This window comes from Camelus bactrianus, chromosome 10 (genome assembly GCF_048773025.1).
Source record: "Camelus bactrianus isolate YW-2024 breed Bactrian camel chromosome 10, ASM4877302v1, whole genome shotgun sequence".
Taxonomy (NCBI): Eukaryota; Metazoa; Chordata; class Mammalia; order Artiodactyla; family Camelidae; genus Camelus; species Camelus bactrianus.
The window spans coordinates 46,397,905-46,644,542 of record NC_133548.1 but is presented as its reverse complement, the minus strand read 5'-3'; the positions used below and the strand labels follow the sequence as shown (position 1 = coordinate 46,644,542).

Below are 246,638 nucleotides of genomic sequence, written 5' to 3'. Positions count from 1 at the left end.
TTTTTGTCACTGAATCTTTGAAATATAGTGTACTTTTTACATTTAGAGTACATATGAATTTTGGATAGACACATTTCAAGTGCTCAATGGTACCTGTAGCTAGTGAGTATGGTATGGAATGCAGATGTTAAAGCCTCTACCAGATTCAGGCAGGTAAAAGACTGAGTAGATGAATTCATGAATTCATTCTCCATGATACTTCTTTGCAAGGTTCCCTGATCCTCCAAGCAGAGTTTGGATCTCTCTCCTCCCTCCCCATAGCACTTGGAAGGAAAGGAAACCAGGAAAGGCAAGAGGAAAATCTGATTCCCCTCCATAATCTAATGGAAACACAAGGCTAGTGCTTAGCATTTGATATTGAAGAAAGGATTGTGAGGTTCCATTAAAGACAGAGTTCAGTAGAGGATATACTAAAATGGCTTCTATGAAGCCATTAAAAATTGTGCCCCAGAATCAAGGTTTTTGAACTGTGTTCCTAGAGTTCCCTTCCCAGGACCTGAGAGCAGGAAAATAATGGGGCTCTGGCCTCTCTTCCTTTCAACCAGAGTTAGTTTGCTTTGGTCTGATTTAAATACTAGTGTTATGGATAAAGGGTTCTTTTTTGTTGTTTTTTTAAGCTTTCTGCAAAAATATGTAAAAATCAATTTTGGAAGCATAGTGGTAAAAGTAGGTACAGTAGACCAAAAGGCTGTATTGGCAGCCTAGGGTCAGACTGCATTTCCTGAACCCTTGGTCTTGGGCATGCCTGGCCCTGGTTAAGCTTGCTTAGTTGAGAGAACCTGACCTGGTCTTGAGGATGTCATAGTCTGATGGGATATGGGACTACTACATTTGAAGCTACTGGAGGAGGAGGAAAGGGACCTGGGCTGGGCTTCAGAAGACCTGAAGTCTAGTCTTGGCTCAGCCAGACTGGCTAAAGAGACTTTACACCAGGCCTCTCCCTTCTCTGGGTCTCAGACTCCTCCACTGGAAAACAAGGGGTTGAACCAGATGATACCTTTGAGTTCTGACCTATGATATACTCTTCAGAATAATAATTAAGTAATTAAGGTCTATGAATGTAGCATATTGCTCATAGTTCTTTAATACCATTAGGTCATCTTGCTTTGTGCTCCAGTTAATTGTATCTGTACCTAATGTCTGTCTACTCCACTAAGTGTAAGTCCTTTAAGGCTGTGTCTGATTCATCTTTGTCCACCCACTGGGCCTGGCACAGGCAGGCCAGAGCACACATTTGATTTCAATATATGTCTGTGAAATCAAATTGCCTTAATAGAGCACTAATATGTGTAGAACTATCAGAAGCCAGGTGACTTGGAGCCACTTTTATGGCACAGATATAGGAAAGGCTAATAAGGCCAGAGGAGAGGGAGATAGGTTAGGCAGGTGGGGCTATCTGCAAAGGCTTCTTGGAGGAGGCAGATGCTGAGCTGAAGAGGGTCAGAAGAGGGCCTGACCCCAGGTGGGCTATTTCTTCTTCCTATTCTCTCACTTGTTTTCCCTGAATAGGTTAGTTCTTGGTAGGTAGGGTACATTTGTGCTCACAAGCACCTGAGAGACAAGGACACTGGGGTATTTAGAAGTGAGACAACATGTGAAAGCACTTGGTGAGGGTAGAACAGAAAGATCACAGACAGGTTCTGGAACCAGACAGTCCAGGATTCACATCCTGGTTGTACTACTTACATTGTGGCCTTTGACAAGTCACATGACCTTTCTTATTCATTCCTTGAACATATGCTAATTGAAAACCTCTGGGCCAGGTATTGTGTCGCATGCCAATGATGTAGTGGTAAAATCATAGACAAGCCCCTATCCTGATGTAACTAGAAGGGAGCTAGTGTTTAAACAGGTAATCATACAAAAGTACAGTATAGGAGCATGTAACAGAGCCATTTAGTTTCTTTTTAAAACTGGAATAACAATACTGTGCTCTTTGTGGGATTATGAAGATTAAATGAGATAAGCAAGCGGAGTGTCTAGCCGATTGCTAAGAGTACAACAAATAAACATTACTTAATTTCTCCATATGCCTATGTTGTTTTCAAGTTTTCCCCCTGACAGTTCTTTCTTCTTTCTCAAGGTCAAAATGCTAAAGCTGACTCAGTTCCCCTAAAAGAGCCGAATGGAAATAGAGAACAAGAGAAAGGCCCTGAATTATCTCACCCCTGCCCTGGTTGGTGTTTTCCAAATGGGTCTTTCCAGCCTAGTTGTCACTGAGCTCTAGCTCCTATAGCTCATTAGTGGTCCTCAGGGTCTTCTGCTTAGTCCCAGTCCCAGGCTCTTCAGGCTGACCCTAAATCTGAGTTCTTCTTTGTCTCTGATGGGACTCAGCCTTTTGGGTCTCCTCTTGATTCCCTTGTCTTCTCTCTCTCACCCTTCCTGAGTAGAAGTAGGAGTCTCACCCTCATTACTCCCCTTATTTTGCTACCCACAAAGACAAGCCCAGTGTCTCATTTCATGACATGGGAAGGCCATGGGCAATACAGAGATAGCAGAAGAATGAAAAGGGGAAGTGACAAATGAAACAAAGTTCTAGAGTCGCATCCTCGGATCCATTGTTTCTGATTCCCCCTGAGGAAATAACTGGATGGGGGGAGGGGGGACCAAGCACATGTCCAATACTTCAGGAGGGTCCCTCCTCCCAGACAGGCAGAACAATAGTTGTCCTGTTTGCCTCTAGGACGCCTTTGCTTCTTCGATGTTCTCCAAACTGGGTGGTACCCAGGTCATCTGGCATAGTCCCCTCTGGGAAATTCCTCCTTTCTCAGCCCCAGTGCATTCCAGGAGCAGCTCAGCTCGCCCAGAGTCACACAGCAGTGCCAAGGTGTGAATCTAGGCAGTCTAATTCCAGAACCCCCACTGGCCCTACATCCGTGTGCACAGCCTCTCTGCTTTGGGTAGTTACTGGTCCCTCCTCTGAGTTCCCTCATCTGCCCCTGTAGCAATTCATCTCAAGACATTATCAACAGCTACTAATTACTCTTCATCTATATATTTCCCCTAAAAACTGAGCTCTTTGAGGATAGGAACTGGATTGTTACAAACAGGAGCTCAGTATTGAGTTGAATGAGTGAGTAAACATTGGCAGTAAGAGTCTAGAACTGATTCTGGAAGGCGAGATGACTGTGAAATTAGCCTGGGAAGAGTTGTTAGAAGCCAAGATTTCTCTCATTCCCTCCACAGCCAGACTCTGGGCAGCCTCTTAGGGATAGCTGTACTTGCCATTTTTGGACACCAGGGAGCACCACTGATAACATAGCCTAAACTCACAGATTCCTAAATTTTTCTGAACAGATTTCAGAGTCTAGTACACTTCTATTGAAGATTCTTTCACTTTCCAAATGAAGGCTATTGGTAATAAGAAACCCTGTGGTGTAGAGGAAGGACAGCTAGACTGCTGTACAGAACACACATCATTCATTCATTCACTTTTACTGAGGACCAGCTCTGTATTGGATAAAGTCCTAGTCTGGGAGAATACAAATATGAATAAAATGAAGTCCTTGATGAGCTCAGAGGCTAATGGGGAAGACAATCATAATCCAGTTATTTAAGTATTCTAAGGTATAGCAGAAGACTGGAGAGACAGAACAAGTCAGAGTAGGTGCCAAAGAAAGGAAGGGGGGTACTTTTGAGCTGGGTCTATTTTTTTTGTCGTTGTTGTTGTTTTTGGCTAATTGTAACTTTTCATTCATGCTATTCTGTCATCACTGGTCAAGGCATGGCCGATTTATTTCCCTTGAACTGAGACTTGGAGGATAGGGAGGAAATCCCAAAGGAGATGTGGTTGCCACTTCATCTCCTCAGGCTCAGTTTCCTCATCTGTAAAATGAGTATAGTCTCTGACTTACCTAGCAGAGCTCTTGCGAGGGACAGATGAGATAACAGATGTGAAAGCTCTTGCAAACAGTGGAATAGAGGCATAAGAATTGTTAATCCAGTTTGATTTAACCAACATCTGCAGAATATCTATTAGGAGTAAGGCCCTAAAAGGGAGATATTCCTGGCACATGGTAAAGGCTTGGTGTATAGGTTTGAAAAAGACATAGAGATAAAAAAACAAAACAAAAAAAAGCCCAAACAAACAGCAACCTCTCTGTTTCCTCCTGAGACTTGCAATGTGGCGAGGGTTCTTACAGAAGCTGCATTTACATGAGGACCCAACCTAGGGTCTTTTGAGGTGAGAGTCACAACTTCTTATCCAGGAAGATCCATGAGGTCTCAGGATTTCCCCCTTTTGTAGAATATTAAAGCTGAACTGGATCAATATTATTGTACCTACCTAGCCTACAGTTGGGGAAACTGAGATCCAGATGAGAACTGGCTTTTCTGATGTCACATCATGATGTTGGAGGCAGAGAAGTGACCAGAATGTTTCTCCTATTGTTTGTACTATGACTTCGGCTCCCAGACACCATTTATTATTTTTAATTGTGGTGAAATACACATAATATAAAATTTACATTTTTAAAACTATTAGGTACATTTACATTGTTTTGCAACCAATCTCCAGAACTCTTCATTTTGCAAAATGGAAACTATATCCATTATACAACAACCCTCTATCCTTCCCTTCCCTTAGCGCTTGGTGACCACAAATTTCACTACACTAGGAACCTTATATAAGTGGAATCATACAGTATTTGTCCTTTTTTGATTGGCTTATTTCACTTAGCATAATGTCCTTAAGGTTCATTCATGTTCTAGCATGTAGAATCTCCTTCCTTTTTAAGGCTGAATAATACTCCATTAGCATATATATGTATGCATATATCTATATACCTATATTACATTTTGTTTATCCACTCATCCATCCATGGATACTTGGGTTGCTCCCACCTTTTGGCTATTGTGAATAGTGCTGTTTTGAACATGGGTATACAAATATCTCTTTGAGGTCTTGCTTTCAATTTTTGGGGAGCATATGCCTAGAAGTGGAATTGTTGCAGCATATGGTAATTCTATTTTTAGCTGTCAGACACAATTTTAATCTCACAGGAAATGCAGCAGGCTCAGAGAAGTTCAAGGTCTTGGTGTGAATTAGTAACAGATCTGTGCTTCCTGCCTCCAAGACTCAGGCTCTTTGTACCAAGTGGGTTTTGCACTCATAGCTCCAAAGAAATCACGTGGTGGCTAAGGGAAATGATGCATTGAGTTTCAAGGTGGTTGTATTAAGCATGATTTACTTTCCTTTTTCCTTTTAGACGAATGAGTGTACAGGCAGGTGGGTTGGCTTAGGTAGAAAAGGTAAACTAGTCATCTGAGTGATCAGTTTTGGCTGCAGATGTGCTTTATGTGGCCTATATAGTAATTATACCTCTAAAAATTAGTGCTAGTACTAAAAAAAGGACTGTCATTTAAAAGTCCAGATTTCCATCTTCTCCTAAACATGATCCAGTAATACTGAGTCCAACTTCCTGCCTGATCACCAGTGTGCCACAGTCCTCACCACTCCCGAGTACTCCCACTTACTTCTCTCAATAATATTAGATATTTTCCCACTTTGCCATTTGAGTTTAAGACACCTAGCTCAGAACATACGTCTAGTAGAACCTAGTTCAGGAGCTCAACTTCTGTTAGGGCCAATTTCTCAGCATACAATTATTTATTTATTTATTTATTTATTTATTTATTTATTTATTTATTTATTTATTTATTGGGTAGTGTGTACTTTATTGATGGTACATGACAAGGCAGGGCTCCCCAAGCCCCTCCCCTTTTTCAGGGGGTCTGGGGGGAAACTGTGTGGAGGTCAGATTCTCAGCTTGTTGGGGGATCGAGTTGGGGCCAGGACTGCCCAGCAGCTGAGGGCCTCTCTCTTCCTCTTGTGCTCTTGCTGGGGCTGGTGGTCCAGGGGCTCTTACTCCTTGGAGGCCATGTGGACCATGAGGTCCACCACCCTGTTGCTGTAGCCAAATTCGTTGTCGTACCAGGAAATGAGCTTGACAAAGTGGTCGTTGAGGGCAATGCCAGCCCCAGCATGGAAAGTGGAAGAGTGAGTGTCACTACTGAAGTCGCAGGAGACACCCGGTCCTCAGTGTAGCCCAGGATGCCCTTGAGGGGGCCCTCCGATGCCTGCTTCACTGCCTTTTTGATATCGTCATATTTGGCAGGTTCCTCCAGGCGGCAGGTCAGATCCACAACAGACACATTGGGGGTGGGGACATGGAAGGCCATGCCAGTGAGCTTCCCATTCAGCTCCGGGATGACCTTGCCCACAGACTTGGTGGCGCCAGTAGAAGCAGGGATGATGTTCTGGGCAGTGCCTCGGCCATCACGCCACAGCTTCCCAGAGGGGCCGTCCACAGTCTTCTGGGTGGCAGTGATGGCATGGACTGTGGTCATAAGTCCCTCCACGATGCCCATCACAAACATGGGGGCATCAGCAGAAGGGGCAGAGATGATGATCCTCTTGGCTCCACCCTTCAAGTGAGCCCCAGCCTTCTCCATGGTAGTGAAGACACCAGTGGAATCCATAACGTACTCAGCACCAGCGTCACATTTGATGTTGGCAGGATCTCGCTCCTGGAAGATGGTAATGGACTTTCCATTGATGACAAGCTTCCCATTCTCAGCCTTGACGGTGCCATGGAACTTGCCATGGGTGGAATCATACTGGAACATGTAGACCATGTAGTTGAGGTCAATGAAGGGGTTGTTGATGGCAACAATGTCCACTTTGCCAGAGTGAAAAGCAGCCCTGGTGACCAGGCACCTGATACGGCCAAATCCGTTCACTCCAACCTTCACCATTGTGTCTCAGAGATGCAGCTGGCACTCACGAGAGATGCAGCTGTCTGTCGAACGGGGAGGAGCAGAGAGCCCCAGCATACAATTATTACCCAACAAATATTTGAGTGATCAAATGAATTAACTCATGTCAAACAGCTTTTTTACCGAGCACTTAGTATGTACAAAGCCTATGGCTGGATGGTTGTTTCCCAGAGATGAATAAGGCATGGCCCCTGACCTCTGAAAACTTACAGTCTTATGCGGTGGGGGAAGGCAGATATATGTATGGTCCAATTCTGGACCAGAGGTGGCAGGCAGAATAGGAGTTTCTGAGGAGATCTTGAACTGTATCTGGAAGAATGAGAGGCTAGCTACATGAGGAGTTGGTGGGAGGAGGGGTGGGGAGAGGAGACTGTTTCAGGTAGAAGCAATGGCAGATACAAGGGAGGAGAGGTGGCTGTAGTTCCATGTGCTTGAGGAACTTAAAGAAGACCAGTGTGACTTGGGTTTAATGAGAGTGGGGACAGTGGTAGTAATGACGTCAGATGTGTATTTTTATATCAACAGCATAACCCTTAAGCCAGGCAGCTGTTGGGCAAATCCGTGTTCCTGTTCTTCAGAAGGCTTGTTCAGAACAGGTAGCTGGCTTAGCACAGTCGGAGGAGGGACCAGGCCTAATCCATTCCCCTGCCTCCGGTGCCAAGGACAGGGTAGGGCACAGAGCAGGTTTCAGTAAAGATTTGCTGGCAGTTTGCTTGAGAAGAGAACAGGAAGTGCAGGCTCTGTTGAAGGAGGCGCAGGTGCGGCTCAGTCTGCATGGGGGCACTCATTCTCAAGTCGCTAACACCCCCAAGCCACACAGAGAGCTGGGAGAGTGAGATGTAGGGAGGAACCAGCCACAGGCCCTACCCGCAGAAACCTCAGAAGGGAGGGGATCTGAGGGGCCAGTTGGAAAACGGACTGTGAGAGTTAAGGAAGGGCGTCCAACTTCGCTTAGGGAGAGGGAGGTCAGGAAGGCAGATAGGGCCCTTTAGCCCAGACTTGAGGGATGTATAGGGCAATTTGACCTATAGTGGTTTGGACGTTTCATTTTGTTATCTGGCATCACTTCCTCTGTGAACACTAGCAGGCCCTAGTGGGCCTCCCCCGGGGCGGGTCCTAGCTTCACTCCCCAACCTTCTGTAAAGGGGCAGGGCCTCCCAAGGCGCTCCGGAGCTGTCTGCAGCACCCAAATTTGCCCGCCAGGGGCCGCTGCACATGGGTGACGAAGCGCGCGGGTTCCTAAGCTGCAGAGAGGCGGAAGCCGATTGGCTGCGAGGCGCGGCGGGAGGGCGGAGCCTGGGATGGTGGCCCTAAGTGGGGGGCAGGGAACGCGCCCCCGGCCGAGACCGGCCCGGCCGTTATCGCCTCAGACAGCCCCGGGAGGCAATCGTGGTGCCGACGGCCTCTGTCCAGCCCGGTTCTAGAGCTGAGGAGAGTGGAGCAGCACCAAAGCCCGGAGATCAGGGCAGGGCAGCAACTGTCACCGTCGCGGCTACCGCCGCAGGCCTGGGTTACCTGAGCAACTGCGTGTCAAGGGCCCGCCCGCGGGTTCGCGGGCGGTTAGCGCGGGAGAGACTCTCGTGGGGGAAGGGGAGACCGGGACCCGACCTTTGGCCGGGAAGAGGGGTCCTGCCGGTCTAGCGTGAGCTAGCGGCCGGGAGAGCCCGCCAAGGTCTGGGGGCGCCGGGCGGCTGCCTCCAACAGGTTATTCCGGGATAAGCCCGGCGCTGGGGCGGGCCCGGGCTTCGCCGGGGGCCGGGCGGCTCGGGGCGGGCCTGCGGGAGAGCACGCCCCCGCCCGCCCCGGGCCCGCCCCGCGCCGCCCGCCCGCCCGCCTGCCCGGGAGCCTCTGTCCCGGGCCTGGCCCGTGCGCGTCCGCCTGCTGAACCTGGGCACTGCCGGCCGCCTGGGCACGGGACTGGGCGGGGGCGCTGACCTCGGCCTAGGAGGCCTGGGATCCCCGAGCCTCCCGCGCCCGCAGGGGCCTAGGAGTCGCACGCCCTCCGCAAACCTGTGCAGCTCGCCGATCCTCGGCGGGGCAAGGCCAGGTGCCCCCCTCTTCCCCTCCCTTCAGTCCCTCCCCGACTCCCGTGCCCGCGGGAGGTCCCGCCCGCTCACCCCCTCCCTCAGGGGTGTAGCCGGCTGCGGAGCTGACGGCTCCGCGGCCACCCTGTCCAAACTCTCCGGAAGCGGCCCGAGCCGACAGGGCGCTCAGGTCGTCGCAGCTCCGGCTGACCCAGTGTTGGACCGGAGGCGCCGGCCCTCCTCCCGCACCCAAACTTGGAACACTTGACCTTTGGCTCTCGGAGGAGACAGCCTCGCGGGTGGCTGGACAGCTGCGGCACCTCGAGGGCATCTTGCCTGGGGTTCCAGTACCGTCGGCTGCCCTCCCGGGCTCCCGGCTTTGCCTCTGGGATCCCGAGGTGTCCACTTAGGCACATGCTGACTGGGACCTGGAGTCATGGATGTGTGCGCCCGTCTTGCCCTGTGGCTCCTCTGGGGTCTCCTCCTGCATCACGGCCAGAGCTTCAGCCAAAGCCACGGCGAGAAGGCGACAGGAGCCGGCTCGGGGGCCAGTTCTGAGGAGTCCACTGAAGCAGGTAAGGCCTTGCTACCGGGCAAGAACTGAGTTGCCCAAGTGGGCAAGTTGAACCCTAGGGTTCTACATGTGTGATTAATGGAGGACTCACATGGCACTGCCGGTTCCTAGTAGTCCAAGGAGTTCTTTCTCTTCTGGAGCCGTGGCTAATGTCTCTGTCTTTCTTGAACAACTTTCCTCATCCCTCCTTAGGATGTCTTTTGTAGGCAGTGAAAAGAGGTCTGCCTTTGGGGCATCTTGGCCTTTCAGGTCAGCAAGCCAAGACCCCTTCCCAAGACTACTTGTCTGGAAGAATGGCCTGGGCAGATGATAAGTCTTTTGCTATTGGCCAGTTTCAGCACTTGGCAGCACAGAGGGAGGTTAAGGCTACTTGGATCAGGCAGGGAAAGTAAGGGCTGGGCCAACTCTGTTGCTCTATAACTTAGTGTTGAGGTGTGCCTTTCTATTCCAGTAAGCGTGGGAACCCTATTCCCTCCTTTCCCTTCCGTAATCTGCTGTGTCCTAGCTGTGCCCATATGAAATATCAAGGCCATTCCTTAGATGGAATCCTATTTACCACCAGGGAGTTAAACGGCCTTTTCTTGACATGGGCATGGTATCATTCCTGGACCACTTGTTGACATTCTGTTTCTTCTGACTGATGAGAATACGGATTCTATGATATTTTTGATCTGTCCTGGCTTCTTCTATGCACTCATGGAGCCTTGTCAAAAAGCAAGAGCCCTCGTGTTCTGCTGCAGAAGAGAAGAGCACTGTAAAAATTCAGTTGTTTTACACAAGGCTTGGAAGGAATTCAGTTTTTTTATCTCCATTTTTCTCACCCTGTCACTGTGATCTGCCCAAAGCAGTGAGCTGCAGAGTGAGGAGAGTTTATAGCTGGGTTCTTTCTGGGTGGAGGGGCAAGCTCAAGTGAGGGGGCAGCTCAGTGAATACCCTTTGATTAAAGGAGGAAAAGGAAACGTAGGTCATGGTGGCCAGGAAGTTTCTTAATGGATCCAGAGGCTGGCTTTGGTGGTAGACCCTTTCTCAGGAAACCCCCTTTTAAATTCCTAGACTGGGCTGCTTGTGATTGCAGGTACCCCAAGGACTGGCTTCTAAGTGAGGCCAAGGTTGCCTATGTACAAGCATGGCACCTAGGCTGTTGCTCTGAAGATAGGTCCTTCTTGCGTATCAATCCTGTTTCTCCATACAGTGTCTCGTTGGCCCCTGAAACCTAATTCAAAGCTTGGTTCTCATTGGGCTGTGAAGGGGAAGACTAGCAGGCAGATGTAGGTCAAACTGTGAAGAAGACTTAAAGAGCATCTTTGATGTCATAGGGACATCCTTGTTTGTAATTGATAATCTGTCTGTTTTTCACTCTAAAATATGCGTGCCTGACATAAAGGGAATTTTTTTTGGTGGGGGGAAGAGGTCTATATTTTAGACACATACTAAAAGGGATGAAATTTTGAATTTACTCATAAGCTATCAGGAAGATTTGTGTTTGTATGTGTGTGTGCACGCCTGCCATAGGTAAGAGGCATCCCAGCATCCCTTGGAACCACTCCCTGACTTGAACTTATGGGGACAGCCCTCCACACAATATACTTTAGAGGCCTGGCTGTGTTGATTATATTTTTTAACATTTTTTATTGATTTATAATCATTTTACAATGTTTTGTCAAATTCCAGTGTTCAGCACAATTTTTCAGTCATTCATGGACATAGACACACTCATTGTCACATTTTTTCTCTGTGAGTTATCATAACATTTTGTGTATATTTCCCTGTGCTATACAGTATAATCTTGTTTATCTGTTCTACAATTTTGAAATCCCAGTCTATCCCTTCCCACCCTCCACCCTCCGGCAACCACAAGTCTATATTCTCTGTCTATGAGTCTATTTCTGTCCTGTATTTACGCTTTGTTTTTGTTTGTTTGTTTGTTTGTTTTTGTTTTTGTTTTTTAGATTCCACATATGAGCGATCTCATATGGTATTTTTCTTTCTCTTTCTGGCTTACTTCACTTAGAATGACATTCTCCAGGAGCATCCATGTTGCTGCAAATGGCATTTTGTCGTCGGTTTTTATGGCTGAGTAGTAGTTGATTATATTACTTAAATTTCTCTTTTGTTTTTTTTCTCCTGTCAGTTCAGAAATCAGTTTCTGTCATCACAATAACATTGAATCCCAGGGAGGGAAGTCTCAGAGCCCCTGTGTGCTGGGAATGGCTATGGTTTGTGGTAATCTGGAGGCCCTAGCACTGTTGTTCTGGTAGGCTATCCCCTTGGGCCTGTCTGGGACTTTGTCTCTGTCTCAGATAGGAACTCTATTTTGCAGAGAGGTGAACTGAACTCATGGACTGGGCTCTGCTAAAGGATTTGGTGAGGCACTTCCTATGTGGCCAGGAAATCTTTAGCCTTTCTAGTCCTTCCTCAGAACACAGGAGCTTTACTTACCCTTAAAGCTGCCACTTTTCTAAATCAGATTCAATATATCTAGTCAATTTGTATGTTCTCTAAAGTTTGTATTTTACAATCACACAACTGTTTTTCCTACAGAAGTCTTACAATAGCTCTATTGGAATAGGATAGTGGTATTATCCCCATTTTTATTGAAGAAACTGGGTCCTGTGCTCAGTTTTCTGATTAAGTCCTAGACTCATTCCATCTTCTCCAGTCCTGCACTGTTAAAGGAGCAGTAGGTAAGGCCAAGAGAATGTCACTTTCCTCCTGGTGCGCTAGTTAGGCAGGCCCTGGTGACACTGTAGCAGAGATCCAGGGAAAGGACTGTCATTTCCTCCTCTAGAGAGTCTGCTGCATGGGCCAGAATATTGCATTTTTCTCTCTTGTTGGATATATATGCCTATCTTAAAGGTCTGCCCCTCCAGTGAAGGTAGGTGCTATGCTAGGAGGCCCTCTCACTGGGCTGTGGAGAGGCCATTCCTGTCACCTTCTGGCTCTTTGATGCCTGTATACACAGCTGTGCTAAGTTACTTTCTCAGTAAAGATGTGTGCTTGACTGTGCTATTCTGGGGCCTGCACTTCTGAAATTGGCCTGGAATTGATACCTGGAACCTCCCTTAGACTCAGGACTCATTGTCTCCAGAAACTCAAAATGTTTCCTGCAATATGTATGTGAGGAGTCCCAGGTGAGTCTGGAGTTGTGACTGCCAGTGTTGGAGGTACTGAGGGCCTCTAATCAGGAACTGTGGTTTGACTCAATATAGCTAGAACGGACTTTGGAGGACAGGCATCCAGTGCTGGCTGGCTTCTCGATCAACCCCTAATGGAGTGGGAGGCTAGAGCCCTGCCTGCCCACCCAGCTAGTTGCTGCCACCTCCAAGGCTATAAATGGCCTGGCCATCTTGGTGGCTATGCTAATTTTAGCTGAGGGTGGCTCCTGGAACTGGATTGGGGCCAAGGGCAGGTGGGTGGGGCTTGGCTGAGGCTAATATTGGGGGATGGGCACAGGGTCACACTTATCCTGGAGCAGCTAGGACATCATCTGCACCCATGCCTCAGCTTTGACAGTCATCCTTAGCTAGGTTAATCTGTTCAGCAAACATCAAACAGTGCCAGCTCATATGCTTTTTATTCAGCAAATATTTGAGTGCCTGCTCTGGGCCAGGCACTGTGTTTGGTGCTGGGAATTTCGGGATGAACAAAACAGACATGTTCTTGGCCCTCGTGGAGTTTTACAGTCTAGTAGGGAGATAGAAAATAAATACATAAATAAATATATTACCTTGTGGTAAGTGCTGTGGAAGAAAACATTAACAGTGTGCTGTGATGGAGGAGGACAGAGAGGCAGTTAAAGTAGGAACCCTGTGCCTAGTAAGACATTAATATGATAGGTAACATCAACAATAATATCAACTGACATTTTTTAGTGCTTACTGTGTGGCAGGCACTATTCCAAATATTTGATTCCCTTTAATTCTGACAACCATCCTGTGTGCTTGATATTATCCCCATATTATAAGTGAGGAAATGAAATTGTAGAGAGGTCAAATAACTTGTACAAGGTTGTACAGACAGTAGCGAACAGAGCCAGAATTTGAACCCTGACAGTCTGACTCTTTACCCTACCTCTACCTCAGCCGCTAGGTTATACACTCTTTCAAAACTTTGTGATAAATGCTGTACTAGAGGTATTTTATATGCATACAAAAGGCTGTGGGAAGCCCAGGGGAGAAAGTGACTAACCCTGCTTGGGAGAGCTGGGGGAGGCTTTTCAGTTTCCTTCATAATTTTTCTCAGATCTTGGGGAGATAAAAAGTAGTTGCCTAATTCAAAAGTTAAGAGGTGGAAACATCAGTTAGTTCAGCTTACTTGTTTTTACATATGAGGAAACGGATGTCCAAAGAGGCATCACATAGAAATTCCACAGTGGGTTATTGGTAGGACTAGACTAAGACATTTGAGTCAGGAAACCTGACTTAATGGGTTATTCAATCCACAAGTCCATAATGAGTGCTCAACTGCTTGCTTTGTACTATGGAAGGAATTTACGGCTACCAAAGAAGTCTAATTTGGGGGTGGGGATAAATATATGTAGAGAATATTAAATACAACATAATGCACAGGCTTAATGAAGCATAAAACCAAGCAGCGTAGACAGTGTAGGCTAAGGATTAAAAGAGCTCTGCGTGGGCTGAGCTCGGCTAAGAGGGCTGGGGAGGGCTTTCTGGAAGTAGGGATTGGGTGGAGGAATAAGAGAACTAGGAGGGGAGTGGTCTGACTTGGAGATTGTTGGAGGAAAGGGGGCATTGTAGAGGTGTGGATCACCAATGTGAGCACATGAGGTCTCACTGTTTGGTGGCTAAACAGTAACTGAGCAGAGTTGCTCCATAGTTCGCTAACTGCCTCGCATGAGGGCCCATAGACAGGAAGATCACAGTCACGTGTGATCTGTGGTAGGTCTAATAATTACTATAATTTTGAGGTAATTATGACGGTAAATAATATTTGGAGATATCTGCACCAATGTAATGTAACAAGAAAATGTCTGTAATTTCTGTTGGTGACAAAATCATAGGTAGTGCTAATAATATTATGGTTGATTATAATATATAGTTGAAGGAAATGCTAACTTTCAGTAAGAGAATATTGAAAATAAAGATGTCATTTCTTTCCCAGCCAAATTCACAAGCTCCCCTGAATTCTTCTCATGGACCCCTTAGGGATATAGGGCCTTCATGTTAAGAACTCCTGTTCTCTGACAGGAAAGGGAACAGGGCTTGAAGGAAGGGTTTCCTAGGTCTCTACAGGTCTTGGATTTGAGCCCCAGGGGGCCCCTCATTTCCTCTGAGTGGCTTTGAGATATATCGCTGAGTGACTTCATGGGCATTCTGTGGTATATTTCCCTTTGTGGGAAATGATTCTTCAGGAAACTCAGCAGCTCTGGCTGTCAGACTTCTTGGGAGAGAGAAGATACCAAACTGGGTCTCCAACAGAGCTTTCTTTTTTACTCTGCTGATGATAAAAAAAAACTTATGAACTATTAAGATGTACAACTAAGTACAAAGAATAATACATTGAATACCCATGTGCCCACAACACAGTTCAAGAAGTAAGTAATAACAATACAGAGCTTTCTTTATTACCCCCTTGATACTTTGTATAAATTTCTGATGTAACACATAGCACATTGTACAGGTTTGCTCTTTGTGGAAGAAGGGAGGAGGGGTTGTACTTTATTTATCTCTGTTTTTATTGTGCCCAGCCTAAAACTTCTGTTAAAGTTTGTTGGAAAAGCTGGAATCAGGGCCTGTTTGAATGGATCGTATTTTCTCTCTTCCTTTCAAAGCTTCTCATATATCTTGTTATACATTCTGGGCTTTTCCTCAACACTTTTATGTGTTGCTCACCCACAGACCTTTGTATTTTCATCTAAGCTCAGATCTTTTATTCCTTTTCAATCTATTATTTTATCCTCAACTTTGGAACTAGGTAGGGCTGATTTTATTATTATGTCCATTTTAAACGTGAAGAATTTGTAGCTGAGAAGTTTATATCCTTGGTGACATAGCTAAAAAGTGGCAGGATTAAAACCATATCTCTGGGGATCTTGCTGTTTTTATCAGCATTACCTGTCAGTGTGGCCCTCACCAGTCTGGCATGCAGAGCCCTAGCCTCAGTGGTCTGGCCATAGCTGTGTTAACAAAGGTGTTTCAATAGTCTCGTCGCCTACCACAAAATGCTGCTCTGGAAAGTGGTAGAAACTATAATCTTACCAATCATGCTGTGTTGTTGGAGTTATCTATGGATGTGCCTGACATACCATAAGCTCCTCAAGGGTTAGAACAGCAAGCTCCCAGCACAAGGTTTGGCATGTGGTATACTTTACATACTGTAGAGTTTGTAAAACTGAGCTGAAGGGGATTTCTTGTCTGGTTCTGATTCTACTATAGTTTACTAGGCACTTGGTTAGAAGTTGAAAAAATTTTTCTTGGAAAGGGTTAGGTAAAGTTGAAGAAATAAACTTCACTTATTTAGAAAGTTCACTGTTTTAGAAATTCTCATTCTTTGTTTTTGTTTTTAAAAAAAATCATCCAGGTCAGTTTGAGTCCAACAGCCTCACTTCACTTGGAAGAAGTTTATCTAGGATTTTAAAGAAACCAGACTCTTACTGTTGCATTCCTTACCAGGAGAATACAGTTAACAGTAGCTGGGAAGCTGTCTAATTCCACAAAGAACCTATATGTAGTGGGGAGAGAGTTGGGAAATGAGTGGGTGGGGCTGGATAGAAGCCTGGATGAGATAATTGGCTTTGGTTGGCAGAAGGGTCTGAGTTGGCCACAGCCAACAGACATAAATATCTGGATTTAGAGGAGCTTCAGAGCTCCAGGTCTTTTTCTTACTATCTGTGGGCCTAGTAGAGGGTAAGTCACCTCATCTGTCTCAGCCTTAGTGTTTTCATTTGTAGGAAGGGCATCACCTTAATGAATGTGTTTGTAATGCGGATGAAGTGAGATAACTTGTGTGATGAAAGGGCTTTACAAACTCTAAGTACTGCATAGTTAGGGACAATTGGGTCCCCTCAACCTTTGCTTTTTGTGGGCCTGAAAAGCCTCAGGCAGAATCTGAGTGTCTTCTTCTGGAGGTATCTCTCTAATGGAATTTGCTTCTCTGAACCTGCTCCAGTTCTATTGTTTTACCTCAAGTGCCACCAGACTTAGTATGGATGCTGGGTGTGGCCAAATTAGGCTTTTACTCAAGGCTGACTTCAGGCCGTAGGGAAGCTGTTGATAAAGTCTGAGTGCTAATATTGCACTTTATTTCTGGCTCATACCCTCTTCCTTTTACTGGGTATAACCACTTCCCTAGCCCCACTTGCAGGCTTGAAATGGCTGACCAGATGGGCCTAGTCCCCACCTGTATTGGTGCATAACAAATTATCCCCAAACTTAGAGGTTTGAAATAGTAAACATTCATTTTTTTTCAGTTTCTGTGTGTTTGGAATCTGGGTGCTGTTTAGCTGGATGCCTCTGGCTCAAGGTCTCTCGTGAGGTTGCAGTCAAGCTGTTGGGCTGGGGCTGAAGGCTCAACTGTGGGGAGAGTATTTGCTTTCAAGCTAATTTATGTGGTTATTGGTAGGCCTTGGTTCCTTGCTGCATGGGCCTCTGCACTGGGCTGCCTCCTAACATGACAGTTGGCTTCCCCCAGGACAAAGGATCCAAGAGAGAGTGAGAGGGAGTGCCCAAGATGGAAGTTACAGTCTTTTTATCACCTAATCTTGCAATTGATGTGCTACAACTTCTGCCATATTCTATTTGTTAGAAGCAAGTCAAGGAGTCTAGCCCACACTCAAGGTGAAAGGATTACACAAAGGCATGAATACTGGGAGGGCAGGGATCCCTGGGGGCCATCATAGAGGGTGCCTGTGACATCATTCTAGGGCCATGATCTTGGGAACAGTGGCTTCTAGGTGTTGAGTCCTTTAAGTTTTTCTGTGACTTCTTTGCTTGCCTCTAGAGTCTTGTGGAGTCTCTCTGTACTCTCTTTGGTATATCCTCTTGGTTCATGTGTGACTTTATTGCTTTGACATGCAGATTTGACATGGCCCTTCTATCTGTACTCCTCCTCTGTTTTAGACCCAATCTGAAACTAGCTTTTTATCCTAGGTTCTAGTCCTGCCTCCCAACTCCTTCTTGTTTGGTAACTTCAGTTCTGGAGCCCATTGTATAGCCACTGACCTTGGAGCCTTTACTGCCTCACCTTAGCTTCTGAGAGCTAGACTTATAAGTGGCCTTGACCTGGGACTTACTTATGCACTGACAGTTGAAAAACTTCCATGACCTTTTGGGCTGTTGGTGTGCTAGGACTTAACATCGTAGTATGTTAAAGCTGGAAGGGCTTTAAGTACCATCTCTCCTAAACTCCTCAATTTATGTATCACAGGAACAAATTTGCCCAAGGTCTTAGTCATGGCCAGAGTCTGATTTTGGCTGATTATCATTTACGTGCTGTTCCCACTCTATTGTGGAGTCTCTTTACCCTAATGTAGCCAGTTTAGGTTGTTAGGGGGCCTGAGACCTATACAGAGGAAAACCAGAAAGCTGTTCACAGTGCTGTATTGTGTTCACAGAAATTGGGCTGGGCAGAACTGGGGTTATGCAAAGTCACTGTCAAGTACTGCTTCTAAGGAGTTTCCCTCCCAGCTCAGGAGCTTTGATATGAGGCACAGAAAAATAAGCCCAATAATACCTGTGGCATATGGTGACTAATATGTGCATTCTGTACTCCATTGGCAGTCTCAGTTCAAGCTAGGAGAGATCTGTTTGTTGGGATGTACAGAGCAGGCTTCTTAAAGGAGGTGGGTCAGAGTGTTGTACTGCATGTTTTGCCATTGTTTGGCTCAGCTGGTTGCGTTATGTATAGATTTGGGGCCTCCACAGGAGGGGTAAATGTATCTGAAGCCCAGTAGGATTACTCATGGCCATCTGGAAAATGCCAACGGGAAGCTTTCTGGGCACTGAGAACTTGATAAAGCCTTGCCTGCATTGGCACAACTTGCTGGGGCAGGCAAGACTTGAATAGGGATGGCTGTGGCCCTGTCATGTTGATCAGATTTATTTCAGTGAGAGGCCATGCAAAGAAAAACCTGAAATAAGCCAAAAGCACTGTACTTTTGTTTTCTGCTGGGGAGCTTGGAATAGGGATGGTGTGGGTACTAAAATCCCTCTCTGGGTGGTGGTTTCCTTCCTGACCCAGGGTTCTGGCCCCAGACCACTTTGCCCACTTCATCTTCCTCTGTTCCCCACTCTAAATCTTGGCCCAGCCAGGCTTTTTCCTTTGTCCTGGTCTGCAGAACACACCTTGTACTGCTTCTCTTTTGCCTTTACTTATGTCATTTTACTGCCTCCCAGAATGTCCTCTCCTCACCTCCCTCCTTCCTACCTAACCTCTCAGTCCACTGTGAAGTGTTCCCTGGCATTAATGTTAGCCACAAGTCCCCCTCATCTCTGATCAAACTCTGGTAGCACTGCTGTCTGTGATACTCTCTGTGCACTTCACACCCTGCTTATGCCTCTTAAAGTGAGAGATAGCCTTATGTAGAATCAAGAGCATTGGGTACTGGCTTGAGTCCTTGTTGACAGCATGACCCAAACTACAGTTTCCTCACTTGAAAATGGGATTAAAATTTATATTAAAGAGTTGTATAGCTTTAATTTTTTTTGCATATTTTCCTCTCTCTTGAGGGCAAAAGCCAGGTCTGTTTTTTTTGACCATAGCACTCATCCTTAGTATCATCACAGTGCTGTTCAGAGAGTATGTGCCCAATAGATGTTTGTTGAATAAATGGATGAGTAGTAATGAGTTGGACTGAGTAGTCGTGGAGAGAGAGTGCCAAGTAAAGTGATATCGGTTCCTGTGAAAGGCCTGAACAAGAATGTCCTGGGATTAGGGTTAGAGTTCACGTGGTAGGTTTTTTGAGAAATTCTGTGGGCACTGTTTTTCTGCTGGCTGGTACTTCATCCATATTTATTGAGTACCTACGGAAGCTGCACTCAGAGACCGTTATCAGTCACACTGGGGGTGGTTCGACCCTTGACTCTGGCTGGCAGTTTTGTTTGCCACAGCGATGGCTACCCTGAGCAGGTGGCTGCAGCGGGAGTGGAGCAGGGCTATGCTCATGGAGACCTGACATGAGACCTGTGGGCAAGGCTTCCTTGGGTCTTGCGGCTCCTTGTCTTTGGTTCCATGGCCCACGTGGGTTTACCTCAGGTCAAATTCGAGGCAGCTGAATGAACAGAATGAACAGAACTACTTTTCTTAGCCAGGTTTGTGGGATGGAGGAGGGAGCCTTCTTTCATGCTGGGCTTGTTGTACAGCAGGGAGGTAGGATGGTCTAGTGAAGATCCCTGGTGTTTTAAATGTTATCTCTGATTCTGAGAACTCCCTGGGCCTCAGACAACTCCAGCCTGAGCAGACATCTCACCAGCTTTCCTTCATGGCACTGGGGGAGAGCCTCTGGAGGACTTGGTGAAGGAGGCAAAGGCATAAGAGAGTTAGCTGTGTTGTCTGCATGGCCCAGACAGGATAAACCTGTCCCTTTCCTCTCTTAGCCACATTTACAGAGCTCCTGGCTGCCTGATGTTGAGTTCTGGCCTAAGTAATGACCAGAAATCTCATGGGCAGGCAGGCAGGCAGGCAGGCAGGCTTCCAAGTCTCATATGTCCCTAATTTTCTCCAGTGAGAGTCAGTAGCTCTGTTCCTGATTGGCCTCTCTAGGTTATCTCAGGGCTCTCAGAAAGCTCTCAGAACTCTCATCACTACTGTGTATGTTAAAACAAATGGGCCCATGTTTGCCAAGTTCCCAGAGGCAGCATCTAAAATGTAGGAACCAGGGGAGTCGGGTACCCTTCAGGTGTAACACATATACAGGTTAGAAAGCAGCTTGTGTCTGTGTGTTTGTGCTGGGTAGTCAGACTTTGGAGGTCTTGTTTCAAGAAACTTTTGCTGACAAGGGCAAAGTTCACTGGAACTCATACTGCATTATTGCTAACGAGATAAATACATAATTAAGACAAATCAAATAACTTCAATGATAAGAATGATGATGATAGCTACTATTTACTGAGCACCTGATATCTTCTAGCACTGGGCTAGGTGCTTTCTATCTGTACAACAACCCTTAAAGGTGGATATTTTTCTCATTTTATAGATGGGGAAACTGTAACTCTGAGAATTTAAGTAATTTTCCCAAGGTGACTAAGCCTGGATTTGAATTTAGATTTCTCTGACCCAAAGGCCAATGGTGTTTCTATTTTTGTTTAATAACTTGTGGGAGGGAAGGAAACAGCTATATGAATTTAAGTAGAAATATGTGTTTGGATTAAAAAGTATACAATTTAGACTTTAGGGGCATTAGTTTGTTCCTTCACTTAAGTAGCCTGGAATAAACTGAGATTAGAATTTGGGGGCAAGGGGAAGGGAATGAGAAAGAGTATTCACTTATAAGTTCTGAATGAGGGTATCACATTGGTGAAGTGTGCAGCTACAAAGTAGTGTGTATTCAGTTTATATCTTCCAAAAATAGCATTATGATTGAGCTTTTGTGGATATAAGCTTTGGGATAGGGTCTGTATCTACGTAGTGTTCTTTTCCTCTTCAATTAACATTTAACATGTATGTTATATCCCGCCCAGTAAAAGGACTGAGTATAGTAGGGAAGTTAAGATGTGTACCAACATTTTTCTTTATCAGAATAAGAGCGCCTGTTTATTGAGCACCTACTTTATACCAGGACTGGGCAGGACTTTCATATATATGATTTTGTTTAATTCTCACAATAGTTCTCCCATTTTATAGTTTATCGTGCAAGGCAATCTAGGTTCAGTGCCCTATGAATGACACTTATAGTCTTATTGTACAACAGGATCTCCTCTGCCTGGAGAGATCAGGGAAGCTTTATGGAGGAAGTAGCAGCTTAGTAGGTCTTCAGGTACTTCAGGTAGAAATATAAGGTAGATTGAGGGAAGCATTCCAGCCAGAGGAAATGTTATGAGTAAAGCCATGGAGTAGGACAAAGTGAATGTCTTTAGGGCACATTGGTTAGGCCAGGTTAGCTGCAGAATGGCATCTATGAAGGAGAGTACTATAAAATAAGACAAAAAAAGATTAATTGAGGAATGATAATGCAAGACTCAATGTCAAGCTAAGGAGTTCAGAATTTACTTTGTAGGCAATAAGTGGTCCTTGCAGGTTTTGAGCAGGGGAAAGACATGACCTAGGTTTTGCTTTAGGGAGATTAATCTCACAGAGTATACACAATGCATTGGTGGGGTGAGGTTGGAGGCGGGAGTCTAGATAGGAGACTTTGCAATTATTCATGAGAAGAGATCAGGGTCTGCACTGTAGAAATAGAATCAGTAGGATTTAGAGTTTAAGTGTAGGGAGGGAAGGAAAGAGAAGAGTTAAAGGTACACCTGTGTTTTGAGTGTGGCTAATGAGGAGCTTGGTGGTGCCATGAACAGAAAATATATGGCAGTCAGAAGGAGGGCCAGTGCTAGGGGTGATGACTGGAAGGAAAGTTGACATTTTTTGAAGTGCTAGGCAAGGGCTACACTTCACAGTTCTCAAGGAACCAAAGAATTCTCTTCTCTGTGCACTTGTTTCACATCACTTCATTTACAGATGAGTTTTCTGATGCCCAAAGAAGTGAAAGGGTTTGCCTAAGGTCATACAGGGAGTCCTTGGTGGATTCTAAATCTAAGTCTCTTTGTTTTTAGCTATTAAGCTTCCTAACAAAGCAGGGCCTTCACTGTAGGCAAATCAGAGTCTTGGAGAGATGAAAACTCGTGTTCAACTCCAGGCTTTGCCTTTTTTCCATTTGTGAGATCTTGTACAGGTTGTTTTTTCTCTCTGAGCCTTTGTTTCCAAATTTGCAAAAAAGGGAATATTAATCTCTACCTTATGGATGCAGTGGAAGATAAGGCACTTTGTAAAACGCTCAAGTGCTGTGTGAGGGTGTTATTCTAGGATTATGGCTTGGTTTGGAGCCAATATATATAATGAGTATTTTGGCCCAATAGGAGCAGACTAAAACTCAATTTTTCATGGAAGGTTTTCTTTTACTTTAGGCTGTCCTAGGCTACTCACTCACCTGCAGTTGGGTCTTTCAGGTGTAGGAATATGCTAGATTTTCCATAGGCACACATCTCCGATTTTCTGTAGTGTGAAATGCAGTTGCAGAGGAGCATTAAGTGTTCATACCCTGTCAGGTGTTCTGGGCCTGAGAGAAGATGATTACCATCCCTTCCCTCAGGATCCTCTACCAACCTTCAGCTTGCTCAAGGTGTAGAAGCAGAGTGCTAGCTGAATTTAGGCTATGCTTTGGGGGGAACCTCCTACTAGACTCAAAAAAGCCCTGGCTTGGGACAGAGGTACTAGGGTGCAGCTGCTGGTGAAAGCTAGTGCCTGAGTCCTCACGTGGTCATCTCTTTGGTTTAGCACCCATGTTCCTGAGTCCTCTTGAGAGGGGGAGGAGGCTGCTTGTGTGTTGTCAGGTAGTGGGTCTGTGATTTTGTTAGCTCATTCTCATAGGAGCAGGCCTGAAAGTGGTCATCTTGTCTGTGTCTTGTCACACACCTCTGAGAGAGTGGGAAGGGGATTGCAAGATTTTCTAATTAGTACAATAGCTGCTTAGTGTTTTGTGGCTTCTATCTTAAAGCATTTTCTTTGCACTATTTACTTTGAATCTTTTTTCTTTTTCTTCCCTCTCTCTAGCTTAATTCTCTTGAGTCTTCCTTCATAGCTTTCTTTATGAAATATCTAGTCTAATAAAAAAGAACACTAGACTAGGAATTAGCTTGGGTTGTGATACTCTTGAACTTTCTGGGCCTCAGTTTCCCCATGCCAGGTATTCTGGGGATAATAGAATCTAACTCACAAGGTTGATGCATGAAGATTTTATGAGATAATGTGACAAGTAATTTAGTCTTATACAAATCTTATACAAACTTATACTTATTTGTATAAGTTTTTAGTTGTCCTCCTCTGAATTGTCTTATCACCTATATAGTTCCATGGTTCTTCCCTCTCTTTACTACCTTATGTCTCCTAGGTTTTCACTTTTCCTTGTATTGTTTGTTTCATGAGGGGGAGGTAATTAAGTTTATTCATTGATTTCTGCTTGGAGGCGGTACTGGGATTGAACATGGGGTAGAGCATGCGCTCTACCACTTGAGCCGTATCCTTCCTTATAGTAGAGAAAGTGTGGCTACAGCTGGTACACTTGCAAGGCAGAGGGCTGAGCCTTAGGGAAATGTGACGTTTGTTGGTTTTTGAGTGTAATATCTTAAACAACAAGTTGTCAACTTGAACGAGACTTTTTACCCTTTGTGCCTCAGTTTTCACATTTGCCCCCTAGTTTACCATGTAGCTCAATTCTTATGAGCCTTGAAGTCATTTCTGTTTTGGAGAATCCCTCTTTAAAATACAAGCATTGCTGGGTTGAGGGTAACCCTCAGCTGAGAATCAGAACTAGCCTTTGCTAGCTTTTCAGTGTGGATTAGGTTAGGGTATAGATACTGAGAGACTGGGTCACAGTAGGACACTGGGTGGGGGATGGAGCCTGGCAAGAAGGCATTTCTTAGTTTACTGATGCAGGAAGGGTGTCAGGGCCTCAGGGCATACATGATGCTGCCTTTCTTGTAGCCCACACCCAACTTCTCTTCCTGAGTTGAGCTTGTGCCTGTACTGTTAGCCAGAAGTCAGAGCTTGGTGAGGTCTGATTCCCCCAAGAATTCAGTGATGAAAATTAGGGCACTTGAGCAGATCTAATTGGGTGAACTGAGTGAAGGGCAGAGGCTTCCCCTGGGGGTGCCTTTTAATCTCCTGTGGTTAAATAGACTTTTAAGGTTGGACTAATTAAAATGTTGGCAGCTGGACTCAATACTTGCACTAGGTCCTGCTCCAGCCTCCTGGAGTACTGGAAGTTGGCACAGGGCTGTCTTTCCTGGGGAGCTGAGGAGTGGGTTTCCATTTCCTCATTTAACAAGGTGGAGGTTGATGAGATATTTGTCCAAAATGCGCTCCCACACATCTCATAGTGGAGAGAGATGTAGGCCAAGACCTGGATCCAAATATGCCTAGATTTGCTACTCTCCAGACTTCCAACTCTCTTCAGGTCTATTTTCTGTTCTGTTAGCTCCCAAAGGGCTTTGCTCTGTTAGCTGGCAAGTAATTTACATTGTCCTGCAGTATCCTTCCCTGATGTGTATTCCTAATCTAACCCAAAAAAGGGATATTTATTAAGTCCTGCCGTGTGCCAGGTCAGGGCTAGTGTTTTACACAGCTGTCTTTTAAGATATGGCCACATCTTTTCATAATGCCCATTTTATAGATGAGAAAATATTCATAAAAGGAAAATTATTTGCCTGATTGTCATTATAGCCTTTAAGCAACTCTACCAGAATCCAAATCTGGGTCTCACCCAAAGACTTTGGTTACTTTCCCAAGTCTGAACAAATGATTTCATATCCTACTATCCTAAGCCAAGCTAATTTCCAACCTTCAGAAAGTCTTCTCCAGTTCCTACAGCCAGAATTATTTTCTTGACCTACCTTCCCAGAGCACTCTGCCCCTCTTGCTAATCTCACTGATATCCAATGAGGCATGGATTTTCCTCCCTCATTTGACAGCTCCCAATCCTGCAAGATGTGGTACTCAAGATGTGTTCATTAAAGACCCAAAGGAAGTTGTAGTGTGGGATTTTCAGGCTTCATGACTTGTAAGGAGAAATGTTTTGGGCATAGTCTTGGCTAGTTCCCTGCATAAAACCAGGCCTGATTCTTCTTGATTTGCCTAGAATGTGCTGTGTTATTCTGGAGGCAGTAGGGCCTTCTAGGCAAGATGCCTTTTGGGTTTCCAAGGTCATTTTCCTTGGTGTCTGGCTTTAGAGTTTCTTGTAGTCTCTCTGTGATGAACAGAGTTAGATCAGTGCTACCTGGAGTAGAGTGGTGTGACAAAGCCCTTGGCCTGGCCTTGGTTGTTGGGATATTCCTGCTGACTGCAGGTGCTTGGGTTATTTTTGCAATGAGCATATTAAGTTATTAACTCCGCATTTGAGTCTTGTGTTTTCTGCAGCCTCTGCCCTTTGGTGTGCCTCACTTCACAGGATAAAGACTTTCCTAAAGAAGGCAAGTCTATGAAGGCATTTTTATATGTTGAATTATCTTTCTCACTAACTTGAAAAAAATTATACAAGTATTTTCAGGCCTTTTTCTATGCATATAGAAAACATATAACATACATGTTTAGTGATTAACATCAAAAGCTTGTTCCTTTGGGAATAAATAGCAAATTGGAGCATAACAAAATACAGTTAAAACACCTTTAACAGGAAAAGTAATAAAATATTAATGACAAAATAAATTCCACAATAGGCTGAAACATCGTAGTTTTTGTTTGTTTGTTCTGTTTTGATACAATGGGAAATCTGAAGTAGCTTAATCAAACAGAGTGATCTGGATAGTGACATGATGCTGTTTTGGTTTCTCTAGTATTGAGAATAGATCATGAGATGTCCTTAGGTGAAGAAGACAAGAGTGCATTCTGGCACTAGAACCATGTAGTTCCAGGATTCAGTTGTGTCTAAGGACACAAGTAACTAGTAACTAACTTTCTGGATGTCTGTTTCCATGCTAAATATTTAATTTTATGAAGATTAGATAAGATACTATATGTAAAGTGTTTTGTGAACCCTGGAGTACTGTTACTGTTTTACTCATTAGGTGACTGGAGCCAACTTGCTGGCATTGCAAGGAAGCTTTTGGTTTAAGATAGGGCTTAAATCTATGACATAGGTGGGAAGAAGGATGCTGAATGGATGAATAAACAGTTGAATGCTGTTTGGGCAGCAGCTGAGAGGAATTCCTGTGAGGTGAGAGAAAGGGCCACATTCATTCCTTCCAGCCATATCTGTTGAGTCTTGTCTGGTGAAGGAGAAAGAAATACAGATATCTACCCACTAAATGCGTGGTATACTAAATACAGAGGATTCTTGATTTTAGGAATGAAATCTCCGTAAAGACAGGGGTTTTTTGCTTGTCTACTACACTGCTGTTTATTCACCTAAGAGTAGTTCTTGGCACATAGTAGGCTCTCAGTAAATATTTGTGGAAAGAAAGGCTGTTTTGGAATCAGACAGAATGAGTTTATACGTGGGCTCTGTCCTTTACCAGCCCCTTTCCTGAGCAAGTGGCTTAATCTCTGATGCTTAGTTTCCTCATTTATAAAATGAGATTAGGATTAACTATCATACAAGATTAATGGGAGAATTTTTTTTAAAAAGTAAAAATTTAAAAACTTTTGTACAAGTCCTAGTAAGTGCTCAATGACAAATGGTTTCTTTCACTTTCCTTTCCTGGTTTGCAAAGTGTATTGGAGGCACTGAGGACAAAGCAGATCTGCTTGGGGGAGCCCAGCCAACAGTTTCACAGGTTTGATCTGGCCATGTCTTCCTAATGTGTGAGATTAAGATTGCTGGTATTATTTCCTCATAAATGGAAGTCCTTGGGATTGAGCAGGGGTGTTGGAATGAATATGCTTTGCTTTTCTGCATTTCTCATGGTTTTAGTGGGAGGGCTGGCTCTTGTCTTTCAAGACAAGGTATCGTTTGCATTTCAAGTTTGTGCAGAGGTTGTTCCCAGAAAAAGCAGCTTCCTCTGGACAGTCTGGACTCACCTGATTTGGATTAGGCTTTTACAGCCAGCCATCACCCCCCACCACACACACATCCCTCAGTAATTGTTGGTTATAGCTTTGAAAGGTGTACTCAGCTTGACTTCTGTTCTGGATCAGTTGTAAATTCTCACAGAACATGGAGCAGAGCATGTTTGCATGGGTTAATCAGGTATTTATGAGCTGACCTTTGCTAGTGAAAACCTAATTTTCCTTCATGCCTGGGTGACTCCAGCAGGCTGAGGACCTTGTTCTGAGACATTCCTGGAACTGTTGGGAGTTGCAGCAGGTTTGCCTGCCCTTGTCATGTGTGCACAAGACCAGTGGGATCTATCTTGCCCTCAGCAAGGGTTCTTAGCATCTCCCCCTTTTAGCCTATGGTTTTAAGATACTAGAAAAACCACTCTCCTTTCTTTTATCAACATGTAGACTTCAGAGCTTTCTCTTCTGGTTTAGTTTCTTGGAGGATGAGTAAGCAGGGTGGAGTTGTCTGGCCATCAGACAGTTGAATTGAAGCCACTTGGCAAGAAGTGGGTAAAGAACATGTTCCTGGATGGGGGTAGTCAGGCGTTGGGTAAGTGAGGGTTAGTTTGGGGGTTGAGTGGGCCTGGTGCCTTCTAGAAGTAGGATGAGTAGGTGCTCTAGCTGTGTCCTCAGTGCCTTCCTTTGGGGGCTGAGCATTGCCACAAGGGAGGTCTCAAATATGAGCTTAAGGATAGGAGATGGAGGGAAGAAAATGGAACTTTGCTGAGTTGTTGATTTATGCTAGATACTTTATAGCAATTGTTTCCTTTAATTTTTACAACAACCTTGTGAAGTTTACAGATGAGAAAACTGAAGCCCAGAGAAGTTAAGCAAGTTTCCCAGGGTCACAAAGCTAGTGAATGATAATGATAATAGTCATCATGTGTTGTATGTCCATAAGACACATATCAAGTTTCTTTTTTTAAGTGCTTTGCATAATTTGGTACTCACCACCATCCTATGAAAGATTATTATCACTTCTGCATTGCACATGAGAAAACTGGGAATTAGAGACGTTTGGTTACTTGATGAAGGTCATTCATCTAGCAATGGCAGCACAGGGAATTTAATCCAGAATTCTGTGATGATAAAGCTTGTTCTTTGATGTCCATGCCACTGCAAGAGATGAGTAGGATTCAAACGCAGAGTCATGAGAGCATGGTTCATGTCTTATTCCACCTCTATATCCTTATAACTTCTGAGAGTGCCTACCACATTATTAGTGCTCCATAAATGTTGGCTGTGAAACCCAGCTCTGCTCTCTCCCATTGCACCATGTTGCTGACTGCATCCTGCCCTAGCTCCTCAGCCTATCTTCTCTCTACAATCTGGCCTTCCCGTACCTACCCACAATGGCCTCCCTGACCTCCCCATGCACAGCAACTGATCCAGCGCTGTTGCCCTTCTGCTTCTTCACCCCTCTCTTCCCTGGCTGTATACTTTTGCTGCCACTCTTGCTCTCCATCACCCTTCAATTCTGTCTGTTCTTTTCTATGCAGTTTCTCTGACTCATCCCAGAGACTACCCCTTTCTAGACTATAATCTTCTTAGTCTGTGTCATATAAAGTGGCATGTAATTAACTACTGTTTCACCTTCTAATTGTTTCTTGATATTAATCTTCTCTCCAGCCAGCTCATGGTAGTCATATCATAATGACCCCTCAGATTAGTTTGTGCTTTGCACCTTTCAAAGCACTCTCCTATTTAAGACCTGTTTTTTTCCTCATCATGTCCTTAGCAAACCTGTGAGATATGATGGGAGGGAATTGTTGTTTCTGTATTATAACAGAGAAAACAAATGCAAAGAAGGCAGGTGACTTCCTAAGGTCATATAATTAATTAGGGGCAGAACTGGGGCTAGCCCTCAGATCTACTGATTTCTGACTTGGTGTTTTGTTTTCCATGCTTTCTATATTTGTGCTTCTCCCTGACATTTCCCCTCCTGCCTTCAAGGGCCATCCAAGGCAAAACACCTATGTTTGGGTTTTTGGGAAGCTTGATTGGTGACCTTGGAAATGGTGGAATGGCCCAGATAGCAATCTCAGGTACTTCTTGGTGGTGTCAGTGCTCCGGGTTGCTGTTGCCTGAGAGAGGTTCTGTCCCTGAGCTACTAGGATTAATGTTAAACTGAGAAGAATTGATTTATTTTGAGTTGTCAGAGCATTTTCTCATGGACATTCAGGAAATAGCTGGGGCAGGATGTGTGGTGCTGGCAGTTTTGTGTTGTGGCAATGGCATGATCTTTGGAAGCATGCAGACCAGAGTTTAAAACTTGGCTTTGCCATTATTAGCCTCACGACCCTGGGCAAATCATTAATCTGTATGAGCCTTAGGGCTGTTGTGAGAATGTATTTAAAGGCCACATAATGGCCCTTAAAAAAGGGAAGTATTTGTTGGTGGTTTTGATTGTCAGTATTACTATAAATATAAGACATGAGGAGCCTGAGGAAGATGTGCCTATGACCCTTGCCGATTATTCCTCGTGGCTTGAGTTCCAGGCTTCAGTTGATGACATGCTACGTTGGAGCCTTTTGGCTGATAGGGCTGAGCTTGAATGCTGCGCCCCAAATTTCTAGTCTCCAGGTCTCCAGTGCCTCCTGAGGGTAATGAAAACAGCTTGTGGACAGCTAGGGGATGGCTTCAGCATCAAACTTTGGGAGTAATATCTTTAATGTTTTTCTGAAAGACTTTGGCATTAGAAATGTTGCTTCTGGAAAGTCAGGAATCCAGTTGTTATTGAGAGATTTCAGTTATTTCTGAAACCAGATATTGCTCCAAAGTTGTTTGTTAAATACCTCTCTATTCTTCTTGAACCCCTGAACCTCCCCCAAGGAAAATAAACCAAATTCAGACCATTGTGTGATGACTGAATCTTTGGTTTTCCTGGGCACCTAGTCTCTAACTCCCTTTTCAGAGATAGCATGACTCCAAACTGCTGCTTCAAGAGAGGTCATTCAGCTCTTTTCCCCCTGCTCTCCACCCATGACCTAGTCTGTGCTGTAGGGGAGGCTCATCCATGTTGTAGCATGTAGCACATAGAATGAAGCAGTACCTCACTCCTGTTTATGGGTAGCTTATATTCCACTCTATGTATATACCACAATTTAATTATCCACTCATCTGTTGATGGACATTTGGGCTATTTCCACCTTTTTGCTATTGTCAGCAGTGCTGCTATGAACATGTGTATACATATACTTATTTGAGTACGTGTTTGTAATTCTTTCGGGTATACTAGAAGTACAATTGCTGGATCATGTGGTAATTCTATGTTTAAGTTTTTGAGGAACTGCCAAACTGTTTTCCATCATGGCTGTACTGTTTTATACTCCTACCCACAATATACGAGTGATTCAGTTTCTCTACATTCTCACCAACATTTGTTATTTTCTGTCTTTTTTGATTATAGCCATCCTAATGGGTATGAAATGGTATCTCACTGTGGTTTTGATTTCTGTTTCTGTGATGACTAATGACGTTGAGCATCTTTTTCTATACTTGTTGGCCATTTGTAGATCATCTATGGAGAAATGTCTGTTCAAGTCCTTTGTTTTAAAAATGGTTTTTTTTTTTTTTGTTATTGAATTGTATGATGGCTAATTTTATGTTGCAACTTGACTGGGCTAAGGGATGCCTAGATAACTGACTAAACATTATTTCTGTATATGTCTGTGAGGGTATCTTCAGAGAAGATGAGCATTTGAATCAGTAGACTGAGTAAAGAAGGTGCTGGTAGGCATCACCCAATCCCCTGAGAACCTGAATAGAACAAAGAGGGGAGGAAGGGCAAATTTGTTCTTACTCCTTAAGATGAGACATCCATCTTCTACTGTACTCATACGTTGGAGCTCCTGGTTCTTGGATTTTTGGACTCAGACTGGAACTTTTACCATCACTGCTCACACTCCCTCACCCCTAGTCCCATTCTCAGGCCTTTGGACTTGGTCTGAATTAAACCACCAGCTTCCCTGGTTCTCATGCATGCAGAAGGCAGATCGGGGAATTTTTGGCCTCCATAATTGTGTGAACCAATTCCCATAATAAATCTCTTCTATATATATCTACATATATATGTATCCTATTGGTTTTGTTTCTCTGGGGAACCCTGACTAATACAACATTTTAAGAGGTCTTTATATATTTTGGATACTAGACATTTATCTTTTATAAAAACATAATTTTGGGATAAACCTTCCTTGACTTAAAAATCACTGACTAATCTTTCAATATACCTAGATCTTTCATGTCTTTCAGCCTTTTCTCATGTTTTTCCTTTTGTCTGGAATATCCCTCCTTTCTTCTCTGGTGGCTGAAATTACAATTGTTCTTCTAGGGTCAGGTCAAATGTCATATCCTCTCTGAAGCTCTCTCAGTCCCTTTCTCCTTCTTCCACTACTTAGGTGCTCCTTTCCTTGAACATCTCTATAATGGTACACTTCTGGACCAAGAATCAGAAGACCTGGGTTCGTCTGCCTCTGTCTCTACCTTTGTGACTTAGCAAAATTACTTAAATTCCAAGGTTGGAGTTTCTTTGTGTGTAAAATGTGGGCAGGAATCCCTGACCTAGGATCATGGAGTGTGTTGTAAAGATTCAGTGAGTTGAAATTGCTTTCTTAAATGGTGATAGCATGATGCTTGTTTCTCCCTTTCTTAAGTTAAGAGGATGAGTGAGCAGTGTGGGAGCCAGCCAGATATTTTCAGCACCTTGAAGACCATACTGGCTTATACTAGAAATTGCTGTGCCACTTTGTCTGGAACACTGACTGATGCAGCCCCGATTTAGGGACTGAGAGTGAAACCCATGCTTTAAGTGGGGCTCCATGTAAATAGGCAGACAACCCAGATGCCCATCAACTGATGAATAAACAAAATGTGATATACTCATATATTTGAATATTATTCAGCCATAAGATGGAATGAAGTACTGACACATGCTACAACATGAATGAAACTTGAAAACATTATGCTATGTGAAAAGGCCAAGTATTATAGGATTCCATTTATATGAAGTGCCCAGAATAGGCAAAATCTACAGAGAAAGAAAGCAGGTTGCTGTGGTCTAGAGGGTGGGGAAAATGGGGAGTGACTGCTAATGGGTATGTGGTGTCTTTTTGGGGTGATGAGAATGTTCTGAAATTAGATTATTGAGATGGTTGCTCAGTTTTGTGAATATACTGAAAACCACTGAATTGTATACTTTAAATGGGTAAATTGTATGGTATGTGAATTATATCTTGATAAAAACAAAGATAATTTGGGTTTGCCAAAAACTGTTGGTTTTAACACAGTTGTAGAAAGTCATAATTTATTTTCTTTTCTGATTGGAAGTCTTCTTCCAGGACTTCAGCCCACTTAAGGACCCATTCCCAGTTTGAGAGGTGAGACTGATCATGATTTTAGGCATGAGCTCATTGGTGGGTAGGTGGAGGATGCAGCATTGTCCTGCTTTGGTTCAAGGGGACTTTTCCTGCCTTTGGCTGGGATTGGCATGGATGAGTCACTCCCCGTAGTGTGAGGGATGTGGGATGTGAAGAATGAGCTGTCATCTCTATTCTGATGACATCTTAAGTATCACACAGTTGTAGGCCAAATATAGGGGCTGAACTGTTTGGCCTGAATTCTTTATGGAGAATTAGCTGGGAAACCAGCTGAGGACATGGAGAAAGAGAGAGAATCTAAGCCTGTGGGAGCAACCAGGTGAAACCAGGTGAGAGATATTGGTGACAGATATTCTTTTCACCTTTTCATAGGTAAGCAATTGAAAGCTCAAAGGAAGTTGACTTTCTTTTTCTTGATTCTGTAAACTGTTATTGGTGGATTTCCCTGTGGCTGGTCCATGGGCCGTGTCCTCAGGGAGTTCTCAAACACACCCAGGAAGTGAAACAGACATCTAGGATGTCAAGAACCATCCAGGGAATGGTTCAGATAGGATGTGCACAGCCAAAGTAGGGAGAGATGACTGTGAGCTTGGTGATAAGAGAAGAAGCCTGGGAGACCCAGCCTGAGCCTAGGGCCAGAGGCAGCATATACTGGGTGGGGACTCCAGGGAGAGTAAGACAGGATATGTTCATGTCCTTACACTTCCTGCCCTGTTTCTGCACCTGCTCACTTTCACTCTATAACAAACAGATCTTTGTGCTCCTAATCTAAGCAGGACCCCCTGCTAGGCAACACGGGAAACACAGGCATTATGAGACCTGGGCCTGCCTCTAGAAGTGCTTAATGTGTTGATGGAGACAGTTGACTGTAATGGCAGGGTGGGTAATAGGCAGGGATGGATTTGGTGTATAAGACTGCATACTGACTGCTGATTCTGACTTGGGATTAGGTAAGGCCACCCTTAAATAGGCATTGAGACAGGGCCTTGATAGAGAAACCTCTTACTGTCATTGCCAAAAGAGGAAGCAGAGGTATGAAATGCTTCTTTTGTAAGGGTGCGGGCTGCTTTGGGGCCTTTCATTTTGCCCTCAGATTTGACGAAAGAATAGAGGGTCTGTGTCTGGGAATAGCTCTCTCTCTTCCTGCCACCCCGTCAATCAGTGCTGGGCTGACTGCAGGGGGCCCTTGTGTGTTCTGCACTTGTTCCATTGCTGTTTTGGAAAGATGAAGCCTGAGAGGTGCCAGAGCTATGCCAGTTGCTGTGGGGCCGGAAACAGGTGAGGCTTCTAGCCCGCTTGAGTTGGGAGTGAGGGGTTTGTCCTCTTCAGCCAGCTTAAGGCCTGCCTTTGCAATGAAACTGGATAAGTAGTCCACACAGCTTGTTTTTCATTAGGGGCTATTTTCAGCCCTGGAGCCCAGCAAGGTGGAATGACTGAGATGCTTTTGTGGGGTTCAAGCTTTTGCCAGGATATGGGCCCAGCCATTCCCCAGGAGATCAGCTTTTCTAAACAAGCAGTGCTAAAAGAAAGGAGCCCTTTCCTTCCTTCTCAGTGGGGAATATAGGAAATGTGATGGTGGGTATTCAGTTTAATATTCCAACCCAGGTCCTAAATGGAGATGTGGTATAGTTTGGAACATTTCCATATTGTCTCTAAAGCGGTATTAAGGAACTCATCTGGATCCTTCTTGTGTTTTTTCTGGTCACCTTGATGGGCAGGCTCTACTATGGGAGGGACTCTATACATGTGTAGATCTGCAGCTGGCCAGGGACTTGGTCTCTTCTGTGTCTGCATATCTCTAGGGCTAGCAGAGCAGATGGCTTGGCCTTGCTGTACTGGCAAGCAGCCCATCAGTAGTCTGTGTCCAGTAGTCTTCTCAGGAGTTCCCAATTTAGTGAGTGCTTACTGGGTGCCAGGCAGCTTTGGTGGGCATCATGGTAGACGCTGAAGTTCCATCAGAGATGCCTAAGATAAGATCATCGTCCCACCACTGAGGCTTAACGAAGTACCCAACACATAAATAAGTACTTGTGATGAATGTTGGTATTTTTAATAGAAACTCAGAGGGAGTATGAGAAGGGAGCTAGCAGTCATTGATTATCTACTATGTGCCAGGTACTGTGTTAAGTGCTTTCACAGACATCTGATTTTTAATACAGTTTTCTAAGATGATTATTGGTATGAACAATTAAGAGATTAAATTACTTGGTCTAAGTAACTTTCTCTTAGCCTTACCTGGACTCTTTCTTGAGGGTCTGGCCTCTTGCCCTGGCAGATACCTGATAGGGTACATGTGCCTTCTTTTTAGTATTGTGGAGAGGAGTAGCGCTAGTTTGAGTCTTTTCAAAGTCAGCAGGAGGTCCAGCTATATGCCTAGGCTGGGTGTTGGTAATATAAAGATAATAAAATGTCTATAGCCTTGAGGAACTACCATGTAATGGGGGAGATAGGTAAACAGGTATTACAGGGTAGTAGGTATTAAAGGAGCCATACAAGTGAAGAGGGACCATTTTACTTTGTGAAGGATGTGGTGAGCAGGGACTTTTACTCTGAGGCCTTCAGTCTCTCATTTCTTGTTCTTCCTTTCCATACCTGTAGCTCCTGATAGAAATCTCCCTTACCACCTGACCATGTGTTTTGATAGTTTTATGAGTCATACCTTGTCATTAAGATTGCTATGCTTAGGATTCACGAAGTCCTGGGTTCAATCTCCAGTACCTCCATTAAAAATAAAGAAAGAAAGAAAAAGAAAGAGGCTGGAGGAATAACTCTCCCAGACTTCAGACAATACTACAGAGCTACAGTAATCAAGACAGCTGGTATTGGTACAAAAACAGACATATGGACCAATGGAACAGAACAGAGAGCCCAGAAATGAACCCACAAACTTTTGGTCAACTAATCTTCGACAAAGGAGGCAAGAATATACAATGGAATAAAGACAGTCTCTTCAGCAAATGGTGTTGGGAAAACTGGACAGCAGCATATAAATCAGTGAAGCTAGAACACTCCCTTACACCATACACAAAAATAAACTCAAAATGGATCAAAGACTTAAACATAAGACAAGATACAATAAACCTCCTAGAAGAAAATATAGGCAAAACATTATCTGACATACATCTCAAAAATGTTCTCCTAGAACAGTCTACTCAAGCAATAGAAATAAAAGCAAGAATAAACAAATGGGACCTGATGAAACTTACAAGCTTCTGCACAGCAAAGGAAACCATAAAACAAAAAGACAACCTACGGAATGCAAGAAAATTTTTGCAAATGAAACCGACAAAGGCTTGATCTCCAGAATATACAAGCACCTCATACGACATAATAAGAAACAACCAAACAACCCAATCCAAAAATGGCCAAAAGACCTAAACAAGCAATTTTCCAAGGAAGAAATACAAATGATCAATAGGCATATGAAAAAATGCTCAATATCACTAATTATCAGAGAAATGCAAATCAAAACTACAATGAGAAAAAAAAAACTACGATGAGGTATCACCTCACACCAGTCAGAATGGCCATCATTCAAAAGTCCACAAATGACAAATGCTGGAGAGGCTGTGGAGAAAAGGGAACTCCCCTACACTGCTGGTGGGAATGCAGTTTGGTGTAGCCACTGTGGAAAACAGTATGGAGATTCCTCAAAAGACTAGAATAGACTTACCATATGACCCAGGAATCCCGCTCCTGGGCATATATCCAGAAGGAATGCTACTTCAAAAAGACACTTGCACCCCAGTGTTCACAGCAGCACTATTTACAATAGCCAAGACATGCAAAAAGCCTCAATGTCCATCAACAGATGACTGGATAAAGAAGAAGTGGTATATTTATACAATGGAATACTATTCAGCCATAAAAACTGACAACATAACGCCATTTGCAGCAACATGGATGTTCCTGGAGAATGTCATTCTAAGTGAAGTAAGCCAGAAAGAGAATGAAAAATACCATATGAGATCACTCATATGCGGAATCTAAAACAACCAAACAAACAAACAAAAAAACCCCCATGAATACAAAACAGAAACAGATTCATAGACATAGAATACAAACTTGTAGTTGCCAGGGGGTTGGGGGGTGGGAAGGGACAGACTGGGATTTCAAAATGTAGAATAGATAAACAAGATCGTACTGTGTAGCACAGGGAAATATATACAGGATCTTGTGGTGGCTCACAGTGAAAGAGAATGTGACAGTGAAAATATGTATGTTCACGTATAACTGAAAAATTGTGCTCTACGCTGGAATTTGACACAACATTGTAAATGACTATAACTCAATAAAAAAAAGTTAAAAAAATGTAGAAAATTTCCCCCCCAAATAAAATAAAATAAAAATACATACCTTTATAGGGGACTTCATAAGTATGCACTTTAAAATAAATAAATAAAGTAAATAAGTAAGTAAGTAAATAAATAAACTTAATTACCTTGTCCCGCCGCCTCCCCCAAAGAATTAAAAAAAAAGATTGTTACTCCTTGAGACTAGGTGCTTTTTTTTTTCCCTTGTCACCTCTTAAATATCTGACCTGGGCTAAATCATTTACCTTCTCTGGACCTCAGTTTCTTTATCTGTAAAATGAGACTAATAATTGATAGGTATATTACAGTCTGAAAGTGGGGGCCAATCCAGGTGGTGATCTGTGGCAGTCCACCTATTTCTCCCAATTTTATGATTTTTGTGATCTTACCCTTCCAGTCCTAATATAGGACTAGGCATCCAGGAAGCTTTGAGTTAAGTTTATCACAGAGATTGCTGAGTGTTTTATGGTACCTCAAAAGTCTAAAACTTTTCTCTGTCACCTCTGTTAGACCCAACAGCACTGACAGAAGCTTTTGGCTTCTCTTGTACAGTCTCTGTTGGACTGAGTCAAACTTTCTAGCCTGGCAGTTAAGATTTGACTTAGGTTTTAAGCTCAAGGAGATATTGTATTTAAATGTTTTTTTCTAGTGTGGTTTCCTTCATATCAGCTAGGTCAGTTAGCGGTACTGGTTTCCTAATTTTGCTTCTGGAACTCATGGCTTAGGCAGTGGCGATTGGGACGCCACCCTTACGATTTTCACCTCTCCAGGCTTTGGGCCAGAAGTGTAAAGCTCCATGAAACACTCTGTTTATGTACAATACCCATTTGAGCTCTAAACTTGTAAAATATTCAACTTTGGTAAGATGAAGGAGGTGTTGGAAGGGATCTCAAGGGACCTAGAGGGAAGTCACAGGAACTCTGAGCTATAGCTAAGTCCATCACTAATGAAATAGTTAATAACAATATAAATAATACTGTTAACTGTTATGATAAAACAAATGTATATTGAGTATGTATGTATTAGGTACAATTCTGTATTTTCCTTATTTAATGCTCACATCAGCCAATGAGATAGATATTGTTGTTCTCCTTTTGTAAATGAGGAATCTAAGGTTACATATCTAGTAATTGGTAGAAGTGGGACTTAACCTAATTAGAAATTTTATGTTCTAATTCCAAAGTCTGTGTTTTTAACTTAACATTGCAGTATGCTGCCTCCCCAGTGATCTGGATATATGCTTTTATTTCTGTAGGCCAGGCTGCCTCTTTGGGAGGAAGGAGATGTGGTTACACACTGTCTCTTCCTCAGCACCTGAGTCATTTATTTTTGGAATGCCTTCTGAGTGCCAGGCACTGCTTAGAAACAAGGGGTACTAATTTTATTAATTCATACTTTTATTCAATAAAAAAAGGTAGTTTAGCATAAAGTTAATGGCACTGAGTTAGATTCAGAATCCTGACTCTACTTCTTACTAGCTTTGTGACCTTGGACAAGTTATTTAACTTCTTTTAAATCGATTAATATGTTTAAAGCTCTTAGAACAGTGCCTGGCACAGAGTAAGTGGTCAATAAATGTTTGCTGTTATTAATATGATTTCCAAATTGAGGGCTAATAAATGTGTCAGGCTAGGGGAATACAGTGGTAAACAAGATAATCTCAATCCTGTCCTTACAGTTTACAATCTAGCAAGGAAGGTAGATTTTTAAACAAATGATTAGAAATATGATGAGTACTATGAAGAAGTGTAGAGTGTGGTGGGCTTCTGTATAGAGGGACCTAACACTGGCTAGGGGCTCAGGATTCCCTGGGGTCAAAAGTAGGGAACAACACAAACTCTGGGGCCTAACTGATGGGTTCAAATATTGGTTCTGCCCCTTATTGTCTGTGCTACTTTAGGCAAGTTACTTAATTAGCCTGTGCCTTTTATCTGAATAATGAGGATAATAATACTACCTATCTCACAAGGTAGTTATGATGATTAATGAGTAATATTTGCAAAGTGCTTAGGGCAGTGCCTGGCACATTAAGTACTCTCTCTATATGTTAAATAAATAGATGAAGTACATCCTTTTTAAAGCATAAATCTTGGTATTGCTTTTTAAAAAAACTCTTTATTAACTTGTTCTATCTGGTAGGTCAAAGTCCAAGTTCCTTATTATGGCATGTAATAGAGTGTTGATATTTTCCTGGGTTAGTCCTTGTTTACAATTGTTTTTCTGGCTCTCTTTCACTCTCAAAAGTGACCCTGTTTAGGCCATAAATTACATGTCCACCCTCATATGAGGCTTTCCATGATCTTACCCCTTTGTATTGCTCCAGTCTTATCTTTTGACATTGTTCTACTAGCACCTTACCTAAGTGTTTCTGTGAGTTACATGTCATTTCCCAAAGGCATGCCTTTTTTTTCACCTTTGCATTTCTGAGCCTTTGCATATGCTGTTCTCTCCCCCTTTACCTCCATTTTTCTTCCTCTGCCATTGCCGTCCTGATACATACATACTCATTCTTCAAGATATACTTCAGTTGTCTTCTCTATGAAGACTTGGCCTTGCATTCCTAACTGGGTTGTTCATTTTCTCTTTTGTGCCATTACTGTAGTTAGTATAGCTCTTCATTATGATTCTTATCAAGACTGTGCTGCAGTTATTTACTTATGTCCTCCGAGCAGATTTTGAGGTGCTAGAGGGCAGGGACCAAATACTCTTTATTTCATTTTAAAAAGTTGAGTTATGGCATACATATAATAAAATGAATGAAATGCTTGGTGAATTTTTACATATGTATATACCCATGTAACCACCTCCCAGACTGAGAAATAGATACTATGTCTGCACTTTCAGAGTCAAGCATAGAGGTTAGTAAACATTTTCTGTAAAGTGGCAGATAGTAAATATTTTAGGCTAGATGGACTATATGGTTTTTGTTGAAGTGGCAAGTAGTTGCAGAAAAGCAGCCCTGGGCAATATGTAAATGAACATGCATGGCTGTGTTCCAGTAAAATTTTATTTGCAAAAACAGGTGTTGGGCCGGATTTGGCCTGAGAGTCACAGTTTGCTGATCCCTTACCTAGCACAAGTACTCAAGGACAAAATAGAAATTCAGTAAATGTCTGTTGAATTGTAGATAAAGACTATGATCTCAGAAACCCTATTCTTGATTTTGTCATACTGGATCAGTTCGCATCTCCAGAGTAGGGCTGTACCTTTGAGAGGTATTTCTTGAAACAGGTTGCCTTTTCACAAGTTGTTCGTGTTCGTAAGGGAATAAAAGTGTCATCCCTTCTAGCACAATTTTAGTGGCCTGTGGTCTACGGAAATTTAGGGATCCATGAAAGCAGTAAAGAAATGTATTTGTGTGAGTCCCTCATAGTCCCTTGGGGACATGGGCTTTGTCTTGTTCATTTTGTCCTTAGTGCCTGCCTAGCTAAGGTCTTAGACAGGGATGCTTAGTAAATCTTTGTTTTTGATGAATAAATGAATTTAATTTGCTTTCAATATTTCAATAAGCCTAATGGAAATATTTCAAAGCCTAATATTTATCTACAATTAAAATGTCTTTGCTTTTGGTTTCAATTATGCCAGTGCTGTGTGGTAACATTAGTTTGCTCATGCTGATTAGTGCTTTGGCTAGAAGTTGATGGCATCATAGGACATAAACCTGTCCAGTGAGTGAATGACCTTGGACACAAGTACAGAGCCAAAATAAGCAGCTGGTAGCGGGGCCCAGTGCTTGAAGGTCTACATGTTTACTTTCACTTTCTTGCTCATTTAGCATCAAAGCCAGAATGAAAAAGTGTGTGATTTCATAATATTGCTATGAAGTTCTGATAATTGTATATGGTTGGTTAAAAATCTGGACCAGCATTTTGAAAAGAAAAAGTAGTGATAATAAACACAGCTGAGAATGTTGAATTATTTCTCAATAAATGCATTTTGTTTATAGACAAAATCATTCAAAACATGAGGGGCTGTGAAAGGAAAATAAAGTGTTGATAAAAAGGATAAGGCCTATTATTTCTGAGTCAGGAATAGGGAATTAAACTCTGTCATTAACACTAAACTTTTTCCTCCTAATTGTTGGCCTTCTCCACAAGTGCCTTTTTAAAAAATTAACAATATAACATTTATTCGTATGTAATCAAAATCCAAATATCTTATAATTCACAAGTATCTTTTACTTATTTTTTGTCATTTAGGACTTGTAATTCAGAGACCTAGATCCTAAGAGTCTAGGCTGAAGGTAAATTTTGGGTAATTTCTAGGGCACTTTCCTATTACCTGTCTCCCCTCCATGCCCCAAACACGCACCCACTAAAGCTGGCCAGGCACAGAGGGGTTGTCCACAGAGTGAATCTTAATTCCTGCTGCCTCTCATGTCTTAATAGAATTTTACATGTGTTTGCTGAGGATTGGAAGGGATTGGCATGAAGACTGGGCTGGGGTAGGGGTTGAGTAACTTTGCTGTCAAGAATAAAAGGTGTTTAGGCTGTTTCCATGTCTTGGCTTTTGTGAAGAGTGCTGCTATGAACATTAGATGACTGGATAAAGAAGATGTGGTATATTTATACAATGGAATACTATTCAGCCATAAAAACCGACAACATAATGCCATTTGCAGCAACATGGATGCTCCTGGAGAATGTCATGCTAAGTGAAGTAAGCCAGGAAGAGAAAGAAAAATACCATATGAGATCGCTCATATGTGGAATTTAAAAAAAACAAAAAACAAAAAACCAAAGCATAAATACAAAACAGAAATAGACTCATAGACATAGAATACAAACTTGTGGTTGCCAAAGGGGCAGGGGGTGGGAAGGGATAGACTGGAATTTCAAAATTGTAGAATAGATAAACAAGATTATACTGTATAGCACAGGGATCTTATATACAAGATCTTATGGTAGCTCACAGAGAAAAAAATGTGACAATGAATATATGTATGTTCATGTATAACTGAAAAATTGTGCTCTACACTGGAATTGATACAACATTGTAAAATGATTATAAACCAATTAAAAAAAAAGAATAAAAGGCAAATAGTCTCCTGAATGGTCCTAATAATGATGATCATATATACTTTTTAACTTAAAAAAATGTTTTTTATTATGGAAAAATTTTAACATATTTAAAACTAGAGAGGGCATGATAATGAACCCACATGTCTAATTACATACTCATGGCTAATCTTGTTTCATCTTTATCCTCCCATCCCCTTGGATTATTTTGAAACAAATTCCGGACATATCATTTCATTCACAAACATTTCAGTATATATTTCTAAAAGAATTGTATTTAAAAACACAGCCAAAATATCATTATCATGCTTAAAAAATAACAATAATCCATTAATATCATCAACCAGTTAGTGTTTTAATTTGCCATAATGACTCAGAAATTTTTTTAAGTTGTTTTGTTCATATCAATATCCGAAGAAAGTCTACATATTGGTTGATCTAAATCTTGTCTCTTCTAATCCATAGCTTCCCCTCCTCTTCCTTTTCTTTTCCTTGTAATTTTGTATTGAAGAAACTGAGTCATTTGTCCTAAAGGGTTTCCCAATTTCTGGATTTTGCTGATTATCTCTCTATGGTAGCTTTTAACATGTTTCTACATCCTCTGTAAATTGGTAGTTGAATCTTGAGGCTTGATCAGATTCAAGTTCAATTGTTTTCTTTCTCTTTCCTTTTTTCTTTCTTCCTTTCATTTTCTTGAAAATATGTTTAACCATATCTGATTTTCTCTCTTTTTGTAATTTTAGGATCGATGAATAGGTTCAAATGTTGTCAACTTGATCTACTCATTAAAATATTTTCCATCAGCTTTTTGCCTAATGATTTTAGAAGCCATTGATGTTTATTACCTAGATCCATTATTACATTAGAGACCTAATTAGATACTGAGACTCCTAATTAGATTTAATTTGAACTATACTTGAAAAAGAGGGTTACACTGTTTAAAAATAAAGTTTGAAAACTATTGGATTGTAGCTGTCCTCTGAGAGGACAACAGGAACCAGGAACTGTAAAGAGGGGACAGTGACCGTAACTAACTTGTAAGACGTTTTAGGCCATCTTTACTTCCTCATGTGTGTTGTTTCTTTCCCAACCCAACAGTTAAACCTTTACAACAAAAAGGGCCCATACGTTTTAACTAATGGAGGGTGAAATGGATGGACTGACAGTGCTGTGCTTGGGGGAGGGAGTCCTAAGGGAGCAGAGTGGGATTTCTGCTTTAAGGATCAGAGGAAGTGGTTAAGTCCCTGGGGCCTAGGCAGCCTGAAGAGCCTGAAAAAAGACCTTGGGAGCATCTAAGACTAACTTACTCTTACCTGAGAATGGGAAGACCAGGTTCTTATCCTTACCCCTTATTCCACAGCATAAGGGGACTCTCTAGTTTGTCCAAAGGGCCTGGCTGGTCGGGCTTCAGTTGTCACATCTGACATGTTCCAGGCCCAGGGCCCTGGTAGCTGTATTTAGGGTTAACTCTTAGGAATCCTAAACTGATAACCTCAGGACAGCCTGAGGGCTCCTTGTTTTGGCTCGGTTCTAAGGAAGGCCAAGGGCAGGAGCCTCTTAGCAATAGCTTAGCTGGCAATACCTTGTCACTCGCCAAAAGAAGAGCTTCTGTGGAGCACTTGGTGTTCTCTAGCCTTTGCAGAGGTCACAGGCAGACAGGGCAGGGAGTGAGGCCTCAATTAGCTAGGGACTGCTGGAGCAAAGCCACTTGGCAGTGTCTTACGTCAGTTCCTCAGTAGGACTGGCTCCTTCCCCTAGTGACAGTGCAAATATGCCCTCCTTTTATAGTTTTTAGGTCTACGAGAGATCACTCTTATGTGCGCTGCAAGACACTTGCATGCAGTGTGGTTCAAGGCTGATTAAAAGCTGGATAGGTGGAATGACAAAGATTCCTTCCATCTGTGCAGTGCTTTTTAACCACTGAAGCACATTTTATTTCATTTGTTCCGAACCAACAGTTCTGTGCGTTGTGGATGAGGAAATTGAAGCCCAGAAAGGAGAAGTAACTAAGATTATAGCTGATTAGATTCTGGATTCTCAGACTAGTGCTCTTTCTACCAATATATGTAGGACAAGGGGAAAGGAGGAGGATGGTAAGTGAAACGGAATGACTTTTATGTGCGAGTCATTGTATAAGGTGCTTAGCTTAGTTTTCTCAGAAAGTTACATGGTAAAAAAATTTTATCACTCTGAGTCCCAGAGCGGTTAAGTGACAGCCAGGATCATATAGCTAAGAAGGATTCAGATCTAAGTCTGTCTGACCTTGAAGTCTGTGTCTCTCTATCATTATACTATATTCTTTTATAGTGGTTTATTCTAAACAATCGTTATTGAGCTGCAGCTGCAATGCTACGTAGAAGGGATATAAGGAAGCGTAAGATTTAGTATCTCTGCCTTCATGGAACTCATAATTTGGTGATGCTCACTGCTATGACAGAGGGAATGGGGACAAAAGGGTAGACAGAGGCATGGGGCAATGGGAGCTAAGGGCCCCCTAATTTTTTATGGTAAGGAAAGTCGTCATGGGAAGCTTCACAGAGAAGTTGGTACTTTAACTAGTCTAGCAATAAAGGACATGAGCCCTGGGGTCAGTCTGCCTGGGTCCCATCACTTGCTGGTAATACTGTGGGCAAGTTACTTAACCTCTCTGAGCCTATTTCCTTATCTCTAACATAGAAATAATTATATTATCCACCTCACAGGGCTGTTGTGAAGATTAAGATGAGATAATCCAAGTTGAACATTTAGCAGATTGCCTGACACTTAATAAACTCTCGTTAATTGTTGACTGTTACAATTATCATTGTCTAACCTGTGTTTCTTCCATATTCAGCTCAAATGGGGACAATGAAGCCAGGCTCTCTTAGGACCTGTTATCATCAATGAAGTAGGGGGGTTAAGTTAAGTGATTTCATAGTATTCCTTTCAGCCCTAAGATTCTGTCAAAATAAAAACTGCCAAGTTATTTCCAGGAGGGCAACTGTCAAGTAACTTTGTGTCTGGCAGCAACCCAACGTATCTTGTGCTCCCTAAAGCATCTCTGGTCGGTTCCTGGAAATGCTGTATCTGATAAAGACCCCTCTTTTCTCTGCTACCTCTTCACTGGATAGACTGGAAACTGGCCTCCTGTAGAAACTGGTCTATTCCCCCAGAGCTGGTGTCCTTCATCACTAAGACTAGCTGAGGTAGCTTCTCTGGGAAGCCTTCCCTAACAAATTCCCCTACCATAATGATTAGGGGGCCCTCCATCCCTCTCTCCATCTCTATTCTTTTGTCCCTATTCCCTCTGTCATACGATGAGTATCAACAAATTTTGAGTTCCACGAAGGCAGAGATTACTAGATTTTATACTTCCTTGTAGCTATTGTACCTAGCATTTCATCTGCAGCTCAGTAAAGATTTTTTAGAATAAACAACTATCAAGGAATATAATATAATGATGGAACAACCCAGGCTTTAATGTCAAACAGAATTAGATCTGAATCCAGGGTAGCCTTCCCACAAATTTATTGTGATGGGGAAAGTAATGTAATCTTAGTAGTCCAAGTAGTCCTGAATATGTCTATGTATAATTTACCAAGTTCTTTCCATGTGCCAGGCACTGCTGTTAGCATTTTTAATGCTAAGCTTGTTTAATTATTTTTAAAATTTAATTCTTATTATTAGTGTATTTAATCTTTATACCATCTCTAAGACGGTACTATTATTTTCCTATTTGAAAGATGAGAAAACTGAGGCCCGGAGAACTTAAATAACTTGCTCAAACTCACATAGTTAATAAATGATGAAGTCAGGATCATGCCTAGGTGGTATTTTCCAGAGTTCTTGCTCTTAATCACCATGTTATACAGTTTTAGGCCATCATACATGTTATATAGTGAGAAGCTACTACAGATTTCTGGCTAGTGAAGCAACTTGTTGCAAGTAGTGTGGTGCAGGGGAGTTTCCCAAGGGGTTGGAATTAAAGGCAAGAATACTCACCACAGTTTGTTGTAGTAATCATCTCAGTTACTTTTGAAAGTGTAGAAAGATCTTGAAGTTATTTCACAAATTACTTCCTTAGATGGACCTTGTAGTTGCCAGTCCTACCTATAATCTCAGTCCATTTTAAAAATCATCTTCCAAAGAATTTTATTCTACAGGAAGCTCTCCTATTCCTGTTGAACATGCTATTCCAGGCAGAGGCACCCTAGGAATCAGGTCACGAATAACTCCTCTGGGGTCATAATCCAAGCAGCATCTGGAAGCATTTGCAAGAGAGGAAGTTGAACCTATAAAGACTTCCTGTTGCCATTAGAGTTTGCCCTCCTGTTATGGGGGTAGAGTATTCCCTGTCATAATTGATAATGGATCTGGTTGCTCATTGTGAGAGATTGGGCAAGTGGTCTGGGATGTGAGGCAGTCTTTGAGCAATCCACAGATTACTGAGAAGATAAGCATATAAGTAAGTATATTCAATATAGTGTCACAAGTGCTACAATAGAGGAACATACTAAATATACTGGGAGAGACAGGAAGGAGAGTCTAAATGCTTAGCAAGAGAGAGTCAAGGAAGGCATCAGAGATGTTTAAGCTGGAAATTTAAGGATGACCAGAAGTGTGCCAGGCAGAGAGGGCTGAAATGCGTTCTAGGCATTGTCAGTGTGGAAGTGCATGGCATTTTCAGGGAATTTTGAGCTGTTCATTGTGCTGGACTGTTGGGCTGCCTGGGAGGGATTCTGAATGCTAAAGACCTTAAACCCTGTTGGAGTTGAACTTTACTATAGATAATTTAATTTGGAGAATGGCATGGTCAGAATGATGTTTTGGAAAGATCTCTTTGCTACCTGTGCTTAGAAGAATTAGAATGAATCTATTAAACCAGAGGCAGGGAAGCCAGCCAGAAGACTGTTGCAGTAGCAAATGATGAGGCTGGAATCATGGCAGTGATTATGGGTGTTGATTTAAATTGTGTGACTGAAGTAAGAGGGAAGAAATGTTAGGTGTCTGGGTATTACTATAATGCTTTAACACATGGAATCCAGGCTGGAGATCTGGTTTCGGGAAGTTGATGTTGGTTTTGTGATGCCTGTGGGTGACATTCAGGAGAAAATATCTGATACTTGGGGGAGAAGGTATGAGTTTTAGAGCTCCTGAGAGAGGTAGGGTTATAGATATAGGAATGACTACTTCTCAGTGAGAGTGGAAACCATGGAAATAGATGAAATCACCTGAGTAAAATCCATAAAATGGGGAAAGGAAGGAGGTTGAGCATAGAGCTCAGAAGAACTCTGATATGTGTAGACAGAAAAGTTAGGGTAGGCATCTGAGGAGGAGCAATCAGAGTGGTGGGAGAAAGTGCTGTCTGGGAAGCCAGGAATGAGAAGAGTTTCTAAAAGGACATGAATGTTTACTGGAGCTGAGAACAAGTAGGGTGAGCCCTGCAATGAGGCTACTGAGTCACTGGTGACATGGTGAAGGCAGTTTCAGTGGAAGGGTAGGGACGGAAGCTAGACTGCTGTGCCTTAGGGAGCGAGTGTGAGGTGAGGACCTAGAGGCAGCTAGTACAGACTTCTCTTTTCAGAGATATAGTGATAAGAGAAGGAAAGAAAGAGGGTACTATTTTGAAGAGGAACCAAGGGAGGCAAGTTCAAAGATTTTGTTTTTTTCAAAGTTGGGGGAGTGGAATTGGGTCCTCAGCTGGTGTAGGCTTAAGGACGAGACATACAGAAAGGTGGCCAGTATGGTGCCATGGCTCTCTGAATATTCCATATTATTGTGGGAGCCTGAAACTGCGGTGCTGTGCCTAAGCCTGCAGCCACTGGGAAGAGTGTGGGGTAGACACGAGAGACTTTGACATTCACTAATTAATCATAGCACCATATATTGAGTAACCTCTGTACACCACGCATTTTTCTAGATAGATCTAAACATTAGACACAATTCTAATGTTGGGCATGACTCTCAGAAGTAAGTATTGTCACTGTTTTCCAGATGTGGAAAAGGCTAGTTAAGACGTATACAGCTAGTTTGTGGTGGAGCCAAAGTTTCAGTCAAGGTCCATGAAACTGCAAGGTGTGTTCTTTCTACTCCACAGTGCTGTCTTTTCTTTTAGAAGTTCAATGTTGAGACTCAAAAGAGGGTCCTGGAAGTGTAGGGCTGGATGGGCCAGAGGGACAAAGGTAGAGTTCTGAAACTGGTCCAGGCCTTGAGGCAACATGACCTAATCTCTGGCATGTAGGAGAAGGCTCCTGGTCTGGCCTCGCCCTGCCTTCTCTCTGCTTAGCCAGTGACTTGGATGATTGGAGGCTTTCACTTTATTTTTTTCCATCTTTCTGTAACTTCTTACCAGGGCCTCTGAGGTCCCAGTTTCTGCCTCTTATTGACGATTTACAGAGAAAAAAGGATCCATCTCTAAGTCCAAAGGGCTTATCCTTTCTGACAAGCTACCTGTGAGGAATTGCTAAGCTGTGGGATGGCACTCTTTTTGGCACAAGGCATGTGGTAGGCTTCTTCCTGATAAGTATTTTTATTTGAAATGGATAATTTTGGATCGGTGGAAGGAACAAAACACTGAAAATCAGAAGACATGATTTCCAGTCTAAGTGATCATGCAGGTTACCTTGCATATTTACTTGACATAAGGTAGGGACTGTGTTTTACCCATCCCTGCATCCCATATATCTGGCACACGACCTGACTGAAGAGGTGTCCTGAGCACATTTATTATGATGTTAAGTTAATCTGCTCATCTGTTAAATGAGGGAATTGGACCTTTTGATTTCTAGATGTTATTCCAATTCTAAAAGTGCATTGTTCTTTAATTATAAAATAATAAGTTCTGTCATTTATTTAGCACCTACTATTTGCCCAGGCACTTGTGTGAGGCTCGTCACGTATTTATTTTATTTAGATGATTTTTTAAAATTTAAAAATTTCATCTGGTCCTTTAGAAATATTATGTCCCTTGGGCAATAAGCTCCATGAGGACAGTATCTGTGCTTGTTTACTGCTATGACTCTAGTGCAAAACACAGTCCTGGGCATGAAAAGAATGCTCAAGAAGTACTTCTTGCACAAATGAATGAGTGGATGTCTTATCATTACAACAATCCTGTAACACAGGTGCTATTAGCCCCATCTTACAGATAAGAAAATTGAGATTCAAAGGTCATAGAACTAGTAAGTGGCTAAGATGGAGTATTCAAATTTAATTCTGTCTAACTCTAAAATTGGTGCCTTTACCACTTAGCACCACAATGCTTCCACTTATCTAGTGTTTTAATTGAAAGTTTGAAAGGAGGGAAGGGAGTTGAGAGATTGGGGATGGGATTAGAGGTTAGGCACTTAAGTATTCATGGTTAAGAGTTGGCAAGTATTTCTAGCACCTTAAGAAAACAAAGAGGTTATAATAGCAATTACTATTCAATGGGTACTTCATTTATTGAGTAATAAATGGCATTAAAAAGCCACTTTAATAGTTTTAATTATCATCTGTGCATTGACAACTCTCAAATTTGTATATGTAACTCAGAAGTCTCGTCTGAACTTTAGACTTGTATATCCAATTCCTTAATTAACATTTTGATGTTTAATTGGCATTTTAATGTTAGAAGCTCACACTTATTCAGACTGTCAGCAGATCCTACTGGTTGTACCTTTGAAACCATCCAAAATTTAGATATTTTTCAGTTTTTGCTTCTACCACCTTCATCCAAGCTACCATTATTTCTTGCCTGGAGAGGTAATAGACTCTTGATTGGTTTCCCTGCCTTTACCATTGTCTGTCTACAGTTTGTTCTAAACAGAGCAGCCAGAGCAATCTTTTCAAAACGTTAAGTCCAGCAATATAGCTCAAAATCATTTAATGGCTTTCCATATCCCTCAGAGAACAAGCCAGAGTCCTTAGAGTGACATGTAACATGGCTCCCCATTACCTGGCTTGTCCTCATCTCTTCTCCACCTGCTCACCCTGCCCCATTGACTTCCTCACTGTTCTTTGGACAAGGTAGATATGCTCTTACTTCCTTTGCATTTGTTCTTCTCTCTTTCTCCTCTGCATGGCTTATTATCTCATTTCCTTCAATTTTGGTCAAATTTCATCTTTTCAGTGAGGCTTTCTTTAATCATTCTATTTAAAAATAGCAAACCTTTCTCCATAGCACACCTTAACCTCCATTCTCTACTTAGTTTTTCTCTGTAGCATTTATCACCCTCTGACATGTTTATTTGTCAGGCCTCCACCTTGCCCCCTACTCCCTGTGTTAGTTCCATGAGAGCAGTGAGTTTTATTCATTGCTGAATCCTCAGTGCCTAGAACACTGACTGGCACATAGCATATGCTTAGTAAGTATTAGCTGAGGGAAATATTTTGGGCCAGGTACAATGCTAGGTGCTTTATATGTATTTGTTTACTTTTCTTCACAACAACCCTGCAAGATATTCCCATTTTACAAATGAGGAAAGTTATATGTCCAGGATTACTTGGCTAGAAAATTGTAAAGCCTGTCTATTTCACTTTGCCAAACTCAAATAAAATATTATAAAAGAATGGAATCTAAATATTACTGCTTTGCTTCTGAATGGATTGTTTAAACCACAGTCCTAGGAACCAGCAGAAAGGCAAAGTCTGAATGTCCGATATGGGCATATTGGGCATTGTTCACTCACCCACGTGGGGACACCCTGATATTCGTGATGCAGCTGCACCTAAAAGCCTAAAACACTTGGAAAAAGGTATTTGCGTGAGTTCTTCGTGTGCACCATTTGACACACCTTTGGATTGTATATACAGAAAGTCAGGAGAGTTTTACGATTTAGAAATTTTTTTCCTCTGCTCCCCAGGAAAGTACTTCTTTCCCTAATTTGGAATAACATTAAGGTTACTTTGAGCCAGTTGCTTCATTTCACTTTTCTGTCCTGAGGTTTAATGTCAGCCAAAGTTGGAGTGTAAACGATCTCCAGAGTTTACTGTAGTGTGACTTTCTTTATGGTGTGGAGATTGGGAAGGCCTAGATCAGAGCTATTCCAAAAGGAAGATGAGGCTGGAGTCAGAGATATCTCCAGGGTAAAATGAGGCAGGTTCAAATGTCATCCTAATAGAGGTACGTCATTCTTTCAGAAGAGAAAGTTGGGGAGAATAACGTCAGGATCTGACCCCTCAGCTGGCTGGGATATAGTATGTCTCTCTCCTGAGTCCTGGGTACCAGTACCAGTACCTTTTTTCTCAGTTTTTTTTTTATTGTAAAATACACATAACATGAAATTTACCATATTAATCATTCTTTAAGTGTACAGTTCAGTGGTATTAAATACATTCATAATGTTGTGCAACCATCACTACTATTCATCTCCAAAACTCTTTTCATCTTGCAAAACTGAAACTCTATACCACTTAAACAAAACTCCCCAAACCCCCTGCCCCCATTCCCTGGCAACCACCATTCTAATTTCTGTCTCTATGATTTTGACTATGTACTCTAAATAACTGGTATGTACACATACCAATGACTTTGGGGTGAGATAGCTGGTGAGGCCCTGGGCGTATAAGAGGCCCAGACAGGGGGGAGCAGAAGCAGCTGTATTCAGGGTAAAGCTCATCTCAATAACATGACAGAAGTAGAAGAGGAGGAGGTGGAAAAAAGTCATCCTGTGGTATGATATGGTCCATGATGTATCCAGAGACCATTGAATAGTGAAATGTGGATCAGAGTGGTCCCCAGGGTAAAATGAGACTGGTATCAGAACTGTTCCCAGGGAATAATGGAAATAGAATGAGAACTTTCTCCAAGGTAAGCTAAGCCTAGAGGAAAAAAATAAGGGGGTGACAACACCATTCCCAGGGTGAGAGAAAGAAAAGAGCATGTTGGAGCAGTCTTAATTAGCAAGGGAAACATAATGAGAGGAAAGAATTTGAGGGCAACATGTTTAGCAGATGGGGCTGGGGAACAAGCTGATGCCAGAATGCAGAGAGCCTTGTATGTCATGTTAAGGATTTGAAACTTTATTCTTTGGGAAATCAATGCAGAGCCACTGAAAAGTTTTAAATAAGAGATAGACATGGTCAAATTTACTTCTGGTCACTCTGCCCTGTGTTCCCAGAAGAACTGAGGTCAGAAAAGGCTAGAAGGGAGCATGACAGCCACGGGACTCTAGGCAGATGTTTGCTAAAAGCCACAAGTATCTGGTATGCCAGTCTGAGCAGAGATGCCTGAGGAGTGGGTGGAGCCTGACTTCAGTGAAATCAGAGAGGCTTTCCTGGACCTTATAAAAAACTGAGAACCTTGGTGGTTGCACAGCCTTGGGAATATACTAAATGCTACTGAACTATTCATTTAAAAATGTTTAATATTTCACCTCAATTAAAAAAAAAGCTTAAAAACAAAAGCAAACAAAACTAAGAACCTCATCCTGCCTCAGTCTTTGTGGGACTTGGCCTGGGGTTCTGTTACTGCCTTTCTTCTGCAAGGGCTTGGCTTATTGTTGTTGGTACTGGAGAGTCAAGGATGGAACTAGACATAGCAGCAGGGATGTGAGCCCAAGGCATGCCCTCTTTTTGGCCGTTCTTCTGTTGGCTGCCATAGTCATCTTTCTAGCAAGTCAACCTAACCACAGCTCTTCCCTGCTCAGAAGTCTCTGTTGCTTTCCCATTCCCTACGTATTATAAAACCCAAACTTTTGATTGAATCCGGTGTTCATTGCATTCCATAATCTGGCTCCTGCATATTGTCTCTTCAGCAAACATCTATGTTTTTGCTCATACTTTACATTCTGTTTGAATATTTTCCTACCTTTTCTATCTGTAAACTCCTCATCCTTCTGTACTCAGCTCCAGTTGTTACCACTTTTTTGAAGCCTTCTTGATTCTCCCTTCCAATAGGCAGGCAGTCCATTCCAATGTTATTCTTCCATTATATTTGATATGTCTCTCTGTTAGTTATCTCACTGCATTGTGTTGTTTTGTGTGTGATTGCCACACAGTTGGGAGTTTTTTAAAGACAGGGGCCCTACTTTGTTTTTTTCTGTACCCTGTCTCAATATTGCATAGAGATAGCTCTTACTGGTTTTGTTTGTTTGTTTTGTTTTTAAAGAAACATTTATTTCTACACCATAAATTCATAAATTCCCAATCACATAATAGGCCCTGTTGGTATTGGTTACTGCAGTGAGGCTAACAGGAGGCATCAATCCTTAACTGTCTCACATTTGTTTTCTTTTCTTTCCACGCTAGCCAGGAGGTTCCACTGAGCAATAACTGTAAACCCTAAGGTAGCTGGGCTTAGGAATAAGTTCTTTGTTTAATCAGACAAATAATAATAATAATAAAAGGATATTTGAAGTGAGTATGGTGGTGACTGTTAATTGTCTTTGCCAACATTGACCCTCTCATCGCTTTTTAAAATGATAGAACATAGGAGTTTTAGCAGGACACATAGCTGCCCAGTTTACTTTGCAACTAAGTGTGGCTGCATGTCTAAGTTCTAACCAGTGGGGTCTAAGTGGAAGTGGGGCATCTACCACTTCTGGGCCATGTGCTTAAAAAGAGTGGGTGGGTGCTTCTCTTGCCCCTTCCTGCTAGCTGGGAGATGGTGAGAGTACAGCACTCTTTTTGGTCCCAGACATGGAAGTGTTATGTTGAGTGAGGATGGCAAAGTTCCACTCTCAGCCCCAGACTGCTCACTGCTAAACTATCATATGAGAGAGAAAGAAAGTTCTCTTTGGTTTAATCTCCTATAGGTGGAGATATCTTAGTTTCAGCAGCTTTACCTGTACCCTCACTAACGCAGGGAGTCATTGGGGTGCTGCAGCATTAAGTGGCTTCTTGCTGCTGTCCTAGAATTTCTTAGTCAGACTATTCACTGGGTTCCTGACCATTTCTTGCTTTGCCTCTTAGCCCCAATTCCTGCTTCCTGGATGATTCCTTGAATTCTCTCCTGTACTTTTAAAACATTTATTGAGGTGAAAATCACATAATGTAAAATTAACCTTTTTTCTTGGGCAATAAAATTTATTTATTTATTTATTTATTTATTTATAATTGAAGTACAGTCAGTTACAATGTATCAATTTCTGGCGTGCATCACAATGCCCCAGTCATGCGTATAGATATGTATGTTTGTTTTCATATTCTTTTTCATTAAAAGTTATTATAAGATATTACACATAGTTTCCTGTGCTATACAGCAGCAACTTTTTTTAAATCTATTTTTGTATATAGTGGCTATCTGTAAATCTCAAACTCCCAAATTTATCCCTTCCCACCCCCTTTCCCTGGTAACCTTAAGATTGTTTACTTTGTCTGCAAATCTGTTTCTGTTTTATAGATGAGTTCATAGTGTCCTTTTCTTTTCTTTCTTTCTTTCTTTTTTCTTTCTTTTTTTTTAAGATTCTACATATGAGTGATATCATATGGCATTTTTCTTTCTCTTTCTGGCTTACTTCACTTAGAATGATGATCTCTAGGTCCTTCAGATATATACCCAGAAGTGGGATTGCTAGATCATATGGTAGGTCTGTTTTCAGTTTTTTGAGGAATCTCCATACTGTTTTCTAGAATGGCTGCACCAAACTACATTCCCACCAGCAGTGTAGGAGGGTTCCCTTTCTCCACACCCTCTCCAGCATTTATCATTCATGGACTTTTGAATGATGGCCATTCTGACTGGTGTGAGGTGATACCTCATTGTAGTTTTGATTTGCATTTCTCTGATAATTAGTGATATTGAGCATTTTTCATGTGCCTATTGGCCATTTGTATGTCTTCATTGGAGAATTGCTTGTTTAGGTCCTCTGCCCATTTTTTGGATTGGGGTTATTTGTTTTTTGTTATTAAGTTGTATGAGCTGTTTATATATTCTGAAAATTAAGCCTTTGTCAGTTGCATCATTCACAAATATTTTCTTCTATTGCATAGGTTGTCATTTTGTTTTGCTTATGGTTTCCTTTACTGGGCAAAAGCTTATAAGTGTAATTAAGTCTCATTTGTTTATTTTTGCTCTTATTTCTATTGCCTGGGTAGACTGGCCTAGGAGAACATTGCTAAGATTTATGTCAGAGAATGTTCTGCCTATGTTTTCTTCTAGGCAATTTATTGTGTCTTGTCTTATATTTAAGTCTTTAAGCCTAACCATTTTAAATTGAACAATTCAGTGGCATTTATACATTCACAATGTTGTACAACCACTACCTCCATCTAGTTCCAAAACACTTCCACAACTCCAGAGTGAAACACCTTACCTACTACGCAATTTCTCCTAATTTTGCCCTCCCCTGGCAGCCATCAACATGTGTTCTGTCTTTATGGAATTACCTATTCTGCATATATTATATAAATGGAGTCATACAGTATGTGGCTTTTTGTGTCTGGCTTCCTTAATTTAGCATAATATTTTGTAGTATGTGTCAGGTTGTTCTTTTTTTTTTTTTAAGTTTTTAAAAATTGTTGTAAAATATAGTTAGCCATTTTAACCATTTGTAAGTGTATAATTCTGTGGCAACAATTACATTCACACTGTTCTGCAACAACCATCACCGCTATCTGTTTCCAAAACTTTTTCATCATCCCAGACAGAAACTCTGTACCCATTAAGCAATAACTCCCCATTTCCCCCTCCTCCTAGACCCTGTTAAACTAGAATCTACTTTCTGTCCCCATGAATTTGCCTATTCTAGGTATTTCATATAAGTGGAATCCTTTTGTGTCTGGCTTATTTCACTTAGCATAATGTTCATAAGGTTCATCTCTGTTGTAGTATATGTCAGAAAACTTTGTTCCTTTTTATGGCTGGAAAATAACCACAATTTGTTTATCCCATTCAAACATTTAAAATTAGATAATTTGTCTTTTTGTTGTTGAAAAATAGAATTCTTTATATATTCTGGATAATAGACCCTTATCAGATACATGATTTGCAGATATTCCTTCCCATTCTGTAGATTGATTTTTCACTTTCTTGATAATGTCCTTTGGTGCACAGTAGTTTTTGATTTTTATGGACTCTCATTTGTGTGTTTTTTCTTTTGTTGAGCATACTTTTGGTGTCATATATAGGAATCCATTGCCAAAACCAAGGTAATGAAGATTATCCCTGTGTTTTCTTCTAAGAGTTTTATGGTTTTAGCTCTTGGGTTGTTGATCCATTTGAGTTAATTTTTGTACATTGTGTGAGCTTAGTGTACTTTTAAACCCTTGAATGTATGCTTTTGGGGTTTCCCTAGTCAGTAATGATTTTTGGATCTTCAGACCCAATAGTTACAGAAGTCGTATTAGAAGCTGTTGGCTGAAGTGCAGCTTTTCACCATAGGTGCATCTTAGAAGACATTTCTTTCTCCTCAGAGCCTATCTACTGAGGTGCATTTGATAGTTCTAGAGCTGCTTTGAGTAAGGCTACTGACTTTCACGGTTGCCAGTCAGTTGAGTGACATATCCTTATGTTTGGGCAGTGGGATGCTGGAACTTATCTCTATCCTAGGCTGTGTGGAAAAGGAACAAGGCAAGTCATGACTGAAACATGGTAAAGCTGCCTGGGGTCAGGGGAACAATGCTATCAGGTAGCAAGTCTGTACTGAGCCGAGTCAGGTTCCCAGACTTGTGTATTGACTTGCTGAGAACTGTGCAAAGCAGTAATGAGTAGTAAAAAGATGTAATTTGGAGACAGAAGCCCTAATTTCAGATTGGATGACTTCAGGTTAGTCACTTCTCTCTGAGCCTCAATGTCTTCAAATATACAGTGTGAATGCTGACTTCACAGGGTTGTTTTGTTTTTGGAGATCAGGTAAGATTATCACTGGAAACTGAAAGACACTGTACACTTTTAGGAATGTAATGTGGAGTCAAGGAGAAGACTAAGTCTTCTGGGAGTTTTTTTTGTTTGTTTGTTTGTTTTGTTTTTTTAAATTTAGATTCTCTCCCTGACTGTGATTTACAGTAAAGTCTTGAGGTTTATTGACCAGATGGATTTTTTCAATTTTTTTCCAAATAATTTTGTATTTGTTGTGACTCTTTTGCAAGTGACAGAAATATAGGTCAGACTGACTTATGAGAGGGACCTATGACTGAAGAAACTAAAAAGTCTAGAAGTAGATTTACCTTTAGATGCAGCAAGATCCAGAGACTTGAATGATGTCATTTGGACCTAATCTCTCTCCTCTCAGCTCTGCTTTTCTTTGTTTTGGTGTTAGGCAGGCTCCACCCATGTAGTGGCAAAGATAGTTATCAGTTTTGGGTGTGTAATATACCAACTAAGCAACCACTATTGGAAGGATAATACTTCTTTCCTGATGATGCTGGCAGTCCTGGGAATGATTTTGGCTTGGGCCATGTGCCCACCCTAGAGTAATCACTTTGGCCAGAAGAATGCTGGACTTTGATTGACCAGCAGGGTTACATTCTACTCATGGAACTCAGGGATCAGGGTCAGCTCCGCTGGAACCATTGTTGGACTAAGAGCAGAGAAGGGGTGCTTCTCTAAGGGAAGATCATGGTGCATGTACTTAAAGAGGCTTTGGGAGGTGGGGAGATAGTCAAATCAGCAAAATTCATAGATGTCTGCTACAAAATTGAGCCATTTAAATTTTTTTTAAGTGTGTTTTCACTATTTAAAACACAGAGTAGAGCTGCTCTGCTTGAAGTAAACATTACCAAAGAACCTGGGTGGGAGGAGGGGTCTGCAGAGTTTAATTTGAAAACTGCTAGACAGTTTATCCAATAAATATTTGAGGTGTGATAGTCCCTGAATCCTTTCTTCCTATCTTTCTGGCCTTATGTGGAAGAGATTGTATTTTCCTTCAAATCTGAGAGAGTGAGGTAAGTAGCAGAGCCAATTATTGCCTGGGGTTGAAGATGCCAAGGAGCTTGCTTAGTCCAGACAGCAAATTGTGCCTTTTTAAAAAAAGAAGCCATGAGCCTTTCAAATTTAAATAGGGACTCCTAGAGAACAGGAAGAAGTGGCTTTGCACTGTATTGGTTAATGTGAGTAATGAAATACATTTGTATTCTAAGCATTTTGCAAGGGCTCAGTATTCTAGAATGTATAGCACCGAGGACTGGATTCTGTATTGTGAATTGAATGAGGGTGAAAGCGGCCCTTATATGTCAACCAGATCATCAGGCAGCCAATAACTGTTAGACTTTTTTTGAGATGAAATTCACATAAGATAAAATTTGCCATTTAAAAAAAAATTTATTATTTTTTGAACTTTTTTTTATTGAAGTATAGTCACTTTACAATGTGTCAATTTCTGGTGTATAGCACAATGCTTCAGTCATACGTGGATATGCATATATTCATTTTCATATTCTTTTTCACTGTAAGCTATTACAAGATATTGAATATATTTCCCTGTGATATACAGTATAAACCTGTTTATCTATTTTATATATACCAGTCAGTATCTGCAAAAATTTGCCATTTTAAAGTGTACAATTCAGTGGTTTTTAACAATTTCATACAACCATCTCCACTATCTCATCATCAACATTTTCATCATTCCCAGAAGAAATCCTATTACCCATTAAGCAGTTACTCCCTATTCCCTGGTCCCTGGTAACCACTAATCTACTTTCTATCTCTGTGGATTTGCCTATTCTAGACATTTTATATAAATGGAATCATGTCTGGCTTCTTTCGCTAAGTATAATATTAATATATATTTATCTAATTACTTTTTTATGATTCTTTTTAGAAGTAGAATCATCCCACAGACCTATCCTTAAATGTATAATTGGGATGGACATACTCAGCTTTTGGAATAGCACCCTCATCAGATCCTTGACCTGTCCAATAAGAGCTATCATAGTGGAGAAGGCCAAGTGGAAGATTTTGAAATTGCTGCCTGTTCCCCTGGCCAAGATAGTGAATCAAAACCAATATCACATTCTGTGAAGGGTGGTAGAGATTAGTGCTGCCCTTAAGTATCTAAAAAATCCAGGAGTGGTGATTCCCATTATGTCTACATTTAATTCCCTAGTCTGCCTTCCCTGCAAAACTGGATGGATTCTGTAGAACGTAGATTTCAGCAAGTTTAATTTAGTAGTATCATTTATGACTGCTGTGATGGGTATGGTTATCTTTGCTAGAGCAGATTAATATGGTATGTGGGCATTGACTGGTGAATTCTTTTCTATCTTATAAAAAAAAAAGACCAAAAACAGTTCACATTCATGTGGAATAGATATCATTATATCTTCATAGTTTTGCCCAAGGCTATAAACACTTCTACTCTTCTTTTCTTTGTCATAATATAATCAGAAGAGACCTGGACTATCTGGCCACCTCATAATATATCACTGTGATCTATTACATTGGCAACATCATGCTCATCAGACAGCATGAGCAAGAGGAGGTTAGCACGTGAAGTGTGTTCCATACTGGGTACTGCCACATTCTTTGCCAAAGTGAATGTATTTGGTATTAAAATAAGTCCACAAATTGTTTGATATTCTTCCCATCAAGTGGTTGAACCTAATTCTCCTCCCCCTGACTAAGCTAAACCCTAGTAACTCGATTCTAACAAATAGAATAAAGTGGAAGTGATGGTGTATGACTTCAGAGATTGGGTCATAAAAGGTACTACTGTTGTCTCACTGTCTGTTAGATCACTCATTCTGGTGGAAGCCCACCTATATATTGTGAGGACACTCAAGCAGGCTATGGAAAAGCCCACATGGAGAAGAACTGAGGCTTCCTGACAACACTGAGCACTGACTTGCTAGGAGTGTTAGTGAACCATCTCAGAAGCAGATCCTCTAGCCCCAGTCGAGTCTTCAGGGCCTTTATGAACCCTGAGGAGAGATCTGAGCCAGAACCACCCAGTTAAGCCACTGTCTGATCTCTGACCCTCAGAAACTGTGAGATAATAAGTTTATTTTAAGCAACTTAGTTTTGGGTTATTTATTATACACGAAGAGATACTAATACACAGTACCATAAGCTATGTATGAGAGTTCCGGTTGTTTTACGTCCTTTTCAACATCTAGTATTTCCTTATTTTTGTCATTTTAGCCATTCTGGTTGGTATATAGTGTTATCACATTGTAGTTTATAATTTGTGTTTCCCCAGTGACTAATGAAATAGAGCATCTTTTCATTAATATGTCTATCCATCTATCTATCTATCTATCCACACATACACACACAGTCTGGATTTATTATTTTGTGAAGTGTTTGTTCAAGTTTTTTTGCCCCCATTTTTCTATTGGATTGCTTGCCATTTTCTAATTAGTTTGTAGGAGTTCTTCATCTATTCTGGATACAAGTCCTTTGTCTTATATGTTTTCTCAGTTTATCAAAATTTTCCTTCATGTTTAGCCCTTTGGGTGTCCTATTCAAGAAAACTTTGCCTGCTCCAAGATCATGAGCATATTCTCCTAATTTCTCATTTAAAAGCTTTATTATTTTACCTTTTACATTAGGTCTGCAATCCATGTAAAATTAATTTTTGTCTGTATGGTGAGAGGTAGTGAGTCAAGGTATATTTTCCCCCTATATGGATATCCAGTTGCTCTGACACTATTTATTGAAAACGTCATTCTTTCTCTTCTGTACTGTGCTGACACCTTTTTAAGTCAGATGACTGTTACGTGTGGGTCTGTTTCCGCACTTTATTCTTATTCTATTGGCCATTTTTGTGTCCTTACGTTGATACCACACTGTCTTAATTATCATTACAATAGGTTTTGATATTTGGTAGTATAGGTCTATCAGCTTGTTGTTCAGGAATGCCCTGGCTGTTCTTGGTCCTTTATATTGTTATATGAACTTCAGAATTTTAGAGTACAGGTCTTTTGCCTCCTTGGGTAGGTTTATTCTTAGGTATTTTATTCTTTTTGGTGCGATGGTAAATGATACTGTTTCCTTAATTTCTTTTCCTGCTATTCCATTGCTAGTGTATGGAAATGCAACTGATTTCTGAATATTAATTTTATATCCTGCAACTTTACCAAATTCATTGATGAGTTCTAGTAGCTTTCTAATTGCAGTTCATTATTAATAATAAATGTAAATCCATCTTCAATTAGTTTTTTGATAATTTTGAAAAAATTTTGGCCAACTTATTTGAACTGATTAGGTTGTTTTTAACCTGTAATGTACCTGAAAGAGAGCTTATATTAGGAATAGAAAGGTTAGCTCTGTCACTTTCTTATTATTCATTTTTACATGTAATTTTAACATAATTTTCAGTCCATGGGGATAGGTTTTAATATTTGTTTACTTATTTGCAAGAATCCTTTAAAATTGTTTATCTGTGTGGTGAGGGTTAGTTTAGTTGGGAAAAAATATGAACCATAATTCATAAATTTATTTAGTCAGACAGGTAGTAAAATATGTTTTCCTGTTTTTGAACCTGTGAATGTCATAGAATCCTGCAAGAGAATGAGTGACTGCAGACACTGCTGTTTTCCCTCAAATACTGTGGAACTCCCACTCTTTTCTCAGGACACCTTGTATGTGGCAAATGATATGGAAACATCTTATAGACAGACTCAGAGAGGTCATCATTGTTAGTCTGTACACTTAATATTGGTAAAGCATAATTCTTATATTTTAAGATTAAAAGCAGGATAAAATAAGAGGCTTAACTTTTCTTTCTGTACTTTCATTAGAAAGTCTTGTGCATCCCTCTTTGGAGATGACTCTCTTAATATATATTGCTTGTGTAAATTTTTTCTGAATATAAATAAAAAGTCATAGCATAATAAGAATTGAGCTCGAAGTCCAGCAAAGATTCATGTTATCAGCAGCTATGGATAGAGAATCTGGAAGCCAGACAAAGCCTCACCTAGATGCTTCATCTATTCTTGTCCTTTGTGGACAGCCATCCTTCTTCCAATTAGATTTTGTAGCTGTACCTAACTAAATCAAGGATGGAACCTTAGAATGGAAGATGTAGGACTGTGTCTTCCTGCCGTTCTGCAACCCACCAGAAACATGGCAGCCTTCAGTAGGTGTGGATTTACTTTGTGGAGTTGACATAATATGGAGTCTCGCTATCTGGGTTCAAATTCTGTGACTCCTCATTTTATTAGTTGTGTATTTTTAGGCAAGTTTACTTTAACTTCTCTGTGTCTCAGTTTCCTCTAAGGTTAAATGGGGAGAACAGTATTCAACTTAGAAGGTTGTTATGAAAAATTAGTTAACACATGTAAAGTGCTTAGAATAGTATCTGCCATATACGAAGTGTTTAATGAATGTTTGTTAGTGTATCATTTTTTGAAGGTTCAAATTTTGTCAGTATACTGAGAATATTTATCTCTTCAAGCAAACTCTCTTAACTAAGTTCATGAGACTGATATATAAAACTTCAAGAATGCCTGTGTTGGTATGACCAGTGCATTTCTGTCTTTGGGTAGCAATGTGGAACACTAAATCCTAATCATAAGGGTTATAGTGAACATGGAATCTGGATTAAGTGCATTAATTAGGTGAATCCAGTGTTTTGAGTATAATGCCAAAGTAGCTAACATGAATATTTATTACTTTCCTATAATTAAGAATCTCTTCACTTAAAATACCACACATTTGCTTTCAGCCTCTTTTGCAGCTTGCCATAGTTTCTTTTGGTCTGATCTGCTCATGATGGACTTTGACTCTGAAGAGCTGGTGATGCAGAGAAGCAGGGACTGTAGTGGAGGTGGTGCATGTAGCAAGGTTGAGCTTCCAGAGCAGTAGAGGTAGCGGTGTTGCAGTGGCTGGATGATAGTGGAAGTTGGCAGTGGAAGCAATGTCCTGACCACATTAGCTCTGCTACCTGATTTTAGGCATTGTTCTTGGCATCCATCCCTGATTTGCTGCTTCTCCAAGTGAGTCTAAACTTCTCTTAAATAAGTTTTTTATAGATAAACAACAAGTTCATACTGTACAGCATGGGGGACTATATTCAGTATCTTGTTTTAACTTATAGTGAAAAAGAATATGAAAACAAATCTATGTACGTTCATGTATGACTGAAGCATTGTGCTGTACACCAGAAATTGACACAGCATTGTAAACTGACTATACTTCAATAAAAATATATTAAAAAGAAAAATAATAAATTTTTTCTTTCTGTTTAGGCTATCCAGAATCAGTTTCATTTGCTGAACTGAGAAACTATGTTGTTCTTGAGATTGAGGACCCTGGCTGATACAGCCACTTCACTAGCCAGATATATTGGCCTCACAGTAGGGATGGAAAGGTCATGGAGAAGCAAATGGAATGTTTGAACTTCATTGACTTCTTCTCTTTTTGAGAGTGTTAGGATCACTGTATTCCCAGGGCCTAGAATTATGCCCGGCATATAGTAGGTGCTCAGTAAACCTCTGTGGAATGAATGAGGGATAGGTTCATTCTGCCAATAAACCCAGTTGTATGTCTGTGACTCTGCTTTTTCTCAGCTTCTGGAGCTGAGCAAACTCCCTGATGAAGGATACATTTTTTCTTCAGATATGTTAATACATATGTAATCCTATATAACAGTTTTACTGGCTTGGGAACTGTTTTGTCTTTTAAACTCATTTGGTTTATCTGTGCTCTGGATTTTTTAGTTTAGCCCTAAAAATGTACAGTTGTGTGTAATTTTGTGTGTGTGTGTGTGTCCTCTGCTCCAGGTCTGCCTTTTAAGAAACTGTATGGGAGCTGGCAGTTCTCAGCCACATTCTGGTCCTGTGAGGTCATTTGGTTATATTCACTGAGCTCCTTCCTGGGTGCCATAAGATTATGGTCTTCTGAGGCTGGAGGTTCTGGGATTTGAGAGGTTGGAATGGCTTGTTCCCAGTTCCTTATTTTCTTTGCCTCTCTTTCTGGTGGAGAAGCTGGGGCTGGTGGCAGAGGGCAGTATACTGGCGATTTCTCTCTCTCCATCTCTAGAACACAGTGTTTTAGACTTGAGTTCTCATAAATCAGGGCTAGGACTTTGAGATGAAGATTTGTGAGCAAGCTCATCAAGATGCAGTATTATCTGGCCTTCCCTTCTTGAATTTTAGATGTAGAAACAAGCTAGAGGGCAGTGACTTGTCCAAGGTGATGCAGTTGGTCAGGGCTGGAGTGAGTATCTGAAGATATTTCTAAGGGCAAACTGAAATCCTGCAAAGGCTCAGCCCCATCTGAGGCCTACTGTAACATAAAGCTAGCAGGGGTGAGGACGGTGATGGATTTATTCTGCAGTTTCCTTCCCTGCATCTAGTGAGGAGTCAAAACCTTACTTCTGGTTGCCCTAGTTTGCTCCCACATTTCATTGTTTAGAGTGGACCCCAGTTTACAGTCTTTGGTCTGGAACACACCCCAGTCCTAAATTGCCAGTCTTGAGCCATGTGTTACCAAGTGTACAGACAATTTTGTGCCTCTGTAGACTATGACCAGGCTATTAATAGATCTGAAGTTCTGGGAGAGCCTCAGCTCTTCCCCCACCTCCCGACTCCCAGCAGCCTGCCTGCTGGTAATTTCCTCAGTGCTCAGACAGCTAGACAGAAAATAGAAACAGGGCAAATCTACCCATCCCCTTTTAGGAGGTAATGCAGGCAAAAGTCTGTATGCGTAGCCTCTGGCATTATGGGTCTCTGTGCTGTATCAGGTTAAGTGAAAATGCTTAGCATTTAGGAAGAAGTAATAGCTCTGTGCCCTGGGTGGGATTTAAAAAAAAAACAAACCTGTATTGGATCCTCACTAGATGAAAGACACTGTACTAGGCCCTTTGCATGTGTTATCTCAATCTTCCCTATAACCTTGTGAGATGGGTATTATTCTTTTATAGACGAGATTAGTAAAACTCAGAAAGCTTGGTTATGTAACCTCCTGTCACACAGCTAAACACACAGCCTTCTGATCTTGTTGTTCCTAAATGACAGCTTCCATATTTACAGCTTTCTTTAGTAAAATTGGGCTGAGATAATTTGGACAAACTATCCTTGGGGACACTTGTGTTATTGAATGATCCCATATAGCTCAGAGAAATGGGCGTGAACCTGGAGGGAGGAGAAGAAGGCTACCAGTCTGTGGGCATTGAAGGGAACTCAAAGGATGGCTATCGCAGGATAGTACCTACCATGGGCCCCTGTACACTTAGTGAACCCAGGTCAGATAGTGGCCATCCTGCAGGCTAATAAACCACATTCCCTAGCATGGCATTCAAGGCACTCAGAGGTGGGGTTTCTGCTTCATAACCCCTACTCTATCTCTTCTTACTTTCTATCATACAAACTGTTCTTTGTTCTATTGTTCATCAAATCTGCTGTCTTCCATGTATGGATATTTGTAGGCTCCATTAAGATTCTAATAAAAAAAATAACAATTGACAGCTTAAGGCTGAGCAGACCGTTTTGAATCCCCTGTTACTCTAGTCACTTTGGACTGGAGCTCTCTCATCCCTTCATTCCTTCATTCATGTGTTCAGTCATTCTAACATATTGGACACTCCCTCTGTGCCAGGTACTGTAGTAGGCCCTGGAAACCAGTATAATGAACAAGACAGTATGATTCCTGCTCTCCTGGAGCAGACAGCTTAGCAGATAAGGCAAAAATGAAACAATCACAATGAAGTCTGATGACTGTCATGAAGTAGAAATAAGGGATACGATGAGAGGGTACACATTGTAAAGGAACTTAATATTGTTTAGGGCATCAGGAAAGAGCTCATATTACCTTAGTAGATGACATTTAAGTTGAGACCTGAGAAATGAGAAAAAAAACAGCCAAGTAAATGGAGTTAAGAAAGTTAATTCTAGGCAGCAGGTAGAGTATATGCAGAGACATAGAGATCAGGTGATGGGGATAAGGCCTTGTCCATGTTGGTTTACTTATTAAGCAATCATTTATAGCTGGTGGATTGTATCATATGCTGTGCTGGGGTCTGAGGACACATGAAACAATCAGACATGGTCCCTATCTGCCCTGGAGAAGCTCAGGAGCAGTGGTGTTACTCCTAGGTAACCAGGGTAATAAGGTTACCCTAGGTCTTGGATTCAATCTTCTGGGTCCCATGTGACAAGACTTAACACCTTAAGAGACACTGCCTGCCCTTGAGTGTTTGGCCTAGCTGTCAAGCAGAGAGGACATGGATCTCAGCTGGAAACGTGCAGTATTTGCTTTCATCCCTGGCTTTGCACTTGGCCAATCCTTGGTTGATAAAGTTCACCTACAGACTTGAGGATAATGGAGGTCCAGGAATTGGCTTTTACTCCAGTGGGAGCAGAGAGGATGGCTGGGAAGGAGGTGCTGAGGTTTTTAGAACTCTATGTCCTTGGTGTCTCATAGTTGTTATTTAGATTAATTGTAAGGTCTCAGACCCATCTGTTGTCTTGAATGCACTTGATGTTAGTATTTTATCTTTGTTTTTCTGAGTTTTGGCACTGCTTATAGACCAAAGTCGAAGTGGCTGGCTGCTTTGGACTGTGCATTGCCTAACTCCAGGGTGTGCTGTTCGTATAGACTGTGTTGTGACTGGGGCCACTCCTCCCTAATTGTGCAACAGTGCATCGTTGTGGCTCTGGTTAAAGGGAAGTTATTTAAACACTGACTGTGTGCCTCAAGCTAGTAGTTTATATTCTGTACTTTATTTGATAATCCCAGTATGCCTTGAGGTAAATACTATTATTATTCTCATTTACAGACGAGAAGACTAGAAGGTTCAGTGAAGCTGATGAGTGGTGGCTTGGGATTAGAGCTCGAGTCTGACCGAAGTCCATGCTTCTCTCTACTCCCAGCTGTTTCCCAGTGTGGTCACAGACTTCAGGTCTTGGGTGTAATCTTGTTTCCATGGCTTCCTTGTCTACTTTGACTTGTCTACCTGGCTGCTCTTTGTTAGTAACTTAAGGATTCTCAGCATGGCTGAGGCTCAGGAATGTGTCCTGCTTAGGAGATACTCTAGAGTCTTTTCTTTTTTTTTTAATCTAAAATTTATTTTTGTGTTTAGCATAAGGCAGCAATATAAACTGTAGCTAAAGTCATTTTAAAGGATAAGTCAGCTCTGGATTTGTTGAGCTGCCTTACTCCAGCTCCTACAGCATTCTCATTCTCCCACAGTAGGACGGAAGCTGGAGATGGCTCACTAGAGATGTTTGGGTGAAAAAGACACTGTATCTGGGCTTGGGTGATGGGATGAGATTCCTTCAGCCTTTCTCAGTTGCATGGATGCTAGGGTTGGTTGGATCTCCGTAAACTAGTATCTAATGTCCCTTTTCTAGGTGCTTGTGGTTCTTGTTTCTCTTTTTTAGGAGATGACCTGCCTTTTCATCTGAGGATTCTGGAGCTACTGACCTTCGAGTGGGGAGGGTATTTCCTTTCCAGAGTTATCAGGAGGGTGTGTGGTGTGGGAGAGGGCTGTGTAAGGCAGAGCCTGGGGAAAGGCAGGAGAGGAGGTGGAGTATATATTTGCTGCCTCACCTGCTTTTCAGTACTCTTTCTTACCTTCCTTTCTCTTGGTGTCTTTGCAGTCCTGTTTGAGAAGTGGGGTCTAAATAACACAAGGCCTCTGCAGTCACCTAGCTTGTGTTCCAACTCTGCCAGACTGCTTGCAGGTCCTGAAGTATGATAGGCTATTTCATATCTCACATCTTCACACATGCTGTTCTCTCTGCCCTTCTCATCCCTAGAGAAGAGGGAAAATGTCCTTTTCCCTCTTCTCTACCCCATGAATACCTCCTCATCCTTTCAAGACCTGGTTTAGATGTCACCTTTTCAGCAATACTGCCTTTGATCTCTTCTCTCTGTGGAGGTAAGCACAGCTACTTTGTGCCTCTACAGCACTCTGTGAAGTTTTCTGTTGTACCATGATTACTCTCTTAACTGTTTCCCTGTCCACATCTTGAGCCCCTTAAGAGCAAGAGACTGAGTCAGTTTCATCTCTCTTTAGGACCTGAGGGAGGCTAGAGTGCAAGAATTGTCAAACTGAACTTCACTGAACTAGCAGTAGATGGTTGTACAACCGTCTTGTGTACCTCCATAAATGAAAAAAAAATTCTCTTGCATAATTCACTGTACTGTGTATCTTTCAGGTCCCATAGTCCTTCAGACATGCATTGCAGTAGCTGACTTCCAAAGAGAACAGTGTCGTGCTCCACAGATGTCATCTTTGCCTGCTTTGCCTTACCTTGCCCTTCACCTCACAGTGCTCTTCTGGGCCTGATCCAGGGAATGAATTGGGAGGAAATGCCAGAAATGAGCCACTTTTGGCATCCTGAATCCTTCATTCTCTGGCTTGGCCCTGTGGGGCAGTATAAGGTGAGAAAATGGAAGTGAACCCGTTCCCTGTAATAGCAGCTGAAAGGGATCTCCTCCAGATCATGACTGTTGCTGCAGCAGCTATAGCAAGTGAGGCACTCCCCTAATTGCATTCTGGATCTAAGACAATCGGTTCTTCTTCTAAATTAACTCACTTGGCTCACCCTGGGGTTTCTCACAGGGCTGAGAGCCTGAAACAAGTCCTATTACACTTATTTTTCTACCATCATCAGGCCACAGACTGTGAGATTGTTTGTTCTTAGCCCTTCATTTTATAGGGGAGGAAACTGAGGTTCACAATGGTCATGGGACTAGCTCACGATCATGTGACTAGTAAGTGTCAGCTGAGGCTAGACACTGGTTGTCCGTCTCCCTGCAGAGTGCTCTCTTCATTATACTTCGTTGCCTCTCATATCAGTTTCCTCTTTCTATTTGTAATTCCTGTAGATTGTGAATTTGGTGAGGGTGAGGAAGCCAGGAAACTTAATATCTTTTCCTTCTGTCACTCCCTAGCTCTTGCATAGGCTGGGCAAAGAAGATATTCAGGGAAGACTTGGTGAAGGACTGAATAAAAACCTAGTTGGCCCAGGAAGACATCATGGGTTGAGCCAGAAAAAGACTAAAGAAAGCAGATCCCTCCCAATTTCACTGGAATATCTTTGGTTTTGATGATGAATCCTGTGGTTTGGCTTTCCTAGTGTTAAACGCAACCTTGGCTGAAGCATGGAAGAGGTGTGGTTTGTAACACTGGTGAAAGCCAGGTCTGTAATGAAACTCCTGGGAAAATACCACATCTCAGCTAGCTGAGGATGCTTTCGGTTTTCAGACCCCTCCCTTGCTCCCCAGCACAATCACAGGACACAGAGATTGTGAGCAGCATTGCAAAACTCCATTACAAATCGGTAACATTTCTTTAGTGCTTACTATGATTTCTGGAACTATTTTAGGTATTTTAAAATTCTTTTCATCCTCACAATCCTCCATGAGTAGTTACTATATTATTTTTACCTTTCAAATTGATTTTATTAAGATATAATTTACATAGAGTAAAATGTACATTTTAAGTGTTCAGTTTGTGTTTTGACAAATATATATATACTCTGTAACCTCTCCCCTGCAATCCAGGTATAGGACATTTCCATCAATGGGTACTATTATTATCCTCATTCTGCAGAGGGGAAAACTGAGGTAGAGAGGGGTTAAGTGTTTTTTTCAAGGTCTCATGGCTAGTAAGTGATAGAACCAGGATTTGAACCCAGCTTGTCTAACTCCAGAGCCCATGTAACTACTGTGCTATCCTGCCTGCCATTTCTTCTTTTGTGGTCCCGTCATGACCCATCTTGCCCTGGTGGACAAGTGCATTAAGGAATAAAATGTCATAGGCTGAAAGTCTAAGCACTAAAGGGATCTTGGGGAGCAAGAAGTCCTGAGGTAGGCGGTGGGGAGGGATGGAACAGCTATCAGTACTCCTAGAATCCTAGGACCACAGCAGGCAGAGCTACTTGCCTCATGCCTAGTCTTTGCCTCTCCAGGCCTGTGAAGAACGGGGTGGACTAGGGAATCTCCTTACAGGGAATAACATTGTGTCTGAAAAAGAGACTGGCTCCTAGGCTTACATTATGAGGTATAGAAATATTGCTGATAAGAAGACACAGTACTCTCATATGCTCTGAGACTGCTCTCTGTGGTAGGCTGCACTAGTTCAGGGCTAGGCACTATAAGGGCAATGTGGACAGGCAAGAGTACATGTAAAGGAGGCAGAATGGAGAGTGGCCTTGAAGTCTAGTCCTCTGAAGAGGGGTTGAAGGAGCCAGGTTTGGAGGTCCTGAAGACAAAATAATCATTGTCTTGATAGCCTTGAGAGGCTGTTCTTTGAAAGAGATCAACTTGTGTTTCTGTGTGGCTTCAGAAGTCATGATTAGAAGCCCATGGGTAGGCCAGTGTAGCATATTTTGGAAAAATTAAAGTTCAATGGATATGACATACCTCATCAACTTGTCATTGGTTTGCAGTATGAATAAGGTTAGATGTTTTCAATATTAAGATTAATCTCTTGAATGAGTACGAAATTATCAGGAAATGTAGTATGTTTCTCTTGGGGCCTTTTCTTTTCCCTCTTTCTTTCTGGTGTATTCAGGAACTCTGAGGGGTCAGGCTTAGTTCCAAATAGAGGACTAGAGAATCATATGGGTCTGGTTTTTTGCCCCATATTTTAGCTTCTGTTGATCACATAGTGTGGCTTTTATTTATTTAATTATTTATCCTTTTTTTTTTTTAAATGCCTTTATTGTGGTACACAGTGTGGCTTTAAAAAACATATGTCTCAGTGGGGAGGGTACGTGCCTACCATTCACGAGTTCCTGGGTTCAATCCCCAGTACCTCTATTAAAATAAATAAGTAAAAACCTAATTGCCTCTTCCCAAAAAAGAGTTAAAAAAAAAGAATAAAAAATAAAAACAGACATCTCACAGTATGCTGTTTCCTTATTTACTGTAGCCATGAGGACTTGGTTCTGCATAAGTTACAGTGGTTCTTTGAGGGAGGATGATAGTGCTCCATCAGTGTCACACTTGGCCTAGGCCCCACTGTGCTTGACCTCTCCAAGTGAGTGCTCTTAAGTTTATGTGTGTGTGTATGTGTGTGTGTGTATGCCCATCCATGGGAGAAGGGACCTCCTCCAATCTCTAGTTGGCTGCGTCTAGAAGTATTTCTAGATTTAGCTACATTTCAGTTCCAGAACAAAGTCTTCTTCCATGATTATTTTGGTTATAGTATTGAGCTTGGAACACCCATTCAGACTTTCTCTTTCCTAAGTGTGAGCGCTTACTGTAGGCTCTTACTGTCCCTTACTATCTTTAACTTGACTTAAAATCTGTCAGAGAAATTCTAATAATATTGAACCTCAAAAAAAAGTGGTCAAGGTTTCAGTCTTTGGTCTGGGAGGGCTTTGGACTCTGTGCATATTTGTATTCATTTTCCCAGTTTTGCATACCAAGGGGTATTAGGAACAGTCTTTGCCAAGTCACAAAATATCATGGTGTATCCTTTTCCCCAAGGATAATGTGTGCCCACTTGCTTTATATTTATATAGTTAAAAGGTGGGTAAAAAGACCTGCAAGAATAAGGGTCTGCTGAGGATGACTTGATGTTTCCATGACAGAGGGGCTGAGAACTTTCAAAATAGCAGTTTTTCTCTAACTAAAGTAATTCAAATTGTTGTTTAATCTTGTTACCTGTTAATAAACAAGGAAGATTTTTCAAACTATTATAACTCCCTGCCATTTGGAGTGGACAACCCAGAAATACAATTGCTTTAACATTACAACTATTAAACAGAGACTAGCTGCCTAGGGCCTCTGTGAAGAAATGCTGAATTTCTTAATAAGACCACCATTCAGAATGAGTAAGGTTAACATTAGAAGATGTGAGAAGGGCCAACTGGACCATGTCATCCAAACCTGGATTTTGAAACCCTTTCTTCCATGGAGGGACTCTTACTCAATATCTGCACTATTAACATACTAGCTTCAGCCAGGTATTGCTTTTCTTTTATGTTTGGGTCCAAGTTGGGCATAGGAACTTTTCGTATTTTCATGTAACTGAATCCTACACAGAATGTTTAGTTCAGAATTTTCTGAAGACTCAGAGATAGCAATAAGAAAATAAATATAGTTATGGAAACTAGATAATCTGGCTTATAAAATGTTGCTTGATATCTGAGGCTCTCAGAAAATATACACATAGGCAGTGCCATCATGGTTATCTAGTGATGAGCTGGAAGAAAGATGAGAAATGGGTGGGGGTTAGGATGAGTTTCATCCAAAAGGCCCATCTAACTCTGAGATTCTGAGTCTTCTAGGCCTTTCTGCCCTGAAGATTCTAGAACTGACTTTGTACAGTGATTCCTGGAAATCTTACAGGCCCAGCAGAGAGTCAGGAAAGTGGGTGACTGTGACACAGTTGAGGTTACCACTGATCTCATTTCCCATTTCTCCCCACCGCGGTTCTCCCCTTAGGCCAGAGAAGTGCATATGTAATAGAGCCTCTTATATTATGTGTGCTTTACCACAATTAAAAAAATACAACCTGAGATTTCAAAATGTAGAATAGATAAACAAGATTATACTGTATAGCACAGGGAAATATATACAAGATCTTAAGGTAGCTCACAGTGGAGAAAAATGTGACAATGAATACATGTATGCTCATGTATAACTGAAAAATTGTGCTCTACACTGGAATTTGACACCACATTGTAAAATGACTATAACTCAATAAAAAATGTTAAAAAAATACAATCTTATACTTTGTCCCTGATGATGATCTGTCCTTTTCTCATTTGACCCTCTCGACACCTTATGAAATGGACAAGAAAGTACTTATTAAGCTCTTTTTAGAGGTGAAGGAGTTGAGATCCAGAGAAGTTAAGTAACTTTCTTGTCTAGATTACACACTAAATTGACTGGTATTACTTTCAATAAATATTGTTGACTAAATGAGTGAACCAGAACTGGAGTCTACATTCTCTGTTTCCTTGGCCAGTATTTTGCTACCATAGTCTAAGCCCTCTAGAGGCTTTCTGTGAGTGACTTTAGGATTGGCTGGTTTTTGCTAGCCTTTCCTTTGGGATTCCCTTATTCTATAGTTGAAGTTGTGTGCACTCTGTAGAGAGCATCATCCCAATTGTGTTCCCTACAGAGTGGGAAGGGAAAAAACACTCCACCCACTGTAATTCTTTTTTTGTTACTTGTTTTCTGGGATCTTCATATTATTGCTGACAAGAGTGACTCATAGGCTTCACTATATGATTTTCTTGGTTAAGAGAACCTTTTCCTTAGCTCTAAAAGGGATTAATTAATAGTTATGTATGGTTAAGGCACAGGTGTTTAGCAGCTTTACCCAGAACACATAATTTTCTCTTCTAGCTGAGCCTAGACCTAGTACTTTGGTTTGGTAAAACTCTGTAGTCTCTGTGCTAGGTGCTGTAGGGGAGGCCCTTGGGGTGAGAGGCTCAGAGTTCAGTTGGAGAGATAAAGCACATATATAAATGGGAAAATAATATGATAGTTTTTAATAAAATGCAAAATCAAATAGTATACCTATAAGTATTTAAACATGGGGAATAGGTCATAAGGGGCTTAGAAGGTATAGTGAAAAAAGTGTGTATTTTAGAATTGTGGTCCACTGACAGGTTAACCTTCTGAACTACTTTTTTCTTATCTGTGAAATGGGCATAGTGATAGCAGCCTTACAGGGTTGTGAAGATTAAATGAGGGTAATATGTCTGATGCATGGTAGGCATTAAACTGGTGGTAATTCCCTTCCTCCCCTTTTCTAGGAGCCTTCCTAGAGGAGGTAAGCCTGAAAGGTTGGTTAGGACGGGGAAGGGAAAGATTGGAAGAAGGCTGATGGGAAGAGGGTTATAGGAAGGGTTGGGCCTCATGAGTTTGTCAGTCTGGTGGGAGTGGAGGGTACATGGAAGAAGCAGTGAGAAGTAAAGCTAAGGAGACAGACGTTTGGACTTTATTTACAAGAGATACTATCACGCGAAGTGTTTTTAAGCCCTGTGTACAGGCGTGCATATATGTGTATAAAAGCCCTTTTTGTACTCTGCAGGTTAGTGTGGTAGCTAAGAGCTTGGACTCTGGAGCCAGACTGTCTCTAAATGCCACAACCTAGTTTACTTCTCTGTGTCTTAGTTTCTTGATCTGAAAAATGGAGATAATAATAATGATACCTTGTAGAGCTACTGTGAGGATGAATGAGATAAGAAATAGAAAGTGCTTAGTACAGTGCCTGACACACAGTGCTACAGCAATGTTAACCGCTATAATTATTGTTACTATTCTTTAAATGAAACAAAACTTTTATAAAATAGTGTATGCCCTTACTTATAAACTCTGATAATTGAAAAAAAAAAAGCTGATCCATTAGCTGAGGGATTAGCATCTGTACTTTGAAGAACTCTGCCATAGGGAATGAAAAGTCATCAATGTGGTGAGCAAGGTGAGGCCTGCAGAAAGTGGTGGTAAACAGGATCTGATCCAGAGGTGCAGGCTGCATTAGAGGGAGGAGGATTGGCAATGGGCTCTTGAGATAGAGTGTGTCCACGTTTAATCATCTAGTGTAATACATTTGCTGCCTTTGGAGACAATTCCTGGTAGGCTTAGGTAGTAGAAGTGTAGGACTTGGGCAGCCTTGTCAAAGAACTTGAGTTCCAGTGAGGGAAATAGAGCAATACCACAGCAAACAGTGCTGCCACAGGAAAGGCATTGCTACATATTTTTTGAGTGAATGAATGTTATCCAGATAAAATAGGGTGATCATTCAGGACTGTAGGAGGCTGGAAGTTCCCCTCAGAAGAGGCAGTATGTGGATTGGACTTAAAGGTAGAGTGGAATTTGGTCATCAGGGGGACTGCATGGAGATGAGAATGGGACAGTGTATGATCAAGTTAGTAGCGAGACTTCAGCCCAGTTTTTCTGTTCCAGAGCAGCACTCCTTAAATAGCCGTTAATATCTAGACTGTGTGTGGCAGTCTCATTACGTGGGCTGCAGGAGTAGCCTTCATTTCCTGAGAAGTGTGGTCTGTGGTGCTCAGGTTGCACACTGCCAGATTCTTTGCAGATTTTTAAGTCCCACAAGGGCCAGGCTGAGCTGGCATTCTGTGGCATTGGGGTGGGGCATGGGAAGGGTCCAGTTACTCCCTTCCATTTGGATAGTGCTTCAGGGAAGGGCCTGAGGACCTGCTCCCCTACACTTCTTTCCAGTGCTGCTTGTGCTATGTGCCTAGGCTGGGCCTAGCCGGAACATGGGTTTGGTGATGGGTGGGTAGGGTGTCAGGGACTACTGGATTTGGGGCTTCCACTGAATGGACTGTGGTTTGGTATGAGCTGTTTCCTTTGCTCTGTTTGTGCAGCGTCAGAAGACTTTTATTTTCATCTTTGGCCTGCTTAAAGTTAAACCACTAAAGGTTGCATTTGAACTGAACCATTTCTCATTTTGCCTGGCTTTAAGTTTAAAGTCTTAAGACCATTAATGGTGGTATCCACCAGCAGAGCTCTTTGTCAGATAAGGTGGCTCTGGCTGCTGTGGGAGGCTGGGTGCAAGGCAGGAAGCAGAAGTGTGTGAAGGCAAGATAAAGAAGTCTCTTGTAGAGTCTCAGGCTTGTGCTCAGAGCATTAGGTCTGTTTGAGTGCAGAGTAGAGCTTGGTCCACTACAGACTTTGATGGACTTTACCTGGAGCAGATGTCTCAGAGGGATAGTAGAATTTTTGAAACAACCAGGCCTACAGCATATTTCTCTTATCCCAAGGCAACTCTTCTGCTAGGAATTTAGGACTCTTTAGTCTGCCGTTAGAGACCTCTCCAGCCCTGTCTGTGCAGGCTCAGCATTCTAGCATCCAGGTGTTCTATATTCTCTAAGGCCATGCCAATGGCCAAGCCAGTCTTCTCTGGGAAGCCTTTCCCTAACCCTTAAAGGAGAATTAGTCATCTTGCTCCCACAGAACTTGGTATATCCCTTGATTGTAGCTCTTTCCTTATATCTTGATTAGCTGCCTTCTCCATTAAAAGGTAAGGTTTTTTTGTCTTAGTTTTTCTGCTAAAGCTATTGATTGTATTTTAATTAAAAAAAAGATTATTTACTGCCCAACATAGCTTTTCCCCAAAGAGCCATGGGCCAATTCAGGGTTCTAAAAAACATTTTCTGGAATAGATGAAAAAATATACCAAAGAAGAAACCCAACATTCCTTCATTCTTCCTCCCCATGTATCTCCTACAGTCATATTACTGAGACTTGAAGAAAACAAATTATCACTTGTATATATTAAATTCACATAAACAATAGAAGCAAATTAATTTGTCAAAAAATGGCTTCATCTACAACAGTGAAACAAAAAATGAAATTTAAGCTTTTTGAAGGCAGATGTTCTTTTGCGCGCGCGCGTGTGTGTGTGTGTGTGTGTGTGTGTGTTTCTAGCACCTAAGTTGTATACAGGATAAACATCAATAGTGAAGAAATGAATGAATGATTTAATGGTAGGTTTTTAGTACTTTTCCTTATTAGAAGCTCAAGACCCTAACTGAGTTGATTTGGTGGGTGGACCTCAGGCTGGGGCTCAATTCGATGTCTTCTGTGTAGATTTATACTGTATAACACAGGAAACTATATTCAATATTTTGTAGTAACTTATGATGAAAAAGAATATGAAAATGAGTATATGTATGTTCATGTGTGAGTGAAGCATTATGCTGTACACCAGAAATTGACACAACATTGTAAACTGACTATACATCAATAAAAAATATATATACAAAAAGATTAAAAGAAGAATCATTTGAAATGTTCTCCCCTCTTAGGGTGTTTCTCCATGGCCTTTCCTTTTTCAGCATTCCTCTTTTCTTTAATTGGCATTTAAAGATCTGTATGCTGAGGATGAGCTGGCAAGGGGAATGTTTCCCTGAGGACATGGTGTCTAATGGCAGCCAAGGCTTTGTGGTGAATTAACTCACTGATTGAATCACTGACTTTGAGGCATCAAGGGAGGGAGCATGGGATATGTAAGTGGAGTTTAAGAACTCTGTTGCATGCATGGTGAGGGGTGGAGTGGGGGAGAAGTTGAGAGTGACTGTAAGATGAAAAGAGAATGGTCAGAGAAATCTATACAGTTTAAAATGTTTCCTCAATACCATGTTTTGGATTTTCCTTTTAGTGATCTAGAGTCAGAGTAGTTTAGTAGAAAGATCATAAGTCAAGAGACTTGACTTTTCTTCTTCCTCCAGTTCTTGTCTAGGACAAACCACTGCTGCTCTGTTGGTCTCATTTTTCTCATTTGTCAAGTGGGAATTGGGAAGATCTGCCCTGCCTGACTCCCTTGACTGTAAAGAGGATTGGTGAGATGTTAAATGAGAAAGCTCTGCAGAGCAGAGGTAATGGTGCCCTGACCAGAGCAGGAGAAGAGTGTGATTCTGGTCACCATCCCATCTTTTCTCACCAGAGTCTTCTTGTCTCTGGAGGAATCAGCTATTGTAGCCCAGTCCCTGGTGCTCAGGTTCCTCTGAACTTTCTGTTCTTTCCAGCCTCTAGATAGTGTTACTCTGTGTGTGTGTGTGTGTGTGTGTGTGTGTGTGTGTGTGTGTGTGTGTGTGTGTGTGTGTCTTTTAACTTTTTATTTTAAAATAATTTTAAACTTATAGAAACATTGAAAGAGTGGAACAAAATCTCCCATATAGCCTTCACTCAGTTTGCCAGTGGCTAACAGTTTGCCACATTGGCTTCGTCATTCTTTTTTTTTTTTTTTTTAATTGAAGTATACTAGGTAGTGTCACTCTTCATTACAGCTGTCCCAACAAAGTCCTCCACTGCTTCTGACCTCCATCTGTCAGAGCTCTCGACAGGCTGTCTTGCCATTGTCTGTTTGGAAGTAGCTTTTAAGAGTATAGACTCCGGAGTCAAGCTGCCTGGGTTTAAATCTTTACTTTTACAACTTACTGGCTGTGTGCTCTTGAGAAAGTTACTTAATCTCTCTGTGCCTTAGTTTCCTATCTGTACAGAAGAATAGTAGTAACTGTCTCACAGAGTTATTGCGAGAATTAAATGCAGTAGTACACATGGAAAGTTTAGACTCGTACCTGGCATATAGTAAGCATTCAAAATATATTATAGTAATTATTACTTAACTCTCTAACCCATGATTGGGACTCCTTTAGGTCAGGGGCCATATCTCTGGCCCTGTTCCACTGGGTTAGAATAGCAGGCACTTGCTAAGAATTTTTTGAATAAGAGTTCAACTTTGAATACTGGATTTGCCATAAGCAGTACTAACTTTACCACGGTAATCAAGAGACTTGTCTCCTCTAAGCCCTAGTTTCCACTTCTGCTAAATGGCAATCATAATCCTTGTCTTGCAGGGCTGATGTGTGGACTGAATGTAGATGAATTGCCAAGCCTTGTGTGAATGTAGCTCCCCTCCATACCTGTCAGCTGTGTGACACGTGGGGCCTAAGAATCTGCTAAGTATTATAGTACCCCCATCGTGGCCTGCTGAACCCAGGGTTGCTTCTGGGGCGATGTTTGCTGGATATTTGGGCCTAGGATGGAAGAAGGAAGCAGTACCTTGGGATTTCCCTTAGCATTTCTGGTCTTTTCTTTCTGCCTGTCCTCCTTGTTCTTCTTTGGATTCTAAGTGTCTAGAATAGCCAGAATATTTTTCTGCCTCTTAATTTTCCAAAGTGTCTTAAGCAACCAGAGAACTTTTGTTTTGGCTCCTTTAAACTTGCTCTGTTTGGTCCTTGTCATTCTTCATTAGCTGTTAGTATATTCTGCTTATTTTCAGTTTCCTGACCTGTTATATTTTTTCCAAAGCCAAAACAGCATCCAAATCACCTGAAGTAAATCACTTTATCTGGTTCACTCTAACCAATGGGAAGCACACTGGCCTGTGAAGTGGAAGACCTGAGTTCCAGTGCTGGCTCTGTCACAGTCTTGCTGTGTGCCCTTGGGCAAGGCTTTTCTCTCTCTGGGTCTCAGGCACCTCATCATTAAAATTAAGGATTTGAACCACATAAGTAATTTCTAAGGGTCCTTATATTCTGAGTGTGAGTTTCAACAAGTCATTTTTCTTTTTTGGGAAGGGGGGTTCTTAGCTTTCTCATTTGTAAAACTAAGTGGGTTGGCCTGAATAATTTATAGTCAATTCTAGGCCTCAGTCTTTTTCTTTTTTACTGCCTTGTATTGTTTTCTGGAACATTTCTGTGACAGTTAACAGCTGTGGACAGGAAACCCTTGAACACTTCTAACTTGGCAAAGGTTGCTGCTCCCTCTGAACCTCATCCCAGCCCATTTCCTGTGTTTACAGTGTTTGGGTTTTTCACTTAGTGACAGGCCTGACAGGTCATACTCCAGTTCTGTCTCTAAGGCCTGGTGCAAGGTAGACCAAAATGAGCACCAATATAGGAGCTAGGAGACAAGGTTTCAGTCTCCACTCAGCTGTGTGACCTTAGGCAAATGACCTCTTCTCTCAGGGTTCAATGTCCTCATTTGTCAAACCAGAGAATTTAACTACTGAGTCTTTCTGGCTCTGATATTATAGGATATGAATATTTGCCTCCCTTTTATTCCTCCGAAAGGGCCCTTTGTTTAGCCTGTTTCTATCACATACTCCACCCTGGAAGGGACCCAGGGGAGCTCCCTTTGCAATTCCTATGTGGAACAAAATAAGAGGAAGAGAGGAAATCAGACAGCTCTCTCAGGCCCAAATTGGAAGCAAAGAGGAGTTGATGTGGGGGGCTGGTTTGACCGAATTGCCTAACAAATCAGCTATATGGTTGGTGACCAGGCAGACACCAGGTTGCATTTAATCTTATCAGGACTGAAGGTAGACAGTAGCCCAGTTCCAACTCTACTTTTATCATTTATGTGACTTGAGTAAGTCACTTAGTGTATCTGGGCCTCATTTCCCTCCTCTTATATTGGGGATAATAGAGGTACCAACTTCGCAGGGTTCTAAAAGAGACACCATATATAGAAGTCTCAGCATAATTCTTGTCATGTTGATCCTCCCTTTCCCTTAGACAGTTACAGTGTACTTAATTCTGTACTAGCAAAGATAGCAGGAGGACACTCAAGTCCCACTCCAGAGGAGCTAACAGGCCAGCTGGGGACAGAATTCAATAATGATTAGAAGAAACTTTATGAGGTGGTGCCTGGACCAGACTGGGCCCAGTGCTCTGACCTCAGAAGGGGAGACTCATAGGGCCTGGAGTGGCTCGAGAAGGTTTCCTGGTGGAGACAGGCTTTCCCCTGGCCTGGAAGGGCCAGCAAGTCTTAAACATGAGGAGCTGGGGAAAGAATTAATTCCAGGTACCCGTCTACCCTTTGTCAAGCTCTGGCACTTTGTATAGATCAGTTTCACTCCATCTCTCCTTCTCCCTTCAGCTAGGCAGTTATTATCCAAGGGATATATTTTAAAATTTTTAAGAGAAAAAAAATTAAGGCAAGGAGAAAACAAAACATTTATTCACAACAAACTAGTTTTACTTTAATCAGTGGGCTAGGTAGTTTGCTTGCATAATCTTAAATACTTTAGAAAATTGTTATTTTACCACGTATTACAGATGAAGAAACTGCCTCAAAAGGTTAAGCAACTTTTTCAGCTCAATATTAACAAATTAAAATGACAAATCAAAGGGCTTCTTCATAAAAATTTAGTACAGCCAAAGCCAGTTTAGAAGATACGTATAATTTAGCAGTTCTCAGTTCTCAGTGCATATCCACCCAAGTTTTCAGTAATCTGTAATAGTCAGTCTTTTTATGCTTATCTTTTAGAGATGGCTATCTGGCTATCTTATATCCTGGCTTCTGCCTTGTACATCTTGCTCTTAATAGTAATTCCCAATTGTCCAGATCCTCAGTTCTACCACTGGCTTAAATTCTGCCTCCTTAGCTTAACCTTAGATCTCTTAATTCTTTTCCCAAATATTAATCAAGCATCTACTATATATCAGACTAGAGATGGATGCAGATACCAGTTCCTGCTTGGATCTTTTAGTGTAGCAGTTAGATGGACAATTAGGACAAAAACAACTTGGTAGTAATTGAACTGTTACTGTGTGCCATGCTCTATTTGAAGTACTTCAGATGTGTTAACTCGTTTGATTTGCACAACTCTATGAGGTAGGTACATACGATTTTCTCCTTATTTTAAGATAATGAAATGGGGCATGGAGAGGGTAAATAGTTGGTATGAGTGTGGCAGAGGGAAGCACAGGGACTATGAGAGCACAGAAGAGGGGCTCCTAATCTAACCCTAGGAGATTCAGTGTTGAGAAGACTTCTTAGAGGAATTAGAAAAACCCTGAGTAGAATCGAAACTTGAGTAGGAATTAGTCAGGTGTAGAATGGTGCAAGGATATCGCAGGCAGAAGGAACATCATGTACAAAACTGCAAAGTGAATCTTGCATATTTATGGAATTGAAAGTAGTTTAGTGTGATGGGAGCATGGGATGTGTGTTAGAGGCATGGGATAAAGCTAGAGAACTCATTACAGACCACCTCTTGAAAAGCCTTGTATACTTTACTTTATATTCATTATACTGGACAGTGGTTTCCAATCTTGGGGATTTTAAGCCCCACAAAGGGGCCTTGAAGGGTGTCTCATGAATCCATATTATTTCCTCAATCATTTTTCAGTTGGTGGATACCAAAAATGTAGCTATTATTGTATAGAGCTTTTTTGAATTACTCATTGGAAGAAGTTAGGAATCACTGTTGTAGGAATTTGGGGACCCCAGCGAAGGATTTTGTTTAAATTGACATTTTTATTGAGATAATTATAGATTTACCTGTGGTTTTAAGAAATAATACAGAGAGATCAACCAGAAGCTTTGCACATTTTCTCACACAGCAACATTTTGAAAAACTGCCATATAACAGCACAACCAGAATATTGACATTGACATAATTCACTGATCTTGTTCAGATATCCTCAGTTTTACTTGTATGTATGTGTGCGTGTGCACCAAATTCTGTTCCAACACCATAGGATCGTTCATGTTGCCCTTCTATAATCACACCCTTTCCTCCCATCTCTTTTTCTGGCCCTAATTCCTGTCCCCTCCATTTTTAATGTTCTGTCCTTTCAAAAATGTTATATAAATAGAATCATGGAGTTTGTAACCTTTTGGAATTGCCTTTTTTTTTGCTCAGCATAATTCCCTGGGAATTCACCCAAGTAGTTCTGTGTATTATTACTTCATTCCTTTTTATTGCTGAGTAGTATGTAAATACTAGAGTGTAACCATTCTCCTACTGGAGGACATATAGACTGATTCTAGTTTTTGGCTATTACATGTAAAAGCTTCTATGAACATTTGTGTACAGATTTTTAGTGAACCTGTAAAGGACTTTATTCAGGGCAGTGGTCTAGTAGATTTGAATTTAAAAAAAAATTCTACTGACTGATTTGGTAGAGGATGAGTTTGAGAAAAACTAGAGCAGAGACAGGGCGAACTGTGAGGAAGCTGTTGTAATAATCCAGGCAAGGCACATTGAAACCTGAACTCAGTTCTCTGTGAGCTGGAATAAGCTTTGCCATAGAAGCCTTTCCTCAGAAATCATATCAGCCTTGTGCAGATGAAGGAGCAGGGTTGGAAGCCTGGACTGTAAGGAGGCTCAGGCACACTTCCTTCTGGGTAGTCAGGGGACTTGCTCTGCTACCATAGCTGAGAACTGCATCAGATAAGGAAGGGCTGTGAACCTACTTCTTAGAATGATCATCCTGACTGCCAACCAGGTTTTTCAGTAGCTGTTCTTGGTTATTGTCTCTCAAGAAAATAAGAAGAGGGGCCAGTTAGTTTCCTTGTGTTGAGTGGAGGCTTATATGGGGGCAGAAAGCTGATGAGAAGCTTTCTCCTAGTCGTGGTCTCTTTTGGAGCCTAGGAATGTGTTCTCTGGTAAGCCAGCCAGCAATGGGCCTGGGAGGCTTGAGGATGACCTCTTGTTGCTATGGAAACTGGAATCCACATTGTTTTTACCCCATGCAGTGGTGTGCCTGGCTCCTCAGTGTTTATATATTCAAGGCATTTATCACCGTGCTCTTGGGGCTGCTGGGATAAGCACTGATTGTTGGGAGCCAGCCCCACTTCTGAACTCAGAGGATTTAAATTCAGGGTCAACTAATGAGTTGGACATTTCCCTTGGGCACTGTGCAAAGTCCCTATCTGAGCAGGTCCTTGGGTGCTCACCCTAGCACTTTTAGAAAACTCTTCCTTGCAGAAAGCTGTTTTGAGTTGTTTGTAATTATATTTTTGGCCACCTCAGACCCTGACAAGTACTGGCCAGGACACAAGAATGTTTGGGTCAGGCGCTGGATCAGAGAATTTGGGGTGGCTTTTGAACAAGCATGTGTTGATTGAATTTCTTTGAGGCTGTCACACTTCTTGGCACCTTTAGAATGTAAAGACCTATGGTGTGTGGGACCCCAGAGCTGAGAAAGTGAATCTTCCCAATCTGTACACAACTTTCAGTTGTCACTAGACCAGGTACTGTGTTGTCCAGTCCTAGGCCAGACACAAGGGACAATGGAAAAATCAGACTCTTTCTGCTGCAGTTGGGAAGATTAGACTCACAGATAAAGCAAAGAATAGAGAACTAACAAATGAATGACTGAGATTTTTAAAGGGCTCTCCTATTTTTCAAAGGACATGACTAATTTTTTAGATAAGAAAATTAATCCTTGGACTGGTCAGGGTATAAGAAAGTTGGGTTCAAAGACCCATGTCTACTTCTGCAATTCAGTATATATTTTCATAATTGGGAGGTAGGGATGGAGGGGACCGTGGAGACCAGAGAAGTGTGTCTTTACTTCTCTGTATTCCCACTACCGTTAGCTAGTTTGGTGTTCAGCAAATAGCTGTTTGAAAAATCATAAATAAGTGTTAAAATGGCAGCATGTGAACACTGAACTCGGGGTCAGACACTTCTGATTCAGTCAGAAAGGTTATAGGTTTAAAAGGGCAAGCAAATAAGCTATGAAGTAGATGGGCAAAAGTCCGAAGCCCTGCAGGAGACCCAGGAGTAGGCATGGGGAGTCAGAACAGTGTTAAGGTCCCTGCACTGGAAGCCCAAGTTATTGAAGTTGTGGCCTGCTTCTTGGGGACTAACTTTAGGGATTAGCTATCTTCTTCTGGAAAGAAGCTTCTTATGAGATCAAAATATAAAGAAACAAATACTGAGGGAGGAAAGATGGTAGAAATGGGGCACAAGAGGGATTGGTTGAGTGCCCCCAACCCTGCCAAGGAAAGAGGCCTGAAGATTTCTTCATCTCTTTTAGCAGGTGATTAGGTTTGATGTGCTTAAACAGAATCATATTCTTTTGCTCTTTTTGCTCCTCCCAGTAGAGTGTACCAGGGACTCGTATTCCTTCTCTTGTGTCTTTTAAAATTTGTTTCTAAGTCCTAATGAAGAAGAAGCCTTTAGCTAGTGCTGGACATTGAAGAAGTTAAGGCAAAACCAGAAAGTTACTTTACCCTGCTTGGGGAGTGGCACAAGCTCAGTTAGGACTTCTGTGTTTGCCCTTAATAGACAAAAAGAGCCTGATTGAACCCATTCTCTCCCCACTCTCTCCATCTGTTGGCCTTGGAGAGTAAGAGTTAGTAGTTCTAAGGAGCCTTCTTAGACAGGCTCATCTGTATCTCCCAACTATAGTCTTGTTATAAGACCTGGCATAAGAAGTTGGCGAGGTTTCTAATCTGATTCTGACACTACTTTGCTGTCCAACCTAGGGCAAAACAACCCTATTTCATGGCCTCAGTTTCCTTTTTCAGTTGTAAAATGAGCAGTGACCTGTGATACCCTTCAAAGTCCCTCCAACTCTACCACTTAGAGTCTGAGTATGATGAGTTTGAGGGATCCTAACATCCATTACTCCCATTCTACTCCCATTCTAGGAGCTTTTACAAGATTGTTAAAAAGAACCCTTTGACCCTGGCTCCTTTAATAAATCAAACTGTGTAAGATGCTGTGCTCCTTGTTCTTGGGCTTGCTTTGCTTGGATAGCCTTCCCTTCTGCCGACCTTGTCTTCTAACTATTGTTCAGCTTATGCCATCTATGGCTGCTCTTACCATTTTCTACTTTGTGTCTGTAACTCATGTAATGTGCTCATTCTAGTTCTTTTTGTGGGCAGGGACTGTATTTGTTCGTCTCTCAATTTGCTCCTTCATGCAACAAGTTCTTCTGGGCGTTCATTTGTTTATTCAGCAAATGGTTACTGAAGTCCAGCTGTTGTGCTAGGCACTTTGCTAGGTGCTAGGTGTTGGCTGGAAGTTAGGATTCAGCCATAAAGAAGATAGCCTGATTCCTGCTGCTCTGGAACTTATAGTTTAGTGGAGAATACATGTTAGGCAAAGTATCACACAAATGATTACAATTGTGAAAAGTGTTATAAATGAAAAATATAGAGTACTTTGGAGAATGTGTAATGTGGGCCTAAACCAGTTTGAGAAAGAGGATGAGTCATAGAATATCCTTTAAAGAAAATGTATTCAAACTGAAACTAACAGTATGAGTCAGAGTTTGCCGGTTAAGAAAGAATGAAGAGCCTTTCATGTAAAGGAATTCTAGGTGATTCTCAACCTGGGCTGCACATTAGCATCACCACTTGTATAATAGAATATATGAAGCAACCGGACTAGTGATTCATATTGATGCATACTGGTGGTAGTATAAAGTGATACAACTACTTTGGATAACAGTTTGGCAGTTACTTAAAAAGTTAAACATACCCCTGCTATATAACTCAGTAGTTCCACCCCTAGTAGAACTCAAGAAAAAGAACCAACTCATTTTCACTCAAGAAAAATGAAAACACTTGTCAGCATGAAGACTTATACACAAATGTTCATAGCACTTTATTTGTAACAGCCAAAAACTGGTTAATGAATATTGTGGTATATCCATTCAATGAGCTACTATTCGGTAATAAATTGGAGCAAACAACTGATTCATGTGACAACATGGTTGACTCTCAAATCATGCTGAACAAAAGAAGCCAGACACAAAAGAGTACAGTGTGATGATTACACTTACTTGAGGTTCTAGAATAGGCAAAACTAATTTCTAATGATAGAAATCAGATCAGTGGTTGCACAGGGAGGGGGTTGAAGGGCCAAATAGGAACATTTTGTGGTGATGGAAGTGTTCTACATCTCAATTTGGGTGGTGGTTATATAAGTGTGTGTTTGTCAAACACATTGAACTGTACACCTAAAATGCGAGCATTGTACTGTGTGCAACTATACCCTAAATATACCCATGTTCCATTTTTATAAATGACAAAAAAGGCAAAACTTATCTATGGTAATAAAAGTCAGAATAGTGGTTACCACTGTGGAGGAGGGGGGTTTGTGGTGGTAGTATTGATTGGAAAGGGGCAAGGGGAGGGAGCCTTCCTGGAGTAGTGGGAATATTCTATATCTTGATTTGGGTGGTAGTTACCAATATATGTATGTAAAAATTAATTGATCTTTATGTTTATTTATGTACTTTACTGTATATGTATTATTTCTCAATTAAAGGAAAAACAAAAAGTCTCTCCCAAAACCCAAATGCATACCTAAGTCCTATCCGTAGAGATACTGATTTACTTGGTCTGGGATGGGGCCTGGGCGTCGGCAGTTTAAGAGCTCCGTAGGTGATTCTAATATGCAGCCAGAGCTGAGAACCACTGTGCTGTGAGGACAGGGGGGAAGAAACTTGACATGTCAAAGAGGGACCACACAAAGCAGGGGAATTTGCTGGACATGAGACCAGAAAGGTGGCAGGTGGCAGATCATTTTGGGCCTGGCAGGCCACAGTAAGAAATTTGAGGTTTATCTTAAGAATAATGAGAAGATTTTGAAGGGTGTTAAGCAGGGAGATGAGTTGGACAGTTATGTAGCTGGTATGCACTAGCACTGCCTATAGCCCACATCCCTACTGATTGCTCATTAAGTATTTAGACCACTTCCCCCGAGAGTGACATGCTACATGGAGAATGAGATTTGGAATAGTTGAGGAGTCTTGAACTAGGATTGATGATGGATTAAATGTGGGGAGTTGGGGAGAGTGAGATGTTAAGGTTTCTGACACAACTGGTGAAGTAAGAAGAATGGGGGAAAGATAATGAGTTTAGATTTAGACATTATGAGTTGAGATGCCTATTAGATATCTATGTGGAGACGTTTGGTAGGTAGTTGGATTTTGTGGGTTCTGTAGGTCAAAAGGGAAACTTGAACCAGAAACATCATTTTGTTTTTTGGGAGTTGGTAAATAGCTAGTGATTTCTATAAATGGTAATTTAAGCTATGAAGAGAGGTAAGATTACTTTAGGAGAGAGTGTAGTATGAAAAGAGAAGAGAGCTTAGGACTGAGCCTGAATTCTTTAAAACTCCAACATTAAAAAGTCAGGTAGAGAGGAGGCATCTGCTTTGCACAGTAGGGAGATTTATTCACTCATTCAACAAATCAATATGAATACCTACTATGTGCCAGGCACTGTATGAGTCTCTGGGGATACTGCAGTGAATAAAAAAGTCTCTGCTTGTGAACCATACTTCTGTTGGAGGGAGATAGACAATAAACAAATGAATGAACAAATATATCATGTGTGAGGTGGTAGAAGGCGCTATGAAAAAAATGAAAAAGACATGAGCTCTGCCCTCAGATATCCTCAAATAACTGCAGTTGTAGGCTGACTGTGGTAAGACCATAAGGTGTACAAAGTCAGAAATGCCGGTGGAACTTGGAGGTATATCTCATTGTGTTGCATATTGGAGTTTTTATACGTAGTTGATGCTCTTGATTGTTTTTTCCACTGATGACTTTCTTTAATTATATTTCATATAAATTTAAAAAGTTGTTACTGGAGTGTTCAGATCAGAGGTGAGAGTGAGACTATTCACATTATAATCAATCTATAATATTTTTAAAAGCAGACTAATGAGAATTGAAAAAACCTCTACTGACCATACGTATATCATAGGCTGTGCTTTCTTTTTTTAAGACTTTATTTTCTTAAAGCAGTTTTAGGTTTATAACAAAATTGAAAAGCAGATACAGAGCTTTTTGAATTAATTCTTATTTTGTGGTTGGCTTTATTCTTTTGATAACTATGTAAATTAAAAAAGCTAAAGCTCTAAATGTTCTTAGAAACAATGAACAGTACATGTATGCAAATTTTAAAATATGTAAAAAAAAAAAAAAAAAGAAAGGCAGATACAGAGGTTTCTCATATATCCTCTGCCTCCATCTGTGCATAGCCAACCCCTATTATCAACATTACTTACCAGAATGATACTTTTTTTTAAACAAAGATGAACCTATATTGACACATCATAATCACTCAGTGTCCATAGTTTACATTAGGATTCACTCTGGGTGTTGTTTGGGTTATTTTTTTGATGTATTATCTCTTGGCGGGGAAAAGTGAGCATGGTCAGAAGTCTTTTGGGTCAGTGTTACTTGGGTAGCTGATATCAGTATCAGTGCCAGCTTTGTCCAGAAGGAAAGCTGTTCTGAATCCTGCCCTCTGCTGGGAAGAGCTGGGCCTCTTCTTGGATATAAGGACATGATGTTCTAACGGGGGCAGGAGCATCCCTTAGGTAGGCTCTGTTTTATGCAGCCCAGGGATCTGACTCCTCTCTTCTCTGTGGCTAGGCCTGCTATGTCCTGTATTCTAGCTGGGGCTGGGGGAGGGGGGACTTTCTTGCCAGTTTCAGGTCCCAAACCAGTTTCCCTTCTCAGCCTTTAACATTTTAATCTAAAGAGTCCCCTGCCCTTCTCCCAACCCCATCCCCATTCTAGGTTCCAGGCTGTTTTATGTCTGGAACCTTGTAGTCATTGGTCGAATCTGAAAGTCTTCCCAGGGCTCATGCTCTCAGTCACACTGTCTTCTGACCCCTTTCTAAGGGTAAGCCTGGATTCTGATCCCATCAGAGCCACTGCAGAGCTTGCCAGCCCTGGTTGGGGGATGAAGTGTGAAGAGGGAGAAGTTATTTTCAGGTATGAGGCCCCTGCTGGTAAAATTTAGCCATTTCCAGATTCCCCTCAGTTCCCAGGCAAGTGCTGAGGAACAGCTAACCCTTCTTTCCTCCTCCTCTCTACCTTCTTCCTTGACTGCTGTTTCTCTCACTTCTTTCCCTTTGGGCTTGGGTCTCACATCAAACAGTCCATTGTCCAGCTCAGCTGCACTGGCTCTGCTTTGCATGCCTGCAGATATGTGTTCTCTGGGGATGAATTAATGTTTAGTGATGAGGGATGAAACTGGCCAGGAGAAGAGTGGATTGGGTGGATATTGGTGCTGGGAATCGGTGGGTTGCACTCAAGAATTCTCTTGCCTTTTGGGGAGATATGGTTTGTAATGAATCCATTCACTCATGCATTCATTCATTCAGCCAGCATTTACTGACTTCATACTTGACAAGGTGGATATTAGTGATGGTGCCGTACTGGGCCCTGGGGGATAGAGTGAGTCAAATTTAGTCCTTGCCCTTTTCTGGATGTGGCATGCAAACAACTCAGAGCATGAGAATTAATATAACAGAGTTATGTACAAAGTGCTTTGGAGCATAGAACAGTAAATGATTAGCTCTGCCTGGTGAAAAGGGAGGCGATTTGGACATGAGGGAAAGGACTTTTTGGTTTTATTTGTCAGTGGTTAACTAAGTGTGGTCTGCAGACTACTGGGGGTCACCAGAATCTTTTGGGGGGGGGGTCCAGAAGGTCAAAGCCATTTTAATAATAATGCTGAGATACTATTTGTTTTTTCCAGTGTGTGTACATTTGCATTGTTGGTGCAGAAGAAATTAGGTAAAACTGCTGGCACCTTAACAGGAATCGAAGCAATGGCCCAAAACTGTGCCAGTAATCATTGCATTCCTCACCTCCATGCACTCTGTTTTTTTTTTTTTAAGCTTTTAATAAAGAAGTAAAAATGTATTAATTTTATTAAATTGTACCCCATGAATACATGTCTCTTTAGTATTCTGTGTGATGAAACAGGAAGTACGCATAAAGCACTTCTGCTGCATGTAGAAACCTGATGCTTATCTCAAGGAAGAGCATTTGTGTGATTGAGTTGCAAGCTGAACTACCTCCTTTTTTCAGGAAACACTATTTTTACTTGAAAGAATAACTAACAGACAAGCTGCAGTTATTCAGACTTATGTATTTGGCAGACATTTTCTTGAAAATGAATGAAGTGAGTCTCCTACTTTAAGGAAAGCAACTGGTAGTATTTGTTGCCAATGATAAAATTTCAGCTTTTAATTGAAAATTAGAATTTTGGAAAACTTGTACCTGCCCCTGTGAGCTTGACAGCTTCCCAGATTTAAAGCTTTTCTGATAACATCAGTGGTGATATTAATAATTGTGATATTTTGATATTGTATAAATGAAATGTGTCACATTTGGAAGTTCTGCCTAACTCATTGAATCACTAGTTTCCAAATGACTAATGTATCATGTTACAAAATCACCCATGGATAGAAGATCCATTGAAAGTGTAAGGTAGACCAATGGATTTTAATGTAATAGAGTTCATCTGCATAGTTTCAGATTTCACATTGTAACTAACCTTTACTAAACCTACTATTTGTCAAGTTTTGGTGAAGTATCAGAGAAGAATGACCACAGTTATCTGAAAGATTATTAAAATACTCCTGCCTTTTCCAACTGCATATCTATGTTTTGATTGAAAATTGAATGCAGAAATAGATGTAAGACTGGAATAGCTGTTTTCTATCAAGCTAGACATTAAAGAGATTTGCAAAAATGTGTAACAATCTCACTCTCCTCATGAATTTTTTGCAGAAAACAATTATTTCTCATAAAAACATGTTGTTTATATTAACACATATGAGAATTAATTGCTAAATATTGGAAATTTGTTTTTTAATTTCTAACACAGTAAGTATCAGTTGTGGGATTTTCAATTTTTAAGTGAATAAAGGGGTCCTGTGACCAAAAATATTAAAAACCTGGTCCTATGCTATTCTGTCTACCTAAACTTCTCTTTTCTGCCTATAGAAATCCTACACATAATTGTAGAGTTGGTATGTAGTTATTCATACAAAAAACATTTATTGAGCATCTATCAAGATGCTTTTCTTGCTGCTGTGGACATGGTCCTAAGCCCTTATAGAAGACAAATTAAACTGATAACTACCACACAGTATGATAAATGTTACCAGTGGTAGACATATAAATGCTGTGGGAGGGGCAGGCTACTGTCGGAGTCACTTGCCAGCTCACCTAGAACTTATGTCTGATCAATTTGATTGGACTATACCTCCTGTATTTGATCCTTTATGGTCTGATAGGGAAAGGGGCTGAAGTTAGCAAAAGATGGGAACTGTTCACTTGCTGCTCTGGGAGGAAAGAAGGAGACTACAAATGTACTAGATGTCAGCTTCATGCAGGCCCTAAGCTAGGTGTTTTAATAAATATGGTCTTGCTTAATTCTCACAAGAACCCTGTGCAGTAGAGATAATTATCCTTATTTTGCAGATGAGATATTAGAGGCTCAGAGAAATTAAACAACTTGTCTAACATCAAATGGTTGTAACTGATGAAGCTGGGATTTTGACATATGTCTTCTGACTCCAAGCCCAGGACTCTCTCATTGCAGTAATAATGTGTTGCTAAATGGTGGCTGGATCTTATAAGGTATTTTCAGATGGGTCTGGGGAATCTTGCCAGATTGAAATGTATTAAGAGAAGGTAGAATAGGTCTCAGGAAGGAGAGAGGCAGCCTAGGAAGTGCTTAGTTGAAGGAATTATTTGTGAATTTTGGCTGACGTGATTTTCTTCTGGACAGGATTCTACAGGATTCTGTGACCATATGGGACATCAAGATTTTGTACTCCCTCGTCCTCAATCCCTTTAATCCTTCTCTATGCCAGAGATGCCAGCAGCAAAGGTCACCTGTCTGTCTGATCAGGTTTTAAACTAGAGCCTGGTGTTTGAAGTCCAAACTTCTTGGACTTGCCGAAGGTCTTTTCGAAAGGGGCTGGCTGACCTCAGGGCAATTGTGCCAGCCTGGAGACCCCCAGTCTCTAGAGCTTGGTAAACTTATTTCCATTATTTTAAAAAGCCTGTTAGAAGTTGTGCTTTACTTAGGATAAACCTGTGTGTAGATACAAGCTAATGAAAAGATTAGATTTCTTTGTTTTGGGTCAGAAATCTGTCGATCCGATGTAGTTCAGGTGTGCTACCTATGGTCCTCTACAACAGTGGTCAGCAAAGTATGGTGCAGGGGTCAAATCCAGCCTACCACCTGTTTTTGTAAATAAAGTTTTATTGGAACACAGCTAAACTCACTCGCTTATGTTTTGTCTATGGCTGCTTTTGTGCTCAATGACAGAGTTAAGTAGTTGCAACAGAGACTATATGGCCTGTAAATCCTAAATTGTTTGCTGTCTGGCCTTTTACAAAGAAAGTTTTGTTGATCCCTAGCATAATCTCAGTTCTTTCTATTATGGCATTTAGCACATAGGATTTTAGTTACCTGTCTCCCCAACTTTTATAATTGAGCTCTTTGAGAGCAAAGATGAGCTCTGATTCATCTCTTTATGCCCTGTGCTAATTACAGAGCCTGACATATGAAGAGTACTCAGTAAATGTTATTTAAATGGGCAAATCATATGCTGATCATAAAGCTCTGATAAGCAATTATTATGCCTTTGAGTAATATAAAAACAGGAATAAGGGAAGGAAAGCATTATGTTGGTTATGCTAATCTCGGTACTGTGTGTTTCATCTATGAACTAGTCATTACTTATTGCAATTTTTTTGGATAGGTAATTTGTGGATAGGCGTCCGTGAATGAACCAGTCATGCCAAGAGCTCTTGTTGGTGAGGAAGCTGAGGAACAATGCCTTAATCTTGGGCTATATTCTACCCTCCCCCTCAGTGTCCACCACCCCTTTACCCTACCCTCCACTTCCCACTCCAACTTGGCAGCACAAAAGTAGAGGAACATAGACTTACATGGCAATATTTGTTTTCTATGCATACTATTCATCTTACTTTTTTCTTTTATAAAGCCATTTCTTCAGTGTGTGTCTTACCAGTATTACCATCTGTGACTTGCAGCAGATGAAACTAACCTAAAGCTATCTGGTTACTGTGGCATAAAGGCAGTCAGGTGAAGTGCTGGCTTGGGAGTGAATGGATCTGGGCTCTTGCTGTGCCTTTTCAGCTGCCTTTGACTTTGGGTGCATCAGTTGACATCTGTGAGCTTCAATATCCAACATATTTTTATTGAGTCACATCTAGGACTCTTTAAAAGTTTAATATTTATACATCTCCTCATTTTGAAAAGGATTTGAGCAACTAGCAAGTGATAGAGAGGTGACCTGTCCTATACACTATCACTGTCTTTGACTAGCAGACAAGTAAATGATTAAGTAGATTAGAGTGTGTCAGGTCTCTGATCAGGGCCTTTAGAAGTCTTCACAGCCACAGCCTGTCCTTGCTTTCTCTTCTGTGACCGCTGCTTCTATTATCTGGAAAGTCAGGATATTTCTTCTGTCCTCTTTGGGGGTGATCTGAAGAGTATTTTGCCTAGAAAGTAGTTATCAAGATCAGCATCAAAAGGAAAGAGGAATTTTATATTCTAGGAATTGGGAGAAATACTAGAAACTTTAGTTAAAATGTCTTTTTCAGATAGTGAACTTGATAGAGACACATAGTAGAGCTAATACTAGCCTCCAGTCTCTTTCTGTTGTGTGCATCGGTCAGGCTAGGTGCAAAGGAGGATTAGGTGTCACGAAAGAGCCTGGGTGGGCTACACTATTGTGTTGGTTTTGTTGCTATGCGACTATGTGATGGTGGGCAGAGGAAGCTGCACTGCAGACTTCCCAACCACCGCCCTGTGGTGTCAGATTTGCTCAGGACCTTAGATGTCTAATAGATATTTGCTGAACACAACTGTCTGGGAGAAGGCATAAGATGTAAAAGGTTTCTCCAGTTAGCCTGTGGCTGGCCTTATACATACCAGCAGTGACAAAGTGAACAAAAATGCATATTATTCTGGCATTGGACGAATGGGCTGTTTTCCTGTTTCTAGAAAGATTGTATTAATTTACATTTATTTATTAACTGACTAAAAATAATATTTCATTTGAACATGTATTTCTTTGATTACTAGTGAGGCTTTTTCCTGTGCTCATTGGCTATTTGTATTTTCTGTCATTTGTATTTTTTTCCTTGTGTGTTACCTGTTCATGTTCTTTGTCTAGATCCCAGTGTATTCCCAGTCCTATGCTTGACTTCCCTATCAGGAACTATTAGGATAATAAAGCATTGTCCCTAAATAGGGGAGACAGTTAATATGATATACTTTTCTCACTATGCAGTCAGTTAAGTGGCTACATGAGGAGTCAGGTGCAATAAGCTAAGGACAGTGAGACAGGTGGGTAATAGAGGCTGGGTGGAGCCCCTGTAATGTTGTCTCTTGCTTTTCCTGTACAGAGTTTTGCCGGATTGATAAGCTCCTGTGCCATAGTGAGGATGAGAAGCTCAGCTTTGATGCAGTCCGCAGCATCCACAAGCTGATGGATGATGATGCCAATGGTGACGTGGATGTGGAAGAAAGTGATGAGGTGAGCTCCATCACCCTGTGTGGCTCTCTTCTCTTCCTGTAGGGACAGTCCCCAAAAGCTGTCTAGACAGGCTGTTCCCTGTGGAAAGATGTTCTTGACATTGGTTTGTTATCTAGGAATGCATCCCTGTCAAGGAAGGTGATTCTCAGAAGAGCAGCCTCAAGGAGCTGGCCTGTTAAGAGTACAGGCTTTAAGTCTGCATTTGAGTCTGCCTACCAGCTAGAAGTACAACACTGACTGAGCTGTACCATTGGAGATGCAGAAGGAGCCCTGAGGCTAGTCTTTAAAATTTCCCGGAATCCTTGTTGTATTCCTGCTGTGGATGGAGGGCATCCATCTGTATTTACTCTGTGCTCAGCCCTGTGCTGGCATGTGGGAGAGAAGGCAAGATAGTCAGATCTTGCCCTCTGGGAGCTTATACTCTATTTGTGAGGAAGAAACAAAGATTCCTAGAAAGATCATTCTGAATTCCAGGCTGCAGTTGCTGGGAGCCAGTTGAGTGGTCCAGATAGTAAGAGCAAGAGGAATCTCCTGATAGAAAAAGCTCTGTTACTATTTCACCTTTTGGCATTACTACAGCTCCAGTTCCACAGAGCACAGAGTACAAAGTCATCACATGTGAAAAGATTGAAAAGTTTCCATTGTTTTCAAGCTCAATGTGAGCCAGCAGTTTGATGAAGCTATCAAGTTATGCCAAATCTGTGGTAGTGATATGGTGCATACATGAGGGAGGAGGTAATTCTAGTCTCTCCACTCTTCTGATTAGTCCACCTTTAAGTTTTGAAGTCAGTTTTAAATCTCATGTTGTCAGAAACATTTAGAACAGTGAAAGCCTGTACAGGGAGGAGTGACATAAATGATGGAGGGCATGGAAACTGTGAAATGGAGAGCATCCAGTACAATTCAGTATTTAGAAGTGTCTACTAAATATGTGCCAGGCACTGTTCTAGACATGGGAGTGTGGCAGTAAATAGGACAGATACATCAGTCCTCATATAGTTTATAGTCTAGCGAAGAAACTTTTGCCTGGACAATAAAAGATTCAGGTGATATAATTTATATCTTCAAATACATTAGAAGTAGAGGAATCATTTGACAAAGGAGGCAAGAATATACAATGGAATAAAGATAGTCTCTTCAGCAAATGGTGTTGGGAAAACCGGACAGCAGCATGTAAATCAGTGAAGCTAGAACACTCCCTTACACCATACACAAAAATAAACTCAAAATGGATCAAAGACTTAAACATAACACAAGATACAATAAACCTCCTAGAAGAAAATATAGGCAAAACATTATCTCACATACATCTCAAAAATGTTCTCCTAGGGCAGTCTACCCAAGCAATAGAAATAAAAGCAAGAATAAATAAATGGGACCTAATGAAACTTACAAGCTTCTGCATAGTAAAGGAAACCATAAGTAAAACAAAACAACAACCTACGGAATGGGAGAAAATTTTTGCAAATGAAACCGACAAAGGCTTGATCTCCAGAATATATAAGCAGCTCATATGACTTAATAAGAAAAAAACAAACAACCCAATCCAAAAATGACCTAAACAAGCAATTTTCCAAGGAAGAAATACAAATGATCAATAGGCATATGAAAAAATGCTCAATATCACTAATTATCAGAGAAATGCAAATCAAAACTACAATGAGAAAAAAAAAACTATGATGAGGTATCACCTCACACCAGTCAGAATGGCCATCATTCAAAAGTCCACAAATGACAAATGCTGGAGAGGCTGTGGAGAAAAGGGAACTCCCCTACACTGCTGGTGGGAATGCAGTTTGGTGTAGCGACTGTGGAAAACAGTATGGAGATTCCTCAAAAGACTAGAATAGACTTACCATATGACCCAGGAATCCCGCTCCTGGGCATATATCCAGAAGGAATGCTACTTCAAAAAGACATCTGCACCCCAGTGTTCACAGCAGCACTATTTACAATAGCCAAGACATGGAAACAGCCTAAATGTCCATCAACAGATGACTGGATAAAGAAGAGGTGGTATATTTATACAGTGGAATACTATTCAGCCATAAAAACCGACAACGCCATTTGCAGCAACATGGATGTTCCTGGAGAATGTCATTCTAAGTGAAGTAAGCCAGAAAGAGAATGAAAAATACCATATGAGATCACTCATATGTGGAATCTAAAAAAAAAAAGAGAACATAAATACAAAACAGAAACAGACTCATAGACATAGAATACAAACTTATGGTTGCCAAGGGGGAGCAGGGTGGGAAGGGATAGACTGGGAGTTCAAAATTTGTAGATACTGACAGGCATATGTAGAATAGATAAACAAGATTATACTATAGTACAGGGAAATATATACAAGATCTTGTGGTAGCTCACAGTGAAAAAAAATGTGACAATGAATATATGTATGTTCACATATAACTGAAAAATTGTGCTCTACACTGAAATTTGACACAACATTGTAAATGACTATAACTCAATAAAAAAAAGTTAAAAAAAAAAGAAGTAGAGGAATCAGACTTAAATGATGATGATGATAACAATGAAAACTGCATCCCTGGCTATCATTTATTGAATTCTTAATCTATGCCAGGTAGTGTTAAGCTTTTTGCATAGTACTCTTTTAATGTTTTTAACAGCCTTTGAGGTTGGTATTATCACTGAGGACTGGAACTTTGGAAAGGTCAAGCATTTTGTTCAAGGACATACTGGATATGAGCACAGATCTGATTTCAAAGCCTGAGCTATTAAGTACTGCTGTATTGTTTATCTTATTCTAAGGGCAGAACCAGGACCACTGTGGGGAAAGTAAAATATAGGCATATTTTTTTTCTGGAATAAAGAGTCATTCAGCATTGCTGTCTCGTCATAGAAGAGGCTTCCTCGGTAGATAGGTAGTGAACTCCTTGTCACTGAAGATGGGTGGGTAGAACACAGCACTCCCTTGATTGGTCAGCAGAGGGTTTCCTTGTATCAGGTTGAACTTGATAGTGTCTGAGGAATTTATAAGAGGAGAAAAATAGACTTCCTGGAGGAAAAGTAGAATTGGGATAGGGTGGAAGGGGTGAGGCAGCCTGAGCAGTAGGGAAGCAGTGTGAGCAAAGATGTGGAGATAGTTAAGAAGCATGGTGGGTAGGTTTGGTTAGGCAGAGTGACTCAGGTAGAAAACTGCAGGACAAAAACCTAAAAATTCCTTTTCCAGGCAACCAGGCTGAGATATGTATACTTGTTGAACCTGGCAACTATAGGTTCTTGAGCAAGGACAACACCACAATGAAAGGATCCGAACTTTTGGTCACATCTAGAAGTATCACTGGCCCTCAGGGGACCCAAATTTTACTGTCTGTGCTGGGAATAGAGCTGTGTTTCTGGGGGTAAATGAGGCCTAGAGGTTTCCTGATGTCTCTTTGAGGGCCTGGCCACGGGACTGGGAGATGGATGACACCACAGTCAAGAAGGTGATATGAGCCAAGATCCACAGATTCCTGGATATCTTTGTCATCCGCTCCTCCTTCTTTTTCACTTTCTGCTGAGTTACTTTGTCAATGAGGGGAGGAAGAAAATGTTCTTTTTAGAAGAATGTTACCACAACAAAAAGCTCATCAGCACAAACTGTTCTAAAATAACACAAAAGCTGTCACCCTGCTCTTCCCTGTGCCAGTGGTGAGCTGTTCTTTTTCAGTGTGGCTTCTGCCTTGCCGTGGCTTCAGCTGCTCTCCCTGCAGTCTCAGGCCTCTGGTGGGTAGAGAGGCCTGCTAGTCTGGGGATCTCTTGACCAGTCACAAGCTACTGCCTTTGAAAGAGAAAGTAATGGTAGCAAAGTGTGTGTGCTTAAGTCAGTTTAAACATAGGTGGAGTTCACGATCTAACTAGACAGTTAGGTGGACAGCTCAGAGCTTAGAGTATTGGATAATGGATGCTAAGCCACCAGAGAGGAAACCCTTGTTGTGCTGGCCATCAAGGACCTGAGATTTTTATGACCCATTTAAAAGCATTGCTGATTCCCCAAGGTCTTTAGAAGTCTGAAGGGATACTCTATTAAAGCCTTATTTATTCAGCCTCATATCAGTAAGTTTTTCAGATAACTGAACTATAACTTCATTTCTAGATATTTTAAAATTTTAGTCATTTGTGAGGTAAGTTTTCCTTCTTGTGGGTTATTGTCAACAGAACGTTAATTTTCTTTGGATAATTCAAAGCATGTCTTCAGGGCCCCTTGCACTATTACCCCAGTGCCTGTATTCCTATATGCATTGTTGTGATTTCTTTTTATAGTTTCCCTGTCTCTTCTTTGATTCATTCTCATTTCTGATTGTTCTGTCTGTGCTGTGAGCTATGAAATTAGACTTAATGATAAACTGAGACTCAGCAGGCATTTTATAGAAAATATATAATCATTTGTGTGGGGGCAGTTTGGCTCCTCAAGTGCCATCCATCTTTGCTTGCTTCTTTCCTAGATAGCAGAGGCTGTGCATTGTGGGCCCTTCAGGTGACCAGGATAGCCCTGTTGGTGCTGGTGTCCTTCTTGCAAGCTGGCAGGAGTTCTACCAGCCTGGCAGTTGGGAATTCATGGCTTGTGTTCTCTTGAGACCTATGGTGGGGACACTGCCCATGGGCAAAGGATTTGCAGCAGTGGGATGGCACTGTCAGCCTGTCCTGACAGTCTGAGGTGGGCAGACAAGAACCTCCCTAAACTCACTGTCCCCTTAACTGGACCAAACACTTGGACAGCAGTTTTATTTTCTTCTGTGGGGCCTACATGGAAAATCAAGGGCATTTGGTCAGCCTTTAAACAAATTCTTAATTGAATACCTATTATGTGGTAGGCATTGTTTTAGGGATAGGAATTGGATCCTGAACAAAACCGGTAAGATCTCTGCTTTAGTGGGGGAGGTTATAGCTCAAGTGGTAGAGTACATGTTCAATCCCCAGTACCTCCACTAATCATAAATAAATAAATAAACCTAATTGCCTCCCTCCTGGAAAAAAATATCCCGGCTTTAATAGGGCTTGCATTCTAGTGTTATATATGTCACAGGTGATTAAGTGATAAGTAAACTTTGAAATTAGGCAGAACTGATCAAGTTATAATAGTTTAGTGATTTCTCTTTGATTTTCTCACGGTAAAGTGGTGGTTAATGATTCTTACCCTTGCAGGGTTGTCAGGATTAAGTGAGAAAAGTGCTGTTAAAAGTTCCCAGGGCAAATAAAAAATCCTCAAAACTCATGAATAGAAAACAAGCAACTCAGTAAAAAGTGGGAAAAGATTTGGACAGACACCATCAGAGAAGATACTTGGATGGCAAATAAACATATGAAAAAATGCTCAGTATCATTAGCCATTAGGGAAGTGCAAATTAAAACCACAATGAGATACCACTACACACCTATTAGGATGGCTAAAATTAAAAGTGGTCAATACTAAGTACTAGTTAAGGAGGAAGAGCCACTAGAACTCTTGCTTATAGAGTTTCTTGTAAAGTTAAGCATAATTTACTACATGTCCCAGCAGTTCTACTTCTAGGTATTTACTGCTATAAATAAATGAAAATTTGTATTTGCACTAAATCCCATACTTATAATTGCCCCAAATTGGCCACAAATCAAATGTCTTTCTGTGTGTGAATGGATAAAACAAACTATAGAAAACTACTCAGCAATAAAAAGGAATGAAGTGTTGAAGCATACAGCAAAGATGAATCTCAAAGGTGTTATGCTGAGAGAAGGAAACCATTTCAAATAGTTACATACTGTATGATCACATCTAATAACATTCTGAAAAAGGCAAAACTATAGGGACGGAGGCTAGATCAGTGGTTACCAAGGGTTAGGAGTGTGGGGAAGGTTTGATTACAAAGGGACAGCAAGAGGGAGTTTTTTTGGGTAATAGAACTGTCCTGTGTCTGGATTGTGGGGTGGTTATAAGAATTTTCTTATGTACCAAACCTCATAGAACCACATTTCCCCCACTCCCCTACCAAAGTTAATTTCATCATATGTTAATTAAGAAAAATGTTCCCAGCATAATACTGACACACAATTCAAACTCAGTGAATGCTAATTACTGCTCCCTTTCTGTTCCTCTATATTTCTAGGAAAGCTACCTACATCTGACAATTGTATTTTAATGTTCCTGTGTGGGATGACTGACCAATGTCACTGTAGCAGCATGGTGTCAGGCTGAGATGCAAGTCTTCTGCAGGGGTGTGATCACACATTTTGGGAGGTGGGGATAGGTAGGTTGTGGGAAACTGCAAAATATACTTCTGTAGTGTCTGTGATATCTGGTGTAGGGTTAAAAGCTTGAGCCGTGGAGTCACACAGACCCAGGTTTAAACCTGGTTCTCCCTTTACCAGCTGTGGAAACTTTGAGAAGTTACTTAATCTCTTTCAGCCTCAGTTTCCTCATTAGAAATGGAATAATAATATTAGGCACCTCGTGAAGTTGTTGTGAAGATGAAATAATGCATATAAAACACTTAGTACAATGCCTGGCATATAGAAGAGGCTCAATAAAAGTTAGTTTTTGTTGTTATTATTAGTGTTGTTATTGTCAGAAAGAGCATATGTTTTGATACAAATAGACCTGTGTTCAAGACTCGACTTTGCCACTTATTGGCTCTGTGACAATTAGGCAAATAACTTTACCTCTCTGAGCCTCAATTACTCAGCTATTTGAGGAGGGTAACGCTTTGCAGGGTTCTTGTAAGAATTTAATGTATGCAAAGCCTCAAGCACAAGAGCTGGTATGTGATAGGTTCTAAATTCATGTTTTTTCCCTCCCTCAGCATGATGGTCCAGATAGTGAGGGTTGGCCTGTATTTCAAGAATTTCAAATCAGCTCTCTCATCATCCTGTGGCACCACGGCATTCAGCTTTGGGAGCTACCCCCAGCAGCTTGGCTGACTCGACTAGAGCTAGAACACTACAGGAGGTAGTTCTGTCTCTGTCTGAGTAGCTGATCTTAAGGGAAGAGGGGCTTGATAGAGTAGGGCCACTTGTTTCTAGGGGCCACAACTTCTCTGGCAACTCAGCCAGCCTCCTGCCTATGCCTTACATTTTAGAAATGGTCTAGGTGAGAACTTCTTATTTTTGATTGCCCATCTGAAAGCCTAGAGGATTTTGAACAGCAAGGCTGTATTGTAGTACTGTCATCAGATCTGCTTGACTTTAGTAGGGTGAAAGTTGACTTGTTTTTTCAAACTTTTTTTTTTTTACATTGTTCCACCAAGAGGCATGCTAGGTCCCGGGAGGCTGTGAGAGTTGGGGATGGACTCTGGCACCAGGTGGGATCAGGGCTGGAGAACTAAGCTCTTAGAGGAGCAGCCAGCAGTTCCACTTGAAATATCTAAATGGCCAGTAGGAATTGGGCTGGCTGGGAAGTAGTGTATAGGGCCCAGTGCTTCTCACACATAGCCAGTGCCAACATGGGCTAATTTGGATGAAGATAGGTAGCTGTCTTATGCTCAGAAGTTACTATCATGATTAATAATCTTTCCTCTTCAGGTTTTGGGCCTCATTTCTTTGTATCCAGGTAACTGTAGACTCCTCTAAGTAGTCCCTTGCCTCTAGTTTCTCCTCCACCAGCTCATGTTGTATGTGCTGCCAGTGATCTTCCTAAGTTGTGTTTTAGTTTCCTCCTCTTATTCCACCTGACTTCCTGTGCCTTTCCTTCAAATCTGACCCTAGCTTTTCTTAAGACTCTCTAGACACACCTCCTACCACTCTTGTCTCTCTTTTTGTCATAGTCATTCCATGTTTATTCCAGTCCCCTTTCTTTGCTCAGATAGTTCTCCTTACCTGGAATTAACTTCTTATACCTCTCCCTCTAACCCCTGGCCCTGCCTGTATCAGACTTAGGTGTCCCCTGGAATACCACAGCCTCATATTTCATGAATCTTCCCTGACTTCCCAGCCCCATTGATCTCTCTCATCTCAGTACTAATTCCCATAGCACACCCTCTACATCACTCAATTTAGCACTTAATTAGAATGTCTTGCTTTTGGTTGTACTATCTTTATAAGTTTGTCTTTTTGCACTAATGCTGGAATTACTAAAGTACATCTCTGATCGTTGGTCCTGCCTTGCAAAGGGAGTGCAGTGCAGTCTAAGTTTAGCTCACCTGACTAGTTCATGTTACCCTGCATCCCCTTACTGTATGCTACTGCCATCTCAAACATGCTCTTTATATCCCATCACTGTGCCTTTGCTCCACATAAATTCTCATGGTGACATCTTTCTGCCTCCCATTTTGTCTGTAAAAATTCTAAGGCCTAAATCAGGGTTTCTTAACCTCAGCATTATTGACATTTTGGACCAGACTGTAGGATATTTAGCAGCATCCCTAGACTCTATACACTGGATGCTAGGACCACCCCGCTCCCACCCCCTGCCCAAGCTGTGACTACCAAAAATGTTTCTGTTGCCAACTATCACTTGTCCTGGGGGACAGAACTGCTCCCAGTTGAGAACTACTGGCTTACATTAAATGTTGTTCCCTTCAGGAAATCTTGTTTGTTCCCCTACAGTGGGAAGTAATCCTTCCTCTCCCATGCTCCAGAGTACTTGGCATGAATTTCTCATCTGCCATATTGCTATGCTCCATATTGTAATTAGTTGGATTCATCCTTGCCTGTCCTACCAGATTGAGTGTCTCCCAGAGGCAAGAACCAAGTCTTATTCATCATTGCTTCTCCCACAGGGCGTGTTGCAGCCCTTACACATAAAGGTGATGAGTTACATTTTTTTGAATTTTGAATTTGAAAGCAAAGATCCTATCTTATTGCTGTGTACCCCTTAAATTGTTTCTTTAAGGCAGAGCAAGAATATAGAGTTGGCTGATCAAAGGTATGGGGGACAGGGGACTTTGGACTTGTGAGTTCCTGGCCAAGATAGCAGCTAAGTCAGTGGTGGGCTGTTTCTAGGAGTTACTAAGGACATGTTAGTGTGTGATGTGTATCTCTGATCTCCTCTGTGACCCCTTCTCTATCGCTCTACCCTGTGCTGTGAATCATATATAGAATCTGGATGGAGGTAAAAATCACTGTAGTTAAAATATTAGGAAAGTCTTAGAGAAAAACATGCAAGAGAAGCATTGATGAAGAAAGAATAAAACATTGAGAATGTTGAAAATCTGTGTGACTGAGCAAAGATATGCACAAGTTTCAGAGCAAGAAAGATTAGGGTTTTAGGTACACTTTCATCAGTTAATAACTGTATGATCTCAGAAAGTTTCATAAACTCCGTGAATTTATGTTTCCTCACTGTCAAATAGGGACAGTAATCCCTACCTTGAAGGATTATGGCAAAGATGAGATGAAATCATGTGTAGAAAATACCCAGCCTGTGGTTTAGCTCACAGTCATAGTATTACTACTTCTACTTCTATTCCTACCATTGCTACAGTGTGGAAGGCATGTGCTAGGTGATTTTACATACAACCTCTCTGTAATCTTTACAAGAAACCTCTACTATGGGGGAGATACTAATTTTTCCATCTAACTGATAAGGAAACTGAGACTGAATTAGCTCATTGTTATCTAATTTTGGGGGTTATTGCAACTCAGTTCTGCATCAGACTGATGAAAATGTTTCAGACTTGTGGTGATGATTGCACACCTCTGTGTTTATGCTAAAAGCCCTTGAGTTCTTGAGTTGTACACTAAGTTGGTATTGAGTTATATCTCAATAAAGATGTTAAAAAAATTAAAATGTCACTGCATTGGTTAGAGTCGTGGTCACCTCCCACTTGCCTTTCTGTAGCCCAATCCATAAGAATCCTTAGGCCTCTATAGAAAACATGTTGAAAACCATGTTGACTTCTATCTCCATCTCCCTACTCCTTACTTTGACAGATATGCAGAGGTGCTTCCAAGTCTGAATTACCATGGTTTCCCAAGCAGAGATCCCTGGTTAGCTAGCTGACAGCTAGAGTGCCTCTGTTTCCGGGCAGGTGTAGATGGCTTTTGAGGACACCAGGCTGAAGAGCCCTGGCACATTCTCTTTGGGAGAATTCCTTCCTCCTTCTTCTCTCTATTCCATCCTTTCTTCCTTTTTTTTTTTTTTTTATAGCTGCCACTTATAGGGAAGCTAAGATGAGAAGAAAGCTATGGGAGAACCCAGGTGGTAATTCCCTCTCATCCACATAGCGAGGACCTGAGTCAAATTCTTGCCCCTTATCATATGGAGCTCCATGAGGGGAGATGTCAAAGGCAGCTGGCTAATTAGTCTCGGTTTTATTTTTCCTGGATTCACCTTGTGCTCGGTGCCTCCCTCTGGCTTCCACTGCTGCTACCATGCTGGCCCCTCAGAAGCAGAGCTCTCCCCTTAGTCCCTGGACTCAATCCTAAACATAGATTTTCCTTGCTTCTTCTCTGAATAGCTTTGACAGCCTGGAGCTTTGCTTTTTTTTTTTTTTTTTTTAATTTTGCTGTGTGTAAAATAGGGCAGAAAAGAAATAATTGCATACAATTATTCAAATAACCGCAGCATAGATTTCGATGTATACATTTCTGTTGCTGTAGCAATTCTTCTTTGACCTAAAGGACTGTTACTGTTTGGAGGCCTCTGCTGGTTTTTGCCTTCTTGCTCCCTGCCTATCTCCTGGAGCGATCACTGTCTTATCTCCTGCCTTGTGGAACACTCTGACCCCCTGCCCTTAATCCAGACAAAGCACAGATTAGAGTCTCAGGCCCTTTTTACAGAACAGAGGTGACTGATGCCATGAGTGACATCATTCTTCAGGTAAAATCTGCTCCTTAGGTTAAGTAAATGACCTCTCCCCATTTTTTCTTGTAAATACTTACTTATAGGTGGCTGTAGTATTCCCCTACCAGCAGTGACTCAGACAGTTTACAGGCTGCAACCTCCACTGAGTCCAAGTTCTATGGCCTTGCTCATGCATTTAGACCTAACTTTTATGAGGACTTCATGGCATTTTGTGAGTTTCTTAGAATAAAGTGTCTGGACACTAACTTTTAAAAAGTCTAAGTATGAGCTTTGGAGTCTGACCTGAGTTCAAATTCAAGCTTGGCAATGTACTAGCTATAAGGCCAAGTAATTTGGAGCCTTACTTTCCTCCTCTTTAGAATAGACTAGAGGTGAAAATAAGATACTCTTTGCCATTGGCAAGCCCCTAGGCTAATGAGAGAGGCAGATACGTAAAATGGCAGTGACAACAGCACATCTTCAGGGCTGTAATGGTGGCATGCATAGGAGACTGTGGGAGTTCCAAGAGGAATAGGGGTGAGATAATCCAACATGTGTTGGTGTAGCAGAAGACACATTGTCAGCCAGCACTCAGTGAAGGGTACCAGTTGCTAGACTAGCTGAGCTAACATCAGAGGAAGGAGGCATAATTTGCAATCTGTCCCAGTGCCTTAGCCAGATACAGGATGAAGCAGCAGCTCCCCCAGATGGTTCCGCTCATGTTTCCAGGAAAACCCAGACGGTGCTTTGCTTTGACAGATAGGGAAATTCTTTCTCACTAAGCAGACTGTTGTTTTCCTTCCTCCCCTCTTTGTTGATGAGTCTGCTTTGTCTATTCTGGATGTCAGTCCTATTAATGGCAGGGACTAGTTATACTTCTAAAGCTTCTCTGTATGTCTATATATGTGATTACGTCTCCATGTGTCTTTGTGTTTGTTTCTTTGAATGTACGTATACATCATTTTGTGCCTTTCTTTATTTGAATGTGCCTTTCTGTATTTAGATGTGTCTGTGTGCATAAGAAGTGGAGTCGGGGGAACATTGAGCCAAGGAAGTAAGAGCTGAGAGAAAGCTCATAAGCCAGGTTGAAGATCAAGGAGAAGATTAGAAGCAAAAGGTTAGGATGCAGTACAGTATGCAGGACCTGGGGTAAAAACAGCCAGAAGTATAATCAGGAATCCAAAGATGCTGTTAGTCTAGGCAGGATCTGGACCCTACAAAGTGGTGGGCAGAATGTGAGGGTCATCTAGCTGCCAGAAATGGTTAAGCCAGCAGAGAGGGAAAACTTCTACTTCAGATATTAAGTAAGCTTCTGGATCTTCCTGTCTAAGGAGGACTCGGCCACTGGCTCCCAAGGTCTTGCTTGCCTTCAAATCTAACTGGTGTTTGTTTGTCTGTATGTATATGTATGCAAGTCTCTCTTGAGTATGTCTATATCTGCATGTGCATCACATTCAGTGTACTTAATGGCATTAGAAACAATTGGTATCCAATGCAATGTCTGATTCACTTGACAATTAATGACCCCCTCCCCCACCTCCTTCTTTCTCTCTTCCTTCCCCAAACATATTTAGTGTTTGCTCTTTGCTGGAATTTGGATATTCAAAGATAATAAGGAAGACAAATTTTCTACCTGCAAAGAGCTCACATATTAGTGAGGCAGAAAAACGTATGTGTTCAGTCCTAATAAGTGTTGTGATGAGAGATAAGCTCTGCATGCTCTGGAAGTACAGAAGAGAATTTAACCCATTCTAGGATGCCAGGAAAGACCACTCAGAAGAGGTGATGCCTGAGATGACTTTGGAAGATGAGTAGGAGTTAACCTGGTGATGGGGTTGAGAAGGGTATAGGAAGTGGAGGAATGAGTGTGGTGTCCTAAGGGATTTGTGAGTTAGTGATTCTTTTACTTTGATCATAGAAGGTAATAGTGAGATAGGGAGAGAGAGGCTGGAGATGAGGCTGAAAAGGCAGGCATGAGCCAGATTCTTGCCTTGCTGAGGAACTTGGATTTTATCCCAAAGATGATGAGCTAGAAGGATTGTAAACAGAGATGGCTCTTACTCTGACGGAAGATATGTCAGGAGCAGGCCTTGCCGAGCAGGTAAAACTGGAACTTGGTTTTTAAAGAGGAGCAGGGTTTACTAATGAAGAAAGAAGGAGGAACATTCTGGAAAACAACTTTATGAGTAATGGCAGGAGGCAAAAAAAAAGGGCAAATTTGGGAGACCTCAAGTAGGGAGGTGTCTAGAGAAGAGTTTCTTCATCTGTAAGATAGGGATACCCATAATATATACCTTTGATGGCTGGTGTGAGGCTCAAATAAGATACCATAATGCTGTGTGAAAATTTCAATAATAGTAGTTGTTATCCAGCTTCTTCTCTTTTCCCCCTCGGTGCCCAGCAGCATCAGGCCCTCCCAGATGTAGCTCAGGTAGGCATGCACCTCAGCAGTATGGCATGACTGGGCGAGAACCATGCCCTCTCATCTAGCTGCCCTGCATCTTGAGGAGGAGGGCCTAAGATTAGACGTTGCTGGGACTCAGAGGCTGAGTGCTGGTTCACTTGGGACACGTCATTTTTCACAGTATGAGCTGTCTTGCCAAAGGACCCAGGTTCAGAATAGTCAAACATTCACGAAGCACCTTCTACATATAGGCACTGTGAATGACTGTGCCTTAAATGATCTCCTTTTTCCCACATCGTAGCTGTGGGGTAGTCTGCATTAAGGACTTAAAAAAAATGTTGCTCATTGACACTTAGGCCTAAATTCTCCCTCTTAGAGTTGATTAGGAGCCAGAAGGTTCTTAAAGAGGGGCATGCATTTATTTTACTCACTTAATATCCTCTGTTCCCAAGCATTTTCCTCTACCTTGTAAGAAACACATGGTGAGCCCTCAACTCTTTTACCAAATTGGTATAAATTAGTGGTCTATTTGGAAATGGAGTCCAGGAGGTTTTCCTGCTGTTGAGTGCTTACTTGGCTGGGTTTGTATTTCCCATGGTCTTGGAAAGCCATGCATAGGGATGGTAGTGTTGAGGAAAAGACTGAGAGGGGAGTCAAAGTTGACTCTTGTTCATGGGGATTGTAAGGGAGAGAGATTTACTTAGTACTTGAAGTCATAGTGGAGGGAGGATTAGGTGCATTTAGTCCAGGGGTCAGCAAACTATGACCCCTTCCTGGTTTTTTGTACAGTCTGCAAACTAAAAATGACTTTTACATTTTTAAATAGTTGGGGGAAAATCCAAAGAAGAATTTTGTGACATATGAAATCTATATGAAATTCAAATTTTCTGTCCATAAATAAACTGTCTTTGGCACAGAGTCTCTCTTACTTATTTACATTTTGTTCACGACTGCTTTCACAGAAGTGCAGAGTTGAGTAGTTTAACAGACTGTATGGCCCACCAAGCCTAAATATTTACTGTCTGGCCCTTTACAGAAAAAGTTTGCCTGGCCCCTGATCTAACAGCTTTATTGAGATAAAATTCACATACCATATAGGTATCCATTTAAAATGTATAATTAAGGGGGAGGGTATGCTCAAGTGGTAGAGCACATGCTTAGCATTCACAAGGCCCTGGGTTCAATCCCCAGTAACATCTCTAAAAATAAACAAACCTAATTATTTCCACCCCCTGCCAAAATATAAGTAATGAAATAATACAATAATAAAATGTACAATTAAATGGTTAATAGTATATACACAGACATGTGCAACCATCACCAGAGTCAATTTTAGAACACTTTTGTCACCTCAGAGAGAAACCCCATACACATTAGCTATTATCCCCCATCCTCCTAGTCCCGCTAGCCCTAGTCTACTTTCTGTCCCTGAAGATTTTCTGATTCTAGACATTTCATATTGGAGTCATATAATATGTGGTCCTTTGTGACTCGCTTATTTCACTTAGCATAATGTTTTCCAGGTTCATCCATGTTGTAGCATGTATCAGTACTGCACTCCTTTTTATGGCTGAGTAATATTCTGTTGTATGGACATGCTATAGTTTGCTTATTCATTCATCAGCTGATGGACCTTTGGATTGTTCCCACCTTTTGGCTGTTATGAATAATGCTGCTATAGACATGTTCAAGTTTCTGTAAATGTGGTTTTTTTTTTCCTCTTGGTATATACCTAGGAGTGGGATTCCTGGGTTGTATGATAACTATGTTTACTCTTTGAGGAACTGCCAGACTGTTTTCCAAAGTGCCTGAACCATTTTACATTCATGGCAGCAGTGCCTGAGGGCTCCAATTTCTCCATATCCTCACAAAAACTTGTTATTATTTGATTTTTTAAAAAATTACAGCCATCCTAGTGGGTGTCAAATAATATCTCATAATGGTTTTGATTTGCATTTCCCTGATGACAAATGTTGCCAAACATCTTTTCTTGTGCTTGTTGAACATTTGTTTATCTTCTTTTGAGAAACATTTTATTCATACCCTTTGCCTATTTTCATTTTTTATTTTATTTTTTATATGTATTTTTATTGAAGCAGAGTTAGTTTACAATGTTGTGTCAATTTCTGGTGTAGAGCATAATGCTTCAGTCATACATGAACATACATATAATTGTTTTCATATTCTTTTTCATCATAAGTTATTACAAGATATTGAATATAGTTCCCTGTGCTATACAGTAAGAACTTGTTCTTTGTCTATTTTATGTATATTAGTACCTGCAAATCTCAAGCTCCCAATTTATCCCTTCCCACCCCTTTCCCCCCAGTAACCATAAGTTTGTTTTTTATGTCTGTGAGTCTGTTTCTGTTTTATAAATAACTTTGATTGTCTTTTTTTTTTTAAGATTCTACATATAAGTGATATCATATGGTATTTTTCTTTCTCTTTCTGGCTTAATTCACTTAGAATGACAATCTCCAGGTCCATCCATGTTGTTGCAAGTGGCGTTATTTTATCATTTTTTATGGCCAAGTAGTATTCTTTTGTATAAATATACCAAAACTTCTTTATCCAACCATCTGTCGATGGATATTTAGGTTGTTTCCGTGTCTTGGCTATTGTAAATAGTGCTGCTATGAACATTGGGGTGCAGGTGTCATTTTGAAGTAGGGTTCCTTCTGGATATATGCCCAGGAGCAGGATTCTTGGTCATATGGTAAGTCTATTTTTAGTCTTTTGATGAATCTCCAAACTGTTTTCCATAACGGCTGCACTAAACTACATTCACACCAACAGTGTAAGAGGATTCCCTTTTCTCCACACCCTCTCCAGCATTTATCATTTGTGGGCTTTTGAATGATGGTCCTTTGCCTATTTTTAAATTGAGCTATTTGGCTTTTTACTTCCAAGTTGTTAAAATTCTTTATATATTCTAGATACAAGTCCTTTATCAGATACATCATCTGCCAATATTTTCTCCCATTCTATATGTTGACTTTTCACTTCCTTGATGGTGTCCTTTGAAACAAAAATTTTAATTTTGATGAAGTCCAATTTATCTTTTTTTTGGTTATTGTTGCATGCTTTTGATGTCATACCTAAGAATCCATTGCCAAGATCATGGCAATTTACCCTTGTCTTTTCTTCTAAGAATTTTAAAGTCTTCTGAAGCTTATTATGATCCAAACTGGATTCTAAATGTCACCTCATCCAAAACCTGCTCTACCTACAGCCTTCTTCATCTCAATTGAAGGCAACTCCATTGCTTATTTCCTAGGTCAAAAAGTACTCTGAATCATCCATAATTCCTATCATGCCTCATATCCATTGATAAATCCAGTTAAGTTCTACTTCCAAAATATGTACAAAATCTAATCATTTCCACTGCAGGCACCGAGGCTCAAGAGCCTCCTAACAAATCATCATGTCTAGTCTATTCTCAGTGTAGCAACCAAAAAGCTTAAAAAAAAATGTAAACTAGATCATTTCACTCCTCTGCTCAAAACCCTGTAATAGCTTCATTTTTCATTTAGTGTGAAAGCCAGTGTTAACACAAGAGTCAGCAAGGTCCTGTGTGATCTGGCTCCCACTTATCATTATGATCTCCTCTCCTTCATCTGTCTCCCTTGGTCTTTCACTCCAGCCACATTCCAAGCTGTTTCTCAAACACTCCTTGTTGTTCCTGTCTTAGGGCCTTGGTTCTAGCTCTTACTTCTGCCTGGAATATTCTTCCTCCAGATACCCAATTTGATAACTCCTTCATATTCCCAAATATTTCATCTTTTCTCATATTTCTCCTTATCAGTGAGACCTTCCCCAGACTAGCCTATTTAATAACAAAATCTACAACTTTACCCCATTTACGGCACTTAGATCCTTATTACACATCACTTCTTTTTGTTTTTGTGTGTTTGTTTGTTTTTTCTTTTTAAGGACTTACCTCCTTCTGGATTCTATCATTTAATCCATAAGGGCAAGAGATCTGTTCTGTTCACTACTAAATCCCTGACACCTAGAGTATTGCTGGCTCAGTGTTGGTACTCAATAAATATTGTTGAGTGAATGCATGAATTTATTTTGAAAGGAATGGATTTTTTTTAATGTAGATTCAAATTATCTGAGATCACTTACTACCCTTAAGAACTTCCTTTGGTGGGTTTTATTTATTTATTTATTTTGGTAAAGTGTGTCACCTAACAGAATTTTTTCAGTGTTTGTTTATCTGTATTTTGCCTTGAGTTTGAAAAGATAGTTTTGCTGGATTTAAGAGTCTTGCTTGACAGTTTTTTTCTCTTAGCACTTTGAACATGCCATCCTGCTGCCTTCCGGCATCCATTGTTTTTGATGAGAAGTAGGCTGCTAATTTTATTTGGCTTCCTTTGTGTGTGATGAGTCATTTTTCTTTTGCTGCTTTCAAGATTTTCTCCTTGCCTTTGGCTTTCAGCATGTTCTATGATACGTCTGTTTGTGGGTCTTTTTGCATCTATCCTGTCCTCTTTGAAGTTTGTTGAACTGTATGTATGCTACCCATAATGTTTTTCAATAAACTTGGGAAATTCTTAGACTTTATTTCTTTGAATATTTTTTTTCCTGCTCCATTATCTTTACCTTCTCCTTTTGATCCTCCCATTATTCATATAAGCAAAATGGTGTTCTACATTTCTCTGAAACTGTTCATTTTTTTCTCATTCTTTTTTCTGTTTTTTAGATTGTGTAATCTCTTTCAATCTCTCTTCAGATTTGATAATTCTGTCTTTTGCTATTTCAGAGCTACTGTTGAGCCCCTCTCCTAAAATGTTTATTTTAGTTATTGTACTTTTTAAATTCCACAACATCTATTTGGTTCTTTTTTGTAATTTCCATCTATTGGTAGTCTTTATTTGATGTGATACTGTCATCATACATTCCCTTACTTCTTTAATCTCTTTAATCATGGTTTTCTTTAGTCTTTTTACATATTTATAATGGCTATTTTGAAGTCTTTTTCTGTTAAATTTGAAATTTGGTTGCTCCACAATTTCTATTGCCTGATTTTTTTCTGGTGTATGGGTCATATTTTCCTGTTAATTTGCATGGAAACTGCATGTTTTTGATAGTAACTCTGTAGCAACTCTGGCTACTGGTCCAGCACCTCTGGGGCTTATTATTTGCTTCTTTATTTGTTTGGTGACTGGAAAGACTATTTTAGTGGTCTATTCTCACCACCTCCTTACAGTGTGAAGCCTCTGATGTTGCCTTTCAGAGGGTACAGCTTTGGATATGCCCACAGTCACCTTTGTATGACAGTGGTTTTGGCAGGGCTTTCCTTGACTCTGTCTTTCCCTGGCCACAATCAGCTATAAAGCTCTGTTAGTTGCCATCAGATTACTCTATCATTTTCAACAATGCCCTGGGGCATAAATTTTCTCCACAGACTGATCCAATCATGTTAGGTCTCCTTTGAAAGGATAGTTCCTGAGATCAGTGTTTGAGATTTGTTCTTATTCCAGGAGGGCTCCTCCCAGTTGTTTCTTTTCCCAGTTCTCATCAGCAAATTCTTTAGCCCACAGTTTAGCCTATATCTCCAATTAATCCACCAATCTTCTCTCAGTTGCCTTTCACCACAACTTCCACTGTTTCTGAGAGAGCCCTTAGTCTTGAACTTACTCACATTCTGTTGCAAATGAAATAATTTCCTTTGGGAAGAGGTTCAAAACTCTCTGTTGCTATATACTCATCCTATGTAAACACAGCAGTATTGAACCCAATTAAGAAGATAATCCTTTCTCTCAGGGGAAGTATTTTTAAGTTAGTGATCTGTTTCTATCCCCCTTTCATAAGTTTCCCCAGCCAGTAGTCCTTGACTAGCTTGGATACTTTGGTCCTGATAGTTTGCAAGATTGGAGATGTCAAAATTTCCCAGTCTTTGCCGTTCTGACCAGGTACTTAGCAAGCTACAACTTTAGATGCTGCCTCTAGGATTTGATCTGTGTCGTGTGACCAATGTCATGGCCTGAGGACGTCAAGGATGACACCATGACAAGGACTAAACTTTATCATTGACCTCAGAGGGATTCTCTCTACCTGTATATGTACTGAGTACTAAATATATAGGAGTAAAAGGAAAGGTGAAGTTGCTGCCTTAGAAGAAGTTCCTCTAGTGATGGAAATAGACATGTAAACAGATGAGGATACTATAGTAGGATAAGTGAAAACTGTGATGGAGTCACAGAAGAGAAAGACCTAAGTTAGTTTTACCCATGTACAGAGTTGCTGATATATCATTTGGGTCTGAAGAGATGACTAGGAATGATCAGGAGAAGGAAAAGTGTTTTAGCTAAGGGAATGGTATGTGCAAAGACATGGGAATGGTTAAGACCCTGGTACTTTCAGGAAATTTCAAGTATTTCATTATCACTGGAGATGGGAGGAAGCGGCAGTTGACGTGGCAAAGGCAGGGAAGTTCTTGCCAAGGCTGTGGAATTTCTATTTTAAATAAAGTTAAAGCTTCCAAAGTAAGAATCACAGAGTAAAATGGAAAGGGCCTTAGAGGTCAGTAGATTACAGTGCCTTGTCTATTGCTGATCTCTTGGCACATGGCATTTATATAGCAAGCATTTAGGAAATATCTGTCTTCTACCTCCTTTATGTGTCTCCTTTACACATGAGAGATCAGCAATAGTGGGCTCCAGGATTGTAAATTTTTAGTATCTTTATATTCCTCTTATAGTATGTCAAATATATTAATATACAGGAAAGGTCAGTTCATCATAGGAAAGCTTAATTTGTGCCAGGTACTACTCTAAGGTCTTTATGTGATTTAATCCACTTATAATACCTTGAGAGTATTATGAAGTTTTGTACTATTATCTCCATTTTATGAATGATGTGACTAGTACACTGAAAGTAAGTGATAGAACCAGGATTCAAACCTAGGCAGCCTGGCTGTAGAATCAAGCTCTAAGCCATCATATTACACTGAATCCAAGCCAGTGTAACCCTCTGGCCCCTAGGTGAATATCTTTGTTTTAGATTGACTGGCAATTTGGGAACCTTTTTTTCCTTCTGTATAGTAGATATAATATGCATTGACTAGCTGTTGTAAGCTAAGCATTCTTCTGAGCATTGTAGGGCAAACTCAAGTGAGAGACATGCATTCAGTTATTTAATAACCACATACTCTGCTCTGTGCCAGGCCCTATGCTTGGAGGTAGGCTTACAGAGCTAAATTAATTATTCATTTAGGTGTTCCAGAGAATTTGGAAGATGCTGGATAAAGAGATAAATGACAAATAAAATAGTTTCCATATTTGAGTTGCTTAGGGGGAGTAAAGGGGAGTAATTAAATAGTAATTATAGTATAATGGAATAAGTACTGTCATAGGTGTATACCCTGAGAACTAAGAGAACAAATAGGATAGTGCAATTACCTTGCTTGGGAGAGGTCTGGAAAACTTCACAGAGCCAGTGACTTTTTCTTTAGCAGATAAAGAGAAGGAGAAGTATTTTAAATGGAGCACCTTGTGTAAAGGCTTAGAAGTATAAAAGGGCGTGGTTTGTTCAAGGAGGCTGAAGTAGCTTGATGAGTCTAGAGCAAATGTTGGTAAACTTGTTCTATATTGGGCCAAATAGGCAATATTTTAGGCTTTGCTGGCCGTTGAGTCTCTGTCACAACAACTCAACTCTGCCTTTGAAGCACGAAAGCAGCAGTAGTACATAGATGAGTGAATGTGGCTGTGTTCCAACAAAACTTTATTTACAAAAACAAGCAGTAGGCAGGATTTGGCCCATGGCCATTGTTTCCTGACTCTTGGCCTTGAGTGTAGATGGCCAGGAAGTGGACTGGGAGGTTAGTCTATGGGCCAGATTATAAAAGTCCTTGAATGTAAGGCCAAGAAACTAGGGCTTTATCCTGTAGGTAAGGGGGAGTCATGAGATTTTAAGTAGGTGTGCTGGTATAATTAGATTTTGGGGGGCAAAATAATACATTTATTACATATGATTGGCAGATAGATTGCTGATATATTTTCTCCAAGTTTGAAAAGAATTTCAAAATAACAAAAGATTTTTATACATCCAATTCGAGGTATAGTTGGGCTCAGGGGACCACTTCATTTTTCACAGAGTGGGCAGAAACATCTGTCTCCAAACATTTTTTGAGGTAGTTGACATTCAGCTGTGAGACCTGGACCCAGTTATGAAACTTCAGGAGGTTAAGTTCACCAGCCAAGGGGGCTGGAATTTTCTCAGCCATAGGGATGAGGTTCTAGATCAGACCAGAGGAGAGGGCTTTCAGGAAGGAACCAAGAAAGCCTCTGAGGCAGAAACAGAGGAGACAAGGGAAGAGGGGACTGGGGCTGAACCAGAAGGCTTCGGGGGGGGGGGAGGGGGAGGAATCCTCTCCAGTTCCAGCATTTCCCTGTACTCACCAGGGGGTTCTCCACTCAGAAGAACAGGGGCAGCCTTAGACAATAGCTGCCGGAAAAACTGATGAAAACAGGGCCCAGTAGGACCCTTGACTGGATTCAGGAGATCCTAGGATGCCAGAAAGCTACAAGCCCTTGATTAATGAGATGTCCCAGCCAATGGTCACAGCTCCTGAAAGGCACAATCAGGTTGTTTTGTTAGGACAGTCATTTGACTAGGACAGACGGACTTGCATGAACTCACTGGAGTTGGGCAAATGTTCAGAGCAGAGCTCCATGTCCCAGATCCAGTGTTCAAGAGACACAAAGCAGACCTCTTGAGGTTGGAGAACACATGGCTGACCTCAAAGATGACATTGTTCTACACTGCTGGATGGGATAAGGTTTAGAAGAGAAATGGTCCAGAATGGCCTGGTTGGCATCAAGAAGCTGGACAATAGCTGATATACACAGTTAGTGCCTTATTGGTCTGTCACCTATCAGAGACATAAATGTCAATCTTGCCACTATCAGGAGTTCCGGCCAGAAACCCTCCTCCTCCAGGTCCAATACTTTCTTATTGTAACAACACCTGTAGGCAGATAGGAGGTAGGTCAGAGAAGGGGGTCTAGGCATAACCTGACAGTTTTCCTCCTCTGGCCAGTCTTCCCCATCACTCAGCATTGTCCTTTTCCTGAAGCCATCTTCACTCTCAGGATTACCCAGCAGGTTGTGTCCTATTGGCCTGTGCTCACAAAAGTGGCCCAGGAGGCAGGGACTGGCATCGTTGTCACGGGGTAGGCAGCTGTGGACGATGAGCCACAGGGCGCGGTGGTCCCAGGCCAGGGTCATCAGCCACAGGGCCAGGGCATCCACCAGGGCACACTAGCACGAACATACCTAGTGGCAGCACCCAAGCAGCTTGTGTGTATGGGGGGGGGGGGGGCGGTGGCAAGTAGCTCAGCACTGTCAGGAGCAGTTCCAGTGGCAGTTGGCTCAGGCCCAGTGCTTCCCTGGGTTCGAGGCTGACAGGGGGACGCTGGCCGGCCTGCCTGCCCCTGGAGGGTGAAACGCCCGTGATCTCGCCAGGCTAGGCTGCCCCCTACATCTCAGGCAGTAGTCCTTGCCAATGGGCTTTCACCTTGCTTTAGTTGCCCCAGTCTACAATTCTCTGATATAGTTAGATTTACATTTTACAAAAGTCATTCTAGTGACTAGTATGGTAGATGGGTTGGCAGATGTGAAACTGGATGTACAAAGGTAAGTAAGAAATGACTGTCCTCTCCCTGATCTTGAGCAATAGCTTCTGGTCTCATTGAGGACAGACATTTCACCCCTGAGACATCCTGTCCCAGAATTCTGTACAAATGGCATTCAGAGCTGTTGTTACAATGTGGGTCCTTGCTGGATGTTCACGTGGTGAACAAGAGTTGGGAAGCTTCTCAGATCTGGGCATGTGTGTTGTGGGTTATAAACATTGTGTGTGGGGGTAGTGGGAGTGAAGGTGGTATGGTCTGGTTTGGGAGACATGGAAAGTGAGCAAGGTGGTGAACAAGACTGGGAAGGGGAAAGAGGAGTAATTGGTTCCAAGAAACTGGGAAACCTGCCTGATTCCAGCACCTGAAGATGTGCTCCTCCTCTTCTAGCTTTACGTCAGTGAATTCTGTTCCCTGATGAAGCTGGCTGGGCCTATTTTATTGGGAATTCTAGAGAGATGTCTCTCCTCCTGTCTGCTCTGTTCCACACCCCTTCCCTACTGCTTCACTTGGGATGGGGTTGCATGCTTTGTGCCACTGCCAGGGAGATTACTTTTCTCAGCTCATACAGCTAAATATACCTAGTGACAACTGGTCCCTTGGCTCTTCAGAGAGCTGTTGAGCTGCACCTCTAGCCAATGCTGCATTCTCCATGGTAAGGCAAGACTTTTAGGGAGCCTCCTTAGGCCGTCCTGAGAGAAGAGCTGCTTATTCTGAGTCTGAAATAGTAAATCCTTGTTGTGGGAGCCAAAAGTTGCCTGTTTTTTTTGGTTTTGCTTTTTGTTGCTTTTAAGTTTTGTCTTAAGTCAGGTTTAGCTATCAGTTGGATGTGGGACAGAGTTCAGGGTAATACGTGGTAATGCCTACCCCAAGTATGTTAGACATCAGAGTTCTAGTTTAGTACAACTTTCTTGTATACTGTGTTTACGGCTGGGTAACTGGGACCTTCTGTCGAAGGATATATTATTTGGTAGAGGAGATAGACACATAACAAGACTGATACTGGTATACACAGTGGCTGTGGGAGCACAGAAGTGTCATCTTTGATGAAGAAGCTTTTTCTTTTCCTGTCATATCCTTATCTTACCCTCCTTCCAATAATAATCACAGCTAACATTCAAGTTGTGCTTTAAAACTTAACTGTGCTTTTCTGAACTTCAGGAGTCACAAGCTCTATGCCCTGAGGAGTTGGGTTATCATAACTGAAGAATGTGGGCTGCAAAAGTGCACACACATAAATCTGTGAGTGGTGGGAGCTGTGGCAAACTAGAGAGTATTCCTCTTCACAGGGTGCTCTTGCTGCTCCACTCTGGCAGATTGTTGCCAGGTAGACAGGCCAACTGAGGAGTGATTCCCTGGGGGTGGGGGCTTGAGGCCCTCATTGTCTCCCTCAGCACCAACTCCCCCACTTCCAAGCTGCCCCAGCTGCAACATAGATATAATATTATTTCATATGGACAATTGATTTTTTTCTTAATTTTAAGTGTGAATAAAAATGTCTTCATAAAATATTGCATTTAAAAATTAATTTGTAATGAACAATCTACATACAAACAATGTGCTTGCTATGCAAACACAACCTCACAACAAGTCCCTTAGCCACCACTCTCCCTTCCAATCAAATCATAGCCCCTAAATAAAGTTCTAAAGTTGTCACTGGAGCTCAGTGTTCCTGTATCTTTAGATATTTTTTAAAGAGAGCTGGACTTTTGTGGTGAAATTTGATTTCTAAATATAGTTTTGACTTATAAAATGCTCTGTGGGCCACTAAAAGACATGTTCAAAGGCAGTTTATGACCTCTGCAAACATGACTCGTTTAATCCTTATCACACTCAAATGAGAGGGATAATTAGCTCTCATTTTGAGGGGAAAACAGGCCCAGAGATGCTAAGTACTTGCCCAAAAGTCTCACAGGAAGGGAGGAGTCTGTTTTTATGGGTTCGGAGCTCTTTACATTTTGAGTACACTGCCTTTCCTGCTCTTAAGGCCTAATTGTTGCAGCCCCACTACTTTATGCTCTAAAGAGATTTTTCTCAGCATCAGGCCTTTCCTTTGGATAGAGCTTCTGTCAGCCCACATTCCTCGTTTGGCACCACTTTCTTGCTGGCTTTGTTTTCTGACCCTACTCTTTCTTTGCATGTTTTGTGGCACCAACAGAGCCCGATGTGAGCCCCTGGGCAGATCCTCCTTGGACATTCTTCCCATAAGCTTCTCTGCTCTCCATATACCTCAGTGATCAGACTTGGCTATAAAAAGCAGTCTAATTCTCACAACATTGGAAACTGACTATGCTTCAATTGGAAAAAAAAAAAAGCAGTCTAATTCTTGTTGATTCTCTGTAAGTAGCTGGTATGTCTCATCACAAGGTTTCCTGCAGTTAGTGGGTAATGGTAGAAAATCCCCTTCCTGGAAGATTTTGGCATTCCTGATCCTAAGGCCTACATATAACACGTTTCCCTAGTCTTAGAGTAAGAAGGTCTGGCTTAGAGCCTAGGAGGACCAAAGTAGGGGCTACCTTAAAGGACCTGATAAATCAAAACTAAAAAATTATGAAGATTAGAAATTTGATCTCTTTAAAATATATGCAAAACCTGTCCACTTCTCATTACCCCTACACTACTACTTTGTTTCAAGCCACCATTAGCTTACACCTTGATTATTGCAATTGCCACCTGGTTTCCCTGCGTCTGCCCTTGCCCTCCTATAGTCTGCTCCTCAACACAGCATTCAGAAAAATTAAAAATATATATATAACTGTGATCATATCACACCTCTCTTCAGATTCTTCCATCTCAGCATAAAGTCAAAGTCCTTATGATGTCCTACAAGGGACTTTATGATCTGGACCCTTGTTGCTTCCCTGAATTCATCTCCTACTAGTTACCACCTCACTTCTCTTTGACCACACTGGCCTCCTTGCTATTCCTGGAACATGCTTGTTCTTGTCACAGGGCCTTTGCATTTGCTACTCCCTGTTCTTGGGATACTCTTCTTCCAGTTATTCGGCTTGCCTCTCTCCAACATTTGCTTCAGATATTTGCTTAAAAGTTACCTTCTTAATGAGGCCTTCCTTGGCTCCTTTAGTTAAGATGATAAATCACGAATGCCACTACTCTTGGCATTCCCTGCTGCTCTTCCCTGCTTTATATAAATAATTGTCTCTCACACCCAAATGGGACGTTAGCTCAGTGAGGATAAAGATTTTTATCTGTTTTGTTTACTACTTACTGCACTTCTAGTGCAGTAAGTTCTTTGTGTCTTCTGGCCACAGCTAAAATACCAGGAACTATGCTGGTACATAGAAATCTTATATTTGTTAAATAAATGAATGAATGAATTTCTGCCCCTAGACTGGCTGTCTCAGACTGCTTGTGGCTGTGCTTTCCCTGAGATGTCCTAGTGTCTGGTGTTTAAGGTCCAGTGATCTCATCACTTAGGACCCTAATGAGAGCAAATCAGACTCTTAATAAAATGACCAAAATTGTTTTAAGATTCATTTTGAAAAGAAAGCAACTGAGATTGACAAGAAGTATTCTGAAATAGAAGAGCCATGGGAAAAGGGGGTCAAGCTATTAGAGAAATTCTAAAAGTATAAAATAAAATAAAATTTATAACAAAATAGTCAAGTACTAGCACAAAAATAGGAATATGATTTAGTGCAAAAGAATGGAGAACTTAGAAATATACCTAACTATATGTAAAGACTTAACTTCTTATTAACTAGCATTTTCCCAAAAAGGAATGAAAGATAATTTAATGAATGGGGTTGGGATACTAGGTAGCAACTTGGGAAAAAATGTTAAGATTTACAATTTATTGCATACAATACACTGAATGTTAGATGGACTATTTAAAAAATGTCTTCTTCTAAGAGTAGTGATCAGAGTTGCACATTTCTTTGATGTTCAATGCTCTGTGGAAAACAGTGATACATGTTCAATTTTGTATGCATTTATGAGGTTAAGGATCAGGCTGAATGAGTATCTGTGAAATTAATTACCAGTTACATTTCTAAAAGCTTTGACTTCTTTTGCTTTTCTTCTTTCTTGTAAAAATATAGTATGAAAAAAAAATCCACGAAACTAAAGGATAGTATATGCAGTGCAGGGGAAAAGTTTGGGCTATAAAGTCAGATAACTTGGGTTGGAATACTAACTCTATCACTTACCAGCTATAACCTTAGCAGATGTTTTAGTTATCTAATGATATGTAACAAACGTCCCCCAAATGTAGTGGCTCAAAACGCAATAACATTTATTTTGTCAGATTTCTGCAATCTGGGCTTGGCTTATCAGAGATAGCTTATCTGTATCCACTTGGCATCAGGTGAAGTAACTCAAAAGTAGGGGGGTGAGAATCACCTGAAGTCTCAGTCACCCACATGTCTGACTCCTGGGCTGGAAGACTCATACAGCTGGGCTGCTTAGACATCTCTCCCTAACTCTGTATAGTCTTTCCGCATGATCTCTCTAGAATGACAGCTTCAGGGTAGCCAGGCTTCTTACGTGTTGGCTCAGACCTCCCACAGCATGTGTCCCAAAAGGGAGAGAGCCAGGTGGAATCTGTATTGCCTCTTCTAACCTAGCCTTGGAAGTCATTCCACATCATTGCTACCACATTCTTTTCATTAGAAGATGAGTCACTAAAAGTAAGCCTTTATTCAAGGGGAGGGGAAATCCACTTTTGTGGGAGGATTGTCAAAGATTTGTCGGCATATTATAAAATCATCACAGCAAGTAATTTAATCTCCCTAAACTTAATGTTTTGAGATTTGGGGTAAATTGTGTTCTTTGAGAGTATTACTGTTCTCATTTGTAAAGCAGGTGTGATAATCCACTGATTGTGAAGATTAGATGAGAAAACAGAAGTTAGTGGAATGTTGCTTAGTGTATGAATAAGTGCTCAAAAGTTATTAATTCTTCCTCCCTTTTCCATAATTAAAAAATTTGAGGAAGGAAGTTCTCATTCATTTTTTTTCAAGTGAAAATATAACAAAGAAGAAAAGGCAGTCTAGTTGGCAAGTAGGACATAAACACATGGAAGGAAGGCTACATGAATGATGCGATACACTTGTACATTGGGGGGATGGGATGTGCTGTGGATAGTTAGATGGATGACCTGTATGGAGATCTTGGTGGGCTGACTCCCAGGTGTCTCTTGTGACTTGTGTGTTTTTCCCTTGCAGTTCCTGAGGGAAGACCTCAATTACCATGACCCAACGGCGAAACACAGCACCTTCCATGGTGAAGATAAGCTCATCAGCGTGGAGGACTTGTGGAAGGCATGGAAGTCCTCAGAAGGTAATAGGCAGCCTGATTATCAATCCTACCTGTCAGAAGGTTTAGAGAAGAGAGAAGAAGATGGGTAGAAACTTGGCCTTAAAAGGACATGGGTATAAAACGCTTAGTAAAGAACAAATTACTGAAATGGTTCTACATACTGAATAGAGACTGTATAGAGACTGAATGAGACTGAATAGAGTCACTGTGTTGGGAATGGGGGAAGATGCTTCAGAGTTGGAGTTGTTCTTCATTAGAATTCTAACTGAATTCTATCCCTCTCCTGACCCGCTCTCCCAACCCCTCAAAGGAATCTCCCAGCTTTGTCTGCTTTATCTCCAGATATAGGGAGCCTGCTGGCCTTTTGAGGCAGCTCCTTTCTTCTGAAGCTCTCCACTTGGTCCTGGCTCTGCTGAGTCCTAAATGATTCAAAGATTGGGTTGAAGCCCAGGTGGACTCTCTCCTGAGTCTTCTCTTCCAGGTTAAATAGCCCTAGTTCTTTGAAGAAAACATTTTTTTTTCCAGCCTCCTCTTCATCTTGGTTTCCTGCACGTGGATGCTTTTGTTAAATCTTTCTTAGGTCATGGCTTCTAGAGTTGAATGCTGGCCCCCAGTGGTTTGATCAGCACAGAGCTGAGCAAGACCGTTGGCTTGTCAGTTCTGGATGCTGTACATCTGTTAATGCAGTCTGATTAGTTACCGGTGCCTTCAACAGTCACATCACTCTGCTGACTCATGTTGAACCTATTAAATTAAAACTTTAGCTCTTCAGATCTTTTTCATATGTAAAACTGCTAAGCCATGAGTACCACTTTTTTTTTTTTTTCTGAAACATTCACTTCAGAGTTCTGAGTGAAAACATTTTGTGTGAGACTTGACAGGGAAAGGAAAAACAGTGCTTTAGCCTCTGCTACATTTGTACCTGTGGATGGAGCTTCCTTTGATACTAACGAGAATGGAAGCAATCTCTTCCCGGGGTCTTTTAGGGTAGGACTTGATGCTAAGAAGAGTTAAATGTAAGTGACCACCAGGGTCCCTGGTTTTTCGAATGAGGAGCTTTAGGCCTAGATTTGTAGTTACTTGTTCATTGTCATGCACTTAGTAAACAGTGGAGTCAGAACTTAGACCTGGGCCTTGTGCTCTCTAGGCCAATGCTTTTCCATCCCACCTTGGTTGAAAGCACTGGTCTGGTGGTGGAGAAGACCAGTTTTGGTAGGAATGAAGCAGTTTCTATTTTTGTTTAAATTCTTACCTAGGATAATAGAATTTCAGTTCTGAAAGGGATCATCTATAATATAGATGGAGAGCATTAGATTTGAAACAGAAAGACCTGGATTCTAATCCTTGTTCTAGGATGGACAGGCTGATACTTCTTGTTAATTCTGTTTTCAGTTTGGAAGAAGCATAAGCTAGCTATACAAATAGCTTTTTGGAAATCATTAGAAGCTGGGTTCCTTGTGTGGGCTTTTATTTAACAACTCTGGAGCAACTCAGGCTGTCTACTGATGCAAAATCAAGCACAGAAATGATCTTTGGAATGATACCGGCACTGCCAGGGAAAATCTTCTAACAGTACCATTTAATTTTATTTTTCTTCTTTTTCGGTAATAACGTGAGGCCATGGCGCTTGGGTTTTAAGAGTAGATATCATAAGTAGGAAGTTAGAATGAAAGATGGCAGGGAGAGCATTCCTGGCCTTCTCTGAAAGTCAAAGAGAAGTAGCTGGGAAGGGAAAGCAACCAAAAACAGAGGGACTAAATCATAATATTAGAGAGCAGCTCAAGACAATTGTCTGGTAAGAACTTTATTTCTGGACTCAGCAACTAATTGGAACACTTCCAAGCATGTTTTAAATGACAGGAAGATGGAAGACAATGCAGTGAGTTTTGAAGAGGTGGTAGTCATTACCGATGAGCAGAGAAAAAATTTCAGTGCACAGTGATGTAGCTTATAGCTAAGCTAAAAGTGATATAAATGAACCATTTTAGGATTTGCTAAAATGTCCTAAGTGTCCTGCCTGGTGGTTTGACAAACTAAAGTGAGAATCTTCTCGTGTACTATTTCTCCCAACAATTTGCTTCATTATTCTAACTAAGACCGCTAGTCTTTCTGGAGTGATAATTTCCAGAGCTACAAAAAGCATGCAATATTCTGGCTCTGGCTCAAACTGGCTGGCCTGAGTTTTGCTAGATGTCATAGATATCAGCACTGGTCATTTGTATTCATAGCAGTGGCTGACAAATATCAGGACCAACTATATGATTAGTGTTGTTAACATTTTCTGACTGAAGTTGGGAGACTGTCTTTTCTCTGTGTTATTTCAATTTAAGCAGAAAAATCTGATAATCGCTATATTAGTCAGCTCTGAACTTTAGTAATAAAAACAACAACAACTCAAAAACTGCTCTAATACTTACATTGTGTTTTATATGTGCTAGGCACTGTTCTGAGTGATTTACATATATTAACTAATTTATTTCTTACAAAAAGCTTATGAAGTATAAATACTATGATTGTCTCCATTTACAGATGAGGAAAATGAGGCAGAGAGAGTGATTAGGTGAAATAATATAACACAGTTCTGTCACTAACTATCCAGGCTAAGTGCAGACTTCTCAAGAAAAGGGCACAGTACCCAACAAGACTGCCCTCACTTCAAACACCAAACTATCCATAAGCTCTGGATATTCCCAGACCACCTGGGTTCTGAGCAACTGGCTGTAAAATCAGGGGTTCTCACAATGCCCTCAGGTTTAATAATTTGCTAAATGACTCTCAGGATTCAGGGAAGTGCTATGCTTATGATTTCAATTTTATTATAAAGGATAAAAATTAGGACCAGCTACAAGAAGAGACCCATACAGCAAGGTCTTGCAGGGACATGAATGTGGAGCTTCTGTGTCCTCTCCCCATGGAATCAAGACATGTCACTCTCCTGGTACATCAGTTGTCAGTGTGTTTGCCAACCACAAAACTCAACTGAGCTTCATTGTCCAGAGTTTTTATTGGGGTTTCCTATAAAATAGGCATGATTGATTGACCATGTGGTTGAACTCAGTCTCAGGCCCCTTCCTTCTCCCCAGAGGTTGGGCTGATATAACCTGGCTCAAGGTAGCATGAACTTAAGTGTGATCTGAGGGGCTTATCATGAATAACAAAGAATTGTTGTTTGTGCATTTGAGCCAGTGGAAACAGTAACAGTGCCCTTTGTAGTGCGGGGTGGTGGGAGACACTGACCTAAGAGGCTTCCCTTCTAAAGCATGGCTTCCATTCTTCTAAACAGAGTGCATTATTACTGTTTTTTCTCCCCTTTCCTGGACATGAGATTTAAAAAGATGCTTTCTGCCAAACAGAGTATATTTCTTAAGTAATAATTTCTTTACCCATTTTTATGGATCAAAAACATAAATTAACTTAATTATCAATTTTGATTCTAACTAATATGATTCCAACTAAACTTTAAGAACCTATTATTCTACTGTTACTCTGAACTTTATCTTGAGAAGAATGTTTATTTTCTACTCTGCTTTTGGAAATAATGAGATAAGCTTATAGATGTATTCCGTCTATGCTGTTTGTTGTAGAACAGGGTTTTTCGTAGGAGCAGTAGAGCAGTACTGGAAAACCAGGAGGCTTTTAGGGAGAAATTTCAGCAGAACTGACCTCTCTGTTGACATAACACAGAGGGCCAGGTGGCATTGGCTTTCATCTAAACCATTTCAAAAGTCAGATCAATGTAAAAGAGTTGGCATCCCCATTTTGCTTTTACATAAACCCAATGAGAGATCTGTTTATTCTGTTCTTTTAGTTATTTAAAAATTACTTTGCTAAGTGAATCTTCGAGTCATTTAGTCTTGTTGCTACATTTTTGGAGAAAAAGATACAATTGGCTTTTTCTTTCTCTTACATTCTTTCAGATATAAATACAAAATGACTGTGATAAGTGTTAAATTACTGCATCAACACTGGTGGTTTTTTGTTACCTGAAAAAAATTAACTTATTACATGCATTTTCTATTTATATTAGATAGCTACTTGAGGATAAAATGTCTTACTTGTATCCCCATTTAATAAAGAAAACTGAGCTTCTTTCACCTATTTCTTTCCCCAAGTCCTGAGGATTTACCTCTTTAATATATTTTATGTGCATCTCCTTTGATAATGTTTTAGCTCAACTTCCTCTTTTGAAAGATATTTATTGAGTTGTAATTGACAATAAAATAAGGTATAAATATTTAAAGTGTACAGTTTTTAAAGTTTTGGCACATGTATACAACTGTGAGACTGTCACCACAGTCAAGATATTGAATATATTTATCATTCCTGAAATTTTTCTCACAGCCCTTTGTGATCTCTCCTTTCATACCCCTCAGGCAACTACTTATCTGCTTTCAGGCATTACATGCTAGCTTGCATTTTATAGAGTTTTATGTACATGGAATCATATAATATGTATTTTTTAAAAAAAACTTGGCTTCTTTCATTTGGCATAATTATTTTGAGATTTATTCACATTATTTCATATATAAATATTTTATTTATTTTTTATGGCTGAGTAGTAGTCCATTGTCTAGATATATCACAATTTATTTATCCATTCACCTGCTGACAGACATTTGAATTATTTCCAGTTTTTGGTTACACAAATAAAGCTTCTATGATTATTCATGTACAAGTCTTTCTATAGACATTTCTTTTCTCTTAGGTAAATATCTAGGAGTAGAATGGCTAGATCATATGGTAGGTATATGTTTTTAAGAAACTGTCAAACTGTTTTCAAAGTAGTTTTATCACATTGTACATTCCCACCAGCAGTGTGTAAAACTTTCAATTCATCCACATCCTTGTCAACACTTGGTATTGTCAGTCTTTTCATTTTAGCCACTCTAATAGTGTAGTGCTCTCAGTGGTTTTATTTTGCATTTACCTGATGACTAATGATATTGGGCATCTTTCCATGTGCTGAAGTTGTCATTCATATATCTTCTTTGGTGGATTATCTATGACTTATGTCTATTTTTTTATTGAGTTGTTTGTTTTCTTATTGTTGAGTTTTGAAAGTTCTTTATATATTTTGGATATAAATCCTTTATGAGATATATGCTTTGCAAAGATTTTCTCACAGTCTGTGGCTAGTCATATCTGCTTAACAGTGTCTTTTAAAGGACAGAAAGTTTTAATTTTTCTGAAGTCCAGTTTATCAGTTAATTCTTTTATGGATCATGATTTTGGTATCATATATAAGAAATCTTTGCCTAACCCAAGATTACATAAACTCTTTCTCTTATGTCCTTTCTAGAGGTTTTATAGTTTTAGATTTTACATTTAGGCCTATGATCTATTTTATATATGGCACTATATATGGATTTTAGTTCTTTTTTATGCTTATGGATATCCCAGTTGTTCTAGAACCATTTGTTGAAAATTCTATTCTTTCTCTGCTGCATTGTCTTGTACCTTTTGTCAAAAAATCAGTTGTCCGTATAAACATGGGTTTATTTATGGACTCTCTATTTTGACCTGATCTATTTGTCTGTCTTTATGTCAGTACCATGCTATTTTGATTATAGTAGTCTTATAATAATTCTTTTAGTCAGGTAGTGTTAGCCCTCCAACTTTGTTTTTCTTTTTCAAAGTTGTTTTGGCTGTCCTTTAATCAGCTTGTCAGTTTCTACAAAAAAACCTACTGGGATTTTGACTGAGGTATCATCAAATCTATAGATAGTTTAAGAGAGCTGACAACAATACTGAGTTTTCTGACCTATGGACATGATATATCTCTAAGTTTATTTAGGAGATATACTTTCTCTCAGTAATGTTTTGTACCTTTCAGTTTATAGGTCTTTCATATCTTTTGTCAGAATTATCTCTAAATATTTCATATGATTTGATGCTAGAATAATAGTATATTTTTTAATTGTGGAAAAATATACATAACGTAAATTTTCTATTAAGTGGTATTTAAAGAATTTAATTCCTGATTGCTTTATGTAGAAATATAATTGATTTTTATATATTGATCTTGTATTCTGCAACCTTGCTAAACTAACTTATTAGTAGGATACCATCAGGTTTTCAACTTTAGAGAACCATATGTGCTAGTAAAAAGAAAAGTTTAACTTTTTCTTTTCCAACCTGGATGCCTTTTAAAAATCTTTTTCTTGTCCCATTGCCCTGGTTAGGATCTCCAGTACAGTGTTGAAGAGAAGTGGTAAGAGCAGATATCTTTGTCTTGTTTCTGATATTAAAGGGAAAGCATGCAACCTTTCACCATTAAATATAACAGTAGCTATGGGTTTTTGGTAAAAGCCCTTTGTCAGATCAAGGAAGCTACCTTCTATTCCTAGTTTGCTGAGAGCTTTGATCAAGAATGGATGAGATGGATTTTATTAAATGAATTTTCTATGTCTATTGAGGTGATTGCCTGGTTTTTCTATATTTGTTTGCTAACATGATGAATTATTTTGATTGATTTTCAATGTTTAACTCTGCATTCTTGGGATAAATCCCAGTTGGTCATCTTCTTACTATATGTTTGGATTTTATTTGCAAAAATTTGTATTTTAATTTTTCCATTAAAATTTTTTATTGAAGTATATTTGATTATATTAGCTTCAGGTATACAGCATAATGATTTAGTATTTTTATAGATGATTCTCCATTAGAAGTTATTACAAGATAATAGCTATAGTTCTCTGTGCTATATAATATATCCTCATTGCTTATCTATTTTTATACATAGTAGTTTGTATCTCTTAGTACTATACCCCTAATTTGTCTCTCTCTCCTCCCTTCTCCCCTTTGGTAACCACTGGTTTATTTTCTGTGTTTTCTATTTGCTAAAATTCTGTTTAAAGAATTTGCATCTTTGTTAATGAGGGATATTGGTTTGACATTTTCTTTTCTTGTAATATCTTTTTCTTTTAAAATTGATGTCAGGATAATGCTGGCCTCATAGAATGAGTTGGAAAGTATTCTTCAGTTTTTCAGACTTCACATAGAATTGGTGTATTTTTCCTTTAGCCATATGAGCCCGAAATTTTCCTTGTGGGAAGGTTTTTTCTTTTTTTCTTTTTTAATCTATGGATTCAACTTCTTTAATAGGTATTCAGGTTGTTTACTTCTTCTTTAGTGAGCTTTTGTAGTTTGTGTCTTTAAGGAATTTGTCCATCTCATCAAGTTGTCAAATTTACTGGCATACATTTACTTATAACATTCCTTTATTATTCTTTTAATATATCTTAAATCTGTAATGTCTCATTCCTGATATTGGTAATCTGTGCTTTCTTTTTTTTTTACTGTCTTGTTAGATGTTTATTAATTTTATTTATCTTCTCAAAGAACCAATGTTTGGTTTCAAGGATTTTCTCCATTGTTGTCTATTTCATTGACTTTTACTTTGAACTTTATTTCTTTATTCTGCTTACTTTGGGTTTAATTTACTCTTTTTTAGTTTTTTAAGGTAGAAGCTAAAGTCATTGATTTGAGACCTTTCTTTTTTTTCTACTATAGGCATTTAATGCTGTAAATTTCCACTAAGCCCTGTTTTAACAGCATTTCACAAATTCTAGTATGTTGTGTTTTTCTGTTTTTTTTTTTCCATGTGATTTATTGGTAGCATAGACAGAATAAAAATATGTAAAATGAAAACACAACTGATGGTAAATGCTTTTCCTCACTTTTTTTTTTTGTCTGAGATCGTCTTCAAAAACTTAGCATCTCTTAATATATTCCAACTTTTGGGATTATCTTCACCCTAGAAATTCATACTTCTGAAATCTCTTGTATATTTTATATTTTAGTATTGGTTCTTCACTATGTTAGATGATATATTTTATTTTTATTTTCATTCAGTTCAAAATACTTTCTATTTCCTTTTTGATATCTTTGATTCATGAATTATTGAGAAGCAAGTTATTTAGTTTCCAAATACTGGGGGATTTTCCAGAGACTTTTCTGTTATTGATTAACAATTTAATTCCATTGTGATTTGAGGACATACTTTGTATGACTGGAATCCTTTAAAATATTTTAAGACTTCCTTTCAATGTACCCAAACATGATCTATCTTGGTAAATATTCCACGTGCCCTTGACATTTGTTGGATAGAGTGTTCTAGAGGTGTCAATCAGGCCATGTTGATTGCTGGTATTGTTCAAGTTTACTGTATCTTTGCTGAGTTTCTGCCTACTTGTTCTATCAATTAATGAAAGAGAAGTATTTAAACTTCCAACTATAATTGTAGATTTTACCTATTTCTCCTTGCAATCAATTCTGTGAGTTTTTGCTTCATGTGTTTTGAAGGTCTGTTCACTAGGTGCAGACAGATGTAGGATTATAATGTCTTCTTGATGAACTGACCTCTTTATTTTTATGAAATGACCTTCTTTATCCCTAGTAATATTCTTTGCTTTAAAGTCTACTTTGATATTAACATAGCTTTCTTTTGAGTGCTTCTGGTTTGGTATATCTTTTTCCATCTATTTATTTTTAACCTATTTGTGTTTTTCCATTTAAAGTGTATTTCTTATAAACAGCATGTGGTTGGACTGTTTTTTTTCCCCAGTCTGACAATCTCTGCCTTTTAATTGGGATGTTCAGACCACTTACATTTAATATGCTTATTAATATGGTTAGATTAGAGTCCATTATCTTCTTTTTTTTCTTTCTGTTTTTCCCATCTATTCTTTGTTTCCTTTTCATCTTTTTCTGCCTTCTTTTGATTTGAATTAATGAGTATTTTTTATGATTCCATTGTATCTTCTTTGTTGGCTTAACTCTTTGTTTTGTTATTTTAGTGGTTGCTTTAGGTGGTAAAATATATATCTTTAACTTATCACAGCCTATTTTCAAGCGATATTATTATACCTTGTCACATATAGTATAAGAACCTTCCAAGAATGTATTTACATTTCTGCCTTCTCAACCTTAGTTTCACTCTCTGTACTGTGGCCTGGAAATTTTCTCATAGCCATAAGCGGGGGCAATTGTATGATTTACTTCGTTTGTTTACCATCTCTCGAAGAGCATTGTCTACTGTGGGCTGTTGTCCAGCGTCTTGAAAATCATTGTTTCATATATTTTGTTTTGTTTTGTTTTTGGTTGTTTCAGGAGGGAGGGTAAATTCCATCCCTGTTACTTCATTTTGACTTGTAGCAGAAGTCTCAACTTAATCTTCTGCTTTGCTTGAATGCATTCACACTGTTCTTCTTGGCCCAGTCTAGCTCTACTGCAGTCTGTCTTTCAGTTAGTTCCAGAGAGATCTTTCTAAAATAAATGTCTGACCGTATCTCTGCTTACATTTTTCAGTGGCTCTCCATTTTTTTAAAATAATGAAACAAACATGGTAGGACACCAAATTTCTGGGTGAAAGAAATATTCTTAAATGGAACATGGGCAAATAAAGATATTGCTAAAAATATTACAAGTAAATTTCTGTGTGGTCATATATAGTAATCATGTTATTTTGAAAAGATAAATATTGGTTTTTCAATTGGTCAGGTAACAATTTGTGTAGAACTAGCATTTAGTTTACATCACAACTGCTGTCTCATTTGGAACTCAAGAAAATAAAGTACTAAAAGCTTGGTAGTTGTTGATGAAAGAAATTATCATAGAAAAAGACATTGATTTTGTTCATCATTATCTATGAGGCATTATAGTCAGATGCATTAAAATTAAGTGTCTATTTGTAATCTCAAAATGAATTACCTCATTTAGGAAAAAAAGATCAATATGCATATAAATAGAAATCTGGTGATCTTTTTTTGTTTTCTGAGGGTTTCTTTATAATTTAGTATTGTCATTCCTTACTGACATCTGTAGTATTGGCCCCAAAGGGTACTGTTTCTCTCCTATAATTTGTGCAAACATGCCTCTATTTAAAGAAAAATTAACTGAGTGCCTTCTACATACCAGGTATTTTGCTAGATTACTTTAGCATACCAGGCTCATGCTTATTTCATATTTTCTACTACTCTTTATCACATTCCTTCTCTGTAGCTGCACTGATTTATCTGTAGCTATCTGCAGTTATATGTCATTCTCTTTCATCCTTTGATGATTTCACATGTACTGTTCTCTCTGTTATTCCTCCTTTGTTGATCTGGTTAAATCCTATTTGATAATTAAGACTCAACTGAAGTATCTCCTTCTTTAGGATAACTTCCCTGAAAACCACAAGCTAGGTTAGGAGCCTTCTGTGGTCCCACAGCCTCTTTACGCTTATCTTATCACAGCACTTAGCACACTAATCGCAACCATGTGCTCCCTTTAGCACACTTAGCACAGGACCTGGCCCAGAGCAAGGATGTGGAAGACAAGGTTTGTCCTTGGGTCTGCCATTGTATGATCTTCTACAAGTTGTCTGCCTCATTCGGTATTCCAAACTCTAGGTTCTTTTACTACTCTGCAGCCGTGCTGCTAGCTAGTGTTTCTCTAACCTGGTCTCTGAAGGCCATGTAGTTGCTTTATAGATGATTTCACTGGTATGTCCTGTTTGGGTCTGGGAGACCTGGTTTTTTCCAAGTAGCATAGTGGGCCTATAATATGAGACATAGGTGAAAGGGCCAGATTCTTTTTTCAATGATGGCTTAGGGTTTGGTATTGATACCATGTTAGAAAACTAACATGATGTCTGCTTCATTCTGGACTCAGATGACAAACTGCTAGTCAGAGCCAGAGGGAAACCACTCAGACAAACCACAGGTCTAGGCCACAAACTATCTTTAGGGTGGGGCACTTTGTAAGATTCTGTAGGTGTCTTGGAGTGCTCTCTAAGTAGCCACAAAGCTTATCACAGAGCTTATCAGAAGCTAGGCTTTGTGATGCCTTTTTACAGTCACTCCTTTCTCTGTGTCCCCACATCATCCAATATATCTGTCCCCCTCCTGCCTTCCATTTATCACACTGTATTATACTTACTTAATTTCCTGTATGCCTCCTTTTCTAGAAGAGAACCCTTGACGATAGAGATAGTCCATATTGATCTCTGTATCTAGTAACTAACCAAGGACCTACTAGAGTAAAGCCAGTGAAAGCTTAGTGAGTGAATGAATGGTGATAATAATAATAGCTAGTATTTGTTTAGCACTTACTGTATGCTAGGAGCTTCTCATATCTTCACTACATTCTTATGATGTGAGAACTCTAATTCTCACCATTTTATAGGTGACAGAATGAGGCACAGAAAGGTTAAGCAACTTAATGATGGTCTTACATCTAGTAAGTGGCAGATCTCAAATTCAAACAAAGGGACTTGGTTCCAAAGTCCAAATTCTTAGCCTCTGTGCTCTGTCTGGCTGACCAAAAGGCTGACCAAATGACCAACTAAGTGACTAACAGCTGTGTGAAAGAGAGGCAAAGAAGGAAGAAGGTACTGATAACCTTCCTGCCAGACATAGTTCTTTTGACGTATAAGTTCAAAACCACAAAAATAAGTGAAAACTTTACCTGGAGGCACTACCGACCCATTAGGGGAAAGATATACTGATTCAGGAACCCATTTCTTACTGCTTATTCTTTCTCTGACGAGAAAAAGGATTGGCCAAGGCCAAGGATCTGTTCTGACGTATTCCTGGAGGTATCACCATAGCTCATGTCCTAGGGTATAATACTGTTCCATCTGCCTGGAATGCCTTTCCCCCAAGTTTCCACATGGCTCATAACTTCATTTCATTTTCTCCTCAACTGCTACCTCATCAGAGGGCCCTTCCCTGAACTGGTCTGTTATAGCACTACTCTTCATCCTCTTACTCTTCTGTATTTTCCTTAATTGTATTTATCACTATCCAACATATAATTATTTGTTATAGCATTTTAGTTTGTCTCTCTCCACCATAACGTAAGTACCTGGTATATGTGACTCTATTTTGTGCACTGTTATATCCTGAGCTTCTAGAGTGGTGCCTGGCAGGTAGTTGTTGCTCAATAAATTATTTCCCCACAAAGAATAAGTGATTTTAGAGTTTCAGACCACCTGCTTTCAAGGACTTTTATCATTTGGCCACAGCAGTACCTCACTCTCCTTGCCCCTATGTGTAACCCATGGTCTCCTGACAAACTGAAGTCAGAGTGCTCTGAACAGGTTCCATACTTTATAGTTCTGTGTCTTTGCCCATGTTTCTTTCCTCTGGTGGGTCCACATCTCTGTCCATCCAGATTCTGACCAGTCCTTAACATCTACCCCTTTTTTAATGAATATAGACATATGAAGAAACAATTACTACTGAGTTTGTATTAAATCTTAGGCATTTTCAAACATATGAACTCATTTACTACAACAACTCTGGGAGATAGATGTTGCTAGATTATAAGCTATGTGAGTATAAGGATTTCTGTCTCTGTCACTGCTCTGTTCCCAGTGCCTGGCACAAAGCAGTACAAAATGTATGTTTGGAATAACTGGATGAATACTTTATAGAAGGGAAAATTGAGGTTCAGAAAGGTCAAGTGATTTACCCATTCTGGTCCATAGCACATAGAGTAGAAATCAAGATCTCCCAGCTTTAAATCTAATGCTTTTTCTAATATATTCTGCAATAAAAAATCCAGTGTTCTAAAATGCCCAGGGATTTGGATATCCTGAATAACTTTGCCTTTTGTGGTTATTTCAGAACAAATAAATATTTTTACTCATTTTATATAACAATCTTTCTCTAATGGAAAAGGCCCCTTCCTATCTATGAAACATAGTGTGGAGGCCAGGATATATCTTTGTTATCTGAGAAACTAACTGAACATCAATTTCTGGGTTTCTCTGCTGATACACACAAGATAAGTGCTTTAAAAAATAGTTCCCCTCTTTAATGTTACAAGAAATCGATGGGGAAGAGTGATACTGTGTGTGAGAAAACATAATGTACATACTGCTGAAATGTACAAGTGATCCAGGACCTACAGATTGACATCATTTGTTCATTCATTCACTTATATCAGTTCTTTTGTCTATTAGGTAAGCTTTACAGACTGCTTAGAGTGACCTGGCCCTGTGTTAGATAATGGAGGATACGTTGCTTATTAAATGCTTATAGCTTAATGGAAAAGAGAGATGTGTTACTAAATTATAACAATGTAACACACACATTATGAAAGAAGTATGTATAAAAAAAGTGCTGGGTAAGCAGAGATGGGAGAGCTAGTACGTGCTTTGAAGGTTTTTGAAGATGGCATTTTGAAATGGGCCCCCAAGAGTTTCAACAAGTGAAGAGGTAGAGCTAGGTTTTAAGGATTAGTTGGTGTTTAGCAGGCCAGGAAGAGGGAAAAGAGCTTTTCTGGAAATGGCAAAGACCTAGAAGTCTGAGAGCAATGTTCAGGGATGAATAAGTAAATAGTGCAAGATACTGATTCTAGAAGAAGAATGAGAAGTTAAAGTCTACAACAGAGGCAGAATCTAGAATAAAGCTGTGACAATTCAGGTCATCTGTGTTGGGATGAGTTAGACTGTTAGTCCGGTGTTTTCTAACTACACAAGACTATCAACTGGGGTGCCACAAGAAAATACAAGAGCTTGTATTTATATTGCACTTATTTTTTATCTCATTCTTTAATTTTTATGTATGTTTTACAGTATACCTAATGTCAGTACATGTATTTAATTTACAAACAGTTATTCATGTATTGGCAATGTGTGCTCAAAATTTTTGTTACAGATGGATTTTGTCATTAAAAAAGTTGGAGGCTACAAAGTTAGTCATCCTGTGCATTTCTTTTACGAAGGACTATTTGTTGAGGAGAACTCCAGGGATTGGCTGTCTCCAATTCTGTGTGGTATTGTTTTTCATTTTGCCCAGAGAAGTAGTCTTTGGTATCTCTAGGAGCCACATGGACAGGCTTAGGGGAATGAGAGAATCATGACTTTAGAAGACTGTCCCTTGCATGTCCTCCTGGGATTTGGTCATCTGACTCATTTGGAGCCTGTATGTGTGCTAAGTTCTCTTTGCCATTCTGTCTCCTTTCACTAACAGCCATAGCTCTCTGTACTTGCTGTTACCTTCTTCCTTACTTTGGCCCAGGGATTCTTCCTTTTTCTCTTTTGGAATGAGAAAGCAGAACAAGACTTTTAACTTTTAGGTACTTGAACCTTGGGGACAAGGGCCCCTGATATCTCACTTTGATTATTGAATGAGATCTTCATGCTGGGACACAGGGTTGCTCTCTGACAAGGATGCCACTCATCTTAGCTTACTTTATTCAGACTGCAATGACTCTGAGTGGGCAACACCATGCTGCCAAGCCTTACCTATGTAGGGCATCTGCTTAGGTAGCAGAATGATATTTGAAGCACAAAAACCAAAGAACAGCTGCCTTGAGATTTGTCCTGATATGCTGAAACCACTATCCTTTCTCCTATAACTTAGCTATATAGGAGCTGACTGTGTTCAAAGTCCATCCTCATTGGAGTGCAGTGGTCACCTTATAGACCCTCTGCCTCACTTAATGTAGTGTTTAGAACAGTAGTTCTCAGCTGTGGGCAGTCTTATTCCCCAGGGAACATTTGGCAGTATCTGGAGACATTTTTGATTGTCGTGACTGGCAGCATGCTACTGGCATCTGGTGGGTAGATGCCAGGGATATTGTTCAACGTCCTATAATGCATAGGACAGCCCCCTACAAAAAAGAGTTTGCCTGTCCAAAGGGTCAGTGGTGCAGAGGCTGAGAATCCCGGTCTAGAGTGACTCCTGCCTGTCTCTACTGCAGTGTAGGGTGCAGGTGGAGGAGTTCCTGCATGCCAAGGATCTATGCTCAGGCTTGTGTCAGGGCATCCTCCCTGTAGACAAAAGGCCCTTGTAGCATCGCTGGCCTCAGGCCTTTCTAGCAACAAGACGTGGCCATGCTGGGTGAGGCTGAGCTCCCTTCACAGCAAGGGTAGGAGTGTGTTGTTCTCCACACTTTGCAGGCTAGCACTTGTCTGTCTGCCTCACATCTTGGGCCACTTTGCCACACCTTTATTACCCAGCAGTCTGGACCACAGCAAGTGACCATGTTTGTAATGTGTGTGGAAATACATTCATTTTCAGGAATAAAAAGCCCATACATTCTACTTTCCTGAACACTTCTTTAACCCCAGTTCTGTCATCCCTTCTTTCCCAAACCGTAGGATTTGAATATATCTCTTGGAAATTAATTTATCTTCCCTCCAGTGTATTCTAGTCTGGGAATTAGAAACTCAACCAGGCAATAACTAAGCACCCTCCACCTAAGCCTCTGGGATCTTGTCTTCTAAGATACAGTCTGAGTGCACTAGACCTGCCTCATTTCCTCTCCTGGGACCTTCCCTGTTCCTCTGCAAATAGTCTACTCTACCTCCAAAGTGTCTCGGTTTCAGAACTTTCCTCCTGAGCTCCAGCAGCTTCTTGAGGACACTGAGAGATTAGAGCATTTTTGCCTTCAACTTTGTTTCATTCAGGATGTCTTTTCTGAGTGTCTGCTTTGTACCATGTGCTGGGCTCTACTGTAGGGGAGGTAAGTGGATGAAGGGACAGGGTCCAGCCTCCAAATTTCTCTAGTTTATATGAGAGTGACAGAAACATCCTAAGATCTGAGGTATGCCTAACAGAGGAATGCCAATTTTTGAACAGGCATTTCAGAAGCTAACCTCCACCTGAGCTCTGTATTTGTCTAGGAAGATTGTTGTTACTCTTCGGAGGCCCACGTTCAGAACATTTCTGGAACTCCTCATTTAGGGTAGTATTCTTTGAATAAATTCTTACTGATGCCACTGTATATAATGTGAGCAAAAATGAATAGGACATAGTCCCTCCCTGCCTTCAATGTTTCCTGACTGTGAAAGGAAAACTAGACAGCATTCTGATGAAGGACAGTTTTGGGGAAAGATACAGATTTTTTGAGAGGAGGGTAATAAATCTCACGATTTCATTCTGCTTCAAAACTTTTTTGGCTTCTTGCTGCTAACAGCAGTAGTTTTCAAACCTGAGGAATGTACAAATTCCTTTTAAGGGAAATAATTTATCTTTGACCTGCAAAGCTGACTTAAATTGTTTTTATTATAATGGTATTTAAATGTGTACAAATTTAAAATGAGGATTAAGTTGTGATATAAAATTTGTATACAAACAAAAACGTATTGATATGTTAAATAAAAGCAACTTTAAATCTAGTAAAATGACATCTTTTGCTGAAACTCAGTTTCTCCGAGACTCTTTAAGTTCAACATGCCTGTATTACTGGGTGCTGCCTGATGACTCAGTCCTCCCACCATTTTTCTCTATTCAAGCTATTATGAAACTTTGATTTATATAATATATCATGATGTCATTTGATCTTCACTTGGCTCAAACATATTCCTTGAGTATTAAGTCCACTTCTATTCCTTTATTGTTGACTCTTGACAAAGTATGGAGATAAATTTGTTATCTATGTGGCTAAACACCACACAAATATTAAGTTAACATTATTTTAAAACAATTATTTTTATGATCGTCCATTTTAAGAAAATCACAACCTTATAGTACTGAGGAAATGATTAGCTACAGTGGCCCATGTTTGGTCATGATGTGATTAGTCATGTTGTAAATGATCACTCAGTAATTGTTTTGGTTAGAATTGGCTCCTGTCGTGGCAGAAAATCTCTTCAATTTGATATACACAAATGAGGAAATTTACTTTTTGCACAAAATTGGAAAATGTATGAATGGGGCTATCTACAGGTATGATCAGACTCCGAGCTTCAGAGATCTCATCTGGATCCATCTCTTGGTTTAGATTTGCCTCTGTATGAGGACTTCCAGCAGTGTCAGGGAGGAGATATAGATATAGATAGATATATTCTTTATTTATATAAATTTTAAAAGTTATATTCATATGCATTTATGACATAAAGGCTAGAGCAAGGGCTACAGAGCCAGAATGCTTCAGTCCAAATACTGGCTTTACAATTCCTGGCTGGATAAATTTGGGAAAGTTATATAACCTTTTTTGTGCCTTAGTTTCTGCATCTCTAAAATAGGGATAAAGTTGGGATCTTCATATGGTGGTTGTGAAGGTTACTGAGTTAATACATGTGAAGTTCTTAGCAGAGTACCTGTCATATAGTAAATGTTATATAGGTGATGGCTTCTATTAGTATTATTTTGTTGTTATTATATTACAATTCAGGATTATTTAATCCCAGACACCAGTATAGTGGAAGAGCAAGTCCATCCCCCATAGGTCAAACAAAAAGTACAGTGTATACTCCTTTCATACTCAGGATTCTATGGGAGAGAGAGCTGTTAAACACAGACATGTGGTAAATGTTAAGGTCAATGTGACTGTGACGGCAAGCGCAAGCAGTGCTTGCATTCTGGAGTCATGGCTTTCTTTGTCTTTTCCCACAGTATACAACTGGACCGTGGATGAGGTGGTGCAGTGGCTGATCACATATGTGGAGCTGCCTCAGTATGAGGAGACCTTTCGGAAGCTGCAGCTCAGTGGCCATGCCATGCCGAGGTCAGGAGGAGACTGGATTCTCTCACTGAGGGTGTGGGCAATGGGCTGGGATCCGCCTGTCTTCAGGTTGCTCTGGCCAGTTAAGTGAGGTTTCATCCCTTTCAGGGCAGAATCTATAGACTTTTCTTGTCACATCTACTGCACACTTGCTATAAATCATAATGGGTACTTCTCATCTATTCTCTTGTTTAATATTTCTATCAATCCTGGCAATAGTACTAGTTGCTGCCATTTATATACGGTATCTTTATATACAGTATCTCAACAGTTTATATACAGTATCTCATTTAATTCTTACATCAGTCCTATAAGGTAGGTATTATTGTACATAGATGATGAACCTGGCTAAGTAACTTTTCCAAGGTCACATGGCTAGCTAGAGGCAAAACAGTGATTTGAGCGTATATTTGGATAGACTTCAAAGGCTATGTTGTTTCTCTTTTCTTTTGCTTTACCCCCAGCAGCTGCCTCTTTCATTGCTCAAGAGCCTCAGGGCTCTTTTAGCCTTCCCTAAATTCTCCATATACAGTTTATCTACTGCAAAGAAATGGTGCAGAGATAGGGGCTGGCTACCATTGGCCCCAGTCTCCTCTCTGGAATGACTCTTCCAACAGTGGTTGTATCCTAACTCTACCTTCCTTACAGGCACATATGCTAGGTCTTGGGGTGGATTTGGGGAGGGGATGGAGTACTGCTTGGACTTCTTGTTATGTCAAACTAGTGCCACATGTCATTCAGTCATTAATCCATTTACTTATTCATTCAACCCATATTTACTGGGTACCTGCTGTGTGCCAGGCACTTGTGTTGGGTGCTGGGGATAAAGATGACAACAACCTGCCCTTGCCCTCAAAGGGCTTACTGTCTGGTAAGTGCTGATTATGTATAATCTGTCATCTTATTATGTAGGTTATGAGCATCAGCAAAGGGGAAAGGGGAAAGTGAAGCTGTTGGAATGACCACACACTGCATTCTCCAGCCACAGAACTATGGGGCACTGCTGCCCAGGCCTAGATGAGCTGGCTGTGCACTCCTCTGCAGCCTGCAGCCTCTTCACAGCTTCTCCCTACTCTGGAGAGAGTAGTAATCTTAATGTTTGTTCATCCCTTTATAGAGTACTTTCCTGCATATTATTTCAGTTGATGCTCACAATTCTGGGAGGAAGAAATTACTACCCTAACTTTTGGGTGAGCAAACTGAATTTCAAATATTTTATGATTTATCAAAGCTGGTAAGTGGCAGAACTGGAATTTGAACTCAGGTCTTTCTGGTTCTAAATGCCCTGCTTTTTTCACTGCATCTTCCTCTTGCCCTATTTAGTTGAAAATAGGCTTCCTGGGAATACTCAGTTTTGTTCTATTTAATAAAACTTTACCAAGCACCTACCACATGCCATGCTGTCTCCTGGACCCTGAGGACAAAGAGATGCATTAGAGCTGACATTAGCCTTGAGGAGCTCCATGTTTACTGGAGGAGACAGACAATTAAACAGATGGTTAACCAGGAAGCTGCAGGATTTAGATTTCTTTCTCATGGAAATGACAGTATTGCTTGTGGATCCCTGGCCCATTCCTTCTGGAGGAATGGCTATGGCTTGGTTTAAAACCCTAAGACATAGGATAAGAAGTTAGTTCTTTGATAATGGGCTTATTTGGCCCTCTTGTGACTAGGATTAGATCCAGGACCAGACCCAGCCAGGCTGGGCACAAGCGTGGAGAAAGCCAGGCTGTGGCACCTTAGTGACAGCAGGAAGAGTGGAGCCTTCAGAGCATGGCAGTGGGATGGAATAGGGGTGCTTCTAGGCCTGTCACGAGGCAGCATGATATAACAGGAAGAGTCTAGCAGATTTGGCTAGATTCCTGCCTTTGCTACTTAACTTGCTGTGTGACTTTGGGCAAGTTACTTATCTCTAAATCTCAGTTTTCTTATCTGTAAAGTGGAGTTAATAATAAAAGTGGGTTCTTAAAGTGTGAGGACTAAATGAGGTATTGTATGTAAAGTGTCAGAACAGATACACAGCTGCTTATTAAATGTTAGCTCCTTTCTCATTTCTCATTGCTTAGAAGTTCATAGGTTTCTTTGACAAATAGACTGTAGAAAAGATGATAATTATTTTGATCAGTTAAATGAAGGCCAATAAACCTGGAAGAAGTACTCTATAAAGAAGCCCTAAGAACTCCCAGGTTTGTAGGAAGCAGCTGATTTTACATAAGTTTACACAGAAGGAAATGGGGCCGCAGTGAAGAGACCAAGCAGCTTACGGTCAGACAAGTGAGTCATCGATAGAGCTGGGACCGGAAGCTCCATCTCCTGACCACCCCCCCACCCCCACCCCCATCACAGTGTCTCACTGCCTCCCTTGTAGGTGGGCTTGATTGATTCCCAGGACTAGAGAAGGAAGTAGTTGATCCTGCAGGCCAGGGCAGGAGTATAAATCACACACTGATGTCAGAAGCTTCTTTTCTACCTAGAAGAACAAAACTGTGAATCAGAGAAGAGCACTAATCTGATGGAGTAGTATAGTAGCTAATACTCATTGGTGGGGCCCAGACCAGTGGTTTTTCAACCTTTCTTGTGTTATACGCCTCTCCTCCTATACCCACTATGTTCCAGCAGAAGAGAAACAAAGTCTTGTTTTTCCTACATCATTTCCCCTCCTATTGTACAGGTCCTCTCTTACTAAGCTATCATTAACAGTATGGTTGAAAGACATACAAATTTATAGTAATCTCATTGGGAGTGAATTACTGTTACTGGAATACAAGATAACAAGACTAATGCAATGTTTGTTACAGACAAATTTGTATTTATATTTAATGACACTGAGTTAGGATTAGGATAATCCAGAGGGCCTCAGAATCACTGGGTCATGTGGCATGACATTTTGACTTGGGCTGGACAGGAGAATGCATTTACAAGTGGTAGGAGTATGGGGGCAGGGATTATCCACTATATATATATATATGTATATATATATATACACATATATCTCTTTGCAGGGATTATCCACTATATATATATATAGTGGATAATCCCTGCAAAGAGAAGCACTAACAGAAAATTTACAGCTGGGTGTAGGAATGATCACAGATGTATAATCCTTAGAGGGTAGGATACTCAGGAGATGGGGAGAAGGGTGAACAAATTCTTGGTAAATGTTATGTGTCCTCCTTACTCCTTGTTGAGATCCACTGGTATAGACTCTGTGTACCAGAGTGCAGAGGGGAGCAATCATGAGGAGCTAGAAGTCATGGAAATGTTCCTGGAGGAGGTGGGTAATCCTACCAGAAGCCTTCCTGGCTTTGCTGGCAGGGAACTGAGCCCCTACTCTTTGCCCCAACAGGCTTGCTGTAACCAACACTACCATGACAGGGACTGTGCTGAAGATGACAGACCGGAGCCATCGGCAGAAGCTGCAGCTGAAGGCCCTGGACACAGTGCTCTTTGGGCCTCCTCTCTGTGAGTCCTGTGGAGAGAAGGGCTGCTGATGTGCATGGAACACAAGACTGTTTGAGTGGCTGGGCTGAGATCCTGGGTCTTCTAGGCACTCCTGCTTTCAGATATGAAGTGGTCAACATTTTAGTCCAGCTAGATGTCAACATCCATTCATTAAATACATAAAGAAAATCTTTACTTTGTGCCAGTGCTATGCTGGACTCTGTAGGAAGACCTGGCTAAATCATATTCTGCCCTAAAGAGATAACATGAATGTTCGAGAGAGGTACGCAATGTGTCTGAGGTCCAGGGGAGGGATAGAGAAAGCATCCTACAGAAGAGGTGGCATGTGACCTCTGTCTTTAAAGATGGATAGAACTTTATTCTGTGGAGGTGGCAGGACAGGGCATTCTTAGGTAGAGGGAACAACCTGAGCAAGAATATAAATGCTAAAATATGAACGGGATGCTCAGGGAGAGCAAGTAACGCATAAGGGGCTGAACTCCATTTAGCTGTTCCCACTCTCACTGTGGACATGCAGAGGGTATGAACTGATTGCTGAACATCTTGTGTCCTCAGACAACCAAACACAACTGAACAGTCTTTCACTGAAGCAACAGAGACACATTTAGGCCTAAGGAAAGATGGTTTCTTCAGCCAAGGGATAGTTGGGAGAATTAGGTGCTTCAACTCCTGAAAATGTGCAAGGTGGGAATGGCCAACCCTGACATCTTTTTTATTCTAAGTGAACTCAGGGGGAACAAGTAGTAAGATTTCTTAGAAAATTATCCTTGACCAAACAGTCTCTTAGGGCCTACCCCCTGCCCCTTGGGAGCTGTCGACACCAGCTGAGGATGCCAGTGGCAGAATGCTATAGAGCCAAGCACCAGTCCAGAAAAGCAGCTGGCAGGCAGGGTCAGGGGTAGTATAACATTTCCCTGTCCGTGCATTTGGCCTGATAGGTGCCCAAGCTGATATCTCAATAGAGGTGGATGGGTCTGTACTTTTTTTTGGTTTTAAAATTTTTAATTGGCTTATTTTTCAGAGTAGCTTTAGGTTCACATCAAAAATGAGAGATTTTCCATATACCTCCTGCCCCCATACACACATAGCCTCCCCCATTATCAGTATCCCCCACTGCAGTGGTACCTTTGTTACAACTGACGAACTTACGTTGACTCATCACTATCGCCTGGAGTCCATAGTTTACATTAAGGTTGGCTCTTGGTGTTTTGTGGTCTATAGGGTTGGACAAACATATAATAATATGTATCTACCTCTGTGGTGTCATACAAAATGGTTTTACTGCCCTAAAGATCCTCTGTGATCCACCTATTTATTCTTTCTCACCACCAACCTCTGGCAATCACTGATCTTCTTTTACTTCTCCATAGTTTTGCATTTTCCAGAAGGTCTAATCTTTTAAAAGTGCGAAGCAGAGCAAAATGGGAGAAGACTGTTTCCATCTCCTTTGTTGCCTTTTTTTTAGTCCTAGGACACTTTTTTTTCCTACCATTCATTTATAAGTTTTGAATAAATGACACAATGAATGGCTCCACTCTTTATGTGAGGTCCACCCTCTATACTGAGCAATGGCCTTTCATTTATCCCCTAACATTTATTGAGCACCTACTGTGTACCAGTGTAAATGACAAGGTCCTTGATCTCAAGAAGTTCCATCTAAATGGAGATTGGCATGTTAACAAATCAAGTAAATGGTCAGTAAACACAGTGGTATAACTGTCATGTAAGTCATTCCAGATTTCAAGTGGGAGCACAAAGTAGGGAGGAGTTTTCAACTGAAGGCTAAGAAGCTTTATGGAGAGGATCATTCTTGAGCTGAGTCTTGGAAGATGGGAAGTAGCCTTACTAAACTCTCCCCATTAACAACTTACCCCCATCTCTTTGTATACACCAGCAAGAACACTTATACCATGAGAATCAAACCCAGCAGTCAAAGCTAGGCTAATTTTGCAAAGGCTCTCCTCTGTCACCCTCCAGGAAGGAGAGGTCTTTGGCAGCCCGAAAATGTCCCTTTAGTCTTCTGAGATATATTACCTGCCTGTTATGTGTTCTATATCAAAATAGGATTTACTGTATCTGAAAAGGTGCATTAGAGACTGCAGGTTAAAGTAGGCAAGGATTCTATATGGAAAAATCAGCTAGGGCTGGAGAGGATAGGAACCAGAACTCTGTGTACATGGTACTGGGTCCAGGAGATCAGAGCCAGTAAGAGGGGCCCTAGTGAAGCAGGTTTGACTGATACCAGGACAGAAGTATCTTCCCCTAGACTCATTTCTTATAGCCTATAGGTTCATGTGACCTATCCTACAGGAGGTCAGAGGTCAGCAGAAAACTCTATTTCTGAGATAGGCAGAACAGAAGTACTATGACTAAGAAGATGCTTCACACTCACTAGGATAGCTACGATAAAAACAAGAACAAAGAAACAAAAAACAAAAGTAAGTGTTGGCAGGGGTACGTAGAAATTAGAATATTTGTAGATTTCTAGTGCTAATGTAAAAAAGTTCAGCTGCTGTCGAAAATAGTCTGGTTGTTCCTCAAAAAGTTAAACATATTTATCATATGACCTAGCAATTCCATGCCTAGGAATGTACCCAAAGAATTGAAAACAGGTTCTGAAGTACATGTATACGTATATATATGTGTTCTTAGCAGCTTTACTTAACAATAGCCAAAAGGTGGAAGCAATCCATATGTTCATCAATGGATGAAAGGGTAAATAAGTTGTGGTATACACATACAGTGGACTATTATTCAGTCATAAAAACGACTGAAGGAATGAAGTTCTGATACATGCTACAACATGGATGAACCTGGAAAACATTATGCTGAGTGAAAGAAGTCAGACACAAGAGAGGACACATATTTTATGTTTCCATTTATATGAAATGTCCAGAATAGATAAATCCATGGAGACAGAATGCAGATTGGTGGCTGGCAGGAGCTGAAGGGAGTGAGAAGTGAGAAGTAACTGCTAATGAGTATGGGACTTCTTTGAGGGGTAATGATAATGTTCTAAAATTAAGTGTGCTGTTGTTTGCACAACCTTGTCAATATGCTAAAACCACTGAACTGTACATTTTAAAAGAGTGAATTTTAGGGCATGTGAATCATATCTCCATCACCACCACCACCACCACCACCACCACCACCACCATCATCATCATCATCATCATCATCATTTTTTATTTGATTTTTTATAACTCCTGGATTTCCATTTGGAGAACTTCTTGTAAAATTTAGGAAAACACCTTGGTCTCTTTTCAAAATTGTGACTCACTGTGTGACATTGTGTAGGTCACTTTTCTCCGATATGTTTGAATTGTATCATGAAATTGAACTAAAGAATCCTTATGGTTCATTTCAGCTGTGACATTCCATGATTTTGGAGTAAGTGTTGATAAGGGTCCTGTGCAAAAGGCAGGAGTTCTGTTCTTTCTTCCTACTATCTGCACCCTGTAGGAATTCAGGAATTCTGTGTTTGGCCCTTGCCTTATCAAATGACCTTTGGCAATTTAGCTCTCCTGCCTAGATTTAGGTTTCCTTATCTGTAAAATGGACTTGGTCATTATGGCTCTTATTGGCTCTCTCATTCAAGGACTCAGAAAGAGCTGGGTGTATTCTTGAGAGCAAAGATTTTGGAATCCAGCAGCTGTCCAGATGACAGACATTGTTTTTATACTTTGCTGCTGATACTTCTTAAGAAAAAATTTGAAAATTGCCTAGCTGGAACCTGGGGAAAATACTAGGAAGCTGTTTGCCAGGAGACTTCAACAAGGGTTGGGTGATACCTGGTGGGTACCTGCAAAGAATCTGTGTCCCTCTAGGCTCTGTTTTCCCACTTGAGCCTAGACTAAAATCCCTAAGTCAGTGCTGTTCCCTGTCCAACATGCACACAGGACCTGGAGTGATGGCCTGTGCCAGCTCTGACCTATGTTCTGCACCTAAGGTGAGTTCTTAAGGCTGAGGTTCTCAGACCTCACCATAGGCATCAAATAAACACTCTAGAGAACCTGAGCTGGTTTCAGCTGCCAGCCATCAAGGCTACCTTGCCCAGTTTTAATGAAAATCCTGCCACTGGTCTAAGACTTGAGAAATCTCAAATCAAAGGTTTGTTTGCAGTAGCTAGGCGGATCTGCTGAGTGAGCAGGACCCATCTGCCCAGAGCAGCCTCAGAGCTTGGGAAGGGGGGAAAGGGATCAGATTGACTCAGCACAGGGCTGCCTCAGAGACCACTTTCTGACAGCTCAGTCCTCCCCATGTGGCCATGGAGTAGCACAGATGCTTTCCTGTCTTTTCTACCTGCAGAGTTGGCTCTAGGCTGGCAGGCCCATCTGGGGCTCTCCTGACAGTGCTGGTAGTCAGGTGTTAGGTGTGCTCTGAGACACAGAGGTCCAAGGCAGTGTTCAGTTTGAGGACTAAGCTGATGTCTCATTACGACGGCAGATGATTCACTGAGGGAGAAATTGAGGCTCAGGCGATGAGGTGAGTTTTTAGAGGTCATTCAGCTTTTAAATAGCAGAGCCATGACTCACACCAGGTCTTTAACTTATTATTTCAGTGCTCTTTTCTACTATGTTATCCCACCCTTTATTTCTGATAGAGGAAACAAGATATACAGCGTTGTAGCTTTTGAAATCAAACAGACTGGCTTTATCACTACTTTGTGACCTTGGACACACTCCTAAGGTTCTCTATGTCCCAATTTCCCCTAAATAAATGGTAGGTATGTGGGCTTTTAGTGTATGCCTACTGTAGCTAATCTCGGGCTAGGGGCTGGTGTGCCCTTTGTTCTTAGCAGGAGCATCGAGAAGAGTGCAGAGAGAAGCCTGCACAGTAATTATTTGGGTTGGGGGGACTTGTGAAGAGAAAAGGACAAAACTACATCTTGTCTTCCTCAGTGGCTCAGGTAATAGGGAAAAGTCCTCAGTGAGCAGGAGTGGCTGCCTGTCTGGCAAAGCTGGCTCTGGTCTCTGTCAGCCCTGTCCTTTCTCTTTCTCCTTTTCGCTGTGTTCCAAATCACCCTTCCAGCCTTCTCTAGGTTGCCTTTCCAGCCTCTTCCCAGGCTTGCTCAACCCTTCCCTCTCACTTTCCTCTGGGGACCCACAGCCCTTTGTACCTGCTTTCTTTGTAACAACCTGTTCCCCTGTCTGTTATTCTTTAACCTGGGAACTCTTTGAGGGATGAAGCCGCTTTGTCCATCTGTCATCAGCACTCAGCGTAAGGCCCAGCAAGGAGTAGGTGCCAGGAGAGGAAAGCTAGAAGTTACACAGAAGGAGGCTGGGCCTCTTCAGAGTGACAGGACTTGGGGAGAGGGGAGAAGAATCTGGTCCAGCTTGGTTGTGGGGAGAACTGCTACCTCTGGAGTGTCTGTAGATAGCTGAGGCATTTTGGGGGCTACAACCAGAAGGGAGGAGGGCCAAGGAATAGCTTTCACAGGTTAAACAGACACCTCAGCACAGAAGGCTGTGTAAGTGACAAAAGAAATTCCTAATGCATACTCTGGCAGTAAGAGGTGGAGTATCTGTATCTGCCAGGCACAGGGTACTATGGGCAGCAGAGAGGTGCAGAGAATAAATTGGGAGAGGGGATTCCAGAAAGTGATAATGATTGGAGGCTCACTTTCTCAGGGCTAACTGGCACCTAGAAAATTCTCACCATTACTCTGACTCTGTTCACTGTCAGCATCTCGTTTGTTTACACCCTCCTCCCTTGCCTCAGGCCTGATTGCGTTAACAGTTGACCTCATTTTGCTAAAATCTATTTGCAGCATTTAGGCTGGGAATTGTGCCACCCTCTGGCTCCCCAGGTCCTAGCCAGCTTCCCTGGGTTAGCTCTGTTCCCCTAGCCAGCCACATCTGCTTTCATAATACCTCCGTGGCCTTTCTGCCCTGGCTCTGTTCACAGGGTGCAAGGATTCTGCGAGCTCTTGTAGGAGCTGTACAGGACAGCTGGCCATACTCTTCTTGATCTCAGAGACTGGTATTTGTCTTCCACATGCACTTTATATTGTACCTCCTCTTTCCTACCAAAACTTTCCTTTCTTCTTCCCTTTTTCTCTCCTTTCCACCTTTGCTGAGTACCTGCTCTGGTCAGCCTTTATGCTAAGCATGAGGCTACAGAGATAAATAACTCTGTGCCCTCATGCTGAGAAACTAACAGATTACCAGAAAGTGATTGACACGAAAGCTGAAAAACACCCAGGGCAGTCCCTGAGATAGCAAGAGATAACCCATGTTTACGGGTCCAAAGAATGGGTTGATCAGGGAATCCTGGTTTGGAGGAGAAGGGATGGAAAGATTGCTGTGGACTGCAGTGGTCTGGGAAGGTGGTGGGAATTGAAGAATGGGACTGGAATTATGATAGAAGAAGTATATCATTAATAAGGCATAGACTAGACTTTTTTTCAACTTTTTAAATTGAGTTATAGTCATTTTACAATGTTGTGTCAAATTCCAGCGTAGAGCACAATTTTTCAGTTATACATGAACATACATACATTCATTGTCACATTTATTTTGCTGTGAGCTACCACAAAATCTTGTATATATTTCCCTGTGCTATACAGTATAATCTTGTTTATCTATTCTGATTTTGAAATCCCAGTCTGTCCCTTCCCACCCCTCTCCCCTTTGGCAACCACAAGTTTGTATTCTACATCTATGAGTCTGTTTCTGTTTTGTATTTATGTTTTGTTTTTGTTTTTGTTTTAGATTCCACGTATGAGCAATCTTATGTGGTATTTTTCTTTCTTTTTCTGGTTTAATTCACTTAGAATGACATTTTCCAGGAACATCCATGTTGCTGCAAATGGCGTTATGTTGTCGGTTTTTATGGCTGAATAGTATTCCATTGTATAAATACACCACCTCTTCTTTATCCAGTCATCTGTTGATGGACATTTAGGCTGTTTCCATGTCTTGGCTATTGTAAATAGTGCTGCTATGAACATTGGGGTGCAGGTGTCATTTTGAAGTAGGGTTCCTTCTGGATATATGCCCAGGAGCAGGATTCTTGGGTCATATGGTAAGTCTATTCCTGGTCTTTTGAGGAATCTCCATACTGTTTTCCACAGTGGCTGTACCAAACTGCATTCCCATAGCAGTGTAGGAGGGTTCCCTTTTCTCCACAGCCTCTCCAGCATTTGTCATTTGTGGACTTTTGAATGATGGCCATTCTGACTGATGTGAGGTGATACCTCATTGTAGTTTTGATTTGTATTTCTCTGATAATTAGTGATATTGAGCATTTTTTCATGTGCCTATTGATCATTTGTATTTCTTCCTTAGAGAATTGCTTGTTTAAGCTTTTGCCCATTTTTGGATTGAGTTGTTTGTTTTTTTCTTATTAAGTCATATGAGCTGCTTATATATTCTGGAGATCAAGCCTTTGTCGGTTTCATTTGCAAAAATTTTCTCGCATTCCATAGGTTGTCATTTTGTTTTACTTATGGTTTCCTTTGCTGTGCAGAAGCTTGTAAGTTTCATTAGGTCCCATTTATTTATTCTTGCTTTTATTTCTATTGCTTGGGAAGACTGCCCTAGGAGAACATTTTTGAGATGTATGTGAGATAATGTTTTGCCTATATTTTCTTCTAGGAGGTTTATTGTATCTTGTCTTATGTTTAAGTCTTTGATCCATTTTGAGTTGATTTTTGTGTATGGTGTAAGGGAGTGTTCTAGCTTATTGATTTACATGCTGCTGTCCAGTTTTCCCAACACCATTTGCTGAAGAGACTGTCTTTATTCCATTTGTATATTCTTGCCTCCTTTGTCGAAAATGAGTTGACCAAAAGTTTATGGGTTCATTCTGGGCTCTCTATTCTATTCCATTGGTCCATATGTCTGTTTTTGTACCAATACCATGCTGTCTTGATGACAGTAGCTATATAGTATTGTCTGAAGTCTGGGAGAGTTATTCCTCCAGCCTCTCTTTTTCTTCAGTAATGTTTTGGCAATTCTAGGTCTTTTGTGGTTCCATATAAATTTTATTATGATTTGTTCTAGTTCTGTGAAATATATCCTGGGTAATTGGATAGGGATTGCATTAAATCTGTAGATTGCCTTGGGCAGTATGACCATTTTAACAATATTGATTCTTCCAGTCCAGGAGCATGGGATATCTTTTCATTTTTTAAAGACTTCTTTAATTTTCTTCATCAGTGTTTTATAGTTTTCCTTGTGTAAGTCTTTCACCTCCTTGGTTAGATTTATTCCTAGGTATTTTATTACTTTGGGTACTATTTTAAAGGGGATTGTTTCTTTACTTTCTTTTTCTGTTGATTCATCGTTAGTGTAAAGAAATGCAACTGATTTTTGAACGTTAATCTTGTAACCTTCTACCTTACTGAATTCTCCGATTATTTCTAGTAGTTTTTGTGTGGACCTTTTAGGGTTTTCTATATATAGTGTCATGTTGTCTGCATACAGTGACGCTTTTACCTCTTCTTTTCCAATTTGGATCCCTTTTATTTCTCTGTCTTGCCTGATTGCTGTGGCTAGGACTTCCAAGACTATGTGAATAGGAGTGGTGATAGTAGGCAGCCTTGTATTGTCCCAGATTTTAGTGAGAAGGTTTTGAGTTTTTCCCCATTGAGTACTATGCTGGCTGTAGGTTTGTTATCTATAGCTTTTATGATGTTGAGATATGTTCCCTCTATACCCACTTTGGTGAGAGTTTTTATCATAAATGGGTGTTGAATTTTATCAAATGCATTTTCTGCATCTATTGAGATGATCATGTGGTTTTTGTCCTTTTTCTTGTTGATGTGATGTATTATATTGATTGATTTGCATATGTTGAACCACCCTTGTGTCCCTGGGATGAACCCAACTTAATCATGGTATATAATCTTTTTCATGTGCTGTTGGAGTCTATTTGCTAATATTTTGGTAAGGATTTTTGCATCTATGTTCATCAGTGATATTGGTATGTAATTCTCTTTTTTGGTAGTGTCTTTGCCTGGTTTTGGTATCAGGGTGATGGTGGCTTCATGGAATGAGTTTGGGAGTATTCCCTCCTTTTCAATCTTCTGGAAGATTTTGAGAAGGACTGGTATGAGTTCTTCTTTGTATGTTTAGTAGAATTCTCCAGTGAAGCCATCCAGTCCTGGACTTCTATTTGTAGGGAGGTTTTTTATTGCTAATTCGATTTCATTTCCAATGATCAGTTTGTTCAAGTGATCAGTTTCTCCTTGATTCAGTCTTGGTGGACTGTGTTTCCAGAAACTTGTCCATCTACTCTAGGTTATCCATTTTGATTCCATATGATTTTTCATAATATTCTTGTATGATATTCTGTATTTCTATTTTGTTTGTTGTAATTTCTCCATTTTCCTTTCTTATTTTGCTTATTTGTGCTCTCTCTTTTTTCTTCTTTGTGAGTTTGGCCAGAGGTTTGTCGATTTTATTTACTCTTTCAAAAAACGAGCTTTTGGTTTGATTGATTTTTTTCTATTTTTTTAAATCTCTATTTTTTAAATTTCCTCCCTGATCTTTATTATTTCCTTCCTTCTGCTGACTTTTGGATTTTTTTGCTCTTCTTTTTCTGATTCTTTTAGCTGATGGGTTTGATTGTTTACTTGAGATTGTTCTTCTTTTTTGAGGAAGGCCTGTATCGCTATAAACTTCCTTCTTAGCACTGCCTTTGCTGCATCCCATAAATTTTGTGTGGTTGTGTTTTCATTTTCATTTGTCTCGAGGTATTTTTAAATTTCAACTTTGATTTCATCATTGAACCATTGGTTTTTTTAATAGCATGTTGTTTGGTCTCTATGCTTTCCTTTTTTTCCTCCTTTGTTTCTCTGTAGTTGATTTCTAGTTTCATGGCATTGTGATCAGTAAAGATGCTTGAGATAATTTCTATCTTCTTAAAATTGTTGAGGCTTCTTTTGTGCCCAAGTACATGATCAATCCTAGAAAATGTCTCATATGCACTTGAAAAGAATGTATATCCTATTTTTGAGGGGTGTAATGCTCTGAAAATATCCACCAAATCTAATTTTTCTATTGTATTATTTAATTTCTCTGTTGCCTTATTTATTTTCTGTCTGGAAGATCTGTCTAGTGATGTTAATGCAGTGTTAAAATCTCCTACAATGATTGTATTCCCATCAATTACCCCCTTTATCTCTGTTAGTAATTGTTTTGTGTACTTAGGTGCTCCTATATTTGGTGCATATATATTAATGAGTGTAATATCCTCATCTTGTATTACTCCTTTAATCATTATAAAATGTCCTTCTTTATTTTTCTTTGTGGCCTTTGTTTTAAAGTTTATTTTGTCTGAAATCAGTACTGCTACACCTGCTTTTTTGGCTTTTCCATTTGCGTGGAATATCCTTTTCCATCCTTTCACTGTCAATCTATATGTGTCCTTCTCCCTAAAGTGGGTCTCTTGTATGCAGCATGTTGAAGGTTCTTGCTTTATTATCCAATCTGCCAACTCTATGTCTTTTGATTGGAGCATTTAGTCCATTAAAATTTACAGTAATTAATGATAGATGTGTGTTAATTGCCACTTTGAACTTATTTTTGCAGTTCCTTTCTTCTTCCTTTTGTGGTTTGGTAACTTTCCTTTGTATTATCTTGGATTTTATTTAGTTTTTGTGACTCACTTGTAAGTTTTTGGCTTGCGGTTATCCTTTTGTGTAATTCTATTAACCCATTAGTATAACTGTTTGTGTTAAACAGATAGTAATATAAGCTCAAACCCATCCTACTGAGAACAAAAAATTTTAAAAAGAAAAAAAAGTACTCTATATTTTCTTGCTTCCCTCTCCCACTCTTAATGATTTAGATGTCTTCTTTTACAATTTTGTGTTTATTCTATTTGTAATTCATGATAATTATCACCTTTCCAGTTATGAGTTTCTCATTTTTGTAGCATCTTGCTTCTTTTCTATTTAGAGTAGAATATTTCTTTTAGCATGGGTTTAGTGTTGCTAAACTCTTCTAGTTTTTGCTTGTCTATGAAATCCTTTATCTCTCCTTCTATTCTAAAGGATAGCCTTGCTGGATAAAGTATCCTAGGCTGCATCTTTTTTTCACTCAGGACTTTGAATATATCTTGCCACTCCCTTCTGGCCTGTAGTGTTTGTGTAGAGAAATCAGCTGAGAGCCTTATGGGGGTTCCCTTGTAATTCACTCTTTGTTTTTCTCTTGCTGCCTTTAGGATATTATCTTTATCCTTGGCTCTGGCCATCTTGGTTATGATATGTCTTAGTGTGGGTCTGTTTGGGTTCTTCTTGTTTGGGACCATCTGAGCTTCCTATACTTGGATATCTGATTCCTTCTTTAGGTTTAGGAAGTTTTCAGTCATGATTTCTTCAAATACCTTTTCAATCCCCTTTGTTCTTTCTTCCCCTTCTGGAACCCCTATTTTGCGTAGATTGGCATGCTTTATATTATCCCATAGGTCCCTTATATTGTTTTCATTGTTTTTTAATTTGTTTTTGTCTCAGCTGTTCTGATTGGGTGCATTCTGTTGTCCTGTCTTCTAGGTCACTTATTCGTTCCTCTGCATTATCTAGCCTGCTTTGTACATCCTTTAGATCAGCTCTCATCTCAGCAAATGAGTTTACCATTTCTACTTGGTTCTTCTTTATAGCTTCAGTTTCATTTTTGACATATATTATATCTCTAAACACTATCTCTTTTAGTTCCTTCAGTACTTTGATCACTCCTTTTCTGAAATCTTGATCTAGTAGGCCATCAATGTCTATTTCATTGTTTGTTCTTTCAGCGGATTTCTCTTGCTCTTTTAATTGGGAGTGGTTCCTCTGCTTCTTCATATTGCTTGTATCTCTCTGGCACTGTGGCTTATGGCATAGACTCTTAATTTCCACTTTTTTCCTCTTTTTTTCACCTGACACAATAGTTTATAGATTCTCTATTAGGGTTCTCCAGAGAAACAGAACAAATAGGGTATGTGTATAGATATATAAAAGAGGAGATTTATTATGAGAATTGGCTCATGTGATTATGGAGGCCAAGAAGTCCCATGATTTGCCATCTGCAGGCTGGAGACCTAGGAGAGCCAGAGGTGTAATTCAGCCTGAGTCCGAAGGCCTGAGAACCAGGGGAGCTTATGGTGTCAGTCCAAGTCCAAAGGCCAGAGAATCGGAGGGCCAATGGCATGAGTCTGAGTCTGATTCTGAAGACCTAAGAGCCTGGAGCGCTGATGTAAAAGGGCAGAAGATGGATGTCTCAACTCAAGCTGACAAAGCAGATTTGCTGCTCTCTGCCTTTTGATTCTGATCAGGCTGGTCCTCAGCAGCATGAGGACAATTGGGTGATGCCCACTTACATTAGTGAAGATGGTCTTTACTCAGTCTACCGATTCAAGTACTAATCTCTTACAAAGACAACTTCACAGATGCATCCAGAAAGAATGTTTTACCAGCTACCTGGACATACCGTAGCCCAGTCAATTTGACACATAAAATTAACCATCACAGATTCCCTTAGGACTGTGGGGTTCAGCCCAGGGCCCCACTGAAGGATCCTGATAATTCTCACATCTACTCTAACTTGTACTTCTTCCTCAAACTTCACATCTGCATTATTCATTACCTACTGGATATGTCCATCTGAATATTTCCAAACACCTGAAAGCACTTTTATTTGCAATTATGCATTTGATCTCTTTAGTAATTCTGTGATAGTGCATTTTACAGCTGAGAAAGCTAAGACCCAGATAGGGGAACTGAATTTCATAACAAATTTGGGCAGAGGCAAGTGTAGAACCCAGACTTCCAATACTCAGTGCAGGATGCTTCCTTTGATGAAACAAGAATTTCTCTACATGAGGCCTTATGTTTAACCTTGAAGGCCTGGCTATTCGGCCTTTGGGTCTTCACTGTCCTGAAAGCAATGCCACAGCCAGCTCCCAGCATCCTGTTTGCAGGGGAGGGCCTTGGAACTCTTAGAGTCATTCTCAGGCTAGATCAGGGGATATAGGCATCTCCATGGTGAGAGATGTTTGCATGTAACAAAGCAGATATCTGCTGCGTTGAGTATGAGAAAGTAGTGTGTAGCAGAAAGACTGCAGTCAGGTAAATCTGCATTAGAATTCCAGCACTGTGACTTTTTATGGACTCTAGCACTTTTAGTGCCCCTGTGGAGCCTCAGTTTTCTGGTCTATAGAATGGGGATACCCTACCTTATGGAGTAGTTGAAGAATTTGAAATGTGAATATAAATGCCTGAAACAGTTGATATTTTCTCTCATTTCTCCTCCTTTATTATGTAGATTAAGGAGAGAGAGCTTGAAGCTGATCAGTACTGTAGACACTGGCTTACAGACAAGAGATGATCAGTAGGGACCATGGAGTAAATCAACCAGATTAGACTCATTTTCTACCTACCAAACTTGGTAGCTCATGGAATGTGACAGACAGCATATCAGAGCTTCAGCTAGGCATTTGACAAGGCACAGGGGCCTATGAGGTGGATTCTTGTATATTTAAGTGGAGTCAAAACTGGTTGAAGAGATCCAGAGGATACTGATAGGTGGAACAGGATTACCTCAGAGGAGGGGCTGACTGATAGGTCCTATCCTTGGCCCTGGTCATTCAGTATTTTTATTCATGACTTGGATGAGAATATGAGGCAGGAAAAAATAATAGGATCTTGTTCCAAATTGATCTGAACAAAGTAGAATAAGAGGCTGAATAGAATGGATAGGTGCCTGATCTTCATGCCCACCTTAAGAACTTTGAAGGTTGGAGGTAATGGAGGAAGGTGCTGATTGCACAGAGCCTTGTTTGAACAGAATACCTTTGACTTTTGGTAGGAATGTAAAGGGGATGCTGGAGGTGAGAAACCCTTGGAAGCCAAGATGAAAAGTCCTTAACAAACAGAGGAGACAGGGAGCCTTTGGTAGAGGCTGTGTAAGAGGCAGGTGTGTTCCAGAAAGGAAGGCAGTTCACTGTGCTGCAGAGATATCTTTTCTTGGGACTTGAAGGACAAGAGAGTGAGGATTTGAGTATGGCTTGAAGTGTAGACCTGTCTGGAGGATGGCCATAGAGGACCCTCAGTTTTCTCCGTTAAGTCTGGCATAAACATGTAAAGAACACAGCTACACCTTGGATCTAGTAACTCCCTTGGATGGAAATAGAATGTGCTAATCTATCTTTGACCCCACACCATCCCCATGTCCTGCTTCTCAACCTTTCAACGAGGTGCTATGCATAGGACCTTTTTTGTCAAACTGGGCCTCAGCTTCATGCAGTAGAATTCCAGCTACATGTGTCTTTTCCTGCTGTCTAGACCCTGCCTCAACTTGGTGGCTCTGCCTGAGTCCTTTTGGATTCCCCTCAGCCCCTTGTCTTTACTGGGCACTGAAATCCTGTCAGTCCTGCCTCTTCCTCCCCAGCTGAGGTAACCTGCTGGCACAGGAAGTCATTCCCTCGTTTCTCCTCTGAGCCACAGCTGCTCTATTTCAAGTGGAGTACAACGTAGGCAGGGCTTCCAGCAGCAGCTTCTTCTCCTATAGTGAAGGTGTCTCTTTCAGTCTCCTGTGCTGTGGCCCAGAGCTCAGGTCTGGTACATTAGGAGCAGTCTCAGGCTCCAGGACTGCCCCTCTTCTGGTTGGCTCAGTTAGGAACTAATTAAGAACTCAGTTAAGTCCTAAGAGGACATGGATTTTGCTCCTGTTTTCTGGTATTATTCCTTGTTTAGCTTTTCAGTTTTGCCCTGGAGGCTGAGCATTGCTTTGAACCCCAGCTGGTGGCCAGGGCCCTGGCACTTCACCAAGTTGTTGCCAGACATTGTCTGGAGGTAGATCTGCCCCTCTCTTCCTGGCACATGTAATGTGTTATATATACCAATCTCTTGATGCTACTCCCATTCCCCCTGATGTATGGGTTGTGCCACAGCCTAGAAATGCTCTCCATAGGTGAGAATTGACCTGCTCTGGATTTTATACCTTGTACATGGAATAGCCTAGTAGTCCAGGAGACCTAGCTCCTGCAGTAACCTCAATCCCACAGACAGTCCTCAAGACGTAGTGACATTGCTTCATACCCTTACCTTAGTTCTTCCTTGTACAGAATCTAAATCTCAAAAGTACTCACTTGTATGACTTCGGGTAAATCTCTTTCCCTTCTTCCTACTGTAGCACCTTAGCTTTGCTTACCCTGTAAGGCAGAAGCACTGCCTCCAGGCACATGGGCTCATCACAGCCCAGAATGGCTGGGATGTATTGAGAAGACACCAGTTCTCTCCTCTTCGCTGCATACTACACAAGCATGATCAGTAGGCTTCCTTATTGCTCTAAGGCCTCTCATCCTTTCCAAACTAGGCCTTAACTTAGCAGAGAAATAGGCACAGAGTGTGGCAAGTATGTGTCTAAGAAGGGAAATGAATTCCTCTTGAGTGGGAAGGCTTCATGGAGGAGGGGATACAGCGGTGTCTGCAAGGCTAAGCCTGCAATGGGCAACCTGACTCACCATGACTTCCTCTCTGGCAGTGACCCGCCATAATCACCTCAAGGACTTCATGCTGGTGGTGTCTATCGTTATTGGTGTGGGCGGCTGCTGGTTTGCCTACATCCAGAACCGTTACTCCAAGGAGCACATGAAGAAGATGATGAAGGATCTGGAGGGGTTACACCGAGCTGAGCAGAGTCTGCATGACCTTCAAGAAAGGTAAGGTCCTGCCCCTTCCCCATGGCCCTGGTGCTGGCAGCTCTTGGGAGCCTCCTGTTTCCACCTGGGTTGTGGGCCACCTGGCCCCTGAGACCCTGCTGATGCAGCTGCCCAGGCTGTGTCATCCTTCCAAAACTGCAATGGAGCTTGGGTACCTGCATTCCATTGCATAGGCAAGTATTCCTCCCCAGGGCAGAAACTTATTTCTGTCTGTTCTCCTTTGGAGCTTCAGAGGGAGAAATGTGTGGAGCTGTCAGAGGTCTTGAGCTCTCTGTTTGGATGGCTTGTTAGGGATCATTCTATCCTTTGTCCTACATCTGGACTGCTTTCCTTTCCATAAAAATAGACATAATTAACTGTTCTCCAAAGAAACCTCACAAATTGGTCTTCCTAATACCTTTAGTTCTTTCTTGTACTGAATCTAAATCTCAAAAGTACTCACTTGTATGACTTTGGGTAAATCTCTTTCCCTTCTAGGACTTACTTCCTCATCAGTAATGTGAAGGGATTGACCTGCGAGGATATCAAAGCCTTCTAGCTCTAATACTCTGGGATTCTGTTTAAATAAAACATGACTTAAAAACTATTGTATAAGATCTAGTTGTGAAGAGACAGTGCCAGTCAGTCAGGTGACCTGGGTACTTCCTGACATCTAGGAACCGGGTCTGTGCGGGGAATTGTAAGGAAGTCTCTGCTCCTGGGACCATGAGGCTCACACATAAGAAGGCGCAGTGACTCGGTGTCAGCTTACGGGACGAGAACGCCAAGGACTGGAAGGGCACAGGGGCAGGAGATGGGTGGATGTGGAGTCTGAGGAGGTGGCTTTGAAAGATGGGTAGGGCAGTCCTGGTAGTTCTGGTCAAATGTATAGAGGGAGGCCAGATCCCTGGCACCTTAAGACTCATGGGGAAGTTTAGTAGGAGGCAAAAGGCAATAGCGAGTCAATGCAGGCATTTGTTTTTTCAATTTGTTTTGTTTTTGAGAAGAGGAGAGCCCTACATCAGGACTGTCTTTTAGAAAATTATTCCAGCAGCCTAAAGACTCCAACTGGGAAGTCTTTGCAGGAATCCATATAAAAGGAAATGAAGTCTGGCTCTTTTCTGTTATTTTAAAATGACAGATACTGTTTTTTTGAAGGGATAGGGAAAGGATTTCTTAAGAGCTAGGTACTGTTAAATACTTAAATGCATCATTGTTTTAAGTCACCACAACCCTGTTAGGTAGGTATTATTATTATCTCACTCTTAGAGTTGAAGACAAAGTCTCAGAGAGTGTGAATGCTTTGCTTGGGGTCACATATCAGTAAATAGTGAGCTAGGAATTTTGACACCCATAGGGTGCATCAGTAAGGGCAGCCCTAGCAGATTCATTTCCATGGGCTGGGCTTTTAGGGGGCAAGAGGAGTTTTATCTTTGAGCTGATTCCTGGCTACTTTGCTGGGCCCCTTGTTTCTGGGCCCTTTTTCAACTGGGGGCTAAATGCTGCTATGTGGGCAGTTCCCATTCTTCATTTGTCTGAAAAACATGTACTGTTTTCATTCCAAAGGCAAAGAATCTAGGCAGGAGGCATTCCAAGTTCAGGGATAAAACTAAGCTCCCAGATCTCCCTGCTCCCCAAGGCCTCCAGAGCTAAATAACCACTGTGGCACTTTGAGAAATGAATGCACACACACACCCAGAGACAGGCCTGCACACGTATATATCCTCCTCTGACATTGTCTAGAGCCTACATGCTTCCTTGTCCCTCCTCCCTTGGCAGGCCTGCTCTGCCAGCCACCATAGAGCTTTTTTACAGAGTTCCTGATATTTGGGGTGAATAAATGTAATGCCACATGTGCATTCCAGTTAGGATTGCATTGGGTTTCAAGATAATTCTTTGAGGCAGGCAGGATTTTGATTCCCACTTAAAAATGAAGAAACAGATCTCGCTTAGGGAACAGACTTGTCCATAGTCATATAGCTACTTAGAGCCAGGGCTTGCAGTCAGGCTGCCTAATTTTCTTACTTGTAATGGTAATTGATAGCTGCCTTCAAGATGCTTAGTCTTCTGTGGAGGAGATGGAGTGGGGCAAGGCTTGATTGTACATTTATTTGCTCATTTCTGCACCCAATAGTATTTATTGATCTTTATCTGCATTAGATCCTGTTAGGACTGTGAAAGTGGGTAGTTTTGGTTTTATTTTAAAGGAGCTCCCTATTACGTGGGGAAGACAGACATATCAAAGGCTTTTCAGAAGAGGCTGTTTTCAGAGAGGATATTATTTCAGTGGTGAATTGAATTCCTAATGGTATAATTTCTAGCAATTGGGTCATGGAAGAATACAATAGAGGAAGATAGTCAGCAAGGGAAGGAGGCTGAGGCTGAAAATGGCGCCTCTGATTTGTTTTTAGCTGTGCATGTAGCGCCACCTGCTGTGTATCTTGAGGAGGTTCAACTCCCTTTCACTCCAGGGGCAAAGTGGGCAGAAGACTACAATTTGTCAGCAGGAAACTTGCAGCCTAGACGTTTTACCCCTTCCCTCCCTGCTTTTCCCACCACATCTTTTGAGGCTTTAGTCACTGACAAATATGTACTTGGTTTTTTCAGAGATTAAGTTCCATTTCTGCCCCTTCTGTTTCACCTGCTTGATTTACTCAGTAGTCAGTGCTCTTCTCTGTGGGCCCTTCTTGTTCTGTAGCCTGTCCTTCCTGTTCTGTACCTCAAGTCTAAGCCATATATTGCTTGTCTTCTTAATCATCCTTTTACCCTCCTATCCTGGTCCACCAGTAACTCGGTGGTTCCTACTGAGGTAGGAAGACCTGACAGTGGCTAAATCCTTTCTCCTAGAGGGATTAGCCAAACTCTTACTCCTTCTGGGTTTAGCTTATGCCTCACCTTCTCTGACTCCTTTCAGGTAGAGTTGATCACTCCATCCTTTTTGGCCTACCCAACACCTTGTATATCTGTTATAGAACTTACACACTGTGTATAGCTATCTGTTACTTGTCTGTATTGGACTAGATCATGAGTACCTCAGTGACAGGGACAGTTTTCTCACTCATCTCCATATATCTAGGCCTCAGCACAGGGCTCAGCATTTGGTAGACACCTGAAAGTACTTGGTGAATGAATGGATGAATGAATGAATTAACATAGATAGCTATGTGGAGGAAAGAAGGGAGGAAGGAGGAAGCTTGTTTGGACGGATGGAGGGTTTTGTCAGTGAACAGAGGGAATGTGTGGGTGAGTACAAGGGTATATCTTCATTATAACTGATGCCCTTGAGATCTTACCCACCATGGAAGATACTTTGGAAGGGAACTCAGGGCCAGGGGCAGCAGGGGGCTCTCCCAAACCCTGTCTACCCGCTTTGGCATGAATTTCATTTTCTGTGCTTCTGAGAACAGGTACTCAGAAGTCCAAGAGGTACAGATCAATAGTTTCTTTCTTATCTTCCTTTCATCTCTCCACTACCACCACCCTTTTCCATATCTCAGCCATCAGGCTTTCTCTGGGTCTTTGGTCTAGCTTACAGGGTATTCTACATTTATTGCACCTTACAGATACCTTGGTATCAGGGGAATAACTATGGGATTTGTGGTCATACAGATTGGAATTCTGGTCTCAGTTCTACCTGCAGTTACTTCCCCTCTCTAAGCCTTCATGTCCATACCTGTGCCAGGCTGACAATGATACAATATTGCATCATCTATCTGCAGGGAGGACACATGTGAAATACTTTGTAAACTAGTAGTTGTTATGTTCTTAGTATGTGAGACACCTTAGAAGGGAGGACTTAGATACCTGGGAATCTAGTTTCACAGCCTCGATTACTGGCAGCCAAATGATGGCCAACATAAGAGTTATGGTAATGATTGTGGTTTCTGTTGGCCCTGAGCTAACTCAGAGCCAGTCAGCAGAGTAGGGAGAATACATTCTGAGTGCTGCAGCCCTCATTTTCCTCTTCAATACCATGAGTCATGGCGTGTTGGCTGGTGCCCCCTTGCCTGGCCTTCTTCAGCTCCCTGCATCACCCCCCAGGCTGCACAAAGCCCAGGAGGAGCACCGCACAGTGGAGGTGGAGAAGGTACACCTGGAGAAGAAGCTGCGTGATGAGATCAACCTTGCCAAGCAGGAAGCTCAGCGGCTGAAGGAGCTGCGGGAGGGTACTGAGAATGAGCGGAGCCGCCAAAAATACGCTGAGGAGGAGTTGGAGCAGGTAGGAGAGTCTACAAATTCCTGGACACCTCGAGGGGTTGGGGTAAAAGGGCAGGGGCCAAAGATCTGGGTGCAAAGTTTCATTTATGAGGACTGAATATGGCTCAAAGAATACCTACAAGATTCTCTAGACTCTTACCAATGAGTAGTGGAAAGTTGCAACAGTGAATAAGGGGTGAAAGCAGTTATTCTGTCCCATTTTTATTGAGGTATTTACATAAATTGTACAAATCATAAGTATATAGCTGGCAATGTTTTAGATACGCATGTGCCTGTGTAACCACCATCTACATCAAGATGTAGAATCTTTTAAGCAACTGGAAGTCTCACTTTTACCTCTCCTGTTCTCCCTGTCAATATTCTACCCAAAAGGTAACTATAGTCATAAGCTCTAAACCAGATTAGTTTCACCTGATTTTGAACTTCATATAAATAGCGCTATACAGTATGTATTCTTTTGTTCCTTTCACTCATCATTATGTCTTGAGAGTCATCTGTGTTATTGCATGTAGTGATAGTTGGTTTATTTTCATTGCTGGGTATTAATCCATTGTATGAGTGTACTATAAATTATTTATCCATTCTCCTGTTGACAGACAATTGGGTTATTTGCAGTTTTTTTTTTTTTTTGCCTTTTATCAATAATATTGTTTATGAACCATCTTTGTGGGTATAAGCACTTATTTCTGTTGGATATTTAATATGCCATTTATATGCTTAGCTTTATCAGAAACTGTCAGTTTTCCAAAATGGTTGTACCAATCTATACTGCCACCAGCAACAGTGTGAGAGTTCTAGTTGACCTACAACCTTGCTATCTTTAGGCATTTTCACTTTATACATTCTGGTAGGGATGTAGTGGTATCTCAGTGATTTTAATTTTAATCTTCCTGTTGATCAATAATATTTAACACCTTTTCATAAATGTATTGACTGCTTTATTTAGGACTCTTTTCTCATTTTAAAAATTGGATTATCTTTTAAAAAATTGATTTGTAAGAGTTTTTAAGTATATTCTGGATGTAAGTCTTTTTGTGAATATATATACATATATATTGCAAATATTTTCTCTCAGACTGTGGTTTGCTTTTTTCTCTCTTAATATTGTCTTTTAATGAACGGAAGTTCTTGATTTTAATGAAGTCCAATAAATTAGTTGTTGTTTATTTTTTAATGGTGCTTTTTGTAGCCTGTTTAAGAAATCTTTTCCTACCCTCAAGATTTTTTCTTACATTTTCTTCTAGAAGCTTTATTGTTTTACTTTTCATATTTAGGGATATAGTTTATTTCAAACTAATTTTTGTGTATAAGATGAGGTAAGAGGTCAAAGTTTTTTTCCTAGGTAGATAGTTTATTCTGTCCTGTGGTCTATTTGTGTATACTTACCCACTTTATTCTGTCCTGTGGTCTATTTGTGTATACTTACCCCACATTTTCTTACAACAAGTCTTAATACCTGGCAGTGTTAAGTTCTCCAGCTTTATTCTTCTGCAAGATGGCTTTTGCATTTCTGTGTTAGCTTGTCATTCCATTACAGTATGCTTTGTTGGGATTGTTACTGTTTTTGCATTGAATCTATAGATTAATGTGGGGGAAAATTGACATTTTAACCAAATAATTTTTCCAATTCATGGGCATTGTTTATCCTGTCACCATTTAGGTCTTTTAAAATTTCCCTCAGCAGTGTTTTGTAGTTTTCAGTGTAGAAGTCTTGCACTTGAAAAAAATTTTTTGTAAACTTGCTCTTATTTTTCTAGCTGCTTGAGGTGGAAGATTAGGTTATAGATATTAAACTTTTAATCTTTTCTAAAACATGCATTTAGAACTATAAATTCCCATGTCAGCACTGCTTTATCTGCATTTACTAAGTTTTGATATTTCATATTTTCATTATCTTTCAGTTCAAAAGATTTTCTAATCTATATTGAGATTTCCTTTTTGGCCTATGGTTATTTAGAAGTTTGTTGCCTGATTTTCGAACACTTGAGCACTTTTCTGTTTTTCTCATTGATTCCTAGTTTAATTTTGCTGTGGTCAAAGAATATATGCTGTATGGCTTCAAATGTGTTGAGACTTGGTTGATGTAAAAAGACCACACAATACAATTGATAGGCAAAGAGTGTCAGACTGAATAAAAAACAAAACCCAACTATATGCTGTTTCCAAGAGATACACTTTAAATATAAGGATACAAATGGTTAAAAGAAAGGATGAAGAAAGATATATGGTAAACACAAAGCAAAATAAAGCAGGGGTAGCAAATTAATATCAAAGTAGACTTTAGAGAAAGAAGTATTAGGAGAGACAAAAATGGACATTTCATTTATGATAAATGTGTAACTTCAACAGTAATGTATAACAACAGTAATGTATAACTTGGATCACCTAATAATATAGCATGTGTATGCTATTATACATATCAAAAAGTGATTACGTATTGATTATATATTAATATATCTTGATTATATAATTAACGTACGGATTATATATTAGCATGTATTATATATTAATATATAATCAGTATATATAAGTTATATATAGATTACATATTGATATATATCAAAAATTGAAAAAACTAAAAGGATAACGGACAGTTCACAAATTTATAGATTTTAACATACCTCTTTCAATAATAAGCAGCCAAGGATATCAGTAAGGATATAAAAAATTTAAACATGATTAATCAATTTGACCCATTGATGCATATAGAGCATTTTACCTAACAACTGCAGAATACACATTCTCTTTAGTGTTCACATATTGCTTCTGGTCCATTCTCTCCTCTCCTTCTTGGAATCCAGTATTTATGTTAGACCTCTTAACTCTATTTCACATGTCTCTTATGCTTAGCTCTGTTCTTGTTTCTCTCTGTGCTTTGGTTTGGTTGTTTTATATTGCTGTGTCTTTGACTTCCCCAATCCTGTATTCTGCTGTGAACATTGTGCTGTTTAGCCCATCCATTGGAACCTACTTTCAGATAATGTATTTTTCTAGGATGCCCATTTTACTTTTGTATGGATTCTTGTTCCCTGTCCTGAATTTCCATGTTTTCATGTATTGTATCCATATTTTCTTGTGTTTTCTTTAACATTTCAATCATAGCTGTTTTAAAGTCCTTGTCTGTTAACTAACATCTGGATACTTTATGGGACTGCTTATTTTTCCTCTTGATTATTGGTTATATTTTCCTGCCTCATGTCTAGTAATGTCTAGTAATTAATTTTCATTAAATGCTGGACAGTGTATTTCCCCCATTCCATTTTGTAATTATTTCTCTCATTGCACAGTTTTTGAGCCTGTTAGGCCAGCCCTTTCTTGTGCCTCCTGACTGTCACACTTCCCTCTACTTGTTCTCTCTTCTCTTTTCTCTCTCCATTCTCCCCTTCTGAGCTGATTCCATACCTCTAACTGCTTTTAATGTAGAACTGGATCCTATATTTTCAGACTTATATTAGTATATTAGTCTCTAAGGTATTTGTTCCGCATTTTAAATCTGTAAAGCCAGCAGTGGGTCATTTTATAGTTTCTTTTTCAAGGAACAAACCCAAATGAGTCTTGATCCTCTCATAGGCTCTCAGAGGAATGAAGGTGTTCAGTCCTTAGCCAAGGCCCTCCCAGTTCATCTTAGGCTGAGGGGAGGACCTCAGGCCTGCTATGGGATACTTCCCCATTGCCTGAAGTTGGGACGAGACTGCTCTCAATTTCTTTTCTCTTTGATTCTGACCAGCTGAAAGTCAGTGTCCTGATGGGGGAGTTGAGGATCACTTGACTGGATGAGATAGCAAGGAATCCAGTGTATATAGTGGATTCTGTATATACTTCAGACCTTTGATGTTTAGGTGCTTTGTGGCTGCTTCATTATATGCTCCTTGCTGAGAAATCAGTGAGGAAATGTCTGCTTACACATTGGTCCTTCTGTATCTCAGCCCTTGTTGGCAATGCCCATGTTTGGTGTAAGCTTGCTTGTCGTCTTCTTGCCTTGTAGAGTGCTCTTCACAGCCTACCTGTCCTGCTGAATGGGAGAGTCATAAACAAAGTCTCTGGGCTAGCAGAGACTTTGGAGGGCATTCAGGCCAATCACCCTCTAGAGTAGCAATCATTTTTAAGCTCTTTACATGAGCTCTTTTCATACCTCCCATAATGGGGAGCTTACCTCTCTCCTGAGATCACCCCTTCACTTACAGTTTGGATTTGCATGGGAGAAAGCCTTTCTTTACACTAAATTGAGATCTGCTATAGGAAGCACATGGGGTCACACAGCCAGTCAAGTGATAGACCAGGGACCAGACTAGATTTCCAGATTCCCAACCAAGTGCTTTTCCTGCCACATTGTGATGAGTTGAGTCCAAGCACAGACCCCAACTCTCAGAAATATGATGATTCATTGAGATGACCTGTACCTCCAGAGAGCAGGGAAAATTGCTTAGATTGGCTGTATGACCAGGAGAGGCAGCTAATGAGGGAAAAAAGAATGTTCTAGTCTGGCAGCAAAAAAATATCTCCATCTGGGTTCTGGTTGACACTACTGACTGTGACCTTGAGTAGGTTACTTTCCTTCTCTGAGCTTGCTTTCTTGTATATAAAATACAGAGAATAATCCTTGCCCTTTTTCCCCTCCTGGGAGAGTTGTAAAGCTCACATGAGATAGCAGAAAGAACCCTGAAGTATCATACAGAGGCATTGGAGAGGGTCTTGGTAGTAGGAAGTGGCCTCACATCCTCTTGGCTGCGCAGGTCCGGGAGGCCTTGAGGAAAGCAGAGAAGGAGCTGGAATCACACAGCTCCTGGTATGCGCCAGAGGCCCTTCAGAAGTGGCTGCAGCTGACACACGAAGTGGAGGTGCAGTACTACAACATCAAGAAGCAAAATGCCGAGAAGCAGCTGCTGGTGGCCAAGGAGGGGGTGAGACCTGCCCTCCTGCTGCCTTCTCCTCTCCTCCTTCCCCCTCTCTTTTCCCTGCCCTTCTTCCTCCTCTCCGCCTCTCGCTGTCCTTCCTGTTGGACAAAGTGACATCCTGGTGTTGGGTTCAGTTTCTTTTCCTAATAATGTCCTCAAGCTTCTGGAGGAGGGAATGAGGGTGTGGGGCTATTCCTACCTGCCTTCTGGGAAAGATGAAGCAAGTAGAGGCAGGTAGAGGGAAGTATCTGCCGGCCCCAGCCTGCCATGGGGACAGACTCCTCCTGGGGCCAGGGTACTGTCAGGGGGTCCCTTTGCTTCTCTCATTGTCTCCATTTTCTCTCTACCCCTACTCTTTTCTCTCCCCTTGCCTTCCTTTTCCCTTTCCCTTCTTCTCTTCCTTCTTGTGCAGCCTAAGCTGTGCTAGGAGAAGGGGGACCCAGCCATAGAAAAGCATTTCTCATTTTTCCAACCTCTAATCCCTGCTCTTTTTAAGCTGAGGGCCTCATCTTTGCAGGCTGAGAAGATAAAAAAGAAGAGAAACACACTCTTTGGCACCTTCCACGTGGCCCACAGCTCTTCCCTGGATGATGTGGATCACAAAATCTTAACGGCTAAGTAAGTAGCACCTGTTGCCCAGCTCTGGCGCTGTCCATCCCATCCTCAGAGTTTGAGGGTGTCCAGGGCCTCCATCCTCAATTCTATTTCTTCACTGGTAGAGGTTCAGCTCTGGTCTCCTGCCCCAGCCCTAGCTATCTCCCACCTTGCTCTTAATTTTCTGATTTAGTTGTGTTTCTTATTTACACATATCCTCCCAACTTGTTCCTCTGAGAAGAGGCCTCATTTCTCATGGGACTCACACCTAGCCCATGGCTGCCATTTTCTTTCATCTGTCTTCAGGCAAGCTCTGAGCGAGGTGACAGCAGCACTGCGGGAGCGCCTGCACCGCTGGCAGCAAATTGAGATCCTCTGTGGCTTCCAGATTGTCAATAATCCTGGCATCCACTCACTGGTGGCTGCTCTCAACATAGACCCCAGCTGGATGGGTAGTACGCGCCCCAACCCTGCCCACTTCATCATGACCGACGACGTGGATGACATGGATGAGGAGATTGTGTCACCCTTGTCCATGCAGTGTAGGTGACCTCTTGGGTGGGGACGAGGGAAAGAGCCTTTGATGTGCAGATTGAGAAGTTGGCCTCTTCTGTGCTTAAGCAACATATGAGGCAGAAACCAAGGAAGGTGGTTCAACTCAGGACCTTGGTTAATAAAGCAGAATTTGCATCAGGATACTCCCTTATAGTTGTCCTTTTGGTTGTTTTTCCTTGCTATATGCTCTGCCTGCCCTCTGGGTCTATTGTGTTAAGTGTGTCTCCCTTCACTCTTTGTGTTTTTTTAATCCCTTTATTCTCCTTTTTTCCCTTCCTATCTACCTTTATAAAAATAATCTCCTTTAGTGGTTCATAATATAAAAATGGCATTCATTTTGACTACTTATTGCTTTTATTTGTTTTCATTTTATATTTATTATTCTTAATTGCTAAAGTAGATGAATGGAATGATGTCTCTTTCTTTTCAATTATTTATTTATTTATTTATTTTTAACATTTTTAAATTGAGTTATAGTCATTTTACAATGTGTGTCTTTCTTTTTGCTTTTTTGTGTGAGGTTTCATGGAGCAATAGTCCATTACAGTGATGCAGCCTTAAATCCTCCAAGTCAGAAAGACTTTCTTGTCCAGGAGGGATCTCCTGCACAAGGATGTCCGGGTTTCCACCTGCCCTCTTGGCCCTCCCCACCCTCTGTCCTGGGTCTTCCCTCCCCTTTTTCTCCTCTGTGATTGGCAAGAGCCGAGTAGAGCAGAGTCAAAAGAGACAACACTCTGTGGGAGTTCTTCAGTGAAGGGAGGGACATACCCCTTACTGACACAGTTGAATTTTTCTCTGGATCAGAGGCAATTTTAGATAAACAGAATAGACCTGTATGGGAAAGCTGTTGTCTGGGTCCATATCCCATGAATGCAGAGGGGGTGGCAGAAAGCTGGGCTGGATTAGGGGCTCACTTTCAGAAAGCCAGATTCTTTAATCAGGCTGGCTTCCAGCTCCAGACAGGATTTATTTGTAAATTTCTTCAGTGATAATTTGCCTCTGGCCAAGCCTCTTCATTCCCTGGTCTGATATCTTGCAGGACTTTAGTCAAAGGCCCAACAAGGTTAGGATCACCAGCGGGCAGAGCTTGATCCTGACATGTTGATCTAAAGTCTCCTATGTTCTCTGGGTTGGGAGGGACCTTCACTAGCTCTGAGACACCCACCCCTTGCCCCCGGCCCTTCCCTTGTCCCATTGAGGGGCAGGGTGAAGCCCTCTGTAAATCAGATTCTCTTCTCCTTTTGGCCTGGCTGTTGGACCCTAGATGCTGCCTGGCTGATGGGGCGTAGGTTCAGTGACCGCTCTCTCTGCTCAACATCCGTCGGCTCGGATGATCAGTCCCTCTGGAAATACCCGGGTTTGAGGAGCCCCTTTGGGGCCTTTGTTTTTCTGACTTTTGGGACTAAACTATCACTCCTACCCCATGGGCCCCTTCTCCTGCCTGCCTCACTCCCCTGCCTGTGCCCACTATTCCTGCACCACTGTCCCTACTAACATGAGGGAAGGGTTCGGGGGTGAGAAGAATCAGCCTGCTCAGCTGAGGGCTGGAGAGAGAACAGCCATGGTGATGGAAGCCTTAGGTTTCTCTTTTCAGCTCAGCTAGACAGATAAAGATGTCCTGGTGGCCCTTCTTCTAGCTGGGCTGAGATGCAAAGAGGGAAGGAAGGATCTTCCTCCTCTTTTCTCTTTCTTTGTTTCCCCCTTCTTTCTCCCTTTCCCCTTCCTTATTCCATGATTCCTCTTCCTCTTCAGCCTCCTTTTCAGGCCTTGAAAGCCACCAGCCATAGAAGCCCTGCCTCCCCAGCTCTCCATCACCATGGAACTGTGCTCTCTCCCTAATGGCCCTTCCAAGGCTTCTGCCATCCTTGTGACCTGGCCCTTTCTCTCATCTTTAAGGAGAAGGCAGGGAGGCCCATCTATCAGGATAGAGGAGAGAAAACAGAGGTGTGCATTCTGTTTTCAGCTGGAGCTGGGAGGAGGCCCAAGAGGGATGCTCTATCACATTCCTAAGTTACCTGGTACCCACATGCCCCTCCTCTGGGCATGGCGGTCATCATCTTCCAAGAGCCTGGTTTGGAGCATTAATCCAAGATCTGGTTCTTTGTTGGGTATACGCTTATTAGAGGAAGTTTAGAAAGTAAAAAGAGTAAATATGAGCATTAAAAAGGCACCAGTAATTCCACCATATTTGAGCACTTTCTCTTTCAGTTTTTTGTCTCTGTGAATTTTTAAGTAAGTTTTTAATGTGGCTAAAATAATGATAACCACTGCCATTTATTGAGTGCCGTGGACTGTGTCAGATACATTTAAAACATTATCTTGCAGCCTCATGACAACCCTGCAGGATTTTATAAACTGGGAATTTAAATAGGGAAGTAAGTTGCTCAAGGTCACAGCTAGAAATAGAAAGGCCTGGTTTTAAACTCTTGTCTTTTGTATTCCATAGCTCAAGGTGTTTCTTTTACATGTAATTTTGTATCCTTTTGTTTTCCCTGAGTGTTATAATAGACATTTTTCTATGTTCTAAAAATATTTTCATAAGCAGCATTTTTAAAAGCTGTATAACCTTCCGGCAACTGGATGTATTACCAATTCCCCAGTGTTTCACCTTTATGTTTACTTTCATACAACTATTAACAATGATGTGATGAATATGTTTATATATAAATCCTTGTCTAAATTGTGAATTATTTCCTGAGTTTGGCTTTCTAAAAAGGCTGGTTCTTAGTGCTCTCCCGGACCTTGTCCCAAACCCCTATCTTACCCTGTCCTGCCTGTGTCCTCCCACTAACTGCCTTGCCATCTCCTTTTATAGTAATGTTTGCCCTAGGTCTCCTTCCATTGGAATTGCCACTAAAACTGACCTGGGCACCTCATTTTCAACTCCCCCTTCCTTTTAGGGCCCCTGGTGGGAGGTTTGGGGGAGGAGGTACCCCGTTCTGTAGATTGGGCACCAAAGGCCCAGAGTGGTCTCCAGCGAGCATTTCTCCATGGGCAAACCTGCTTGCCTGCCAGCCCAAAGTAGGCTGGCCCTTCCTCACACTTTCTTCACTCTCCTTGCAGCCCCCAGCCTGCAGAGCAGTGTCCGGCAGCGCCTGACGGAGCCACAGCATGGCCTGGGATCTCAGAGGTTGGTAGAGGGCGAGGCTGGCCACTTCTTGACAAGCCGGGTATCTCTGCAGCGAATGCGCAGCCTTTCGTCTGGACAGTCTTTCAGTTCTGAAGGCCTCGGGACCAGCGCTCCATATGCCTCTGCTTCTTCTTCCTGCTCCTCTACTACCACCACCACCACTGCCGCCACCACCACCACCTCCATCACCACCGTCCATGTCCACCCTGTTTATTACCACCACAGCACTTCCTATTTCCTCCAGATGGAGCCCTACCCTGACCTACCCGCTTCTGACAGCACCGCTGTGATGCCTTGGCATTCAGAGAGCTTGGGGTATCAGCTGTCTCTCTTCTCTTTTCTTTCTTCCCTTCCTTACCTCTCTGCTGCCTTTACCTTGGCCATTGCCTGCTGGCTGCTGCTTGGTCAGCTGTGGGGGGTGTGCAGTGGTCTACCATCTCCTTGTCCTGTCCTTTCCCAGTGTGGGACTCCTCCTTAAGGTCAGTCTGACTCCCCACACCTCTCTTCCCTTCTCTGTTTAGGGTTTGCTGACTCTAAAAATGAGTAACAGCCCCCCTCCCTCACAGTCCTATAGCACTTTGGCCTAAACTTTCCCATCCATTATCCTAGTGGAGTCCTTTCTTCCTTTACTCCTTCAACAAACATTTATTGATACTCTCTGCCAGGCTCTGCTGGGCATGGGAATTCACAGATGATAAGATACAATCCCAGCCATCAAGAATTACAGTCTGGTCTGGGAGAGGTACATAAATAATTATGAAACAAATTGATAAGTGCTATGGGGGTGTTGAAGAGGCAGTGACTAACAGTGTGAACTTGGGTGGAATGCTTCACAAAAGGGATGACATTTGTACTAACACCCTGTGTGTAGGAAAAGGAGAAAGTGCATTCTAGGCAGAGGAATATGCACAGGCAAGGAGGTTCAAGAGTACCTGATATGTTGTGGTTCAAACATTGGCTATGTGTTGGTGGGAAGGTGTAGTAGATGAGGCTGGAATGATGAAGGGCTCTGAAAGGCTTGGGACTTTGGCCATTACCCTTTAGGAGATGGAAAACTGCGAAAGGGTTTCTAAAAGAAAGTGAATTGGTCAGATTTACATTTTAGAAATAACATTTTAGTGTTATTTAGGCATGTATAAAGGAAAGAATGGGGAGACTAACTTGGAAGTTATTGCAGTAGGCCATTAGGGGAGGTAACGGGGTCTTGGGATGTAAAGGAGAGGATTAATTTGGTAACTGGCTGTGAAGAGTGGAGGAGAAGGAGTCTAGAATGACGCCCGGATTTCTAGCTTGGGTGACTGAATGGATGTAGTACCCTTCATGGAATTACTCTTCAGAAGAGGGGAAGCACATTAGGGGTTTTGGACAAGCAAAGTTTATAGGTCAGGCAGACATTAAAATACTCATGTTCAGAGTAGGAGGTTAAGGTTCTGAAAGGTTAAGTAATTTTCCCCAGGTCCCAAAGCTAATTAGAAGCAGAACACAGACTAGAACTTGGCTTTCCATTTCAGGACACTCTGTTGGATATTATTATCCTTCTACAAGGTCTCAGTAAGTGAACTGTATGAGAACTGGTGAAAAGCTTTCTTCCACAGCCTGGTCTGGCTAGGGTCAGAGATAGTAGCCTTCAACTTGCTTGAGGCAAGCTTAGAAGACCCTCAGAAAGTCCTTTTCCTCTGGAAAGACCTCTTCTCTCTGATGTTATGACCACAGCCCAGTCCTGGTCTCTGGGCTGCAGCCTGCATACCCTGTGGCTTCCTTTTGGTCCTGCCTCACTCTGGATACCAGTCTCTCTAGCCCTACCCCTCAAACCTCTGGGTAGGTATCCTTGAGGTCTGTTCCTTTTTCTTTCACAAAAGGACAGCCTTTACTCGTGGTATCACAGAGCTGCTCATCTTCATTCCCATCCTCATTTTCATCCAAAAGCCTAGGCAGGGAGATTGCCTTTCCCAATACAGATGGAGAGAACTGAATTGTATTGGGGGCACTAGAGGATGCTATGAATCTCATGCTTCAAGGCCCAAGCTGAGGGCAGTGGGGAGGGAGGGTGGGGAGATTCCTGAATCTGCCTGGCCTGTTCACTACTTAATTTTCTTTTGCACCATGCATCAGAGGATCATCTCTAAAGGCAAACAGGCTCTCTAGTAAGGTTAGTAGCTTGGGGTGGGAGCCCAAGGCAGCCCAGCATTTGGGGAGGGACACCCCAGCCTATGAATTATCTCAAAGGTTCAGGGAGGGAAGGTGAACTTGCCTCAGTGGGACTTTTCCCTCCTACATCTACCCAGACTTCCTCCCAGGTTCTTTTCTTGCTTTGGGAGTCCCAGCTTTTAGTTGATGATGGAGACATGGAGGGATGGAAATCATTACCAAATGGGACAGTGGGCCAGGAGGAGTGAGTCTGAGTGGGCCCCAACCTTTTGACCCCTCTTTCCTTCCTTGGCATTAGAAATATAGGCTCCTGGGATCCTCGTCTCCTCAGCCTAGAGGGCCCCTTGTCCTAGTGTGGTTGCAACCCAGAACTTTGGTACCTTGCTCAGTGGTTCATATGTGTGTGGAAAAGGCAGGCTATAGAGAGGACCATCTTGGGACTTAGAGAAACAAGGACACATTTAGATAGAAGCAAGGACACCATCAGAAATATGAAACCAAATATGACACAGAATATTGGTAAACACTAGAGCAGGTGGCTGAAACAGTATTTGGAATGGGAGTAGGAGCTGGGATTATTCTCTGCTGTCCCCTGTCTCCAGGAGGGGACTGGCCCCGAGTGGCTGCTTAGTTAATTGTTTCCTACTGAAAATTAAATCTACAATAGCTATGAGCCAACCTTCTGCTTTTGCCTGTTTTCAGAGCCTGGTGCCCTCCCACAGCCTCCATCTTTCCAGGTCCTGCTGTGCTCCCCTCTCGCACTCATGACCCTTTCCTTTTGGTTTTCTAAATTGGATGTTTAAACATTTCCCTCAGCCCTCTCCTCTGCCTCTGCTGTGGGTTCTCAGACCTCTGAGAAAGTGGAAGGAGGATTAAAGGATGCCAGGGGGTTCCCATATCTACCTTTCCACCTGTAGGGGAAGGAGAGGTGGCATTCAGCATTAGTTTCATGGTTTTCTTAGGAATAGCCAGCCCCTTAAAGGGTCAGTCCTGGACTAGCCTCTGTGCACGCATGTCCAGTGTGCAGTGCCATGTCCCCATATAACTCAGCCTTGCAAAGAAGCCTCTTGTGACTGGCCTCATCATCTTCATTCCCACAATACTTTCTGCTATTCCAGGTGCTTTGCCAACATATTGAGCCTCCAAACAGTCTTGCAGGATAATTGAACTGGTACTCATTTGGCCAAAATTGAGGACCAGCAATATTAGATGACTTGTCCAAGGTCACACAGCAAGTCTCAGGCAGAGATGGAGGTTGAAATAGACCTTAGGACTTCTGGTGTGCAGTTCTTCTGAACCACTGCCCCTTAAAGGCCAATGTCCTGCCTTTCTACACCTCCCTATGTTCTCCCTGTCAGCAGAGCTCTGAAAAAGACCCCAGGCTTCCTGCTGCCAGCTGACTTTGGTTTGAACTCTGAAAAATTTCTTTGTGACCCCCTCTGAATCCTGAGATAAGGTTGGAAGGGGCAGCATCTTGGCCTTTTGGGGGTGGCTGAGGGATTGTTTGCAAGGCTGTTCTAACCTTCTCCGCAGCCTGGGTTAGGCCCACTTACTGCATGTGCCTTGTTCCTTGGGGCCTGGCCCAGACTGGGTGTGTCCCGGGGTGTGGCAGGAGTAAGTGGGGGAGGAAGGCATGGAAAATGGTGACTCCAAGGAATATGTGGGTTCTGTGTTACCTTAGGGTTGAGTCCTAAGAAAACTAGTCAGCTATGGGAAGCAGAGATGAGGAGGATGTCTGTGGCATTGAAGTCTATGGTTGTACCAGTTTAGGGCCTGGCCATTCATCAGGGGTGGGGCTCAGGCATTAGAAAGCCCTTTGACAGACAGATGATGGTATAATGACATTTGTTTTTGCTTCTTGTTGTCTGTCTCTACTCTATCCATCACTTTTCCCTCTTTCTTTTTCTTTTTGTTTCTCCCCTTGGTCCTTCTTCTTTCTACCTGCTCTCCTTTCACTTTTCTTCCTCTCCAATTTTACTCTTTTCTCCTTGTCTCTTCTCCAATCTATCCTTACTCCCTCCTCCTGCCTCCTCTCTTATCCTGGGCTCACGGCTTCCTCAACTTCCTTCTGTTTCTCATTCTTCCCTCTTTCCTACCTGCCTCTTCACCTTGTTTTATCCCTCCACCCCCATTTTTCTACCCTGTTCTTGTTTTCTCACGGGGTCCCTCTCTCCTCTTCAACTTCCCCTCCTGCCCTCCTATCCTCTTTGTGTCCTTTTCTTCCTCTGGCCTGTCTTACAGGGATTTGACCCATTCCGATTCGGAGTCCTCCCTCCACACGAGTGACCGCCTGCGTCTGGCCCCCAAGCCTCCTCAGATGGTCCGTGCTGCGGATGAGGCTCTCAATGCCATGACTTCCAATGGCAGCCACCGGCTGATGGAGGGGGTCCACCCTGGCTCTCTGGTGGAGAAACTGCCTGACAGCCCGGCTCTGGCCAAGAAGGCACTACTGGCGCTGAACCATGGGCTGGACAAGGCCCACAGCCTGATGGAGCTGAGCTCCTTGGCCCCACCTAGTGGTTCTCCAACTTTGGATTCTTCCCGTTCTCACAGCCCCAGTTCCCCAGACCCAGACACACCATCTCCAGCTGGGGACAGCCGAGCCCTGCAGGCTAGCCGAAATACACGCATTCCCCACCTGGCTGGCAAGAAGGCCGCGGCTGAGGAGGATAATGGCTCCATTGGTGAGGAGACAGACTCCAGCCCAGGCCGGAAGAAGTTTCCCCTCAAAATCTTTAAGAAGCCTCTTAAGAAATAGGCAGGATGAGGGTGGCAGTGGCAGGACAGCTTGTCCTTCCCTGGTCTTCTGCCTCCCCTTCCCTTCCTTCCATACCTGGCCTCCAGAGAGGGGCATGGGAGGGGCTGGCCCCAGGGATTGGGCACTGTACATACCTGTCCCCCGTACCCTTGGGCTCTTCAACATTATTTATTAACTGACCATCATGGCCTGCCTGCCCTGCCTCCCTCCCAACCAGGGGCTGCTGCTGTCACTTGCTCTCCACTTCAGTGCATGTCTTAGTTGCTGTCCCCTCAACTCCCAGCTCCACCTCTGGGGTCCAGCTTCTGTCTCTGCTGTCCCAGTTTTGAGGTTTGGTTTCTTGTTTCTCTCTGTCTCGTGCTTTCAGGCTTCTCCTTCCCACCACTCCCCAACTTCCCCTAGCAGTTGTGGGGGGGAAGATAGGAGGAGTAACTACTGACACCTGTGCCTCAGATCTGTTCCACCCCACTGACGATGGTTCTGTTTGCCCCAGACTGGGGCCTAGGACCTAATATTTGAGGTTTGTTCTCTGGGAGTGTGGTGGGCCAGAGGGAACCTCGGCCTGGAGGTCACTCAGGCCTCCAGGGGTCCATGGGGGAATGAAACCAGTTGCCAGAGAACGAGCCACTAGAGTTTTGAAGAGAGGCCAGGCTAGGGGATAGCTCAAGAGAGACTTCTCTTAGTTGGGGGATGAGTAGATGCCAGAGACGTGGGCCATAAAGCAGTCACCTTTTCTCTCTTCTCTCACCCACACCTGCCTCTCTCTTCTCCCTGCTCCCTCACACTGCAGGAGGGTTTGTCTATAAGAGGTGCTGCCCAAATGCTCCCCAAGCATCAATACTCCTAGGCTCAGGACAGTCTGCTCCCCTGGCCTTGGGAGCCTCAGCCATGATACAGGGCTCTAATGGAGCCCTGGAGCTGTTGGGCAGGATGTTGTTGCATTTGAACTAAAAGACAGTTTAAAATTGAAAAATGAAATCTCCTGAATTTCCCAAGTGCCTGCACCACATACTCCCCTCGTCAGACCCCATTTTCATATTACTGTATAGCCTGGGCCAGAGGCTCAGAAAGGACACAGCCGGTTTAGGGAAGGGGGTGGCTCAGGAAGATGGTGTAGGTCAAGGCGGCTGTGTGACCACTTCCCCCCACCCTCCCCATCCTCTAGACAACTCTCTCTCTTACCTATTTTTGCTATGGCTGTAAAGGTATTTTCCCTCTGCCCCACTCCCTGCCATATCTTTACTCTGGGATCCTATTTTGAGCCTGGGGTAGGGGCACCTGGGGCTGGTCTTAGGAGGGTGCGAGACTGCTTTGTACCCCCTGGACACCCTCACATGGGTTTTTCTGTGTTATTTCATAAGACTCTTTGAAGTCCAATAAAGCATGTAGGAGATTTTAACCTCTGCCTGCTTTGACTGACTCACATTGTGTTCTCTGTGCTCTTTGTGGCATAGATGATAGACTGAAGAAGAGACATTTCTTCCCTGCCAAGGGAAAATGAAACTAATACAGATACCTAAAAGCTCTCTGGGTAGGGTTACCAGATGAAATACAGGATGCCCAGTTAAAATTGAGTTTCAGATAAATAACTTTTTTTTAGTATAATTATGTCCCATGCAATGTTTGGGACACATTTTTATTTGCTAAATCTGGCAACCCTAGCAGTAGGCCATCCTGACCATGTCTATCCTGCAGCTTCACCTATGACTTTTAGAATTATGGGCATACATAGTTTTATTGCACTTTGCAAATATTGTTTTTTACAAATTGAAGATTTGTGGCGAGTATGTCTTATCAATGCCATTTTTCCAACAGCATTTTTTCACTTCATGTCCCTGTGTCACATTTTGGCAATCCTTGCAATATTTCAAATCCTCCACTAGCAAAAAGATTATGACTTGCTGAAGGCTCAGATGGTGGTTAACGTTTTTTAGCAATAAAGTATTTATTAAAGTATGTATATTATTTGTTTAGGCATAATGCTATTGCACACCTACAGGCTACAGTATGGTGTAAATGTAACTCTTACATGCATCAGGAAACAAAAAAATTCGTAAGATCTGCTTTATTGTGATATTCACTATATTGCAATGGTCTGGAACCACACTGCCAATATCTTCAAGGTACTGCTGTACTTCACAGGAAGCTTGGGGCCACGTGGAGGGCAGTAAGGAACAAATGCAGAGTTTTAGGGAGGGGATGCCAAATGAGATTTCATAAAAACCACTTTGCCTAGCCCAAATCAGAAGCTTCTACATCAGTCTTGTGAGGCATGTCTCATCTATTCTTACTCCCCACGTTCCGTCACCAAGTGCTGCCTATTCTACCTTCACAGGGCCTTATTGCTTACCTGTCTCTGGCACTACCCATTGGCTAATTCTAAAAGCAAATGGGTCATAGCACTGCCCTGCTCAAAATTCCGCCAGGGCTCCCATTTCTGTTAGGATAAAATCCAAACGCCCTTGGGCCTAACAAGGCTCTATCCAACACGATTGAGTGCAAGGTTTCCGGCCGACCTAAGGATCTTAGGGCTCCCGGCTGCCTCCGGGTACGGATCTCAGGCTAGAGCCCACATCGGACAGCAGTCTCGGGTTATCATAATGTAAGTCGTCAAGACAATGAAGAAAAAGTGGATGGTTTGGGGTTTTGTTATTTAAAAAAATTCTCCAACCGCCTTGACCTCGGCGAGGCGTGCAGGCAAGAGGGGCGGAGCCAGCCCTGGCGGGCTCTGCGTGCTACGTGCCGCCGCAGGGCCCCAGATTCGGCCTTGCCCACATTCAACATGGCGGCGGGAAAGCGGCGTTCCCGCCAGGCGTGTCCACACAGTGTGGCCGGGGGTGGGGTCGGGTAGGGAGAGAGGCGTTGTCTCCGGTCTCTGCCCACACTCAACATGGTGGCTGCGAAGAGAGGCCGACTATCTGCTAGGCTAGTCCTGCCCACCGGCCGCGGCGCTGGCAGCGTCGCGTAACGTCATTCGAGCTTCGTCGGGCGGCTTTTGCGTCGCGCCTGGCGGGAGCGGGAAGGGGATTCGGATTGCTCCTCCCTGCTCTGTGGAGGGACGTGCTTTCTGGGCCTGCATCTGAGCAATCCCTGGAGCCCGACCTTCGCTCTCTGCCACCTCCTCGATCCCGCCGGCCCCTCAGAGCTGCAGCCGCGTCTCTCATCCCTCAGCGCCTCAGCCACTAGCTGCGATGCATGTGATCAAGAGAGGTGAGAGGCCGGGAAGGGGTGGCGGGTGAGGACGCGCGGGCTGCGGCCTCTCGAGCAGTTAGCCGCGCCCGCCCGCCTCCGCCGCTTCCCGCGCTGCCCGCCGCGGCTTCCCGCCCTGTCAAGCTCCTGTTCTTCCGTCAGTCGGCCTCCAACCCCGCTCCGGCCTTAGGTCTGCGCCCCTCGGCTCTGCCGTCCGGCCTCATTTCTAAAGAATAGCTCCCCTTTATCGAGTAGTTCCAGTGCGCGCCAAGCACCTTCCACTCAGTATTTTATTCCTCACCGCGAGCCTCTGACGTAGGGGTTATGAAGAAACTGAGGCCCAGGAAAGGTTCGCGGACTTACTCACAGTGACTCAGTTGATGAGGTCAAGGTTCGGACCCACGGCTAACAACAGACGTTATTTGAAAGGCTTGGGGAACTGCCCTACTCACGTAGGGAGGTAGGAAAGCAGGGGCCGTGCACCTTACACGGGCACCTACCTGCTTTCTGATCTCTTGTGGGTGAAGAACGTTAGACTCAGACACAGACATCTCCACGGAGTCTGCCCTTCGTAGAGGAGGGGATGTGTTACCGTTTGCCCCAGGAGTAGCCTCAGAGGAATTTGGGATCCAGACTACCTGGCCTTCCCCGAGATGGGAAGAGTAGGGTGGCCGAGACAGCTTCTGGCCGGGTGGGGACCGGGAAGAGCCAGGGACTTGTGTTCTTCCTCAACGGTTATTCCCCGTTAGACTTGCTGAGTACTTCCTTTGTGCCAGCCCTTTGATTCTCTGAAATTAATTATGAGAGGAGACAGCCCTGCTTCGGGAAAAGGTTTAATCAGGTTGAAAAAACAAGAGCAAAATATACTTTTAACAGAGAACCATGATATGGGACAAGTACGAACAAGTTTTGAGTCGACTCTAATGCCTCTGTTAAAACAAAGTTATTTCAAAATTGTAGGCACTTAGTAAATACTGGTTGACTGACTGTTTTGTCTACTAGGTTGTGTTTCAAAAATGGGGACTTTATACAAATGAGGAGCTCTTATGATAAATCTGTAGCAGATGAATTGAAAACTTGTGGACATCGATTTTTGGAGTGGGTACCACCTCTGTCAACCCTTTTGGGTCCGCTTTTTTTTAATTCATTTAAAAATATTGATTTAGTTAATAGTTAATTTACAATGTCATGCTAGTTTCAGGTGTACAGCAAAATAATTCAGTTCTACATATATTTTTCCTTTTTCAGATTCTTTTCCATTATAGGTTATCACAAGATACTGAATATAGTTTCTTGTGCTATACAGTAGGTCTTCATTATCTGTTTTATATATAGTAATGTGTATATGTTAATCCCAAACTCCTAATTTATCCCCCCCCATCTTCCCCCTTTGGTAACCATAAGTTTATTTTCTATGTCTGTGAGTCTATTTCTGTTTTGTAAATAGGTTTATTTGTATCATTTTTTAAGATTACACATATAACTGATATATGATATTTGTCTTTGTCTGACTTCACTTAATGTAATAATTCCTAGGTCCATCCATGTTGCTGCAAATGGCATTATTTCATTCTTTTTTATGGCTGAGTTATATTCCATTGTATATATATACTATGACTTCTTTATCCAATCATCTGTCGATGGACATTTAGGTTGCTTCCATGTCTTGGCTATTGTAATAGTGCTGCTTTGAACATTGGGGTGCATGTATCTTTTCAAATTAGAGTTTTCTTCAGATATATGCCCAGAAGTGGGATTACTGGATCATATGGTAACTCTATTTTTAGTTTTTTAAAGAACCTCCATACTGTCCTTCATAGTGGCTGCACCAATTTACATTCCCACCAACAGTGTAGGAGGGTTCCTTTTTCTCCGCACCGTCTCCAGCATTTATTGTTTGTAGACTTTTTATGAAGGCCATTCTGACTGATGTGAAGTGATACCTCCTTATGGGTCCACTGTCAAATACTGTAGTTTAAAAAGTACCACCTACAATAAGCTCTAAAAGGCAGATCTTACTTTGTTTCTCATTCCTTCAGAGAACGTAATTTGATCAAGATGGTTCACTGCTAGATTCTGCCAGTGAGAATTCAGCAAGTCTTGTTAATTTGCAAAATTGTACTCAGATTTGTTTTTGTTTTTTATTTCATTTTTGATTTTTAATGTGCTTAGTTCCCCTTCCTCCTGCCCCCCTTGTTTTGGCATGACAGTGTAGTAGCATACTAACTCCTGTAGTTTTTGTTAATTTTAATGTAATTATTCAGGAGGGCAGCTAGCAGTCAACCTAAAGTACTTACTGAATGTGCTAATATCTTGCTAAGCACTCTGAGGGAAATAATAGAGGGAGAAGGTATCTCCATCTTCCACAATCTTAGGACTGTTAGGGATGTAGGAATAATCCACATGAAATTTGTTACATAACAGAAGGGAATAGTAGATGAATTGTTCTCATCTGCTATCTTGGGCTGTTTTTCTTGTTGGGACAGTATTGTATTGCTCAAGGAGATTAAAATAAAACAAGAAAAAGTTCAGAACCATTGGAATAAATGCAATGTAGCTGAGTTGTAAAGTGAGCTTTGAAATTCAGTATTGTGTTTTCAAAACTGGATTGTAACCCACGGTAAAAATTATATTTTACATTATGACTGAGTATACACAGCATGTATATGTATGTATTTACATAAAACTGAAATGAAAGTTTGCAAAATAATACCTTCTAAAGTATCCATTTGTACTCTGATAACTTCTGTTCCAAATCCTTTCTCTATTGCTCCTCCTCTTCTCCCTCCCTCCCATCCTTTCTAATTCCCTTTATAGCCCATTGTATTGTTTTACAACTCTGTGTGGATGCTGTACTGGGTACTGAGGTTACAGTGGTGAGTAGGCATACATGGTTCTTGCTTTCAAAGATCTTACAATCAATTGAGAGAGATAAACGAGAATGTTAATATAAAATATGATAAATATTGTCATAAGTAAAGTACAGGCTATAGAAGCCCATTCATTCAATTATTCAGAAAGTATTTACAGTCATCCCTTGGTAGATATCTATGGGGCATTTTGTTGCAGGACCTTCTGTGGATACCAAAATCTGTGTATGCTCAAGTCCCATAGTCCCATAGTTTGCCCACGATATCTGCCGGTTCGGTATCTGCGGGTTCTGCATCTGCGGATTCCAGTTCCACATTGACGTATTAAACCAGCCGTGGATCATAAATAATATACGACCCGTGGCTGGTTGAATTTGCACACGTGGAACCTGCAGATACAGAGGGCTGACTATTCAGCACCTCTTTTGTGCCAGGAACTGTTTTAGGTACTGGGGATTTGGCACTCAGCAAAACAAGCTAAATCCTTTTTCTCATGGGGTTTACATTCTGGTGTGGGTAAGAGTAGTTAAGTGTATACAAGAAATAAGTTGACGTGTAAGAATGAGTTAATTTCAGGTAGTGATTAGTGAGATAATGGTAGTAAAACAGGGTAATATGATAAAGATGAATGAGAAGATAATCTTGGATTGGATCCTCGGGGCAGAGCTGACCATGACTAAGAGCAAGCTATGTGAAGATCTGTGGGCTGCACGTTGTGGGCAGAGGGAATAGAAAGTTTGTGTCTTGTAGAAGAGGCACATTCTTGGTACAGTATTAGCAAACTCCTCCTGAAGAGAGAAATTAAAGAAGATAGCTTATAACCAAGAGGAAATCAGACAATTAGTATTCTAGAGCATTTCATAGGAGGAAGAAATCAATGTGAGTTACAGTGGTTGGGGCAGGTTTCATGGACGTGGTGAGAGTTGGGAGAGTGAGTAGGAGTTAGATGTATAGAAGGGGGGAAGAGGGACTTCTCAGTAGAGTAAGGTATAAATAAACAGTGATGGATGTGGGAGTGGGAGGCCCCATTGGGACTTTGAATACATCACAGGGAACAGTAGAAGAGATGTGGGACCATATTAAGGTTTGAGAGAAGGGGATAATAATGTAGGCAAGGAAGAATAGGGATTAGTCATATGATGAAATCAGCATGTGGGTTGAAAAATGACCAGGTGGAATGATAGGAAAATGACCGGGTAGAATGATAGGCTAGAGAACAGTGGATCATTGGTTCTTTAGCCCTTTAGTGTGCCTCGCCTTTCCGATGTGAGTTAAGACTTTTACTGTTGTACTTTTTGTCAGTGTCCTGATTACTTTGGCAGCTGCAGAATTCTCAGTTTGCTAATATTGCTTTATGGTCACCTGCCTGCCCAGTTAACCAGTTGGTAGAGCATTCAGGACTCAGTCCCAGTGTGGACCTGTCAGTTTACTCTATTCCAGAGTTAAACGCTGCATGTGTGAGTCTGGTTAGAAAAGATCACAATGGTAATCAGAAAGACAAGGGCTATCTTAGTTAATATATTAGTGTTTTAAGAAAAATTGACTTGTTCCATTGATGACGGGTTAGTAGTAGTATCTTATTGTTCATTTATTTTTCATCAGACATTTGAGAACTTACCTTGGGCCAGCTAGGACTTTTTGTTTGGAAGAACAAAGAGCAATAGGATCTAAGATCAAAATCATAAAAGGACTAACTAGATAAGTTCTACACATACTTGCTTTCATATCCCCAAAATAAAAACTAAGAGATTACCTCTGGAAGATTGTCTTGAGTTACAAATAGAAGTACCTCTTTACATGATGTGAAGTATATTCACGATCAGTAATTACTCCAGGAGAATATGTAAGCCAGATTATCATGAAGGTGTTAGAATGGAGACAGGTTTATAAATCATTTAGCATTCAATAAATATTTGAATACCTTCTATGTGCTAGGCCTTGGTCCTTGTTCTGGGAATACATTGGTAAATAAAACATGACAAAATCTTTTCCCTTTTGATGCAGTTTGGTGTAGCCACTGTGGAAAACAGTATGGAGATTCCTCAAAAGACCAGGAATAGACTTACCATATGACCCAGGAATCCTGCTCCTGGGCATATATCCAGAAGGAGCCCTACTTTAAAAAGACACCTGCACCCTAATGTTCATAGCAGTACTATTTACAATAGCCAAGACATGGAAACAGCCTAAATGTCCATCAACAGATGACTGGATAAAGAAGAGGTGGTATATTTATACATGGAATACTATTCAGCCATAAAAACCGACAATGTAATGCCATTTGCAGCAACATGGATGTTCCTGGAGAATGTCATTCTAAGGGAAGTAAGCCAGAAAGAGAAAGAAAAATACCATATGAGATTGCTTATATGTGGAATCTAAAAAAACCCCACACAAAACATATATACAAAACAGAAACAGACTCATAGACATAGAATACAAACTTGTGGTTGGCAAGGGGGTGGGGGGTGGGAAGGGACAGAATGGGATTTCAAAATTAGAATAGATAAACAAGATTATACTGTATAGCACGAGGAAATATATACAAGATCTTGTGATAGCTCACAGCGAAAAAAAAATGTGACAATGAGTATATGTATGTTCATGTATAACTGAAAAATTGTGCTCTACACTGGAATTTGACACAACATTGTAAAATGACTAACTCAGTAAAAAAAAATGTTAAAAAAAAGCATTACGTAGCTCAAAAATAAAAGTTTGAAAACTAAAAAAAATAAAATCTTTTCTTTTTTTGAAGTTATATTCTAGTGGATGGGTGGGGAGTCACACAATAAACATACATAAGTAAAATAGAGACTATGTCAGATGATCATAGTGCTATGGAGAAAAATAAAGCATAGAAGGAGAGGGGGATTAGAGGGGCAAGGTTGTGTTTGGGGCATTGCAATTTAAAATAGGGTGATCAGGGAAAGCCTCGTTGAGAAAGTGACATTGAGTAAAGACCGAAAAGAGGTGTAGGTAGCAAGGAGCCAGGGTTGCCAGGGTAGAGTGAGCGAGGAAGGTGGGAGAGTAGGAGGTGAAGTTGTAGGGGAAGGGGACACTCAGGGCAGGTTGTGTAGGAGTCTATGGACTATTTTAATGATTTTTGACTTTGATTCTGAAAGAGATGATAAACTACTGTTGGGAGTTTTGAGGTGGGTAACGACATGATTTTGACCTAAGTTTTAAAGAATAATTCTTTATATTTATATGTATATATTTTTAACTGAAGTATAGTCAGTTTACATTGTTGTGTCAGTTTCTGGTGTACAGCATAATGCTTCAGTCATACATGAACATACATTTATTCATTTTCATATTTTTTACTGTAAGTTATAAGATATTGAATATAGTTCCCTGTGCTATACAGTATGAAGTTGGTGTTTATCTATTTTATATGTATTAGTATCTGCAAATCTTGAATTCCCAATTTATCCCTTCCCACCCTCTTCCCCCACTGGTAACCATAAGTTTGTTTTATATGTCTCTGTTTCTGTTCTGTAAGTAAGTTCATTTATGTCTTTTTTTTAGATTCCACATATAAGTGATAGCATATGATATTTTTCTTTCTTTTTCTGGCTTATTTTACTTAGAATGACAGTCTCCAGTTTCATCTATGTTGCTGCAAATGGAATTATTTTATTATTTTTTATGGCTGAGTAGTATTCCATTGTATAAATATACCACAACTTCTTTATTCAGTCATCTGTTGGTGGGCATTTAGGTTGTTTCCATGTCTTGGCTATTGTAAATTAGTGCTACTGTGAATGCTGGGGTGCATATATCTTTTTGAATTAATGTTCCCTCTGGATATATGTCCAGGAGTGGGATTGCTGGATCATATGGTAAGTCTATTTTTGTTATTTTTGTGGAATTTCCATACTGTTTTCCATAACAGCTGCACCAATCTACATTCCCACCAAAAGTGTAGGATGGTTCCCTTTTCTCCCCACCCTCTCCAGCATTTATCATTTGTGGACTTTTGAGTGATGGTCATTCTGACTAGTGTGAGATGACATCTCATTGTAGTTTTGATTTGCATTTATCTGATAATTAGTGATATTGAGCATTTTCTCATGTGCCTATTGGCCATTTGTTTGTCTTTATTGGAGAATTGCTTGTTTAAGTCTTCTGCCCATTTTTGGATTGGGTTATTTTATTTTTTTATTATTAGTTTGTAAAGAATAATTCTGTCTGTCATGTGGGACAAGGGGGGAAACAGATCATTTGGGAAATTATTGCAGGAATCCATCTGATGTATAATGTAAGGGAAGACTTTCAGTACAGAATTCCTACTTTTTGAAGATAAAAAAAATCTCTTGGTGAATCTCATGGGGATCTGAATCTTTTAGTGTTTTATGTTGGCCAATTAAAAGAAACTTACATTGTGATTACATTTGATTCTTTGACGTTGCTGTCTTAACAAGTACTAACATGAGTTACACGGTTTGATTCTTCAGATGGCCGCCAAGAGCGAGTTATGTTTGACAAAATTACATCTCGAATCCAGAAGCTTTGTTATGGACTCAATATGGACTTTGTTGATCCTGTAAGTAAATAGGGTTTGTATCTTGGGTTCCTTGCGTCATTTTTTCACTTGTCTCATCTCTGGCCCTTCACTTACTTGGTAAATATTTTGGTTTGGTATTTTGCTCATGGCCTTGAATATAAAATGTGAACTCATTGCTTAAAACATTTTTTTCTAAATTTTTGTTCTGTGCTGTGAGTTCTGACTTTTCAGAGAACTATAAAAGTGAGCAAAGAAGAAGACTTGATGTGAACATTTCGTGTTAGAGACTTCTTTGAGTAAATTATTCGTAAGTGGAAAAGCCTATAGTAAAGCTTATTTTGGAATTGTGGTCATTTGGGTAGAAGTTCTAGTTTGAAATTTGCTTTTTTGTTATCTATGTAGAAAGAATACATTAAAGTAATATAAAGTAGATTTCATGGCCAACATTTGAATTAAGGAGAGCCAACTGTTCATAAACAAGTTTCGCTGCTTTTTTCCTTATCTTCTGTAACTCCTTTACTCTAGACCCTCAGTATCCCTTATCTAGACTGCTGTCTGCAGTGGTCTCCAAAGTGTCCTCCTGGTCTTCCTCTCAGCTTACAGTCTTCAGATACATCTTCCACATGGCTTTTAAAATGATCTTAGTAAAATGGAGTCTCTAAGAACCTTTTTTTAAACCCATCCATATTGCCCGATCCTTATTTAGGTATTTTATCTGTGCTACTGTAGCACTTGTGCTGGCCTCATAGCATTAACCACATAACATACAAATTAATTATATGTTTCTGTCCTCCCCTAGAGTTGTGGGTGGTCTGTATCTTATTCTTGTGATATCCACAACGCTTGACACAAATATAATTAGATGCCTAATGCAGTACTGAATTTCAGAGTGCAAGGGTGCTGGAGCTGACTCGAGCTTTTTAGGGAAGATTTAGTTGAAAAAGTCTGTATGCTTTTAGAAAGGGCATGGCTGGCACACAGATGCTATTTTATTCTGAGTTCTGATTACTTGGCATGTAGCACCGGAAACTATTTAGAAGACTTCACCACTCTTTACTGAACATGACTGCTGGATCTGGGAAAAAAATGATCAGGAGCAACCTGAGCTTAGGTCTAAAATGTAACTGGAATAGATTTTAAACTATTAGTTACACACACTTTTTTGAGGGAGGCATGTTTTTTGGTCAACTATGAAAAGCATTTGTTTTCTGTTGGATTAATCTTTTTTTTTTTTTTTAAAGATTCAGTAAACACAAACATATATACAACTTAGAATTTGTCTTTCCTGACTTGTGCATTATGTGTTTTTTAAAAAAGGATACCTTGTACTGTATGGTCTTGAATACAGTGATATGCAGTGAAGTTGAATGGGATATGGAGCGAGAAGACTTAGACAGTAACCTTGGGCAAGTCCCAGTGACCTGAGCCTTGGTTCCTCGTGGTAGTGGTAGTTATACCCATCTCACAGGTAATTGTGAAATGTCACAGAAGATTATGAAAGTTGAGATATTTGGTAATTTGTGGAGTGTTAAAGAAAGAGTAGTCGTTAATTACTTGATGACTCAGCCCCAGCTCTAACTTATACCTTTATCTCCTTTCATTGGAATGATTCAAATTTGATTCATTTGCTTTCCTGTACTTGCCCTTAGATAGAATTTGGGGGAAATGGGTAAGTATGTAGCTCCAACCCTGATTACGTAGAGAGAATTTGAATGAAAGATGGGGAAATACTTAAAGAATCATTGGTCTGTTTTCAGCTGTTTCCCTGTGTGACTGTTAATCTTTGCAAAAGCTTTACTTAGATTTTTAAACTTTATGTATTTATTTTTAGTGATGATCTCTTCATTGTATATGTAGTATGCGTTATATAGCAGCTCTGTTGGCTTATGAATTCTCATTACTAAATTTTCTAAGCCCACCATTCTAAAAGGTAATTTTTCAAAAAAGGAAGTTGTCTGTTTTATTTTGATATAAATTTGATTGTTAATTGCTCTCTTAAGGAAGCTGTTGGTTCTTGGGAAAGCACAAATAATTCTTGGTTTTGCTTTTTCAGGCTCAGATCACCATGAAAGTAATCCAAGGCTTGTACAGTGGGGTCACTACTGTGGAATTAGATACTTTGGCTGCTGAAACAGCTGCGACCTTGACTACTAAGCACCCTGACTATGCCATCCTGGCAGCAAGGATTGCTGTCTCTAACTTGCACAAAGAAACAAAGAAAGTGTTCAGTGGTGAGTCTAGAGGAAAAGAGTTAGAAAGAATTTAGTATTCTCAGAAAATTTATAAGGGTACTAGAATGAAACCTTGAATGTCAAAAGAAAAGTTACATCTTATTCAGAAATGCAAAATGTGCAAGTGCAGAGTGGGGACTAGAACTTCCTGTTTCTCCATGCTGCTGACTTGCTGCATGGAAGAGTCAGTGGATACTTTTCTTTATCTTTTTGTTCTCTCTTTTTTTGAAGCCCATCTTCATGCTTTTGATGGTGGCAGGGTTGGAAAAAAGAAAAATATTTATTGATAATTTCTGGGTTAAGCAAAATGTTACAGTGAATCTTTTGTCACCATTAGCAAACACTTCATTCTGTCACCTCCATTTTACAACTCAAGGAATGTGGGCAAAGGAAGGTTAAATAATTTGTTTATAAAAAGTGGCATTTAAGAAGTCAGCTGGTAGACCGAGAGTAGAAATCTTTTGGCTTTCAATTCCAGATTATGTTAGGTGGGGCCTTAAACGTTATATCTCCCTCTTCAGTAGGTTTATTGTAAAGATATCTGTTCTCCCAAAATTAATATATGGATGCAAGTCAATTTTTATCAAAATGCCAGCTCTGTGTGTGTGTGTGTGTATTATATGTAAATGCAGAGGACCAAATACTGCTATGATGTCTTGAAGAAGAGCAAAGTGAGAGGGTTTATAACTAAATGTGCGTTTATAAAAGTGAAGTGCTTGGGTTGATAGATTTTGAATTTTAAGTCGAGTTTGTTTTTTTAGGATAAAAGAACTTGAGAAGAGGTTGTAATTTTTTTTCTTTATTTTCAACCAATAATTCTCAATGGGGCGAGGTGTCAGAATCATCTGGCAGTCTTTTTCAAACTTGTAAGAGCCTATGCTCATTCTAACTTTGGAAGATTGTTTCCAAACAAAGAAGTGTTTCCTTATTTAGCTAATAAATATATATTTCCATATATGTTTATTTAACATGTATATGTTTATTGAACGCTTTCTATGCTAGGCATTGAGGTGGGCTGGGATGAAAAAAAGAGTTGAGAACCTGAGAACCACTGTTTTAAACTATTAGCTATGAAGTGATTTTGATATTTTAATTTTCTGTTGTATTGTTTTTAGATGTGATGGAAGACCTCTTCAACTACATAAATCCACATAATGGCAAACACTCTCCCATGGTGGCCAAGCCAACACTGGATATTGTTTTGGCCAATAAAGATGTATGTATAATGCTTTTCTGATGAAAAAATTTTTATAGATTCTTTTTTTTTTAAAGTAACAAGCACATTTAAAAAAATTTAAACACTACTAAAGGCATACATAAAAAGTAATTCTCTCTCCTTCTCTGTATCCTGGTTTTCCTTTCTAGAAACAACAAAGTTTTACCATCTTAAAATGTATTTTTCCAGAGCTGTTCTATAATACATATATTTTTCTTCTTAGTGGTAATGTACTGTGCATAATATTCTTGTGGACACTTTTTTCACTTACGAGTATATCTTAGGGGTAGTTCTATATTAGCATTTATGAATTTACCCTATCCTGTCTAACAGCTGCATAGCATTCCATTCTAGAGATGTATCATCATTATACATATATGTATACGTAAGAATTGCTTTAGTTGATGATACTTGTTTTCCATCTTTTGTTACAATGAATATCATATGGTGTAGTGCTTTGCTCGTAGATGAGCATATCAGTAAGACAAATCCCTTAAGTGGAATTGCTGAGCCAGAGTATATACAATCAGAATTTTAGTAGACATTGCCAAACTGACTTCCAATAAGGTCGCTCAGGTAAAAATTTTGCAAGATTTCCTTGCTCAGCAATTTAAAAATTATCCACTTAGGTTTCAACCCCTTTCTTAACTACATCCCAGAAGATAGAAGGGAAAAGATGGGTAAGTCTAGCCAGCCCTTTTGCACATAGGATTCATTTACCATGGATATATGCACAGATTAGAAAGCAGTTTTAACTTTAGGTAATAGAATGATGAGTTGGCTGTCTCTCTAAATATGTATCTTATGTTAAAGAGACTGAGAGAAAATGAAGTTGTTTTTATATTGTTCATATATATATAATCTTGAAGACAGTGGAAAATAAAAATAACACAATGGCAGCAAAAATCTGTATCTAAAAAATAAGTATTATTCATCCAGTATTTCAGTTCTCCGTTAGGCAAAGCCCCTAGCTGCTTTTGGCAACAAAGTTACCACTAAAAATTTAAGAGAAAGGGAAGAGTTTCATATCGAATTTTCAAGTCCTTGGATGGATCACTATACAGAAACACTGATAGTTATTTTGAAAAACTGTCTCCATTTTCCCTATCCAAAATGATTATTCATACCTAATTGCTTTTGTTTTCTTCTAAAAGGCTTTATAGCCGCAGAAGCTCTGTAACAATGGCCAGTTTTGCTATAAAATCTTACTGTCTTAGCAGTAGTTTGTTTAGAACCTGTTAAAGGACCATGGATTTGATGAGCCTTACTGTTAATGTAATCCCACCTTCTGTCATTGTTTGATTTTGACAGGGAGGTAATTAGGTTATTTATTTAATTATTTTAATGCAGGTACTGGGAATTGAACCCAGGACCTCATGCATGCTAAGCATGTGCTCTACCACTTGAGCTATACCCTCCTCCTTGTCATTGTTTATCCTGTACAGTTATGTGCAGTTTAAAATGGGCTAATTTTTAAAATAAAAATATGTATTAGTCAGTGCGTGGTTCCAATACTTTTGGATTAATAGCTAATCTAAAAGCATATTTAAGGATGATAATGTAGTCCCTTTTATGCTTATGTTTTTTGCCTCTTTAGAGATGCACTGTAAACATAATCAGGAAAGTTTGGAAAGTCACATTTATATTTTTCGTTACATACAACTTATATTTATATGTTTTCTTCTAGTCTTTTAATATATATGTTTTTAAACCTAATTAGGATACTCAATTTATATAATTTTTTTCCCTTAACGTTGGGTATGGATTTCTGTTTTACAACAATAATACTTAGCATTATCTCTTTTGTATCCTTTGTCAATTTTAGTTTTAGAATCAGGGATGAAATATAGCAGACTTTTGTGAAGATAAGTCTAATTATCTTACTTTTTTTTTCCCCTACATCCATCAGCGCCTGAATTCTGCCATCATCTATGACCGAGATTTCTCTTATAATTACTTTGGCTTTAAGGTAAATAATGGGTTTCAAATAAGTGGGAATTCCTCCTTCAATCACAAAATACAGGTTTTTGTTTATGTTTTAGTGATACAATTAGGAAGGTAGTAATTTGTTGGGAGTTAGGATGGACCTGAGGGATTAGCGGGGTTAGGGTGGTGGTGGTAGTGGTTTGAATTAAAGAAGGATAGCTTATTCATTTACAATTTTCAAGTTTTCCAAATTTTATGTGAAGTTATGCACATACTTTGCCAGAAGAATTCCATATTATTCTACTGTTTAAGCTACAACTTAATGAATTCTTAGTATGTGCCAGGTGCTTTTCTAGGTACTTTTGTGTTGGTGAACAGTATTGTGTAGTGATTGAGAATATCAATATTGATGTCTGATCATCTGAATTCAAATCTCTACTCCATTTCTTATTAGCAAGTTACTTAATCTCTTGGTGCTTCAGTTTCCTCATCTTTAGAATGGGAATAATAAAATTTCAATAACAAATTTTCTTGAGTATTAAGTGAAATGTGTGTGTTGCTTAAATGAGTGCCTAACCTGTTATAAGCACTTCATAAATGTTAACTATTACAACATGGTGATGAATAACACAGCATCTGTTGTTAGCATTACATGCATTTATATAGAGCTGGCTTTTTCCAGAAATTTTCAGGCAGTGTTTTCCAAAACAAATAGCCAATTAATAATGTTCCAAACTGAAGCTAGTGAAACTAAATATGCCGTTCTTCTCATTTAAAATTATGTTAAAAACTGAGAAGGCTTAAATAGATTGCCTTATTGTGAGTGATATATCCATAGTGTCTTTAAAAACTATGCTCTACAAGTCTTTTGGTTGCTTTGCTTTTTCTAGACACTGGAGCGGTCCTATTTGTTGAAGATCAATGGAAAAGGTGAGACATGAACATGTTGGTGTGTCATATTTTCTGTTTATTGTGTTGAAAATAGAGCTTGGAGCTAATAACATTTTTAACTTTAGTTTATGAATTGTTGTCTTGCTTATTGGTGTAAAAAATTTTTAATTCTCTTTTGGTGTTCCTTTTCTTGACCCCAGTACATGTCTCAGCCTAGTTTTTCTGACATGTCCCATCATGTGAAAACTTCTCTTTTGCTTTTAGTGGCTGAGAGACCACAGCATATGTTGATGAGGGTATCTGTGGGGATTCACAAAGAAGATATTGATGCTGCTATTGAAACTTACAACCTTCTTTCTGAGAAGTGGTTTACCCATGCTTCTCCCACCCTCTTCAATGCTGGCACTAACCGCCCACAACTTTCTAGGTATGTATCATCTATAGTCTCTTTTAATGTTCTGAGATGGTTTTGACTAGGGAAATAAGCTTTGACCTGAAGAAAGTAGTTCATCATATAAGAATTAATTCGATAAGCATTTAATCACTCCTGCTCTGATTGAGTAAGATTTTCTTTCCAGAAAGATCTCTTACTGCAGTGTGCTAAATGAATTGGAGAGAGACAAATGCTGATAATGAAATTTAAAACTTGATTGTGGTGATGGTGGCACAGCTCTGTGAATATACTAAAGGTCATTAACTGGGGAACACTAAGAGGGGAATTGTGTGATATGTGAATTATATCTGAAGTTGTTTTTTTTTTTTTAAGTAAATACCAACAACAATTAGCAGACTCTAATAGTAGTCTGTATGAGAGATTATGGATGTTTGGATTGGAGAGGTGAAAGTAGAGATTGAGAGAAGTAGACAGACTTGAGATTCAGGAGGTAGAACTGACAGAATTTGGTGATGTTTTGAATGTGAGTCAAGGATGGTTCCTGAGATTGTGGGTAGAGCAACAGGATTTATGGTGATGCCATTTTCTGAGAAAGGAACCCTGGAACAGAGTCTGATACTATGTAAAAGAATAATACACTCTTCGTGAATATGTTTATCCCAGGAATTCAAGGAAATGCTAACATCAAAAAGTGTATTAATATAATCCATTGCACTGATGTTTTATGTTGTTTAATGCTTTCATAATAAAAAAATTCACACAATACATACAGAAAACAACTTCCTTAATTTGGTAAAAGATATGCACTAAAAACTTAGGTCTATCAGACCTCTGTTTTCAGCATTGTAGTGGAGGCCTGAGCCAGCATTGTAAGATAAGAAAATAAAAGTTTGGAAATGAGGGACCAAAACTGTAATGATTCACAGATTATATGATTTTTACATAGGAAACTCAAGAGCATCTACAGACAAATTATTAGAATTAAAAAGAGATTTCAGCAGAATATCTAGATATAAATTCAATATAAATTAGTCACTTGCATTTCTGTACTTTAGCTGTTAGAAGATTAAGTTTTGAAATACATAATTTATAATACTGGAAGGTATCCAGGAATAAATCTAATAAAAGGTGTGGAAGGCTTTTAAGGAAAAAATTCTAAAACATAATTAAAGGACATTAAAAAATAAATAAGTGGAGAGTGATTTTATATTCATAAATGGATTTAACATTGTAAAGTATCAGTTTTTCCCAAGCTAATCTATAGATTCAGTGTAATTCCAGTCAGAATTTCAACATGCTGATTCTAAAATTTGTATGGAAGAGCAAAAGGCTAATAATAATCAGACGATATCAGGTCCTAATCCCTGGAACCTGTAAATGTTACTTTATAAGGAAAAATGGTCTTTGTGTTTATGATTAAGAAAGATACTTACATAGGGAGATTATCTTGAATTATTCAGTTGGGCCCTGAATCCAGTCAAAAATATCCTTATAAGAGAGGCTGAGGGGGATATGACACATGCAGAATAAAAGAAGGCAATATGAAGGTGGAGGCAGAAATTGGAATGATGTCACTGCAGGCAGAGGAGCCACCAGAAACCGGAAGAGGCAAGGAATGTGTTCTCCCCTAGAGCCTCTGGAGGAATGTTCTTGATTTTGGCCTAGTGTAACTGATGTTGAACTGTGAGAGAATAAACTTCTATTTTAAGTCACCAAGTTAGTGGTATTTGTTAGGACAGCCACAGGAACCTAATACAAATAGCAAGACAGTTTTGAAGAAAAAGCCCTACCAGATACCTTGACTACAATAAAGCTGTGGTTTGTCTGTCCCAGAGTAAATACCATACTTAAGGTATTTACTTATGGTATTTACTCTGAGATAGTGTGATATTTCCTCTGGGATAGACAGATAAACCCACTGAAACATAACAGAGAGCTCACAAAGAGGTTCAGGCTTATTCGGGAACTTGATGAATAACAAGTGTTGCATTTTGTTGGGAAAACAGTGCTAGGGAAATTGGTTATCCTATGGGGAAAAGTATAATTAAATTTTCCTTCTTTGTGCCATGTACGGAAATAAATTCAAGAAAAAAAATCTAAACGTGAGAGTAAAATCTTTTAGAAGAACGTATTGAGAAAATAGGTAAATACATATTTTCCTCTCTAACTTTTTAATAGGAATTTCAGACATTCAGAAAAATTTTAAAAAAAGGACAATGAACTCCACCCATACACCCACCTCTGCCTAGATCAAAAACTTACATTTTGCCATATTTGTATTTCTTACTTTTCTCTTTAAAATTAAAAAAAAATTTTTTTTTTGGCTGAGTCATTTGAAAGTGAGTTGTAAACATCATGGCTATTCATCCTACATCTTAATAGGAGAATATATGTGACCTCAGAGTAGTGAAGGATTTCTTAAAATGGGTATAATAAGCAAACGACATAAAGGAAAAATTGACTACACTAAAATTTAAAACTTCTGCCAACCAAAAACAAAGTGAAAAAGTTTTAGACTGGGAGAAGATATTTGCAATGTATGTTAACTATCAAAGGATTATAAGAAAAAGACACAAAACTGAACAGAAACATGGGTTAATTCATAGAAGAAACTTGATTGACTAGTAAACATGTTAGATGATAATAAACTTTGCTAGTAATTAGGAAAATGAAAGTTAACATCTTAATGAGATATTTCACACCCAACAGATCGATAAAAATTAAAAGACTGTTAATACCAAGTGTTGGTAAGAATGTGGAACACAGGGAACTCTCACACATTGCTAGGTGGAGTATACTTACCCATTTACTTTGGAGAATCTTTGGTAAAGTGGAACACGTGCATATCTTTGACTTAGGAATTCCTCTCCTAGTTTCATACCCTATGGAAATCCTTAGATATAAGCACAGGGAGATATGTTTAAGAACTTTCACAGCAGCATTGTTTAGAATAGCAAACAAATTGGAAATAATCCAAGTGTCCGTCAACAGGCAGGTGGACAGATGTATTGGTATATTTATACAATGGAATACCTTACAGCAGTGAAAATAAACTAGTCCTATATATATATCAGTAGGAATGAATCTCTAACACAATATTGAGTTAAATAAAAGCAAGTTGCAGAAGGATAAATAAATGTGAAAATAGAAATTTAAAAAATGTAGAACATATGTAAATGCTACAAGAACATAGAAATGCATGGAAATGTGTACAGTTGTAATTAGGCTATATTTGTAGTGTCTAATTTCTTGAGGTAGGTGGTAAGTAAAAGTATATGTTATATTATTCTCTATACCTTTCTGAATGTCTGACTATTTAATAGAAAAAGTCAACAGATTGAATCCATTTGATTGGTTGTATATTCAAGGTAGTGAAGGGATCTAGGGTAGAGTAAGGCTCCTGAGGTAGGAGAGTAAGATCCAAAGCACAGGTAGAGGAATTGTCTTCAAAAGACTGTAAGGGAGCTAAGTTTTGGTGGACATACCAAATTTTGTTCACTATTGGATGGGTGGTTTTTTCCATAAATGTTTAATTTTTCTTGGCTTACTACTAAGTTGAAAAGATGTTAAGTATGCTTAGGAATTCACATGAGAAAATGTAATAACAACACATTTGCAGTCTGATGAACATGTAAGCTAATATTTTAGACTATCTCTAAGACTTCTTTCTAGACCTAGCATCTAGGGTAGATAGCAAGGTGATTTTAAAACAATACATGTTGATTTGTCTTATTGCATTATATCCAGTCAAAGTTTTGTCTTTTTTTCCTTTCTGAAAACACCTGGGAATTTAAGCTTCAAATCTTTTATTTGCCTAACTTACTGTCTTTGGATTATAGTCATTTTTTGACTCTGTGTTGCTTCATTTCCTTGCTGAGTTGTGACTTTTTTTCCCCCATAGCTGTTTCCTTCTGAGTATGAAAGATGATAGCATTGAAGGCATTTATGACACTCTAAAGCAATGTGCATTGATTTCCAAGTCGGCTGGGGGAATTGGTGTTGCTGTGAGTTGTATTCGAGCTACTGGCAGCTACATAGCTGGGGTAAGCTTTGTTGTATGACTAAAAATGTGTAGGCTAGAGGGATTCAAGTCCATAAGCAACTGGGCTTATGGTTGAGAGGGCATATACTGGGACTTGGGAGACCTGGATCTCTGTTAATTACTAGCTGGCTGTGTGACTTGGAGTGAGTAATTTCACTACTTCTGACCTCATTTTCATCTGTCTCATTAGAGGTTTAGATTAGATGATCTTTAGGATCCTGTTTTTGCTCAGATTTTGGAATTCTGATTTATTTTAGCAATAATAGCAACTATTATTTATTCATTGCATACTATGTGCTAAATCTGTTTTAAGTTTTACATGAATTACACATTTAACCCTTACTACAACCTTATGAGATAGATATCATTAAAGATGCAGTTAACTTTCCTCCTTACAGTAACTTCCTGAGTATAGCCACTGTTGTCTTCATTTTACAAGTGAGGAAGCTGAAGCTTGGAAAGTTAAATTACTTCCAGAGATTAGTCGCTTAATATGTCATAGAGTCAGGACTCAAGCTTTAAACATCAGCACTTTATGAGGTAAATTCCAGCTCTTCTAGTTCACTATTCACCAGAAGTCAAGATAATGGTTTTGGGTAGAATCTAAAAATTAATACAAATGGATGTATATGCAAAACAGAGATAGACTCACAGATATAGGAAACAAACTTGTGATGACCAAAGGGGAGGGGGAAGCAGGGAGAGACAAATCAGGAGTATGAGGTTAACGAACCACTATATATAAAATAGATAAGCAACAGGGATTTATACCCATTATCTTTTAATAACCAATAATGGAATATAATCTTCAAAAATACTGAATCACTATGCTGTACACCTGAAACTAACATAATATTGTAAATAAACCATACTTCAATTAAAAAAAAAGAAAAGATGATTTTGGGTAAGACCTGAATTTAAATAGTATATATGATACTAACTACTAGTAGTGTACCTAGTGCAAGTTATTTTACATCTCTTGAGTTTGTTTTCTCCTCTGTAAAGGTGAAGAAATTATCTAACCCTGTAAAATAAAGTTAGAAGAGTCCAGGAGAAAACCATTTCCTTATGTAGTGTTTATTACCCAGTAGTATGGTGAGCCATTGCTCACTTACCTTTCTAGGCTGTTTAAAGGCTTGCCTTGAGGTTAGAAGGATTATTTTTAAAATTTGATGAGGTTTCTTTTTTTTTCTTTTAAACATCTTTATTGTGGTATAATTCCTGTACTGTAAACTGCACACGCATATTTTAGATGTATAGTTTGATGAATTTTGATGGATGTATACACCTATGAAACCACCACCACAATCAAGATAGCTTAATATTTCCTTGATGAGGTATCCTCTAATCTTAGGAGTTTCTATACTTTCTTATCTTCATTCTAGAATCCACTTATTGCTGAGAATCTTCGTTTACCTTTATTGTCTTGATTTATCCATTGCATATAATTCTTACTATAAGTTGCCTTGAATTATTTTGGGAAAAAGATACTGTAGTAGTGCTTTTACTCTACTTTCGAAGGTGTGGGGTTTAAATTTAGCTATCCTGATTTTGAATTCTTTTGACTTATAATTGTTATTTCTCATTGTAAATTAGAGATGCCATGAAATAACTTTGTACATCACTGTAATTTATTCAACAAAATTTTATTTTATTGTGGGCATTACATTTTCAAAGCAGAAGTAAAGATAGGGAGCAGATAAAACTTTGTAGACTAAGAGAGGATAATTTGTCCACTGTTGAGCCATTTTGATCTTCTTGTGGAGCCCCCCTCTTTCTTCTCCAGATGCCTTTATCCTTGGTTTCTCTTTCAGACTAATGGTAATTCCAATGGCCTTGTTCCGATGCTGAGAGTATATAACAACACAGCTCGATATGTGGATCAAGGTGGAAACAAGGTATGCTCTGTTGATGAAAGTCCTGGAGCGGGGAGGGTATAGCTCTGTGGTAGAGGGCATGAATAGCATGCATGAGGTCCTGGATTCAATCCCCAGTACTTCCATTAAAAATACATTAAAAAAAAAACCTAACTACCTCCCCCCACAAAAGCAAACATACAAAAAAAGAAAGTACTGGAAATCAGAACTAAAAATCTTTAGTCATGTATGCTTATAATAAGATGGCTTATTGACTAAGTTTTTAGCAACTTTGCTTTTTTTTTTTTTCACTTTTATGGTCAATTTAATGAGTATGATTTTTACTTTAAAGTGCGCATGCTTGAAATATACAGTTGGATAATTTTGACAGATGTACATACTTGTATAATCACACCAATCATGATGTAAAACATTTCCATTGCCCAAGAATATTTTCTCATGCCCTTTGTATTAATCACCCCCATTACTCCCACCCATACATATTTTATCCCTGGCTCCAGGCAGTCAACTTTCTTACATGACAGTTTATTTGCAAAGAATTTTTAAAGCTGTGACTCATATTGATACCTAACGTTGAAAAGGGGTTGCAATATGTTTTCTACTTTTTAAAAAAATCAAAAACAAAAACAAAAAAACAGAAAGCAAAACTGCCTATAGAGGGAAAAGTAGAGAGTATTGGGTCATTTATCCAATGTTATCAGCAGCATAGTTTGCAACTTGAGCCTGACTCTTTCGGATATGTAGGCACACTAATCACCTCTTGGTTTGTGAATTTCTCTCTAATGTACTTAAAAAAAAAATCTATGGGACCCTTGATAAGATATACCACCCTTTTGATCTTTAATAAGAGTACGACTTACTGTTGTCAAAGCTAAAGCGATTTTCTTTGGGCTTTACGTACGTGTCACATAGTGAAGAGTGAGCTGGACGACTGAAGGGGAAGCTCCACCTCTGGTTCACTGTGTCACTTTGAATAAGTTATTTAGTCTTTCTTGTTCCACACTTTCTTTGTGTTAAAGTTCTTTTTCACTCTTAGAATTATAAGAAAAATACTACTACTTAATATTTTTATAGTACTTTTATTTGTATTATCTCATTGAACTCATTAATTGTAGTGAAGATCCTAGGAGATATTACTGAAGTGCTTTGGAAAATGCAAAGTTTCTTTGTTTCATTCTGATTCTGAAAAGAATGATGGTTTATTTACCACTAGCGACCTGGTGCATTTGCTATTTACCTGGAGCCTTGGCATTTAGACATCTTTGAGTTTCTTGATTTAAAGAAGAACACAGGAAAGGAGGAGCAGCGTGCCAGGGACCTTTTCTTTGCCCTTTGGATTCCAGATCTCTTCATGAAACGAGTGGAGACTAATCAGGTGAGAGATAGGTACTCGTTAGTAATAACAACCTAATTCATATAAGCTTTCTCTTCAGTCATCTTAAATCATGCTTAGGAAGATCCCCCTATGTGTTACACAATAGAAAGGCAGTCTCTGAGCAAGTGAAGAGATGCCATTCTTGCCTCTTGGATTTTTATTCTCTAAAGTAGATGCTATCTGACCTAGATGCTTAAAAGGTTATGAACAAACAAGCAGAACTAGCTGTTTGGGCCTGAACCTAAGACGATTATTTCTAAAGCAAAATTTTAAGATAATCTATGGAAGCCACCCTATCCCTAGCAGTGTTCTTAATAGGCTGTTTGGTTGGTTATTTCAAGTTTCTTATGGTTGGTACTGTCCTTCCCCTTGTAGGACTGGTCTTTGATGTGTCCAAATGAGTGTCCTGGCCTGGATGAGGTCTGGGGAGAAGAATTTGAGAAGCTGTATGAAAGGTATGGGAAAAATATGACAGTAATAATGTTTTAACCATATGTTTTTTCCTGTTTACAGGATCCACATTTTAAAACTACGTCAGTCATTAGCCAGTTTCTAGGAATCTACAGAAGCATCTAGAAGAGGATATGACTAATAATTTTATTTTGGTCATGTTTCTTCCTGAATCTTCACTAAAACTTTGGTTTCTGTCTTTCTTAAAACTTTGGGATGTAAATAGGTGTTTGTGTTTTTTAAAAGGATCCTTTTAAAAGTTAATGCAGAGAGTTATTTGGCAGGGTTATTGATTTGCTTTGTCATAGAGTACATTTGATAAAATGCTATGCTTTATATTGTATACAGGAATCAAGAGCAACTAGGACACAGCTGTCAATAGTCAATAAATAACCGCAAAAGACTGTTAGGACAATAGCATGGTTTGCTACTTTAAATTTTGTTCCTTTTTATTATGGAAGGTATTGTTGATTTAGTGGGATTAGCTTTCACCAGACTAAAATGAATATCCTAAATTTTTTCACTTAGCAAAACTTAGAGTTTAAGAGTTTTCCTAATTTTATATTTTAGTGTTTCTCTTCATGTTGTCTGTCGTAAAGATTTTCTTAGGGAATTTTAAATTAATATTAGCTTTGCCTTTCAGTTATGAGAAACACGGTCGTGTCCGCAGAGTTGTAAAAGCTCAGCAGCTTTGGTATGCCATCATTGAGTCTCAGACCGAGACAGGTACCCCGTACATGCTCTACAAAGATTCCTGTAATCGGAAGAGCAACCAGCAGAACCTGGGAACGATCAAATGCAGCAACCTGTGCACAGAAATAGTAGAGTATACTAGCAAAGATGAGGTAGGTAGAAAAGCTGCTTCGAGTACTGAGAGAAGACTCTTTAGAGTTAGTGAATTGTTATGAATCCTTCACATGATTTCAGTTGAGTTGGGTGAAGGGAGTTAGCTTGCTGTAAGCAGAAGGGCACTAAAATAGAGATTATAAAGGAAGAAAGAGCTGTGATGTGTGCCCTTAAATGTCTTTTAGTCTGAGCCACGTAGAAAAGACCCAGCTTTTTGTTATGTACACATTGTTGTAATAATTTTTACTTTAGAAAAAATAGCAGTATATAGTTACAGTGGTTTAAGACAAACACAATAACTTGTTAGGATGCTCATTCAGTTTAAAATATGTAAGCGTGTAGAAAGTCCTTTCAGTAAGTGGTGAAACAGAATTCTTACCTCAGATCTTAAAGGCAATTCACTGAAGAGGCAAGGTTAGAAATGGAACATAGATTTGCTTACTTAATTTTTTTTGTGGGGGGAGGTAATTAGGTATATTTATTTATTTTTAGAAGAGGTACCTGGGATTGAGCCCAGGACCTCATGCATGCTAAGCATGTGCTCTACCACTTGAGCTATACCCTCCCCCCAGTAGACTTGCTTATTTTAAAAAGAAGTTTATGGAAAAATTTTCCATTTGGAAAGAACAGCCTGTATGACAGATCAGAGATAGGAATAGGTTTTGTGCAGTGAATGTCAAGCTTTGTTTTTTTTTTTGTTTGTTTTTTTTTTTGATGGAGCAAGTATGTTAAGGTTTAGTGTATGGAAAGTTGGCTGTGGCTGGGGGAAGGGAGATAGTATGTGAAAGCTGGCATGTCTAGAGATAGGAAAGCCCTTGTAGATTTCTGAAAGGAAATAGTATCAAGATGCTAGGATGGGAAGGATAACTCTTGCTTCTGGTTATTGAATGGCTTAGTGTGGAAAGAGGTCTGAGCACCAGCTATGTGTAAGAACTATACCATAAGTTCTCTGGGATAGAAATGGATATGGTCCAGCCCCTGTCTTTTGGAAACTTATAATTTAGTTGGAGGAAATTGGCATATACTCAAGTGACTATTATATAAGATAGATTATATTATAGAGACTGAAATGACCCTTTTTAAAACAAAAATCAGATCATATAATTTCTTCACATTCCTCTTTGACTTTCCAATCTGTCTACATTTTGTTTGTTCTTTTTTTAACAAAATTGAGTTATGATTCACATACCATAAATTTCACCCTTCTAAAAGTATACAACTCAGTGTTTTTTAGTTGCAAGGTTGTGCAACTATCACCAACGTCTAATTCTAGAACATTCTCATCACCTCAGAATGAAACCTTGTACCCATTAGCAGTCACTTCCTGTTCCCCTCTTCACCCAGACCCTGGCAACCACTAATCTCTTTTCTGTCTCTGGATTTGCCTATTGTGGGCATTCCATAGAAGAAATGGAATCTTGTAATATTTGTAATATTTGTAGCCAGCCACACTGTAGCATATATCAGTGTTTCATTTTCAACCTTACAGTTCTCTGTAGGGTCCTACATAACTGGGTATCCCCACCTTATCTGCTCTTACTTTCCCCCTTGCTCATTGTGCTCTAGCCCTACTAATTTCCTTGCTGTTTCGCAAACATATCAAGCATGCTCCTGCCTCAGGATTTTTGAGTGTTAAAATGCTCTTCCCCCCAGAATAGCCACATGGCTTGTTTTCAACCTCTTCAGTTCTTTGTTAATATGTCATGATCTCAGTGATGTCTTCCTTGACAACTCTATTTAAAAGTGTCACTCCCTCCATACTTAGCCCCAAGACTCTTTTCTTCTCCTGCCCTATTAGTTCCCCTAGCATTTTTCAGACTTATGTAATTAGAACCATGTTTTAAAAATGGGTACTTAGGCAACATGTGTAGAGTTCAGTAGGTATGAAATGTGTGCGGGAGTCTAGGTGAGAGGAGCTGAGAGTTTGGATTGGGATAGTCATAATCAAAATGGCAAAGAAGGTGTATTCATTCAACATTATTAAGCATTTACTATATGCCAGTTATGGTGCTAGTACTAAAAGTACAAGGATAAATCAGATATGATCCCTACCTGAGAAAGCTCGCCACCTAATGTAGTATAGTAAGAGACTCAGCTGAAGAGCTTTTACAAAATTCACAAACTTGGATCTTTTGTTAAGGGCTTGTCAGAGTCTCAGTGAGGGTGAGGTAGGCATGTGTAATTTGGAAGAGCTTTCTGCAGTGATGGAAATGTTCCATATTGAGTGGCTGTTGAGCACTAGTGCAATTGAGAAACTGAATTTTGAATTTCATTTAATTTTAATTAAATAGTTACGTGTGGCTGGTGGCTGCTGTGTTGGACAGTGCACATCTACTGACTGAGATAGATATACATAAAAATTATAGCACAATGTGATGTCTGTCTGGCAATAGAACCATGTACTAAGAACACAGGGTTCTCTCTGCATCTTACCTGTTTCGCTGCTGCATGTTACAGTTCACATGTGTGAATACGTATTGGAATTTAGAAATGAACTGGTGGACGATAAAGAGGTAGAAATCAAAGATAAAAATTTTTAATTTTAATATTAGAGAGTGTTAGAGGCTTATAGGGTAGTGTCATTGACACAAGGGAAGAAATAAAAATTATGTGCTTCTTGCATTCCAGGTTGCAGTTTGTAACTTGGCTTCTCTGGCCCTGAATATGTATGTCACATCAGAACACACATATGACTTTATGAAGTTGGCTGAAGTCACCAAAGTCATTGTCCGAAACTTGAATAAAATCATTGATATTAACTACTACCCTGTCCCAGAGGTATGAATAGATTTCTTTGCTCATTAGTAATTATTGAAATTCAATCTGGAGGGAGTTTATCAAGGTCTTCCAGTCATTATTTAAATGGTTATCATTGGAGTGGTGTGAGAAAACTGAGATAAAGAGAGGGAGTGTGTCATTTGGTACAGAATGTTGATTTTACTGTTCATTAATATTATCTCTTTCTTCTCGAAACCTGTTGACACAAAGGCAAGCGTATCAAATAAACGCCATCGTCCCATTGGAATTGGGGTACAAGGTCTGGCAGATGCTTTTATTCTGATGAGATACCCTTTTGAGAGTCCGGAGGCCCAGTTATTGAATAAGCAAATCTTTGAAACCATTTATTATGGAGCCTTGGAAGCCAGCTGTGACCTGGCCAAGGAGTATGGCCCATATGAAACGTATGAGGGCTCTCCAGTCAGCAAAGGAGTAAGTATATGGATGAAATTTCTTTTTGCCTGTAAGTTCCTATAGTAGGTTGAATGGTAGCCTTCAAAAATGTATGTTCACATTCCTAATGCCTGGAACCTGTGAATGTTACCTTATTTGGTTTAAAAAGAGTCTTTGCAGATGTAATTAAGGATTTTGAGATGAGGAGATTATCCTGGATTATCCAGGTGGGCCCTAAAATCAGTGACTCTTGTCCTTACAAGACACACAGAGGAGAGGAGGCAACACAACCATGGAGGCAGAGATGGGAGTGATGCAGCCACAACCCAGGAATGCTCACAGCCACTAGAAGCTGGACAAGGCAAAGAACAGAATCTCCTGTAGAGCCAATGGAGGGAGTGAGGCCCTCCCAACATATTGATTTTGGCCTTCTGGCCTCCAGAACTGTGAGAGAATAAATTTTTGTTATTTTAAACCACTAAGTTTGTGGTAATTTGTTACCCCAGCCATAGGAAACTCATATGGTACATTTGTCTCTGGAGTGAAAAGGGTACTCTATTTTAATCTCTTTTATATAAAACTAATCATTGCTAAAATGATGTAAGAAAAATGCTAACTGTGTTGGTTTTCTGTTACTAAACAGTGGATTAAAAGAACATACATTCATTATCTGTTTCCATGGTTCAGGAGTCCAGGCTTGGTTTAGCTGTGTCTTAACTCTGTCTCTCAAGGCTACAGTCAAGATGTTGGTAGAGACTGTGGTCTCATCCGAGGAGTAGGGTCCTACTCCAGGCTCACGTGATTTTTGGCAGAATTCATTCCTTGCAGCTCTAGAACTCATGGCATCTTGCTTCTTCAAAGCCAGTAAGAGGGAGTGTTTCTCATTTCAAGAAGAGCCCAGGCCAGTCACACTTTTGGGGGTTTTCATTTGATAAGTCGGGGCCACCCATTATCATCTTCCTTTTAAGTAAAAAATTAACTGATTTGCAACCTTAATTACATCTGCAGAAACCCTTCACCTTTGTCATAATTATGTGAGTAGCATTGTCATATTTCCAGGTCCCGTACACATTGAAGAGGAGGAGAGTGTAATGGCCTATACACGAGGGGGTGAGAATTTGGGAGCTGTCCTAGAATTCTGTCTTCCACTCTGCCTTTATCATCAGTAGTATGATTCTCCATGTAAAATAAGATGTTATTTTTAGTTCTGACAGTTCCTGCTGATAGTTAAGAACTCTAATGTACCATTGTTTGAAAACAGATGTTTATTAGCCAAGTAGCTATAGATCAAGGGACAGATCAAGGCAATTAAGAAAGGTGAGAGTAGAGTTATGCTTTTACTCTGCGAAAAGAAAGTGCATCTCAGCAACACTTTTCCATGAGTGTTAGGATTTCCTGGTTTGTAGAAATGTTATGGGTCCTCTGAGAGGGCTTAGCAGGGACATGGGGAAGAGGTAAGCCTTAATTAATTAGTCTTAACCTGCTTCTAATCAGTATGATTACACAGAAATTTGTTCAGGAAAATCTCTGGTCCTTGTATCCCTTACACAGCTCTACGGAAGACAGCATTTGTTAGGATGTGGGGGCATGGCAGTTAGTCATTTGCTTAGTCTTTGTCATAGTTTTAAATTGTCATAAATTTGTGTTGTTTATTCTTTAGATCCTTCAATATGATATGTGGAGTGTTACTCCTACAGACCTGTGGGACTGGAAACTTCTCAAGGAGAAGATTGCAAAGTAAGTAGAGACGTAAAGTAGCTTTGAAGTAAGGAGGGTTCAGGTTTTCATCATGGCTCTTTCAAACTTAGGTATGTTATTTTCGCTTCTGAAATTCATTTTTTCTCTTAAATGGGACTAAAATGACCTATATATAAAACTATTTTTGTAAAAATGCCTCCTAGGACATTACATGTATAGTAACCTGCAAATTGCTTGGTACAATGAAAGCATTTTAATACTTGGTAGGTATTATTATTATTAGTTTATCTTGTTTTAGGGGGCTTAACTGCCAAGATTAGGTGGTTCTTTTTCTCATTAAACCTTCATATTTCCAAGTGTGCTTGCTTTTTAAACGTTTTTCACTTTTATTTATTGCTTAACCATATTGGGCACATAAATGGCTTTCACTGAAATACATTAGGAATTTTGGAAGAGCTTTTGGAGGGTTTAATGTGTTAAATTGTGTGAAAGGAAAATGTAAAAGTTGAGTCTTTGTAGGCCTTTTCAACTAATAAACATAAGAGATTTGAGGGCGGGCAGAATGTTTTTCTGAGTCAATGAAACAAATTCTTTTCATTTTCTATCATGATGCATTTGTCATCTCTGGGTTAATGCATATACAAAGTGTTTAATATTTGTACAGGGAAGCAGTAGCTTTAATATGCTCTTTAAAATATCTATCTGCCTTCATATTGTTTTATTACTCAAATAATACATGTTAGAAAATTTAGAAAAACATACACGTGGAAAGGGAGTAAAATGAAAATTATCCCAATACCACCTCTCCCCAAAAACCTGTTTATATCTTTTTGTCTGTCATCCTTCAGACTTTTCTTCTGAGTGTGTATGCATGTGTGTATTTATGTGCAAATTCAGTTTTTGCACAAATGGGCCCGTACTCTATTTTTTATTTGTTTTTTTCCTCAAAATACTATAGTTTAGATATTTTTTATATACAGCCTTTTAAAATTTAAAAATTAATACATTCATTGTTAATAAAGTTTTTCCGTACGGAAAAAAAATAGAAAGTAAAAGCCCTTCTTTTACAACTTGTCCCACAAAACAAACAAAAACCCAACTTATTCCTTTTCTCAGAGATAACTGTTGTGAATGGTGTATATTTTTCTAGACCTGTTTCAGTGCATTTGGAGAATGTGATCAAACATATTCTGAGACTTTTAATTTAGTGATTTATTTTGGAGATCTTTCTCTTTTAGAGATCTGCCTAATGTTTTTAATGATTATAGACAATTCCATCATTTAGGTGTATCATATATATATATGACTTTTCAAAACGTCTTCCTGCCTGTGGACAGGAAACCACTGTCCACTTTACTGAGGAAGTAAAGACATGGATACAGTGGGTGGTTTGCTTGATGCCTCACAACTAGAAAGTGACAGTGAGATTGGAAGTCCAGTTGTACAGACTCCATTAGGGTACGAGGCTCTATGCTAAGTACTGTATGATCCCAGAGGTATGGGATGTAGGAAAGATGAGCTCTTTGTGCTTAAGAAACTTAAAACTAAGTAAAGTAAGATATTTAACACAAATAAAATATACCTAAAGGTACAGGTCATAGAAAGTATTTGCAGAGCAAATCTTTTTTGGTGATAGATGTCTGGTTCTGTCCACTTTCACATCATTATGTTTCCTTCAAGGGCCTAGCACAGTGATCACATAGGCACTTAGAAAAGAGTGTGGGTTGAATGAGTGTACCCTGATACAGGTAGGGACCAACAGCCATTTGAGCATTTTCCTTGGGCAAGGTAATATATCAAGTACTGTGATTCCTTAGTGGCAGGAGTCATGGCATATTCTGTTTAGGAGTGAGGCATTTAGGAGAGGGGCAAGCTATACCACCCATACTGTGGAGCTGCATCTCTATACAGATTAAATTCAAAAGTCAACATGTGAGTCTAATGCATGTATATTACTCAAAGCCCCTGCATTTACTACAGTGACTTAAAGTAGCTACCTTCCTGGCAGATTGTAGCTTTAGGACCAGCACCTAATAATCTCCTTTTCCTTAGGTATGGTATAAGAAACAGTTTACTTATTGCCCCGATGCCTACTGCTTCAACTGCTCAGATTTTGGGAAATAATGAGTCAATTGAACCTTACACCAGTAACATCTACACCCGCAGAGTCTTGTCAGGAGAATTTCAGGTGAGAAGATCACAGCCAGATCTACAGGAAAATCTTTCAAAAGCCAGATGTTGAGAGTAAATGCTACTCATATTTAGTATGCCATTTATCATAGTATGGGGGCAGTTTTGATAAAGTGAGTCATCGGCATCTCTAATATTGTTTATGTTATTTCAGCATATAAATATATAAAGTATCTGCCAAAAGAATGAATGATTGAGGATTGAGTAAGTAAGCAACTTGTTGATATTAAAGTTCACATGATGTTTAACCATTCTATAATAATAATGATTATACTATAACCTCAGATGCTTAAGTTGATGATATTCAAGCTGTGTAGAAGTATCATTTAGGTCATTGGTTCTCAGCCTTGGTTACAAATTAGAATTTCTGAAGGGCAGGACCAGTGTTCTGTTCTGTTTTGTTTTTTTTAAGGTTCCCAGGTAATTCTTATATACAGCTAAGCTTGAGAATCACTCATTTAAAATGCAAAAGATTTTTATTTGTGAATTTGCAGATATTCTGAATTAAATTTCTGTAGGTTTTGGGATGGACACACTTCTCATTTTTCTTTTTAAGTATTTATTGTGTCCTCACTTAAAAAGGAGAAAGAATCCTTCTACGTAGATTTACTCAGCCTAGGCAGTATTAGTTCTTTTCATTTTTGCAAATACCATACATTATGTTTTGAATAAGAAATAATCAAGATTTTAGAGGAATATAGCTTTCATGTGGTGGGATGGATCTCTCAGTTTTATACAAAATAGAATTTACCAAGCAATCTAATATTAAATAATTCTTCAATGATTTTACTTACTTTAAGCCCCAGGTCTGTGATGCTGTTTAGACCCTGTCATGGTTATTCATTCTTTCATATCTTTTCTGTTTTTCCTTTCAGATTGTAAATCCTCACTTACTGAAAGATCTCACTGAGCGGGGCTTGTGGAATGAAGAGATGAAAAATCAGATTATTGCATGCAATGGCTCTATTCAGGTACAGAATGAAAAAAGAAATGCTCTTTAGGAGCTAAGTTGGATATTGGTACCTTCTCACTTATCCCAGGCTATGTAGAGAAAGAATGATTATTTATTGTGGTCATAAAGGCTTATGTAGCTCTGTTCAACCTTGCACTGGGCTGGGATTAAATACATCTTCCGATAGGTATGTCTTACCCTCTTATTTATGCAGTAATATAGTGGTTCCCAACTTCTCTGTACATTAGAATAAATTGAGCAGCTTTTAAAATCCTGAGGTTTAGGTTGCACCCCATAACAGTCAAATGTCTGAGAATGGGAGCCAAGTGTCAGTATTTTTGAAAAACTTCCTGGGTAATTCCAGAGTGCATCAAAGTTTGAGGACCACTGATATAAAGCCTGAAATTAGAGAGTCAAACTTAATTAAAAAGTGCAATGGAGATTGAAGACTGATAGTCCAAAAGACAGAGCCACAAATAGTATTTGTTTATTTGTGTATGTATGTATGTATGTATTTATTTATTTATTTAAAATGAAGGTACTAGAGATTGAACCGAGGACCTCATGCTTGCTAAGCATGCACTCTACCATGAATTATACCCACCCCTGCCAATACAAATAGCGTTTAACAGTAAAATATTTGGAACTGAGAATCAAGAAGCATTTATTTATTTGTAGAAAGAGACCTCTGGCTAAACATTGATCTGCCTGTAACATTTCTATGTTTGCTGATAGAAACTGTAGTATTAGCCAATCTTTGTTTTGATACAGGCTAACCCTAGATCTAAGACAGCCTTATTTCTATTGGCTCCAATTGGAGTTTGTGGGGTCCCAGCTTATTTAAAGGATTTTGTCTCATTGCTTCCTTGGGTCATGTCCCAGAGTTATAGCCCTGAGTTTTTGTATTTTCTGCAAAACTCAAGGGTCATTTATTATTGCTGAGTTCTGACTTTTCTTTCCTGTATTAAGTGCCTGTAGAACAGTGAATGTTTTGGCCATTACCAATTAAAGATAAACCTTAATCACTACCATCAGATTGATATTTTGTTGGTTAGATGGGGTTTTGTTGGATTTAGCCAGAGGTGAGCAGTCTTGGGAAACTTGGTAAGGGTCATGTTGTATTAAAATGAATGATAGGGTAAGATCTGGATGGAAGTAGAACCAAGATCAGACCCTTTGGTCATCATTCTGTTAATTATACTGTTTTCTTCAGTCTGAGTCCAATAAACATTTGGTTTCCCTTCTTCAGAGCATACCAGAAATTCCTGATGACCTGAAGCAACTTTATAAGACTGTGTGGGAAATCTCTCAGAAAACCGTACTCAAGATGGCAGCTGAGAGAGGCGCTTTCATTGATCAAAGCCAGTCTTTGAACATACATATTGCTGAGCCTAATTATGGCAAACTCACTAGTATGCACTTCTACGGCTGGAAACAGGTTGGTGGAAGAAGTCAAGGAGGGCTTGTTGCCAACTTTGGATATTTTAGTATTGGATTAGAGTTTTATATTCTAGCTAACTATCAATATTGCCACCTAGAAGTTCTTTCACTTCAAATCCAATATGTTAAAAGCAACTCATGGTTTTTATACCAGATTAAGCTCTCATTTTGGATATTCTTGTTTCTTTTAGGATTATTTTATTCCTAAGCTTGGAGTTATGATCCTCCCTTTACCCTCCATGCAGTCACTCACCATGTTTTGTTGGTTGTTACTTTTATACTATTTCTTGAGTACCTTCCTTCATATTCTACCACCATTATTACTTTAAAAAGTTTTTTTATTTTTCAGTTTTATTGGGTAGAATTTTTACAATCTGACTGCACATATACAATATATTGCATATAAATACATATACACAATGTACTGCACATTTAAAAAATGTATGTATATATACCATTCATTGTTTCTAAGAATGTTTAGAGCTTTAGCTTTTTAAACTTACATAGTTATCAAAGGAATAAAGCCAGCCACAAAATAAGAGTTAATTCATAAAGATACATCCACCCCCTATTAATAGCAACATTATTTATAATTGCCAAGACATGTCTACCACCATTATTAACTTCTTAACTGATCTCTTTGCTTCTGGTATCTCTGCTCTAGGCCATCTTGTGTACTGCTACCATTCCTAAAATAAAACTTGACACATGTCAACCCACTATTAAAAAAATGCCTATTGTTTCCCCACCTTATCTTTCTATAGTGTAAAAGCTAATCACAGTATAAAAGCTAGTCATTACCAACTGTAAAGACTTGTGATTCTGGATTGTATTCTTATTTCCTGGCAAGATGCTGGGTGTTTATACAGAATTATGAATTATTTTTTTATTTAAAAAACATTGAACATACACTGTGTGCCAGGACTGGGGATACTGAATAGAAGATGATGATCCTTATCTTTGAAGTAGTCGTAATCTGTTCTTATACAGAGATACAGTCTAGCTCTCTAAATAGTTATAATCTAAGGCAGAAATGTTATCTTAGGCACACTGGGAAGTCATACACATAGAAACAAAAAAATGACTAGAGAACAAAAATATTTGGCATTTTCAAAGAGATAAGCTTGTTTTAGGGGTGAAAAGGACAGAGTATACTCTGACCATCTCTCTTTCTCTTTTTAAGCATTTTTGAGAAGGCTGCCTAGAGGAGTTATAATTCCAAGTTTAGAAAGCAATTATGAAAATGTAAACATTGGCCTTAAATGTCTAGTGTTTTCACAGTTTCTCCTAATTAGTTGTATTTATTTCCCTTTTAGGGTTTAAAGACTGGGATGTATTATTTAAGGACAAGACCAGCAGCTAATCCAATTCAGTTCACTCTAAATAAAGAGAAGCTGAAAGATAAGGAAAAGATATCAAAAGAAGAAGAGAAAGAGAGGAACACAGCAGCCATGGTGTGCTCTTTGGAGAATAGAGATGAATGTCTGATGTGTGGATCCTGAGGAAAGGCTTAGAAGAGACCAGCACCTCTTCAATAGCCAAACTGCTTCTTGAGCATAGATAGGTGTAGTATGTTTGCTTGAAGTGGTAAGGCTTTGCTGGACCTTATTGCAGTAAAAGGATCAATTGATTTAAAGTACTGTTTCTATGTAAGTATGAAAGTAATGATTTTTTTAAATTGATACATTGGGCATCAAAGTAGACGTTTTAGGAATGCAAAAGAAGGCATCTTGCAAATAGGGAGTGATTAAGGAGGGTTTCATCACCCATCTGGCACCTCTTTGCTGGTGACCTCAGTTTTGGTAAGGAGACTTAGTTTTGCTGCTTTGACTGGTTTGTCCATAGAAGCGAAACTGAGTCATAACCCACGAGAAATGCTGACAGGACCTTTATCTGAATAAGGTCCTATAGGTCATTCTGAAATAAAGATAAAAATTTTAAATGATTGTGTGGACTAATTTTGTCACTTACTTTCATGCAAAGGTCAAATTTGAAAAAATGTTTTGAGAGTTTAGGGAATAAGTTTTAAGACAAATTACTTGGTCACTGTATAGAATTCTGACTTTAATTTATGCCTTTTTCTTTTTTTTAAATTGTGGTAAAATATGCATGACTAATGTTACCATTTTACCCATTTTAAAGCATATAGTTTAGTGGCATTAAGTACATGTGCAGTGTGCAACCATCACTGCTATCTATTTCCAGAACTTTTTCATCATCCCAAACACAAACTGTATATAAAATAATAATTCCCCATTCCCTTCTCGCATCAGTCCCTGATAACCTCTATTCTACTTTCTGTCTGTGAATTTGCTTATTCTGGATACCTCATATAAAAGGAATCATACAATACCTGTCCTTTTCTGTCTGGCTTAATTTCACTTAGCGTAATGTTTTCAAGATTCATTTATGTATCATGTATCAGAATTTCATTCCTGTTTAGGGCTGTATAATATCCCATTGTATGTATATATCACATTTTGTTTTTCCATTTTTCTATTAATGGACATTTGGGTTATTTCTACCTTTTGGCTATTGTGAATAATGCTGCTGTGAACACTGATACACACAGTATCTGAATTCCTGCTTTCACTTCTTTTGGGTATATACCTAGGAATGGAATTGTTGGACTATATGATAATCTCTGTTTAACTTTTTGAGGAACTGGCAAACTGTTTTCTATAGCAGCTGCACCATTTTACCATTCAACAAGCAGTACATGAAAGTTGTAGTTATTCCACATCTTTGCCAATACTTGTTAATTTTTTGTACTTTTGATAATCATCCTAATGGCTTTTGACAGTGATTATAATGTGTTTTGGTGTGGGCCTTTGAATTTATCCTAATTGGGGTTTGTTGAGCTGCTTGGAATGATAGAATCACATCTTTTGTTAAATTTGGGAAGTTTTCAGTCATTATTTCTTTAATCATTTTTACTCCCCTCTCTCTTTTCCTTCTGGAGCTCTCATGATGCATCTGTTGGTCCACTTATTAGTATCCCAGAGGTCTCTTAGGCTTCCTTCACTTCATCCTATTTCTGTTCCTTAGACTCAATAACTTCAATTATCTTATCTTCAAGTTCATTGATTGTTTCTTCTTCTTGTTCATCTCTGCATTTGAGCCCCTTTAGTGAAATTTGATTTCAGTTACTGTTCTTTCTAGCTCTAGAATTTGTTTGATTCCTTTTAATTATTTCTATCTCTTTGTTGATAGTCTGATATTGTTAATACATCATCTTCCTGACTTCCTTTACTTGTTTTCCTTTAGCTCTTTAATCATATTTAAGATAGTTGTTTTAATGTCTATCTAGAAAATCTGATGGCTGGGCTTAGGGATGGTTACTGTCAGTTTATCTTATTCCTTTGAATGGATTGTGCTTTCCTGTTTCTTTGTAATGCCTGTGGTTTTTCTTTTGTTGAAATACTCCGAGACTTTTCCAAACTGTTTTTGTAATGAATCTGTTCTTTAGAGCATGTTCAGTTAATGTTTTGACAGCTTTCCTTGATCTTTGCAGATTGGCTCTGTGCTAGGACACTCCCATGCTTGGCTAGGGCTGCTCTGAGCCTAGGCAATGTGATGGTTAATTTTATTGGTCAGCTGGCTAGACCATGGTATCCAGATAGTTGGTCAAACTCTACATAGAACTGTGAAGGTATTTTTAGATGAAGTTAGCATTTAAAACCATACACTCTGAGTAAGTCAGATTACCCTCCATAATGTGCCAGCCTCATATAATCAGTTGAAGTCCTTAAGAGGAAAAAGGCTGGGGTCCTCTGAGAAAAAATGACTTCTGCCTCCAGCCTGCCTTTGGACTTGATATATAATATCAGCTGTTCTCTAGGCCTCCAGCCTGGGGCCCTACTCTGCCAATTTTGGATTTGCCAGTTCCACAGTTATGTGAGCCCATTACTTTAAGTCTCTCTCTCTCTCTCTTCCTGTCTGTCTGTCTGTCTGTCAACCTCTGTAGATAGAGAGGGAGATACATGGTTGACCTTAGAACAACTTGAGTTTGAACTGCATGGGTCCACTTACACATGGATTTTTAAAATAAATACTACAGTACTATACGATCTGTGGTTGGTTGAATCTGTGGATGTGGAACTGCAGATACAGAGGGCTCACTATAGGAAGTGCCTCTATGGATTTTGGTATCCACAGTGTATCCTGGAACCAGTCCCCTGCATTGTTCAAGGGTCAGCTGAATATGTATGTGTGTATGTGGGCATGTATATCTGCCTGTCTGTCTATCTGTGTATATACACACACACACATACACCTTACTGACTTACTCTGGAGAGTGAGAACCCTGACTAATTTAGGTTTTGGTACTGAAAATGGTTCTAGAGGAATGGAGTCTTAAAGAGACGAGCTTTCTGAGTTGATTCTCTAATCTGACTAGATTAAAGCATGACTTTTCAGTACTAGAGAGAGTTCTGATAGTCCATGAGCTGATGGCAGCCACAGAGGCATGCAGAATACCATCATTGGATACTCCTAATCAAATACAAGAGGCAAGGGTCTGGGTGACCATGTATATGTTCTGCCTCAGGATTATATCAGCTCTCTAGCTCAGTGCCGTACTTTAGTTCATCTTGATCACTTTTCCTTTCCACAGTGTATCACACTGCTCCATTACATTTGAGATGCGGATTGGACCTAGTGAGCAAGAAGTAACAACTACTCTAGGCTTATTGGTAAGACCTTTGTGTATCAGAGTGGGAAATAAATCTGACAAAGACTGAGGGGCCTTCAACCTCAGTGAAATTTCTAAGGGTCCAATGGTATGAGGCATGTTGAGATATTCCATCTATGGTGAGGGGTAAATTGTATCTGGCTCCTCCTACAACCAAAAGACACAAGGCCTAGTGGGCCTCTTTGAATTTTGGAGGCAACATGGCAGCATATTCCTCATTTGGGTGTGCTGCTCTGGCCCATTTCCCACATGACCCAAAAAGCTGCTGGTATTGAGTGGGGCCCAGAACAAGAGAAGGCTCCGCAACAGGTCCAGCCTGCCATGCAAGCTGCTCAAGTGGCAGTGGCAGATAAAGATGCTGTTTGAAGCCTTTGGCAGGCCCTTAGGATTTTAGAGCAAAGTCCTGCCATTCTCTGTTGATAACTACCTTTTGAGAGACACCTTTGGGCTGCTACTGGGCCTTATTAGAGACTACTTAACCATGGGTCACCAAGTTACTATGCAACCTGAGCTTCCCATCATGAACCAGGTGCTGTCAGACTCACTAAGCCTCAAGTTGGGCATGCACACTGGCAGTCCATCATCAAGTGGAAGTGGTACATTCAAGACTGGGTGCATGCAGGCCCTGAAAGCACAAATAACCTACTGAAGAAGTGGCCCAAATGCCCATGGTTCTCACTCCTGTACCTCTCTCCCCTAGCCTGCACCTATGGCCTCATGTGGCATTCCCTATGATCAAGTGACAGAGGAAGAGAAAACATGGGTGGTTCACAGATGGTTCTGCACAGTATGCAGACACCACAGCCTCTTTCCAGGACATCCTTGAAGGACACTCCATTCTATAGATGACAGCTGTGAAGGTCTTTTAAGTAGGGGTGACTTTTAGATAAATCATACTGGCTACCATGGGAAGAGTGGCCTGATCTATGGGTTTGAGTCAAGCTGAAGTACAGATCAGGGCCTAGTCTGATCTTTGGATGAGACTGGGTCCCAGGAGAGGACCTGGTTTGGGTGTCTGTCAGACTGGGGGCCCGCAGGTAGGACCTGACCTGTTTGGACTAAACTGGATACCTAGGGGTAGGCCTGACCTGTGTGCCTGTGTCAGATTGGGGATATCAGGCAGAGCCTCACCTGTGTTTGGGACTAATTGGACTCTAAAACCCAACCTGTGTCCTTGGATCAGACTGGAGGCATCGAGGCTGACCTGTATGCTTGGGCTTCATGTCAAGTCTTCTGCTGTATTTGGAAGAGACTAGGCACCAGGGAAGAGCCTGGCTTGTATTTGTTTCATACTGGGTGTTGAGGGCAAGTCATGGTGTATGTGATTTGCTCCATATAACTTCCAGTGGAGCTCCATATATCCAGATATTAATTGGGGGTTTTCTCAGGAGTCAGGGAGAAGAGGACAGGCACTAAACTAACAAGGATGAATAGTGAAAAGCAATTTTGTTATTGGAGTGAAAACGAAGCATTATAAGAATTGAAAAAGCAATAGTTTACCACCAGTGTACCTGCTGTTAGGCCCATAATCTCAGGAAATTCCCTCAGTACTCCCTCTTATCTCTTAATTCCCAGAGGTCACAGCTCCAGTTTCCTAAGTTGATGAAATTCTCTCACCCGGGCAATTTCCCCTTCACCCTCATATTCTGCAGTCTCTTTGGCTTCTCCCTAATATCCTGGGCTAATTCCTTTCCACAGAGCATCTTTTCTACATGTTGCCGGATCTCTCTGGTCCTCACCCCGTAAATGACAGGATTCAAGGCTCTTGGGAGCAGCAAGTAGATGGCACTGAGCAGGTTCTGGACATCCTGAGACACAGTCTTGGCTACTCGGAAAACGATGGAAGTGGAGAGACCAGAGAGGTAGATGGTGAGGATGACCAGTAAGTGGGAGCCACAGGTGTGCAAGGCCTTGGCTCGGGCTCCCCCAGAAGATATCCGGAAGGCTGCATAGATGATGTGGGTGTAGGAGGTCCCCAGCAGGGCTAAATCAAAGGTCACAGTGACCAACCGCATGGCCAGCCCCAACCGGTTGTTGAAGGTCAAGTCTCCACAAGCTATGCTTAGCAATGCGATATACTCACAGGTAAAGTGTCAGATAACTGCTGTCCGGCAGAATTGAGCTTGTGAAGTTAGCACCACCAAGGGCACTGCCACTCCCAGGCTCCGTGCCAGGGCCAAAAAGGCCAGCACACCCAGCAGGCGGGAGGTCATCAGGTCACTATAGCGGAGTGGGTGGCAGATGGCCATGTAGCGGCCTAGGGCCATGGCCAGCAGGACATTGTAGTCCAGGAGGAGGGTAAAGTAGATACAGAACATCTGGGCCAGGCAGCCACGCAGGGATATGGGGTTAGCATAATGCACAAAGCCCTCCAGCATTTTGGGCACCACTGCTGTAGCAGCACAGATGTTGACAGCCAGGAGCAGGGCGATGAGCAGGTACATGGGCTGGTGCAGGCTCCGCTGGGACACCACCGTATGGATGACCAGGGCATTGGCAGAGATGATGGTCATGTAGAGGAAGGTAAGAGGCAGGACCAGGAGGGGCCTCCAGTCTCGCAATCCAGGGAAGCCCACCAGGAAGAAGTTAGTGTAGGAGATGTTGAAAGTGCTGGTATTTCCATCCTTACCCATTAGCTTTGGCCCTGGGCTGGTCCCTGAAGTGGGGATCAGAGACTGTTAGAACAATATAGTCCGTGAAAGAAAGACTATTTCTATTTTAGGGCCTGAAGGGTTTGTAATGAAGATCCACCTCTTCATGTATGTATGTCTACACTTTTGGGGTACAGACAGGTACTATGCCAGGTGTTATGGGAGCTTCAGAGATGAAAAGACATTCATTGTCCTCAGCTTTTGGCCTATGTGTGTGAAATGTAAACTTACAAGATACTTGTTTATCTGTGATATTCCAGGTATTTGATTGCTGAGTAAATGATTAGGAGGAAAGTAGGTGTGGTATATGAGGGAAAAAACAGGGATGGGCCAAAGGCAATAGAAAAGATGAAGAAGACCCTTGATTAGGAGGGAAAAAAGTATATGAGGGAAAATGTATATGAGGCTTCCAAGAAGCCTGTGAAGGATCAAGTGGGGCTTATCAGGGAGAGACAAACCAGGCAGGAATGATGGCCTCACTTCTGTGCCTGGGTACACTGTGGCAAGGACAGAGGAGAGTCGCCGAGGAGGACCTCTGGTCTTCCTGGACACAAACAACAAGTTACAGAGACTTCTCCCTTCCTAAGACCCTCTAGACTAGCTGTGGGGCCTCCTGCCTGGCCTGGTCCTCAGTGTCATGGATGTTGCTTGTTCTTCTTTTCGAATGTGAGTTCCAGGAGAGCAGAAATAATAGCAGACTTCTGTTGCGTCCACTGGAGCTCCAAGCACAGAGCCACCAGAGGGACACAGAAGGTGTTTGAGCATTGCTTGTTGGGTAGGTGAATTGGGAACAGTGAAAAGATGGGAGGAGGTTAAACATTTAGCTGGGCTGTGAGAGCAGTAATTTCAAAGCTTTGGCCAGGTTTCTGTATAATTAAGAGAGCAGATATTAAAAGATGTGTGATTCAATACTGGGCCCACATCTTACCCAGATTCTTAGGGATCACGATTTGGTGGTGACTGGTGTGATGATAAGAGGAACTAACACTGATAGACTTAAAAAATAGCTACTGGACATTTACCATATGTATTCTAAATGCCTTCATGTATTAGTTTTTCTTTTTTTTTTAACCTTGATTTTACTGATGGAGAAGGTGAGGCACTGAGAGATTAAGTCTAGTTCAGGATCACACAGCTACTGAACAGCTGAGCTGGATTTGAACCCAAGCAGTCAGACTCCAGAGTGCATGCTCTTAAAGTCAGGATGACCGATTTGTCCTGGTTTGTCTGAGACTTTTCTGGTGTTAGACCTGAACGTCTGGTGTCCCAGGAAACCTTCCAGGCAAAAAAGGCAGCTGATCACTTTACTATTACCACTAATTACACTGAAGATTAGAGAAGCCTTATAAATTGCGGAGCAGATAGGAAGAAATAGTCTTCTTCCTTCTTATAGGTTTAGGTGTATTGTCTCTGAAAATTGATGTTTATATTGGTGTTACTATAGTCACCCTCTGAATACTCAGAAGAATAAAGAGGAGCATCTCTAAGTTCACAGGGAGACCTCAAAAGGAAATGGATTTGGAATTCCAGAGCCTACCCTGGAATGTGTTTCTGGAATATTTAGAGTATTACTTTAGACTTTGGGAAATGTACTTTTGTTGTGGATAGTCAAGGACCAGACAATCCTTGTAGGGAGGTGGTAAAACTCCTTAGAGTGGAGGTTTATTGAAGACTTTCACAGAGGAGGGTGGGATTGAGAAGCTGAGAGTGAGTGAAAGGAGAGGAGATCTGTGACAGAATAGAGGGGAGAGGAGGAGAATGCAACCTAGAGGAGCAGTGGCCCAGAAGAGGTTTAGGGACTCACGTTCCTCCTTCCCAAATACCACAGGGTGTCATCCTTAAGGGGGAGAAAGAGCTGGCGTGGGCTACCCCCAAACCTCTTAACTTGGACAAGGTTGGTCTGTCTCTATCACATCAACTGTAATTTGCTCTCCTGTTTTGTATTTTAGGATTACTCAGGTAAATTCCTAAAGAAGCTTCTTTGACACTGGGCCCCAAAGCAGTCAGTAAAGGAACTAGAATAACAACCTCCTCAAGGAGGGCCAGAAGGGATGGAAAAGACTGTAAAAGATGAGGAGATCAGTTAACTGGCTAATGAAGTTCTGAAGAGAGATGAAGAGATATTTCCAGGGACAAATCAATCAGACTTAAGAACCAGTTGGAAGTGGAGAGAGACAGAGGAATCAACAATAATTTCAAGGGTTTTTTTTTGTTTTTTTTTTTTTGCTTTTTGTTTTTGTCTTTGTTTTTAAGCTATGATGACGATGTTAGAGCTGCTAAAACCTGAAGAAAGAGGAACAGGGTTGGGGTGCTAGGAGGTACAATTAATAAACACATTTGGATATTTTGAAAACTCACAAATGAAGAGATGTCTGGTCAACCACTGGAAATAAGGGTGGAGTGCTCAGATGAAGGATTAAGGGTGGAGATGGGGACGATAATTTTATAAAGGGCATGAGATGGAATCCTAAGGGACAGACAGAGTAACAGGTGTCAGTGAAGGAGACTAAGAAAAAGAAGGAAGAGGGGTGAAGTGAAAACCAGGAGCAAATGGGATGCAGGAAACCAGAAGGGGAGAGGTTTTGCTACTCTGGAGGCTTCAACGAAAAGAATTTACAGACGAGGAGAGGCAAAAGACCAACATGGGTGAATCACCCTAGGCTTAATGGTCTGAGTAGCAGGTGGTGGGGCAGATGGGAGGGCTGAGATGAAGAGGCCAGACGTCATGTGCCCTCTGCAGAAAGAGGCATAGCTCCTCACTGTTAAACCACAGACAGGAGCTCCTGTAAATTCCCCGTCCCCACAGACTGGCTGCTGTGCTCATCTTTCTCTCTTCCTTCCACAGTAAAACAGATGTTTCTCCTCTCTTTTGTCCTCAGGATGTCTTGCACTTTTCCCCTCTTACCCCTCAGCATATGGAGAGTTCAAGTCTCTGTCATTGGTGAAAATAAACTCTTCCTTAACTTCATACAGCCCTTAAACTTCCAATCTTTCCCTTTACCATTAAAGCTGAGGCCCTGGACATCTCTTTATCATGCAATAATCGCTGGCTTGCAGGTCTATCTCCCCACTAGGCCGAAAGTATTCCTAGTGGGAAGACCATGTCTTACTCATCTCTGTCCTAGTGCCCCGCACAGAGCCCACTGCACAGTATGTGCTCAGTAAGGGTTGTGTTGAAAGAATACACGAATGCACCAAAAGATTTCAATAAACATTCTCGTTTGCAACTTAGAGCAGGACTTTGAAGTTGAATGAATGAATGAATGAAAAACTAACCCTATCAAGGCTCAGAGATTCCAAGTGATTTGCTCAGTCTCACCTAGCAAGAAAAGTCAGGCCTCACATCTAAGTCTTCTCGGACTCTTCCGTCTACACCACAAGCTTTCCCCCACACGCCTTACACACAGGGCAGCTTCAGACAGGCTCCAAGCAGCCTTAGCCTCAGCAACAGCACTACAAGTTAGCGCTGACTGAGAACTTTCTATGTTCCAGGCATGGTTCCAAGGGCTCTTCCACGTTGTATCTCTAATATTCACAGCAACCGTGAGACAATTTATTACTATTTATTAACCCAATTTTAGGTGAAGACACTGACGTTTAAAGAAAGTTAACTAATTTTCTTAAAGTGTCATAGATATTAAATGATAGAGCTGGGATGTGAAGGTAGGTTTGTCAATGGTAAAGGTGGAGATCAGTATCCAGTCTTGGGTTTACCTGCCTCCAAGTCCCCCCAAATCTCTTGTCTTCTCGCCCCCAACCTCACCGTGGCAGCCTGAAGAAGACTCCTGTTAGTTGTAGCCTGCTGCAGCTTTCATTTCACCTCTGAAAAGGTGAGACCTGAGCTCAGTGCCCAGCTCCAAGGCACGGATCTGAGGCTGAGGGGGAGGACGGATAAGAGACCCGTGGCTCCAGGGGATTCCCAGTGGGGAGGCATTGCCAGGGACTCAAAGGCGGAAACTGTGAGAAACCCAGAACTTAAGGATGACCCCAGGGAGAGGCTGGATGGAGATAACACTGTACTAACATTTTCATTTCTATGGCTCTTGGTGTTTTTCACAGAGCAGTTACATCTGCTGAGGGGTTTCTCCTGTTTTACAGAGGAGCCACTAGAGGCTCGGAGAGAGCAGGTCAGGTCAGGTGCCATCCCAGGGGCACTAACAGGCAGAAGCTGGGTATTACTGCCTAGGATGAACTGGGGCTCAGCTGAAGGGAGGGGGCTCCTGCAATTTGGGAGTCAAAGACAGGAAAGGGCACTTGGGTGACAGAGAGTGGTCAAGACCTGATTTAGGGGCGTGGCGTGTGTGTGTGTGCGTGCGTGTGCGCCCGTGTAGATGGGTGCCTGGACGTGTATGCATACGCTGAGATTGGTGAGCGTTTACTTCTCCAGTCGGGGCGGTTTAGGAGCTTGGGAGGGAGGTGATTGGTGTGGATACTACTGTGAGCAGCCAGGACCAACAGAGGCACGGGCTGGCTCCTCTGAAGAGGCATCACCAGTTTGTCCTCTGGAATTTAAAAATAGTAGGACTGAAAAAGCTCCTCTTTTCCTTTTTTTCTGCTTTCTTTGGATTAAATATTTTTCATGATTCAATTTCATGATTCAATCTTCTTTGTTGGCTTATTAGCTGTGCCTCCTCGCTAGCAGTTGCTTTGGGATTTGTGGTACACATCTTTAATTCACCATAATCTACCTTTGAGTAATATTAGGCCACTTCAATGAAGACTATGAGATCCTTGCAACAGAATTCTTCCCTTCCCCCTCTTCCATTGTTTGTGTTATTGTTGTCATATGCTTTATTTCTGCACAAATTAGAAACCCCACAATGCATTGTATATTTTTGGCTTTACACAGTCCATTGTATCCTAAAGAAATTTAGAAAAATAAGAAAGAAATCAATATTATGTTTGAAAGTTCATTCTTGTTGTATGTGACTATAGTTAATTTTATTGATAGCATCTAATGTAGGAATGTACCATAATCTATTTACCTATTCTATTGCTAAGGAACATTTCTGGTTTTTCACAATTGGGGATAGTGCCACTATGAGTATTCTTGTACATGTACTTTGATGCCCAAGTGCCTGAGGAGATTTTCTGCGTCAAAGTGTACACATTTATATCTTCAATAGTACTAGAAAATGGCAAATTGTCTTCCAAAGCAGTTTTACCAATCTATAACCTCAGTAGTACTGTATGAGAGTTTCCATTGCCATCTGATGAGAAATTGTAATATATATACAAATCTACTATGTCTACACATTAGATATTGTGAGGTTGTATAGTGTACAACCTAAACATCTGTATATGAGAGGCTGGAGGTCAAATACCTTTTCATATGCTTATTATTTTTTTAATTGAAATTTAGTCAATTTACAATGTGTTAATTTCTGGTGTGTAGCATAGTGATTCAGTTATACATATATATATTCTTTTTTATATTCTTTTTCATTATAGGCTATTACAAGGTATTGAATATGATTCCCTGCGCTATACAATAGGACCTTGTTGTTTATCTGTTTTATATATAGTAGTTTGTATCTACAAATCCTGAACTCCCAATTTATCCCTCCCCATCCCCTTTTCCCCCTGGTAACCATAAGTTTGTTTTCTTTTTCTTTTTTTTTAAATTCAATTTTATATTTCACTTTTTTCCTCTTAATGGAGGTACTAGGGATTGAACCCAGGATGCCAAGCATGTGCTCTACCACTGAGCTATGCCCTCCACTCCTCAATAAGTTTGTTTTCTATGTCTGTGAGTCTGTCTCTGTTTTGTAAACAAGTTCATGCCCTTTTTTGTTGATTCCACATATATGTGATACATGGTATTTTCTTTCTTTTGTGAGCTTACTTCACTTAGAATGATGATCTCCAGGTCCATCCATGTTGCTGCAAATGGCACTATTTTATTCTTTTTTCATGACTGAGTAGTATTCCATTGAATAAATATACCACAACTTCTTTATCCAGTCATTTGTGATGGGCACTTAGGTTGCTTCCATGTCTTGGCTATTGTAAATAGTATATGCTTATTTTTTTTGAAGTCACTTTTCAAGTCTTTTGCCTTTTTTACTTATTGATAAAATAAGTAATCTGTCTTTTTCTTACTGTTTTATAGTTATTCTTTATATATTCCGGATACTGTTCTTTGTTGGTTAAATTTATTGTAAATATCATCCCCAAATCTGTGGCTTGCCTTTTCACTAACTTATGGCATCTTTTAATCAAAGCTGTGTCTAGTCCATAGGATACCTTTGTACAAATGACAAATAGATTCCCTCTCTGATGGCTTGGTAAGTGTAATGAGGGCAGAATTTCATCTTTCACTTGCTTTTGCCAGATGCCTTTGTGCAGATTACCTATCTAATGTATTACATGAAGGTGGCAGCTCTGCTTTTGATTACCCCAAATTCTGAATTTTAATGTAGTCAAACTTACCCTTTTTTTCCTTCAGATAGTCAAATTTACATCACTTTTTCCTTTCCTTTATAAAAAAGTCAATGGTTTTTGTGTTCTATTTCAAAGACTTTTATTACCCCAATGTCATGAAGATACATTCCTTTGTTACCTTTTAAAATCTTTATGGTTTGGATTTTAACATTTAGATGTACCTTTCTCTAAATTTCTGATAAACAATTAAGTATAATGTATATTATGTATTATATTGTGCACATAGCCTCTTCTGAGTTGTGACAGTCTAGAGCCCTCATCATGATTTCAGCAAGTTCCTGTGGTTTAGTGCATCATGTTCACTTTGTCTTTGCTCTTGTGTTTGCTGCTCTCTGAGGTTTCTGTGTGGCTTTGTGATTTTTGTAGCCGTCACTGAGGGGTTTGGGGGAGGGTTCGCACTATAGAGTATGCACACTTTTGAGGTGTCCTGGATTGCCCTCCCTCTTCTTCATCTTCCTTCTCTCTAGGAACTGAAAATTTCCCTCAGTTTTCATAGAGAATAGTTCCGCTCACTCTTGCAAATGTTTAAAAATTTCAATTTTTGAAATGATTGTAGACTTTAAAAATGTTGCAACAATAGTACAAAAAAATTCCTGTGTACCCTTCACCCACTTCACCAGTAGAATTATCAAAATCAGGAAACTAATATCAACATGATGCTATTATCCAACTTCCAGACATTATCCAAATTCTGTCAAATGTCCCACTAATGTCCCTTTTCTGACTTTGAATCCAATCCGTCATTGCATGTTTGCCTTTGGTTTTCATGTCTTCATTCTTTCCTTTAATTTGGAACAGATCTTCAGTTTTCCCTTGTCTTTCATGATCTTCACACTTTCAAAGAGTACTGGCCAGTTGTTTTGGAGAGCATCCCTCATCTTGGGTCTGTTTCATGTTTCCTCTTGATTCTATTCAGGTTATATATATATATATATATATATAATTTTATATATTGTATATCTATATAAACTTTTTTTGCAAGAATACCACGGAAGTGATATCTCAGTACCTCATTTCAAAAGAAATATGATACCCCTTTGTGCCATCACTGGTGATGTTAACACTACCATTTGTTTAAGAGACTGCCAGTTTTCTCCATTACTTTCTGGCCCTATAAGATAATCCAGACCATCTTGTATTTTTCATACCCCAACCCTGAATCAGCCAATCCCCCCCCAGGCATCCTTGATTCCTTTTATTGGAAGTGCTATTTATTGGCACAATCCCCTCACTGTTAACATCTTCTATCTTCAAGCAATTGTCAATGTGTTTTCTTTAACAAACGACGCCTTTCCTATTCAGAGAATAATGTTTTCTCACTACCTTACTCTGAGATCTTTAAAAATAGTTTCTAGCCTTGTAGAATGTATTGTTAAGCAGTTAATTATCCAACATACATTAATACAGTGTGATAAGGGAAAAAGACAAATATTTACTGTAGACATAATGTATATAAACCACTGTTTAGCCATCTTGTCAGTTACCTCTTGTCACAAAATTGCTGCATAACCAGCAGCTGGAGAATCTCAGTGGCATCCATTTATCGTAAGTATTTATTGTTTGCACACTTAGGGTGGTCAGCTAGGTGCCTCAGTGACTTTGGCTGGGTTTGCTCACATGTCCAGGGGTTGGCTGGCTATATCAGCCTATCTAGGTTAGCATTGGGTGGCATGGCTGGGACAACTCAGCTATGCAGAATGCATCTTTGTTCCTCCAGCAGGCTAGCCCAAGCATGTGCTCATAATTATAGCAGAGATGCAAGAACATAAGTGGAAATACTGTAGAACAAAACGCAGTTCTGGACAGTAGTTACAATGTTAGAAACAGACTTTATTCAAGACTATGTTAATAGGGGGAAAGAGACCTCAGAATAGAACCAGGTTCAATTCCAAATATAACATGGGCAAATGGGAATTGATAGCTAAGACGCAGGATGAGGGTCAGTGGATGGAGAATTACTAAGAGGAAACAATAGGTGTAAGAGAACTCTGGCTAAACTGACCTAACAGAATTCTTTGCTGAAGACAGGCCAGGTGATCAGACATTACCTAGGGGATGGTGGAGGGTGAGGGACTTTCAGATATCGAGGGTGAAGAGTTTCGGTTAAACTGACTTAGCAGGATTCTTGCTGAAACTGGACTTTACAAGGAAGTGCACAGATGGGCCCAGGAGAAGGTTCAGGAGCCCGACTGGAGTTTGGTCAAGGAAAGAAGCTTTGTGAATACCCAGGCACTTTTTCAAGTCTTTGCTTGTATCAGCTCTGCTAACATCCTCTTGGCCCAAGAAAATCCCATGGCTTAGCTCAAAATCAGAACTCCCCCTCTGTTTTCCCACTGATCAATCCCAGTGCCAACACTGCGTATTTTAGATTTTTGTTCTACAACACCCTACTCCTGCTACCACTGTTTGTATCATTTATCTATTGCCACAAAATTGCCGTGTAACCAACTTCTGCAAACCTTCAGTGGCATACATACAACAACAAACAGTTATTGCTCACATCTTGTTGGTTGACCAGGCAGCTATGTTGACTTTGACTGGGCTTGCTTACGTTATGGTTATTGGCTGGCTGATGGCTCATCTACGTTGGCCTTGGCTGGGGTAATGGGGTAACTCAGCTCTGCTTCACGTATTTTTCATCCTTCTACAAATTAACTTGAGAACGTTCTCATGAGGATGGCAAATGTGCAAGACAACAAGAAGAAACACTCAGACGGTTTATCCAGGTCTGATAATCTCCCCTTCACTGAGGCAAGTCACTTGCTGTCATTGCAATATCTGTTACAGGAGCTATTATGGGGATATCCCAGTTATTATGCCTATTTTCCTGGTTGAACAAAATGTAAAGGTGGCCTTTCATGACCCCTTTCAATATGTGTAAACTACATAAGAAATAGACCAGAGTTCTCTCTGCTTGCTTGCAGAATGATCAAGCCAGCACCGTGCAATATTCTCATTTTCTTTATTTTCTGTGAAACATTTTTTGCAACAATTTCAAAGTTGTTGAGCTATTGTGTCTCACCCCAAACTCAACCTACTATACTCAGCTTTGTGATGGTGGATTCAGGACTCCGCAAACTATTTCTGTCCTTCAGGCAAGCGTTACGTTATATCCAGCCTCATTTCCCACCAGGCCACCAAACCTGCTCTGTGCTAGGGAAACATGGGGCTGCTGAGGAGTTTCCAGGTCAGCTGTCTATCCATGCTGCTATGTCTTTGCCCATGGTGTTCCTTTGGCCTAGAATGCCTTTTCTTCTTTCTTTCTCCTTCCTCTGCAGTAAACACTTTATCTTATCCTTCAAACACAATTCAAATTCACCTTCCCTGTGAAGTGTTCTGTGTTAGTGTTTGTCCTTCCTCTAAGTTTCCACAGAATTTTGTGCATGAAGCTATTACTGAACATTACATATCTTTATGGCTTGCTAGATTGGGATTTCCTTCGGGTAGAGATCAATATTTTTCTTTCTTTGCAATAATGGGGCTAACGTGATGTATGTATGTATAATAGATGTTTGATGAATGAAAGTGAATGAAAATCACATGCAGAAAGGAGGGAAGAAAATATAGAAGCCAGAGACAGAAGCTTAATTTGTAGTTGGTTACCGTGTAATGCTGGAGGAGTAGCCATTTTTAGAAGGTGCATCAAAGATTCTCAAAGAAATGCAGAGAGCGAAAGCCGAAATATAGCAGAGACAACTCATTGCACATTTACCGGCTTGATAGTGAGAGTGACTTGAAGGACCTACAAGTCCCAGAGAGTCAGGCAGGATGCTCTCTATGTGAGGGCAGGGACTGGGGCTTCTCAGTGGGGACCCGCAGTTGTGCCCTTTGGACCAGAGTTGCCAAGTGCTGCCTTATTTCATTGGTCCTGGCCCCGCAGACGATGGGGTTGACCAGACATGGAAGCAGCAGGTAGAAGGCGCTGAGCAGGTTGTGCACGTCCTGGGAGACCGTGCGGGCCACACGGTAGACAATGGATGAGGACATGGTAGAAGAGTAGACAGTGAAGATGACCAGCAGGTGGGAGCCACAGGTGTTCAAGGCCTTGGAACGTGCTCTGCCTGATGAAATTCGAAATGCAGCGTGGATAATGCGGGACTAGGAGGCTCCGAGTAGCAGCATGTCCAGGACTCTGTTGAAGATGCAGACAGTGAGCCCCACAGTCTTGTTTAGGGAGATGTCCCCACAGGAGAGCTTCATCAGGGCCATGTGCTCACAGGCAAAGTGGTGGATCACATCTGAGTGGCAGAAGTGAACCCGGGAGGCCAACCCTACCACTGGAGCAACGATGCAAGTGCTTCTGGTGGCTGCCACCCCTACCAAGCCAGCCAGCAACTGGCCTGTCACTATCTCTGGGTAGCGGAGAGGGTAGCAGATGGCAACAAAGTGGTCCAGTGCCATGACCAGGAGGATGTTGCAGTCAAAGACAATGAGGAAGTAGATACAGAACATCTGGACCAGACAACGAGCCAGGGAGATGCTGCTGAAGTGCCTGCAGAAGCTGAACAGCATGGAAGGCACCACGGTGGTGGCGGCACAGATGTTGACAGCCAGGAGCAGGGCGATGAGTAGGTACATGGGCTGGTGCAGGCTCCTCTGGGCCACCACCGTGTGGATGACCAGGGCATTGGCAGAGACAATCACCAGGTAGAGGCTGAGGAAGGGCAGCACCAAGAGGGCTCAGGATTCCTTCAGCCCTGGGAAGCCCAGCAGGAGGAAGCTGGTGTAGGACACGTTGGAGCTGCCATTGCTCCACCCTGACATCTTCCCTGGGGAGCAGGATGGCTCTGGGGATGTAAGAGGGGCAGGAGGCCTGGTTTCTGTACCTTGGCCCCCACTAGGGCTTGCCCCAGCTTTACCAGGCTTTGAGCTTCATCAGTTTCTAGTATTCCTAGAGAAAAAATGAGAGATTAAAGCTCATAGTTTAATGAGATACACATCTTTCATTAAATCTTTGTCTGCATTTCAAGTAAATTCTTCAGGGTAGATTTTAGATGTAGAATTACTGGGTCAAATGATATGAACATTTTTGAAGGTGCGAAGCAGATTTCCAAGAAAGTTGTATCAATCTTGTCACTGAATCACTGGTGCTAGTATTAAATTGCCATGACTGAAAAAAAACTATTTTAGTACTTTGATGGTTGAAAAATACTATCTCATTTTAATTTGCATGGTCTATTTTGTGAATTTTCTTTTTGTGTACTTTGCCTATGTACTATTAGGGACTGTTTCTATTAGCAATTTAACTATTAAAATCCTTATCACTTTTTTATCCATTGAAACAGATTTTCCAAATCTTAGTATTTTTATCTTGTTTATGATGTTATTAAGACTAAGAATTTTAAATTTATAAAACTGAATCTATTGACATTTCTGTTTGTGAGTTCTTTTCTAGTTTTAAGCCTAGCAAGTCCTTCCTCATTCAAAGATCAAAAAGATAGTATACTATGTTTTATTTTTCTTTACGGTATGGCTTAATTTTTATGTTAAGTTTTAGTATACATGGAATTGAATTTGATATGTGACATGAAGTCATGATCAAACTTGGTATTTTCTCCCCAAGTAGCTAAATAATTGTCCTTTTTTCCCATTTTCTCCACTGCTTTGTGTTACTATCTTTATCCTAGTTTAAGGGGTTGTTTTATAGGTTATGATGTTCTGTTTGTTCTTGTGCCAATAACATGCTGTTTTTAAAATAGAGCTCTATTGAGATATAATTCACATATCATATAGTTTGCCCATTGAAGTGTATCATTCAGTGGTTTTTAGTAAATTCAGAGTTGTGCAACCATTACCGCAATCAACATTATCACCTTAAATAGAAACCCTGTACCCCTTTGTAGACACTCCCCATTTTCCCCATTCCCTAAAACCCTGTGCAACCAGTCACTAATCTACTTTCTGAGTCAGTGGACATGCCTACTTTGGACACTTAATGAATTCATACAATATATGCTTTTTAATGGCTGGTTTCTTTCACTTAGCATATTTTTAAGGTTCATCCATGCTATAGCATGTATCAGTATACCATTCCTTTTAAATGACTGAATAATATTCCATTGTATGGCTATACCATATTTTATTGATCCATTTGTCAGCTGATGGACATTTGGGTTGTTTCCACTTTTTAGGTACTATGAATAATCTTCTCTGAACACTCATGTACAAGTTTTTGTGTGAATATATGTTTTCATTTCTCTTGGAATTGTTGGGTATAGGAACCCTATGTTTAACCTTTTGAAGAGCTATCAGATTGTTTTCTAAAGCAGCTGTACCATTTTATATTCCTATGAACAATATATGAGGGTTCCATTTTCCCCACATCCTTACTAACACCTATTATTACCTGTCTTTATTATTCTAGCTAGCCTAGTGGTTTTGATTTGTGTTTTTCTGAGAGTTGATGGTGTTGAGCATCTTTTCATGTGCACATTGACCATTTGTATTTTTTTGAGACATGTCCATTCAAATTCTTTGCCCATTTTAAATTGAGTTGTCTTTTACTGCTGAGTTGTAAGAGAGTACTGTTCTATTTTAATCACTGTAGTTTCATAATTTGATTTCTAATGAAACATCTCTACAAGTACTTTTGTTAATTTTTGTTATTCTCAAATTTCATTCTTCCAACCTTTAGAATCATTTCGCCAATTTTCAAAAATAAGCCCATTTTGAATTTTAAAAATTGGGATTTCATTAAACCTATGAATTAATCTGTGGAGGACTGACACCTTGACAACATTCAGTCTTTCCATCCAGTATCAAAGTATGGTGTTCTAAGTCTTTAAGTCTTGATTTATATCTCATAGCAGTTTCTGAGTTTTATTTGTGTAGGTCGATGACAGTGGGAACTCTGACCGCTTCACTCACATTTACATTCCAGGAACCTAAATATAGAGCCTGATACATAGGAGATAGTAAGTATTGGCTGAATAATGGATAGGTCTCCCACATTGCTTGTTAAGTTTATTCCTAGGTATTTTGCTATTTGTTACCATTGAGAATACAATAATTTTCTATCATATTTTTGAATTGGTAATATCTTATATAGGAATGTTACTGATTTTGTACATTTATCTTATATACTGCTACTTTAAAAATTCCCTTATTAATTAAAAACATTTTCCAGTTGATCTTATTGGGTATCTAAGGGAGAATTATCCTTTTTTCTTTTTAAAAAATAATAAATGGACTTTCATTTCTGTTTTGCATCTTTTTTCATAAACCAGAACTTCCAAAATAATCTTAAAAAATGATAAGAAAAGGTATGTTAATTTTTTTTCCTCAATTTTATTAGAACTACTGTTTCTATGTTAAGTGTGATGTTGCTTGTTGGTTTGAGATTTTTCATGTTGATGAAGTACCTTCCTGCTTCTAGTTTTTAATAATGAAAAAAATCAGGAATTTGTGTTTAACATTTTCAAATGCTTTTTTGGCATCAACTATAATTAGCCAATGCTTTTAAAATTTGACTAATTGACAAATATATAAAATACACTACGGTTATATTTTTAAGTACTGTCAAAATTGATTTGCTAGTGTTTTATTTAGAGTAGAGCTATAGGTTTCTCTGTTGGAACTATCTTTATGAGGTTTTGGTATCACAGTTATGCCAGCTTCATAATGAATCAATTCAGTTTCCCTTTTAAGTTCTATTTTCTAGAATAGTTTTTATTGTACAGGAATGATTCATTCCTTGAGTTTGGGGGAAAAAAACTCACCAATAAAACAATCTGGGCATAGACGTTTTTTGGGTGATGGTTATGTAGTGACACTTTCTGATTTCTTTCATGGCAATTAATCTGCTCAGGTTTTTAATCACTTCTTAAGTAAACCTGGAAAATTACATCTTCTGGTAATTTGCCCATTTCATAAAAGATTTGAAATTGATTGCATAGACTCCTACAGGATGATTTACATTTCAGTAGGGTGACTAAACACCCTGACCCACTGAATGAATCTGTAAACTGGTGATACTTTGAGTCACACTCCATGTAGCTAGTATCAAATCACTCTGTGGAGTAAGAACTATGGTTCTTTAGGATGTATGTGAAAACATATACACAGTCAGTAAAACACTCAGTGACACCCACTGGGATCTATAAACACACCCTCTTCTGGAGAGTGGCTCCACTGCAGACTGAATCCTGTAAGAAAAACCTGGCTCCTTTGCTTACTGCTCTGCACTTACTGCTCTGACTGCACTCACTGCTAGACAGTTGCCTCACTGACATCAAAACTCAGACAATGGAGGATTAGGGCCTCAGAAATGAAGGCCATCATACAGGGAGGATTTTCTGTTCATATCCAAGGGGCTTAAAAGGAAGATGGGCACTGCCAACCTCCCAGTACCTGGGGGTGTTGGTAACAGTGATCCCTAGACATCCAGCCCCAGGGCAGATGGGCCCCTCCTCCCATGCCCTTTCTGGGCCTCCATGACCATGAAGAATACCGAGAATCATGAATTCACAGCCACGTACAGCAGAGGCCTGTAGCGGGCATCTTGTTCAGCTCCTTCCCTGATACGGGTGCCCTCAGCCTGCACAGCCCGTACCTCAGGTTACTTCCTACTGTGTCTCAGGCCATCAGTCCCATGAGTGGTTGGCTTTACTTAAATGTCTTTCCTCACCTAGGCCTGAAATCTCTTTTTGTATAGTGTCACCCCCTTGGTCCCAGTTCTGTCCTCTGTTAACGCTGAGGGATAGTTGTCTTCTTGAGGTTGTTTTGATAGAAAGGAGCAGAAAGAAAGCTAACCTTTTTTTAAGGACTTGCCATGGCTGGGCTCAGTTAAGTACTTTCACATGTGGTTTCCTCCTCATTTCGTAGTGATAGTGTTTACTAGGCAGGTATTTTGACTGAGAGTCAGACATACGAAGTCCCCCTTTATTTGTTCATTCAACATCTTTTTTGATGTTTATCGTGTACCGCTCTGCTAGACACAGGGGGCTTCATGGATGCATTAGATACAGTTTCATTGCCCAAGAAGTTCAGAGTCCAATGGGGGAAGAACCAGAGTGCTGTGGCTCCCAGGGGAGAAGTCTAACTCTGCCTGTCGGGGAGGGAAGGCTCCTCAGAGAAAAGGCTGTCCAACCTGAGAGTCCGAGTTTGAGGACGGGAAGGTGGGGTGCAAATAGCCTAATGACAGAGACCCCAGAATTGGTGGGTTGGGACTAGAACTCCAAAGCCAAGCTCTTCCTCATTGTCACCACACCTCAAGGGAGACACCTGGGCTTGGTGAAAGTCCCGTGGAAGAAAATAAGAAAAAAGAAGATGGGAGAGTAGAAGTGAGAGTATGAACTAAACTCCTGCTGATTTTCCACTATTGATGAGACTCAATTTCATAAAGGAGGAATCCAGTTTAGGCTTGGAAAAGGGTTTCCTTCTGAGAAGACCTGGAGCAGGGGAAGGGGATGTTGGTGTGGACTGGGGGTAGTGGTGTGATTGTCCAGAGAGTTGCCCTTCTTCCTCGTGCCTGCCCTGCCAAACCGTCCCTGGTAAGAGCCTCCACTGCAGCCCCCACCAACCTCCTGGGCTACCCCAGAGCTGATACTCACCCAAGCACAGTCAGGCAGGAGCAGAGAGGAGCAGTGGGACTCACTCAGTACAGCTAAATGTACCCCTGCTCCTCCCTCAGGGAGCATAGGCTCTGGCTCAGCCAATGGGCAGTGCCCTGTGACTAGGGACTCCGCGGGACCAGCCTGGAGCCTGGTCTCCTGACATCCAGGCCAGGCCCTTCTCCTGGTCAGGGCTGCCCATCCCATGTCCCTGCCCTGGAGCTGAAGGGTATATATAACTCAACACAAACAGGGGGAATTCAGACCTTGCACCCCAAACTCAGGCTGCAGCCCACCCCAGGGTGGCTACGCCAAAGCTGGACGAGGAGTGTTCTTTAGGACGTCAGTCAGTCCAGCAGGCAAGCTCTACATGTCAGTGATGGGTTATGAAGAGTTTCAAAAAAGTGCAACCTTTTACTGAGCACCTACTATGTGGCCATAGTAGGATTTTTGAAGCATCAGTGGTACTTACATGACATTAATGGGAGAAAGGGAGGAACTGGAAGCAGAAGAGGCTGTGGGAGGGCCAGCTGAAGTGAGGATGTTATACCCCATTTAGACCAGGGCCACCTACAGTTAGAGACTTCAGGACACCTATCTAAGTTCACTCAGCAGATCTGTGGCAATGCTGGGATGGATCACCTGATCCAAATCTGGCTCTCTCCACCTCACCCCTATATCTCATCACTGCTCTGGGCCTAGTGGAGGAGCAGATGGGGGTCAGGGAAGGCTTCATGGTGAGGGGGACACTTGAACCAGGCCTGGAAGGTCCGGAAGCAGCCATGGAGGCAGAGAGAAGGGCAGGCAGTGATAGTGGGCACAGTTGATCCAGAGCCTTAGACATGGGGGCGAGGGCAGGAACCAGTCAGGACTGTGTGGTTTGGAGCCCGGTACACCTCCACCACCAAAGGCATCTGGCTTGGGCTTGCTTCACCCTTGCTGGGTTGAGGTGGCAGCAGGGTGGTCAGAGGTGGCCAGGGGGCAGCCAGGGCTGGAGAGTCTCAGAGGCACTGGGAGCCCTCCAGACCCTGCTCACCCCTAGGCCCAGTGGGGGGTCTGCCAAGAGGAGGGACTTCATCATAGGAGGTTGAGCATGCCTCATGTGCCTCCCCACACCTCTGCTGCTCGGGCTTACCTGTCCCCTACTCCCTGGGTCCCTGGCTACTGCCCTTCTCACTGGGCTCCCTCCAGTTTGCCCATGACCTTCCCGTGGGGAGGAGTCTCGCTGAACGGCCTGAAATCTGCCTTGAATGCTTCACCCACTCTGGGCAGTGTTCCTCAGAGCTTCTAACCTGTGTCTCTTTCTCCCCTAACCCAACCATGGCACCAGGACCTGAGTGCACGGGCCTCGGCGCGTGTGCATGGATGGGAGGCAGTGTGCGGAAGCAAGTCCAGAAGCTTGAGATCTGACACAGGTGCTGGCCGGCGTCCTGGGCCTCTGTTTCACCTTTCAGAAAAGGGGGGCACTGGATTGGGTGACCGACCTCTTATGGGCTTTCCCTTCCTAGATCAAATGCCTGATGTTACTAACAAACTTCATATGATTATAGTTTAAAAAGCTCTTAAAAAAAAAAAAGCACTTTACTGAGGTATGATTGACATACAAAATGCTGTGTATAGTTAATGTATTCAACCAGATGAATTTGCAGATAAGTACTATTGAGCCTTGAACAACACAGGTTTGAACTGCACAAGTCCGCTTAAATGTGGGTTTTTTTCAATAGTAAATACCACAGTACTACACAGTCTGCAGTTGGTTGAACTCACGGATGCAGAACCATGGATACAGAGGGCTAAGTTTTATGTGGATTTTCGACTGTGAGGAGGGTGCATGTTCCTAACCCCTGCGTTGCTCAAGGGTCAATTGTATATGCCTGTGAAACCATCACCACAATCTGTACCATAAACATATCATCACCACCGAGGTTTCCTCCTGCCCATTTATTTATTATGATTATTTTTGTGATGTAACCTAACACCTAATGTAAGATCTACCCTCTTTCGAGTTCCTCAACTGATTTGATTTCCCCTTCACACCTGGGAGGTAGGCGGTACCACCACACTTTACAGCTGAGGGAGCTGAGGTTTGGAGCCAGCTGTCTCGCAGCCACTTGGTAACAGACGGGGCCTGGAGCTGGTCCTTGGCTCCTCTAGCTCCTGAGTCCGCTCTGGTGGCTGGGGAGCTGAGGATCCCTCAGAACCAGGAATGCTGGGGTCTTGTCTCCACGTGAGGAGGGTGTGGACCAGGACTAGCCTGGTTTCCCTCCTCTTGCCCACCTTGCTCCCTCAGCCTGACGTTCCCCCTACTTTGCTGTGTCCAGTCTTGAAAATGGGTCTCTGTCCCCTAAGGCAGACAGCTGGCCTCTCCACCCTTATCTCCTCATCTGGAGAAGGGACTGGGGAAACTTTCCATGAGTGGTGGGCCAGCAGGCCCCGACCCAGGAGAGGGGGCTTCCTTTCCCAGTGGGGCAGCTCTCAAGTCCTCTCTGTAGGGAGGGGGCCACCCCCTCCAGACAGAGTTCTGCAGCTCACCCTGCCTTGGCCAGACCAGCAGTCTTTCAGCAGGGAGTAGGGGGCAGAGCAGCAAGTGGGTGGCAGACCTCCAGCCAGGATGCTTCTCTGAGCCAGACACGCCCTTGTGGGCAGACTTACCTGTAGGTCTATCTTTGAGCCCAAAGGAAGAATGCTGGGGCCTGAGGAGGACAGGGCACCAATTGTCTGATTCCAAAGGATCTTCCCTGATGTGCCTGAGCCTGGGGTCTGACTTTGTCCCCTGCTATCAGTTGCAGCTGGAGGGCTTCAGCCTCCTCTGGGCTCCCTCAGTGGCCCCTCCCCTGGCTTGTCAGGGGCCAGATGAAAGAAGTAGCTCATTCAACCAGCTTCTGTCATGGCCAGGTCCTGCATCTGGGGTGTTACATTTCGTATTTCATTTAAAACAACCCCTTGCAAGGCGGTAATCATTAAATCCATTTTACAGATGAAGAAACTGAGACTTAGGGAGGTTGCTGTTGGCCAAGCCTCAGCATTAGAAGTGGCAGAGTTGAGACTTCAAGTCAAGTCTGGTTCTGAAGCCTCAGACCCATAAGATGCCTGGTGGTAGCCCCCTGCCTCCTGCAGGAAGGAGAAAGGGGAAGTGGGTGCTCCATAGACTGTCAGTCCATGAGGGCAGGTGTCAGGCTGAAGGACTGCATGTCTGAATCTCAGTACTTGCTCTGCTGTTTGATTTATAGAAGAGGGTCCTTACTGAGAATTAACCGGCAGACAGTCCAGATCAGAGGCCTGAGTGTGGGGCCCACTTGGCCAGGGCCCATCCTCCTATGGATCTCATGTACATAAGGAGGGAGTGGGAACTCTCTACTCTGAGGGTCCTTCAGGCTGAACACTCCAGTCCTAAGAAACCAGGCTGCAGACCCAAAGACCTCAGGCTGTGGCAGTAGGAAATCTGGTAAGTGGCTTGATATGGCCTCTGTGTGTGTGGTGTGTGAGAGGAGCAGGTGAGTGACTATCTGGGGTTGGCATTCCAGGAAGTCAGAGGCCACAGGCCCCTGTTGGATATAGGTGAATTCCCTACCCCCATCTCCACCTGACCTGCCCATAAACAAGTTATTTGGCTCTAGGGACCCTTTGGTCTCTGAGTGAAGCTTTTGGAGCACCCTGTCCTTCCCTATTCGTGTCTATGCTGGGGGTCTCGGACCTCACCCAGGAGCTGTGGACTGTCTGAAGGACTGACTTTCCACACCCTGGGGAGGCCTCCTGGCCAGACCAAATGCAGCCTGCACTGCCCAGAGTAGCCACAAGGTGGCACCCAAGCACCATGTTGGGCAGAGGCTGCCTGGATTCAGGCCTGTGCTGCAGGGTCTGTGCCTGGGGAAAGGGGCAGTCTGTGCCTGGCGGGGCTAGTTAGTTTGAGGTGCCTCATCCTTAGACATTCCTGGTGACCAACATCCTTCCCCACCCCAGACTGTGAGCCTGAGTCAATCAGAACACACGGGTGTCATGGCCTGGGAACACCCTAGCTCTGCGTAGTCCTGGCACGTTGTTTGCTCTCTTTGAGCCTCAGTGTGCTCTCCTGAAAAATGGGCATAATAATACCAATCTCATCTTTATTCACTGCTTCATTCAACACATATTTATGGAGCACCCAGTAGGCTAGATGTAGCATAGAGCCGTGAGCAAGCAAAGCCTCACAGGGTGTTCTGAGGGTCAAATGAGGTAACATCTATAACTTACTTAGTGCAGTTACTAACACAACATGGACTGTATAAATATTGGCTAAGACTTTCTAATCCTTAGGACCCCTATGTGGCTGGCTGAAGTATTACCCCCAATTTATGGAGGAGGAAGTAGGTAAAGGCCACACACTTGCCCAAAGCCATGCAGCCAGTAAGCTACAGAGCTGGGATCTGAACTTGGGCTTTCAGACTCTAAACCCCACTGCTGCTGGTTCCCACGTTTAACGTGTGTGTGTGTGTGTGTCCCATGAACATCCTCTGAACTCCCTCCAATTCTCCCCCTGGGGAACTTGGACCAACCTGGGTCACCTCCTCAGAACTTCTCATCCAGATCCTCAGCCTCCTCCCTCCCCCAGAGTCCCTGGCTCCTTCAGCAGGCAAATTACACTGAGCTCAGACCTTTCCTAAAGGGCAGAGAGCAGACAGTCCCTGAGAATTTCTCTCTCAGAGAGATTTGGGGGCCCCCATCTGGTTGGAAGGGGGCTGCGGGACATGTCTTGAAGTTGTGTGCGCATAGCAAACTCTCTGCTTCTGCATAAACTGTGGGGTTATTTGGGGGCAAAGGAAGCAGAAGAGGGAGGTCCTGGAGCTCACAGATCACATGTTTGAGTGGAGAGGGGCAGCAGAGATGGCTGTCAGCCCCATTTCCCTCTGGATGCCCCCAGGCCGTGTTCCCTTTCTGCATGTATTTTGAGCATCTCTTGCTTGTCTTACTGATCCATGATCGTGAGTCCCTGGCAAGAGGCAGGGTCTGCCCCACACAACTTGCCCACTGGCTGGGGAGTCCAGTCCTGTTGTGTGTCAGTGACCCTACAGGGTGTGACTGGAGGTGGAGACTGAGGAAGGGTGCCATTCCTGCCAGGGTGTAGGGCATTCTCTGGGTAGAAAAGCTCTGGGATTCATTGTGGGCTTGGCCACCATCAGCTGAGTGACCTTGGGCAATGACCACAGGTCCCTGGACCTCAGCTTCCTCATCTGTGGAACAGTAGGAATATGTTTATACAGCTCTAGAATCTGCCAACCATACTCACCTACGTCATGGCACCCAGCTCTCATAGTAACCCTGTGCCGCAGGTGTATCATTTAACAAGTGATAAAGCTGGGCTCGGAGAGGCTAAGTCACATCTCAGACTGACCCCTGACCTGTCCCCCTCCCACTGCTCTTATTTCCTGGTCTCATCCTGCTTGGGGAGGGCAGGGAGAGCCTCTAATGGACAGTGGAAACTCCCGGGCCTGGGCCAGAGCCTGGCATGGATTAAGGGAGCAAACATATTCTTTTTTGAGTTGCTGACTCCAAATCCTATGCTTTTTTCATTCCACCAAGCTATTAGTCATTTAATGAATGTTTACCCTGGGTCAGGACTGTGATGGGCATTTTGTATACATTGTCTCTAACCTCACAATCTCATGAAACAGATATAACGTTGCCAATTTACAGATGAAGAAACAAAGACTCAGAGAAGTTCACTTAAGTGCATAAATTTACACAGCTAGTTAAGTGGCAGGAATTTGAGCCCCAATTATTCTCACTTCAAAGCTAGTATGCTCACGCAGGGAAAGCTTGTATGAGGTGGGTGAACCTAGTATCTCTCAGTCTCAGTTTACGTATCTATGAAGTGGGGATAATAATTCCCACATCACAGGGCTTCTCTGAAGGGTACACGGGCTGATGAGTAGAAGTCTCTAGCTCTAAATAGTAACCTTTTGTTTGTCATTGTCATCATCTTTACATCACCCTTCCTGCCTCCCTCCAGAGGCAGGTGTGAGGAGGAATGGGCTAATGGGGGAGGGCCTTTGTGAACTGCCTCAGGGATGGGGGCCATGGTCATGTTGATAACCAGACACCTTTTCCCCTTCAGGGATGTAGTGCTTGGCCCTAGGAGTGCCCAGACTCCGTTCCTCGGGTGTGGAGGGGGCTGCTGCCCCACCAGGTGTCCCGGGATGGGTGTGTGTGGGGGTGGAGGATAGAGCTGGGGCAACCTGCCCAGACTGAGTGCACCCACAAGGCTCTGGGGAGCCGGGAGGTGCCTCAGACCGCCAGGCTACCGCTGAGGGTTACACCAGCCCCAGCGGTGACAGCAGTGTATCAGTGGTGCACCTGGGTCTGCACATCCTGTTGAAACCTGGGCACCAACAGGGACCTCGGTGCCCCCAGGGCTGGGAAAGTTTGGGCCACTGCAGAGAAAGTTGGGGCCGTGTGGGAGAAAGTTGTGAGGCTCAAACTTTTCTCACTCTGAGCTCATTGCTCTGTGTCCCTGAGGCTGACTGAGTCATTTGCCACCAATTAGGCAATAATGAGCTGGACCTTGGTGGCCTGTGAGGCTCCCCCGGGGACAAGGGCTCAGCAGGACAGCTGGGCCCAATTACAGCAGCCTGAGCCTGACACTGAGTCCAGCGCTGGCCTGAGCCCCTGGGAGCTCTGGCTGCCCCCAGGCGCCCACTGTGCTTGCCTGGCCAAACTTTTAATGAGTGGAAATGGCTACTTCTCTCCCTTGACTGTGGCCCAGGCATGCCGCCTGGATCCTGCTCACTCCCTCCTTAAAGAGCCAGAGCAATTTCTAGAAAATGGCTTGTTGCAGTTTGAACTGATTGGTAAATCAATAGACAGGTCATGTGAGATCTAGACGCTGACCCACTGTGTGACCCTGGGCAAACCCCAGGCCTCTCTAGGCCTTAGTTCTCAGGGGTAATAATAACAGGGTTGGCTTGAGACCCAGGTGAGATAATGCAAACTGTAAAGCACTAGCTACTTGTGAATGGTCATTACTGTCCTTAATTATTATACCACACCAGCCTGGCTGGGACCATGGCCCTGACCCCCACTCCTAGCTGAATTGAGCTAACTCTGTGGGTGCTCACAGAGGCAGCGGTGGGGCCCCTCCCAGCTCTGCTGGCCCCTGGCCTGCCCTCTGCTCTCGGCTGGGCCCACTTAGCTATCATGCGGTTTCTAGGTTTCTTTTGGCCCAAACTCCCTTTCCCGCTTTCCTTCCCTGTCTTCTAGGCTTGCAGACAAGCACCGTCATGAGTGTAACGGACCTGATATTATCAGGTCCAACCCTTAATTCACAGATGGGGAAACAGGGGCCTGGGAGGAGCAAGCCCTGAACCCAGGCTTCTGTCCTTTTCTGAGGCTTAGTAACAATAAACGGCTGTGCACATGTAGGGCTTTTGTATCATGTGGCCTTCTCACTTGTTTATTGTGGCTTAGCTTGCTGACTGGGTTCAAATCCTGTCTCCACTATTTACCAGACACAGCTCTTTACCTCAGTTTCCTCAAATGGGAAAACAATAGTGCTTACTTCATATTCTTGTTGTATTAAATGAGTTAGAATCTGCATAAAATATTTGGAATGGGGACAGGTGCATAATGGGTTCTCAAGAATTAATATTAGCCACATTTCTTGTTATAATTCAATCATTCAGTCAGCAAACATTAGTTCGGCTCCTACTATGTGTTGAGCTTGGCAGGCTACATATGGGGGATTTAGCCATGAACAAGACCGATCTTTGGGATTCTATTTTGTGAAATAAAACCATAATTTCAAGACCAGGAGGTGTGGCAGGCTGAAGTGGCATAAGCCAGGGACATGGCAGAGGGGTCCTGACCCTGCATGAGGATGGAGGGAGGCACTCAGTCAGGGAAGGCTTCCCAGAGGAGGTGGAAGTGGACCATCATTTACCAAGTGCTTAAGATGGGTCAGGCCCTATGCCAAGTGCTTTATATCTGTTATCTCAGTCTATCCTTACACACCTGTGAGGTAGATGGTGCTCGCTTTTTACTGAAGAGAAAACTGATGGTTAAATTACTTGTCTAAGATCCCAGTCAGTAAATGGTGAGCCTGGGGTACAATCCAGGGCTGTCTAATCTCACATCTTGTCCCCTTTCTTCTCCCATGAGGGAGCTTGTGGTGGTGGTTGTGAGAAGCAGATGGCATGGACAGGATGGGGGAGGTGGCCCCAGACAGGGAAGAGATGCTGTCCCAGCAATTCTGGCTTTGCTGACGAGGGCCCAGATCTGGGGCTTCCCTTCCACCTCTGGCAGGGAGGCAGAATGTCCAGTGGTTACCGGCATAGGTCCTGCCCCCAGGCTGCCTGGGTTCCAATACATTTACTATCAGTGTGACCTAGAGCAAGTTACTTTATCCTTCTGTGCCTCAGTTTCCTCCTCTGTAAAATAGGAGTAATAGTAGCAAATGTTTGTAGTAATTCTAAGTGCTTTCTTCTAAGAATTTTACATCTGTTACTCACTTGATCATCATGATCTCATGCTTTTATTTTTTCTTTTTTTCAGGTGGGGTAACACTTGGGTAGTTGTAAGATATGTTAGTTAATACACCCAAAGCACTTAGAGCAGAGCTTGGCATATAGGAAGTGCTCAGTCAATGTTAGTTATTATTATTACCCAGCACTACAGAGTGGCCAGAAGGACCCCTTCAAAAAGTAATGAAGAACATGATGTTGATAACATAACAGTAAACCATATGGTTATGGCTCTACAGCACTTTTCAGGGACTTCCACATCTATTCTTTCATTTGAGACTAAAGAGGCAAGTGTTCCCCAAAGTGTATTTCATGGAGCACAGTTCCACAGGATGCTAGTAATAGTGTCTTTTAAAAAGAGGTTTCCTGTTCAACTTCGTTTGGAAAACATGGCATTAAATCAAGGCAAACAGTTTTCTTCTCTGGGTTAGAATCTATCTGACTCACTAAAATGCATTGTCAGCTTCCCACACAAGCAGAGGAAGACACAATATCCAGTGTTTCTCCAAATTTTGGGGACATGGAATTCCTTGTTCTAAGGAGTCTGTGTGGGTTGTGAGGTCTGGAAGACACTTAGGAACATACTGGAGTAAAGAGCTGTGGCTTTGAGTCACTCACGGCTATGTGCCTTCAGGTCAAGTCATGTGATCCCAGGCCTCAGTTTTCCTATCTGTAAAATGGACGTAACGGTACACATATGACAGGTCCCATCAGCGTTGGTATGAGGACTAAATGAGGTATCTGGTGTAACAATGCATACAGTACAATTCCTGGCTAATGGTAAATGGGCAATACGCGCATTATCGATACAGCAACCCTATTACTCCCTTGCAGATGAGCAGAGCTCAGAGGGGTTAGAGGGAGCTCCCTAATCCCTTCAGTTTCATGACTATGGGTAGAGCACCCAACAGCCCCGGCTGAGGTCGCCACAGACTTTCCCTTATAGGTAGGTCACGGTTTTGGTGGGGCAGGGGAGGGTGAACTGGAGTCTCCAGCCCGGTCCTCAACCGCAGCCTCGCCGCGGGGCGGTGCAGGAGGGCTCTCTGAGCACAGCGCGGGGGCCGTGGTGGACAGGCGTGGACCCGGGAAGCCTGGGAAGCGCGGCCCCATCGGCTGCGTTGCTAAGAGACGGCCTAGTCGTGGAGCGGGGCTCGGCCCAGCTAGGTTGCCACGCGCCAGGTTGCCACCGCCGGGCCTTCCCGCCGCCGTGCTCCCGCGGGGCTCGTTAGTTCTGCCCGGCCGGCCGTCGCCGCCCCGGCCCCGGGGAGCCCAGCCACCTCGCAAACAGCAAACCTGCCGCGCGCCGACGAGGCCCGGAGGAGGCTGGCGGCGAGCCCGCAAACGCTGGACCTCGGGGACCCGCCGCCGGGACCCAAGGCGCCCGAGATCGGTGCACCGCCAGCCCGCGGCCACGCGATGGCGCGCGAGTCCACAGAATGACGCGGGCTGGGCGGCCGGCAGGTACCGAGCGCGGCACAGCCGCCCAGACCTAGCCTCCTCTTGCCTGCGCCCTGGGCGGGCTTGGGGTGGGTGCTATCAGGGAAGGCGCTTGCTAACCTGCCAGTTTAGTGGGCAGAAGCCAGGATGGTGGGATCTCGAGCCACAGGGTTGCCTGCCAGATGAAGCGCCGATCCTAATGCTTGCTCACTTGACTATTTTAAGAGCAATGCTGAAGGCTTGAAGCTGTGGTTGGAGGCTGGTAAAGCTGTAAGAGAGGGTCTTGGCTTTAAGATTTTTGAATGCCTCATTTTAATTCTTCCACGTTGTTACCTGACAACAGTCTATTTTTCTCTACGACTATTTTCTGTTCTAGCCTTAAATCCAGTTAATTTTCCTTCTCTCCTTACAGAAGGAAAAAATAACAAAACCAACTTAGGATGTCTAAGCATCGTCTTAAAGCTTGTATTTTCACTTGTTAGCCATAGCAGTGGAAGTAGCCTGGGTCTCAGGATGTGCGTCAGTTCTCCATGTAGGCCGACTTTCGTGGGGAACAGAGCCTGGCAGCCTCAGGGCCAGCCAGGCCTCGCAGGAGAGTGTGCTCATTGCTAAATAGACCAGGGCTGTGCTTGTGGTGCTGTTTGGCCTCAGGCGTTCAGAGTGGGGGCCTAGTGCTGCCTGCTTGTCTTCTGTTCTCGCTGCATCATTATCCCCTTGGTCCAGAGAGCTATAATGCCATCCCTCTGCAAATAGCTCATCTTTCCTTATACCTAAATCCTCGCCCCTTTATCCTGTGCTGCCTCTGGGCTGTGGTGCCCCTGCCTGCACTATCACATTGCATGGGCACATGCTGCTGTCTTTCTGAGGATGGCTTCCCAGCAGTAGTAACATGTGGCTATGCATTACCCCACTGTTACTCCCCACCCCTGCCCCACCCCCAGATCTCTCCTCTTAATCAGGGTTATGTTTGACTGCAGTGGGATAGGGAAGTTTTGGCTGTTTTCCAGAAAAGGTCAGAAAGTCAAGTCTTGGCTAAAAATGAAATTTGGTGAAGAAGTTACCTCTTCTGATTCTTTGAAATCCTATGTTTTATAAAGTGTTTTCTATTTCCCTTTCAAATGTGCAGGCCAGCCTTAAGAGATGA

At 41.2% G+C, this 246,638-nt stretch overlaps 3 protein-coding genes and 2 pseudogenes across 6 annotated transcripts; 2 read left to right on the top strand and 3 right to left on the bottom strand.

Annotated features, from left to right (window-relative positions):
• Positions 1–5,727: 5,727 nt before the first annotated feature.
• LOC105083269 (glyceraldehyde-3-phosphate dehydrogenase-like) lies at positions 5,728–8,119 on the bottom strand. Its single transcript, XM_010973041.3, is given in 2 exon segments — positions 5,728–6,030; positions 6,033–8,119. Coding segments are annotated over 2 exon segments (891 nt in total). The 5' UTR covers positions 6,757–8,119; the 3' UTR covers positions 5,728–5,863.
• A 403-nt stretch (positions 8,120–8,522) lies between these two features.
• Positions 8,523–178,357, top strand: STIM1 (stromal interaction molecule 1). 4 transcript variants are annotated; one of them, XM_074372512.1, is made up of 13 exons: positions 8,523–9,376; positions 93,967–94,097; positions 122,033–122,147; positions 139,463–139,574; positions 142,918–143,033; positions 158,504–158,681; positions 162,702–162,879; positions 167,612–167,779; positions 168,291–168,391; positions 168,674–168,909; positions 170,187–170,279; positions 171,986–172,052; positions 176,442–178,357. In XM_074372512.1, exons 1-13 carry the CDS (start codon positions 9,238–9,240, stop codon positions 176,956–176,958), a joined length of 2,151 nt encoding a protein of 716 aa, XP_074228613.1. In that variant the 5' UTR covers positions 8,523–9,237; the 3' UTR covers positions 176,959–178,357. The 4 variants fall into 4 exon arrangements, with proteins under 4 accessions (XP_074228613.1, XP_074228614.1, XP_074228611.1 ...); XM_074372511.1 differs by lacking the exon at positions 170,187–170,279 and adding an exon at positions 66,342–66,464 and having other exon boundaries at positions 9,254–9,376; positions 171,986–172,367; XM_074372513.1 differs by lacking the exon at positions 170,187–170,279.
• Positions 178,358–179,773: 1,416 nt separating this feature from the next.
• RRM1 (ribonucleotide reductase catalytic subunit M1) lies at positions 179,774–214,168 on the top strand. Its single transcript, XM_010973039.3, has 19 exons — positions 179,774–180,168; positions 187,478–187,566; positions 189,581–189,758; positions 190,874–190,974; positions 192,884–192,943; positions 193,791–193,830; positions 194,056–194,218; positions 198,087–198,228; positions 200,042–200,125; positions 201,318–201,479; positions 201,855–201,934; positions 202,573–202,774; positions 205,404–205,553; positions 205,764–205,985; positions 207,607–207,683; positions 209,697–209,832; positions 210,710–210,805; positions 212,036–212,224; positions 213,543–214,168. Exons 1-19 carry the CDS (start codon positions 180,150–180,152, stop codon positions 213,726–213,728), a joined length of 2,376 nt encoding a protein of 791 aa, XP_010971341.2. The 5' UTR covers positions 179,774–180,149; the 3' UTR covers positions 213,729–214,168.
• Positions 214,169–218,532: 4,364 nt separating this feature from the next.
• Positions 218,533–220,074, bottom strand: LOC105083339 (olfactory receptor 52E8-like; annotated as a pseudogene).
• A 9,559-nt stretch (positions 220,075–229,633) lies between these two features.
• On the bottom strand, positions 229,634–231,515 carry LOC105083266 (olfactory receptor 52K1-like; annotated as a pseudogene).
• Positions 231,516–246,638: the final 15,123 nt, after the last annotated feature.

Coding starts and splice junctions, on each gene's coding strand:
- RRM1 (XM_010973039.3), top strand. Junction 201,935..202,572: donor TTTGAGAAGCTGTATGAAAG/GTATGGGAAAAA, acceptor TTTGCCTTTCAG/TTATGAGAAACACGGTCGTG. Junction 212,225..213,542: donor ACTTCTACGGCTGGAAACAG/GTTGGTGGAAGA, acceptor TTTCCCTTTTAG/GGTTTAAAGACTGGGATGTA.
- STIM1 (XM_074372510.1), top strand. CDS start 9,238: ATGGATGTGTGCGCCCGTCTTGCCCTGTGGCTCCTCTGGGGTCTCCTC. Junction 94,098..122,032: donor ATGTGGAAGAAAGTGATGAG/GTGAGCTCCATC, acceptor TTTCCCTTGCAG/TTCCTGAGGGAAGACCTCAA. Junction 168,392..168,673: donor CACAAAATCTTAACGGCTAA/GTAAGTAGCACC, acceptor ATCTGTCTTCAG/GCAAGCTCTGAGCGAGGTGA.